This window comes from Pithys albifrons, chromosome 23 (assembly GCF_047495875.1).
Source record: "Pithys albifrons albifrons isolate INPA30051 chromosome 23, PitAlb_v1, whole genome shotgun sequence".
Taxonomy (NCBI): Eukaryota; Metazoa; Chordata; class Aves; order Passeriformes; family Thamnophilidae; genus Pithys; species Pithys albifrons.
This window is the reverse complement of record NC_092480.1, coordinates 3,485,788-3,768,182: the sequence shown is the minus strand read 5'-3', so window position 1 is coordinate 3,768,182 and position 282,395 is coordinate 3,485,788. Positions and strand designations below refer to the sequence as shown.

Below are 282,395 nucleotides of genomic sequence, written 5' to 3'. Positions count from 1 at the left end.
ATTTTAACTGTTATCATAGTTAAAAGTGTTTGTAAAATGCCCTTAGTGAGTAGTAACACCTGCATGTTGGGGTTTTCTTCATCAGCACATCGAATATTAATTGGCAAAGGAGGTCAAGAGCTTTATGTGCACTTCATAGATGGAGAAACTGAGTCACAGAGAGGCAGTGATGGGTACAAAACCAGCCAGAAAATCCGGGGTCCTGGCTGAGTGTTGGGTGACCAGAGTGGTGTCCCAGCTCAGTGGGTTTGGCTCTTTTGTGCCCTGATTGCCACCCCAGGGTGGGCTCACTCTGCTGAGTGCAGGGGTGCACAGAGCATCAGTGTTTGCTGCAGGGTCAGGGGGTTCATAGCTGGGGATCCCCCCAATCTGAGTGAAAAATCAACAGCAGGAAGGTCCCAGTGGAAGGATGAGGCCCAAATTTTCTACCTCCTTGGTTTGTGTGTATCCCTTGCCTGTATAATCTGCTTGAGGGCTGCAAAACGTGAGATGTCCCAGCACAAAATTGCCTGGGAGGGAACACAGCTCATCTAATTTAGCTCTGAGGCTACACGAGTCACTCAGGTTGTGTTTGCAGCCAAAAGGGAGAAAGCAGCACCTCCAGACAGCAGTTTCTCACCCCTGTTGGGTGCACAGGAGAGGGTAATTACCCCATGGAGCCTGTTCTCTGCCTGGATAAAGGAGCAGCCTAGAAGAGCACTTGAAATATCTGTTTTTAGGGCACATGACTCCTGTTCTTAGGAACAAATGCATACAGATGTGTCCAGGTGACAGGGTTTAAATATTAAAAGGAGCATTTCCCAAGCTTTGATTTGTTTTTTGTGTATGGATGGGTCTAAGCCAGATGTGAGCATGTCCCTGGGCTTTTGTAACACACTTGCCTGGGAACTGAGCTCCAGTTGGTCACACTGACTTACTGGAGAAATATTTGCTGTTCATACTGATTTTTTTACTAAAAGAGGATCTCACAAATCCCATCAATTTTTGCTTCAAGAGTCAAATATTTTGAATGCATGTGGGGTGAGGTGATTTGTGACAGAGCCAAGGATGAATGAAAGGCTGCCTGTGTCACCAAATCTGTGCTCAGTAGGCAAAGTTTTGTGATGAGTAAGTGTGTGGTGGCTGAGCTCTGTTGGGAGTCCCCTGCAGGTCAGCACAGTCTTAGTTTGAGCAGCCAAATGAGCCAGAATAGAATCCCACAATGGTTTGAGATGGAAGGGACCTTAGAAATCATCTCATGGGCAGGAACACCTTCTATTAGACCAGGTTGCTCCAAGCCCTGTCCAGCCTGGCCTTGGACACTCCCAGGCATGTGCTCCGTGCCTTTGGAAGTTAAAAGAGAACAAAGTTACAGGAGATGCTCTGAGCTTATTAAAGCAAAGGACTGTGAGGTGCTGCATGTACTCATGCAGTTGGTAACCCTGGGAAAAGATGGAAAAAACAAGGGATAACTGGGATATCCTGTCAGGTGAGCTTTATTCCCTTTTCCTGGCTGCTGGGCAGGCTGTCCCTTGCACTGGGGTCGTGCAAAGTGTTGAACCAGAACTTCATCCTCAGGGAGTCAGTTTTTATTTATATTGTGTGTCATTTGTCCCAGACACTTCCCAGGCCAGCGTGAGGAGCTGGAGGTGCCCCAGCCCAACTGCAGCCTCCAGGAGGAGGAGCAGGGCAGGGGCAGCTGGATGCTGGCAGGGGCTGAGCTCCAGAGCTGGAGCAGCACAGTCACAGCAGCTCCGGGTTAATCAGCTCTGCTGCATCACGGCACTAATTGGTGTTTGCACAGCACTTTGCAAATATGAAAGCATTGCTTAAATGCAAATGATGGATGGGTTGGCTCCCAGCCTGCCTCTGTAGCTTGCCCTCTCTGCTAATTAGGCAGTTTGGCCCTTGAGATGAATGTTGCACACAGGATTGGATCAAATATCTCTTTTATTTTGGTCCTCACTATTTTGGCTGTGAAACCACCTGGGCTTGGAAAAGGTGGTGGAGGAATGTGCAGCATTTTGGCATCCTGATTCCATGAGGTGCCCTAAAAGCCATGGGAACAACCTTGCTCCTGCTTCACTGCATGGGAGCTGCTGTGTGGGGAGGTTTATGGGGCTTAGTGGCTCAATACTGCCTTTATTTGAGCAGTTTTCATCCTTCTTGGTGGCAATATCAATTTAAATTTAGGAATGTGTGCAGTTTAGTTGCTGGCCCATGGTTTTACTGGCCACTGGTCATGAGCTTTTTAGCAACAGCAAACTACATGTTTATCTCCCTGTGTTATTGTTTTAAATTTCAGTGCAGTTTGGGCAACACAGATGACTAAAAAAGCTCCAAAATGTCTATTATTCTCTACTCTTATGAAAACTGTAATCACAGCAAATTAAAGCACATGAGTTAGTATTTCCTTCCTTGGAAGTGAAATCAGATCTTTTGATATTTCCTTATATTTGGCTCTTCTTATTTAGATTATTTTTAGCTCTTTCAGAACCCTGAAAATTTACCCTACTTGGCACTGGATTTCTGGTGTGTAGGAGTTTGGGCTACTGCATCTTTTGGAAGGGGATTACTCTTTAACATAATATATTTCAAGAGTAATAATTTCAGAAGCTTCTGGGCATCCATTCAAGAGAGCAGCTCCTTGGAATAATGTCTGGTTTTATCAGGTTATTGCACAAAATCAGCCTTGCATTCAAATATTGCTGCCCTCAACTGTGTTATTCAGCTGCTGAGGTGATACTACAAAATGAGCATAATTTTATCACGAAGTGAACATGTGTGAAACCAAACATCAGAAAGGAAGAATTAAATGCTGTTCTAGCAGGAAACAAAGCCTGAAATACAGGAGTAAAACAGTTTTGCAAAGGCCACTTGAGCTGAGAAAAGGAAAACAGCTCCATAAAGAAAACCAGTCTCAGTAAATCAGCAGTTCTGGGAGAATTGTCTTGTACTCTGAGAAGTTGTTCTGTGCTCTCCTCCTCACCAGGATGATTAATGGGCTGATTCTGCCAAAGGGAGTGTGTTTAAGCACAACGTAAGCACTAAAAATGAAAGCTTGGGCTTTCTGCAGCTGCCCATTGTGAAATTGGGTTCTCTAAGGAAGAGGCAAAAATTAGAATGTTTCCAAAGGAAGCTGGACCAGTGAAATAAAGCAGTTTAATTCTGATCCATCACAGAGGTGTATTATCCCCAGATAAATTCCTGGCTAATGCTCTTTCCCCCAGCATCATCTCAGCTACCTTAATAATCTGACTGAGGATTAGAATTGGGAGCCAGAAGCTTTTCAGTGCTCCAGGCTCCTGCAGGACTTGTGTGATGGCCTTTACACAAACCCTACTAGCCAGGAAGAACAAGCTGTAAACCAGTGCTTGATAACTATTAAATTAATGAATCCCTTCTGTGTTGCAGCAGGTGGCACATAAAGGTCTATCAGGTACACGGCTCTGGATCAACATATGAGTTGCATCTGCTTGTCTTCCTCCTGGAGATGAGTCAGAGGCTGAAGAGTTTCAGTCCAGCCTCTATTTTAAGTTGCTGCTCTTTGTTGATCCCCCTTGGGAGGGAGGTGGCAGGGACTGAATATCATAGGTGATATCACTGATATCTCAAAGGATAATCTGTGGGTTGGAGAGTGGCAGGAGAGGAAAAATCTCAAGCCTGGAGTGCAGCAAGACAAAGGGATAATCCTGAGCACTGCCCAGTCCCTGGGGGGACACAACCCCTCCTCCCCTGTGCCCATCCTTTGGGGCTGTTCTTGCGCTGTACTCCTGCCTGCCATTGCTTCTCTTTTCCAATTTCTACACTGTTAAACACTCTTCAGCTGGAGCTTTGGCTCTGAGAAGTGCTCTGGAGCTCAGCTGTGAGTGCTGTGAGCACACAAAGGCTGTTGGGAGGACAGAAATCCATTTGCAGTTGCGGCAAAGACGACCACGGATTTCCTTGTGTGTGTTTTCCCAGGATTTTTCCTGTATCAAACCCTTGGCTGTAGCACTGATAGAGTGGGCAGGAGAGGGAGTTTTCCCTTTTGGATGTCACACAACTGGTTGAGATTAATTCCTTTGGTTTTGTGAGTGTGTGGGGTGTTGCATTACAGAGCATGTTCATGGAGATTATCCACTTCTCAGGCCAGGAATACTCTCTACCAGACAACAAATTAGTTCTTTCCTTCCTGAGAGAGATAATAAGGGATATCCTTACCTGGAGGAGCAGGGGAGGGCATGGCATGAAGCTGACAGGATCAGGAACAAAAGGAGAAGCAGGAAATGAAAAATACATTTGTTGAAGAATGGCTGCAAAATATGAGGGATTTACTGCAGCAGCTCATTCATCAAGGGAATTTGGCCTTGCCTCACTCTAATCTAAATTGAATCTAATTTAGATTCCAAGCCAGGGATGGGAATCCTTTCCTGAACCAAAACAAGCCTTGCCACCTCCTACCTTTTTATTACTCATTCCTTAATTTGTTTGGGTTTGTTATGTAGGACACTCAGGAAGAATAGCTTAAAGCTGTGTGTGCCAGGGTGAAATCTGGTGTTATCATCTCTGCTTTGCTGCACACGGGGTTGGTTTTTGATTCACCTTTGATACAGGGCCCCCAGGAACTCGGGTGTGACCATCTTTTCTACTTTCCTGAGTGTTGAATTGCTTGCACTCGATCTGGGGGAATGCAATCCAGCCTTGGGCTCCAACAGTTCCTGGTTTTCCATTAAAAATTAGCTGCATACACAGAACAAAACTGCCCTGGAAGGAGGGGATGGAAGACAGTTATTTCCATTTTGGGGGTATCCTGCTTACTGACCTACTTTCTGTTCTTGCACTGTATGTTGATAAACAGCAAAAGTCACCTCCTGGTCTGTGCATGTCTGGGAATGGCATCATTCCTGCCCTGAGGCTTGGCAGGACTCCCAGCACCTCAGCCGAGGTTCAGACTGTGCTCAGGACCATGGCAGGGAATTGTCCTGTTGCTGTTTCCTTCTTAAAACGTGTGCCATGTTTTTTCTAAGCCTCTTTCCTGAGGAGTGAGAGGTACCATCTGGGCATTGACTCCAGCAGAGGTTTCTGTAACCTGGGGCATGTCAGGACTCTGCCTTGGAGCTTCTCCCACACCATCGTGCTGCCTCCTCATTTTTGAATTCTGTGCCTCATTCTTTGACTTGTGCTCTTCCATGTCTCACCTTCCTCCCTCCTGGAGGTGTTTGCTTCCCTGGGAACACTCTGCTGCCTGCAGGAGTCTCCTGTGGTCCCTTCCTGGAGGTGTTTGCTTCCCTGGGAACACTCTGCTGCCTGCAGGAGTCTCCTGTGGTCCCTCCTGGAGGTGTTTGCTTCCCTGGGAACACTCTGCTGCCTGCAGAAGTCTCCTGTGGTCCCTCCTGGAGGTGTTTGCTTCCCTGGGAACACTCTGCTGCCTGCAGAAGTCTCCTGTGGTCCCTTCCTGGAGGTGTTTGCTTCCCTGGGAACACTCTGCTGCCTGCAGAAGTCTCCTGTGGTCCCTTCCTGGAGGTGTTTGCTTCCCTGGGAACACTCTGCTGCCTGCAGGAGTCTCCCGTGGTCCCTTCCTGGAGGTGTTTGCTTCCCTGAGAACACTCTGCTGCCTGCAGTACTCTCCTGTGGTCCCTTGGGGATGTTCTCCATGGTCTGCTCACTGTCTCAAGCTCCACAAATCTTTCCACACTACATAGATTGTTCCTATACAACTAATTTGTCTCCCACTGATTCTGAACAACATGCCTAGTTCTGAACAAAACGCTGGGTTGAGCAGGTTGTTACACTCCAAGGATAAAGGGGTTTGTTGCAAATTCAAAGCTTAAAAAAACTTGCCTGCAAGAAGTGAAGGGAAAATCCAGCAGGGATGGTGAGAGTGGCTTGGGAGAACTTTCTGGGGAAGAGAATCAAATAGTGGAGTGGGAAGTTGTCAGGATGCCTCTGGGGAATTTTCTGGAAGGGAAAGCAAATTATTAAGTTCCCTGCAGAATTTAAAGTCCGAAAAGGGTTAAACATCCACACTGGACCAGAGCATGCAGTCGATTTATTTGAAGTCCTGACTGACAGTGAGTTTTCTGCCATCTCTACCCTGCTCTCATCAGGTCTCTGTGCCCTAGTTCAGTGTTGTTGCCAGTTTGGACTTGGTGCCTGCTCATGGAAAGTATTCCAAGCCACGTGAGGCAGGTGGGTGAGGAAATGCTGCCAGCTGGGAATGGCAGCAAGGATTGTGGGAATGCTCCTTCCTTCCCTCTTCCCAGCACTGCCCCAAAGCACAGGAGCCTCTGCCACACGTGAGCTGCACTCCAGACTGCTCCAGGCAAGGGCTGGGGAGCTTTGTTCTGGTTCCAGTAGGAAATTCCAGTCGAAACCAAGACTGGGTTGACCTCATTAGAGCAGGACCCAGGCAAGAAAACACCTCCTGTCCCAAGATTCCTTTGTTGTTGCCCAGGTGAGTGTTGGGGTCTGCTGTTCCTGCATCCAGACACTTCTCATGACCAGGGGCTGTGCTGCCTTTTCCCACAGCCTGCTCTGATCATGTCTGTCTTCTGCTTTTTCCCTCTGAAGTTTCCCCTCTGCTGCTGCTCAGCACTTGGGTGCAGTTCAGCACATACATCTGGGGGACACTGTCATTCTATTCCGTTTGGAGCTGAAAAGAATTTGCAGTTTGGTGTTCAGGGTGATTTTTCAGGAATGTAGAGACACCCATGAAATACCAGTTCGTAGAAGCAAAACTGAATTATGTTTTGCAGATTCTGAATAATTAGACTGAGAGGGGATCAGGATAATTTTTTTAAGGAAGTGTTCTAAAATGAGTTTTAAAACAGCTGGAAGTAAGAAATTAGTCCCTGGCAATATTATCATGCAGCTGATGAGCTTTCCTGCCTGCTCTGATTGAAGGCAGGTATTTTGCATTGCTGAGCCTGAGCTCTGCTGGGCTGGACTGGAGTCTGGGAGCTGTTGCTGTGAGCTCTTCCAAGCCAGCCAAGCTCTGTTATTTTCTGTGACAGCCTTTCCATGTGATCAGGACTTGCAGCCACTGCCACTGTGAGCAGATCTTGTTGGTGACAATTCCACCACTCGGATCAAAACCCCAGCAAGTCAAGGAGGGAACTGCTTCTCACAGCAGAGCTTTTGTCTGTGTTGTATGAACCTTCCCAGCCAGCATTTTGGCTTTGACACTAAGATATCACCCAGGAGAATCTGTCTGCTGCTGGAAATGTTCCTGGCTGCATTGGATCTTCCTTATCCACCCAAGCTGTTTTTGGGATGGTGCTGTGCATTCCCAGACTTGGGGGTTGTGTTGCTCCATTTCAAGCTTGTGTTGAGTGTGAGTGAGGCATGGAATGTCTTTCAAAGTGGCTGATGAGAGTTTTCAATGGAGAACACAGAGTAATTTTATAGAGAATTGCAGCTATTTGTATATTTAATAATTTGGAAATCATTACCTGTAAATGATTTGATGCCCCAAGAAGGAAAAATGTATGGGAAGAGGGTGGAAAAACGCAGAACATTTAATTGTGAGCTATCACCAAGAACAAAGCTGATTTTAGTATTGGATTTCAGTCAGTCAAGGACTCTCTGAAGTTAAAAAGACAAAGGCAAAGGTTTTCAGCAGTTTAAAGCACTAAAGTGCTTCCTGCTGTGTGTTGGCACCTGCATGTTCCAGGAACGAGACACGAGGTGGGGAAGAGACTGTAAAGCTTTGCCTAGAAAGGGAAATGAGGTGAGGAGGTTCTGCTGAGCAAGATGCTCGGAGAGAAGGAGAAGAGCTGCTCTTGCCACAGCAGCCCCTGTGTGGTCACAGGCCAGCAATGAAGGTATGGGGGTCACTGCTGGGGCGGAGGTGCCCTAAACTCCTCATTAAAGCAGGAAACGGGAAGTCCAGGCCCAGCACCCCAAGCCCAGGTTTAATGTGTGGCCTTGAGCAAAGCACCTCACCCTGATCCACCTCTGCTTCCACTCTTCCTGCTGGGAGGAGGGGTTGGACACCTCATGGGTTCAGGTGATAAAGGACTTTATTAGTTTATGGATGGATGTGAGTGCAGTGCCCACAGGTGCAGCATTGACCTTCCTTGTCTATAATGTCTGTATTTCAAATTCAACATTTACAGACTCCACAGTAGCTGGGAAAAGAAAATCATCCTTAATTCTCTTAATACTTAATACTCTTTATTACAGCTTAGGAGCTCTCTGGCATTTTAGAGGAAACACATTTCTTTCTAAATTGAAATAAGCCTCCAGCTTTTGTTGGCGATGTGTGAAATTTTATTTCTGCCTCAGAAATGCTTGTGCTTTCAGAATGTGCACTAATGTGCTTTATTGCTTCAGTTCTCAGAGAAACAACCAGTGTTGATGTTTATTTGGGTGTTGCTGCTGTCAGATGCTGGGAAAGGGTGGTAATGTTTGTGGTGCGTGAGAAAAAGACTATTTATAGACCAAACAACTCCTTTCTTAGGAAGTGTCATTGCTTGTCTGATGTGCATCAAGACAGGGAAGAGGAGGAAAGACTTTTCACAAGACTGGGAGTTGCCCCCTGGTGATAAATCCAAACCCCATGAAGCATCTTGGCTGTCCAGGAGCAGGAAGAAGCTGCTCGGGGGCAACAGTGAAATGCAGGAGATGGGAATGTGATCCCTGCCAGGCAAACGGAGCACATTTAAATGCAGCTGACAGGGAACGTCTGTCAGGGCTCTGCTTTGCAGTGCACAGCTTGAGATTTAATGTAGAGACATTTCTGGCATAAAGCTTAACATATTTTATAGAAAAAGCTAATTTTATCTGTCCTCAGAAAGGCTTTGTTCAAAGAGGCTTCTGACAAAAAGTGGATGCCCCATCATGGTTTGCTCACCATGCACAAGAATTCTGAGCTCTGTCCTAAAACACCCACATTCAGTCTTGATAATATAAAATATCCTGTGCTTTTAGAAGGAAAAGTGTACCTCTAGAAATGTTTGCAATCAAGGATTGTTTACTTTGCATGACAAAAGACTGAACTCCCTGCTGGAGATGTGCTGTGAGCATCCTGAGTGCATGAATGATCACAGTTTAATAACCCAGATACTGGTGGGGCTGCTGGCCATGTGTAGTGCCTTTGGAATGGAAATGGTCTGCTTAGTGGGTCACAGAAACAGCCTTTCACCTCCTTCTTACTGGGCATTTGGGAGCCTGTGGGTGCTTCCAACATAACCACTTTTATATAGAGAGCTGTGTCTGTGTATTGCTCTGAGTGCAGTATGTGAGCATTGGGGTCTCTCTGATATGATCAGTGTGGCTCCTTGTCAAAAATCAGTAGTTATCACTGGATGATTGTACCTGGAGCAGGATCTTTTGATGCTGGATCTATACAAATAGAAAAAGAGAAGAGATTATAGTTCAAGTGGTTTCCATTTTGATATTTCAAATGTATGCACTAGAATAGTAATGAGGAAAAAGTTATGAAAGGAGCAGGTAAAACTTTATTCTCTCAGGACAGCAAACTTCTCTTAAATATAAATAAAACCAAATACCCTCCTTTTTTTTTCATTTAGTAGGAAGTTGTGCTCATAATAATGTCCTTCTGGGAGCATTGTGCCAACACTGTGCATTTCTGTACCTGTGTGAGTGAGGGGGACTGTAGATAAACAATGTCCCTTGTTCTGGAACTGGAGAGAATCCCATCTCCCTCACTAGGAAACCATGTTTCCAAAGTAGCATTCCAAAAAAATTGGGTTTGGTGGTGTTTAGTTTTGGGGTGGACAGGTAATAGTGGCACCATTGGGGCCAAGAATGCTCCTGAACTTGATTCACCCTCCACACATCACTGACAGTTGGCGCTAATTTTTATCCCTTGCCAAAACACAGGCTTGAGCTGATGACCTCATTCCAGCTGACCTTGAAACAGCAACCTCTGTGACCTGCAGGCAGTGACATCACCCTGCTGTCCTGTCTGCTGGCTCTGGAGCTCTTGGTGTGCCCTGGTGAAGGGCTGCTGGTGGCATTGAGGTTATTCCCTGCCTTCCAGAAAACAAGGATTCCTGTGGGAGGACAGGAGGTGAAGCAGGAGGAGCAAGGGAGAGGACCCAGCAGGGTTGGTACTTTATGCCAGGGTTCAGGCTGGAGAGGAACTTCTGCATCCCTCTTGCTTTTATTGTGCCACACAAATCTAATCCTGAAGGTTGTACAGGGATGACACATCACTTAAGTCCTTTATGGCCAAATGCTTTTAGAATTTGTCACACACTAACAGAGCTGCTCTGCTGCAGAGGTTTCATGGGTCTTAAATCAAGAAACTCAAATCTTTGGAATGAAATGGCATTTATTTGGACTTGCACACCAAGTGTGAAGTGTTGCAGCTCATTAGTTGCCACGTGACAGTTTTGATGTAGGTTTGCACCTTGTTTTTCTTAAGACAATCGGGTATTTCTGTAGCGTTTCACGGTAACTGGGGAAAAGGTGCGAGTGATGCAAACACATCACCCATTCGCAGACAAATTAGGGAGTTTTCCTACAGAAACGACTTTATCCTGGGACAGCTGCAGAACTCTCAGCCACGAAACCACGGGGCAGAAAGGGGGCTGTAAAGCGCCTTGTGTGCGATGGGAACATAACGAGTGTCAGTGACATGAAGCAGAAAGCCGAGGAGGACGCGGGGACAGCGACGCGGTTCGTGCAGCGCGAGCTCCGTGCGGGGCTGGAGCAGCCGCGGAGCCCCGAGCGCTGGAGGCACAGCGCGACCTGCCGGGAATGCGGCAACGTGCCGGGATTTGCCAGCATCGCGCAGCTCCGGGAATGCCTTCCCTCTGCCTGCCACATGGACATGTGTGTACACACACGCGTGTGCACAGGAGTGTTCTCTCTCTCCTTCCCCCACGTTCCCCCTCCAAGGATTTCTCCAGATAATCTCTCCTTCCCTACGAGTATTTGGCCTCTGGATGGAAACCTGTGACTGCTCTAAATTTGTTTGGGGCTTTTTTTCATAGAATCGGTTGGGTTGGAAGAGACCTCTGAGATCATCAAGTCCAACCCTTGGGCCAACTCCAGTCCCTTTACCAGATCATGGCACTCAGTGCCACATCCAGTCTCATCTTAAAAACCTCCAGGGATGGGGAATCCACCCCCTCTCTGGGCAGCCCATTCCAATGCCTGACCACTCTCTCTGCAAAGAGAGTGTTTCTGGTTGTTTCTTTACTTAAAACAAACAACTTTGTTTAATAAAACAACTACTAAAAGTAGAATACCCAGCCAAGAAAATGTGCCTGCTTAGACACTGAAGTGCCAGCAAGGAATTCCCTTTGAAAAGTGGTGGTTTGGGGGAAGAAATAGATATTTTGCAGGTTCATATCTCTGTGTAGCTTTTACTGCACCTTTGAGTTTGACCAGGGAGATGTTTCTCACTGAGAGAAGACAAAAGAGCTCAGACGTGGGGTGTGGCTCTTGGGGATGTTCCTCTGCAGGGCCAAGAGTTGGATTCCACGATCCTTGTGGGTCCCTCCCAACTCAGCATATTCTGTGATTCTGTGACCCTTCAATTCTGCCATATTTAAACTGTTTCTCCTTTCTCTTGTGTGATATTTAGTGTATTACATACACATTTGTCACTTTAGATGAAAGACAATGGCACTGTGCTACTAGGAGGACAAAGGAACCCACAGATGGGAGGTGTAGGATTATAAAGGCTCAAAACTCAAAAAAATTTCTCTTTCACAGTGGGAGACTTGATTCTGCAAGAGTAACATCTCCCTTACAAAGTGTCTTGGTCTTCTGAGGGACTTTGGAATGGTGTCTGCCCATGTTTCCTGACAACTGGGAGGAGATCCAGCCTTACTCATGCTTCAGGAAAGCAGCAGCCAGCACCTCCATCCAGCCAAGGTAAGGGAGCAACATTTGCTGAACAAGCTTTTCTCTCCAAAAAGGCAATCATTACACAGAGCTGAAATACTTGATGCATTTGTGTATTTTACTAGCAGTGAGAATTCAGAAATTAAATGAGCAAATGTGAATGAATACGTGTGGCAATCTGACACTCTAATGGATTTTCATCCACTGCTAAAGTGAATGAGCTGAGGAGAGGCTTAAAAGCATATCTGTGAAAGTGCCACAGTTAGGCTGGGATTGGTAAAACAGCCCTTCAGTTCCAGCACACAAAGACTTGCCTGTGTGCAGATGCACTGCTTGATTTTATTGGCATTGAGTCCCAGAAAGCAATACCCAAAAGCACCTGGACTGATACCAGGATATCCAGGATGTACACAATAACACACCTCCAAACACAGCCTGGATTAAAGGGCTGGGGGGAAAAAATATTTATTTAATTGCTGGCCACGACATGTCAGCAACGTGCAGGAATGTAGATCCATGTGTGACTTGGAGGGAGGAATTTTCAGCCCAGCCTTGTTTGCTCTTCCAGGGAATCCAGTCCCCAGACCCTGCCAGGCCTCTGTGCATGCACAGGCTCTGCCTTATGTGAGGCTGTTCCATGTTTAAGGAGGCATTTCCCTGACAGGGAGCAGGGCTGTGGAAGGCAGCAAAGGCTCCCAACAGCTTGGGCAATACCCTTGCCAGGGCAGCCACTTCTTGTCCACAGAGGGGAGGAATCTGTAAAATCCAGTTCTTATTCTGAGTCCTGACAGGAACACAATTCTCAGAGCTGAGGGTAAATAGGGAATGTTGAGCAGCCTGGGATCTCTCTGGGAGATAAAGATGGCAAAGGGACTGTGCCTCGTGGGGCCTCAGGGGAAGCAGAAAGGGAGAGCAGTAAATCAAGAACATGCACCACCTGTAATAGTGGAAAGAGGTCCTGTAGAGTGTGTGACAGAAACCAGGGCTGTTGCTCAGGATGGAGCAGATTGTTCAGGAATCACAGGGGTATGCACACAGGGAACCCCACCTTGGAGAGAGACCTGGCAAAAACAGATGCAACACAAATGCAGGCAGGTGTTTGTGTAGGGAGAACGTGTAAGGCTGCACAGTCACTCTGAGGACCTGCATCTTAAGGCACTAATGGGGACCTACAACTGGAGTGCTGGGGATGGAGTGGGTGAGAAGTGGGGCTGGGTCCACCTGAAGGCTGCACACCTAGTCCCCAGCATTGGGAAGTGAGCATCAGCTGGAAATGCAGGTGCAAAGGTGTGTAAAGATGGAGTTGTCTGTAGTTTCAGATGTTCAGAGCATCCAGATATTGGCAGGTACATGGGGAATGCATTTCAAAACCTGGGTGTGAACAAAGAAAACTGAATGAGCCTTTATAACCCTCCAGGCACCCTGTAAAGGCAAGCAGAGAAGCCTTCCCTTGCTGTAGATTTCTGTCACATGGATTTTGGAGTGCGTGGGTAGGGTGCCTACATCCATTAAATTCAACATCTTTAATTTGGTGTTCATTATCCCGTGTGACTTCTCTGCAAACCACTGCTCGTTTCAGGCTGGGTGGAGGCCACTCTGGGGGAGCAGCAGTGAGAGGTGTCGAGGGGGTCTCTCAGTGTGCAGGCTCTGCCCTCCCTCGGGGGCTGGCACGGCTGGCACCTGATGGCCCAGAGGGCTGGGCTGGCTGTGTGGGAGCAGCTGATGCTGGGCCTGTACTGGCTCCTGGCAGCGAGGAGGGGCCGAGCTACAGCAGGGAGGACGTTGGCACCGAGACTGATGTGATTGGGATGGCAGAGGAAGCCGCCAGGGTGGCTGTGCCAGGGAGCCCAGACACACAGGGCTGTGCTCCTGCTCCCAAATCCCAGCCTCAGGGACCATGACAGTGAGGGATTAGTGGGGGCAGGGTGCTGAAATTATTTTTATCTCCTCGTCTTGTTGTGCCTGTGCACAAGTGCCAGCCTTTTCAGCCTTTTTTTTCTTTTTTTTCCTCCTGTGAAGCATTAACTGGGTGGGTTGCCATGGCAACCCCCACATGATAAGTTGGGCTGCCTCTTGCAGATATTTCCTTCTCAACAGTCAAGATTTCTCTCTCTCTCTCAGCATTCCATCCCCTTCCCCATTTCCCCTGGCATGGAAATGGCTGAGGGCTCTGTGGTGCCCTCCAGCCAGGGCACTGGGCTGTGCCAGGGCAGGAAGGAGCAGCTGTGCATCCCATGGGATGGGGCTGAAGAATCCATGCTCTCCATCTCTTGTGCAGCTCAGCAGGTCTCAAAACTGAAACGGGCTCCCAATGCAACATCCCATTTATTTGCAAGTCTTCCTGAAGAGGGCTGGGAGGTGTTTGTTCCTTGTTCTAAACAGGCCCAGGGAATGTTGGAGTTGTTCCCAGCTAAGCCCAGATTACAGCAAAAATGAAACTATCTCGTTCTTTCATTGTAAATACAAACAGTGTCTCTGAATGAGTGCAGAGAATTTTCTTTGAAAACAAAAACCAACACAGGTTGTGGCAGGTCAATAAACTTGATGAGTTACAGGTATTTATTTAAAATCACCTTTGATCTTGTCTATGGTACATGAAACATGCTCTAGGTAAAGAATAAAACATCTCCCAGAGCTGGAGAAAAGGGTGTGATCTCCTTGACCGGAGTAAAATCCACCCAAGTCCGAGGCCAGTTTCACCAGAGGTGTTTTTCACCCCAGGGCCCAATTTCCTGTCTTTAAATAGCAGCTACAACACTGGTCTAGCATGAAGTGTTTGAGTGATTCTGAGGGACAACTCATTGCTGTTTTAGGAAGTTTGCCACTGTAATCGAAATTGCTTGGAGTGTGTGGGGTTAGAGCAGCAGCAAAGCTGAGGCAGGAGCAGAAAGGTTGGAGGGGTCAGTCACTGACCAAGTGAGTGTTGTGGAGCTGCTGCTGCCTCTTAATCCTCTTGGACCCTCTCTCTCCCTGGCAGGATTCTCTGTAATAGATGTAATTAGAGCAGCAGTAGCACAAACAGTGCAGCTCTTCTGATCCCTGCTCTGTGTTTTCTGGCAGTACTTCCTGGGAATAGATGTGATTTCCATAGTACTTTATGAAACAGGTGGTTGTCAAATGAGACAGCCAGGGACATTGTCCAGTAGTTCCTGTGTCTATAAAAAGCCCCACCATCAGCACTCATCCACCACACATGGACTGGATTGTTCCAGAAGGATTGGGAGCAAATCCTTTGGCTGAACCTGCCCTTCCCATTGTGGAATTGTTGTGAATATAGGAAGGGGCAGTGGAAGAAAAGCAAATAGTTTAGTGGCTACATTAAACTACATCCTCCCATCAGCCCTGGCTGTTCTGCCTGCTGTTTTGTCTTCCAGTGGAGAAAAGTCAGATTTTAAGGTTTGGATGTCCATGATGGATGGTTTCTAAGGGGGGAAGTTGGAATTGTGTTGCTGGCATCTGCAACTTGCAAGCTATTTGTCTTCCTAGTCATACCTGGCTCCTGGAGATGCATTAAATAGGTGTTTTCTTTGAGAATTTTGCTGGTAGGAGTAAACAGGAACTCAAAGAAGCCTGGGAGCAGAGGGACAGGGAGTGAAACCTGACAGCCAGCATGTAGGGACTGTCGTGGCTTTAGTCAGTCCCTGCTGGAACATTTCAGGCTGCAAAGGTTTCAGGGATCACAGCCAGACGTGGGTGGGCACAGGGCAGAGTAACCTGTGCAGTCAGCACAACGAAGCAGAGCAAGGAACAAGGAGGATGTCCTTAGCTAGGAATTACCTGCAGTCATCACAGGAGCCTGTGAAGGGTGACGTGAGGCAGTGCCTGTGTGTGGCTATTGGCAGATGATGAATGCAGCCTGCTGGTACAAACACAATTAGGTGATGTCTAGGAAAAGTGTTGGCTTTGTTCTGTGCCTGCTTTGCTTAAGCAGTGCAGGAACCTGACTGCATGTATGTGCCCTCAACACCAGGCCCCCGTGCCCACCAGGGCTGTGACAGTGACCACCATGTGTGTGCCCTCAACACCAGGCCCCCGTGCCCACCAGGGCTGTGACAGTGACCACCATGTGTGTGCCCTCAACACCAGGCCCCCGTGCCCACCAGGGCTGTGACAGTGACCACCACGTGTGTGCCCTGCTGAGAGCCCATGCAGCTGAGGCTGGGGCTTTCTGCTGGCTGCAAATGTCCATCTGCCCTCTCAGCTTTGGCACTGCCAGTCACTCCCATGTCGTTCCCCCTTGGGGTTGGTCAGGTTTAATTGTGCTGTGTATCGAGCTGCAGATGCTTTAAAAAGAGAGCACATTTAAAAAGTGCTTCATTTCCCCCTCTCTGTCCACTGTGACCTTCAAAGTTAGAGGAACCCTTCAGGGCACGGTGGCCCCAGTCCAAGGAGAGAAAGCCCAGCCTGCTGCTGGCATTAAACTCCCAGGAATCAGACTGGAACATGAGGCAGGAGGATTTCCCAGTATTTCCAACTGTGACCTTCAGAGCTGTGCAAATGTTAGTATTAAACTTATTAGCAGCAGAGGCCTCTCTGTGACCCCGCAGGGATAACTGACCCCCCTCCTCCCCCCGGGCTTTTTTTGGAGGCAGGACAATGATGCTGAACCTCAGAGACAGGGCAAGGAGTGATGGGTACAAATTGAAATTTAGGTTGGGCATCAGAATGAAATTCTTTACCGTGTGGTGGTGTGGCAGTTTGTCACACCTTTTACTGGGAGGGTGCTGTGACACGTTGTCCAGGGAGGTTGTGGGTGCCACATCCCTGGAAGTGTTCTAAGCCTGCAACCTGGTCTGGTGGGAGGTGTCTCTGCCCATGGCAGTGGGGTGAAACTGCATGGCTTTTAAGGTCCGTTCCATTATGATTCTATGATATCCCCTCTCTAGTCAGGCAGAGAGGGAGGCGACAGAGGGCTCACCGGAGCCCCAGGCGGGATTGGGAGCGGGAGGAGCCCTGCGTGCCCAGGGGCCGGGGGAGGTGGCCGCGCATGCCTGTGCTGGCCGTGCCCCCCGCCCGGGCTCCTCCAGCATCCTCAGCATCCTCCTCCCGCCCGGGATCCGCGCCCCGCATCCCGCGGAACAAAGAGCGGCGGCCGCGCCCCGCGCGGGGCACCTGCTGCTGTTGCTGCTCCGCCACCTCCGCCCGCCCGCGCATCCTCCCGCAACCGCGGCCCCAACGCATCCTCCCGCATCCTCCGCCCCAGCGCATCCTCCAGCATCCACAGCCCCAGCGCATCCTCCGCCCCAGCGCATCCTCCAGCACCCACAGCCCCAGCGCATCCTCCGCCCCAGCGCATCCTCCCGGCCGCGCCCCGCGGAGCGCATCGGAGCTGTCCGGCCGCGGGCGGGCGGTGTCCGGCTTCGGGCTCTGTCCGTGGTGCTGCCGCCCCCGCGGCCGAGCCCAGCCCAGCCCAGCCCGCCCCTCGCCCGCCGCTCGGGGCACCGCCAACGCCTCCCGCGCATCCCGGCGCGCCCGCGGCTCCTTCTCGCCCTGCATCCTGTTGCGCCGGGTCCGCGGCGAGCAGGGGAGAAGCATCTTGCGAAGGAGCCTCTGCCCAGGCTGAACGCTCGAACAATGGCTGCGCTGCCGCCGATGCTCTGGGCGTCCTCGCTCGTGCTGGTGCTCTGGGGTAGGTGCTTCCACTCCCTGTGGTTCTCCGCCACATGCTGCTTTAAGGCTTTGCTTTTCCTAGCAGGGTTCCCTTCACGCTGCCTTTTTTTAAATTTATTTATAAGAGAAGGGAATTACGTTCATGCAGAGTTAGTGTGAATGTCACGGAGTTGATATGAGCAGAGAAAATACCTCGGTGCTAAGGAAAAAAACCTTGGGCTAAGGAGAGTTATGGCTAAGGAGACTTACAAAGCATGTGCCTGTTCTCTGCTGCTTGCTGTTGTTCTGAAATTTGCAATGTAATTTAACGTTTAGCTGCCTTCAGGGAGGATGTGCAGACCATTAAGCCGTGTGTTAGTGCTCAGTTCCCGTGCAGTCTGTAGAAACTGGAGTAAATCAGTTTATTGCAATTGCAGCTGTATTTCTGCCACAAGAAAAGGTTGGTTGTTTTTGCCACTATGGCCACATTTTGATGTGCAGGTCTCTATAGCTTTGTGTGCTGGGTGCATGTCTGTGTGTGTCTTTGCTTCTAATTTACCTGGAGTAAAGGATAATCCAGTAGCTTTTCCTTATTTCTCCATGAAAGCTGGTGCTACTCATGGAGCTGGTAGTACGGGAGAATTGGAGTCGGGCTGTTTCCAGGAATAGTTCCCGGGATGATACAGTGCTCCAGAGAGTGGGTTAATGGTGTCTCAGAGGCTGGGCAGGAGGGAGCAGCCAGCAAAGTCAGCGTCTGGGCTCTGGAGACAGGCTTGGGCACACAGAGCCGAGGATTGTTCAGCCCAGGGGACAAATGTCAGCAGGGATTTGGTCTGCAATGTCGTGCTGAAATGATCCTTTTCTGCTCAAGTATGTGCTTTCACATGCAATGATTTTTCTTTTCTTTGCAAGAGCAGTAGCTGAGAGTTGGCAGCATTAGCACAGACCCGGTTGGAAGCATTTTGAGCAGGAATGTCTGTAAAATCAATAACTCCTCCTGCTGCCAAATTTACTCATGCCCGAGCCCCTTGGTTCCCAGGACTGCCCATGTTGCCCAGAGACAGGAAGGGTGGCAAATCCTCATGGGTTTTGAATACATTGACAGATTAAAGAAAGCATCCAGACCTTTTAACTTTGCACAAAGAGTGAGCTGTTCCTCCACGCTGGAATTCTGGGCTTTCCCTCATCCCAGACTCTAATTGCTGCTGGAACAGGAGCATGCTCAGCACGCATGGGAGGGAATGAACAATGCCTTGAAAGTGGCATTAATTACTGGAGGAGACATGAAAGTTGTGGCAAAGGAGGTGCTGGAGAGGTGAATCTGTGTGAAGTGATCACCCTCTGTTAATTATTATGAATTATTAATATCTCAGAGAAGGAAGCTTTGACATTTAAGACTTAATCTGTTACAGACAGTGTTAGTAATGCATGAAACCCTTTTCCAGAGGGGACAATGTGGTCATAAATGCCAAGGTGTGGATAACTGATGCATCTCTAATTCTGTCTTAACACTTCTTCTCTGCTGCTCCTTTCCCCCAGCTGGCTTTTGTTCTGCAGTATGTGTTGAAGTCCCATCTGAGACAGAGGCTGTCCAAGGAACAGACATGAAGCTGCTCTGCATCTCCTGCATGAAGAGGGAAGAGGTCACAGCCAGCACGGTGGTGGAATGGTTCTACAGGCCTGAGGGTGGAAAGGATGAACCTGTATGTATGTTTGGTAACTGGTTTTCATAGGTCTTACTGTGAAATGCAGCCCAATGAACTCGTATGGGAGAAGCCAAAAGGTATTTATAGAGTGTAAATTTGTCCTGGGGCAGCATCCCCAAGGAAGGCTGTGCAAGGGAAGGAGAGACACCAAGATATGAGCAAAAGATATGAGCCAAAGCTTTCTGCCACATTGTAATTCCAGGTCTCTAGAAAAGCACCATGTGCTGCTTTCATATGATGAGCTTGGAGTTCAGCTCTGAGCTGCAGATCTTCACAATTTCTGCAGCATTTTCATCCAGAGGTTCCACAGCACCGATTTTGAGCAGCAACTCAAAATCTGTCTTCTCCTTGCTCAGCCTACTTCCACACTTGGGCATAGCATCAACCCATGGCAGGAATAGCTAGAGTCTGTTCTTGAGTTCAGACATTTGGGTCATGAGTGCCAATTTCCAGTTCCATTCCTTGAATTCCTCAGGTCTAAGAATACCTATTCTAAGAACATCAAGAAGGGAAGCAGAAGTATGGACTGACACTCAGGACCCTTGGCCAGGTCTGAATTCCTTCTGAATCCCAAAGGTGTTCTTTTGGAGGGTAAATTTACCTCCAGTAAAACTGCAGGACAGGCTTTACTTCTTTTTGCCTTGGAGAAATCAGTGTTATCCTCACTGTGGGAGGATCTCTGGGGGTGGTTTTGGATCCCTGTCAGGAAAAGGTAAAATTAATTTTCAGAGTGAATCAAAATAGAAATTGCACAGATGAGGGGCAGGTGGAATGCAAGGAAGAATGAGAAATGGAGAACAAGATAAAGCTGAGTGCACATTTCTTTATAGCTATTTTATCTGACTATGGAGTATTTTATCAGTGACTGCATTTCATCATGATTGAGCAAGGCCAGGCAAGATGACAAATATTCTCCTTCTGTCTGAAAACTAAAGGGATCACACTAAGGAATGAGATGAGAAGTCACTTTCAGTGATACTTTTGCCAGTGGCAACTCAAAGAATGCCAACAAAAGTGAGCTGGGATGGGCAGTGTAATGAGGGGACTGTGGTCAGCCAGAATATCCCACTGTCATATTTACCCTGCAGCACCTCATCTCAGATGAGTATCCCAGGGCTTCCCAAAAATGACTGACTTTGCAGTATATATTCTGTGGTTCTTTCTTTAGATGATCTTACGTGTAGGACTCACAGGCATGAAGACTTACAGGGTCCTCGTCCTTAGTTCCAGTTTTTTGCTGCTTTTTTGTGTCATTGTCCACATGTGCCAGTGGTTGTCTCTGCCTTAGTTTTTCTGCCTCTGTGATGGAGATACCAATTTTCTGATAATTCAATTTTCTGTCCTTTCTGAAGTTATCCGATATTTTGAGGTAAAGAATGATGGAATATGAATAGCTGCTGTTACTAAGGGGGCCCAGAACATCCATGGGTGTAGGTAGAGGGGTGCTGTGGTGTTATCCAAGACAGTGAGTAACCAGGATTCCTTTTTATATTTTCTCACAGATCTATGAGTACAGGAAAACTAACCACGAATTCCCAAGCCGCTTCAGTGGTCGGATCCAGTGGAATGGCAGCAAAGACATGCAGGATGTGTCCATCACTGTGGTAAACGTGACCTTGAACGACTCTGGGATCTACACCTGTAACATCACCCGGGAGTTCGAGTTTGAGATCCACCGGCCCCTCTTCACGAGCTCCAGGCTGATCCACCTCACCGTGGTGGAGGAGGGTAGGAAGGACTGGCAGGGGGCGTGTTGTGCTGGCACTGGCCGTGGGTGTTGTCACCCAGGGAAGGAGTTTGTCATGGCATTGCAGGAGAGGGTGACTGGGCTGCCAGATGATCGAGTCTGTCTTTGCTGGCAACGAACACTGCACAGGGTTCAGCAGGAAAGACCTGCCTCTTGTTTGCTGCCTGCGGGCTCTTTATGGGCACAAAGTGGCTGTGTGTGACGGTGGGGAGGTACAATCAGCTTGGCAGGCTGGGGCACAGCTGGGAACAGCTGGGCAGGCGCAAGCAGAGGTTTCCAGCTCCGCCTGTGGTGGCTCCGGGATGCTACAGCACCGCCCTTCCCAGGGAGCCGCAGCCTTCCTTGCTGCCGCCCCCTCCCTGCTGCAAAGACTCATTCTCCATTTTGATGCCAGCCTCTTGCCTCCACCTTCCCTCCCTCTGGAGTGCTCCTGAGTCTTTCTGTTCCTCCTGGTTTGGCTCGGCTTGTTAGAAACCAGGGGGAATCCTGTTCTCTGCAGAGAGGGATGGGAGCTTTTAGCCCTCATCCCTCCTGCTGGGTGTTCCCCTCCCTCTTCCCCATGAGCATCTCCGTGTTTTGATCTCAAGTAACACCAGCGAGTAGGACTTAGGGAAGAAACAGAGCGTGAAGAAGAGATAGGCCAAGGGTGAGCAATCCGTGGGGATGTGGGGGTGGCTCAGAACATGAGGAACACGAGAGGCTGTGTGTGTTGGTTCCCACTGGAGACACCCAGTGGGATTGCTGCTGTTGGCAGCCTTGCCTGCGCCCTCCCTTTTGCCCCCTCACAGCATAGGGGCACCTGGATGTCTCTGACCAGGTGGGTTAGGAAGGATGGCACGAGGGTGGAAAGTGTCCAGGGAGCTGCTGTGCTCCAGTGACTGCACAGAAATGATCAGGGATTATTTCCTGTTCTTAACAGCTGGAGAAGACTTCACCTCCGTCATCTCAGAAATTATGATGTATATTCTGCTGGTCTTCCTCACCCTGTGGCTGCTGATTGAAATGGTCTATTGCTACAGGAAAGTCTCCAAGGCAGAGGAGGCTGCCCAGGAAAACGCGTAAGTGTGGAACCTCTGGAGAAGTGAACTGTTCTGCCAGGGCTCTTCTGATGTCCCAGGCCAGATCAGGCTGCAGAAACACTGAACCTTGCTATTGCATGGTCTAGGTGATGTTTGCTCTGTCCAAAACCCTTTCAGTGTTCAGAAGTACTAAGGACAGCACATTTGCACTGCACACTAGGTGGGCAGCCTGGTCACAGTGTGTGGTACCCCAGGGTGGCCTGGTTTGGAATGGGTTTGAGATGCTCCCTTGGAAGGTCTGGTTTCATACTGGCCATTCTCATCTTTCTATACACTTGGCTTGATAAGGGTGCTCTTGGTATATGGTAGGAAGGTTGAATGTGTAGGATTTTCCAGTAGGGAAGACTCTGTGTTTGCTCCTGACTATTCCAAGGGGAGGTTCCTGCCAGGAACATCTTCTACAGGTGACATTTGTTACCTCAGAGATCCTTCCAGGCATTCAGTAAAGGTGAAAGGACCAAAACTGCCTTTTTCACTGTAGCACTTGAGGTTATGCTTTCCTCCTTCCCTCCAACTACAGGACAGACTATCTCGCAATTCCATCAGAAAACAAGGAAAACTGTGCTGTGCCTGTGGAGGAATAGCAGAGAGGAGTCAGTGGAACCAACGGCACCAAGGTAGGTGATGGGAAGCACTCAATCCCTGCTTGTGTCTGCCCACCTTTCAGCCTCTCTGCAGGGCTAAGGTGTGCCTAAGGCTGGAGAGAAGGGGAGTGGGAGACTCCTGGAGTCTGTGCTCCTCCTCTGGAGCTTCCCCAGTGCCCTTAGAAGCAAGACAGGTGTCTTTAGATGGTGGGTGTAGTCACGTAACTTTAAACCCCAAGTCAACACAGACATTTGCTTTCCAAGGGTATGATGTAATTACACCTCCTTTGCCCGTTGCTGTTGAGCTGGAAATTGTCACTGTCCCCTGCAGATGGGGAGCTGTGCCCATGAGGGCTGTAAGGGCCCTGTCTCCAAAGGAAACATCTGCTAGGAAGGATTAAAATCTTTTAAATTCCTGTTCATGTCCTGTCACTGTTGATCCTACCCCAAAGGTCACCTCAGTAGGGTCCAAGAGGAATTGTCTCCCTTGCAGGGGCTCTGAAGGCAGAAGGACCACGTTTCTCCAGCCAGGTTTGAGGGGGAGCTCTGCGCCGTCGGGAGGAAACATGAGGAGGTGTAAATTCTCTTCCTTTTGCCTTGGACTCTGTACAGCCTTGACTTTGGCCTCATGACTCCATCCTGAGCTGCCAGCCCGTTTGCTGGAGGACTCTTCAGCTGAAGCATGCTGAGCAGACGGCACAGGGGTGTGGGCAGCACGGCTCCTTCCCAAGTTTCAGTTCCATCATCACGTCGATGGCTTTGTAAATGTTATTGTCATTTCTTAGCTGCTGTCACCACCACCTTTATTTGCTAAATATGCTAGTTCTCCATTGCAAAGGTAAAGGGTATGGGATCTGCAGGACTGGGGATGAGGTCATTCTAGGGTGATGTCCCACCATATATTGCAGACTAGAGAGTCTTACTGGTGTCAAAACAGGAAGAATTTAATTAATTAATTGCTTGGTAAATTGGTCTGGATTTGCACAGGCAGGGTCGGGTGAGGACTGTAATGCACTAAAATAGTTGAAAATGTACAGCAGGAAGGATGGGTCCCTGTGCCATGTTCACACTTGCTTATGGAAGATATTGAGAACACAGACCCTGAGGTATCCCTGCTTGGGAGGCAGGGTGATGTAAGCATGAGAATCCCATGTATCTCTCATTTAGCAAGTGTCAGTATTCTCAGCTCCTTCCACCTGCCTTGCACAGCAGGTTTACTCTGGAGTACACAGAGATACAGTAGTAGGAATAATCTGTGGAGCCACGTTCTGCAACAGCAACCAGGCCAGCTGGACAAGGCATGGGATCCACCCCTTTCTGGGAAACCCCAGAAAACAAGGAAGCCCCATGCTGGTAGGCAAGGGAAACAAACAGCAGGCAAAGCCCTCCCAGGGGAAGGACACCTTAGTAAAATGGTTGTACATGTTACAGCTGGGATACTTCTCTCGTGCTATGGTGTAGCACCATCTAGAGGGATAGACAGAAAAACACCCATTTTTCCTGGTTAATCCTAATTCTTTTTTATGGCAATTACTCACTGGTTTGAATAGTCAGCATTCATCTTAAATGATCCCCTGCTGCCCAGGAATCACACTGTAAATTCCATCTTTCCTATGAGAACTTACCTTTTTAGAGGGTTAAACAGAGTAAAATTTGTTTTCTGGCCCCCAGTGTAGATCAGTTGAGCTCAACAACTGGGATTGGAAGGGGGAAAATAAGGCAGAAACATTGGCCAAGGTGGAATTGTACCTTCAAGTGGGGAAGGTTTGATTTTGTCCAATGGCAGATGTTGTTACATCCCTCCTGCAATGGAGCCTGTGCTGCTTTTGCACAGCTGACAAATTTTGCTACACTGATCCTTCCAAGTAGTTCCAAAGTGCTGGTGGCTCCAGGCATGCTTCCCACCTATGGAATTCCCTCTGCTTTGTTCTGCTGCTTTTTATGTGTTTGCTTAAAACCACGGAAATTACTCCATTTGTAAGTCAGGCCCAGGCCAGATTTCTAATTGGCAGTTGTTCCAAATCCTTTTTTTAGAGTGGGTGTCAACTTCAGTGAACTACTACAGTCTTCATAGTAGGACTGCACCCAAATCCAGAGCCAGGTCTGGCAACTGGAGCACATTTTCCACTTGCAGTCTGGGCACCAGTTCCCTAAAGCCTAATATCCAAAAGGGGGGAAAAACAACTCCTCTTTGAATTCAGCTGGATGTCATCCTTTTCCCTGCAATGATTTGCCTGGCATAATCCTAACTCCAAACCCACAGCAACAGAGGAGGGACTAGACTGGAACTCCAGTTTCCAGCACTGACCACGGCACTGAGCACATGGTGATTTTTTTAAGTAAGTTCACAAAACCTCTCCCCCACTTCAGTTCTGCTCCTCAGTCCCTGTGAAGTACAGGAAACCCTGTGGTCTCATGCTGTGAAGTCAAAAAAGGAGTAAACTGAGAACTACCTCAGGTGGTAAAGAAGGGCCATCCCCTTGTCCTGCACCTCCTGAATCCCACACGCATCTTCTTTGAGATGCCTTTTTTGGGGATGTGTCTTTCCCTTTTCTGGTTCCTGCAGACAGATGTGACACTGCCACGTGCTGTGGAAAGGTTTGCTCAAGAATCTCACAGGAACAAGAGTAAATTGAAAAACTGGGGGAGGTTCCAGGATGGTGGTAAAGGCCTGGAAGAGCCTGGTTGGTCTCTGCAAAGACTCTGTACTTGGAAATGACAGAGGAGACTCCAGAACAGGCAGGGTAATAAACAGAAGGAAGACTCACGTTGGTTGTTTGATAGATTTTTTAATTGATACCATACTTCCATGGACTAGCTACTTACACCGAGTTTGGCTGCAGAGCCTTTACAGTTCTAGAGGTTCTAGCAGGTCCTTTCAGTAGCGTTTTACCGCGGTTTGCGCACAGCGCAAAGTTCCTGACAGTCAGACAACTCCTAAAACAACCCCCAGCCCCCCCCCAGAGTTCACCTCAATGCTCCAGCCCACCTCTTCCCGGGCTCTGGTGGCGAATTCCAGGAGGGAAGTGTAGGACCCACTCCCATGAGAGCTGAGCCTTGTTAATCTGCAGTTACAGCAATTAAGGGGCGCAGGATCCAGGGCTGCAGGTGGGGAGAACACGCTCCAGGTTTTTAGCAGCTTTATCCAGCCCTGGAGCACGTGATGGGAGATGTTTGCCACGGGAATGGTGACGTGCCAGAGGTGCCACAGCCACGGAAGGCCACTCCTGGGTGGATGTGCTGCAACAGTTCTGCTGCTCCTCCCTCCCTCCATCCACATCCAGAGCCAGGTCAGTGCTTCCCTCCCTGCTCTGTAAGTGCTATTTCACAGGAGCTGGGCTCATGGAGCTGGGAATGATGCCCGTGGCACAGGCTCCACCTCTCTGCTGGATGAAGCTGCTGTTTTGTAACAGCCGCTCTCCCAAGTCCTAATTCCGCTGGGCCGACACGGACACACGACCACACAGCTCTGGAACTGAGCTGCACACTGGGGTTTATCCCCTAACTATTCCAGGAGTCTGGGTTGGGGAAGGTGGCCTTGAACGTTAGCAATGGAATTGGCCTAAATGAGTGAGGTAACAGAAACGGCCAGAGGAGGTACCTCCCTGAGCCATGTGCAAATATAATTCCTTCAGCAGAAGGAAGTCCTTTTCCCTACTGAAAAAAAAAAATTAAAACACATTCACTTAAAGAGCATACAGACTGCAGGAGGGAAAGGCAGGCAGGGACAGCACCAGGTCAGTCCATCTATGACACAGGGAATGATTGTCCAGCAGCAGACGTGTGAGGGGAGAGGGAAAAGCCATAGCAAGCACTGCAGAACGTGTGGGAGAGGAGGGCACGGCACAGCACAGCACACACCCATGCCAAGGGATAAGCCCATGCTGTCTGCCTAGATCAGGGAATGGCCTCAACCAGCAGTCCATCAAGACACGAGGAGATTATTTGGCCAGTGTGCACATCTAGAAAAAGAAAGGTATTATGGCACAGAGAGACTCGTGCTGTAGAGACTGCAAAGCACAGAGAGCAGAGCATGTCTGGGGGGCAGATGGGCTGGAACATCAGCACAGAAACTACACTGACACAGGTGTCCGGGGAGCCACTCACCTCGTGGGCTTTGGTTTAAGAGTCTCTGTTTGGAGTTTTGTTCTAAGCAAGCCCCTGCCAGGTGTTTTAACTAGTGCTGAGACTGGCTGAAAAGACTAAGTCAGAGTCCATGTGGCTGTGCCATGAAACGTGTCAATGGCAGCAAGCCTGGCAGAGATCCCAGTGGGAGATCTCCTGGAGCTGAGCAGGGATGTGTCAAGAGCTGTGGGATGGCAGCAGCAGCCTGGACAAACAGGACAGAATTGCCTCCTCTGAGCCAGGCACTGTTCCTTCCAACAGTGATTTTAATACTGGATTTTCTGTGCACTGTGGAAGCAGAAAGTCCCACCTCTAAATTAGGAAGTGGTTTGTTTCTATGTTGATTGGGAATAGCAGACACTGACTGGCAGTGCTCCTGGTTAGAACAGTTAGTGCAGCAAATCCAAAAGGTCTTGATCAAGTACCCAGACTAAAAGTATCTCCAGTCATTATTTGGAAAAGAAATTTCTACCTTCTTGTATAAAGGTAAGAAAACATTTATATGCAGGATACACGGACAGTGCTGAAGAGTCAAGTAGGCTGTAAAGTCTGTCCCCATCTACACCCAGGTGAATGAGGTCTGTCTGAGTGGAACAGATTAACATTCCAGGATTAGCATTCCAGGCTTTCCTAGAGGGGATATGCCAATGCAGGCATCATTATTTCAGAGGCAGTTCTGTGCCAGGGCTTCAAATCCAGCAAAGCTTCATGCTTTGAAACTTTACCCTTTTTAATACAGGGTCATATTTTACTAAGGGCATGTTGCATACCTCTAAGGTTTCCTTTATTAGAACTAAAGCAGACAAGAGGCCTCAGGTGTCCCACAGCAGACAGGTACAACCCGAGCTGGGTGTAAATGCAGACTCTCAGCAGCAGGACAGGTGTGTTAGGAGAGATCAAAGTCTTCTGACTTTTTCCTCTTCTCCCAAAGGACTTAAGGAAGCCAGAAAGTATTTATGCAGAAGTTTGTATCAGTTAATATCAATTAACATCAAAGTTTTCTGACTGAAGCGTGCCTGGGATTATCAGTTAATTGCAGAGCACCCAAAAACATGGTTATCTTGTTAATCCATAGCTCACTCCTATCCTCACACTGCAGGTACCTTTCTCTCTTCTAAGTGCAATGTGCAGCCCCAGCAATGCCCCTGTCTTGAGCATCTTATCCCCTGGACTAACCTGTCTTTTGGTCCTTCCTACACGCAGGTGCTGCACTAGATACCTCTGGTATCTACTGGGGGAATGCCTGACTGCACAGCACTTATCCAGGCCTCAAATCCACCCTGAGCTCATCCCAGATGCCATAACCCAAACAGCTCTGGCAAGGTAAGCATTAGGTGTGTGTTTATCAGAGGTGAGATTGTATCAAGCCAGGATTAGTGAATAGTCCCTTCTCCCTCCTCCCAGCAGGGAGCATCTTCCTTGGCAGGAATTAGGCTACTAGCTGTTGGCATTAGTTTGCATGCTTGGCTGGAGAAATGTCTTTTTTCAAATCCCTGTTTTCTCATCATTCACATCCTGGAAATCAAACCCCAGCTGTGCTCACCTGGCAGATGTGCAGGGTGGGAAAGGTCAGAGAGAGGACTCAGCAGGGAAATGTCTGCTGTGAAGAGAGCATGGGATTTCTGGCACAGGGGAAGCAGAGAAGCAAAATCAGACAGTGGAAGCCAAGCTATGGCTTGGCTGTGACTGCTGAGGGAAGTACCACCCCCTGAAACATAATTCAGGTTGCTGGGCCTCACTCCTAGAAAGCATTACTGATTCCTCCAGGAAATATAATCATGAACTGATAGGTCCAAAACTGCAGGAGGAATTAACTTGTCAGTTGGGACTGATCAAGAGCAGGTGATTCCTATCATAGCTCTCTAGAGGAAGGCAAAAACACTCAAGGTTTTATTAAGCCCTCACCTTTAGTGCCACTGTGGGGTTTGCCTTAAGAAAAATACCTGGGTTTCCTTTCCCCCTTTTTATTACTACTGTGATAAATTAAGAGGCAATAAAAGATCAGGAATCCTGTCCAACTCCAAGCTAGACTTGCTGCCAAGTGGGGAAAAAGAAAGTAAACAACTAGAAATCTGAGAAAAAGTACCCCAGGACCTCAACAAAGACAAACCTCCCTTGGTCTGAAGGACACTGCATGGCCAAGGTTCTGGTTGGTGACCAGAATGAAAGATTTAACATTGCTGTGTGTCAGATGCCAAACATGTTAAACCCCCAGTTTAATGTGCAGGTAGAATAAATATTAGTGCTTGGGATTGTTACAGCTGCCAGTTCTGGCCTCACATTCATTTAACAGAGCTTGTGCAATGCTGTCTCTGGGGCCCAGCCTGAGGGAGGCAGGGAGGGAGTCAGAGGCAACATCCTGAGCCTGAAGCCATAGCAAGCTGGAAGGATGCTGCAGAGGAAGGATGCACTGAGGAGTGAATGGATTTCTTGCCTCCCCACCCAACAAGAGAATGTGAGATTGGTGAGAAACCAGCTGTGATCAGCAGCATTTCTTTGTGACCCTCGTGGACAGGTGGGTTTCTCTGTCTCCTGGCTGGTGACATCCATTCAAGTACAAAACACTCCCAGCCAGGTGGAAGAGACCCCAAAAATCCAAGTTTCTCTTTCATGATGTGTCCTTTTTCTTTTCTGACATGGACAAGGTGAACCACAGGGATTCCTCCCTGTTGTCTTGCTTGGTGCTCAAAATCAAGTCTAGAAAAGGGGAAGATGGGCAGCAGGGCAATTTTCTGTGCTTTGGAATAACTGTGGGAGTGAGTACTGGGGAAACAGGACTCTGGGACAGTCTGGCAAGTCACAGTGGGGAGTCAGGGCCCTCCTGTCCCAAGATGAGCCACAGAATGCCCTTCCCAGGCACTAGCACCTCAATGTCATTGTACAGCAGCCATTCAGCAGCCTCCCTGCAAAAGTCAGGGAGCAGTACAGTAGTCAGCAGCATTAAATTAAATAAATAGTCATAAATACATGTTACTCTCTGCTTTACCCCAATTGTACCTTGCTTTCACAGTCTTAAATGTCTTTTTGAAAATCTGTCTCCATCCACATTCCTTCAAATGTGAGTCTTCTGTGGGACATCATGTGCTTAGTCATGGAAACTGCAGGCAGGTTGGGGGAAAGCAGCAGGGTGGTTACTTCTACATATATTACCTTTCCCTAATTGAAAATTGGGAGCTTGAGAGGGTTTTAGAAGCCACTTTGTCACCCAGTTATGAGGGTGAGTTTCTGGGATGGAATGATATGAGATCAACTACTCATCCTTGTGTTCCCTGCTCTTTCAGGGCCCACTGGAGACAACAGAGGAGCTACAACAGCATCATTCCCATACTTGGAATAAGCAGCTGCCCCCCTCCTGCCATTCAGAAGGTGGAAAAATCCTGCTGTTGGACAAGGTGGAGATGGAGGGCCTCACGTGCCAGCTAATCTACCTGGCTGGGCAAGATGAAAAAGTAGTGCAGCTCTGCCACCTGATTGCCCTACAGAGCAAATGCTTCACTATCCAGCTTATGAGAGAACCTTCAGCTGCCTCCCACCATGGACACCCTCCCAGCTCTGTCCTGCCACCTCTCATGGTCCCTTTTCTTTTTTGGTCCCTGTGACCCTTCCTAACCTCCCCTGGATTTTTGGAAGCCACAGTGATGGCTGTTGCTGCATAGATACAGTCATGTAAATCTCTCCCAGGGAAGGAAATCAAATTATTATTTTTCTCCCTAATGTTTTTTCACAGATTTTATAAGACAAGATAAGGGCTGGGTGTATGAGCAAAATGGTCTTGCAGACCAGGGACAGGAGAGAGATTTGCTGAGCTGGGAAGTGGCTGCAAATAAATACTAATTTTGGGTTTCTTTTTAAATTGTGCTACTCCCACCCTCGTGGGGAGTTGCCTCTTCAGCACCAATGTAGATTTTCAGCACAGGGATGGCTTAATGGCAGGGGCCAAGCACATGGAAAGCAGAGAACTACAGCAAATGTAAAGGGGACACTGTCACAGGTGTGGCTCTTCCACTCACACACCTTGTAGCCAGGTACTCCCCTCCCCACCCTCTCCTTGGCTCTTCCTGCAGCATCAACAGGAGGCAGCAGCTTGGTGCTTGCAGACAGGATTTCAGCTCCTTTCCATTCTATGCTTTGCCCTCTGAACCAGGCTGGCCAGTGGCAGCAAATTGTGTTTCTGCACCCAGAGGGTACAGCAGGTGATTGCCACCGAGGTCTGCTCTCTGCAGACCTGCATCCAGAGGCCTCCTCTCCAAACGTGCAACAGCTTTGCAAGGGAGTGACTGTGATTGCCAAACCCTCTCTGCCCTGAAGCCAGCAAGGTAGGAAAGTTGACAGTGTCCCCTTTTGTGGACAGATAAATAGAGTCAACCAGGGCCCTTCATGTGCAGGGAGGGGGCTGGGGACAGGGGGCACTCACGCTGATGCTTCCCTTTGAAACAACAGAAACAGAACAGACAGACAGACAAACAGCCAGGAATATTACAGAGGAGCAGTGCAGGGCCCAGGGAGCACACCTGGGCATGGCCCTAAGCACAGCTCAGTGCTGGGAGAGCACAGCCCTCCCACACACACACACCCCACGCTACCAGAGACGCTCCAGTTCAGCCAGTGTTGGAGGTCAAAACCCTTCCCCTCGATACGTAGGCTTTGTTTTTTTTCTCTTAAAATCTGTATATAATATATATATATTTATATTCTGTATATATATATATTTATATATATATTTATATATCCTATTTACACATATTGCACACCGTCCTCTGGCCTCCTGCATTCCTGCCTGTCAGTGGAAACGTTTCCGTTTCTCCTCTGGATCTGACCCGAAGTCCCGGGACCCGATGCCATTCTGGAGATTTATTAGGGAATCCTTCATCTGCAAGACAAGAAATTTCCCCACTGTGATGTAACCCTGGAGCTGAGAGCTTTGACATTTCCTTCTTTTCCCTATAAAGGGTCAATACCAGGATTATCTGGTTTGGGGAGCAGGGCTGGGATGTACAAATGGGGACTGAGAAGGTGAGAGACCGTGAGACAACTTCCTCCAAGAGAAGAGGTGAGGGAATGAGGGATGAGCAGCTCTCATTTTATGGACTGTTTTCTCAGGAGCCTGGTGTCCAAAAGGCTTTTTGGGAAGTGGATACCGAAACCCCTGCTTTTCTATGCAAAGTGTGTCCCCTTCATCCATGAAATCTATCTGTGAATCCAGAGCTGAGGTAAAAAGCAGTTTGTTTCTGAACTGGGATGCCAAAGACTAGATTCAAAATGTGCTAACCTAAGATTTTTTGGCCCTGTGGAATTCTCTCCTTGCCCTGCATGGATCCCTCTGATGTGACAGAGACGCTGTGGCACCCTGTGACAGCCTTTGGGACCTGCTGCCCACCACGAGGTCAGAAGGTGGATCTAAAGGAGACACTGGTGGAGGTGACACAGCTGATGGACCACAGTGGAACCAGGTAATGCTGGAGTATTGGGAGCAGGGGGTGGGAGGACACAGTGCCCTTCTGGTCACAGCTCTACCTGGCCGTGGGGTCTCACCTGGTCCAGAAGCATCACGGAGGATTTGATGATCTCTCGCCATTTCTGCAGCTCTGAGTCGTGGTACTTCTGCTGGGACTCCAGTAACTGGGCCCATTCTGTCTGAGACTGGGGCAACCTGGGCAGAACATGGGCGCGAGTCAGTCTGGGGAAACTGAACCCACAGGGGAGCAAAGTGGATTCAGGGAAGGTGTATCAGCTTCTGCCTCATTTTTTACCCCAAATAGATAGGTTTTCTTTAGCAGAAGTGCATTTAAATAGCTTGGAATTTTCATAGATTGGATGCCATGGCTGTTGCTAGGGAATAACGCAATGCCATGTAATGTTGTGGGACAGGGTAGCCCTGTACAGTTTCTGTTCTTTGTTTTCTCTGGACATGCTCTGTCAGCCTCCATTAATCTCCTCATGGAATTTGTACAGGACTTTTTCTTTATTTTGAATAGTAGCTCCACTGGCTCTCCTTTCCATGGCTCTGTTCCTTCAGGGCCAATTAACCCCCCAGAACAGGGAGGCTGCTGAGGAGAGAGGAATCAGGACAGATGGAAGCATTCAAGGTGCTTGGACCCTTAAAATGGGGTCAGATACTTCCACAAAAGTCATGGATGCATCACAAAAGTTACCTGTGTGGGCAGGTAAAGATCTACCCATATAATTCCAGAATAGGATATTCCATTACAGGATATAAGTTTTGTACTTAAATACTATATTGTAGTCTAAATAAACACCAAGACAACCAGAGAAAGATAAAATCACTTCAAGTATCCATATTCAGTTAAAGTAACTATCCATGGGAAAGTAGCAGGGCTATTATGGGTAAAATAATTAAAAAAAAAAAACTAATGAAGAGAAATGAGACAAATAAAGCCTCCACCATCCCTCAGACAAAGACAAAGCAGGTGTGACAGTACCTCTCCTGCAGCCTCAAGCCCTGCCACGCCGTGAGTGTCTGTGTAGTATATTCCAACATCCAGAGTTTGTAGAACAGCATCATATTGAGAATGACCAGCAGCACCAGACTGGAAAGAAGGAAACCAGTTTAGCAGGAGCACTTCACAGCCCATTGCTTGCCAGGCACACCTGGGAAATGCCCAAGGCTTAAGAAGGTGTCTGAGGCCCAGGTCCACGCTGGATGTGAGTGGGGATTTAATCTGAGTAAGGACCAGGTGATCAGAACCCAAAACTTCACCTCGTGGAAGAAATGTGTGAGCAAGGAGGACAGACAGACAGAAAGTCAGGAATGACAGATCAGCCAGAACAGGTTGGATGAGTGAATGTGCTGAATGCAGAGAAAGAGAGGGAAATGGGAGAGTAAAGAGGTAAAAAAAGAGAGAGACAGTACCTGAAACAGATCCTAATGGGAGCAGGGAAGAGAAAAGACGGAGCAGCTGCAGGTTAGAAACGGACTGACACAGAAGAGGAGAAACTGGGCTGAGAGGAGAAGGCTCATAGACACTGCAGGAGGTACAGGGGGCCAAGGGAGGAGAAAGGAACAGTGGGAAGAGAGGCAGGGAGGACAGACAAATATCCGTGTGCCAGGACTGCTGGTGAAACTTGCCCAGCAAAGCTGAGCTGTGACTCTGGGACAAGCCCAAAGCGTGCCCACGCAGGGCACTGTCTGACACACAAACACGAGCTGCAGCCTGCACACACCAGCCTTACCCATCCCCAGCACTCCTGGCACTGGGAACAGCACCTCAGCCAGTGCCCTGAGCAGGTCCTGCACTGCTCCTCACCCACCACCACCACACAGGGCCATTTCCTCTTCTCCTGGGGAACAGATTCCAAAATACCAGGCTTGTGCCTGTCTCTGAATAGAGCAGCTATTTTGCTGGAAGAATGGCCCACTATCACCAGCTCAGTCAGGAGGATGGCAAATGGCCAGAAGAGTATTCTGAAAACACTACCAAGGGCTCTCTGACCTCAGTGAAGCTCACAGCCTGTCAGGAGAGATTTTCACAAAGCTTTTATACCTTTCTACTCTTTTCTTATCATGACAGTACTTTACATCACCTTCCCAGCAAACTGGCAAAACTCTGCAGTCACTGGGAAAGGAAACACAGAAAGGAGCTCAATTTGAAGTGCAAATTCAGTCTATAAATTCCAGCTTCCTCCCATCTCACCAGAAGGTGGTTGGAGCTTAAGACTGAGTTCAAGTCAGGAAGAACCCTCTGGACCTGGATTTCTCCTTTAGTCTGTACTGCTTCACAGCACTTGCCCAGCAACCCCTGCAGCACTGACACATGAAGCTTACCCAAAAGGCAGAGAACCAGTAGATACACCTGAGTTTAAATATTAGACTGAGCCACAGGACACAAGAGGCCCATTCCCAGCTCACTTTGAGCACACATCTAAGTCCAAGACTAGCAACTGGGAAAGGTGTGGTAAAAAAAGAGACCCAAACCATAGCTCTTGCTGCTGAACTAGTGAAATCATGCCAATCTTTCATGCTTCATGTGTTCCTGTTTTGCAGAAATCATCTCTAAAGGGTCCAGCTTCTTTTTGAGATGGTACTTCCCATGAAAACCTCTGCCCAGGACTAGACCCAAATAGGTTTTCCTCACAGAAACTGAACCTTGTGACAGCACAATGACTCCCAGAGAGCTCTGCATGGTCATCATTCATGATAGCAGATAATTTGGGAGCAGAATACATGAAAATACTTCTTTTAAATTTAAAACACCCCACAGTTTATAGATTCACTGAAAATCTCTAAACTGAGTCCCTAAAATAAAAAAGACTCTTGCTGCTTCTTCGATTTCTTCTCTTTTAGTACTGACTCCCCTCTCCTTGCCCAGCTGCCCCTTGCCCAGCCTGCAATCACCATTGTCCCACACAGGTCCCAGACCTGCATTTAGGACTCCCAGAAACACACAGGTCTACAAAGCCCATGTTTGGTTAAAAAAGGGGTAAAACTGAGCAGAAAGAAGGGAGCACAGAACATCAGAAATGCAGACAAACCAGAGTTGTTTAAGGCTGACTGTGAAGGAAAGCAAAAACCATCACTTACACAAAACTGATGACGAGGAGCAGCTTGGAGACACTCTGCAGGTGGAAGCCACTGGGGCTCTCCTCGGGGATGTGCCGTGTCTGAGTGGAACCTGAGGAGAGGGGTGCATTTAGCACAGGAAGTGCTGTCCCAAAAGGGAGGACAACCCTTGCCCCTCTCACAAAATTAACTGGTTTGGAAAAGACCTCTGAGGTCATCAAGTCCAACCTTTGATCCAACACCACCTTTTAAACCAGACCATGGTCCTGAGTGCCACATCCAGTCTCTTCTTAAACACCTCCAGGGATGGTGAATCTACCACCTCCCTGGGCAGCCCATTCCAATGCCCAGTCACTCTCTCTGTAAAGAACTTCTTCACAATATCCAACCTAAGCTTCCCCTAGCACAGCTCAAGGCTGTGCCTTCTTGTCCTAGTGCTGGTTGCATGGGAGAAGAGTCCAACACCCACCTGGCTACATCCTCCTCTCAGGGAGCTGTGGAGAGTGAGAAAGTCCCCTCTGAGCCTCATCTTCAGGCTGAACAACCTCAACTCCCTCAGCTGCTTCTCACAGGACTTGTGCTCCAGTAACTTCCTCAGCATCACTGCCCTTCTCTGGCCACAACCCTCCCTGCCCTGGAAACCCCTGACTCCTCTTCTCGTCAACCCCCTGCGAGCCAAGCAGAGCTTCTTCCCCCAGCTGCAGCTCCTCACCTGCCACGTGCTTGATGCGATGTGCCACCTCCTCGTCCGTGGGGGTGGTGACAGGGCTCAGGACCTCCTCCAGGTGTGGCACCCGCAGGTGGGCATGGGCGCGCTTCCTCCGCCGCACCGTGGATTGTTTGCTCACCTTCTCCTTGGGGGATTGTCTGTGCACCTCCGCCAGGTATGTGCTCTCTGTCTTGGTCAGCTCACTCTCTGCAAGGAGAACAAGGGAAGGCAAGTCAGGGACGTGGCACTGGCTGTGCAGAGATGGAGGTTTAGGCCCTCTAAAGGTACAGCTGCTGGGCCAAAGAAGTTGGCACGGTCTGAGAGACACATTCCTTCCACCTGGTTCCAAACTTTGAGCCCAGACTGCCTGGCAGAGAGCAGGATTTGATGTGCTGTTGAATTCCAGCAAAGAATGCTGTGGTAGTCTCTTTTATAAGCCATTCCAAGGTCAGATCCCCAGGCTGTCATGCCCTGCCTAAACCATGGAAGGTGCCACTGTCTGTGGGTCAGTACCACAGTCGGTGTCACTCTTACCCAAGTGACGGAAATAATCCTCTAGGCCACTCCAGAAATTCTTCTCAATGAAGGATTTCACCAGCCCCCAAGGCTGTTTCCTGTAACGTAACTCCGTGGAAACCCTGTGAGAAGAAAGGACAGACTCCTAACCTTGCCTGCTGAAAGCACATCTATTCACAATCTTTGTCACAGTAAATATGAGAAATAATCGTGCACAATGTTATTTCTGGAATGGTCTCAGCCCTCCATGTTTCTCAGGGGAGAAGCACTGCATGAGAAATCCTTCCAAATGCAGGAAGAGCCTCTCCCAGAAGAACCCACTGATACTGGGCCATGAGGCAGGCAGACATTTAGGCTACTTTTTGAAGTCACAGAAAAGCCTAGATCTTTGCTTGACACCAAATTCCTCCCCCAAAATGCATCTCAGAGGCACAGTCCCTGCAAGTATGTCCTGTTGCTTACCACAGGTAGTTGAATGCATGTGACAAGAGGCCCTGAAAACCACTGCTTCCAAGAAAGGGGCAAGAAAAGTCTATAAATCCTCTCCCTGACCCAGATGTAACTCCTCTACATCAGGTCTGATGTTTCCTTGATGTCATCCCAGCAGGCATCTCCCCAACTCTTTGTGACAGGAGTGTTCCAGCACCAGGACAAAGAAATAAGGCTAAAAGTTCCCCTCAACACCTTCTAACACAACAAACAGCAAAACTCCCTCCCACAGGTGACTTTTGGTCACCAGTAAAGCTCTTTATCCCCCCAAAAAAGTTTACCTGAGTCGGCTTTTGTTTCTGGCAACACGAGTCAACGTGTAGCGGTTAATGGTGTAGAAATAATCATGGTAGGGGACGTCATGGGTTAGCACCTCTGCATCTATGACATAGCACTCGCTCTCCTGGCTGGCTTTGTACATTGTCTGCAGGAAAGACAGCATGCAAGGCAACTATGAGTGTGGTTAGAACACAGCTTGGGTGGATGGCACCTTCACCAGCACTTCACAAAACACCCACGCCCCCACCCCAGCTCTGCAGCCTGGCTGTGAACAGCTCACCCGGCAGGGAAAGCACCAGGACACCAAAGTGCCACCCAGATGTTTCCCAGGGCTGTATTTGAAAAGGGCATTCAGTTCCAGCAGCTCAACCTCCAGTATTTTGTAACAGAGATGTTACACACACTGCCATGTGAGGACCACCCTTTGTAAGTGTGACCTCTGTCCTGATGTCTGGCTTGTCAGGTTTTACCTGAGCTAAAACCAGAGGTGGTCCTGCTTTGAGCAGGGGCCTTTCTAGCATAAATTATTCTGTGATTCTAAACACCATAAAAACAGGCCTTTCTAGCATATGTTATTCTGTGATTCTAAACACCATACCCATACTGGGTAGCAAGTTAATACCAGAAAATGTGTGAGGGGAAATGGATAGGGACAATGAGAACATGCACAGCAGCCTACCCAAGGCAAGAGAATGACTCCCACCTCAGTTCCTACAAAGCATCACAGCCCTGCTCCCCTCTTACATACCTGTGTCTCTGTGACAGTGGCAGTTTTGGGGGCCAGAGGGTTGGTGAGGGTAATGGTATACAGGATCACTCTGGTCTGATTGCCATTTTCTTCCTTCTTCCAGGGATTAAAGATAATATCTGAGGGGACAAAGCAATATTCCAGTCAAGTTATCACAGAGGGATCTCTGACCAGCTCCCATGGGATCCACATAACCAAGCCTGGGGCAGTTATTTCCTTGCCCTTGCAGAGCCTGGCTGCACAAGCACTGCAGTTCAGCAGAGTGTGAAAGAAAGGGCTCCTGTGCTAAATGGAAATATTTTCCAACCCTTTGAAGTGCAGGGAAAGGGAGAGAGGCTGGGAACACATGTCCTTCAGCAAACCTCCAGTTACAGGGAAAGGAGGGCCACAACATGCCAAGGGACATTCTGCATCATCAGCTACAAGGTCCATGCCAGTGTCCAGTGCAGAGCTAGAAGAGCTTTCTCCTCACACTGTTAAGCCTTGAACACAGGACTAGGCCTCAGCTGATGCTAAAAAATAAGAGGGGCTGCTTCTTCCATAATTTTGCTGCTAGAAGAAGAAACTAGATGGGCAAGCAAGGCTGCTTCTGCCTGCTTTTGATTACTGTCAGCAGACTACACTGTCCCAAAACCTGCTCAGAATGACACCCAGTCCCTCCAGCTGGCAAAGATACACCTCCAGAGCAGAGATTTTCCCTCTGCACAGGCCCTGTGCCATGGCAGGGACAGCAGGCTCACCAGAGAAGCGGCGCTGCTCCATGAAATCCCTCTGGAACTGGGAGTCAGTGAAGAGCAGGTCATACAGCTTGTCCACGCTGAAGTTGAACACCTCGTTCACGTACTGACGCCCGTTCAGGTCCTCGTAGAAGGCTTGGACCTCCCCTGTGGGAAACAGGCCCTCAAGGTCTGCCCATGATCCTCCAGGACCTCAGCATTTCACTTTGGGAAGAAGGAACCCAAAAGAGAGACTTCTAACCCTTTTCCTCCACCGACCCCACGGCAATAGTTGGAACACCAGAAGGGGTAATGAACTCCATAGTTTATTTTAGGGACATCCTTCCAAACAGCCCATACATTCACATTCTGCAGCCCACAATGGGAATTCTTCACATCTTCTGTACTCTTAGAGTCCAGAAAAGGAGTTCAGCATTTGCCTCTCCAGTCCTTCACTGGGAAAGGTGTAAAACACACCAAGGGAATGGCCCTTCCCCACATACCTTCATCGTGGGTCTCGGAGGAGTCACTGAGCTCAGTGGGAATGTCTTCGTTGTCGTTGAAGTCCAGGGAAGGGGAGTTCACAGGGCCAATGATGTCGATCTTCTCTCCCATGATATTTGCAATGCCAAGGTCTTTTTCCACAGGACTCTCTGCCACTGCCTCCTCCTCTTCTGGGAGCACTCCATCAAACTGCAAGGACAGAGCACAGTGAGAGCAGGATCAGCACCTGGAAATGGGGGTTATTTCTGAAAACTTTACATTTGTGAACCCATTTTCTGCCTTTGAATATGTAGCCTTGACATGTCTGGAAATTAAATAATAGAGAGAGGAGAAAGGTTGCCACGTGGTGTTTGTAAAACACATGGATGTATTGGATCACCTCTTCTCACAGAGTCAATGTTCAAGCTTTGGACACCACAGGGCTTTTTTTTATCCATCCAAGCACACAAACAATATTAGTTTTGCTCCCAATCAAACCACATACAGCTAAAAACCCTGAAGTTATAACTTAGCAAGGTCTGCTCTGCCATAATAACATGAGGGCACACCCTGTTTCCCAGGGAGTAACTGAAGCCAGCAAAGAAATTATAACCCTTTTATTTCCAACGCTCTATTTCTTCTCATCTGAAGGAACAGAAAGGAAAATACACTTGCTGCTGAGAGTCCCAGGCTTTTAGGACAGGCTCACTGTTTTGGCCACACTGAGAACTGAAGTCAACAGCAGTGCAAAAGCAGCTGCAGGGCAGTTCCCTCCTACCATCAGCTGCATCCATGGGGATTCCTGCTCCCAGGGCAGGGAGGACACTCACCGAGGCTGGTGCTTCACTGCTGCCCGTGGATGTCAGAGTGCTGGCAGTGACAGATTTCTTTGGCAGCTGAGGGCTGGCTTCTGGCTTGGCCTCCATGCTGCTCTTGGAGGAGCTGTCATTGACTTCATTCTCTTCCACAGGGATTTCCTCACAATAGCTGAGACACCATAGAGAACAGAGATTGTTATATTTACCCCTCTCAGTACTGCAACAACTGGACACACACAGAGCAAGTGAGAATATTCCCATGAAGTTTCCAGTGTGGCCAAGAAGCAGAAATGGCTCAGGGCAGGGAAGCTCAAGCCCCAGTTTTTGGGGTGTTTATACACAGACTGAAAAGCAACAGCACTTTCTGACCAGGTAACACTGACTGGTCTTGTAACTGGGATGCTTTGGCATTTACAGAATTGCTCAGGAGGCATTTCAGTCCCTACCAGCCTCCAGGAGGAAATGGTAGGCTTTCAGATCTTTAGGCATTGCACGTTTAAAGGCAAACATTTGGCCAGATCCCAGAATCCCTCACCAGGGACAGTCAGCACTTTGAGGTCTGCAATGGAACCTGCTCTCCTGGGGCCAGCTTTGTGTGCTCCCAGGCACTTACTCCTCCTCACTCACCCCATTGTGTTGAAGTCATCATCAGGAGGCACATAGTCTTCATCATCACTGGTCAGACCCAGCTCGTTCCCATAACACTGGTGGACAAAGTGCCAGAGCTCCTTTGGACACAGAGGCTAAAAAAGGGAATAGAGAACAGCACACATTTGCACCCCAGAATACTGAAATATAATGAAAATATGGAATTACCTATTACATTGTGAGGAGTACATTGCTTGCCCTGAAGGAGGAGTGAGACATTCTGGCACAGCCCCTGATGGGAGGTGAGAGCCTTACAATGGACTCACCTCTGTGCAATTCCATTTTATGGAATTTGTTAGTCCAAGAAGTTGCCCCCATCAAGCTCTCTCACCAATAACCCCTCACCAGCAGCCCAGGTTCTGCCCTAAAACCTGATTTTGATTTTCTTCCATGCCACAATCTCATGTTACTCAAGATTATCAGAAAGCCAACACATGGGATGAGATTTTCCACTCTACAGTGGAATAATGCCAGCAATAAACCTGCATTTCCCTCCACAGGTGTTTTCCCACCTCTTCTGCTGTGCTTCCATTTAATGCCTGCTACTTTAGCAAGCCCCAGTGGGGGGCACTTACAAGGAAAATAACCTTACAAGGTTATTTTCCCCTTCAAGTTTGTTTAAATTAAGGCTGCCTAAAGAATCCCAGCTGCAGGAAAATTATCTAAAACAGCAACAAAGAAAAACATTTCCTGTTGCAGTTTGAAACCAACAAGAGTTTGTATCACCAGACACTACTGTGGGAATTACACATTTCAGTTAAAAAGAGAAAATGAATTATCCAAATTGTTGACAAAAGCCCAGTTTTTTAGGGATGCAGGTCAGCTGATCACATATGACTGTGACCTGAGGTTCTTAAAAATGGGGCAGAACTTGTGATTTAAATACATGGCAAAGGGATGAAAGGGGATGGACTTTTACCCATGAGAACCTTATGATCAATGACAAAGATTTCTTGGTAATGAGGGAAAACAAATCCAGTGAACTTTTTCTGAGTGGTTTGAATTTTTTCCCATAGTAACTGCATGGGATAAGGCAGGAATTTTTTAATTTGGCTCCCAAAAGTAGCAATTAAAAGCATGAGAAAAAACCTTTAATGAGTAACTTTTGTCCAGAAAGATATCTGACTGTTTCACCTTCTCCCCACACACACTCTAATTTGTATGTCTTATCAGGAAAACTGAATTAGATTCTTCCTCCCTCTCTCCTGCCAGCCATGGATCCTACATTTGGAAAAAGAGCTCTGAAAGTCTTTCCTGTCTTTATCACTCAGTCCCCATTTGCTTTGACCTTGAAGTCAAGGGCACTGAATTCTGTTAGGAACTCCAAAGGGCTCATCACATTACAATGTATGGCCCAGCACAAGCTGCCCTTTGGCATCCCAAATACTCCTCTGATTTTCGGGACAGGGTATTCCAGTGCTGGATTACTTGAACCCCCCAGCATGGCCTGAACTCAGTCCAGGACATCCTGAAATGCTGGTAGCACTGCAACATCAGTCCCTGAGGCTCAGGAGTGAGGCCACAAATACTCAACACACTGTGGCGCAGATATTTGGATCAAATGTAGGATATAAGGGGCCTCTGGCACAGCAGGAGCACATCCCAGCTTTATTTAAAACCCAACCACTGAGCCCTGAGTGCACCTGCACCCAGCCCTGCTCTCCTTTGCATTTGGGATGCCCTGAACACCCTTTTTGTGTCCTGCCTTGCACTGCACACTTCTGAAGCACAGACTTACTGAGAGCTCTGCCTGCACACTGAGCTATTTCTGTTGCCTTTTGAACTGCTTTCTTCTGGGCTGTTCCATTGCAATTACAGACTTGAAAAAAACCCCCTCCTGAGACCATGTTTGGACTTCTCAGCAAAGACAGAGTGGCACCTACAATGTGTGCACATTTGTACACTGAATTCTATGCAAAAAGAAAGAATTCTATGCACTTATGAACATGCTCTGCCTAAAAACATGTGCTTGTTTTCCCAATGTCTTTTGATGCACATGTTCCAGTCAGGTTTTTATGCTTCTGCACATATTCCTCACCTCCCTTCCAGCCCACCCAGCACTGAGGTACCTTGTCAAGGAGAGCATTCTGCCAGAGTCTGAACATCATCATGTACGTCCTGTCTCGAGCCCCAAAGGAAGTAAAAAAGTGCTGAATGGGAAGAGATGGAGAGAAAAATCAGTTCAGAAAAAGTCCAAAAAAGGAAATATGAAGAGACAAGCCTGTTTGGATCACCCTCCAGCTGCAGTTCATGGAAGAACTGAGCAAACCATACAGCACAGCTGCTCAGTTTTTGGGCACAGAGTGAAGCTCATGGAGAGGTTGAGTGCTTCTCACCCAGGGAGTGAGGCTGAGCACTGAAACAGCTCTGTTAGAGACATGCTATTGTATAATCTGGGTGTTTTGCCTGGCCCCACACCCCCCACCCAAGCTACGTGTGTTCCAGACCCAGCCCCTTTCCCTTGGTGCTTTCCCAGGTAGCAAAACCAATCAGTTTGGAAAAACCCCTCACACAAAATTCCCCTGCCATCCATGAGAAGTGAGGGCTTCAAGGATGTACCTTTTCAGTGTCAGTGCAAACTTGGATGGCATTGGGAATGAGCCGCGCTGTTTTCTCCTTGGTCATCGAGCAGATGTCCTTCAAGCGAACGGTCAGCTGTGGCCAGAGCCAGCCAGGAGGGAAAGAACACAGATGAGAAAAGACACTGATGAGAAAGACAATGGGAAGAATTGCTTCTAGAGCAGTGTCAGCAAAGCTGCTGACACAAAGCACACTGCCACACAGCCTGACAGCCTCACCAGTGTCTCCCAGCGGAAGATGTTGCTGTAGAAGCAGATCCAGTTTTCCGAGAGGTAGAGGCGGCCCTGCAGGAGGATGTCTCGTTGGAGAGCACATGAGTAATCTGTGGGTGGACAGCAGAGGGTTTAGGAGCAGCAAAACAGGACAGCAGGACAGCCTAAAGGTGAGGAAGAGCAGCAGCACAAAGAGAAGGAGCCACTCGACACAACCCTGCAGAGTCAGGGGCAGGGCCAGCAGCAGAGCCCCAGCTGCTGCTCTGCCCACTGTGTTATGTTTCCTCCCAAGGGCACATCACACACAATCTCTCTTACTGTCTGATGATCCTGCCTTATCAGCTGCCCAGTCTGCAGCATCCTATGTACTATTTCCAGATTTAATCTGTCTCCTCCTTTTTGCCTTCTAGTGTCATTGTTCATTTCTCTCCCACTTCAAGCATCCTTAACAATTTCCATCCCTCTGCTATGACATGCATCGTTCAACAGTGTGAGACAGCATGAGATCAGCAGTTACATAAGGAACAGATGCAATGCACTAGGCAGTCCCTAATCAGCTGTGAGGCCCAAGCCTCACTGGTATGGGAAGGGCAGCCATGTGTGAGCAGGGAGCAGTGGGATGTCAGGATAAAGGGAAGCTCCGTGGTGTTCGCATCAAGTCATGGAACTCCCACCAAATGAGGAGAGGGCACAAAAACAAACACCCTGGCAGGTCTGGGCAACACTGAGGAGGAAAGCACACTCCTCAAATCATGAAGGAACAGTGCCATAGCTGACACAAATCAGAGCTGCTCTCCATGAAGGAAAAGCAGTGAAACCCATCCAGAGTGGTGAGGAAGGGCTCTCTGTGCACAACAGACACAATGGGCTTGTTCCCTGGTGGCAACCTCTCTGAAGAAGAAAAAGCTGGATGGACACATGCTGGATTTGCCCCAAAAACCACAGGCCAGCACAACTGAGCACAGCACTGAGGGGCTGGACTCACCCACGATGAGACGCTCCGTGTCCGGGAGCTGCTTGAAGAGTTTCCTGAAATCCTCGTTCCGTTGTTTATACGTTGGACTCAACACCTGCAAATAACAGAGGGCCTGTTAAAGAGAGGGGCAGGCATGAGTCTGGAGAAAAGGAGTGGGAAAACAGGAACACCTTGGTGGGAAAAGGGGGATCAGATACACTTACAAAGCATGAGGCCAGGAGCTCCCATCACAGCCAACAGAGATGGGAGGGTTTGGGATTTAGTGCATTAAGTGAGAGGAAGAGGAGAGCCTGACTTGGAAGAGCAAGGACAGAGCACATATCTGCAAAAGGGAACTGCCTGGAAGCTGTGGCTGCAGGGGAAATCTCTTTCCCTGCAAACCTAGACTGTACAAGCTATAACACGTGCTGTGTTTGCAATGCATCAGTTAAATGCCAATTCCCAGGAACAGTTCAGCCACTCCAGAAAAGAGGTATTTCAGTACTGCTGCAGCCCTGCCAGAGGAACTTGAGCAATCCCTGTCATCAAGAGCTCAGGAATACTGCACTCATCCCAGCCCTGTCCCCATGGAGTGGCACTCACTGAACACACAACTACGTGCTGGTGTGGTGAGGGCACTCCTGTGGGGCTCAGAAAAGGCTCTCACAGGGACTAAACTGTGTCATGCACTGCCCTCACCTCGTGGAGGGGCTCAGAGAACACAGTGCTGTTGACTGGAGGGAGACCAAGAGCTGGCCCCTCTCTGGGGTTTGCTGAGCTATGATGTGAGTGTCCCCACCAAGCCACCTTTCCACACCATGCCCTGCTGACAGCTGCCCAAAACACTTACAACAGTTTCTGAAGCTGCCCAAAATAGAGGCAGGTGCAAATCCCCATCTCCCAGATAATCTGCCATGTTCCTTCCCACAAAAATGCACAGAAGGAGAAGCCTCCCAGGGTACAACCTCTTCCCTCCCTACCTCAATTTCTTCCCAACAACCCTCTCTACCTCTTCCAGCTACACAAATCTCCCAGAGCAGAAGGGTGGGCACATCTCAGAGCCTCCCAGCAAGAGCCCCAAAAATCAAAGGTAGCTTCTGTTTGAGAATGGTGGTGAAGGAGTCACAGGTGTAGGAAGAATGTGAAGTTTATTAAGCATTAGCTTCACAGAATTGCCAAATGCTGTCAAATCAAAGATGATTTGATTTTGGTTGTCAAATCACAGACAGTTCCTGGCCCCCAAAAGCACTCCCTGTTCCTCACACCAATCCAATTAACCAGAAACTGCATTTCAACATCAGCTCAGCACTTCCAGCACTTGCTCCAGCCCGGTGGGCCCAGAGGAAAGGATCTTACTCCTGAATAAAATCCGCCAACCAGCAGATGACAGAAATGTGAATTTTACTTACCAAACTTTTAGCCTGAACATCTGGAAAATATCTTGGTCAGAGACAGGCTCCAACAAGAGCCCAAGCCCAAGATTTCCAGGAACAAGCAGACAGGATGGGAACAGAGTGTGGAACAGAGATTCTAATCAGCTCTGAGCTTTGGGTTCAAAGCATGAGAGCAGCCCAGCTTAGCAAGACAGTGTCCACATGGAGGGGCACTCCACTCCCCTCCCTGCAGCAAGGGATGTTCCAGCCTAACTAAAACCTGTCCTGCAAGAGATGCTCTGCTCAGCACCAGCCATTCTGTCAGGGTGGCAAACAGCTCAGTTTAGAGACACTCACAGCTGGGATTTCATCAGGTCCAAGGCTCACATTTCCTTGTGGTAAGTCGACAAGTCCCTCTGGGTCCCAGCGCAGACATGGCAGTTCTTGGTCCAGCAAATGATTCCAGAGAGACCCACACTCCAGCAGGGAATCCATCGCCCTCCTTCCGCACTTGCACAGCTCCCTGTGTCCTCAAACTCTGCTTTTCCTGTTCCTGCTCCCACTGCTTCTTGTTTATGTTCAAAGTCGACAGAGATACAGCAGCTTGGCAGGAGTTTACGTGCCTTCCCCTGCTTTCCTGCTCACTTTCAGCTCGTCTGTCCCAGCAGCCCCTGAGGATCTCGGAGAGGACTTGCCCTCCAGAGGACTTTTCCCAAAGAGGCTCATCAGGGTAACTGCTCTCCTGCTCCAGGCTCAGCAGCTTCTTGCCATGGGCATCCCTTGCAGCAGCTCTGCACAAGTGCCCACAGGCTGAGCAGTCCTGGGCAGGTCAGTGCAGGGCACCTGCAGCTCCTGATGTCCAGGGAAACCAGAGCCAGGCACCAAAATATCAGCAGGACCCCCACCGGAGCAGCCGGGACTCACGGATCGAGCTGTGGCTTCCAGGGCTCAACAGGCTGGTAAACAACTCCAACTTCAGCTTTATCCCCCCCTCTTTGAAAGCAGAAAAGCGGTAATTCTTACTCCTCAGTGTGTGCCTCAGGCTCTGCTCTCTAATCCCTCCCTGCTCTCAAAGGCAGCCTCAGTCTCTGCTGGTGTTTCTCAGGGAAGGGGCGGGTGGGGAAGATCCCAAAATGACTCGCACATGCTTTGAGTTACTGGAGCCGGGTAATTCCGTGGGCCAATGCCCGGCAGTAACCCAGCCCCGGCCCTGCCTCCCAGCAGATGTTTCCTGTCATGGAAAGTTGTGGACAGAGTGTGCTGGGGAGCAGGGAGAGCCCAGTCTAAGGACATGGCTGTGAGGAATCAGCCCTCTGAGACTCAACAGACAGGAATCTGCAGGGCTGCACTGACTCCTGTGTGCACCTCTGAGCCCTCTCTCCCCTCCAAAAAAGCAGAGAATTTCTAGTTTTATTCATTCAAATGAAGAGCAAGGGCTTCCTTGCAAATTAACTTCTGGCAGATTCCAGGAAGATTGCTTGGAGAGCTGGAATTCCCTGTATCCCTCTGCCCTTGGCCCCAGCCTCTCCATCTCTCTGCTTGGGTGAATGTCCACACCATGGCATCAGTGATGCTCAGCCATGAACAAACATATTGCAGTAAAATCCTCCTTCTTCCCAACAAACTGGGCACACACATTTCCAAAAAACAAACCCAGAAAAATACCAACTAAGTAACCAACCCAGACTGTTCCACTCCAGGCCAGTGACTGCAGTTTAGACCCTCTGCCTGCTCAGCTGCTCCCCAAAATCATTGCTGCTCTCAGACAGCACAGAGGTGTCTCCACTTAGCCTTGCTGAAGGGAAGCAGTAGATCCATCTGCAGCCCAAGATGAGGAAACAGCAGAAAAAAAACATTCTGTAGCCTGGGAAGGACTAAGAATTGGGATCACAGACACCTGCAAGGACCTGCAGTGCTTTACTGAATGGCCTTCTGCTGGAAGCTGCATATGGGATTTCATCCAAAAAACCTCACCAGGATTCTTCTGCCTACACCCCCACCCACCTGCCTTTGCAGAGATGAATGACACCAGGGATGGAAAAGCTGATCTGGAGGTGGAGGCAGCAAACATTAACTCTACTGCAAACAGGGAGAGACGGGACAGGATGGCACTGCCAGGGGTGGGGAGAAGAGGCCTGGGGGAAAGCCCATGGTGAGATCTCCCTGTTATACACAAACAAATCCTCCACAGGAAGCTTAAAGCAAATGTTGCTGGGGGATGGGACAGGACAGGGAAGTTGGAAAACATAAGAACTGAGAAATGTATGGAATTGTACAGCACATGTCACAGAAAAGAGGTGAGGAGAGACAGGCAGAGCAGAGAGAGGAAAGGAAAACCTTATCCAGTCTGCATCACTGATGGATTTGCTCCTAACTATTGGGGAACATACACATTGATTCTGGAAAACTCCTGGAAAAGAACAGAACACATTCCCTGCTCGTGTGGGAGAGTTCAGACCCCACTGACAGCAGGACTGCCTTGAAAAGCCAGCAAAGAAACTGGCCACCTGTCCCACAACATTCCATTCAAGCCCATTCTGGTCACTCAGATTTTTCTTCTTTTTCCTTTTTCTCCTTTCAAAAGAGAAGGAAGAGCAGAGGAAGATGCTTCAAAGCAATCACTGGCCACCTGGGGTGGAAAATGGATTCCATAAACACATGAGCTTGCACCAACATTTCACATCTAATTTAGTGACTCTACAACCCAACTGAGCCAGGCTGGTAATCCATACACCTAAAGCCATGGAAAACCTGGCAAGATGGAAAATACCTGAAACACAGTGAGCAGCTGCTGCTCCAGTTAAACTCTGGCAAAATGGTTACTGGAACTTAAAAGATGGTTGTGCTGATGTACAGAGAAAAAGGCTGTTCAACACCTTGCTCACTCATCAGGCCTGGATGTTGGCAGTAAACCCCCTTTACATGATTGGGCAAAGGGCTTTCTATGGTTTCCCCAAAATGATGCTTAAATTCCCTTTATCTTTATAGGGAACATTTTACTCTTTCCAACAGCTCAGTTTCCCCTCCACTCTGGCATCTACAGGAAGAAAAGACAACACAGTGAGACCAGCAAGGGCTGATTCCTTGTGGTGTTCAGTCCTGTGATCACTGATGTTGCTCAGAAGCTCAAGAGCTGCCTAAAGGTCTCCACAAATGCCCTCTTGCAGCATCTCATTTCACCACAGATTCCCAGCCAGCTCCCAGCTCCTACTGCCCAGGCTTTTACTGCAGCTTTCCCAAAGGAAAGCCTTGGGCTCTCTCCTTCCCCTGCATTTGTCTGGGCGTATTTTTGGGGCTTGCACCTCCTGCCAAGCTGGAAGCTGCCCTGTGTGCACAGCATTTGTTTGCAGAGCTCCAGGGGCACTCCTGTCCCACCCTGTGCAATCCCCAGGGCAGACTTTGCTCTCCCAAAGATAACTGGGAAGAACTGGGCAGACTGTTCAGACTCACTGGGACCACAAATGTTTCTAGTGGTATTTAAGAACACCTGAAAGAGACAATTAAGTGTCTTTACACTGCTCAGGTCAGTTATAGGAAGAAGCTGTAAGAAATAAAATACAGATAAAGCAAAGGAAGGGAGTACAGAGTAGGGCAGACCTTGGAATCTAAATACTGAAGTGAAAACCTCATAGACATTTATAAATCTCACCTCTTCCCTGGTGTTAATTGTGTTTTCTTTAACCTTTCAGGATCCTTATTCTCCTGCTGCTGGTGCCACCAGCACAGGGACTACAGGAGATAATTTAAGAAGCAGGTCTTGCTAGAGAGCAGCAGAAATGCTGCAGAAAATGGGAGAAATCCTCCCTGATTCAGGAACAGGGAAGCAGAAGGATTGACAGCCCAACTGAGACAGAAATAGGCAGAAAAAACCATGGCAGACTCATCAGTGTCTCAACTGTGCTCTGAGATCAGGACACAGAAAATGAGAGTTCTCCATGCTCAGAAATGGGGCCCTTTGCCCAAAGCCCAGAGTGGAGAAGAATGAAGGAGAGAGCTTTCAGCCTTGGCAGCAAAATACCTCCAGTTTGGCTGTAATTTTAATGACATCTGCTGGGTGACAAACTTCTTCTACCACTTGTGGAGCTCCTGACACCCCCTCCACAGGATGCAATTCCTCCTTCGTGTCACCAGAAAAAGGAAACACAAGTTTCCCACCTCTCTAAGCACAGCAGGTGTACAGAGCAAGTCACATCTCTGTTTCAATACACAAATTAAAAAGTTTGGGTTTGAGGTCTACTTTTTAAAATTAATTATTATTTTAAAAATAAAAAAAAATCACAACAAAAATTCACTATGCAGACACACAAGTCCAAAGCAGACACTGATGACTAAACATAGATGGGTGGACCTAAACCACAGCTGACCAACAGAGTTTTACTCCACCAAGATCACAATTCTCCTAAACCAGAGTCTCCATGTCCACAGTTCCTCACTAAAGGCATGACCAACACCTCAGGGACTTTTTCTTTCCACTGACATTCTGCTCTTCCACCATGAGGACATGAACACAAAGCAAACCCCTCAAGGTTGAGTTGATTTATTCTCCAGCTGGGGTTCTCTTCTAAATCTCACAGTGCACCTGGACCAGTTTGCATCTGGCCTCTGGAAAGCCAAGCAGGGAAAGCAGACCCAGAGAAGGCAGGTCTGAAAACCAATCCATGACCTTGGGTCACCCCTTTTCTCCCACTCCTCAACCTGCCAGGGATGTCAATCCCAAAAAGCACTGGTAGGATCAAAAGGAGAACACATAAGGCAAAATAACAAGTAGCATCTTAAGGAAAAAATACAGAACAAGGAATCCAGGAGAGGGAAAAGGGAGGGTCCCAACTGGCAAAGAGGGATGCAGTGCTGCAAGGACAAAAAGACCAGTTAAAAGCAGCAAAAACCAAAGTCATCTTAAAAAACTGGGGATGTTTGAGGCCCATGTGCTCTTTGAGGAAAGAACTATTTTTTGGTTTGTTTGCACAGTGCCTGGCACCCAGGGCTGCTGAGCTGGCACAAAGAACAATGTGGAGGGTGTTTGCTCTGAGCAGAGTGGAATTTATGCAAAATGACAGTGGGGGGAAAGTGAGCAAAGGAAATTGTAAGGCTTCATGAAGCTCCACTGTTTCATTTCTAGGGCTGCTTTCAATGGGGAAAGGAATGGAAGAATCAGAATGGTCCAAATGTCAGAAAAATCCTGCCTGGAAGGAGCTGGCAAAGAAAGGAAACTGCTTTAGCAAATATTTAATGGTAATACTATTTCCAAGTGGGACTGATCGACTGACTTCCAAGAGTTTGTGGCTCATCCATATTTTCACATTGCTGCTTTTATCTGGCCAGAATGTCTCTGCTAACTAAAACATGGGTTTGTTTTCTTTTGTTTTCTAAAGGAAAATAATGGGAGGGGGGAAACCACAAAAAACGCAGCCAGTGCTTACTCTCCGGATGTACTGTCTCTCATGCTGAAAATATATGGAGGAAAAACAAGAGAACAGAAAGATAAGATAGAGAGGACATGAAAACACAAGAGACCCACAGAAGCAGAGCACAGCAAAGCATCATGCAGCAGGGGATGGAGCTCAGCAGCTACAGGCAGAAGCACTACTAGCACAAGTCACCCTTAGCTGTGGTGACAGGTTCACACTTAGCCAGCAGCCTGGTCAGGCTGGTCCATTTGCTCACACACTCCCTGGTCCTCTATCTGCCACTTCTCCACCAGTTTGGCCTGCCATGGCTTGTGTTTTGTTCTTTATGCCACTGCCTCTAAGCTCTTCTGCTTCTGAGATCATTTCTCTTCCTGTCTGTGCTACCACCCTGGTGCTGATCACACCCAGCAAACAACTAACTCTGCTCTCACACCTCTGCCACATCTGCCCACACTGTGGCAGCCAAAACCCCACGTTCTGATGTGCCAGGCTGCAGGGGGAACTGCTGCTGAGCGTGGCACAGCTGCTGCATTTGCCCACTGTCTGCTTTAGAGCCCTCCAGGGTGGGGTCTGACCGTGCATGGGCGTGGGACCAGCTCTGCACCCAGGACACTTGTGCTCACAGAACGAAAATTAGGTCCAGGCAGAAGCAGAAGGTGGTTTGTGTTTCTGTGAGGTCACCAGAAAATAACTCCCCTCTCGCCCCCACACCACCCTGAGAGATGCAAAGGGTTTGCACGGTGACAGCTCTGCTTGTCACCACTGCCACAACCCACCCCCTGAGGTGTGAGAGGTACAGGATGTGGGGACCACAGAAGAGGGACTGAGAAGACAAAGCTCTTGCTCTTTCTCTCTCTTGAATCCTCTCCCTCAGGATGTCAGACCTCCTTTGCCAGTGCTGAGCCATTTCCATCTCCTCTCTTTGGACAGGGTCAGTGTGCCCCAGTGCCACTGCAAAGCCCCTTTGCACCTTCCCCCCACCCAGGCCCCCAGCCCACATCCACCCAGGGACAAGAGAAACTGGAGTACTTACATTATACCAACTCTGGCTTTTCTGTAAGGACAAAATAAAAGAGAAGCATTAGTTAGCACAGAGATCTTAGGATCCAACAGAAAGAGGGACAGAGAAAAGCAGGTCCAATCTGGTTGGTGCAATTAGTGAAGTGAGAGTGGGATTAGACAGAAGATTTCAATGGGTTCCACAGTGTGGTCTAAAGACATTTCTTTCCAGTCACAGGAACAAAGAACAAATCCAGAAGCATGATTCCATGAGAGGACACAGTTCAGGCTGACACACACACACACATGCTGTCAGCTTTTCTGCAGACCAGCAGCACCTGCTACAACACAGGAGCTCATCATCATCATCACCATCATCACCATCATCACTGCCAGCTGTGTCTTTAGGGGCTTCTTCTTCTACATCTGCTGGCTGGCAAAAATCACACTGTTGAACAGCCCCTGTGCAAATAAGCCCTCAAAGCACTGCTAGAGGCAGGGACAGTTCCACTCACAAAAGCCTTCAGGGAAATTTTGCAACAGTATTTGAAAATGGAGACACACACACACAGAGCCAGAAGTGCTGAAGAAAATCACTAGAAAAGCTAAGCAAGGAAAAAAAAAAGGTTGGGATTTTTTTTTTTTCAGAATTTCAGTGCACAGTGTTTTGCATCATCTGCACATGTGATTTTTAATTTTCTTTTGTCCTTACCATGGCATTTCAGATGGTTTGAGAGAACAGGCCACATGTCACATTGGAGCACAAGAAAGAGCTCGGCTTGGAAAGTCACACTGAGCAATTTTCAGCTGGAGGTGAGATTTTTCTGCACAGGCAGAGGAAGGAATAAGCTTCCCACTCCCACTCCAGCAAGGCTGGCTTTCCAGGACACTGAGCACAGCTGACAGGATATACAGGCAGCCTCATTTTTGGGTGGATTTACCTCAGGGCAGTGCAGCCTTTTAGCACTGAGGGTGCCCAGCAACAGGGACACGTGTCAGCAGCACAAAGCTGGGCTGTCCCCTCTCCCAGCCACATCCACACCCCCTGGGGGAGCCCAGCACAACAGACAAGGACAGCAGCAACATTTCCCTGCACTCCTCTCTTTGAAGCCATCTTGCTTCTGACCTTGGGAGTATTTTGCACACTTTACACCCAGTTTGGGACATGAAGGCAAACACACAGTTCTCTGCCTTGCAGCAGAGCCTGCAGGAGTTTCACTCACAGTGAAGTTCATTCAGAACACAGAAACTCCCTGCTCTGGGGTAGCCCCAGAGGACCCAGGACACACAGGATGTTTTGCCAAAGGGAAGTACATTCAGAGTGTTAATGAGATCAGATTGGACCAGAGATTTCTGTGAAGACATGGGGTTGCTCACACTGTTTGCTCCCTGTTCTCAGTTCCCTGTGCTCCCTCTATGCCACCCCAGCACACAACCTTACTGGTATCTTGGATTTCAGTCATGGAACCAACATTTCTGAAGGATCTTTTGCAGCCTTGGGCACATCTCCCACTTTTGCTGCACTGGTCCCTAATGAAACCCCCACCCAGTTATACAGTTCATGTCACAGGCTAAAATACAACAGTTTGATGTTAAAAAGAGGGACACTCCTTTCCCCAGATCCTGTGGAAAGGATATAAACTGCAGGACTGAACACACAGCATGGCTCATCAACTACCCAGAGGAATTTCCTTTTGCTTCCTACACTTTTCCATACTTGGCCATTCCCTCCATTCATAAAGGATCTGGTTGAAGTCATCCTTCTCTGCAAGTAGGATGTGGAAAAAGGCCTTATGCAATTCAGTCTACACTAAAAAAAGAATCAGGGTAATTAACCCAAAGCATGCACACAGCACCTTGTCCTCAGGAGCACAGGGGCTAAGATGGAGTGGTTTTCCTGCAGATTTGTTTTGCCATCTGTCTGCCTTAATGAGCAAAAGGCGGAACTCAGAAAATTCCTGGGGGGAAAAAACCTCACAATCAAACTAAAATTGGCACACTCAACGCAGAGACTCTGCTGTCACTGTGCCTTCTAAATCAGGGTGCACATGCTGTGGTGTCAGCACACCACAACAGGATTTCACTCCCCTCTGCTGCATTAATTGTAGGAACTATTTTTTCCCTCCTCTCACATTTGAGTTTCCCCAAATCAAGGCTCCTCTGTAAAGGAGCTCAGCAGGTTCTTCTTTTTTAAGCTCTTCCACCCCAAAAAATTAAACTGACATCAATAATTGTACTGATGTCCATAATTATAGTGACATCCCTTATCACACTGATATCCACCCAAGCCTCATCTTTTGCCTCCACCAAACGTTCTAACACACTACAGAAAGTCCAGAAAGGAGAGACTGAGTCCTCAAATCTCTCTTCTGTTTTATTTACCCTTTTTTTAAACTCAGAGTCAGAATACAGGGGGATGAGAAGTGTGAAAACCAAGAGACAGTGAATGGAGGGGGAAAAGAAAGAAAAAGGAAAAACATATTCTTACTTTGAGCAGGTTAAGTCTGTCATACTGGAAAAAAGAAACCATAAGCATTAGAACTGAAAAGAGAAAATAAATAAGTAACAGAGGAATGGAGTTGCACACAGACATGGAAAAGATGGGACTGGTTTGCAGAGATGATGCTACAGGAGCAGAGAGCAGAGCTCATGGTTACGTGGTGGTTGTAACCAGGAAGAACTCTGGAGAACTTGAGGAACATGAAAATTGGAGCTAAGCCTTTCATTAATATAAAGTTGCCTCTAGATCTCCATGGGTTAATAACCCCACATTTGCATACACTGCTGGGGAAGATCACAGCTTTACAGTGCAGAGGGTCACACATACCAAGTTCACACTGAGAACTTGATCCAGAGGAAGCTCCCACCTTTCAGCATCACTGGCAGTGGGATCACAGCCCACCCCTACACACTGTGGCTTCCAGGGGAACAGAAAGCTCTTGCCAAGTGAATGACATGCCATGGAACTCCAGGAGTATCCCTAAATCCCTTTTACAGCTGGGGAAACAGAGGCACCAAACCAGGGCGAGCGCAGAGCTCGGAATATATTCCAGAGCCATTTCTCCTGATCTGTGCACTTCCAAAATCTGTGCTACCCACCTGGCTTCTAACCAGCCATGGTCAAATAACTCCGAGAAATCGATTCCATTTATTCTCCAAACCCTCACCCCAGCCCAAAATGACCAGAATTTTGTGACCTACTACCTACAGGGGGATTACACCACCCAGTGGGAGGGGGAATGAGAAGACACAGCCAAACTCTTCTCATCATCACACACTGGAAGGACAAGGTGCAACAGTCATAAGCTGCAGTAAAGGGAATTCTATTTGGCTAGAAGGAAAAAGCCTGTTCACAAGAGTGGTTAAGCACTGGAGCAGGGGTCTGACAAGGTTCTGGGATCTCCAGTCTTGGAGATCTGCAAAACATGGCTGGCCAAGACTTAGACTGAGCTGATCTAACCACATGAGCCCTGCTTTGAGCAGGGGCTTTGAGAGAGACCTTCTGAGATCCCCTCTGACCTAAACTGTCCTACAGTCCCCAGGGCCTACAACAAAATTCATGTTTTCCCCTAACCTGATATTAATTCTCAGCATTCCTCATTAGCTACAGGCATTGAGAACAATCTGAAGGATTTGTAATGGAGAGGAAATCACTTTTATCCCTGGGTAAGAGCAAAGCAGTTAAATATATATCTTTCCTTCTTGGCTACTAGCAAAAAAGGTGGGTTTCCCCTGAGTCTGGAAAGCTGTTCCAGAAGCAGCAGCACTACCAGCAAAAGCCTAAGGCTGGCACAGACGTATGGGTGGTTTGCTCCATGCCACACGTGGTGGACAGAGGGGAAAAGCAGGTCCAGAAGAGATTCCCTCAGGATGGAATCCAGTGCTTAAAAACTCCTGGGGAAGCGCTCCCTCTGATGGCAACGCTGCAGCACGACAGAACACGACAGACAAAAGAGGGCAAGGGACTCAAGCAGATCTGTCAGCAATTGTATAAACACAGCATCAAACTCATGGGCTCAAGCTGTTCCATTTCATTAGCCAGACAGGTTGGAAAATCAATTCCTCTTGCAGGAGATGAGTGGGGGGAGGAGAAGAGGCTGAGAAAAGAGTTTAAAATCTGTGTCCTTCTCTGTTCCTCTGTGTGTGTAAGCAGGGCAGGAGGCTCTGACAAGCTGGTGAGGGTCATGCCCAGGATTCCCTTCCCTCTGAGCATCACCTTCCTCACACTGGAACCAACCTGGGCTCCAGTTCCCTCGTGTTTCTCTAACTGTCTCACAGTGGTTGGGATTTTTCCTCCCAGACAAATAAGAGGTTGGCTGCAGGCACATCACAGAACCACTGCATGTACATTTTACACACACATTGCTCTCTACCACAGTTATTCCCACTCCTAACAAACCTCTCATAGCTTAGCCAAAGCACCTCCAGATCATCCCAGCCTAGCCACGATCTGTCCTGACCCACACACCTCTACTCACCAGCAACCCTCTCAGGACTCTCTGCTCCTCCAGACCTGCATCTTCCACAGAACTTCTGCCACACCTCACCTGAGACATGAGTCCCACAGTCCTCCTTTGGAGCCACCCAAGCTACAGTTACCAAGCACAAGACAGTCTGTCTAAAAGAAGAGACATAAGGAAGCTTCCAAGAGACACCAGCCATCATCCAAAGTCAGGCTGGCTATAAGGATTAAACCAAGGGAAAAGCCAGCACTGTTCTCTGAGGTCTTGTCTAGAATGAAACCTAAGGATCACCTGAGGAAAGGCCAAGGCATGGATTTTGTGGATCATGAAGCCATCCAAGCCAGCCTGCTTTTAACTTTCCTTGTACACAAGTGGAAATGCCAACAGCCTGGCACTTTCTCCAGTAATATCCCATCTGTCTTTCTGATTTTTTTTACACTCTTCTCAGGGCAGCACAGAGGTGTGAGATCAAATCTCAAACGATCTTATCTCCAATCCAAGCACCCACAGAGGGATCTTCTCCTTATCACCTTTCAGAGCGAGCCCATGAATTCTCACAATTCTTCTGGGACAGGTCTGTTCTAACAGGCTTAAGCTGGGCTCATTTGAAATCACTGATCTTTAATATTTACCTCACACAGGGAAGCATGCAAGGGCAGGAAGCTGAGATCACTGGCCACAAAACTGCTACTCATCATAAAAAGCAGGGAAGAACTAATGGAGGACAACTCTTGTTTCTGAAACTCAAGAAGGAAGAAGAGAGGGAAGAGAAGGGATTATGGTTCTGCTCAGCCTACCAAATCCAGTGGATTCCTCTCTGGCAAGGACAACAGCTCACTTCTAGGGAGGGGGAAAGCAAAACTAAAAGGCTAAAATTAGTTGGCAGTAATTGAAGGGTTGTGATGAACAGGCCAGTTCCCACTCTGTGTGAGCAAATATTAAGGAGATCCCAGTGATTTAAGTGAGAGCAGCTTCCAGCTATAGGCATGGGGCTGAGCTCTTGCTGACATTCTCACAGCTGCACCAGGAGAATGCCTTTTACTGGGGTCACCACTCAGTTCCTGAGTGATGAGACAGTTCCACAGTGGGGGACAGGAGAGAAAAAAGAAGGCTTACTTTGGAGAGGCGCTTGTGTGACTTAATCGGAGAGAAAGCATGCAGGAATGAAAAGAGAGAAATTAGGGAGAGAAGAAAAATTACCTCACAAATCAAGAGAAGGAAACCCCACAAACCCAACAGAGAGCATCATATCCCCCCCTTCCTTGTGGAAAGCACCAGGAATTAAAGTCAAGCTTTAGTAGTCACCGTGTTGGTAAAAATCTCACTCCCTTAATTCCCAGCACTTTGTGGGCCAGGGCAATGCAACTCAGCCCTGTAACTCCCCCTTAGCAAGGCCACCATTTCCCTGAGAGCATCCTCAGGGTGGCTACAAACACAGCATGCCCTGCATCCTGCCTGCCTCCCACCCCAGCCCATGGCTCACTTTTGGGAACACAGTGCTGGCAGCACAGTGCACGGGGTGTCATCCGGTGCTGTCGCCCTGGGATGGTGTTTGTAGGTCACTGTGTGCACAGGAAGCAAGGCTGACCTCGAGGGCAACCTCACAGCTCAAATCATTCAGCTTGAAAAACCCTTTTCCTCCTCTTTTGAACTCACATAACCCCTCCCTCAGTGGTGAGAGATCAGTTCAGCCCAGGGAATGTGGGACACTGAACCCTGTTCTTCTGCTCAGAGTGACTACAAAAGGGAGTGGATGAAGACTTCTTGTGTGTGATACAATCCAGGAATAGAAGATCTACCAACTCGTTTTGTACAAGCCATCAGTTATGCCTATGACACCAGGAATTTATTCAGGCTGAAATATTTCACTTCAGGAATCTGGAGAAACACAAGTGCTCCTGACAGACAACTTACAACACATCACTGATACCAGGGTTAGAATCAAAGGCATGTTTGGCTTCCAAGGCCCTTGTGTGTGTTCCACCTGGTCCCACTGCCCACAGAAAAACCCAGAGCTGCCAAACCCAAGACCCTCTTCCTCAGTACAGCAAAGACAAGGCTGTTTCTCATGCGGTCCAAGGACACAAAACCTTTCTAGGGGAAATATCATCTACCCTGGCCAAGGCAGTCATAACACTGCACTGATCAGAAGGAATGGGCGAGGATTAGAAAACTGATTCTGTGCAACTTGAACCTCATCTCAGAGGGCTTAGACAGGACTGAGAAATGCAGAAGCCCTTCACAGGCTGCCTGTACAGGGGAACCTTTATTTTTATCATGACACTTGATCCAGACGACAAAAAGTAATTGCAACAGCTCTTTCTCAAAATCTCCCAAGAAGCAGGGCTTTGACTACAGAAAGTTAGTCCACATAAACTTGTTATGGAGCTGCAGAACAAGCCACCAGCAACTCCTGGACTCAGGTCACTGCAAGGATGGCAAAGCTGTGCTGAAGTTTGGCCCCAGGTAGGACAACTTGACCCTAGTTAGAACTTTCAGAAATACCAGGGTGGAAGAAGGAGGAAGGTTATCCAGAGGAACAGAAGGCACAGGACAAAGCCAGTGTACCACAACAGGGGGTTCAGCACCAGAGACATGAGCACACCTTGGCCAAAGCCCTCTGCTCGCTGCTCACCTTGGAGTTCTTGGCCCCACTGCGGCCTGACTGGGAGGAACAGCTCCGCTGGACACCCTGCTCCGGCGTGGACGGGGACTTGTCTGAGGAGTGGTCCGAGCCCTTCTCCACCATGGCGTCCCCCGGGGCGTCCTGCGGCGTGGGCGAGCGGGAGCGTTTGCGCAGGATCGGGGAGCAGGCGGGCGTGCTGCGGTTGGAGTTACTGGCAGTACTGCAGGAGGGAGGCACAGAGAGAGCAGGGTTAGGGACCTCCAGCTCAGCCTGAAAGCAGCTGCACCCCAGCCCCCAGGTGTGCAGAGCACACACACTGCCCCACCAGCACAGCACACAGGTCTGCCTTCCTGGGGCGATGCATCCGGTGCTCCCAGTGCCCCCAGTGCCCCCAGTGCCCCCAGTGAATTGGGGCTGCTGGCAGTTATCCTTTACCAGGGGCAGAGGAAACTCTCACGGCCTGGCAGTGCCTTCCTCCACCCACTCTTCAACTCATCAGACCACAGACAAATGCTCATGAGAATGAACTCATTCTCCTGTGAACTCCAAGAGCTTAAACTGATGATCTGAGCTTAGAAAAACTAAACTTGCACTCAGGAGTGAGGGAGATGACTGTGTGTTCTCAGCACAGCCCCACTATGCCCCCCCTCCATTTTCTTTCAACTGTTCTCAACAGGACGTATGAAAAAGGGATCACACCTTTCAGAAAACTCCATTAAAGATCATCAAAAATACTGGGGTGCTGGAGGTGGGAGTCATGATAACAGACAACACAGTCATGAGTTCCTACACAGAATCATCCTTTCCCACACCACTCAGAGCTGGGCAGGAAAATGTTTTGCCACAACCTAAACCCCTTCATGATTAAAGAAACCCACGCAAAGTTCCCCTTTCATAATGGGAAAAGCAAGACCTTTCTGAGCTTTACAGAAATTATGAGGCGTTCAGAACGGAACTTCTCCTCCTCTATCCTCAGCAAATGCCTCAACACCTAAATCAGAAAGTCAGTAACACACACATTAATAAAGAACAGGGAAACTCAGATTTCCTCACTGTTCTTTCTCTTTTGATGCCTCTTCTTCCTGCCAGACTCTTCAAAACACCACCCGCTCCATCCACTTTTCCCAAGTCACCCATTTCCTTCAGCAGTCAGATCTATTTCTGCCCAGCACAAACATCCTTGTAGCTTTTCCAGCAGCCTGCAGGTTACAGTGGAACCTGGGCTGCTCCAAGGATGAATTTTGTTGTTTGGTACCCTGTTATCTCATGAGCAACAGCAAACAGGCCACATCTGAGTGACAGAAGAGCAGGCAGTAGAAAAAGCATGAGGGAGTTACAAGTGTAAGGGACTGAATTAAAAAGTTAGTACAATCAGACTCTTAAGGGCTATAATTTAAGCCCAATTACATGCAGCAAACTGAAGCTTCCTTCTCCCACTGATGTACACCAAGGTACTTAAAATGCATCATTTCCTTTCTGAAAATCTAGAAAATCTGAACACGTGTCTGAGGTTTCATTAACTCCGAGATAAGAATCATATCCACCCCTTACCTCTGAAGATGCCAAAAACATTTCACAAACACTGGTCAGCAGATAAGAGCAGACAATGTAACACACTCCTGCAGCAGTTATCAGGGTTGGCTTGGTTTGGTTTAGCACTGGATGAACTGGTCTCGTAAATTATGCTCTGTTTGCTCACTGCTTGTGTAAACCCACAAGTGAGGAAACTTTCCCTGAACAATCTGCAGAAAGCACACAACGACACTGCCTGTGCAAACATGGACAGCACCAGATTTCCCAGGAGCTGGCAATGGGCAAGGGCAGCAGAATGGAGCCTCACAGCAACCCTGAGAAGATGCTTTCAACGGTAGGAAGTTTGGAAGTTCAAGGGTTTGCAAACTGTTCTGTAAGCAGGAGGTTGGATTCACTTACAGGCTCTGCTCTGTTACCCCTTTCTACTTAGAGTTATAAAGATACAGAATAATAAAAACCTGCTTGTTCAAATATCACCTAAACCCCAAGTCAGCTCCAGTGCAAGGACAGGCAGAATAATCCCACCCTTGTCTTGGTTCTTCACAGCTCACAACTAGCATTGGCACACCCCATGAGTGTCATTGTCACAGCACCTTGCCCTGTGTCCTCCCTTTCCCTGGACAAGGCACAGGAACACACGCACAGCACAACTGCAGCAATATTCAAGATTTAATCCCTCCAGATCACATGTGAAACAAAAGACTAAAGAAAACATGATCTGAGCCATTCTCCCTGCAGCACTGCCTGCAACAGTTTAGGTATATCATAAAGTTAAATTACCAGGGATTTCTTAGTTATTGAAATGTTAAAAGGTATCAGGTTTCTACACAGACTCCCCACTGATCCAGTTAAATGGGTATTTCCCCTTGTCTTTCCTGCTGCAGCTACTTCTGCTCAATCTACTTTTTAATAGCCCATCAGAGCTATATTAGTGGTATTGAAACTTTACATTCATCAGCAATGGTTCCAGTGATGGAAATGGTTCTGAACTGCCATTTCTAGACTCTAGAAAATGTAGAGTTCTAGCTAAAAACGTTAAATTTTGTGGCCATGTTGGTCCTGCTTGCCCCCAGCAGCTTTCATGCAACATAAGCTGGTTTATGTGAGGTGACCAGAAACATAAGGCAAAAACTTGAAGGCAACATTCCTGACTCACATATGACTGCCCTATTTAGAATAAATGTACTAATTTTACTTCTACAGCTCTACAAAACCTGAGTTTGTCACACACAACCTCCATCTCATTTTCGGTTCATGCAAGTTCATACAGTTTCACTTTGAGTTTGAGGGCCAAGCAACTCTATAAAGACCAAGTCAAATTCAGTCAAGGTTCTGTTTGCTTTCAGGTCACACTTGTGAGATTTTACTGCTACTCAATTAAAGTACAAATCAGTTCAAAACCAGGGTACAGCTGCATCATGTGCATGGAAAACTCGGATGAAATGAGCTCTTAGGAAGTTTGTTTCTCTTTTACTCTTTCTGCTGTTTCACAAAGCTCCTCAGGTGGGTTTTTCAGTCACAGTCAAGCAACCCACAGTGGTGCAACCACACGAACAGCATCAGCACTGACTATCTTAGAGCAGGCGTGTATGTATTTGTTCACACTACCACAGCCACACATTTTGGTGCCAGCTCCACCAAGCACAATCTCAGGCAGATTCCAACTTCCAAGCTCATTTTCCAGTCATTCAGCATCTCTGGGACGCTTTAAAAACTAAATCCATCCACAAATATTCTGTTTGGTATGCATGGATTACCACCTCTGCAGAGATAACTTCAAGGGCTCTTTGGCTCACCCTGAGCTCAGTGATCAAACCCAGGTCTGAATCCCTCTCTTACTATGTGATGACTGGGAAAAGCTGAATATTTCTCACACCAGGGACTCCACACACAACTGAGAACACGAAGAGTCTGCTGATTCAGCCCTTCATCTCTAGGGCAGCGAGGATGGGCACAGAAAGCACCAAGGGGCAGCTCCATCCCCCTCTGCCCCTGGACAGTCCTGCTCGCTGCCTGGAGTTTGAATCCAGCCCAAGGCACAGCCATGACGAACGCTTTCTGCTGTTGCCATAGTGACCAAGGCCTGCAATTGAACCAGGAATCAGCGCCTGAAATGCCAAAAACGGCCTGACCCACTTTGAAAAAAAAAATAATAGTAATAAATAATGCTTTGCAGACCTAATTGCCCAGAGAGCATTCAGGGCCCCACGTCCCCCTCTGGCAGAGCCTTCAGGAGAAGCAGCAGATGAAGTGAGGCACAGGACACAAACAAGCCCACCTAAGCTGCAGCCCCTCTGCTCCGAGGTGGAACCCTGCATGGAATAGATGAAAGCACAGAAGGCTCACTATGTCTCCTTGGATTATGCCCTTGGAGCTGCAGGAAAAACACCATGAGCAAGTGTGACGTGGATAGGAAGGGGCCAAACTCTGGTCAGACGTGGAGGAAAAGCCTCAGGCTCTGAAGCAGCACAGAGAAGAACCAGCAGCTGTGGCTGTCCCATCCTTGGAAGTGTCCAAGGCCAGGCTGGATGGGGCTTGGAGCAACCTGGGCTAGAGGAAGGTGTCCCTGCCCATGGCAGGGGGCAGGACAGGATCATCTTTAAGGTCCCTTCCAACCCAAACCATTGTGGGATTCCATGAGCTTTTCTTCAGGTGGTAAAAAAGAGGAAAGATCAGACAAAGCACAGACAAGCCACCTGGTCAGACCCTGCCCTGGGACACAAGGCAAGATGCAGAAAGGCCAAACTGCCTCCTCCAACAGAGTATTTCAAGTAAACATCTGGAGCAGCTGATGAACAGATACTTCACTTTTGGGAAATGCTACAGTTTGCACTCCACAACTTAAGCTTGGTGTTCTTAGAGCTATAAAGGAACCCTCAGGACTCTTTGCAACGCCCACATGGAGAACCCTGGCTTAGTTCAAGTCTGTTAAATAAATTCTGCATGAATGCCATCCAAGCAGCCCTGAGCTGACATGAGTCTGTCCATCCTACCAGATCTGAAACAACCACCCTGCCTTCAACCCAGCCATCCCTGGCCCAAAGACCAGCACCCTGCAACAGTTCTTTCCCAAATCACAGGTGCCCAACAACCAGCAGCCACTCCCCAGACACTCCAGCTTGCAGGAGTGCATGGCCACAGCTTCACTGTATGACAGCAGCTCCTTATTCTCCTCTCAGGTAGTGCCACACACAGATTGGGAAAACACACAGCAAATCCATGTCAATCTGCCAGTTGCAGGATGTGAATTAGAATTCAGCCAGGAGTACTCACTGCTTTACCAATGGATTTGTAACAAGGGCAGCTCACCTGTAACTCCAGGGACACAACACTCCCTTCAGGAGGATCACCAGCTTCTCAGAGGGTACAAACAGCCTGATGACAACATTCCCTGCAGTGTATTTCTCAACCCCCTGGACTTCCTCTAAAAAGTCCTGATCTGGAGAACTATTTGGCCTCCAAGTCTTCAAAAGAACTTGCTTTACAAGAGTACATCTGCAGTGGCTCAGGTCTCCCTGCAGCCCACAGCACTCACCTGAGAGAAGGCTCTTCAAGGCTCAAAATTTGGGTTATCAAATTGAGCTTAATTCTAAAAGTGCTGAGCACTGAGTTCCCAAACCAGCAATGCAGCACATATTTAACTCTCAGTGTCTGAGATCTATGGGCTGTGCACACAAAGCCAAGCCTGTGCCTACACACTTTCCTAAACAAGCCCAAAAGAGATCCCTGAGCACAAAACAGAACTGCACTGATAAAGTCTTTAAAAGAACAGAGAAGGCTACAAGGTCAAAGAAGTACCTCAAGCCTGGCTGCAGTACAAGAAGAGTTAATTCTCCTCAGAAACAGCCAGCAAGGGGGTTAATTAGACGCCTACAAAGATACTTTTCTGCCATACAGTCTGACATCAGTGCAAAAAGAGGAGATTCAGAAACTCATTATGCAGTCTCCCAAACAGCAAGCAGATGGTAACAACTTTTGATCACCAACCTACACTCACTTCAAATTGATAATCCAAGAATGAAAACCTCCATATATCCTCAAGCAATTCCCTGGTCTCACCATTGCTCTACAAGCAATAACAGAATGCTGTACTTCTATTACATCTCCCAGCAAAAGAGACAAAAGAGAATGCAATAAATCAAAAAGCAATGACACCTGCAGGGCTGTACAGAAACCAAGTGTTTCATGGCAATTGCTTTGAAGAGAATCATAAAAATAGTCTGCCTTCTGCATGTTTTTCTAACAAGAGGAGTCCATCCCCGTTTCAGATTTTCTGCCTGTTTTGACGTTTCACAGAACTGTGTCCTCCTATGACATTCAATCCCATATTTACATATTCATGAAATAAAATTAATGCAATTATTATGCCTCAGAGGATTAGCAAATCACTGCAAGCATTAGGAAGGAATTTGCCTTCTGCCCACATGCAGCAGGGCAAGGTTGGTCAGATGCATTATTAACCATGTCATTGTCCCTCTCTGAATCACCCGATCATGGTTACCACGAGAGACCGACGATCAACTCCGATGGACAAATGGCCTCATCTCTTACAGATACTCCCACTGTGCTGGGTTGGAAAAATCCTCTCCACTGCTCCCTTCCCACTTGGAGTTACTGCAAAAATCCCAAGAAAACGTTGGAAAAAACATTTCAGAAATAGAACATGATTGATCTGAATAATACTGTCTAATAATGCAAGTCACAATTTGGAAAGGATCATTAATCTGCAGAGAAGCACCATGTGTTATAAATCACACATTAAACCCCTTCATCACTCACAAAATAATAAATTCCATTTGCTCCAAAGGAAGACAAACCAAATGAAACAAAGTACGATGGATAATACAAAGAAATCTGGGAGGCAATAAAGAGGAAATAGCACCAAGTAGGAATTTTACATCCCTCTGAAGCTGATGGTGTTTCAGACACAGCCCCAATGTGGTTACCTGCAGGTCACCCTGTCTACAGCTGAACCTCCAAAGGAGGAACAGATCCAGGTTTTGTTCCCTCTCCTCCCCACCTCAATGTCAGCATTGTCTTTAACAGCAAGACCTGCAACATCTGATGCTGCCCTCACAATCTCCCAGCCTGGAACTTGGGGAAGAACAGAGCTTGAGAGTCATGTTTAAAAAATAAATACAATAACCAAAGACACTGTTAAGCCATCTTTGATGTGAAGAAAGTTTTGAAAACTTGATGGCTCAAAGAATAAAACATAAAATTAAAATAAATCCAAGCATGTCTATTTTAATCCTCCTTATTTCCAAGGTAACACCAAAATCTTTCAATGCTTTGGGGACACAATGTTGCTGCCATACATCAATCCATGTGCATTGTTCCAAGGGAGAGTGAGAAAACTGCAATATAGCACTAAACTGCAAGTGATAAAGATCCAGGCTCTTTTTGGATGAAGCTCTGAGTGTGACCCAACCCCTAGATTACCTCAAGAAGAGCTCACCAACTCTTCCCTGCAGTCCATATCCTGCTACAACTTCAGCAAGGCTGCGAGATCCATGGACTTCATGCCCAGCACAGGTATTGTCCCCCTGAACACATTCAAGTCTTGTTGCAGGGGTTTTATAAACCACAGATTAAAGCACATCTTCTCAGAGACAGAGTGGGGGCGGACAGGGATATTGTGCATCTCAAGAGCAGAAGACAAAGCTACAGCTCTGCATCTTCCCACTCACTCCTACTGCTCCTCAGCATCAGCTTTCATAAATTAATGGGAGATGTTGTAATCTTCAAGGCTGAGATCAAATTGATTTCTTTTGTTCATCCCTTGATGTTGCCTCCGTTTACCATTCTGAAAATAGCAATGCAACCACTCCACATCCCTCACCCTGGTACCTCCATGCATTCTCCCTCCCTCCTTTGCTCTATCCAGGCAGCAGCACTTCCAGCTCCCAGTTAAAATTAGAGAGGGTCAGAGGCTGCAGCTGACCCTGGGGAGAGTCAGACCCCCTCAGTGCAAGAGTCACACACAGTCCTTTGTCCTGAGGGCCGGTTTCAGGCTCGTCCCCCCTCCTGACATAGCCTCACTTGCTTCATCCAGCTGGTTATCATGGCATGGGCAGCTGGGGGCTTCCCATGGCAGAATGAATGGCATCCAAAGTTGTTGCACTGCTGTAAAATATATCCCTAAGATTTGGCTACAAGTTTCCTTCCATTCTACTGAGTCAAAATCACAAGCTCCATCCTAAATCTACCACTTTCAGAAGGGGTTCTCCTGCAGATGCATGTGACTTAATGAAGGGAAGAGGAATATATTCGCTTTTCTGAATCACGATTTCCATCATGGACAGGGCAATGCTGGTCACCGGTAATCTAAGGAAAAGTGATTTTTTTTAGGCGATTCAGCAGATTCTCACTGCCTACAGTGTGCAATGAATAAAAATATAATAAAAAATTAAAATAAAAAGCCACCTGTACAGAGTCTGGAGCAGAGCCTGAAAAACAAGCCCTGCCTCTCCCCATCACTGCAAACACACAGGAACACAGGGAGGCACGGAGCGGAACCGCGGCATCCGTGTGAGTGCCCCGAGCCCTTGGCAAAGCGAGGGAGCACATGGGCAAACAAATACACCATATTCCTGCGGCAGCTCCGGCTGCTCCTGTGACGCACAGCCTGTTCATCATCCCACCGCGACCCCCTCCGGACCCAGATGTGACGGGAGGGACAACTGTCCCCTTGGGGAAGGGGGATGGGGGGCACGGCAGGGGAAAGGAGGAGGGGTGAGGGGAATGAAAGCTGGAAAAAAAAAAACAACAAAAAAAAACAAAACAAAAAAAACCAACAAACAAAACAAAAATATCTGCCCATCGGTCGTTTGAAACAATTGAAAAGGCTGTTTTAGCAATTCCGCTGCAGGAGAGGGGAAGGCACGTGCGTGGGGGGAAGGGGGGAGGACAAGGGAGGGAAAAATAGGTAAAAAAACCAAACAGGTATCAGGCCGTGGAAGGGTAAAAAGAGACAAAGTATCTCCGCAACATGATGTCACGCTGTCTGCTGCTTTCAAGTCCCCCGAAGAGAAAGGAGCAGCAGCAGCAACAACCAACATGGACTCCGGATTTAATCTGCCTCGGCAGCGCCGGGGAGGATGGGCTCGGGGCACGCCAGCAGGGCACGGCACAGGCATCACACACGTGTGTGCACACCCGGAGCCCGCGGACACGCGGGGACGGCACTGACCTGGTAGCCATTAGGAGCGAGCGGAGCGGAGCGCGGCGCGGAGCGGCTACGAATCCATTCGGGGCTCATTCATTCATGCACTCGTGCGTGGCGTGGGAGGCGAGCGAGGGTGGGCCGGCGGCGAGCTGGGAGGGCACTCACCTCCTGCGGCATCTCAGAGCCCTCGCCCGAGGGTCCCGCAGCCCCCCGGCCGCGCCGCCGGGGATGCTGCGCCCGCTCCGGCCATGGCCGAGCCTCCCCCCGCCCCGCTCTTTGTGGTGCTGCTGCTGCTGCTGCTGCTGGGGATGGTGATGCTGCTCGGTGCCTGTTCGTGTCGCTGGCAGCGCTTTCACACACTCCTGCACACGCAGACACAACACACACACACAACACACACGCGTGCGCAGCCTCTGCGCTGTCGCTTTACATAATTCATCCCCTCCGTGCCTTCCTCGCTCGGCGTCTGCCCCGGCAAAGCGGGGGAAAAGTGACTCTAACCCTAAGCCTCACCCTAGCCCTGAGCCTACCCCTGTTCCCCAGGGTCTCCTCATCACACCTGTGGCTTTTGGGTGCTGCTCGTGAAGTTTAACAAAGTTAGGAGCCTACAGGTTGGAAACGTGCTTGTCCTCGCTGTGTGGTGGGAGAAAGTTTTCAAAACCTGTCAGCGTGTCAACACAGGAACAGTCAGGAAAATTAAACCCTAATTAACTGGTAGAGTGGATTATCTAAAGGCGGTGAGGACTCATTCAGAGTTAAGGTGACCTCAACTCAATTTAGCTGGCTTCATCTGGGGAGCTAATTTGGTTTCTTTTTCCGTGCCTATCCATGTGTGAACAGGCCTGGGATTTTTAAAGAAACATTATCAAGCAAAGTTTACAACTCTGCGGCAGCATTAGCGTTTCTTGGAGGGACACACCATTGTATCCCCGCAGGGCTGCTCATGGGCATCTTTATTCCAGAATCAGAACCAGGGGGAGGGTTCCAGTCCCTCTCAAGGAGCACAGTGCAATAAAAATTATGTAGGCTGAAAGGTGACAAAGAAGGAAACAAAACAATCAACTGGCTTGCACTCTTCCTTTCAGTATATGAAATCAGACCTTGTGTGTGCAAAGGAATAGTGTAGAACTGCACTGGAACAGCTTCCTGGGCTAACCACTCTGGATTTGAGCACAGATGTCCACGTGTGGAATTAACAGAGTTATTTTACTCTGGATGCTGTGAATGGCCCCCTCAGGGACTTACTGCTCCCCACTGATAACAGAAGGAGCTGTGCCTTAAGTGATGTAAATACTCATCACTGTGCCCTTTGCTTGCCTTTGTTGCATTTTACCCCTCCCATACGCAGGGTTGGCCACTTTCCCTTCCCTTTACAATCAGTCACAGCTCTAAGTGCTAATTCCCAAAAGAGCATCTTGCCAAAAGGCTGATTATCCATCATTTTGCTCTAATCAAAATCAGTGGGAGCAGGAGGTGCTCTGCTCTCAAGCATCAGTGCTCCAGCAGGCTCAGGCCACTGTGCAATTCAAATGCTGCACAGGATTTTAAACTGGAACCACCATCCCCACACATGTTTTTATCTGGATACTACAACAGCACCATCATCTTCATATTACTCAGAGAATACACCCAGATGCACATAGGATGTACCACTGATTTAATAAATTAAATAATCCATCACCTCGATGTCAATTTTGTTGTTTCAAATGCTCACCAAAGTTTGTCAGCTGGAGAATTTACAAACATGTTTGAAGGAAATGCCATGTAACATGCAAACTCTCCCATTCCCTGTGTCCTCATATCCCAGGATGGTGTGATTCCCACTGAAGTGTATGTCTAGGATTGTATCCAGGTTCAGTGAGTGTATAATGTGATACACTGGACAGAACAACCAACACTAAAGGCACTGAATCCATTCAGCACAAACTGGAGGCCAAAACTTAAATGATCACCTGGAACACCAGTTTGATCACACTGGGTAACAGATGAAAGTGCTGAAAGCTGAAGCTTTCAGACAAATTCTGACTAGACAAGAGAGACCTATTTTTGGAAGCCAACAAAACTAACCACTGTAACTAATTCAAGGCTCAATTATCCATCTGTGGCAAACATTATTATGCAAGGGTTTGTGTTCTGCTAAATACTGTTCTGTACCTCAAACCAGAGTCAGTTCAGGCAAGTCTTACACCTTGCATTCAACAGGACTTAGAATGAGATATCTGAATGATCCCATTTTGTTTTACAGTCTATGAATCTTTCAGTGGTTTTTTCTTTCTTGTGGCTCTCAGAGAATATGAGAAAATAATTAAAACTGTGATTCTCAGCCTCTACAAATTTGTATGTTTTCTCTGAATGGCTATTAAGGTTTGAACAAGATGCTATTTTTCAATAGTCTCAAGAGTTACACTGACCCAAAAGCTGTGATGAAATTCAGATCTGGAACAACGGAAAACACACAGAGGCTCAAAGCAGGCCATGAAGAGGTAGGATAGATTCAATATATGAGATTAAGACTAACCCACTCTTCAAACTGTCAGGAGAGAAGATGAATCAAACCAAAAGCACTTAAGAGCAGTAGTAAAAGTGCAAGACTTAGAGAAAAGCTCCTTAGGCTTATCTGCCACGGCGTGCAAGGGGCAAAGTTATGGGTAATTTAAAAAATCACGTGGCACCTCAAATGCTTTACAAACTTCAGCAGATCTGCAAAATTCCACTGTGAGCTTTTGGAAGGACAAATACTCTTGTTCCATTTCTGGGTCTTTGCAGCACCATTCCAAGCACTCTGGAGACAGCTTGTGCCATGGTAATAGTTAGATGGCACTGCACTGAGAAGAGGATCTTTAAGGAAGTTCTTCTGACCATAAAGCTGCAGGTTCCTGTTTTGTTTAAGAGCTGCAGAGCACATTTCATGCCAATGGGGTTTACTTGCACATGTGTCAATCAGCCCTGCTGTTCAAGACTCAAGACAAGCACTAGGACATTCTTTCACATGTGAAGGACAGTTTTAGGAGGGTGTAACTGCTGAGCTCTTCATGGCACACACCACAGCACACACCACAGCACGACCAAGCCCTACAGAAAGTGCAAAGACATAAATGAGCATAAAGGATGCTCTAATTCAGGGCATGGCTGTGTCAGGCTCCTCAGTGCCCGTTCAGGCACCACGAGCCATCTCTCCCCTGCCTGCTGGAGCTGCTGGAGGAGTGGCAGGGCTGTTCTCTGCTCCATTGTCTGGGGCCCAGCAGTAACACAAGCACACTCATACATATTGCATCTCTGCTTCTCACAGCCAGGAAATGAGGCACTGTCCGAGTAATTAAAGCCCGGGGCTGATGATAGATACGTGTGAGACACAGCAGGGCCTGAATGTCCAGGCCATCAGGTGGGTTTGCCATCAACTCTGTATCCACCAAGAGCAATCTTACCCTCCCTGTAAACCACACCAGTGAAACAGAAACAAAAAGAAGCCTCTAAAAGTCTGTCTGCAAAACGTCGGGGGAACAATGAGCACCTGGAGTTGGAAACACATAAGGGTTTCTCATTTCCCCTTCCCCAATAATTCTTTGTTCCCTTTTAAGAAGATCTATTTTGAAAACTTAAAGCCATTGGGACAGCTATCCCTCAACATCTCTGCTTTTCAGCAGAGTTCAGAACAGAACCAGGGACTCTACACATTCCTCTCACTTCTGGGCTTGTCTTCCAAAGGCGTGTCAGATATGCCAAGAAACCATGTCCTGAGGGAAAACTCAGTGCTCCAACCTCAATATCTGCAAGTAGGATTAGCATTAATGGGTAACTGATGCATCTGAGTGGTAATTAGTCTTCTGCACATGCTTTCTTTTGGCTCACCCCACTGCTGGAGCACAGCAGCTGCTCTTCTCCCTCCATTCACTGTGGATGGATGCACTCCTGACAGGGTGAGTTCTCCCACTGGGATATGTGGTCCTGTTTGCTGCTCCTGCTCACTGAACATCCTTCCAGCCTCCAGTGGGTGTTAAGTCTCAAACCCCACAGGATTCTCACCCTCTTAAGCAATAAGGATCACTGCCAAAGCTCTTCCTTTGCCCTTGCAGATAATGGGCTCCTCCTAGACAGGTACCAGACCAAGCAAAAGTCTTTTTGGAGCAGTCTGAGCTGACAAAGGCATTTTCATGGAGTGAGACACAGTGGCTGCTCAGAGCTCATGGATTCCTACAGTAGTGGGGGATGGAGGAGGCAGGAATCATGTGCTCACAGGCATGGGGAGGAAGAGGGGGAGGAGGAGAAACAAGGAGAGAGGGAGAACAAAGTGTCAACATCTTAACTGGGACACACAAAGAGCCAGTTCTTAGTAAGAACTTAATCCAGGATTAACAAGAGGTCAGCTACCTCTGCAAGGAGACTGCACTAAAAGGAGCTAATTAGCTCTCCTTAATTGCACAAAAGGAACCACACAGAATTAAAGGCATTCACAAGTAGCAGGTCCCACCTCACCCAGGAAACACAGCCCTACCTGTTGTCCACAACACCCTCCTCAAACAACCAGCACGTGGAAAACCAAAAGCAGGGAAGGTGGAATGATGTTGGGGGAAGGCTGTGCAGGGTTTAAACTCAGCACCAAGGGCTGGAGTGGGTGCTGGAGCCTACACCACCCAGACAAGTGGTTTTAGCCTGGCCAGGATCTTTCTAGACAGTTTCTTCAGCAAGCACTGCCATCACCTGTGGAACTGCCCAAAATCCCTGCAGTAACCACGGCTATCACTTCCACAAACAGCATTTTCCATGAGGATATTTTGTGCAGTTTTACCCCTCTTTAATTCAGCATGATCTCTAAACATGAAGAGCAACCAGTCAGCTTTGCCCTGTAGGTTGAGACCAACAGAATCACATCCCAGCATGGCCTGGTCAGGATCAATGGAGAGAGCACCATCACGGACAGGTCACGGCTCCAGGCCTGGAAACCACCAGCCTGGAATGATGCAGTGGGAAAGGCTGGCTGAGCTCACCTCCCACAAATTCAGTGCCTTGAATTTCTAATCATATATTACAAAGACACTTGCATATCTTAAGTCCTCTGCCAGCTTCCACTTGATACTAAATCCATCTTTTTAGTCCTGTGGAGCCATTCCATGTTCTGTTCTACTGCACTGATGATAAACTGGTGCATATTTTACCCCAGAAGCCCTTGCACTGCACTCACAGATAATGGATACAGCAGTCAGTGCACTTGAAAATGGAGATTAACAAGGACATCAATAACACCAACAGATGTCTCTGAGATGGAGCACCGATAGAAGTAACTCCTGTATTGATTTGACAGCGTTGTGCTGAGGGCAGGGCAGGGGCCTGATGGGCAGGGTATGAAGGTGAGAGGCTGCACTGGTTTCAGACCCTGATGAAACCTGGGGTCACCTTCAAACACCAGGGTCTGAGTTCCAACAGCATCAGTGCCCAGTTTAAGAGAAGATGAAGGAAAAGCAAAACAGGTTGACAGGGGAGGTTATACTACACACAAAGAAAAATAACAACAGCAACAGGATATCACACTAATTACAGGTCCCTGTGGAATCATTACAGTACTGCCTCCATTATCTATTTATCCTTCTTTTCTTCCCTCAGGACAGAGTTAAATGTCATGCCATTGTACTCTCAGTGACATTTCGGAGGTGGCCACCAGGGGACAAGCAGCAGCAAAATTTCACCTCAAACCCAACAGGAATTACGTTCTTTGGATGCCACTCGAAATACGAGACAGCCACCTCCCCCCTGTTCCCAGGAAAGGAGCAGCCACCCTCACACACAGCAGCAACCCTCACATTTGCTGCTCCAGTGCAAGCTCAGCACAAAGAGAGAGTTCCCTGGCATCTGGATAAAGCTTCAACAGCTGCCATTGGAGAGAGCAAACTGCACATGGGCTGGGCTGTGCCAGGGGCTGGCTGGGCTGCACCAGCCCCCTGGCACAGACATGCCCCACTCCTTTGACCCACCACCACCACTCCTCCACTCCCCAGCCCACTACAGCTCAGACCTGGGAGTGGATTTATAAAAAGAAGGAAGAGGGAAAGGGGCCTGAAAGGGTCCAATCTCTCCCTTGAGCGTTGGCTGGTGCAGCCTGTGCTTCTGCATCACGTCATTGTTCCAGTCCTGCCAGCTGCTCCATTCCTCTGAACCATTCCAGTCTGTTTATCCCAACCTCCTGAAGCCTTCCCCCAAGCCACTGCCCAATCTCCACCTTCAGACTGGTCCTGAGCTGCCTCTGATCATCAATCCCCATGGATTCATCCCTGCTCCCGCTGACCTGCTTGGCCCTTTTCTCCAGGATGGTCTGAGTTGTGTAACACCCTGCTGGGCTTGCCCAGAAACCCACCAACACCACCAAAGAGCTGCCCAGCTCAGCCCTTACTCCCGTGAAGATGCTGTTGCTCCACCACAAGTGTCTCAGCCTCTCCACCATCCCTGTCACCCCGACTAGGATTTCTCCATCCAACCCTATATCCCCATCCCAGCCCTGCCTGCGTCAGGTCATCCTTTTTCCTGAGGAACTGCCGGACCTCCCGGCACACGCACAGACACAAAGGAACCTGCGTCCCCAGGAAGGAGCCCTCCCGCCTGCCTGGGGGATGAAAAACGACGAGCTAAATAAAGGACGGAACCGCCACCTGTTACCGCATCGCATTGCCCGGGGCGCGGCCGTGGGTCCTCCCTGCTCCGCTGCTCGCCGAGCCTCAAAGCACCATTGACACTGCAGGCGGTTCTGCTGGGGGGGAGATCTTTAAGCCATTCGAGGATCTCACTGCTCCGATGCATTTTGTGGCCTCGAAAGTAGTTGACAAAAAGATTCCCCGCTCTGATAACGGCCTGGCATGGCTGAAACAAAGCCGCCTTTGCAATGTGCTGCCCGGCTCTGGCATCTGAACTGGCCGCTGCCCACTGGAAAGAAAAGCTCCCACTGTCTCTTTAAGAATGTCCTGGAGCCCACATCACTGTTAACCCTGGCTGCTCCTCACTCCAGGCGCTCAGGAGACATTTCAGGGTGACTTCTCTCCTCCTGCTCTCACCCATCACTTCTACGGCCCTGGCACAGCCGGGGTTTTTTAGTTACACATCCCTGGCATCCCAAACATTCCTGCAGGGAAAATGCGTAGGGCTTTATTAAATATCCCGGTACTCCCTGCTCTACAAACCACCCGGGAGTACTTCTGTGACGACAAAGGAGCAGAGCAGTCAGCATGGACATAAACATCCCAATTACCTCCAGATTTCACTTCCTGGCTCCCACATAGCTCTCTGACTGCTCAGTCATTTCTACCAACTCGACTTTTCATCAAAAGGACAGCACACCCTCCTCTAAACCTTATCAGAAAGCACAAACCATCTTCTTCCCCAGTACAGGCAGCACAACCAGCAGCAGGAGGAATATTTGTCTTCAATACACGTATATTTCCAAACACAAACTCTTGGAAAGGCTGTCTCTGTGGAGGGGTTATACAATGCAGAAGGTAACGATGTGACCCGTGTTGAAAGTGTATCTAAACACACATGCAACAAACTGTCTCAGGAAAAATAAACAGAGATTGTGCCTGATTTCTGGGCACAGCATGAAAGCCACGTTACCACTGTCCTTGGGTTTGTACTTATTCCAAACAGTGGAAACAAAGCCATTCAAAGAATTTAGAAAGCAAGAACGCAGCACAGGTGACAGGGTATGAGCACAAAGCAACATGAGACAGGAGCAAGAAAGAGTAACGTGGCTTGGAGCTGCATGGTCTGATCAATCAACCCTCATGGAAGCTGATGAAATATTTGCTCTGTGTGATCAGTTAATCTCTACCAGGAACTTTATTCTAAGGGTGACAAACAGAAAGATTTTTCTTGCAGAAGAAAAGCAACAAAAACATCACAATATTCACAAGGCTCGGTTATGAAAAGAAACTTGAAGAGCAAACAAAGTGGAGTGGTCAACAAATATTTGAAGAATGTAAATATTAAAGAGAAAGAGAAGCCCTATTAAAAGGTTTTATATCAACAAACAATGTGATTATATTAAGTCGTGGGAAAAAATTAGGCTGAAGTCAAATCCTTGCAGCCAAGAGCAGGAGAGAAGTGCTATAAAGTCACTTGTTGTGTTTATAGACAGCATTGGGTAACCACTAACAGAGAGAAAACTGTCTCCCATTGAATCATAGACCAACAGAATGCCCTGAGTTGGAAGGGACCCACAAGGATCATCCAGGTCCAACTCCTGGCCATGCCCAGGACACCCCATTGCCAGGAGCATGATCAATGCCTCAGTAATATCACTTTTCTCTAGTTCTGCTTTCCAAGCCCAGCTTGTATCAATGAGGGCTCTTTAAAGGTTTGCATTCAGTTGCTGTTACAGCTGTTTGAGCCTCACAGTTCAAAGAATTGTTTTGACTTGCTGTGTTTTTGTTCCCAAAACCTCCAGGAGAAACATATCCATGTGCTTTTGAGTTTTGTGTGGGAAATCTTGCAAAGTGACATCTAAATCATCTCAAATTCTCAATCTGGGTTATGATCCTTGAAAGAACAGATGTCCTTAAGACAGTTATGGTATTTCCAAATATAAGCAAGACACAAGTTGCTTTGGGGACAATTATATGGATTCAGCTTGTGGCTTGGGACAAATCACCTATGAGAAGTGCAGGGGCTAAGGCTGGACAGTTTGCATTTCTGATCCAAGCTTTTACATCAATATAATTTGTTCTCTTCAAAGAACTGTTTCAAGCTATAACAATTTTTTGCTCACTAAAGTCAAGCTTCCAGTAGGGAAGCTTTCTAGTACACATCTATTAAAAACATGCAAAAAGGATGTTAATCTCCATGTGCCTCATCTGCAAACTAATGCTAACAGCACCTCTTTTCTTCTCCCCTTTGTTCATCTTTATTCAGTGTGGAAGCTCTTCAGGACCCAAACTGACTCTTGAGGTGGGCACGGAAACCTCCAGCCCAGCAAGTCCCTGTTTTAAAAGCCTCTCTCACTGTGAAACAAACAATCTTAGAAACAATTCTATTTCCAAGATAAATTGTGCTATCAGCTGTCTTTAAAACAGAAATTCAGAAGAATCCACGGGGAACCTATTCTTCCTGCTGGAAAAACAACATAACAGGTATTTGAAGCAATGATGTAGTTTTAGTGCCCCGGAGCAGCCACTGAGTATTCTCAGGTTCTCTGAGCTCCAGCCTTGGGACACATCCTTCTTTCATGGCCTACAGCTAAGCAACGGTTTGCCTCCCAAACCCCATTCCTAAAATGTGCACCAGATTGAAGGGCACCACATGAGCACGTCATTTCTCTAAGCGCTGACAGCTCTGAAAAAAACAAATGCCACTTTTGAGAGCTGCACAGCCACAAGCCAATCTCCTCGTGAGCACAGGGCACTTCTTTCACATCTCTATAGCTGCTTTATTTCTGTTCCTACAGGGTCAGAAATACACCAAAATTACAGCTCTGACTCTCCACAGCTTTCTAAAATACCTCTGTCTGCAGTGCAAACCTTTTAATTAGTGTGTCCTCACTACAGCAGAGCTGAGACCTGGCAAATGATTTCTGTGGCATCCTCAGGCCTTGCCATCTCCTCCTCCTGTCATCTAAACACAGCCTTGTTTGCTCAGTATTTCATGAAAGGAATTATTCTAGTTAGAGAGAGCTGTTCTTGCACTAAACAAGTTGTGTGTTCCCCCTCCAGCTAATTTGTTCTAATTTCATGTGCTTATATGGACATTATTTCTGTCACCAAACCTTTGCTGCTCCTGCATATGCACCTCAATATACACCTCTTTCTTCTCCCCAAGTCTTTTTCATTCCAGTAATTTTCTCCCCCATTATTCTTCTTCCAGTTCCAAGGCCTGAAATTAGGTGTGGTCAAGCCACATTCTTCCAAACTTTGTGTTCCAAGTGGTTTGAAAATGACTCCAAATATATATCTCAAATATACATCTCCCCCTCAGACCAAAATCCCACAAATTCCTCCTTCTCTGCTCCTTTGCCACATGCACAGAGTGGCTGTGACCTTGTCAAAGGAGAATGACAGCATTTTGCAGCTTTTTTTAGTTGAAAAAAAGCAGAGCATCTCCCCCCAGGTCACTTGGCTGTGACCACAGAGAGCATTCTGTCCAGGAAAAATTGGTTATGGAGAGTAAACCGCTGGAAAATGTAAAGTACAAGCAGCAGCACAGACCTAAATCTGGCCAAATGGAAAACTTGAGCCCAGGACATGCTCAGAGAACATTCCACCACCTGGTACTCAGCACATGGCTCTGCAAGGGCACACTGAAGTTATGGAAGGAAAAGAACAGCTCCTGATTTCTGTGCAGTTTTTGGCTTGTGTCTCTCCACTGGTTATTTTATACTTGGCTACTACACAGCTGTTATATCTCAATTTATAAAATTTATTTTCACCAGATCAAAATACTGGAATTAGCAGTTACCATTCCTAATAAGCATCAATTATAATAGTAATGGCATTAAGATGCACTTTCCAATTAGGACTAAACCAGGGGAAGGTTCAAGCAAAAAAAATAGCAGCTGCTTAATCAACTAAAGGAATACCATGAACTAGTTTAGAAGAGAGAGGAGTCTGGTTCCCAGGGGGAAATTCAGTTGGTTAAAAGTGATTAAGCAGATGAGATCTTGACCAGCACATGGTGATTGGGATTTGATGATCTCGGAGGTCTTTTCCAACCCAATTGATTCTATGACTCTATGATTCTATGATTCTTGCAGAAAGTGCCACAAGAGCTTTGCTGGCAGTTTTTGGCTCTTTCAGGCCTTGCCCATGCCCACGTGCTGAGCGGAAATCAAGCAGAAATTTCAAGTATGTGTTTCTGTTTAGTTTGACACAACCATTAATCACAGGCTTATAAAACATGGAATACTGTCCAACATACCCCTCTCTAGCACTTGTCCCATGTAAACCCCACACTGCTCCAGAGAGAGGGAGAAGGAAGAGAGGAATTGTGTGGGATGATAAGATAGAATTAAACTTAGAGGGGATTCAGAATTTTAGGGTAAAAAGCAGCTGCAACTCCCTGGACGGACTGAGGTCGACACGCTCCCCATACAGGGATAATCATCTGCTCAGAGGAACAGAACAGAGTGTGGAATGAAGTGGAGACTCCATGGCCTTCTCTATTCAAATCCCAGCAGAATGGGAGAACGTTGTGGTCCTGAGACTGTACAGAGCCTGTCTGCCAAGGGGGAATCCAGATGTCCTGCTGCTGAGCCAACAACCATGTCAAACCCCCTCCTCAGGTGCCATCCCCTCCCATCAGGTACACCCAACAGAAATTAAAGGTATTTATGACTAGAGCCACTTAAACTCTACTCAAACTTAAAGAAAATGTAAGTAAGCTGGGGATAGAAGGAAAGTGGGAGAAGACTCCACCAAAACTGCTGGGTCAGTGGAGGGGCTGAGCCCATCTTCTGCCCCACAGGGACGCCTCGGGTGAGAAATGTACTCTACAGGTGTTAAATGCTGCTTTTAGGACTGAAGCTTTAGCTTGTGCTCACCCCATGGCATATCAGAGCTTCATACAGAGCTTGTATTTGCTTAATATATATCAGTAGATTGCTTTAAAACATAGTTTTGCAATTAGAAACTATCACCAACAACCTTCGAACCTTACTGATCTGTCACAGTTTGTATTAATAAAAGTGTTATTCTGTGAACTGTTGAGTCCTTGCAGTTGCCAGCAGGACCTGCTGAGGGGTCTTGGCTGTGTTGAGTGCCCCCTAAAAGGGTGGTTGAGGTGCCCTCTGACCCTGTGAATCTCTTGGGGAAGGGTCTTGTTGTGAGGTGCTGACAGACTGTGGGTCTTCACTTTCCTGGGGGCACCAACAGGCAAAAATCCAAACTCCCACAAATGGTTTGCCTCATTCTGCAGGCAGGGAAACTGGGGCAGAGGCAGCATCAGGATACAACTGGTCAATGGTCAATGACAGATCCAGGCACAAACAGACCTCTCATGACTTCCAGCTCCCAAGCCAGGACTTTGCTTCCCATCTGAAGGGGCCAAGCAGTGAAACAGCTCACAGCAGTCCCAGCTCCACACTTCAGCTTTCAGAGAGAGAAACAGCACCTGATAAATTTTACCTTGCCTGAATTTGCCTTTCCATGCTTTTACTCCTGTGTACATGAGGCAGAGAATGTTTGGAGAAGCCTCACTGCTGCCTCATCCACCTCAACTCAAGGCTCTCAGCAAGCACTGGCTGCAGAATTCCAGAACAGTGCCAAGCACTTTGCCCTTCACTTGACATTTATGAGGCTGCTGAAGGACTGGAGAAGGAGAGCAAGGTGATTTCACCATCTGATAAGGAGAAAAGGCAATTTTGGAGCAAAACAAATGATTAGGATTCAATTAGCCCAAATAATGTGCAGCCCAAGGAGAGACCTGAAGGAAAGATTCGGGTGTTGGCAGCAAACTCTGCAAAGTGCAGCATCTTCATGGCTCAAGTCAAAGAACTCCTCTGTCTGGTTGTCCTCAGAGAGGTTTCAATAAGCACATCTATATTAGAAAGTAAAATTACAGATGTTTATTCAAATTTAAAGCAAAAGTTGATGTCAAAAGCCAACCACATAACAAACAAAAATCACTTAAGGGGTGTTTTTGCCAGTCTGTCATCACAGAGCTACAGCAAACCAAATCTCAGACCAAGGGCTTCATAATGGCTCAGTTTTTCTTCAAATAGTCTCCTTCCACTGTAATTTCATACTTTGCTTTTGCTAAAATAGCCACTTCAGCTGTGCTTTCCCCCATGGCAGCACTGAAGGGATGAATTCAGCGTGGCACTGTGCAGGCCAGGATAAAAACTGGGAATGAGCTGATCTTGGGGCTATTTCTGGCTCAGCTGGTGCCCACGAGGACAGTCTGGCCAAGGGAATTGCATGCAAGATTTTTTTTCCTTGACATCAGTGCACTTGGATTAGGCTCCTCTCTGCTTACTGTGGCTTCTTCCCACTACTGAAAAGCCCAGATAAATTAGCACAAAACCTGCTATTAACCCCTTAGTAACTGTGAACTGCAAAAGCATTGACAAATAAATCTCCCAGTACTGCTCAAAGTTGTTCTTCCAGTCACCTGACACATCATCTTCCTATTGAAAGGATAGAAATTGTACTTTCAGGACAGAGGTTCAGAATGTTCTGGATACAGGGAGAGATGAGCAACCCATTAATAAAGGTTTCCTCTTCCTACCACACTGACAGCGAACGGGAACATCCTGATTTTTAATATCCATTTGCAGAATTTATAAAGAGTGAAAGCCTCTTCTTTCCAAAATGCCAGAGCCATATTTATATGTATGTGGGTCATCTCTGATGGATTTTAGAGGCGAATTATCAGCACCTATTTCTTCCTTTTGAATAAAAAGCACAAAGAAAGATGTAGGCGCAGAAAAATCAATGTCAGAAAACACTAAAATGCAACATTTTAACCTGTAATGTGAAGGTCAAACAGCACAATATGCACCACAGCACAATTATGTAACTTCAGCAGAACTCTTTTATTGGGCTTCTCCAGAAACTGAGGAAAAATTGATTTGGAAATCCAATTTCATTTGGAATCACTTGCAACGCCACGGAACGAAGTCCATTGTCACTGCACACAGCAGCTCTGGGAGGCTCTGCAGCACCAACGAGAAACTGGAAGTGATTTAAACAGCTTCATCCTTTCCTCAGGTAATTAAGGAGGCAAGAATCCCAAACACCCACGTTTGTCACCTTTCTGTATCACAGCAAGTACCAGTTCTCTGGAGCTGAGGACAGAACACATCCCTCCCATCCCTTTTTCAATACCCTGTTATTTCAGACTTCAAAGAAGTCACAGGACTGGGCTGTGAGAGCAGAGCTAGGTAGGACCAGTGCTTATAAACCCCTCCCTCACCTCCTCCATGCCCTGAGACACTTCCCAACCAAAGGAAAGGGCAGGTGTTCCAGCCTGGACTGGGCACAAAGAGCCCCTGAAGCCACAACCTTACAGAAAGCAGAACTGAAGCTGCCTAAAGTTAATCTTCACTGCTCCCTGACATCAAACAACTTCTAATTTTAGCTCTGCTGTTCTGTAACCCTACCTAGTTCCCATCCCACCCCCACAACTACATAATAGATCCTTCCCTCAGATAAGTAGGGTGTTGGAACATTGAGAGGTTTTTTTCTCACCCACAGGCACTAGCAGAAAAATGAATTACAGATTTATTTTTAGGCAGAGCCTTTGGCCCTTATTTTCTCAGTGGGTTCCATATAGCAGGTTCTGTGGCTCAGAAATATTCCAATCAACAAATCAGCACAAGCAATGCAGAAGGAACCACCAAAGGAAGAACATCAGATGAGAAGGGTTTTGTTCATTTATGGGACATTCAGTTCAGCTACCAGCTTGTTTCTGTCCCTGAAATTCTCTTCTTGCATTTCACAGAATCACAGGATATTCTGAGTTGCAAGGGACCCACAGGGATCATCAAGTCCAGCTCCTAAGTGCATGGCCCATCCAGGGATCAAACCCACAGCCTTGGTGTTATTAGCACCATTTGATTCTCATTTTTCATAAAAGATCTCAATTAGTGTCTATCTGTGCTGGATTATGAGTTCCCCAAAACTCCCAATAAGGAAGAGCAGGGCAAGCAAGGGGAGGGAAAGCCTGCCCTGCTGTAGTGTCTGGCTTTCCAAAATCTAAGGGCCTGGCTGATTACAATCCCTAAGGATCTGTGAGATAACAGTGATGTCAGCCTGGAAGCAAAAGTTCTCTCTCGCAATACCATGTCACAACACACAGACGTCCGCAGTGGCATGAGAATATTCCCCTGTGCCACAAAAATGACTTATTCAACTAAGACTCCAGGCCCTGATCAAACAAATCCATGTTGTCACAGGAATTCAGGGACTGCAGCATCATTCCTGGTCCCGGGATGCTGTAGCAGCACAGTGTGATGCTGCCCTGGTCCATCGGGACATTGCATCATGCCCCAGTCCCGTTCTGATGTCATCCCCAGCCTCCTGCTGTGCTGCAGAGCCCTGTGACCACCCCGAGCCTCCCCGGCAGCAGCGACGCCGGCAGACACGACCAGATGGTGGTGAGATCACTTTGGGCAGAATTAGGTGGCGTACTGCAAAAATGCATGAGATCCTGGTAGGGATCAGCACGTTGGCTTGTGCCAAAGCAAGGCTGCACCAAGCCCAGGGGTGCCCAGAGGTTCCCTGCTCAAACACACTGTGTTATTTTGTGCAGTCTCACAGCAAGGAATGGACTAAACCAGGCAATTCCTGAGTGTCAGAGCAGGCTGCTCCTGCTGGCAGCATTCTGTCCCTGTGCTGCTGCCCTTCCTGCTGCACACTGAAATCATGTGTCTTTTTTCCATTTTTTTTCCACTGCTTTTAACCTCAGCAGTGCCACCCAGAACAGGAACAGCCACTCCTACCCCAGCCAAAGGATCTGTTTTTATCCCATGCACTGGATGTGGTTTTTTCCTTTAGATAGATACTAAACCCTGTAGAGCCATTTCACTGCAAATATTGAGGCTGCACAACCCCATTAAAGAACCCCAAGCAAGTTTGACAAGCAGCAAAGACCAGGGAGCTCTGCATTCTGTACTTGGATCTGTGCTCCTCTAGAACCACAGGAATCAGTCCAGCAGTGACACATACATATATTTGGGTGAAACAGAACCTGAAATAACACCTTTAACTCACCTTTCTGAGCCTGGATATTGCAGCACAACCAAATAAATAAAACTGCCTAGAGGGGGAACACAGTAACTACTGGAAAGATGCAAAATGCTGAATAATTAAAGGAGGGAAGAAATCAGAGTGTTTGACTTGTACCTCTTTGGGATTCTGGGGAAGATGAAGGGGGATGCTGAAGAGGCAGCCCAAGAGGGGAATGGTCAGCATCTTTCAAGTCTTTCCATGAGAGCCAGGAGAACAGATTGGGATTCTTCCTGAGAACAAACAGAGGGACCCAGGACAGCCCAGAGTCCCCCAGACCCTGCCTGGATCCCGAGAAACTCAGAGGGAAGAGCGTCACCTACTGAAGCACAGCCAGCATTTCCTCCAGCACTGGATAATCTGCTTATGTCCCCATCCAGCCCCTGAATCCACCTCCCTCCCCTGCTTAACTCTCGAGCCTGACAAAATTCCCAGCCTGGCTTCAACGTGCACCGCTAGAAACGCTGTGACAGAGCTGGGCACACAGAAGCTCCCAGTCCCACGGGTAACAAGGCAGCGGGTGGAGAGGGACGGAGAGGGGCGCAGTGGGGGCCGTGTCAGTGCAGATCCACACGCTCACAGCATCCCTGACACATGCTCTGCTCTCCCGGTACTACGCTCAGCTATTATGCAACTCCTCAGCCCCAACTGCACAGCACAGAAAGCAGCGAATCAGTGGGCTTTTTTTTTTTTTTTAAGAAAAAGAAGGGGAAAAAAATCATGTAATATTTTCAAAGCTAATAGCTGTCTCATTTGTGGGGTCTGTGTAACACACAGCCATGTACACACAGGCAAAATTCAAAGGCTGTCAGTGTAATTAAATGAAAGGCAGAATTACAGAAATTAGGAAAAGAGATGACCTATTGAGTCATCCCTGGCTCTAGTCCGTCCCCTGGGGCCCAGTACAAGATGCTTCCTAGTGCTATGCTGTAGTGCTTTTATTTTTTACACAGCAAAAAAAAAAAAATAAAAATAGCAACAATAAATAAAACAACAAATAAAAAATAACTTTCCTGGTTTCTCACACTGTACAGGCGAAGATCTCAAAGCATTACATTCATACTGATGCAAACCAGCACACTTGAGAGCGAGGCTGTTATTTCTATGATTACTTCCTTTTTCATTACACAGAAAAGGATTAAGAAAAAGAAACAGGCCTTCCCATTGCTCTTGTCCTCCACTTCAACCCAAATTACGAAGTCACATTCCACTGTTAACTACAGAACAGTTTCCCATCTGATAAAGTTCTGATTAAATCAATTTTATCATAATAATTCAGACTTTTTATTCCAACTACGTAGTTTTGGAATACTTGAGATTTAAACCAGTTTTGATATACTCAAGATTTTATATAAGTCTTTCTTGGTCAAGTTTATATTAGACAGATATAATTGCATTCATGTCTATTATATATGTATATATTTACATACCCATGTAAAATACCATCTTCACCAATAAAAATATTTACATGTGAACATTTTAGACATACACACACAGCTTTGTTAATCGACTTTCACCCACACAATGTTTTCTTTCACTGCCCACTTATCCAAACCTGGAGAGTTTCCCCCCAAAACACCCCGGAACGAGCAAAGAATTAACGAGCACTTTGGTACCTTCCTGGAAGCTCTCGGCTCCCAACTCTGACACGTCCTTACAGCAACATGCCAGGAAGGTGCGTCCCCAAAAGCAGCTATTTAAAGGACAAACCGAGCAGGAGCCATTCCACGCACGCAGCATTCAAAACAAATTTTTTTCCACTTTTCCTCGGGGAAAAAAAAAGCAACAAAAACTGCACATGCTTATTTTCTCTGCGTGCAAACATCCCCCAAGCCCCGGCGCTCAGGTGAGCACACACGGATGCCGATTCATGCCCAAGCCGGGCTGGGAGAGGAGGAGGAGGGGTGGCGGCAGCGGGGAGGAAGATGCAGCCGGAGCGGAGGGAGGATCGCGGCATCACAGCCCTGGCGCAGAGATGCCCGGACAGGAGCTGCCCATGGCTGTTCCCTCCTTCCCAGCCGCATCCCGGCGCTGCCCGCGATGTCCCCCCGGGTGATGCTGCGGCGGCCGCAGCGCCGGGAACTTGCCGGAGCGCATCCCTGTCCCCGCAGCGTGGCCCCTCTCGGGGAGAGGGATTTCGGGGAGCGGGGCGAGCTTACCAGGCGAGCTTGAACCCTTTCATTAGTACAGCCACGATAATCCGCTGCCCGTGTCCTTGTCTGCCCACTGACAGCTCCAGAGGTCCCAGGACATATTGGAGGAGCCCCGGGCGGCGAGCGGAGCGCGGGGAGCGCCGAGCCCCATGCGCTGAGTCCCCCGCGCCGGGGCACGGCCGCCCCCCGGCCCCGGAGCACCCCCAGCCCCCCGCCGACAGGCTCAGGGCTCCCCGCAGCAGCAGCGCCAGCGGCTGAGCCGCCCCGCTCTCTGCTGAGCATGTGCAGCAGCGGCGGGACCGCAGCATCCCATGGCATCCGCGCTGCCCGCCGCGACACGTCGCGACAGCGCCGGGAGACGGGGATGCGCCTGCTTCCCCTCCCCGGCAGTCACATCCCTAGCCCTGGCTCTCTCCCCTCCCTGAGGGCAGTCATGGAACCGTGGAATCGAGTTTGTATCAATCAAGGATGTGTTAAGGGGGTGGAATGGACTGTAAGGATCATCTCGTTCCACCCCCCTACCACGGGCAGGGACACCTCCCACCACACCAGGTTGATCCAACCTGGCCTTGAACACTTCCAGGGATGGGGCAGCCACAGCCTCCCCGGGCAATCCATTCCATTGCCTCGCCAGCCTCATGGTAAAGAACTTCTTTATATCGATATTATTTCTTTATATAGGTATTTTATATCTAATCTAAATTTCCTGACTCAATTTGTATCCATTACTCCTTGTCCTACCAGTTCCTAACAGAGAGTCCCTCTCCAGCTTCCCCCAAGAGAAGAGAGTTGGTCTCCCCACGGCTCACCCAAGGCGTAACCGACCTCTTCTCTGAACAAGCTGAGGAACAACTGCCACACAGAGCAAAGGGAAACCGAATTTCCTAATGGAAACTGAAATCTTCGGAGGGGCAGGGGACAAGTTCCCTCACAGGAGATGAAATAGGGGGTATCTTATCTCGTGACACCCACTGCCAGCTCTTGCACACATGGAACAAGTGAGCCGTTGTTGGCTCGTTACTTATCAGAGCAGAGCCAAGGCCCCATGGACCAGAGATCTTCTGCACCACAGCACCCACAGGGCAGGGTCTGACAGAAAGGGAGAAGTGCCAGTTATTGCATTACCACCCACATTTCCTCCAATACACTGTGCTTTTTCTGGGAATTCTTCTATTCATCTTGCAGGATCTAAACACAGCTCCAAGCACACGAGTTGTTAGGGAATGGGGCAGTATATCTCAAATAAGTATTTCTTAGTAAAGGATTGTGTAAAGTACTTCAAAAAGTGAAGCCTGGGAATGTCCAAAGATGAACATACACACTTTTACTCCATACAGAGATCTCTGAACATGTTTGGCCTTGGGAGAGGAATAGTCTTGCCTGTGAACCCTACAGGCACTTATCAGTTCCAGGGGTGGTAGAGGAAAGAGCTACGTGTAAATAAAGACTCTGCTGTCAGTGCCAGTGGAGCTGAAGTTTCAGAAACTGTGTAGGTAACACTGAAACGGGGAGCTCAGTTGCAAGGGGAAAACTGAGCTCAGTCCTAAGTCCCCCCAAAATGCTTCCCAAACACGTGTGAGTTGTTGCACTCTGCTTCACTGCTAAATGTCATTTACTGCAGGAAGAAGAAACTAGCGTGGAACTGCAGCCTGTGCAGAATCATCTTCCACTCCATTTGTGAAGGCAAGTGTGGACAACACGTGCAGGAGAGCCCCAAGGCAGGTGGGGAGATCCCAAACACCTGCTGTGACAAATGATTCCAACAGGAAGTTTGCAACACACCTTTCCATTTATTTCTGGACAAAAAGCATTAATTTAGCCATAAAGCTGGGCACACACATTTCCACATGACAAAAAAAAAACCATTCAGATCTTACTCCACATAATCCCAGACTCAGCCCTCATTAGGTCCAGCCTATACCGGCTTGGACTCGGCTTTTCTCCATGAGATGCTCTGCGTCTGTGGCCTGCAGGTTGTCAAGGAGGGAAGCAAATCACAATGCTGTAAAATGGGTCAGGAGACCTGCAAGCTTGGCAAATCTAGGACAGACTAATGCTGCAGAGTCACATGTTTGGAAATCAAAGCTCAGGCAAGAAAGGTATTAAGAGATAAGCAGTCATGCACTTTTTTTGCCTTTTCCAAATAACGTGAGGGTTGGGAAATTATCAAAGGAGACAGATCACTCAGAAGGTGTTTGTTTAAACATCTGTCTGGCAGGTGCAGCCACCTCTGCCACAATTCACCCAGGAGCTGCTCTCCAAAATCCTCACAGCAGGACCCTCCAAGTGGCTGTGGGTCACCCACCATCTCTGGTGACCCCCAAGCAGGTGTCACTGCGATTTGCAATCCCAATTCCACATTCACTTGACTGGTCCATCTGTGTCAGCTAATGCTGCATGGACAAGCCCTCCCCTTTCCTCCATCCTTTGCACGTAACTATTCCAGTGGGGGAGAAAAAAAAAGATATTAAAATTTAAATAAGGTAGCAAAAAAGCCTGTGTAGATATCAAGAGAGACAGGCTATGCAAAGCCACCCTGTCCACCTCCACAGTGCTAAGAATACTTATAAGTCGCAGGCAAGTAGAATTCCAGATAAATTATCTACCTACTCCATCCCAAGCATCCATCCCACAAAGCAGGAAAATGGGAAAAGGGAAGAAAGCAGTCAGGACTGTGGGTTGACACATCCAAACCATTTCTGGCTCTGCCTCACACCTCTGTTTTGAAAATGGGAAGCCCTGTAATCCCTGTCTTCTCACTCAGCTGGGCATCCACATGTTGTAAGGAGACATTCAGAAAGGGGTTGCAAAAAGTGTCATGGATATATTGGCTTGGTCTGTATAAATGTTGATGAGTGACAATATCTTTGATGGTCACGTTTTGCACGAAAAGAGCTTTCCCAAGCCATTGTTATTTTGGTAAAAAGTCATTTTCCATATGAATCATCAAAAATAGTAATAAAAGCATAAACAGTGGGTTTGAGTTTGTTTGCATGTTTTCTGAAAATAAACACTGCAGCTGAACTGAGCAGCAGCTGTGAAAGATGTGGAGGTGCCCTTTACCTCTGCTGAGGAAGGCTGGAGGCTCCCAAGTGCAATTGTTTCCCTAAAACACCAGGATCAGACAAGGTGAGGGCCTAAAACTTCTGTGCCCACTTCTCAAGGGCCAGTTCTTCCTCCCTCACCCACCCACATCCCTGATCACAGGATGTGCAGCTGTGGCTGCCACCTCTGAGTCCCAAAGCTGCATCTTTTGCCTCTTCCTTGCTCTTATTTCCTTCTCCTTTCCTTTCCTTCCTTATTTTATATCCCTCCTCCATCAACTAGTTCATAACATTTTTCCTCACTGCCTTCACATCTTTGAGTTGTGTCTGTTCTCATTTTTCTTCACTGCCTTCTCATCTTTGACTTGTGATTTCAGTCATCACATCACTTCCTTTCCCCCAACCAACAATTTTTCATTACTTCTTCCCATACCCATCTCTTTTATTTTTTTATTTATTTATATTTGACCTGTTTACAGAGCCAGATGAATATTTTCACCCTTCATACACTATGTTAGGTCAGAGGTCCATTTTCCCTTCTAGCCATAAACTCTGTAAATCAAATTATTTTATTGGAATATCATTCTGATTGTTTGGGGAAAAGATCCTTTTTATTATGTGCATCATTTGCTAAGCATAAACAATAAATAATAACAAGACAAGTTTATAGTGTGCTGTCCTGCCTCATCCCCTGCCCTTTCCCCCAGGCAAAATTCTCATAAACTTCAAAAAAGATTAAATGAGATAATTTGAATCCTGGCCTAATGCCAGTAATAGTTGAAGTATTTCTGGTCCAGAGCAGGAATGCCATGGACAGAGCCAGCCTCCCTTGTGGCTCCTGGTTGCTTCCAGCACCAGTCAGGACAAGGAAATCAAGCAGCACACACAGACACTAAAAACACCAACAAAGTAAAACCCATGCAGAACTTTCTCAAACTGAAGAAAGACTTGGAAATTCTAAGCCACAGGGAAAAAAAACGGTTGGAAGAAAAGACCGGATGTTTTCCTGACCTGTAAGTACAAACTGTCAAGGCCTCATGAATTTTCAAAGTTTGGGCTGGAATACACAAAACCAGAGTTACTTTTTTTTTTCCCCTGACCTCCTACTTGGATGAAAGAAATTCTAAATGGTCCTGTCCAGATAAAACAGTGCTTTACATGCCCTCTGAACAGGCAGGAACATCTGTGCAAAGTGACAGGCATGAATTAGGTCTTGGTGTTCTCTTGCCTTCTGTCAGATGGAAGAAAAAAGGGAATTTTTGTGCAGCTTTTTTGCCACCGCCCTCCTCAGGGCCTGGGTGGGAGCTGGAAGCACTGAGGCAGCTACAGAAATTAAAATTCATACAACAATATACAATATTTAGCACTGTTTTATTCACATACAGCTATTTTGCATTACCTATTGTCTTTTTCCCCTCACACACACTTCTCTCCCAGCAATCCCAGCCAGGTGCTCTCCAGTAAAATCCAAGGAAATCACCTCCAAGCAAAAGCTCTGTGGTGCAGAAACAGGCACCTTGTCTGCCTTTACTCATCATTCCTGTTACAGCTCAGAAGAGAAACATTCCCTTCAAGATGGAACAAGCAAGTCAGGTGCTTAAATACCTCCCCACACACCCTAAAAGGTCTGAGGACTTTCCATGACTGTACTTGCAGCACAGACAACAAGAACCTTTCACAGCTGGGGAGATAAAAAGCATTTCAGTGATTTATGCTCCTCACTTTCACTGGTTGATTACCTGGGAAGTGATTCATGTTTTCCCAAGAAGCATTTTGACCTGGTTTTCCCCTTCTTCTCCCACTGGTTATCTGCTTTTCCCCTTGGCACTCAGCAAGGAGCAGGGATGAAATAATCAGGGGTTTTACTTTTAGCAGAGCCCCCTGTAAGCGCAGCTGGGAGGTGACACAGCCCCATGTCACTGTCCCAGAGGTGCCCCAGCACATAAAAGGGACAGTTTTCTGAGTCCACCAGCAGGTCTGGAGAGCCCAAAGATGAGCATCAGTGATGGGTTACCTTGAGATTAAAACCACAGGCTACTAAATAGTGAAAAGTACAGTTCTGCTTTTAATGAGCTAAATATGGGACCATTCTTCGTGTCAGGAAATGCCAGTTCTTGAGACACCCTGAAAGGTGCCTCAGCAGAAGAGGAAGCAACAGAGCAACACAATGGAGAGCAGCCCTGGCAGCAACATCCTGGTGCTCCATCCCAGGGCTGCTCTTGGATCATTCCAGGCTGAGAAAACAAATCTGTTAAACCTTCTCAGAAGTTCTTCCAGACTAACCCCAGCAGAAATTAAGCAAAATTAGTATCACCCCTTGGGGGCTCCAAATCAATCGTAACTGACCCCAAGTCAGAAAAGAAAACACACTATGGAAAAACAGTTGGATTTCAACAAAGAATGGGAGACTCAACATCAGCACTTGCTATGGTTGAGTCCAAATAAACCTGTACATATTCCAGTAATATTTACATAACTAATTTCCAAGATGTATCTATTTCAGAAGGTTCACACTAGACTCAGTTTTTCACTCAGCTACATCTCCCTGAAAAGATAAATAGGTTTTAAGTACATTCACACCAAGATGATGCTTTGACACTGCAGATCATGTTTTCCTGTGATTAAAAACAAGAAAGCATAAACAACAGGTACAGACAAAAAGAATTTTCAAGTGGCTTTGTTGTTTCTGTCATTGAAATGTCTGTTTTTCATCACAGAAAAGCTCGAGATGCCCAAAATGCCACCACAGCTCTCACTGGAAAGGAGTGTCACTCAACTGGCTCCGAGGCCACAGACCCTTCAGCATCCTCAGTGGGAATTGTTTCCAAGCCCTCTAAGTGGGTTTGGAGTGACAAACAGTTGAAATTTGAGCAAACATGATAGTGAGGGTGAGTTCACCTTCATAAAGCAACATTTACCCAGAAGTACTCCATCCAATTTATTGACACTGAAAACTCAAAGTCTGCATCGACATTCAACCCAGTCCTGGGGAAAAACAGGGCATCATCCAGGCTCCTGGGATATCCCAGGTTTCTGGGATATGGGATTGAAAAGTGGATGTGGATTTTAGCAGACAACTGTGAAAGGGAAACTCTGTTTGAATTCTAGCTGAGACATAAGCCCTTCCATCTACTAACAGCACCAAGGGGGAGGTTTTAACCATGGGCTTGTAAGCCCAGGAAGAAGTTGGTTCCTGGAACACAACATGCCATGTCTCCATGTTCCTGCATCCAGCCAGGCCAAGCTCAAAAGCAGGGGGTTATAACCACTCTGCAAGCTCTGCCTCTCTTCAACCAGCCTTAACTTCAGACCCTACTGAGAAAAAAAAAGAAAAAAAGCACATTTTTCAGGCACATTCCCTGCACTTCAACCTTGCTCTGATCCCAAGGAGTCACACTGGTGCTACAAAGACCTGCTCTGTGGTCCTTGCCAAGATGTGCAACCACTCAGTGGTGACAGCCTTGTGCTTCCCAGGTCACCAAACCATCCTGAAGCCGTTTCTACCTCACAAGCCCCTCTCAATCCATCCAGGTCCATTCCCAGATTTCCAGGCTGCCAGCCCACAGGAAAAGCAGAACCCACAGCCCGGTAAAAGCAGCAGCAGAGGCAACAGAGAAGCCTCACAGAAAAGGGCGGATGCATCCACAAGCTCGAATTACTTTCTCACTCGACACTCTCCCGAGATCCTTTTCCAAAAAAAAGAAAGAGGCTGCCAGAAGGAATTTCTCGGTCCCTGGGAGTGGAAAGCTGCCCCTAAAGCACCATCTAGTGTCACTGTCTCATTCAGCAGGCTCTGCCAGCATCCCTGCTCCCACCTCAGAATGCCAGGGCAGGATCACAACCTCCCTCATTTCCCTCCCTCCCACCCCCGACCTTCACCTACGACACCAACATTCCATGATTTTCTCAAACCTTACAACAAAAGCAACACACAGAATGTGGCCACCACGTAACATCCTCCCAGAATTCAAACCCCACACTCAACCCCAGCACTCCCAGCATCAGGTAGGATGGTCAGGAGAAAGTAAAAAGGTTGGGAGACAAAGTAAGAAGTTGCCAAGCGAAACCACTTACGCACAGGGAGGACGGCAGCATTTCCATCCTACCTTTGCTGTCGCCATATCAGACGTCTCCATGTTTTCTGCTTGGCCTATCAGTAAACAAGAGCATTGGAGGAGGGAGAAGGGAGGGGAGAGAAAGGGAAAGTCAAAAGAGGATGAAGAAGAACAAGGCGAACATCTTGACAGGAGGGTGGGAACAATAAGAGTCACTTAAGCGCTAGTTCCAAGCTTTTCCTCCTGCCCCCACAGAAGGGAATCTCAAGCAGATGGTCCCAATTTAGACACTTGTTTGGAGCTTGACACAAGACCTGAGTCATTGCCATGCCCCCAACTCCTCCCCTCTGCCACCACCCAAAGGTCTGAGTGGGATGCTGAGGAGCAGAGAGGACCCTCCTCCAGCTTCCCTTTCAAGCCTGAGTTCCTCAGGCTGAGCTCTGCAGGGAGCAGGGGAACAACCCACCGTCTCCCAGAGTGCTGCTTTATCCCCCTCTCACTGTGCAGGAAGGGAGAGGGACACAACCACCCCCCGGGTGGGTATTCCAGGAGTCAGGAGAAAGGGAGAAAGCAAGTGGGTTCTGGGCAGTGCACAGGTAAGGGAGGAGTGGACTGAAGTGGGGAAGGAAGAGGCAGCTTGAGAAAGGAAAAAAGTGAAAGGGCTCAGCCAGACAGGTGGAGAAGCAACGGTGCAAAACAGGCATACCAGAGAGCATGGAAAGGGAGACTGACACGTGCAGAGAGAAACGCAAGGTGGAGGCTCCTCAGCTGCATCCTGCTGAGAACACTCACCTCAGAGCAACACTGAAATGATGGGGCCCTGACAAGTAACTCTTTGGTGCACACTCAGCTCAGGCTGCCAACATCAAATCCCAGCTAAGGTGAGGCCGGTCCCGGCATCAAGAGGCATCCGTAGCTGCGTGGCCCTGCCGGGATTGGCGGAGCACGGTGACTTCATGCCGCCCCACTCCTCACCCAGCTTCTCCCTCGCATCCTCCCAGCTCCTGCTGGCCTACTTTAGCCCAGGAAATCAGCCTGGAGCCCCTCAGCCAGCCCGGGAACGCTGCACGCAGCTCCCCGGAGCGCGCTGGCACCCGCGAACCAGACAGACGTGAGCAATCCTGGCTGGGAGGGAGGCAGCGAAAACACTGCAGAGCTCAGTCAAATTAAGAGCCTCTGAGGACTAGAAAACATCCCTGCTTGAAAGTGCTTATTCATAGCCTGGTGCAGCGCAGCAGGCAGCACACAGAGCACACAAAGAGCAGGGGCACCGGCAAGGCGCTGACGGCACACGGCACAGTTGGCACACACTGCAGGGCAGCTCAGCCCCTGCAGGACCAGGGCACTGCTGGTCCCCTGGGCACAGCCACAGGGAGCAGACCCAAGGGGTTTGATTGTCTTAAAGATTCCACAGGGCTGGCATCGATCTGCACTGCGTGGGAATAAAACAGATGTTGCCCTCATGCAGATGTGCAATGCAAGAGGGTCCAGAGTTCATAAACAGGCAACAACCCTTAGCACTCAGACTACCTCTGAAAAGGGCCATCAGTATAAAACGTGGCAAAAACTCCTGCCAAGTCCTGCCTTGGCACACAGAAAATGTGTATTTTGCTATGTTTCTGCTGTGATGCATTCATGCTTGCACAAATCAGAGCTGGCACACTGCACCTCAGTGCTCAGAATATACAAATACTCTGAAAGAGAGGAGGGTTACATTGGATATTAGGAAAAAATTCTTCTCTGTGAGGGTGGGCAGGCCCTGGCACAGGGTGCCCAGAGAAGCTGTGGCTGCCCCATCCCTGGAAGTGTCCAAGGCCAGGCTGGACAAGGCTTGGAACAGCCTGGGCTGGTGGGAGGTGTCCCTGCCCATGGCAGGGGGTTTTAACAAGACAAATTTAAGGTCCTTTCCAATCCAAACCATTCTGGGATTTCATGAAATACACCAACCTCGTGCTCTTCAGGGACATAAAGCCCATCTTCTGAACACATATTTCAATCTCCATCCCAAGCATTGCTGTGGATGTAACATAACTGTAACACACCCAACCTGATGCCACAGTGGGTAAAAAAATCACACCACCCAAGCCAGTGCCACTCACTGGGATAAGGACTGTCATCCTTGCTGCCCACTGGATGAATTCCAAATGCCTCCTATGCCATAACACTGACAACAGTAGTCTGAAAAGTAACCTTGAAACATCCAGTGCAGACACAGAGATACACAAACACACTGTGGACAATCTGCTACCCAGTCCCTTTTATGGAGCCACTGATGTCCTTTAATGACTGTCTGCAAGTGTTCACAGCATCGTGGGGAGGAAAAAAACACAACAGCTTCATGACGGACTTGCAGCAAATCCTAAGCTAAAGAACCAGAAAAGCCTTTGTAATTCAGAAAAGGCTGAATTTCCACGTCAGCCTCTTTACAGCAGAGGCTCTCTGCAGTTCCAGCAGCATGCAATAGCTCAGGAACTTAAAAGCAAACAGGAAACATCCCCCGAGGAAGTCCACTGTTGGGAAGGGAACAGCCCACTGTGCCTGAGCTCTGGGTAGGAATTCAAAGCTCTATAAATAGACACAGCAACGGTCCTGTCAGCCTGGGGTCTGAGTTAGTCATTGCCTCCAAAAACCATATTAAAAATCAGAAAATGTTGGTTTTTATAAGCATTACCTGCAAGTGTCACTGTCCCTTCCAACAGTCACACGCTGTCACACTCCGCCACTTGGGCATCCTCTGCATTGAGGTTTTACTGCTGCCCGTCATTCCACCTCTGGCTTTACACTCACCAGAGCAGACTCACCCCTCCAAGATTCAAGGCAGCTGAAATATTTATGTATTCAAGCGCCCACACAGTGCAAAGAAGGGGCTTAGAAGGCTCAGACAGATTAATTCCCTAGGAAAGGTGCATGACCTCAGGCAGAGTGTGTAACATGCCCCCTGTGAGGCACCACTTCAGCCACAGTCTGATTGTCCCATTTGGGAAAAAAGGAAAGCCTGTAGGAGCTGGGGAAGGAATAACCCCCCCTCTGTGGCTCTGTAAAACATGCACACAAAACAAAGCCTGTTAGTGACAGAACCAGTGGGAGGGAAAACTAGAAACAAATTAGGAAATGTTATGGGGAGAAAGAAAGAACTGCTACAAAGAACGCCAGAAGGAAGAGAGAGCTGAACTGGTATGCACCTTCGTGGACAGGTGTACAGATCCCCAGGAAAATGTGCCAGATGGATAAAATCCTGAATCCTTCCTGAAGTCAGCAATGTCCTGCAGCGTTACAGCCTCTGCTGCCAGAGAAAACCACATGGAATCAGCATCTGGGAGCTGAGGCACAACTCCATTTCCCTGGAAAAAACCTCACAGGGGACTCCCCCTTTGCTGCAGCAGCTGGGAAGTCACATGAGACTTCATTTCCAGAAAAAAAAATATGCATTTCACTCTTTGGGCATCATGGGAGCTGTAGTCACTGCCCAGAGCAGAAAAGCCACTGCCCAGAGCTGTGTGACTGCAGATTTGTCAGCTTGGAGTTGTGGAAGGCAGAACAAGGCAGAACAGCATCACAGCACATGGGCAGTGCCTACAGCTATTGGGAGGAAGAGATTAGAGAATCAAAAGGGGAAGAAAAATCATACAGAGGCTTGGAAATAGGAAGAACATACTTTTGTGTCAGAAGAATGAAGGTCAGTATCAGAAGGGCAGAGAAACTGGGATGATTCAGACTGTTCCTGATGCTTTCTTGAGCAATATGATAATCAAAGAGCACTGCTGCTTTCACACTGAGTCTTTTGGCTCTTTTCCCCCTTTCATTTTCTCGCCTGTTTAAACTCTTAACCTTCCATTTGCTTGAGGCTGGTGCAATAACCTCTCCCACCCCAGCACAGACTCACGCACTGTGAAAAGCTGCCTAACAGAGAACTCCATGACTCATGGCACGCCTCTGAGAAAAATTCCCCTTTCATTACAATTCATCAGAAAATGAAAAGTCTTCCTCTAATCTTTCCCTTCCTTCCCAAGGAACTTGCAGCCACCAGTAAGGCAGTAAGACATCAGTACCTTGGGCAGAAATATTATGGGTGATCATTTCCTTTTTCACTTAGGTCAAGAAATTCTGAAGTAACTCCTGGCTTGAAATAAGTCTCACCACACCACAGCCCAACACCTGAACTGAAAAAGATTTTCACTCAGCATAATGCCAAGCATCTGTTTCTCAAAGTCAGAGTACTTTTAAATGCCTGAAGCCAAGTCACTTCAGACCCTTTGTAACTTAAATCTTTCATGTACATCAACCTAAATCTTTATATATGGTGTCCAACAACCTTCAGGCTTTGGGCTGGCACTGCCTAAGGGATCATTCACAGACACACATGGGCACCACACTGGAGAAACCAAATTTCTATGGTCATCTGGACCCATGGGGTGTCTTATGCAAGATCCTATCCTGGGCAAAAACTAACCTAATGTTTCAGATAAATGGGTGAAGTCCCTGCAGCAAGAAGACATAGCACAGTATTTCGGCTTTAAGAATAAAAACCACTGGGGGAATGACTGCAGAGCTGCCAGAGGAAGAGAAAGGTCCTGCATCCTTCATTTCTGAAACCTGAGGCAGAAGAAAGCAGATAAAGCAGGGGCTCAAGACCCAGGTCTGGAACACAAGTTTCCTGTTTGAATAAAGGCACTTCAGCCCAGCAGGCAAAGCCTCCCACAGCCCAAATCACTCACTACCTCTGGCGTGTTTGAGGGCTCTTCCAGGGGCGGTGGCATCAACAACAGGGCAGAACAAAGGCTGGCAGGCTGCAAACAGGACCACAGTGCAGAGGATGCCTCTTGTCCTGCAGTGTCACACACCACAGATCCCTTGGGGAACCCAGAATCAAACTCCTGGGGTCTGAGGGCACTGATGGATGGCAGGAGCTGCACCAAGCAACAGCCTCCTCAAGCTTGTGTAAAGAAGTCTGAGCATTCATGTGTAAACCTGAAGCAAAGGATCCTTTTCCGTTGTAAAGAAATAATGAAATCTTACAACATTAGAAACTTTGTCAGACCCACATCCCTCAAACAGGCCCTTATTCACATGTTCTGTCATTTCAACAAGAGGAAGGGACTCAGGAGAGCAAGCAGGAAACAGCCAAAGATTTAGGGCAGGGCACGTACCAAGGAAAGGAGAGTAAGCAGCAGAGAAGGCTTAAGGAAAAATATTAGGCCAAACTTTTAGGAAAATAGGGGGGAAAATGCAGAGAGGCTCAAGGGTAGACCTTGAGCTGGCACCATCACAATGCCCGCCCTTGGTGCCATGGGGAGACATGCTGCCATCTCATCAGCAAAATGCACAACAAATACTCTGCAAAGGCCAAAGAGAAATGGATGGGAAGAAAAAGAAGGCAAAGGGGAGAAGGAAAAGAGGGAAGGCAGAGGTCAGCGAGCACTCACACGGTTACAGTCATCTGCAGAAATGGGGGAGTCTGTCCAAGGGCCAGCAGGCTCCCAGCAACCTGGGGGAGCGTCGCTGCAGCAGCCAGGGAGCAAACACTGCTGGATTATTCAGAGAGGAGACAATCCCAGCTGGTTTACACACGCACAGCAGCACTGGGGGCAAAGCAGCACAGAGCCGGGACCTCGGGATCCACCGTGGGAGCAGGGAATGCCGCCATGGAGTGCGTGGGGAGGATGGACTGCTGGGCTTGGAGCCACTGCAGCCTGGCCCCAGAGGGAAGCAGCACTGACTGGGCTGAGGAGAAGGCAGAGCTATGGAGAGATCTCCAAGGAGCCTGAGCTCTCCTCTCTGCTCTCAGATTTCTTCCATCACAGGCAATTCAGTTTTAAAGGAACAGCTGCCTTCAAGCCCCTGCCAGATATGCTGCTGCTGCTGGAGGATGCAAAGACCTGAGAGAATTAGGAATTTGAAACAAAGAGGATTTGAGGTTCATGATTATCAGAATGAAATTCTCAAGGCCAGTTAACTCGGGGCAATTAACCAACTACCTTGAACTGGACTGCCCATCACCTGGTGGAGAATCAGACAATTTCTCCCAAGTCTCCTGAAACAGAGGGGGAAAGTCTTGGTGAAAAGCAGGGGTGTTTAGCTCAGAAGGAAGCCAGAGGTTGGCTTGCAGAGGCCACAAATAGATGTTCCAAGCTCATTTTGAATGCTTGGTGTTCCCCCATTTTGACAGCTGACTATGAGGTGTGAAAATGCACATATTTTCCAAGGTAACCACTGCAAATATTTGACTGTGCCAAAGTTCTATAGCACTAAAAGCGTGGAATAGGCCATGAGGAAGTGTGTGTGTGCTGACTGCAGATTTAGGAAAGAGCTCGTTTGCTCAGGAACTCACATTGAGAACAATCTGTAAGACAGGGAGCAGCTATCTTGAAAGAGTAGGAGGATGTTTCAGCAAGGAAATGCAAAGTAACTTGAGTTCCCATCTCAGGCCACTGCCCTTAGATTTCAAGGGAATTTTTCTGCTCCTGCAGAGAATTAAGTAGAAATATCCTGCACTCAGCAGCTGCATTTCAGAAACAGCTGATGACTGTAAACAAAGACCTGCAAAGGTCTCTGTAAGGGCACAGCACAGGCATTCAAGCTGAAGAAAGCAATTCCCAAGTGCTCTTCCACCACTCCCAACCTGCAGAGTCCCAGGGGATGCTGAGGCAGCACCACATGGGTCAGCAGCACTTTGTGCCCCAGCAGAGGGTCAGCCTCCCTCTGTGCATCCATCCAGCTTCCCTGAGCCACCAGCCAGAAAGCCAGGGCTGGGGGCAGTGCTGCCAGCTCTGATTTAGGCATATGTTGTGGTCTGAGATTCTCAAAAACATTGAGGTGGGAGAACAAAAAATATGCTGTGAAAAAGGAACTTACCCTTCAGCACATGCCAGTCCTGTCCACCAATTTATTGGCTCAACAAATGGGTTTTAGCTTGCTTATCCCTGCACTATTTCTCCCCACCTAATACTTGAGTATTTACCTTTTTACACATGTCAAAAAAGTCACTGTATGTTAGAAGATTTTGCCCTTCTTCATGCCCAGGAATTTTAGGAGAAGCTGGAAAGCTTTGGGCTCTTTTTAACAATCAAGGCACATCAAAGCTGTAGCAACCCAAGTGGCTCCTGCCTTGAGACTCCTTTCTCACTGCACTGCTTGGAATTGCAGAGCCCTGGAATAAAGGTGGCAAGAGAGATGCCATTTACTCCTTACAGACACCACAATCAGCAGCTCCATCTGCTAATTTGAATAGTCAGTAAGACACTGTATGGTCCCCTCTTCAGCTGGGATGTCTGTTTGGCTTAACATTTCAGTCTCTTATTGGTCAGTGGATAACACAGGCCCCATTTCCCCCTCCCAGGCACTATTCTGAAATGAAAAACACCCCTTTCAAACTGGATTTTGGCTCCCAAGGCCAAGGTTCTATTACCTGCATTCTCACATACTGTTTGTCTGCTCTATCAGCTGAGTGTTGGTCAGATTTACAGTTTGAGTTCTGCACAACTAAGGTCACCCTTTGCTTCCACTTAAACAGCACATCAGGACCCAAAACATGACCTAAGAATTACTATATGCAACTAATATTACTAACAAACCAGATTTGCAACCATTCATAAGGAAAAGAGATTAGAAAAAAGGATCTTGAAGAGCTGTGCCCCATCCCACCTCATTTTATTTAAACACCTCTTGTTTTCCTGCACTGTATTAATCAGCCACAGCTCACAGAATGGGAATGAGGAACAATGTTCTTTCAGATCATTTCTTTGCAGTGGGGGCACCAGGCACATTCAAGACATGACTCACAAGCACATCTTGCTTTCTGATGACACCTCAGTGAAAATGTTCCCAGCATGAATAAAGGTGGGTTTCTCTGACAGGGAGACAAAGAGGTGTTGCCTACACGGTGCTCTTTCTGAGGGAACCCTGATCAGCAGCATCCATAAGCTCCTGTGAGTGTTATCAGGAGAGAAATTACTGGTACAGTTCAAATTCCCAAATCTTTCAAGTTTGGGCACACGCAATAAAATGTGGAGGACAGTATAGCCCCTAAATGAGTCCCAGGGCATGTCCCAACTTAAAAAGGCATCCCCATCAAATGAAATGTTTCCTACAGCTTGGGAAAGTCTGATCTGGAGATTTAAAGTCAAGTCTGCCATGCAGGTTCTATGGCTGTCACTCCCTGCAGAAACCTGGCCACACTCAACAGAATTAAGCAAAACTCTCCCTTCTCTGCATCTTTGAGCCCCCAGCTCTGGCTGTGAAACCAGTTCAGTTCTCTGAGACTCTCTGATGGCTAATTTTATAGCAGAACTGAAGTTTCAGTGCTGCAACAGAAGCCCACAATGGCCTTGTCTTTACTGATCTTGCCCTTCATTTGGCCAACAACTGGACCATTTTCAGGCAGTCCCAAGAGGGCCTAAGCCAGGCTCAGTGCCAACACACCCCCTCTCAGAATGCCCTCCTTCTCCACATTCGGTCCCAAACGGAAGGAGGTGCAAGCAGAACAAATCTAAATTAGTCTCCTGAACAACCAGCCTCGCTCCAACAGCCAGTTGGCACCTCACAGCAATGTCTGCTTGGGAAAAAAATTCCTGGGTGGAACATGTGAGCAAGGAAAACAAAAGTGAAGTGTGAAACCTTCTGCACCACAGCCACTGCTCCCCTGCAGGGCTCCTTGGCAGAGGCTTTAGCAACACCTGGGTGTTTCCAAGCAGAGAAGGTTCCCTCCCAGGAGCACAGGGTTTGATTTGCTCTCTCTCACACATTGATGGAGGTCCCAGCCCCTCTCTGCCTCTTCTCCATGCACTGCCATAACATTCCATGCCCTCTTGGGAATTTTGATCCATTACTTGAGACACCTTTATTAGATTACTCAAAGGGAAAACAAGCCCTGCAGCCCTGGAACCAGCAGAATAAGGTACTGCACAGATTAAGGAACTAATGAAGCTGCAGCCAAGATTTAGGACATATCAAACACATATCTTAAAACTAACCACACTTCCCCATTTCCTCCATTTAGATATGATCTCGAATGTGATTAACTTTGATTTACAGCAGAGTAAATGTAAACCATGTTGATTTACATTTCATTTTTTTCATGTAAATAATTTTTATATGAGCTCTTGTAAACTGCCACTCACTTCTCCCCTAGATTTGCCCACAGCCTGTTCCTTTCCAGCCTTGGCATTTCCATGCTCACCTCTCTTCACCACTTTGTCTCCTCAGGCTGAGTATGAGTCCAAGGGCTTATTTTTCCTCTGGTTCAATAGCTTAAGTTTTGATTAAAAACACTCTGCATCCTTAAACCTGATGGATGCCTCAGTGCCATGACAAAGAACAAGTCCTTGGATCAAGCAGAAACAGGATCACAAACTTGGAGTCAATCTAGGTGAAAACTCAAGGTAATTCATGCATAACCTCATCTCCTTCCAGGAATTATGGACTCTGTTGTGCCCAAATCTGTGGCTGTCTCCATCTCAGCTTTACCCACCCTCTGAATTACTTTCAATCAAGTATAATTATTTAGACACTTGGTAACTCAGCTCTGCTTGTCTTTGTATTTCCTCAGCTGTGGAACCCAGATTTAATTCACCACTTCTACTTTCCTGTAAGGTAAAAGATGAATTCTCCTTATTTCATAAATAGCAAGATGAAATGACTCACCCAAACTCACCCAGGGAATCAGAAAGCAAAGAACTGAGCCCTAAGTTCATGCACAACCTGCTTCTCTCTGTTCCACTAACTTCTTCCTTCTGAGCCTCTAAAAATACCCATAAAGCACATAATTACCCCCCAAGACAGAACAAAACCTGTGTGGGCCCCCTCAGCATAAACCAGGCATGACAGAGACAGGATCACTTACATGGCTTTGCAGAGGGAAAGCTTTTTCCTCAGGGAAGACACACAGGGATGGCAGACCTGCCTCACTGCTGTGCCACAGGACACCTTCTCAGGGTGTGAGTTCTGGACCATGGCAGCACCTCCCAACACACGAGCCAACAGCAGCACTCACCCCTCAAGAAAAAACATTGCTAGAGACCACTGAATGCATCTGAGGCTGGACAAAATGCTCACTCTTCCCTGAAAACACCTGAGGGTTGGATTGTGGTCCTTAGAAATCCATTGCTGAGTTCACAGCACCAGCAGCACCCCCAGGAACATCTTTAGTTGAGATGCTGGCTGTGCCTGCTCCAGATTCCAGCCACCCTCAGCTCTGTGTTCTTCACTTTTTTAAAATCTCAGAATCAACTTAGCAACTCAGCATCCCTTCCCTTTTGGCTGGGGTGGCTTCTTTCAGCACTTTCCCAGCTGCACTGAGGCTGGTGCAGCTTGTTCCCTGCTCCAAGTGCAGCACAGGCTCCTTCTGCCTGGGATAGCAGAGGCAGAATGCCAAGACAAGGTGCATCTTCCAGCACATAATACAGGGCTCCTGCTCCCCCCTGCACTCAGCTCTTGTCACAGGTCCCAGGGCTGCTGAAACCCTGAGTGATTTGGGCTTTATTTGTTGGGGGTTTTTTTGTTTTGTTATTTGTTTGTTTGTTTTTTAATTGATCAAGTGAAGAGAACTCTCATAGGTCTTTGTAACAGAAGCTCAGAGCTCCAAACCTGTGCCTGGAAGACCTTTTGTTAGTCATCAAAAATACCACCACCATCAGAGCAGAAAGAAAGACCATCCTCGTTCCATTTCTGAGAGTCCAACAGATTTCAAGATGCCTCAGAACAACCTTCAACTGTGTTAATAGAAATAAAACCTTCAACTGTGTTAACAGAAATAAAACCTTCAACTGTGTTAACAGAAAGAAAACCTTCAAGTAGAAATAAAACCTTCAAGAAGTACAACCTTCAACTGTGTTGATAGCAACAACAGACATCAAGCTCTCAAAGGTTCTGTCAGCCTTGTCACTAATTCATGTCCAGCTTCACACCTCATGTGAAACTCTGCCCTGGTTGCAAACACCTTTACCTGTTAGTTAGTCCAGGCTCCACAGCTCCAGGAAGTGGAGTGGAACACACGGAGGAAAAGGTGAGCTACAACCACCAAGTGCTAATTCTGAGCCAGACTCTCTTGGGATATTAATTAGTTCCTCAGCATAAGATGTTCTCTCAAGTGAGTTAATTCCTCAGGAGACGACTCAGCTGCTACTCAGCTCTTACTCAATCCATTGCCCTTTGACTCTGTGGTGGGGGTTCTGAATCCAGTAAGAACTTGCCCTACCACACAGTTAGAAACAGATCTTTGACCTCAGAGAGCTGCTGAGGGCTGAGTTGCAGACCTGAAGCAACACTAATTCAAGGGGATCACTCCCAGATAAAAGCACCCAGAGTGGAGGGTGCCACATCCAGATGCCTCTTGCGACCCACAGTGCAGCAGCATAAAGGAAGCAGCTCCCAAATCTCAGCATCTGCCCTTCTGTGGGCTCACTGTGACCCCCAGTCACAAGCTCAGCTGAGTCAAATACAGCTTAACCAGTAACAAAACAGTGGGAATCCCAGAAACCAAAGTCCAGCTGCAACCCTGAGCCCAGGGATGTTAGCAGGGAAACAGGCCTGCAGGAGCTGGACCAGGGTGGAAAGGCAGTAGTAACTCGGGACTCACAGCTCATGCCCAAAGAAGAAAATTAAAGCAGATTCAGGCTCAAAAGTTTAACCACAATGTACAGCAAAACCCTTCATCATGTGGCTCTGAGCAAAGCAACAGTGATAAATCATGCACAAAAATAAGCAGTCATTTTTCAAGTTTTTGTGCCCATGCTGCAATTTGAAGCAGTCACTAAAGCACAAGAAGTAGAAGAAACTGAAGTACAAGAAACTTCAGTTCCTTCTGGAACTTCCCAACAGCTCTGGATACCTCAGGACTGTCACAGCACACCAGAAGTGAAACAAGAGCCAAGCTCAACAGTGTCTTTGCTGAGGACAAGAACCACATCCAAATTTTGCCATGTGTATTTTTAAAGAGCAGAGCTGCTAATGACCAGCACACAGCAAGTCTGCTCTCCCCCCTCCTCCCAGAGGTGATCCACAGGTTCACTGTGGGATAACAGAAACTTTTAACTCTGTGACTCAGTTTCCCCACAGCTCTTTCAGGCAGGGTCTAATAAACCACATCCCAGCCAGCAACTAGACTGGGCTTAAGGTCCACAAGCCTAAATAAACCTCAAAAAGGATTTTCAAAGTGGTCCAACCTGACTGCAAGTTGCAGTTACAGCAGTTCTAGGTGCAGGCTACTTGAGGAGTTGGATGCATTGTCCCACAAGCTCCACTTTCAAGCTGATGAAAAACACACCTTTTTAGACATTAAGACCAACATAAATCACGTTTCTTGTTAAACAACCCTGGGAAATACAGGGAAAATAAATCAGAGCCCAGAGCAGCTCAGCACATGCAGTTGCAGTGCTGGTTCCAGCCTAGCAGGACCACCTTACCTGTCGTCACGCAGGAAGGGGCTCAGGAACCGGGCAGGGTCGTCATCGTGGCTGCTCTGCTGGCTGCTCTGCTGGCTGCTGCAAGAGGGGACAGGAACACAGCCATCAGTGGAAGCAGGAAACACTCAGGTTTAAATCCTGGATCAAGGAAAACACGAGGTTTGTACTCCAGGGATGCAAAGAGAAAAGACACTGAGTTTTGTCTGATTTACAACTGGCCATGAGTGTTTGGAGTCTCAGTCTCAGTGACACTCTCCTAAGACCTTCCCCAAAATACAGAAGTGATCTTGCACATTTGCTTAGCCAGCATTTCCTCGTGTCCCCCCGCAATTCCTGAACATTCCAACACCAAACTGCTGCATGTTTATTCACTCCCAGTTCCAGGCAGCAGCACAAATTAAAAACCAATGCCTGAAGTGCCAACGCTAAATTTCTGGTGAGACTTGCATGCTGAGCCCACAAGATGTCACTGTCCCTCTTTAAGCGGGTGTTTTGTGGGAGACTTTCTTCTTATTTCCTGCACGTTTATTCCGTGGAGCTGCCCTCACTCCCCTCTAGCAATCCCCAACTGCTCCAAGGACTCATCAGGGTTCCTGCTTCTCCTTGCTGTGGCTTCATTTCTCTGCAAGAAGAAATGTCCTTCTGAGCAGCAGGTAGAGCTGACTCTGCCTTCAGGTGCTCCTGGGCTGGAGTTAATCTGCTTTTCCTGGGTACCACTGACTCTGGAGTCATGGCAACACCATCAGCACAAACTGCACAGTCCTGCCTTGGGACACTTGTCTGAGCACACAGACTGATAAAATTCTGTGGCCTCACTGTTGGTAGGATTTAAACTGTTAAATACAACTAGTTCAGGTACAAACACACAAGGTTGTAATCACACCTTCTACTGCAGTGCACACAGACCTGCACTCCACACTGCCCAGAGACACAGAAGTGCAAAGATGGTATCAAAAAACCCACCAAATTACTTTCTTTCATTCTAAAGAGCAACAGTTCTGGGCCAGTAACATCAATTTTGGGGGGAAACATGGCACCAAAACACTGCAACAGCACATTTCCTTGAATTGTATTTGTTAATTTCTCATTTTAAAAAGAGAGAGAAGGGGAGGGACTTTGTCTTCCCCCTCGAGATCAGAGTTTTGGTTAAAGAGATTTGTGGTTTCCTGTGAAGAGAAAACAATCAGTGAGTCTCATGATGTAATATTTTCATCAACCACCTTGATTTTGAGCAGCTGCTTCTGCAAGGTCTTCAAGGGACTGATCTTATTGAACATGATCTTTCTTTAAAACACAGTAACTGTCCTGGGGACCCATTTAGCATTTGAGAGGCATCACACACCTGGCACTGCCCACTATTTCTGCTGCCTGTCCAGGGCACGAGACAGAACACTGTTCCTTGCTGCTACAACAGAAAGAAGAGCAGGCTGAAGCTTTCAGAAAAAACTAATTAGTGATCAGTATAAAATCCGCAAAAAACTAATCTAGAAATCATCCTCTGAGGTTGGAGAGAGAAAACCACAAAGTTCCTGCAATATTCATGACTTTCAGCTACAGATTTCAGGCACATGCACTGCCCAGTGTGGGCACACAGAGCACACCCTGTTTGTGCCCCCCCTGCTCAGGGTGGAGCTTTGCCATCAGAACCTGCACAGAGAAACATTTGGGCAAAAGCCTCACAGCAAGGGCACAGATTTGATTTTCCCACACCCACGTGTTTAGTCATTAAGCACCTCACTGGAGAAAGCATAAGCAGAGAATAAGAATTCTGTATTGGCTTCAAGCTATAAATCAACAGCTGTGTAAGAACAAAATACTCCCAAAGGCAAAGGAACATTTTTCTTGTGCTTCTGAGCTTAATTATGGCCCAGTAAACTGGTTTGGAAAGAGCACAGAGGAAACCAAACTAACCCTCATAGCTGAAATTATCCCCCTTTTGATACAAGAAAGCATTGCAGGGGCTGTTTCTGTTTTTTCTCCACAGAAAAACCCTCCCACCAAACTTTGCCATTTCATTCCCATCAAGCAGATCTAAACAAACTCACCCAAGGAGAATTCCCAGTGTGGCACAGCCCAGCACTGCTGGTAACACCCTGTGAAAGGTCCCTTTTGGGCAGCTGTGCAGGGTGAACCTTAGACCTTCCCATGCTCATCCTCTCATTAAAGCTCAGACTCAGAAAGTCCTTCAAATGAGGGGTTAAAATTTAACGGAATCCTCATATTGCAGCACCTGAGCTGAAGGTTGTGAGCAATGAAACAAACTCACAGAAATCAGTTTTCACCCACTTCTCCAGGAGCTGTTCACTACAGGAGTGTTTTGCATGAAGCTTGGGAAAATTTCTGAGCTTTGCCCACAAGTGAAATAATTTTGACATTCTGATTATTAGACAATAAAACTGCTAAATTCCAGAGTGGCTGAAATGCAAAGTCTATTGTTTTATTATGTTTTTCAGTCCATTTTAAGGTGAGCTGCTATTAAGGAGTGTTCCTCTGAGGTGCTACAATGACAAGTTGGTGTTGTTATATTGGAGATAATACAAGGAGATAAGAAAGGTGTGATTTGTAGCGAGGAGTAACATGGGGAGGAGCTTTCATATGTCAGTTTGGTATCTACAGAGAAGGCCAAAAGCTGGATAAAATTCCCAGGAAATCAGCAAAACAAGCTTATCTCATTCCAAGGCTCAGCAAAGATAAACTTGAATTTGGACAAGGCTTAAATCTTTGGGCACACATGCCCAGGTGCCCCTTCCATTCTTACAATTTCTAAAATACTAAAAATACTTCAAGGTTTATGCCCTGTGGTTTTTCCTTAATTCTCATGCAAACATTCAGACTCATGACTTATTACTTTAGAAACAGAAGAAAAGCCTTAAATACAGATTAACCAGGTCTTTTAACAATTAAGCCTTTGAAGGGTCTGCTTCCATCACTCTTCCACCTCACTGCTCCAAAGTCACTCACCCAGGTAACCCAAGCACAAAAGAAACATTTTTTTGCTGACTAAAAACAAATATTCTGATCACACACACAGAATTTGAATCTGGAGATTCGAATTTGCTTTTGTGCCTTAAATATTGAAATATTTCATTTTTCTCTTGCACTTGGTTTTGGGAAGTTATGAGCTATAAACTAGATTTTGTAGAATTATAATTTTTGCCTTTTTTTTAAATAAGTCTCATTTTATTCTGAGATTTCAACCTCTGAAAGATAGGGCAGAGCCAAGATCTCTTATTTTATGCATGAATAGGCTTTTAAAGCTAAGCAGGTCTCCCAGCAGAAGATATTTGTCAAGATTTCTTGAAGCTCAGACACTCCAGGTCAGTGTTTGCCCACCAAGAGCCTTCTGGGACTTCTATACCCTCCAGGTGTGGGTGACAAGTCCACTGTACTTTTATATCTGCAGGAGATTTGGGCAGAATTTTAGCCAATGTTTTTCAATGGTGATGGATTAATGAGGCAAGAAAAGAAGTGGCTGTATCCTGAAGACAGAATCAGTTAATGAGTTTAGAGGATAATTAATAAAAATCAGAAGGCTGTTTTTATCCACAGTTATTAGTGAGAATTTCAGCCTGAACCCAGATAAGTGTTTTGTATTCACTTTGCTTAATTAACCCCAGTATTCATAAGGCTTTGGGTTCAGAATTACCTGTTTTAAAAGGGGGGAATAATAAATTGACATTCAGGTTTACATACTCTTCAGCTGCTTTCAACTGTGGCAACAGTTTTTGGAGCTCAAAGTTGCCATTCATGAAATATCACCATGCACAAATATTTTCACCAGCAGATTTGGGAACAAAGATATGAAGATTAATCAACAGAACAGTCACATCAAGGTTTCTGTTCCAATTTACAAAGCATTTTGGTTATTTGAACAGCTAGAGGGATCTTTTCATTCTCACAGCTGCAGACACAAAGATTTGGCTCTACCTGCCTTAAAATACATCACAAAATAATTGGGATGTTTGAAGAAGTGTCTCCAGAAGGAGCACAAACAGCAGCAGTGTCTGGTGTGAGTTATGGTTACTTCCAAGCTGGAAAAAAGTTATTACCACGATGCCTTTTGAAGGGTATTTTTACATTGTCAAAATCCATATTATTTTAAGCCAAATCTCTCTTTTGATTGTCTAAAAGATTTGCAATAAAAATGGAACATTTTAGACAGTGAATTCCATGATGTGCAAACAGCCTTCATTTGAAAACTCTTCTGATAAGAGTTATTGCCCATCTTGCCTTGACAACATAAACAGGGTAATAAAACCAGGTCGAACTTCAAGCCTCAGGTGTGTCAGAAGCAAAGGTCCCTCCAGTGTTTTCCCACAGGGGGCTTTAGGAGCTCGTAACAGGTAAAAACAATTTTATCTTTCAATTCGCCCTCCTGCTCTGCTCTTCCTTCCCAGAATTTAGTCCCTCCCCACACCTCATATTTCTCATGGAAAGCAGAAATAGATCTCCCAGTCCCAGCAGCATTAACAGCACCTCGTTGTCCTTGGAAAATTAAATTCCTGCCATCCAAAGCACTGTGTTACTATGGTTGCAGGGCTCTGGAAATGACTGTGCCATTGCAAACCCACTGCCAGGTGGAGGAGGGAAAGCAGGATAAGGGGCATGAATGGGAAATCACCGAGCTGTGTTCCCAGGGATAACTGGCTCCTTCATCAAGAAGGGCTCTCCTTTGGCAGCTCTAAAGCTTCACTTTGCCAATTAAAAGCCAGAGCACCTTGAGAGACAGTTTTCCCACAGGAACTACAAGTTCCCACGCTCAGGGTACAGAAGGAAAGTCGTCAGGGGAAACACCTCCTCCCTGACAGCAGCAAACCAACACCAGGCTCTGCTCTGAACATCAAGGAAGATTCGTGCTCAGATGAGCTGCTGAGCTGATCCCAAGCCCTGTGGAAAACAGGGACCACAGCATTTCCAAGGATCCCAGCACTGCTCACACCACCCTGCTCCACTAGGGATGGACCCCAAAGAGACCCCTCCAAAGAAGTTTGGTTTGGGGTGGAAGGAACCTTAAAGCTCATCCTGTGTGACCCTCTGCCATGGGCAGGGACACCTCCCACCAGCCCAGGTTGCTCCCAGCCCTGTCCAGCCTGTCCTTGGACACTTCCAGGGATGGGACAGCCACAGCTTCTCTGCCCAACATGTGCCAGGGCCTGCCCACCCTTACAGGGAGGAATTCCTTCCCCATATCCCATCTAACCCTGCCCTCCTTCAGCTTAAGGTCATTCCCTCCTGTCCTATCATTCCATACCTTGTGAAATGTCCCTCTCCAGACTTCTTGAGAGCCCCCTTCAGGCACTGGAAAGTGTTTAAGGTTTTCAAGAGACCAAAGAGATTCCTGAGAACCAAAAGGACACTTCCTACTCCAAACCTTCACATCTCCCTAATAACTCAGTTTCATAGATGGGGGGAGGGTGTAAAGCAATGTTTTTAGTCTAACTCCATTAGTAATGATCAGAAAAAGGTAAGGGACAGTTATTTCTATCATAATAGATCATCTTAATTAGCACTAATTGCATCCTTTACAGTAGAGCTGGAGAGCCAGAGTGTGACTCTGTAGTTCAAGTCATCTGTCCTTGCTGAAAAGGGTTACAAGGGGCAGGATGGGCAAGTTTTCTGCTCTCACTGCACTCATTTCACAGAGGAAAACATCAGCACCAACCTTCCCAGCTGTTGAGACAAGCCCTTTCACCAACATCTTATTCAACAACAGACATTGTGAATTTCCAACCAATCCAATGGAAAACAACTGTGCAAATGAACACAAGGATTAATTGTTAAACACCATCCACGGGCCCAGCTCTGGGCAAGACGTGGAGTTCAGTCGGTCCAATGGCAAATATTTGCTGACTAGATAAGATCAATAGCATTTAAGTTCCAGGCTGTTTGTAAATCAGTCAGTTTTGATACTTTTGGGTGACTGGTCACCCTAAACCACACAAATACTGGAAGGCAAATATTTTAAAAGAAAACAACAAACTACTGCACAAAGGCAATAAGATTCAGCCAAAAAAAATAACAGCTGGTGGAATTCACAGTCACTTGGCACACATTCTCATAACCAAATGGCAAAAAAATCTGCAGTCCCAGCAAAGTGCACAGCAGCACTTCTGGGAGGAGACATGCAGGAAGCAAGGGGGGGAAACTCACTTCACTGGAAGTAAAAGTTACATTTGAAAGTTCAAAAATAAAGAAGAGTTGATACTGAGCCATCATTGGCATGCTCTCACCCTTCAGATTAGAAGAGATGCCACACAGAGGGAAGTTTGTGCTTAGGTACTTCCCAAAGCTACCAAAAGCAGACTGGCTGCTTCCCTCAGAGATCACAGCTCTGCCCATCTGATCTGTGTCTTCCCCAAACCCTCGATTAACCAGCCCCAAGTACAAGCAGAACTGTGGGGAGAAAATGCATTTGCCTCTTCCACTCTGAAACCCCTGTGGAGACATCAGTTCCTCACACAAAAGGGACTCACTCTAAGAAGAACTTCAGCAAAAGCTGAAAAAGCAAAACTGCCCCAGCCATCCCAGCACAAACCCCCTCCCACTTCCTGCAGTGCTGACACCAGAGAAGTCCCATTTCCCCCCTCTGACCTACAACTCAAACAGGGAAGTTCAGGAAAGCCTCAGGAACTGAGAGCTACAACCCAATTTGCAGCTTCTCAGAATTTTATGGCAAGAAGTGAACAAAACTTTATCCCACAGAGCCTCTCCAGTGCTCTCTGATGACCAGCAGCTTGAGCAGCTTCCTCTTCACCCAGTCCAAGCAAATACTTCCACTAATATTCCCTGAAAACAGAAATCCACTTGGGTCATGTTTCCATAATGGGAGAGGCTCAGTAATCTTGAAGCTTTTTGGGTTTTTAGTTTGTACAATTAGCAGCTATTTCGGGGAGAAAATCACATCAATCTCTGGCTTTCATGAGAGCTTTTTCCTCTAGAAATACAGTATTTTTTACAAGTTTGGAAGGAAATAAAAGTTGAATGAAGCATTCATTTATTCCCAGAAACACTGTGGATGTCAATTTTGTTAAGGAAAGCAAAAGCATTATGAACCACTTGAAATTCAAAAGCACTACTTGAAATTAAAGATTCATTTACCTCTATAAGACAATTCAAAATATTTAAACCACCTATTTGTAAATAATATTTTTAGCTCAGGTACCAACAAATCAGCAGGTCACTGTTAACTGAGGTATCATTAAAATGACCAAGAGGCTTGACAAGTGGAAGGGTTTTTAGGGAAAAAATTGGAATTTTTACCTCTTTCCACACAGAGTGGGAAGGGCAGCAGCCACAGAGCACGTTGCAAACAGTGCTATGAATCTCCTGGCATTTATTTGGTATTGCCAGATAAGCAATCCAGATTTCACCTGGAAAACCTCGACAGATGCACGTCTGGCAGCTCAAGAAACCTCCATTTCCTCAGCACATACACTTTTCTAAGAGGACATGGAATGTTTCTAATAATACACTTCATTTTTAGCACATTAGAGGCATTTTAGACTTAGGCAAGTCTTTGCTTTTGGGTGAACCCACAGTGAGTGTCAGAGTTTCCAGCAGAAAACCAACCTGAGTGCATCAACTTTAGAAATGTCAAGTATGCACAAGTATTTCCCAATAAAATCCACAAGTTCTACATTCTTTGGAGCATCAACATTTTACATTTCACTCTTAACTGGCCTGGATGTTGTGATTGACCAGACAAATGTATTTTTAGGACAACAGAAGACAAACAGGGTGATCTTGGAGAGCCCAGGGGAGCTCTGGGAAGGGATTGAGGCAGCAGAGACTGCAAGCAAGGGTGGCTTTAAGAAGTAAATAATAAATTAAGACAGATAAACTCTCTTATCCCCACATCAATAATGCATGCTCATTACATGCATAGCAAAATGCTGACAGGTTGCATCTCCAGCCTCTGAAGAGGGAAATATCATCATGTCTTAATAAAAAACTTGTGCACCTGGGTTCATACTTTATAGAGCTGTATGCAGGTAAATGACTTCATTACCTGGGTGGCAAATGATGGGTGAGGAGAACAGGTTAGAAGCTGTTTGTATCCCTTATAAAATCAGCCTATTCATCATCTCTATAGGCCCCCAGAGCACCAACCTTGTACAAGGAAAAGTTGCAGGGAGAATCCCACCCCCAAGAAACGGCACCTTCCTGCTCTTCCACCTTGAACAAAACCCTGTCAGAGGCAAGAAAGGCTCTCAAATGCCATCTCTGCTGTTTAATGGAAGGAAAGAAAGTCTCTCTCCTGCTCCATCAGCCACCCAACAGCTTTTAGAAAACCAGCAGGCAAACAAACCTCCCAATTATCCAGGCTGTTAAAAACTAACTGGTGATACAGGACGTGGAGTTCCCTGGGGGGAAAAGCAGCCTTCCTCTGACCTGGAGGATGACAGACAGCACTTGGAGTCCTAAAAGCATTTATTTATTCACTTGGGTGCTCACTGTGTGCTGATGGTCACAGAGCTCTTGCTCTTGCTCTGGGGCATGAGCACAGCAGGGCTGGAGTTACTCAGCTGGGGCACCAGATTTCCTGGGAAAGCCCTTCCACACCAACAGGCAGGTGTCTGGCCACAGAACAGGTGTGGAGCTTCCCAGACTCCAAAAATGAAATTCAAGCTGCTCCACAGCAATTTAACAAGAGCAAGGGAGCGACTGGGAGCAGTCTGGATTTCTCTGGTGGGAGCTGCAACCCTTCACCAGGTGAAATTTGGGGATCTGCACATCCTAATAGGACACCTGCACTCCTGGCACAGGATGGCACACTGGGCACACTGGCAATCCTTGTTTCCACAGTGTTACAACCAACCATCTGGGCAGGCCAAGCACCATCAACAGCTCAATCCTAAGACAGGAGTTGGTGAATAAACCCCTGGAGAAAACACTTCAGCCTTCAGGAGAGTCGTCCCTGGTGCTTTAAACAAATGAATAGCACAATAAACTGTATTTATTGCATCTATTACAAACAGGAATGGCAGCAAGAGGCAGCTCTCCTGATGACCAAGTGTTAAGCAGGGCAAGGCAAACAGGCAGCATCTGCTTTGCAGGAAACCACCATCCTGCCCTGCTATTTTAGAGAAGGGTTTCACAGGCAAAACTAAGGTTTACCCCACAGTTCTAGCTGTTAGTCTCAGATTAATGCCACAAAACCCTTTAGGGTTTATCACTTTTTCAGTGTCCAGCTCCCCCCAAATTCTGCTCCCTGAGTTGTGAGAGCCCAGTGGTGATCTCTGCACTCTGCAAGCCCAGAGGCTCAGCACAGAAACCAGCAAATGGGGGTTTTCCCTCTAGACTAAAAAGGGGAAAACTCCATTGGGAAACCCCACAGTTTCCATTGCAAAAGGTATTGATTTGGAGCCTCTTGCACATGAAGAAATGCAACAACTGCAGTTTTGGTATGCTAATGCCACATAATCCATCAAACCCTTCACCTTTTTCCAGTCACTTCTTCAAAAACATATCCAGGCAGGAATGTCTTGGAGATGAATAAGCAGAAAGCTGCCAGCATGGCCATGGAAATGTGCACCACAACAAACTAAGCTTTCTTATGTGTTTGCTCCCAAAGAAACACGTCTTGGCCTCTGTGTCAAACACATTCACCATCAATAAATCCAAATTAAACCCTCCAGCTGAAAATTCATCCTCTGTTGAACCTCAGACCTGAACTTCCAGATTCTGACACTCCAGCACGTGCCTTATGCATTATCTTTCCCATTTTTATGGTGTCACTGAAGCACTACTTGCATCAGCAGAGCTACATGAAACTCAGCAATAGTTCCCAACCAAGAGGTGTTTTTCAATGTTAACCTACTGAGAGGGTTTATCAAAGCCTCTATGGCACACATTTATTGATGAAACTTCTTTAAAAATTAATAAAATGACAGCTTGACCTTGCTAGAGGGACCTCATGCAAGGAGAGTTATCACAAATCAGAGTGGATATTAAAAGCTCTGTCTTGTAAACTCTCAAGCAACAGAGCAGTCAATCAAATGCCGGGTGCAGAAATGGCAAAAGGACTTTCTCTTTTTATGGAAGTGCAGCCCATCAGGGATAAACCCACAATCAGCTGCACAGGAGTTGCAAACAACGAAAGAAAATTTGGCCCAAGCTGGGCCAGTATAAGGATTTATAAAGCACCAATATCTTGGAGAAGCCTTTGAAGTGTCTTGTGCATTTGAGGCCTTCAGGGAAGGGAGGTTGTTCCATGTCCCTGTTAAAGGCAGAGTTAATTACACTGCATGTTGTATGCCCTGATTGCACCTGCAGAGGGTTACACAAGGTAGGGCTTTTCTCTTGGTCTGGCCACACAATAACTCCCTGGGCATTAATTTCCCTGTGTTGACAAGTTCTTGCAAGTCTTTGTGAAAGATTTGACCCCTTTTGGGCCAAAGGGCTGAGTGACTTTCAGGTCTGGAAAGCTGCCAAGAACAAAACCCAGACACCTTGATGTGCAGACCCACCTACTTGGTTTTCTCTGTCCTGCCCTCACTTCCTCCCAGTATCAGCTACTAATGGGGATGGGGAAAGGTCTCCCTGGTAGGAATGAACATCACCAACATAAACAAAGGTTTGGCATCATCACTCCCATACAGGTAATCCCAGCAGAGAGGTGACCTCCTCCTTCCTTCCCAAGGATCTCTTCAGGCCACTTTAATGAAGTCTTATCACTCATTCCTTGAGGACAGAGGCAAATTCTTTTCACTGGCTCTGTATTACCTGTAGGACCATGAGCAAGGGCAGACCCCAGCACTGCTCATGGACAGGAACAGACCCCAGCACTGCTCATGGACAAGGATAGACCCCAGCACTGCTCATGGACAGGGACAGACCCCAGCACTGCTCATGGACAGGGACAGACCCCAGCACTGCTCGTGGACAAGGACAGACCCCAGCACTGCTCATGGACAAGGATAGACCCCAGCACTGCTCATGGACAGGGACAGACCCCAGCACTGCTCATGAAGAAGGACAGACCCCAGCACTGCTCATGGACAGGGACAGACCCCAGCACTGCTCGTGGACAAGGACAGACCCCAGCACTGCTCATGGACAGGGACAGACCCCAGCACTGCTGTTCCAACACACCTGCTGTTCTCACACAAGGATCAAGCCATTTGGATCAGCAAGTCCAACCAGCACCATGAGCCACTCCAGCCAACAAAGTCCAGGGAAAAGCACATCAAGGTGTCTAGGGGAACACAGGCCCTACCTACCTATGTGGGCAGGGTCATGTTGGGAGCAGGGGAGGGGAAGTGGCCAAAAGACATACCTGCTCTCACTGTATTCCTTCTTCTCTCTCACACGCAGCCACTTCCGAAGGAGGAAGCGCTTGCGCCGCGGGGACGCGCTGGGTGTGGAGCAGTTGGACCAGGGAGTGTCCTCATCACTGGAGGGGGTGATTTCAATGGATGGGAGCTGCAGGTATTCCTTGCTGGAGGAAGGAGAATCCTGGTACCTGATGGCCTCCAGGCTCTGCTCCTGCACGTTCTTCATCCTCCTCATCTTGAAGCGCTTCCTGCGCAGGGTCGGGGTGGACGAGCTGGACCAGGCACAGCCCCCCTCCAGCACCTGCTGCTCCGGGACTTGCAGTGCTGGGAGCTGCAGGGTTTCTGTCATGTTGGCAGCTGGCATCAGACGCCCTTTTCCTCCTTCTGCTCCCACCCCCGGGCGCTCTCGCTCTGATCTCGGTGTAAACCACACCACAAAGCCACAACTCGCCTTCCTCCTCCTCCTCCTCCCTCACCCAGTCCAGCTCTGCCCTCCCTGCTCAAGCAGGAAACCTCATGTTCTTCACGTGCTCTCATTTAACAACCAGCGGGGTGGGGAGGGGATGTTCGGGACACGGACATGCCACAAGGGAAGCCAGTCTCAAGTTTCTTTTCTCCTTCTCGTCTCTACAAAACAAAGTCCCTCCCCTGCCTGGGCACCGAGGGTTTGCCAGCAAGGGCTTGGCTCGATTTCAGCTTCCCCCCTCTTCTGTCCTCTGCCTAATGTTGGCTCAGGGAAGAGAAACCTCCTGGGGCTGCTCTAGGAAAGTCAGATGAGTCTTCTCAAGAGACGAGGCAAGTGTGGAGTGGAGCGGCTGGAGCTGTGAGGAGGTCAGAGAGAAACAGAGGGAGGGGAGGAACAATACTGGGTAAAATCAGGAGAAAGAGTAGCAGGAGCAGCCTGTTCTGTTCCTGTAGCGGGGCAGACATTCGCAGGCAGCTGTTGCAAGTGTAACCGTGCTCTTAATCCCAAGAGACAGGGTTTATATTACCAAATACGCTGCAGCTACAAATCAACAGAGGGGAAAAGGGTAAGGAGGGGTAAAAGCCTTCTGGAGAAGCCAATTGGCCAGGGCTGTTCCTTGTCCCACCTTCCTGCTCAGAAATCCCACCCTGTGGAGGGAGGGAGGGAGGGAGGGAGCGAACTTGGAATTTCGGCGTTCTTTCACAACTGATTTTTTTTTTGTCCCCATTGACTTTTCACAGAGAAGGCAAAGGAGGAGAGGGGCTGAGGAACAGCTTAAAAAGCAGAAGCAGCAGGAGGCACCAGAACTGGGCAGCTGGTTGGGGTTTTAGCTGAATTTCACACCAGGGAAAGCCGATAAAAGAGTTCTGGGAGGGCAGTGATGCTGCTTCCAAAATGACAGTGGGTGATGGATGGTCTGAAGTCCAGGAACCGACAAAGACACCACATAAAGACAATTGCACATGCAGAACAGATTTTACACCAGGAGAAAGACACAGACTACATTTCTCAGGCATTAATACACTGAGGAAGCTCTACCAAGGGTCAAGCACTTGAAAGAGCAGCCACAGGACCCGGCAAAATCCTGCTCATGGAACCACATCAGGAAAAAACAAACAACATGACAGATTGTCCATCAGGATGCTCTAAATCTCCCTGAATGCTCCTAACATGAAGCTGTATTTTCAGGTGAAAAAAGGGGCATAGAATTCAAAACCTCCAAAGCAGTGATAAAATTCAGCTGTGTGCTGTCAGAAAAAAAAATAAATCTCTAAATCAGCCTGACAAAGCTTTAGTTTTCATTGTTCAACAGCCTGAACCTTTAAAAATATTAGCTTCAGGTTAGAAAATATTTGTCAACCCAAATCAAAATAGTTATTCTTGCACGAAATGCCTCAGTTTTGTTTGAAAATAAACTTCACAAGAACTCTGAACATCAGAAACTGCCATGAAACATGTCAGGGAAGGAAGATTTATAACAGCAGGAATAAGTGGGAAGGAAACATTTCACCAATATGACGTGGGACATTAAATCCTCAATTGCTGTGTTTAATTTCTGTACTGTTCTGTTTGCTCTGCTCATTCTGGAAGTCAAGAGCTCGAGCAACTCTTCAATTGGGTTTCTGGAGCTCCTGTCACCTTGGTATCTGCACCAGGTGCACACACACAGAACACCTCCTGCAAACACCCACTTAAACAAAAGTCATTTAAATGCAGAGGGTTTTTTCAAGTCAAAGAAACAAAAATCTACAGATTAGACAAAATGTCAATATTCCATATTTCAAGATGTGCATGAGTAGTTTGCATCTCCTCTGCTTTGAGGGTTGATACCTTTTCTCCCTCCCCTGGAGAAACGTGATCTCGTGCCCTTCAGATGATTTCTATCATGTCACTACTACACATCCTGTGCTTGACATTACTGGTGCCTCTCCATTCCAAAACTTCATCCTCTTCCCATGGCATCTGGGAATCAAAAGCCCACAATATCAGTCCTAATTTTAACCAAGATTCTGTGCACCTTTACACAACCCACCTCCCTCCCCTGGGGGAAGGGCTGAGTGGCCCCTTGGAGACTATCAAAGTTTTGCTCAGTTTGATCTCCTGTGGCATCTTTTATCAGCTACACAAGAGTCTCGTTTAATTGCAGAAATAAGCACAAATAAGGGTCAAAGGTTGCCCTTTGGCCATGAATTGCACAGGACATTGCAAACCCTCGGAGTTCCCATGGATGTTACCTCATTAATCAACAGGAGTCTCATACTGTGTTGCTCTGGGAGTGTTTGGAAATCACTTTTTTATGCAAGGAAAAGCTGGCCTTGTCACAAATCTGCTTTTAGCTGCCAGGGCCATGCCAGCACAAATTCCTCACCCTCATCCTCACTGCACACTGATGGAATTCACTTCAAGACAGGGATCCTTCCCCATCCCCTTCATCTGTGGAGCTGAAAGAATTCCCTCAGGCCGTGCCTCCCTCAGGGCTGGGTGCACACACACAGTGGAGATCCCTTTAACTCCAACTCCTTCAGGGATTAGTGAGCAACTTGTTTGCATTCCAACATTCTCCACACATTCTTCTCCTGGAGAAGGGATGTTGGGCACCCGCTTGATGCTCTGAGAAAGGAGAAGCCCTGGAGTGAGAGACAGCTCAAACCCCTGACCCACAGAGGACAAAATCCCAGCCATGAGCAAGCACTATTTCTGGACAAATCACTTTTCCATGAGAGCTGAGTGTTGGTAGACTTGTTTAATGACTGTTCCTGTAGTTTAATGATCCATCTGATGACGGATTTATTTGAGCAACAAACACTTGTCAATGCCTCAGGTTGAGCAACAACCTCCCTGCCTTTCTCCTACTCAAATATTCTGGGTTTCCAGTGTCGTCAGAAGGGAACTTATGACTTGAGCAATGAGGAAAGAAAAATCCTATTTAAAAAAATAAAAATCCCTTCCCTGAATGAAGAACATGAGCTAATGCCAGCCCAGATTCTTTGGCAGTCCTTTCCTGTGTGTTTAAGGGATAGCAAAATGCCATTCCTGGTAGATGAATACAGAGGAGTAGCACTGAGAGAATACAATTTTATCAATTAAAAGCAGTCATTTTAAACACAGGAAATACATCCAGCTTATGCAGAAGACTAACCCAGTCACTCAGAAGCACATCTGGATACAGAAGCTCCGCCAGGTCAGGCAGGGAAATCACTGCACTTACAGACTTGGAAGGATTCAAGGAAAATTCTCCTTTTCCTACAGTTCAACATCACATTTGTTTTCCTTCCCGTGCAAACAGCTGAAAGTGGCAGCTCCTGCATGAGAAACCTGCCCTGCCTGCAACACAGCAACCCCTGCTAGGCCAGAACTCTTATTTTCAGAATCCAAACCACATGTTTTCAATTTATTTGTGAAAATTCTAGAGTAATATTGTGATTTTCAAATGAAAACCAATCATGTTTATCTGCACTTACTTCCACATTCTAACAGCCTCTTGCAATAGTTGTGTTATCTTTGGAACTGGAACCTCCACAAGGTTTTGAGCCTTTTTTTTTTTGTCTTTGAATATTAAATTAAGTGAGTTCTATTGCAATTTGGCATCTGACAACTTGTGGGAACATCCAAGCAGCAGGTTCTGACTAACAGTTCTGACCTGGGTGCCCCAGAGCTCTGTCCCTTTAAATCCTGCCCTACCAGCAGTTGCTCTCCTTGGAGCAGCACGGCCCATTTTATTTTGGCTGTGTGACACCAGAAACCTGCATGTGTTGTTCTCTGACACCCAAGGACTGTGTTACAGGACAGATGACAAATCTCCCAGGCTGCAGGGCTCGTGATCTGCCCAATTCCTCCCTGCTCAGTGCAATATTTCAGTTAAAACTCCAGTCAGTGGGAAAAATCAACATTTGGGTAAATTTAATAAACTCCTCCCTGGCACAGGATTGAAATATGTCTGTTATTTGGTCAGTAATGGTTGGGCTCTGAATTAAAATAAGGTGTGTACATACCTGTACTGACAGTGCAAAGCACAACCCACCCAGGTGAGGAGTGAGTCACACCCATCCCAAAAACCAGGAGCAGTAACTCAGCTCCTACTGGGATCACATCACTGCCATCACCAGCCTCGTGGATAACAACGTGGGACATGTAGCCAAGCTCTGCTGTGAGATACAGGCCACAAAACTTGTGGAATAAATATTTTATCACATATCCAATATTTATAAGTTTTATCACAAATTACTTGCTCCCCATTTTAACAAGATTTTGAGAGGTGGAAAAAAGGCTGATTCCAACAGGGCTTTCTCTTAGAGGTTAATCCATATAGATATTTTGTTTCTATTTGTATAAATATATTTATGCTATTTATAGAAGGTTCTAGCTATAGATTAATGCCTCTTTGTGCCTTCCCTCTCAAAAGAAATAATTCTCATGTCAGCAATACCCATTAGAGACTTCAGCCCATGAACAGGCATCTCAGTTCTGGCCTCACACCCAGTAGCAGTCCCCAGATGCTTCAGATACCGTCCAGAATTCCAGAAATTGTCAAAAATTATTCCAATAGCACAGCACATGGTGTATCTTTTCAGCATTAGGTCAGAGCTTTCACAGTCAGTTTCTTCAGGCAGAGTTCTGTCTCCAAATTCAAGGGGACAGTCGAGCCAAAGATAGTCAGGAATACAAATTAAATCAATGTCATGGCTTGGCAATAACAATCCATCAGAAGGCAGCAACAGGGCACAGGTTCCATGGCCTGTTTCTTACTTTGAGTTCTCTTTAAAATTTAGAACTGAAGGGAATTATTTCTGCCTGTTTACACTGCTCCACACCTCTCACTTGAGCATCAGAAAGAGAAGCTCCTTCCTTCTTCTAAAAGTGGAGGAGGGGATCTGGGATCAGATAAATTCACAATACACAGGGTGATCCAGCAGAGTGAATTCCCATGGGAGCCTGGGATTTGTTTGCAGTACATCCACTGCACATGAAGGAAGCATAGGAGGGAATTCCTTGGAATTGCTCTGCCTGTGCAGCACTCACCTGGTGGGTCATGGCTCACAACACACCATTAACCACAGGAGAACAAGTCTGAAAGTACAAAAGGTCTCTGAACAATCCATTGTTCCCTCTCCACCTAAAACACCTCCTTTCCCAGCTCAGGTCAGCCAAGTTGGCTGTGCTGAACCCAACAAGAACAGCCAGGGTGTGGGATTTGCTTCCATTCAGCACCTGGACAAACCAAAACCTCTCAAAGTTAGAAGGAAGGTTTTGTTAGAGAACACTCTGCAGTCCAGGGATTGAGACTTGTCTCACTCAAGGAAGATGCAGCCAAAACCTCTCAGTTCTGCAAAGAGTGACTTCACCTGATCAGCAGTTTCAGTTCCTCCAGGACCTGCTTCCTCTAAGTAAGGATTACTCAGATCTGCTCCCCACCTGGGCCTTGGGCTTAGCTCAGAAAGGAAACACCAAGGGCTTTAACAAGTGCTGAATTGTCCTTTGGGGATGTGACCCACCTGCTGTTTGTGTGGCTGATGTAGGGAACACAGGACTCCATAAATCACACTATTACCTGTAGATGATGATTTACTACCAACAGCATGGTTGGAAGGGGAATGTTTTAAGTGTTTCTTCTTTCTCTCTTACATTTAAGAGAACTAGAAACAATTCTGAAACAATTGTTGTCATCTTTTCTCTTTTTGGAACAACAATGGAAAGAACTTTTCTTTATCCTACAAATCCTGAGGAAAGGAATGCCTGCCAGAAAAAAATTTGCAAGTTTTATTCTGCAAAAGGCCAAATGGAAACCACCAAAACTATCTCTGGACTCCCAAGAGCCACTAAAAAGACTGAAGGACTTTCTTTCCTATGATTGATAAAGTCATTTTATAATAAGCATATAAAAATTGGTTTATTAGTACCATTCCTGTCCATCACCTCAACTCTCCACAACTGCAGCAGCCAAGCTGATGGAGCCTGTTCCTTCAATTAGGCAAATGCCTGAGGACAACTGTCAGTTTTCCTCATGATCTCTCAAAGAGCCTTTTGAAAATACTTCGTGGACAACTGAAAAACATCTCCTCCAGCTGCCTTTGCCCTTCACACTTGTAATCCTGCACTTGGCTGCGATGGAAATGAAGCCAAGGGCAGTTCCCCACCCCCAGCACATACTCAACGTGCACACACAGACAAATCTCCCTCCATCTGTGTCTGTTACATCACAAAAATGTGTTTGAGCCATGAATAGGCACCGACTGTAACACTCAGCCCCGTGTAACAAAGCATGTGTAAGACAGTGCATGCACCACACCTGCAGCATCTGTCCAGAGGCAGATTGATAATCAATAGCCAGAAGTTACAGTAAGTGAGTCTGGGAGAGCTCTGTACACTGAGAACACCAAGCACTGTCCCAGCAACACCACAGAGCAGGTGCCACATGATGTGTGTGATCAGAATGCACTGAGTGTGCCCCTCAGGCTGCGGTTTTCACCTGAGTGTGCACCTGCAGGTGTGAAACAATGGACACACTCCTCTGCAATGCCCTGGGGAATGCGGCAGGTCCTGTATATCTTGGGAACAATCACAGCTGTTGCCCAAACTCGACAAACTCCACCCTCCTGGCTACATCTTCCCAGCAGCAATTTGTCACTTCCTTTATTCACCTTACTTTATTTGTCACTTCCTTTATTCACCTTACTTTATTTGTTGCTTCCTTTATTCACCTTACTTTACTTGTTGCTTCCTTTATTCACCTTACTTTATTTGTCACTTCTTTTATTCACCTTACTTTATTTGTTGCTTCCTTTATTCACCTTACTTTATTTGTCACTTCTTTTATTCACCTTACTTTATTTGTTGCTTCCTTTATTCACCTTACTTTATTTGTCACTTCTTTTATTCACCTTACTTTTTTTGTTGCTTCATTTTGGTTTGCTGAGGCTGCTGATGCCTCTGCTGCAGCAGGGTGGGTTGCACTGCTAATACAGGCTGTAAATAAGGTAAATATTCCCACAATTTCCAGTGCCAGTCTCTCAGTGAGATCCAAACAGTCTCTGAGGACAATCAGACTAATGGTCATTGTCTAATGAGACACCTCAGAACTGTCAGGGTGTGTTGCAGCCACCAGAAATCTGCTTTCCATCTTTTCCCTGCAAATTATCCTTGTTATCTTCTGCTGAGGCTCTTGGGGAAAACAAGGTCAGACTCTGCAAGGCCCCCAAGCAAGGGCAGAGCCCAGAGCTCTGGGGGGAGCTCACACTGGCAGTGCCCAGCAGGGCTCTATTTCATGTGACCCCAGAGCTACAAACACCACTAATGACCATAAAATAAAAGACTTTTTCCCCCTGTTTGCTTCCTTTTTAATATACAAGTAGCAGCAGAAGCAAACAGGTGACAGTTCTTCAGCTGTTTGGGTTTTTAAGTGATGTTGAACAACCATAATTCCTATTTTTATATGCCCAGATCTGTGCCCAGCTTTATTTTTCCTTGAAGCCAGGGAGATGAGGTGGTGCCAGTGTTGCTGACACTGGATCTCAGGGCTCCTGCCCTGCAATCGAACTCATTTGTCCTTCAGACAAAGCCATGGCACATTTTGTCTCAATTTCCTTTCAGTTAACTCTGAGATTAGGAGAGCTGCCTGATGGATTAGAACTGGGCAAGTTTAATTTAAGAAAGAGCACAAGTCACGTGGTGATCTCAAAAGACTGTCAGAATGTACAGTCCAGGAGACTTCAGGAGTTCTGCTGAGCTCTGAGAGCTGGAAATTCTGTGTCTTGTCACCACCAAGAGCAACTGCAGCTCAAAACAAGCGTCTATTTCAGGGTGGCAAACAGAAAATAAGGAATTAGTTATTACTTCTGTTCCTGATCAGAGCTCAAGCAGGTATTGGAATGTGAACTAGAACATCTGTTTTGTTAAAAACAGGTAATTCATAAATCTGACAACCTTCCTGTCCTTTATTAAATTTGGGCAGGGGGTGCCAGTGCTGTTTGCTGAGCTTTAATTCTCAGTCAGCATCTCCAGTTCTGTTACTGTACAGGATAACCATTTCTCTCCTACCATGTCTGAACTCCAACCCAAGTTGGGAACTCCAGGAAAACATCCTCAAGATAAGCATAAACCTGACTTGTTCAACAACTCCCCTCTGCTGTGTCCCCACTTTGTTTACAGCTCCTACCAAATTCCATGGCCACTGCTGCATTCTTGCTGTAATCTCCAGTCAAGGGGGGGCTCCAAAACCAAGGACAGGAATTTATGCTCAGAGTCCTTCCTAAACCAAGGGCCACGATGGGTGCAATGTGATACTACTGCATGTGAGAAGAACAGTTAATCTTAAGACTAATCAAAATTAGCCACATGGAACAGCACCAAAAGGTGGAAGTTACCTGGTGCAGAGTTATGTGCGTTCTCCTTCCTCCAACTATATAGGGCTTTTATTTTCCATCATTTTTTAAAAAAAGATGGCACCTTAAATTCACATTATGAGTCTTTCACCATCTGAGCTGTGATTTAAGTGGAGCATCCATGTCAGTAATTAGTTCAGCCTGGGCTTTTCTTGGATGTGTCATGAACCCCTGAAAAGGAGAAGCTTTTTACACTTGGTCCAGGTTCCTATTCCTGCATTTTACACTCAGTCCATGTTCCAGTTCCTGCCCTTCCACACCCCATCCCCAGGGATCTCTGCAGGCAAACCCAAGCCAGGGCCCCTGGGCAGCAGGACCTGCTGCTCTCTGGTGGCACAGCAGCCACAGGCAGCAAAAACCTTCCCTTGGGCTGCAGTCAGCACCAGTTTGCTTTGGAAATGCTCCCTTGCCTCAAACATCCTGTTAAATACAAGTACACAGGATTTACTCAAAACATTTTAAGTGCCTGACCTCGAGTGGCTGCAATGAAACATTGCCAGGTGCTTTCACACTGAACAGGGTTATTCTCTCCCATAAATTCACAAACCACACACAAAAAGCATCTTTTTAACCCCAAGAAACCTGTCAGCAGCTGCCTAAATCCCAAATGCTCTCAGACCAATCACTGACCAGTTCAGAGCTTTCAAAATTGTTCACATCTCCCATTTGGTCCAGTTTATTGAATTTCAAAATTAAGGGTTCCTTTCTCAGAGCAGAGAGTTTCTGGATGTTAAAATATTAACCACTGCTAATTTTAGAAGGGTGTGTAAAGCAGGAGGCACAGAGGACACAGGGAAGGTGTGTGGATGCCTGGGTGGAAATAGGATCCTTCTGAGACATCTCTAATTTGAATTCATTTGTCTGATTTCCAGATTTGTTGTTGGGTTTTTTTCCTTTTGAATCTCTACATGAGTCTGTGCAGTACATTTTCAAGACTGCACTAATAATTTACAAGCAGAACTTCTTATTCTCAGGGTCAAATTCCAGCTCAAGTGAGGGGCGGGGGGGAAAAAATCCAATTCCAGCAAATGATGTCACTACATTTGGAACAGACTTGGAAGGCAGACAGAGAGGAAATCTTTGAACCACGAATTTAGTTCCCAAAGTTCTGAGTCTTAGTTATAAAATTATTCAGCCCAGACTCAGCATCTGAGTCAATAACCTGTGCAGGAATGAACACTGAGCTCCTTGCAGAATCTTTTCATGAGTTATAAATACACCTGCCATTCATTCCTGCCTGCAATTCTACTCCCACTTCTTCCCTGTTAGATATGAGCAAACAATGACACTTACTAGATTATTTTTTGCAAAACTTACATTTCTGGGCCTCTCATCAGTTTGCCTTGGGCTAAACTGCACAATGAAACCTTTGTAAAGTTAGAATAAAAAAGCACATATTAAGAGCAAAAGAAAAAGCCCCAGTAAGTGGAAGCTCAGTGAGGCATAAGATGTGTCTTTTTTAATACACTGGAATCTGGCAATTACCTCACCCATCAGTGTTCCTGATGTGAATAACATCCAATAATTAAATCTACAGCACAGAGCTTATTTAAGGCATTGATTTGGGTCTGAAATAACCAATGGGCTTTATAATCAGGCACAGTTACAATGGCACTGATAGCAGTGGGATGAATTCCAAAGGCTCAGTGCAATTCTTAGAGTAAAACTTTTTATTTCAACTGTACCAAGAAAGGAGGAAAGTTCTTTCCATCTTTTTAAGGACAGAGCCTGGGACCAGCTGATCCTCCTTTTCATGCCCTGCAGCTTAAACTGCCTCCAAAGAGAGTGATCCTAAATTTCATCCCTGGCCTAAGAGGCTGGACCTGTTGCATCTTTGGACTGTCTATAGAGATGTGAAATGGTCTCCAAAGTCACCTCAGTGTGTTTATTGGTTATCCCTTGGTTGGATCATGTTGGAAATCAGCTCATGAGCTCCAAGCCTTTGCTTAGACCACTACAAAAATTACCATTCAAACCCCAGGGAGGGTGTGCAGAATTAAGATGAATTAAGGTTACATCTCCAGTCCAGCACAGGTAATTAACACCTTTATCAGCTTTTACCTAATAGAACTGGGCCACAGATGGGAAAGACATTTGTCTGTACTCATAAACTTGGTTTGTGCACAGTCAGAGCTCAAAAGGATTTTCAGATAATCCTTGAATATTACAGAACTTTCCCCAGCTTTCAGTGAACTCTGCACTTCCACACCAAGCAGGTTTTTGGGATTGTCCTGCTTTTGGCAACAAATTTTATCCCAGCTGAAAGCAAGGCAGGGATGAGACTAATTCCTAATGCACCTTTTACAAGGTACTTGTGCTCAGTGGAATGAAATGTATTGCAAGAGTTATTATTACATTTTCTGAGCTTTGATAGACAGACAAATCAAATATACAAATCACTGAAAATTCATCTTCTAACAGCTCAGGTACAAATGATCTGCCCATTTAGTCTCCATACAAAGCACCTAATAATGAGGCAGGAGCCCAGACAGATGGATGAACAGGCTGAGTCTCTCCCCCTCAGGAAGTGAGGATTCAACAGCATCTGCTCCAGACATCCAGAAGGTTCCTGTCACACAAATAAAAATAATCATCATCTGTCAGTCTCAAATCACTCCAGCAAGAATTCGTGCAGAGTTGAGATTGTCAGCTCTAGGAAAGCCAGTCCTTCTCCAGAGGAGTGAAAATCCAATCCCATCCTGTGAACACACAACTCAGCACTGCCCTGGGGACAGGGGACCTGCATCCCCTGTCCCTGCTGGCTGGGCTGTCCCACATCAGAGGCAGCTGCAGGAATTGGGTGTTTACTGAGTGGGCACGGCAGGAACACACTTTGGGAGCAGGTGCTTACACAAGCCATTTTCTCCAATGAACCTACTCCAGACAACGAAGAAAAAAACTAAGAGAAACACACAAAGTTCCTTTCTCAGAGGACTTTTAAGAAAAAGCCCCAAATCAAACGCTTTTAATAAGAGAATCAACAGAAAGGGGAAACAAATGAAAAATGAAGAGGTAAAATTAGATCCCAACGTTGCAGTGTTCCCTGTGCCTGGAACAAAGTGCCCAGAGAGGCCCTGCAGCTGGTTTTGGGTGAGCAGGGGCTGAGTCAGAGCATCCCAGTGTCCTTCAGGCAGCACAGCTGACCGCAGTGTCATCAGGAGACCTGGAGGCAGCTCAGGCTCCTTTCAGACGGAGCTGTCCGAGCTGTGGCAGCAGCGGATGTGACACTGATCTGCCTCATTCACCGGGCACAGAGTGAGCATCTCAAATTTAAGTGTCTTCCTCAAGTGTGACCTGCTTGTCTGGAGCCAACAAGAGCCACTGAAAGCACAGGGTTTGTGCAGATCTTTGCCATAGGTCTCTCTGCAGTGCAGGAAATTGCACTTCCCTCCCAGCTAAACAACTTCAGGGATCCAGAACAAAACTAAACCTAAGCCAGACAGAGCAGAAAGGAGACCAAGGTCCATTATTTCACTCAAAGAGGCCACTAATGAGCTAAAAGATGTGAACTTAATTAACAACCAAAGGTTCATATGAACTCACACTCCTGAGATCCCTTCACAGTTTTCTGGCCATTCCATTTGTCACAAGTACTCACCACTCAGCTCATTTTTGAGAACAATACAGCAACTAACATTCATATAAATCTAATGCTACTATAGACTAATATTTATAGTATGCACAACTCTATTTCCCCTGTGTATCACTGTCCAAGAATGAGTATTTTATAGAATTGATCCACATAACATAGTAATGCTTTTCCTGTATAACACTGATACCAATTCCAGTAGAAAAATTCTCCACATTTATTGCAGTTTCCCTCACAAAGACATCAAAGAACTTGCTATTGTTCCATACATCTTCCCATAAAAAACCACCATAAATTACAATTAACAAGCCTGTTTAATACCCACCCTCAACTCACTTTTCTCCCTTCTGATAGCTGTTATTTCCTTTTGAACTAAAATTGCCACTGTTTCCACAGGTAAATGCTCAGTAAAATTTCCATTTCAAACAGGCAGTATGAAATGCAGCACTTACAGGGTTAACCACACAGCAGAGAACAGGGACAGTCTTCCTTGGCTCTCTTCCTCAGGGCACCCTCTAACACAGAGCACTGGATTCATGTCATCACCTCGAGGAGCTGCAGTGGCCTTGGAGGGAAGGCACACTCTGTGTGGACTTGTGTATGGACAGAGAAGAGGGAGGGGGAAGTGGAACAGGGAGGACCAGCAGATCATAGGAAATCCTGCTGGATAAACTGTGAGAATCAGGCAGGAGATTCCATGACTCTCTTCCCCTCCCTCCCCACCACTATCCCAGGAGTGGTTTCAAAGCCAGAGGCAGCAAACAACAGGACTGTGACTAACAAAGTTCACATTTATATCGCTGGCCCTAATCAGAAACTGCAGTAAATTCAGAGCTTGCCCTGGCACTTCAGCAAGCACAGACAGCAACTGCAGGCACCAACTGTTCCTACAGCAGCTGCCATGAGAGCAGAAGGGCCCAGCAGCTGGTCAGGAGGGTCTCAGACCCCCAGGGATGTCCTGATGGTGAGTGTGTCCCCCACATGGTGCTGCCACTAAAATGCCACTTCTCTCCAGCAGCTACTTTAGGACAGAAGACACAGAGACTTGAAAGATCATCTTACACAGAGAACATTAAAGACACAACTTTTCAGAAGTGACTGCTAATTCCACACATCCCTTTTCACTCCAGAAGGGATCAGCACTCTGAGTGGACACAGGAAAACTGGGATATATTTGAAGGGGTTTATTCCCACCTCCCAAGAACCACCAGTGGGACTGCAGCAGCAATTTGGCTTATACACAAGTTTCTTCACTCTGAGGTGCTGCTTACGAAAGCACAAGGAGTGGACTGAAGCTCACAATGTGGAACAGCAGCTGTCAGTAATCCAAGGAAAAACGCTGCACGTGACAGTCAAACTGAGCCCTGACTCGTGTTAGTCACTCCCAATTCAAGAAAAGGCGAGTGACAAGAACACAAAGAGCTTTAGTTTTCCAGCACAACACTCAAAGCTCACATTTTCCAAGGTTCACATCATTTCTTTCAAGCAGCAGTTGACGATCCACCTCCAGACACTCACTTCAATGAGTTCAGCACTTCAGCCAAACACTCAGAACTTGCCACATTTACCCTCCCTTTGTGAGTCATTAGCAGAGCCTTCCCAATTTCCTCTCACTTGATACCACTGAAACACAATTGGAGTCACTGAACTGTCACACACACAGGGATGAGCTTCTCAATAGAGTTTGTAGCAACTTTTCCTTCTCCAGGATCCTTCAAGGGAACTCTCAAGATTGAGGTCACAGGGTGTGATTCAAGACATCACTGCAGGCACAACCAAACCTCCCATCGACTGGAGCAGGACAAGTAAAACATTTCCGGAAGGGGGATGCAGGAATTGTTCTTGACAACTGTCTGAATTAAAATAAGAGATCCGTAGTTATTGCTAAACACACTGATTCTTCTCAGTTCAAACTGAAGTTCAAGTAGCTGGCTGGGAACTGGGGATCTTGTAGGAAATAATGTGACAAACCTCTGTTTCAAGTAGTTTAAGACCTGTCTTAATGTTGTCTTCCAAAAGCATCCAGTATCTTTTTCTAATCACCTCCAGTCTAGTTATTTTATATCAAACCCACCACTCAGCTTAAATTCTGCTACTTCAGCTCGTCATTTCCTGATCTCTGCTCTTCTTCCAACACAAACTAACCTCAGTTCCTGATTCTCCTGAAATTACACAGTTCTGTTGGTGTTGGCATTTACAGAATTTACAGGGAATATTTTACTTTCTTCCTCTCCCCCAAAAACACTGGAAGTTTAAAAGAAACAACTAATTTTCTCTAGATACACAATCAGTGTAATTATTTTTAAATAATTCATGGTTAATATATTGCCTTGAAAGCTCTTTAAATATTAAAACCAAAAGCTTTGGGGGTTACAGGTCTTACTCTCCTCTAGAAGTTTCACTGGCATTGAATGAAGTTCTATTACACCATTCATTTCTCACCTCAGATGTCTCCAGAGCCACACACAGCTTGGCACAGTTGGGTTTAAATGCTCAACATCCCCTTTCTCTTTTTCAACTACAACATTCTGAGCTTGAGCTTTATTAAGCCAGGCAGTCCCCCAGGCTTTTTTCCACCGTATCAGACGTGAGCTGGAATATCTCATGGGGCAGGGAACGCTGCCATCCTCTGTGCCAGGAGCTCTCAGCCACTCCTGGGCTTTACCAGGGAGCACTTCACACTTCCTCAAGACATCCCTCCTCAGATGTTGCCATAGAAACCTCAAATTATGTCTATAGGGGAACAAGGCAAGGTTTCCTAAAGGTATGGATGAAACAGCTCCATGGAAACAAGGCCTGGCTGTCAGAGCAAATGAGGGAAGGGGGTTTGTGTGGGAAGACACATCATATAAATATGCAAAGCAAGAGCCAGGCGAGCCAGGCAAGCCTTCCTTCAGTGTCTGCCTGAGCCATGGCATTGAGCCTTGGTGCCACAAGAACTCCTGGCACACTGGCCATCAGGTGTGGGCCAGTGATTGCAGTGCCCATGGGCACTGGGGGTGTAAAAACATCTGCCCACCTGGTTATAACACACCAACCATATCCTGCCACTAATCCTGGGGCCAGCCCAGGGCAGCCCAGCATTTATTAAATGTGATCCAGGCTATGAAAGGTTAGGAGAAGTCTGTAAATTCACACACATCCCTGACTGTTTTCTGCCTTACAAATCCACCAGCCTGCTCTGAAAAGAAAATGGGACGTTTGTGGTAAATTTTCATCCCACTTGCCTACAAATATCCCCTTTTTCAAAAGATTCCATTTGTTCTCTGAGGCAATGTTGGAAGTGCAGGCTCTGGGAAAGGCACCATCTGATGGAAGCAACAGCAAGAAACCTTCTGGAAATTCCCATTTGCTCCATAAAACAGGAGACTAAACCGTAGCAATGCATATTATTGTTGGATTGTGCTGAGAGTCAGCCACCCTCAGCATCTCAGTCTGATGCTGTTACCCTGAGCTCCCCCAACTGCACTCTGAGTTAAACATATGCTCTTATCTCATGGTGAAACAAGCATTTAAATAGATCAGAAGCCTAAAGCAAAAGACTCAAATCTAACCCTTAATCAGCACATGCTGGTTCCCCAAGCTCAGAGAAATTATTTAATGCTGTTTATTGAAACTACCAGAGCAGCTGGTTATCTGCACCTCCATTGCCTGGCTGCAAACAGGAGCATTAGCTCAGCCAGGACTGGGGTCATTCATTAAAACATTGATGAGGGTAAGGAAAGAATAGGAAACATTCAAACTTATGGGAGTGCCTCGAAAATTCTTCCAGAAAAAAAATAAAAAGAAAAAAAGAGCTTTTGCAGGGTCTGGTTGCTTTCTCTCTGATTTAAGGTTAAAGGTACAGATTTAGAGCTGCATGTTACAGTCTGTCTTTTTCCTCTGGTTTTTTACATTCTCTTTCCCTTTTTCATTCTCCCTCTCAGATTATGTTTACCTGGAAAGCATTTTGTGTCCAAACACTCTTTTGGAAATTCCCATTAATCCTCCAGCTGTAATGCACAACCCTGGACTTGGGAAACTCTGTGACCCCCCCACACAACCACCAGAGACTCCACAAAGCACTCCCAGAAGCTGCTCCTATTTTTCATCAGGTCACTGTGAGGGAAGACTTGTACCAACACCAGAATTCCAAGGCACACACAATTTCCTGCCCCCCCCCAGCTTTCCAGCCCCTTCTATTTCGTGTTTTTGCAACCTTACACCACAAATCTCAAACCTCTTCCTGCCCAGCTTGGTTTCACCTTCCCTCCCTTGCTTGCCAAACCTTAACTCACATAGCACTTTATTTATAAAATTCCCCTCTCTTCCAGGAATAGCCTTACTAGTCCATCAGCAAATCCAGTTTCCTGAACCATCTCTCCAGGTTTGCTGTTTACAGCTGGAAAGTTCTGCTTTCTCCACTGCAGAATGTTAAAACAAACCTATGGGGGGAAAAAGGCATCACAAACTCAAAAGGCAAATTTCAGTTCACTGGAAAAAAAACACCAAAATTCTGAGATTTTGCATATTAGGTCTCTCTGGAACTCAGAGTTGGTTTTCACCATATGAAGGGAATCAAAGCTGAGCTTTAGGTTAAAGACTGGTATTATCACAGCAAGAACTCAGAGGTTTGCAATTCCAATTCATTAATTTTTGAGCCTTTGGTTTCATTGAGAGAAACGATTTTAATAAGGAGTTGGTGAAATCAATGGGAACAAATCAAGTCAAGCAAATCCATTTCAAGTAAACACCTTCCAAACAAGCCCGTGCTGTGCAGAGCTTCAATAGGTACCTGTGCTCCTCTAGTAACCACTCTCTCATCTCAAAAGCACTAACAAGTCTTGCTTATCTTGGAGTGCCAATCACAGGACTGTATAAACAGGCAGAGATATCAGTGCCACACAGACCGAGGCTGGAAAACACTCTCAGCTCTTGGGCTGTTGTGTTTCTCTTCTTGACCCAATTAACAGCAGTTAAAAAAACATTTTGCCCCGTGAGATGTCGTGGATTCTTCAACTTGCCTGAACTTCACTCACCAATTCCTTTCCATTTTTCCCAGAACTTGTAAAACTCAAGCCATGAAGTGGCTTTAAGAAGGCAAGAATTTGAGACAACAGCTCAAGCACTGCTGACTCTGCCCCAGTCCTCAGCAGAGGATATTCCTCTCCCAAGTATTTATGCCAAGCTACTTCTGAAAATTTAAGATATTGGAAGATGTTTATCTTGTCAAGAGTAAATTTAGATCTTCCCAAATGTAAAATTCAGGGTGTAGCACAAACTCCAGGGCTAAGCACTGCAGGGACCTCTGCAGAGAACACCTACCAATGTTTTCTCTGGAAAGAAATGCACATACAAAACTCTTTTCCCTCCCAGTCTCAAAAGTACACAATTTGTCTCCCATAACTTCATCTCCCAGCCAGTGCTTTGGCAGCTGAGACACAGGCAAGAACCTGATGGTAAATTCCCTATTTAGTTCCAAATTCATCATTTCGTTGCCACATTCCTTGTATTCCCACACTGCAATTCCAAGTATTCCCATAATGAGAGAATGTGACAGCACCTCAGTTGCAGAATTCCATGCCACTATCACCACAAATGTGGCAGCCTAGAGTGACAAGCAGCAGGACATTGTCCACAGGGTTGCAGGAATAATAAAAATTCAAAGCCAAGAAGAGCTGCCATCCCTCAGGGATGCACTTCCACCAGGGTTACCACTGCCATTGGATTCCCTGGACAGACCTCTTTAAGGTTTATTTGTTCTGCTCTTAAGCAATCTTCTCCAAACTGCCTGCATTATGTCCTCTCCTCCTTCCTCTCCTCCAATCACTTCATTACTTCTATTTCTACCTGATGCCAATACGTGAATTTGCATCTCTTGTTGCTCAGCTTATAGACCGTGATCTGTCCCCCTTCTAGTGGGGACAATTTGCTTTTTTTAATGGGATCACTCCTTAATCCAAAACACTTGAGTAGGTGTAGAAGTTCCTGACTTCATTTCCTCCTCAGACAAGAGTTCCAGTAAAGCAGAATAATCAGCTGAATTAACCCCCTAAGGGAAAAAAAACATTATCTCAGGAATTCTGTGTATGATCCAAGGGAGCTAAAGAAAGGAACAACACACAGTAATGATTAGCAAGTTATTCAGAGCTTCACTAGAAAACACACAGATGGCACACAGACAGTCCAATGCTACACATACATTGTATGACATTTTGGAAGCAGCACAGTTGGATTTGGGTACACCAAGCTGTTACTCAGAGCAGCTTTTTTGCCACCAACAAAACTCTGCCTGGTTTATTTTCATGTTCAAACACACACACAGCGTGAGGCTTCGAGCAGGCTCATAGTAAAACTATTAACATGGATTTCTATGTTGCTGTGATTAGTTTTTCTTCTCCCTCTTGAGTCTGGAGGGAGCCAGAAGCCAATGGAAAAAGAAAAGCAATGTGCAAACCCATGAAAAGGAGACCTGAAGGAACAGAACCCTTCAGAAACTTTTCTTATTCTCATCTCATGGAATTCCCAGCTCACTGAAGTCACCTTTAGGTGCTTCTGCCAACTTGTTAAAGTTCTGTGAGAACCAGCTGAACACTCTTGTCCTTTTTTTTGTCCACCACAGAGGTTAAAGGTGAGATGTTCTTTACCATCCTCATGCTTCCCAACCCCTGTGCCAAATGGAGATGCTCAATTCCCATTTTGACGTCAGATTCCAAGCCCTCCTGGCAGTTTTGCCACATTTTAAAGTCAGATTCCAGTCCTCTCTGATGGTTTTGCCCCATTTTAAATTCAGATTCCAGTCCTCTCTGGCAGTTTTGCCCCATTTTAAATTCAGATTCCAATCCTCCCTGGCAGTTTTGCACTCAGCTAAGCCACTCCAGCAGAGCTCTGCTCCATTGCACCAATACACCACCAGGTTTAGGAGCACTAAAATAAGCTTATTAAATGAAAGCCACTTCAGAGGTTTTATGAATAGTAGGGGGTTTTTACTGAGAAAGCAGACCTGGTAGTCTAACAGCTGCCACAGCAGCAAGGGATACATGAATTTCTGAATTTTACCAAGCAGTTGTGTTGCCAAAAAACCCAGAAGCATCTGCTCTGAACCCATAGTGCAGAATTGTGCAAAACCATCCACTGTTCATCTTCAGAAGGGCATGACCCAGGAGGTGCTGAGTCCCAGGTTGCTGCTGTAAACCCTGGACTAAACTGAGCTCACCTGAGCCCTCCTGCAGGGCTATGCCAGAGATCAGAGACTCAGTTCCTCTCCTGGTAGTCCCTGTAGTCACAGATCGAGTCATTCTTCTATAAAGTGACATCAAATCACAAGGAAGGCAAGAGAAAACACTTTCATGGGCAGAATTTATAGGTCTGGGCCTCAAAGAATCTCATCTCCATTTCTGTTCACCCTTCAGGATGAGGAGATGTCTCCAGAGAGTGAAGAGCAGTAGTGAGAAGATAATTTCAGCAGTAATTACCCTTGGCATTTAAATTATAGCCCAGAATAATTTCATTTAGGCCTTCACTGACTAGCAGGAGGAAAAACAATATTAATAAACATCACAGAAGAATGACAGGCTGACACCAGAGCAGGGCTGAACTTCCATCCTTAAACTTTGTGAAGGACTCAGAAATGGGGGAAAGGGAAGCTGCAAATCCCCTGCCTGCAGAACTCATTGCCTCTTAAAAACAAGGAGATTAAAGCAGCCCCTGCAGGATCTCATGGAAAAAAACGTGAAAACTAAACTGCATTTAGAAATGAACTGTCACTGTGCCCTGGTTGGGGTAGGAGTATGGAATATGAGCCACAGCACTCAGAGACATCAACTTTAGCAAAAGTGACTCCAGGATGTGTTTTAACCATCCAAAAGGTTTCTTGTGCTGCCCATACAGTGCTGGGATCCAAACCACTCTGAACCCTTCTACTCTATAATGTGTAGTCTGAGAACACTCAGTAGTGTTTAAATAGATATTTCAACCTATCTCCCTTATCACATCCACTTTATTTATTATTAGTTAACATTTCAACAAGTGTAAGATGATCATCAACTTGGAAACAGCCCTAGACCTGTTTAAAAAAAATATTGTTGTGTTCAATTGCAATGCAAAACAAAACAGAGTGTGGGTTCCTTATCTGGAAGGTTCTTACACACGTTTTGTTCTTCACACCCAAGGAAATGCTGTCACTGACCCACCTGGTTACTCTGCTCAGCCTCAATTTGGGCAATTGCCAGTCCAGGGAGACAATGAATGGGAAGATGTGACCACATAAAAGCAGAGCCTTGTGGTGAGAGACAAACCCTGCAGGAGCACATTAAAAAACAAATCACTGCAAGCACAAGTTCTCAGCTGGCTCGAAGTGGAGCAGCTCCAGCGTTTTCAGCAGAGCTGTATCAGCTGGTGTGGAGCTGTGGGGAGTTGGCTTTGTGTGCCCCAGCTGCAATCAGATCATCCGTGCTCTGGTACAAGCGTGCTCTGCTGGAGGAAGACAGGAGCAGGCACATAAACCAGGTGGAAATTTCCTGTTCTCCCCCCCAAATTCCACATGTCCATCCCCCCCATGGATGACACCTCCACAAGAATGTTATTTGCACAGCACAAGAGACGAGGAGCTCCTGGCACCAGGGGCTCAGGCTTCCAAATTTTAACTACTCCTGAAAGATAGGCCCTTCCTCAAAGGCACATTAAGAGATAAAAGGTTTATCTACACAAATAGTAAACACACAGCCCTGATCTGCTTACCCAGCCCTGAGACTGCAAAGGGAGCACGGAGGGCTCCCCAGTTCAGGGTGCAAATGGAGTATTTCCAGGTGTGAGGTGCCCACACAGCTCTGCACAGATAGCTCAAAGCAGACACAAAGCACAAGTGCCAAGGGATGCCCTGGCAGGGCAGGGGCTGGAGCAGTCCCAGCCCAACCCATTACTCTGCCTCGCAGAAATGTGAAGTTAAAAGCTTTAGGGACATGGCCCCCTTTTGCTCCCTCCCAGCTTTGTTAAGTGAGAGATCACATCCAGTTCCCTTTGCACCCCAAGGTCTCGTTAAAACAAAATTAGAAGCTTCTCTCAGACTACCAAGGTAGCCCAGAGCCCCTGGACACACCAGTGATTTTTTTTCCTTTCCTTTCCTTGTGGCTCAAGGGAGAAATTTTTCAACAGTTAGACTGCTTTAATACTAAATAATTAGATTTCCCCCTCCTCTATCTTGCCTAGATCCCCAAAGCTTTCCCTGGCAAAGGCAAGAGCAGATGTTCAGCTCAGACAAGATTAAAGAAAAACGTTACATGTTGGTTTCCCCATCCTGTAAAAGAAAAGGTAGGGATTAAAATTAAAGTCAAGGGAAAAGATCTCAAATTTGGTAACTGATTCTGCAGTTTAAAAGGGACAGGAAACTGGACAAATTTGCCACCAAGTGGAAAATGTGGCAGAACCAAAGAACTTGGCTTCGAAAATTCCCTTGGCGTGAGGAACGTGGCTCCAGCCTTCTGATTTTATCTTTGAAACCAAAGGGTAAAATCTGGATTAATTATTGGGTACCCCAGAGCCAGGAAAAGTTACATCTTAGAAGGGAAAAGAATAATGGTAGAACAAAGAAAAATCAAGACGAGTAAAGGAGAAATTGATAAATGAGGTGAGAATAAGAAGTTTATATGTGTACATCTTGGCTGGGTGACAACTGCAGTGACTCAGATGATAAAACATCACACAGCCAATAGAGTTGTTTGAAGAGGTCTCCAGAGTGTGAAAAGCAAGGAATAATGGAATAAAAATGAACCAAGACAATTACGTGGATGTTTCCTTCAGTCATAACACAGCTCAGTTTGAGGGTGAAGGGGTGGGCGAGGTGTGTGGGCTGAGACACAAATAAGGATTAAAGCCATTTTGTAGAACTCGTATCCACGTACAGTTTGCAATTCCCAGCCCAGTGATCAGAGAGAGATTATTCTGTAACTGCTTCCCAGCACAAAGGGTGGAACCCACCACGGAAAGATGCCATTTTCCCCCTGATTTCCTTCAGGGCTGGACTAGTCCTCCCATAACTGTGGAAAACAGCACAGCAAACACTCACATGGGTGTAAGGAACGAGCTGCTGAATTTCTCCATCCTGCCTTTTCCAGGGGTCCTGATTCAAGAGCTTTGTCAAACCCAGGGTCTCCAAGTACTAAGAGTGATCACTGACCTGCCATGGTCATGAAACCACATCTTTAAACCTTCTTTACAGCAAGACTGGTGGTAAACCTGCCTGGGCTGGCTTAGAGTTTGAGCACACTGCTGTCATTAAGCTTTTCATTTTTATCTCTGCTAATCCCATTAATCTCTTGCTCTTTAGTCCATTTAGGCCCCTGGTAGTTACCAGTATTTATGCTCTGAAGATTCAGGATGGAGTTACAGCAAGTCCAGTTGTTGTTCCCACTTTACTGAAATCTCAGAACTTGCAGTAAGGCAGGAGAGAATTGCTAAATTAATTTTTTGGGACCATGTTTCTTAAGAACTCTGCAAGGGAAGCAGCCCAAGACAGTCCTAAAAAAGGAGTGCACAAAGAGAATTTAGCTTAACATGAAGCTACACAAGTGACTTGCTCTCTCTCTCCACCACTTTCATCCCCTGTAGGGGAGGGAAAGCATAAGAAGCATTGAGACCATGAGGTGTAAGTACCAGGGGAAAGCAGCACCACTGAAAGGCAAGAGCTGAACCAGGCCAAGACCAGCACAGCTGTCATTTCTCTCCCTAGAATTTAAGGTTTCAAGACTAAAACAAGCAACACAAACTGGGTTTGCATCCAGCAGGCAGGTGTGGACCAAACATAGTCCAAGTGTGAGAAAAGGTGTGCTTGACTTCAGGGCAAGGACAGGTGAAGGGACAGGAACTAAAACTGAGCTAAGGGAAAGAACAGGCAGCAGACAGAGGGGCCAAGTGATTCAAAATTCCTTTGCAGGTTTCTGATTTGTTTTTGCCATAAACACATTACTGAGATCTCTCAGTACATGAGGAAGAAATCCCCTTGATGAGTGTGCCAGTGTTTCTTATTCCCTTAGAGCTGCATTCAACAAAATTTTCAGAGCAGCCCAGGACTCCAGCCTGGTTCCTTCTCTGCCTGCAGAATTTACTGGGCACAGAGCTCCTATTTTTAGCCCCACACATACCCTTGTGCATCTCATCACCTGCTCCCCAGTGCCAGGTCCTGCCTAAGCTCCACTGCAAACACTCCAGTTCCCTTGCAAGTCTCCCAGTCCCTGCTCCAAGGCCACAATCCCTGAAATATGTCCTCGTGCAGCCCAGACATTCCAGCTGCACCACAGAATCTGCCTGCCTGTGATTTTCCCAGCTTCATACCATTCAAAGTGCCATGAACACTCGGAGTGCAAGGCACTGGTACTCAGAGTGCATCCCAGTATATCCTTAATAGCACCATGGAGGTGAAAAGGGGGATTGTGCTCTTTGATGTGGACGTGCCACAAGCTGCTTGCACAGACACACATTTCCACAGTGGTGCCTTAGAACAGCACACACCTCAGGTACCTGGGAATGCAGAGCCCCTTTTAGGAGTCCCCTTTTTCCCAAATCATTTGTTCCAACTTGTACTACTTGTGGTAGTTTCTAGAAACTGCAATCCCAGGTCCCAGCTGGTCCCTTGCAAATAGATAATTGCAGATATAGGAATAAGTGCTTCAAGGATGGAATAAGTTTGCTCTGCTCATCTCCCTGCCTTTCCAGTACTTACAAATCCTCTGCCAGCAAACACTGCAAGCTGAACGAATCATTTGGGTACAAAAAGAATATTAACCCAACAGTGCTCTCTCCTGGGACTGTGGCTCAGGCAACTAGTAAGTCATTAGTTGGACTCTGCAGCTTCACCTCAATCACAGCAGTGCTCCAGAGCTGATCCTTGATTAATCTTTTATTTCAACACAGATTATCTGTTACTGTTTGAGGTTTTTTGTCCTTTTCCCTGTCACAGAGTTAATTAAAAGTGTAATAAAGAGCAGCTTCAGTTCCAGAAGTTTTGCCTGTAGTATCATCAAATAACCCAGTGTATGCATTATGTCCTGTTCCTCTTTCCTGACCCCCCAACCACAGATTTCCACAAGAGCTGCTTAAAAGAAATACCTTATTCATTAACTAAGAATTAGAATAAAGAAAACATGTGTTTCTACTGCAGTCACAGGCCTGCCAGCCAGGCATGGTTACTGTAAATGACCTAGTTAGAGATGGAAATGTGAGCGAGAAAGCTGCAGAAATCTCACATTCAATCAGCACTACAGCCCACAGAAGCTCATTGAGCCCTGAGTTTTGTTTCCTTGCCCAGCTGCCCTTTCCTACCTAAAGCAAAACCCTCCAAATGGCACGAGCAGTTTTGGGTTCTGAGCCACCTGGTCAGTTCACTGTTAGACAAGCAAAGCACAGGGAAGATGTATCTTCCCTCCCCATGGGAATGCTCCACATTGTGTGCATTAACCAAGGAGCCAAGCCTGTCAGAGCAGGGAACTGCTCCTTCTTGGATGGGTTCCCTCCTTGCTTTAGGGGGCAGGAGGGTCTTCAGCTGGAGGGTCTCTGCCCTTTCTCCTGCACTGTGTGTCACAGCAATGAGTGCCACACCACAGGCATGTTCAGCTTGTTCTTTTACATCAGCTTCTCTTGGGAGACATAAGGGCTGGAGACGATCATAATTACCTCCAAACAGCACTTCCAATCCTCCTCCTTCCAAAATAGGACACAAGTGGCACTATATGAGCTGTTTGTTTCACAAGGAAGTGGTGGTGGAAAAAAACACAGGGCACCAGTTCAGGATTTGGAGGAATGTTGTAGAAAAGCCCAACACAGCAGAGAGCCAGAACACAGCATGGGCATTGCCATCCATCACTGCTGCCTCATCTGTGAACAGGGCAAGATGTTCTACAGCCAGATCTGAAACTTCCACCCCCAAACTTTCCCTTGTCATCAGCAGACACACAGCCCAAAGCGTGACATTTTCCATCCCTTGTCACCCTATTTTATTCTATTTTAGACAGTCAAGTATCATCAGTCTTATAAAAGCTCAGTTCCTTCATGTCCATCCTGCCAAACATCCAAAGGAGGAGGAGAGGGTGGAAAAAGGAGGCAGAAAGACGGGGGCATGTGTGGGAAGTGCTGGAAATAGCCTGGAGCTGATAACAGAAATAAAACCGTGCATCAACAGGAACTGGATGGGCTGGGGAACAGCACAGCTCAGAGGCACAACAACTCCTCTTGGCTTGCAGACAGGAGACACTACACAGGACACCACCCCCAGTTTGACACCTTGTGGGGGTGGAATGTCACAGTTTGGTCACAGAGCATTTCAGTGGCTCAGGAGAGCCCACAGCTTCACAAACCCACAGCATCTGGTTCCCATCACAACTACAGAGCGTTTCTCTTTGCTCTGTGTTGTCATCACAACACCCTCCAGGATGGTGCTGGCCAGAGGCCCAGCCCAGCCCAGCTCACAGTCATTCAGCACCACTGAGACATTGAGACAGCACTGAAAAAAGCACCAGCATGACCCCAAAGTGCCTGACCTCAAACGACCCACTTCCTGCCACTCCAGACCTCTACCTTGGAGCAGGGACAAAACTCCAGCCCCGAGTGGCCCATGTTAGCTCTCTAATCAGTCATGGCATGTTTAAATAGAAGTTTAAAATATAGATCTCCCTGTTCATCCACCACCATCAGCTGCAGGCTGAGTCCTGCCTTTCAGGAGTAGACAGACTGCAGACAAACCCAGGGCTTTAAAGATCAAGGGCATCATTAGTTTCAAATAAACAGTTTAAATAGTTACAAAGAAACACTTGTTGATATAAACACGTGAAATACAGTGAAATTCCTGACGTGCACCCAGTGACTGCACAGTTGACCTACTTCATCTTGGATATTGTTTGACTCTCTCCTGTAAAGGAGTAACTTATTTCAGAGACTACAGGACTGAACCAAAATGTTTCTAACTTCACCCTGCACCTGCATCCCCAGTGAAGACTTATCAGAGCATGGAAGCACAGGAGAGTCACTGATTTGCATCTCATTACCATAGATGCTTATTGCACTTTGCACCTGCTCTGAGACAGCTCTCTCTGTTTGCAGAGCAGATCACTAATAAACTTGTGTGCCCTTTGCATTAATTACCTGGAGACAGGCATGAGATGAGCACCCAAATGCAGCATCAGGGCAACATAAACACCGGCCACAAGCTGGTGTGACTGCAGGACATGTGACAGATGTGACAGTCAGAGAAACTGGGGTGGCATCTTGCTCTGCAGCACACGAGCAATGCATGTAGAGGCATTTATCAAGCACGGTGCACTAAAAGAACATGCTAAGCACAGGCATGCCAGGCAAAAACAAGTTGCCAAAAATGTGGTGTTACAATCAGCAATTTCACCTTTGGGATAAAAAAATTGCTGCAAAAGCTCTGAAAATATGGTTATTCCCTAGGTAAGGATGGTTGTGCTTTCTCCCACCTCATCTCCTACTGTGCCTTTTACTACTGGTCTGTCATATTACTGCTCATCCCCAAGCCAATTAACCTTCTTTAACCAAGAGCCCAGAATTCCAGCACCTCAGGCTTTATGGCATAAATCAAATTTGGTCCAAGAGAAAAGCTTGGCTTTAAAAGTCTGTTTGAAAAAAACCCAAACCACCACCCAGTGGAGTGTGAATAGTTATAGTTAAGACATTTGTATGTCATTTATGTTATTAAAGAGCAACAGATGCTTTAGTTCTATGTGAAATAGAACAGGTTCAAACTCTCAGCTTAAATCCCCCTCTGATATCAGCACATGACAGCCCAGCTGTAGAACCACAGCACTCACAGACAACTCAACTTTAAATTCTTGATCTTTTATAAATGGAACCTTCATAGAAAGTTCAGCAAATATACAATAAAATTATTCCCTTTTAGGTCTTCACTTGACTTGTCTCATTGTCCTCCTGAGTCTCCTTCAAGGCTCAGAATTTTTGAAGACACGAGGCAATCAGACTCATGCATTTGCTGCTCATGGACAGCACGCACAGCCTTTTCCAAGTATCTCTTCACTCCAGAAATCACTTGTTAATTACACTGGTACCCATCTGAGTTCCAAAGGCACTCCAACTTCTTCAATGAATAAGCAGAATCCTTTCCTTCCTGGAACTAAAGTGAATGAAGACACTCTGAGGCAGCAGCGAGCCGTGGTGTTTGCAGGGGTGGGATGCAAAGCTCACATATTCCCAAGAAGTTCAACATTTTCCATCTGTTCAAGGTTCTTGTCCCCTGTGCTGCCACATACACACATTTTTATGTCATTGCCCAGTCCTATTTTCCTCTTTGCCTGATGATTTCCACCACTCAGACTTCACTCACACCCAGTTTCATGCTGGGATCAAGGACAGATCCAATTTGCTGTTGCTGCCCTGAGAAAACAGAGTTAATGACTGACAAGGAGATTCTCCCTTTTCCTTAGAGGGCCGTGTCAAAACCAGGGAAACTCATCAGTCATTTCTTCAGCCTGCATGGATTATTCCAAGGGAGTTGTGGAATGTTACGAGCAGCAAGTCTGTTCTGACAGACACTCCAGCCACACCTGAGCTGTGATTTTTGCACTCATCATCCAAGGAGCCTCCCCAGCCTGGATCCTTGGCACTCACAGCACCCTCAAGAGCTCTGTTTGTGCCCCTTCCTAACCTTCTTTTGTCCAAGAATCCTCAAGCTCTGACTGCCTAGCAAGGAATTGATAAATTGGTAGATGAATTTTAATGATAAACCTCTACAGTCACAAAAGAAAACTGATGATATGGAGTGTTGAGATCATGTTCTTTTCAGGAAAGCCCAAAAATGGAATTATTCACTCTGCTTCTTCAATACTTAGGGAGGAAAAAGGCAACAGGAGCTTAAAGGCTTCAACTTTTGCTTTTCCAAGACCAAACTCCAGCCTTGTTAATAATGTTCACTAAATATAGGTTGTAAAGAGAAAGAAACAATAACTATGCAGAGATCATCTCATCCAGATAAAGCAAAATGCAAATCATCATCATTCTTTAATACATGCAAATTCTGCAGAAAGTCTCTTATTTAACATTTACTCAATTGTTTCAGGCTTCTTGCATGGGAAAGGTCAAAAGCAGAAAATGGTAACAGCACCTGATATCTCCACATTGACCTGAAATCTCTTTTTCCCTCTTTGCTCCAGCATGTTTTCATGCAATGTGCACACAAGGACAATGGGTTGTATATAAAAGGGCACAAAACTTTGTAATTAGATAAATGAAAGACAAGCACACCAGCTCTGGGCACCAATCACAATGTTCTTGCATTCCATTTACATGCTTGCAATTGCTAAAAGCAACAGGGCACTATGCTGTGGAAAAGGCTGAGCAAAAAACAGAGGGAATGTTTCCTAGACCTCAAGTCGTGCTTCCACCTGCTTTTTTCCTTCAGTTTGACATTTGTATCCGAATTCCAGAGGCTCAGGAAGTCTGCAGTCTCTGCATTCACTCTATACATTCAACCACACAGGGCTGATATTTTAGAAATGTTCTTTGTCAAGCATCCAGAGAACCACAACCAGCTAAACCCCAAGATTAACAGTGTCATCTTTTATTTAGGGCCTAATGCTGCTTCTGAGAAGGATCACTATTAATAAGATTAGGTGGGTACACATTTTGAGCCGAGTGTGTTCACAGAATAATCAGTGTGTGGCCAAAATCCTTGACTGGCTCAGCCCACACTCCAGCCAAGGATTTTTGGCAACTGTTTAATGCACAAAGTAATGCCTCTTGTCAAACATATATATGAATTATGTAAGATATTCAGGAGCCTGAAGTTCATTCTAAAAGCACACAGACAACCAGCAATAAAAAGTGTGGTCCCACTGATACTAATTTCCTGCAATAGCTGTTCTGACAACTCAGATGAGAAGGCTGCACTAACCTGCTGGGTTTCACAGCCTGCTAACTCACATTTAGGGTGCTCTTTCCAAGGCAATCACTGAAATGGGAAAACTAGGAACACTTCCTGACAGAGATAAAAGCTGTTTAAGAGAAAAATAGAGGAAAGCCCCCCATAATTAAGAGATGTGAGATCACAGCAAAAGGGTTGTTTTAAAATTGAAGCCATAGCTTTGCAATATCCAGGAGGTCCACAAAATGCTGAGATATTAAGTATACATTGGTTTGAACACACCATTCTGTGTGAGGACACACATGCCTTTGTGTGTAATATGTCATGTATTTTTTGAGACAAAGACCTGTCTCAAAGACACTGAAATCTTTTAAAATGAACCAAGCAAAAAGTAACAGAATTTCTCATCCCTCCAAAACCACAGCGGGTCTTCCCCATCACAGCCTTTGCAGCAGTCCATGTTAATAGCTTTACTATCCACTTGCAGCAACTTCAATGCCCCAAATAAGCTGATAAAACAACGCAAGTGCCCCGACCGCCACCTCCGGAGGGGACAGCGGGACGGTGTCCCCGGAGGGCTGCACTTTTTATTCCGTGCTAAGGGACGGGCACGGTCATGGATGTGCCAAACCCGGCGCCGGGAGGGTCGGGAATGGGAATAAGGTGCTTACCTGGCTCTGCTCGGAGGGACACTCATTCACCAGCCAGCGCTCCCAGCAGCATTCACGGGTGTGCAGAGCGGGGATCCCATGCCGGGGAGGCGGGATGCGGGATGCGGGGGTGGAGAAGGGATGCGGGGGTGGAGAAGGGATGCGGAGGTGGAGGAGGGATGCGGGATTGAGAAGGGATGCGGGATAGAGGCGGGATGCGGGATGGAGGCGGGATGCGGGATTGAGGAGGGATGCGGGATGGAGGCGAGATGCGGGATGGAGTCGCGGACCCCTCGGCGCGATGCGGGGTCCGTGTGACAGGCGGCAAACCCGGCACAGAGTGGCTCATCCCCCTGCCAAGAGCTCACACCGCCCGCACGGGAGCTCCGCGCCTCCTTAACCCTCCTGTGCCCGCGGGGATGGAGGAGGGAGCTTCGTTCCCCTAAGGAATCACCCCCTGCCCTCCCCAGCCCTCCCCAGCCCAGCCCATCCCCTCGGAGCTGGAGAAACCTCAACCACACCAGGTGGCATTTGGCAACGTGGTCTCAAAGGGATTTAAAGCAATGGCAAGAGGCTGCCAAACCAACAAACCCACAAAAAGAGCCCAGAGCTGCAGATGAGGGAGGCACAAACAAACCCCAGCAGCAGCAGAACAAAGATCTGCTATGGATAAAGAGGTGTCTACACTGACTGAATCCCACATTGCTGCCAAACACGGGACTGGAGGTGAAAATGTGGCTTGAATCTGGCAGTGGAGTGGTCTGGATGTTTATACTTCCTCCATTTACTCCCATATATCCCAGGTTCATGTTGGGACACAGGCTGGGACCAAGGACAGAGCCAATTTGCTGTCAGTGCCACACGAGGGGATTCTCCCTTTTCCTGAGCAGGGACCATTTTAGAAATGGGGAAACTCCATCAGTCATTCCTTCAGCATTCATGGGTTATATACCCCAGTATACATGGTATCTGTATGGATTCAGAGAGGGTCAGAGGTTTTGGCACTCTGTTCTCACCATCTCCAGCAAGAGCACAGTTCTTTGGAGGTTTAAATATTTATTTGTTCCCAGAATCAGAGAGGTCAGGACAACACCTGACAGAAATGACATACAGAAAGCAGACACTGAACCAGAGGAGGTTACTGGGCAATCAGGTTTGTTCCAGCATTAAACCTCTTGGAGCAGAACATGCCACAAGCTCAGAGCTTTGATGTGATCCTCCCTCCCTCATCAGGATAACTTGGGTTTTGTAGATTGTCTTAATTCAGTGACCACAGACTAAATATTCCTTCTTTAAAAACATGCCCTAGGGATTTGGACACCAAGTTCTCATTAACTGTAGTCAAGTCCAAATCCATCATCGTAGCCTGGGACTCAGATGTCTGGACCTACTTTTCACCACAGTTTACCAGAGAGTTCCAGCCCTGACAGAAACACCAAATCTTATCCTGTGGCTGACAGGTCTCAGGGAACAGACTGACTTGTACAATGCCTGTCAGAGAAAGCTGGGGGACTGTTCTTAGCAGACTGACATTCCCCACACTGATCAGAGGAAGACAAAATTAAAATAAAAAAGAAGCTCATTTCCCCAGAGACACCCAGAACCAAAGGCATCCCAAATGGACTAAGGTCAGAAAAATAAAACATTGCTTTGAGCATGTGGTGTGGACAGAAAACCTTCACAAAAACACCCCCAGCCACCTCCAACATCCTTCCCCTCCCAGAACAGTCTAACTCAGGAATTCCTCTCCACTGTTTGTTCTCAAAGCAAAGCTCAGCCTTCCCCCCAGAGTTTCAAGGCAGACATTGGCAAATTCCAGGGTTTGCTCTTTAACACCTGGGAGGACACCTGACCATGTTTTGCAAGACTGGAGCCAAAGAGCAAGAAGTCTGGAAAACAATCTCAGCCAGCCCAGAGGAGCATTGCAGAGACAAAGCTGCGGGACTGCACAGAGGGGACAACTCATGCCAAGAGGCATCACTGCTGTCATTACCACAGGGTTGCAGCAGCATTTGCACACAAGGCAGCAGCTAAAAAGCAACACAAGCTCATGACAACAACCTCATTGAGCTGCTTTTCTTAACATGTTAAGCAAGAAATGTTCAATGAACCTTTTTTCCTGTGAATTCTTCTCTTGAAATCACAGCCAGCATTTAAGCCCATCACAGCGTAAATTAGTACTAGTACAAGCAATAAAGGTACTAATAGTACACATAATAAAGGCCCATAACTTGATCTTTTATTGAGGGAACTGTTTGTTTTCCCTACACTCCTTATTTCATACAAGCAAGCACCAAACAGAGCCACAGCTCTTCAAGCACCTGGGTGTGCCAAGCACTTTGCTCTGTGCTCTGTGGGCTCACAGCACAGGCAAAATGAGCACTGGCCTGTCTGCAAGAGCCCATAACCAGCCACTCTGCAAACTTCACATTGTAATCAATCTTGGGTTAGTGTACCCAGACCTGAAGGAGAAATTCTGTGCTTAGAAGTCAAAAATTTATCAAGGATACAGCCATTGTTCAAACACAACCTGTTTGTTATGATAGGGTTGTCTTTGCCTCTGTTGTTTGAGTGCTGCTCTATGAAAAGCAAAGCTGACCCCCTCCAGCAGACTATTCCTTCATGCATCACCTGATAGCTCAGAAAAACATCCTTGAAGAGAACTGTCAATGCAGAGCTTAAAATATTCTGAAGATGATAGAGTTACATGGGGATTTCCACAGGAGCAGAGATGGTGACTTTTAAAGGTAAAAAACAGCACCAAAAAGCACATTTGCTGTGCCCACAGTCATTGTGCAGCTGGACATCAGGGCTCCACCTGCCCATTTTCAGATCTAAAGCTCTTCCCCTGGGAAGAAGGAAAATCTGTGCCCCTACAGCTCTCCCCATTTTCTCTCCCATGGGCTCTAATCTCCCTTCTGCAAGCAAGGGCTCAGCACAGAGCTAAGCCACGGTCTCCAAGGAAGGAATTTGACCTCAAAGACTTGATAAGCTGCAAAAGAAAAAACAGTTTTACAAACAAGAAAAAACCCCAAACCCTAACATTTAATTTAGCCCACCTAGACAAGGGATTAAGTCTGACTGCCCAACAGTTTCCTACTTATTCCCTCCAAATAACAAGTTTTCTGCTCAGACTCAATTCAAGAGTAAAAACAGTATTTAATTTTTTGTCAAACATTTGGTTTCTGACAAAGAGAAAAAAGATCAGTTCAATGCTGCCTTATTACTACACAAACACAGGGGGTTTTATTCTCTGAGCAGACACAGAAGAACACCATCCTATAAAGGAGGAAAACAAAGACTGGCAGAGATGGGATAAAGAATTTAGGACCAAAACCCCACCTGCACTAAAGAACCCTTTCAGTTATCCCATGGCTTTGCTTCCCAGACATCATTAGTTCAGGACATGTTCATTTGTGTCCTGAACCAAGTAGAGGAAGCAGCTGGAGGCTCAGCACTGCAAGTACAACTCCTAAATCATTCACAGCTCCAATTGGCTCCATCTAGTTGGGAACTGTGATTAGCTTTTACTTTTTCAGCTGCCAATTACAGAGAAAAGCAAAAAAAACCCCTCTCATTCTTCATTTGCAAGCCCTTAGGGGAGACCTGGAGGAAAGTCAGATTTGGCCCTTTCATTCCAACCAGAAATAGAGCAGTGGAATTTATTTCCCTTCCCTCCACCCATAAATTTGAATGTAAGAACTGGAGCAGGGAGAAAGGAAAGCAACTACTTAGAGACAGGAAATTCAAGAAGAAATTGAGCAGCTTCTGGTGTTGCATAAGGTAGTTGGAACATGGACCCAAGTGACTCCATATGATTTAAGAGGTCACTAGACATCTACTCAGTCCCCTCGGGCATTGGGCAGGATTGTTCCCCACTGGAGAGGGATAAAATATGTAATTCAGTGTTCAGGAGAGTCTGCTTGTGTCATTTCACATTAAGATGGACTTACCATCCCTCTTGGCAATCAGCAGTGCACTCAGGTGCTGCTCTCAGAAAATGTTTCCACAAAAAGCTTATTTTTTGCAGCACATTTTATAGAAGTTTAAACTACTCAAACATCTGTGCCAGAAAAAAAAAAATTGGTCAGCTGATCACAAGGTTAATTTACAATCTGTCATCTGATAATTACAATACAAACATAAAAGAAGTTCCTCAGGAAATGGGTTCTTTTTTTGAGACACTGTGCTTCTATTTAAAAAGCAGGTCCTAGGCTTGGTTCCAATTTCCTTCTGTATTCTTGGCCATACAGCCAAATTTAATTTCAAATAAAGGCATCAAGTAGATCAGAAGATAAAAGCCCCTTCACTACCTGTGAGTGCTGAGGCAGAGAAATTAAAGCACATGTAGCCTGTGGAGAGACTGAACAAATATTGTTACTCTCAAGAGATTTCCATAGAGAATTCTTGGTTAAGATGCCTTTTTACAGAAGAACTAAACATTCCTCAGTTACAGAGGTCAGGACAGATTTGAAGAACATTTCTGACAGTTCTGTGTTGTCTCCAATACCATTGGTAGAAATACACAGCTGTAGGTGCTGAATTTCTTCACTAAACCATTGCATCCTACTCTTAATTCATATTTACTTCAGACTACCCATTAAAATAAGAAAAAACTCAGATGAGTAATTGGATGCCAGAAAGGTACAGTCTGAAAAGTCCTGGTGCTCTGACAACAGGGCTGGGCAAAACAGACTCGGCAGCAAAGAATGTGATAGCTTTGAGCTTTCTTTTCTCAGGAAACAAACCTATTATCTAAGCCTTGCATGGTGTAAAATTATTCTATCTGTACTTGGCAGACTTCTAAGCTCAACTACACATCAGTGAAACTTCCCAATATCAGTTCCCCCTGCAATCAGTAACACCTCAACAAGGAGAATAAACAAAGATATTACAGCGATCAAGCCCATGACAGGCTCTCTGACACGGCCCTTTTTGAAATGATAAGATGGCTGAATTACCCACTTTCAACCTCTGACAGCACTCCTGAGCTGTGGAAAAAAACCTAAAATCCCATTTTCAATTAGATACAGTGGTTCAAAGGTTCAGGGGTGGCTACAAGTAGTCTCAGCCCACTGGGGTTATCAGACCAAATACTTTTCATCAACGTGCCTCTGAAAAGGTTTTTCTCTTTGTATTAATACTTGGATTTTTAAGTGAATTACCTCATGCACTGTTGAACCTTTCCACTCTTCCACTTCCTGACAAACTGGGCTGTGCCAGACTTGAAGATGCAGCTCATTGTATGATCTGGCCAGAGCCTTCCAACACCTCCAGCAATAAAGAGAATTGCAACCTACACACCTCAGGAAGAAAAAGGCCCCATCATCTCCCAGAAGGTTAAGCTGCCTGGATCTGTCCAAGAGAATGACAAAAGCCTGTTCTCTAACAATACCACTTTCAAACACACATCAGAATTCGGCAGGTTTAGAACTGCAGCTCCAACCCTTCAAGCTTGGAATTTTACTTTTTGTAAGAAGTGAAATTTGTACCGAGTTCTGCACAAGTTCTTGCCTTGTGCAAGTTCAGATTTCAGATGTAAACTTGGTGCTCAGGCTCAGAGCAAAAGGTTTATTCTCCTTATAGAAGCTCATTGGGGAGGGCACAGAAATACCAGTTTAGGGCAGAATTAGGAGCTGTGCCCTCTTGGGGTGGAATCCAAGTTGTTTTCCAGAATAATGGCCACAATTAGGGACTTTTGTTTTAAATTCCAGCAGCCAGACACAGAGGACAGTCGGGACATCTCCCCTGTGCTCCTTCCCCTCCCATCCCCATGGTCATTGCCATGGAGGCCAAGGAAAGCATAAAGATAATAGATTAGAGACAGACAAGCAGCAGTAAACAATAAATACCAGAGATATAAAAGTTCACGAGGAAAACTGGCCCCAAGGCTTCTTTCAAGGACAGGGTGCTTAATAATAAATGGGAGATTAATCCAGCTCTCCATCACCAGGGCAGACCTTCAGGGAAAAGGACAGGGCTGGAGCCTGGTTTATTAGAGCCATTTAGCATATTCAGTGTTTGCTCCACACCAAAAGCACTCGACACAAACAAACACATCCTCCAAATTTAGCTCTGCAATATCCCCCTGCTTTCCAGCACTTCCACAAACAAACAGCCTCGGGAAGAGCTTCACAGCAGCGAAGAGAACAAAGCAGCGAAGACTCACCGGGATATCAAGGGCAGCATTCCTGCTAAACTGAAACAGCTCCTCTCCAAAAGGAGCTAATGAGGAGCTTCCAGTGTGAGAGCAGAAATCGCAGGGAGCATATGGGGAGAGCATCTGCCTTCAGAGTTCCAACTTTTCTAGACTTTCTGGAATATAAGTAAGTGCAATAAACGTTCCCCAGCCTGACCTTGGGAGCACAGAGTGTCTGGTTTACACAGAGACCCCAAACCACCACGCTTAAAAACTATTCCTTACACTCCAAGGCACAGGGAATAAAGACTGTCAGGTGCCTGGAGCTTCTGCAGCCACTCCAGAAACTGGGGGTTTGTTTCTGTGCAAACCAAGGCAGTTTCTGAGCCCTGCACAAAACTTCCATTTCACACAGTGAAGATGAAAAATGCAGCAATAAAGTCACAGCTGCTCCCACCTCTTCAATCAAGTCACTGAAAGTGCTGAGAAAATATTATAATCAACTCTTGTGGCTTCTGCCAGGGGGTTATTGACTTGTGTCTGCTCCAGATAGATATTCACAAATCTAACTTAAAATTCTTTTGCACCTTAAAATAGTTAGGGAGCAAAGGGCTCTTAGAATTAGCCAAATTTGGCATCTATTTTTCTTGCCCAAATTATAAACCAAGAACACCAAGTAAGGTATTACAACTGAGATCCTGACAGAAGCACCAAAAGGTTGATTACTCGAGCACCAGAAACATTTGGGGATTTGCAATGTTCTAAGAACAGCTCAACACTTTCATGTCCCTCCACTATATTATTTCAATGAGAAAACTTCTTAAACATGCAAATATGTACAGAGCAAGTGAAAAAGAAGGAAAAAAAACTTTGAGACTAATCCATTCTTCCTTCCTGAAAACCTGTGTGAGTCCCATACTCCAAGTGGTTGCCTTTATCTCCCCAGAAGCAACTCTGCAGCTGTGAAGCAAATTCAAGTTCCAGAGATGAACAAAGGAGCCCAGTTACTGCTGTTAAATGCATTCAAAACCATGAGCCAAGGGAAGGGGAGGAATCATGTAGCAAATTAACACAAAGCAAAACCTGGAGTGAAATGTTTGGCTCAAAGATTGCAAGATTTCTGATCAGAACACTTAACTCAGGTCTACAGCACCAGCTCTTGGGTCTGGAATCAGCAACTAGGAAACCTCCAGAAACTTGGGGGAGAAAGAAGCCTACCTGAAATCTGACAACAGGGTTGAGACAAACTCCTCTTTAACACTACAAACAAGGCTAACCTTAATCAGAATCATAATATATATCACAAGCAGATTCTTTATTCCAGTCTTTCTTCCCCATGCAGGGACTCAAGGCCACTTACATCCCCAACCTGAGGCAAAGGGATCAACGGGTACCTCAGACACTCAAAATTCTAATTTTTTAAAGACCTGCCCTTTCTCAGAAACCTACAGGTTACACTTCACCTCAGCCCTGTGTTAGAGTTTCAAAATTATTCATGGAATTTTTCTTTAATCCCTTGCCAACACAGCAGTTTGGGGATTGGGAGCCAGAAGGAGATGCCTTGTTGGAGCCCAGCTCTCTCCCTACCTGCTCGTGGAGTCAGCCAACTATCCAAAGCCTACACACAAGGTTAGTAAGTTAGTTAGTTAGTTGGTTAGTTGGTTAGTTAGTTGGTTAGTTAGTTAGCTAGCTAGTTAGCTTTAGCTAGCTTTTCATTCCCATGTCATGGCTGGGGAGAGAATTGGGGGAAGGTGTTTTCTTTTTTTGGTGGGACTTCACTTTCCCCCCTGGCTTGGGAGATGTCAGAGAGAGGTTTCCTGGTGCTCCTTTTTTGCCACCACACCTTTGTCCTCCCTGTGCTTGGGTGGCAGCTGCCACTGGCTGGGCTGGTGGCAGCACTGGGAGGGAGTCACTGTCTGTAAATACAACTGCACCAAAGGGGCAGAGATAGGACCTGATTTGTTTCAAAGTTTTGGTTATGGTGTTGCTGTTTGTTCTGTCTTGTTCTTGGTTATACAAATATATAATTGTAGTAAAGAACTGTTATGCTTTTCTCTACATTTTCTGATTAATTTCAAAGGTTGTGGTGTTTTTGAGGAGAGAGGGCCCCCCCCCTTCCTAGTCCAGGATTCCTCACTTTTCTTGATAGACATCTTGGTTTCTTTTAAACTGAGACAAAATTGGCACCCAATGTGTGGTTTGAGTAAAGAAGGGTAACAGTTCTTGTGTCATCATGTGTGAATTGAACTCAGGGTCCATACAGACCATACTGTACAGCAGATTTGGTTTTATGTATCTGTGAGGGAGAGATGCTGTGATAGATCCATGGAGAGCAGACAAAAGGTGGGGAAGGGGAGAGAAGGGGGTGGGGATGAATGGAGAGGGAAAGGAAGGGGAAAAGGAGTCAAGAGCTAAGGGGCAGGGGATGCAAGGGGCAAAGGGGATGAGAGGACCCTCACGGTTTGACATCATTTGAGTGGGAGAATTTAGAGGAGACAAGGACAGGTTGAAGGGTAACTCACAGCACTTCACCAGATAAGAAGTCAGACTCAGGACCAGGTTTAGATTTCCATGTGGTTTAATAAGTTAACAGATTCAGCCATTACACAGCAATAGAATTCTTCAAGATTTACAAAGGTGCAAGAACTTCATTTATTCATAAGTAGTTTTATTCTCCTCTCTTAAATAGCTGTGCAGTTCCAATTCATTTCCCCCCAGACAATCTGGGGTTAAAATAATCCACCCAGAGAGAAGGCATCAAAGTACAAAAGAGCACACACAAGGAGGGGCACTAATTCAAATTCCATGTGGGTATTTGGTCCAGCACCTCACAAGCAAGGAGAAGTGGTGTGGAGCAGTCATGCCTGTAGAAGGAGCTGTGGAATCACAAGCACACAGAGACCTTTGCCAGAGGTTTGGCCACCACTGGAACTGTCACTGTACCAAGAGACTCCCCCCACCTTGCAGTGGGGGCAGGTGGGGAGGAGAGAACGATGCAAAAGATCAAACCCACACCACCAGCAGCCTCCCAACACTGAAGTGTCTCCCCAGCTACCCAGAAATGATCCTTCTGTAGGTTTAGCAAACAGTGAGCCAAGAGAAGCTGTTGAGGGAAGGAAACTGCACTGCTAGAGACAAAAAAGCATAACAAAAACACTGGTAAGAGTAAACTTTGCCGTGCACCAGTTCTAGTCTAGAAACAGCACATGCTCCTGGTGCTCTGACATCAGGGTGGTGAGTTCTCACTACATTCACCTCCACTGAACCAGCTCTCCATTCAAGTTGTCTTCTCTTGCTCTTCCCCACTTCAGTCAATCTGCCTAAAAACCTGTCCTTCAGCTACACAAGCAGCAGGAAGGTGCTTGCAGGGGCAGGAATGGGACTCATTTGCTCAGGTCCATGCAAGAAATGGATACAAATGGCACAGAAGGCTCTCCTGACCCACCACCCTTGTCCCCAGTCCCTTTGCAGCATTCCCAGTACGGGCATTTGCAATTATCTAATTACAACCACATGCACACACACAGTCCCTCTGGCCTCAGTCAGGCACCCATCATCCCCAAGCCTTCAGCACCCTCAGAACACTGAGGGTTTGTAGTTCCCTTCATTTCTTCCTGTGCCCCTCATGGGGCAACACTGAGGGTTTTTCTTGACGAGGAGGCTCCTAAAAAAAGCCTTACTAAAGAATAGGGAGAGGGTGTATCCAGAGAGAAATACACTTACAAGCATCCTTGCAGTAAGAGCAAATCTATTTTCTTCAGAGAAGTAAAAATACACAGCATAGGTAAGTTCTAGTAATTCTGTTCAGCCAAAATGGAAAAAAAAAAACCAAAAACCAAAAAACTGGAAATGCCCAAGCAAATGAAAACAAACCAAAAATAAAACAAACAAAAATCAAAACAAACAAAACCAAACAAAGTCAAAACAAACAAAAAAACCCCAAAAAAACAACAACAAAAAAACAAAAAACAACATAAAAACAAAAAAACAGCCAACAAAGAAACAAAACCCCACAAACAAAAAACCCCAAAATTACTACTTTGGCTTCATTCATTGTTGGTGTTTGTGTAGCTGGCAGTGAAACAGCATTTGGAACTCAGGCCCCCAGAAGGTTGAACCCCTTCAGAAGCCTCCATGCATCCAAGACACTGCTCCTCTTCCACCACATATTTGGTCAAGGACCAATTCCACAAGGTGCAAATATTGAGCCTACCCTGAGACAATGATCTGCCAGCTGCAGATTATCCAAGCCTGCAAAGTTCCATGGCAGCCTCACCACTCCCAGGGCTGCTCTGGGGTCCCAGCACTGGGAAATGTCACAGACTCTGCAGCAGCACCGAGTGAGGGCAGGGGCATCTGGAGAAGTTAAACAAAGAAATCAGATTTCAAATACCACTTCTGTCCCAAAGGCAGAAGCACAGGCAGGGATTAAACACAGAAGAGGTTTCTTTAAGCAGCAGTTCTATGGGGGGAATTCCCAGGGACTCTCTTTATAGTTTCAGGAGGCCAAAGCCCTGTGTGACCTTCCCTTTGCTTTCTGAGAAGACCAGGACAGAAGAATTGCTTCTCACAGCAATAACCACATCTCCCCCACCAGGCAGACTCGTTACTGCACACATCTTTGGAAGCCAGGAGAGCCACCAGTGCTCACACAACTGGGATTAACAAAACCAGTACCTGCTGCTTGGGGGATGAAAACGTTCCTGTGAAGGAGAAAGGGATCCTTGTACAGACATGACAAGAAGGATCAACGTGTCGATCAGGTGTATCAGAACTAAAAGACTTCCAGTGCACACAGCTGAGCACTTTCCCCCCTATCCTGTTGCTCAAACAGCAGTTTAGCCCAACACCCTGAAAAGCAATCTCACTTACCAGGAGTATTTAAAATATAAAAGGTTACAATATCAGCCCTATGACTTTGAGAAGCAACAAAATGGCAGAAAATACATCTCCACTAGGAAACACGAGCAGATTCAGGACAATGTTTGGGATGTGCTCTGTCAGCACTTGACAATACCTCTTTCCTTTGCAAGATATGAATTTGCAGAGCAATTTACTGCCTGTGATCAAAAAATTCAAAGGAAGATGTGCCCCCACCATCACGCTTCCCATTTGCCATTCATTCTGCCAAGCAGTGCAGGAGAGTCTTCTGCCACATCAAAGCTCAAAATCAAAAACAGGACCTTCACTGTGAGTGGGAAGCATAGCCTGGAGCTAACCAGGAACAAACACAGGAAAGCTCACAGACACAGGACAGGAATTCCCATTTAACATGGCTAGAAAGGGATTGTTGGTCCCCAAGGGCAGTGAGGAACTCGAGTTTCAGTTTCACTCCCTTTTCTACCACTTCCTTTTCAGAGCAAGATCAAAATATGCCCGTTGAGACTCTTGGCATGTGTTTGTAGCACACAAATCTCACCTTTTCTGCCTCCAGTCCACAGCAACAAGGACAACACCCACAGACCTTGTGTGCAGAAGCCCCAGATCCCTGATTCAGAAGCACCCTCAGTCACTCCTCACCACAACAGCTCAAGCCCCTCTTGCAGTTTAAAGAAAAGAACACAGGACTATCAAATGAGACTCGTGGTAGGTCCTGTGATTAACCCACACCTGAAGTACTGCTCTTTTCCAAGTTCATTTCCACTCAAACCACTGTTTCTAATGCAAGGCTTCACAGCCATGCCACTAGAGAAGCAGCAATGTTTGGGTTCAACCAGCACTCTTCATCCAAAGCAACCCTGACATGGTATTAAAAAGAATAAATAAAAGCCAAGATTCAAGCATCAAGTACTGTCACAGGGGATGGTGCAAGAGAGAATGCCAAACTGGAACCACTCCCTGGGACTCTGGGAACAAGGGTGTGCTGGGGAAGGACAGCACCACGTGTGACACCAACCCAGCAAAGGAAGGCCACATCCAACTTGGAGCTGGATCCCTACAAAAGAGCCACAGATTGTCAGTTTCCACCAGCACCAGAGCACTTGTGTCCAGGAAAATGATCTTCAGCAAGAAACAGAGACTTCTCAGAACTGCAAACAAAGCCAGAATGCCATGTGGACATGCAAAGAAACAAAGGATACAAGACATGGCAGAGCTTGAGGGTGACAAAGACTCCTCCACCAAAACAAATGAAGAGGTTCCTGCTCAGCCAGCTGGACCAATCTCATTTTTCACACAGGGGGAACAAGCAGGAAAAACAAGGAGCCCCTCCTGCTGGTACACACTGGCACTTTCATGTCAAGCCCCAAGTGACTCTGGCCTTCCCTCCCTGCACCAACACTCAAGAGACACCCTGAAGCTCCTGCCTGGAAATCCTTTGCAGCGACATATCCAGAGATGTTCCAGTCTTTGGAAACAGCACATGGCAGCAGTAAGTCAGGATTTGTCCTTCCAAAGAACATGTGTTTTATGGGTGCCATCAAGAGAACTACTTTTTCAGCTGGTAGCATCCTGCACAAGGCAGTGTGACAGCTGCCACCTTGGGAGGTACTGAAACAGGAGAGCAGAGCTGGTGAATCCAGCCAGGCTCAGGCAATACCTCTTGGGTGAGTTGTTTCCTCCTCTCTGTCCCACTTCCTTCACTTACAATCCACAGGAGAACAGGAGGTCCCACTCAAACCAGGCATGCTGACAGGGCAGGGGTGTTTCTCCAGAGAGCATTGTTATGCTTTCTGAAAGGAGCCTCTGGGGGTATTATATTCACAATGTGCACAGGTCAGGAGACCAGACAACCACTCCTCTAAGAAGGGCAGTCTCCTCTCACACCAGGAGTCGATACTCCCCTGCATGCCCCTTCCTCTGCAAATACCCACTGCAGAAATGCCCCCTCTGTTTGAATGCAGTGGATCAGGTTTACTAGAAGAAAGGAAATACCATGTGAAATCAAGAAAGCTTCCTTCTATTACAGGAAACCGTTTCACCAGTGAAAACATGTAAACTCCAGCCTCTCTTCCTGCCACGTGCCTTCAGGCTCCCCATCAGACTGCCCTTCCACCACACACTCCTTGCCACAGTCCTTGCCATCCATGCCCAGCATGGTGCCAGCCCGTGGCACAAGAACAAGAGTGTGCCAGGTTGGGCATTCCACAGGTCCAGAAGACAGCCTGGCATCCCTTCAGTAACACCCCAACCACCCCCAAGGGTAAGGGATCTGCTCATAGGACAGCTGGTGTGGACATGCAGCACAGCCCCTTCCCTGTTCAAGAACACAGCTGTGGAAGGAGAGCTGCGTCACAGGGTGAATGCCCAGAACTGACAGCACTGACCAGGCATTCTTCCAAGAGCCCAGGCTCCTACAAACACTTGTGCAGTGGTTAAAACTTCCTTCTTCTTAGAGACTCCTTCCCTTCACCAGCACAGCACAGAAAGCAGTGGTTCCCCAGTGCTGTCCGAACCAGGGATTGTTCCAGGGACAGTTCCCAGGTGGAGAACCACAGCCTGTTCTCCTGCCAACTCACAGCCCAGGAACACACTGCCCCGGGCTCACCTCAGGGTACAGCCTCTGTACCAAGCACAAGCAGTAAGAGCATTTAGATTGTCAGTGACCATCATCTCTCTCGCTACACCCCACACTTCTCAGCAGTGTTGCTCACCCAGTAGGTTCTTGATCTGTAACTCTGAAGGTTGCCACTTGAGAGGCCTGCCTCCCATTTCCAAGAGGCACCTGATGCTGCCAGATGGCTACACAGGAGGAGTCACTTCTGCAGCTCCTGGGACACCCAGGGGGATTAGCATGCCACCTGGATTTTCTGGGAGAGCACAGTGGGGTACAACAATCAGAGAGGGCTAAGCCAAGGCAGACAAGCAGCCTAAGTCCTGGGTTTGCCACCTCCACTCCCCAAATGGCGTAAAGCACTGGGGTGTCTTCCCTCAGCCAAAGTTGGAAAGAACTGGACTGCAGGTCACAGATACCATGGAGTGGGAAGACAAGAGACTAGAAAACGATCTCTCAGAAATCTTTCCGATGGGCTTCTCCCTCCTTCAGTTCTCACCAGCTGATGTGCTGTCACTACCTTTGGGTTTGGATTTAGACTTGAAGGAGAAGCGCTTGATGAGGCGGTGAGAGAAGCTCCCGGCTTTCTTCCTGGTGGTGGAGTTGGCAGTGACATTGGACAAGTCATCGTGTGACTGGCTCAGACCCGCCTCCTTCTGCTTGCTCCTTCTCCGGAAGATGAGCTTGGTGCCACTCCGAAGAAAGCTGACTGCAGAGACAGAAAGGAAGGAAACAGAAACCATGAGAGCATCTTGCCCTGGCAAGTTGCAGGGACAGGAACACACCCAACCATCCTCAGATATGCAGCAAGGACCTCTCCACCCCCTGCAGCCAAAGTCCCAGCAGGTCAGCAAATCCCAGCACAGGAGAGAGAGGTTCTTCCAGGCTCCACTAAGAAGCTGCTCTTCATCATGCCAAAAGCTGGCTGCAGACTCCACGCTCAGGTGGAGAACTCAGGTGTCAGTTTGTCCTCATGTACCACAGGCTACCATCTAACAGTTCATCCTTACCTTTGTGATCTTTCAAGCTCCTGGTCTCAAGGGCTCCTGTGGAGCCAGTTTCAGACTCCACATCTTCCACTGATGGTCTTTCAGAGATGTCCGATCGCGTTGTCTCATCCAGCTCCTGGCTGGTCCCTTGTCCCGATGCCGATGCTTCCAGCGGCCGGGACAGCTCAGCAGGATCCTGCATCCCATCAGCTGTGCCCTGTGCAGCAGAGTCCCCACATGCTGTGGCCTCCAGGGATGCAGCATAACCCAGAGAAAGTGCCATTTCATCTTGAGCAATAGGTACCTGCAGGGGGTTGGAAGGGCAGACAGACATGGAGACAGGACCAAAAGGACTGAATTCATCCCCCTGCTTCCATCTACACCCACATAGGGACACTCCACTTCTGATCATCAGACAGCACCGATGCACAGCTGTCACTCTTTGCTGAAACACACTGGAACATTGCTGATTACAAAGCATTCTGCAGCACATTCCTCACTCTCATAGCCAAGTTCAAGGAGAACTTGTATTCTCCACAAGGTTCAAAACCAGCTATGGCAGCAGCCTCCCCTTCTGCAGCTGCCCTTTGCAAACTCCCACAGGCAGCTGCCCTGTAGACTGGCAAGGTACCTTTCAACCCTCACTGGGAAGCAGGAAAACCCTTTTGCTGAGCCAGTCATCTGTGCTGGAACCTTCCCACACTGGTCCCTACAGGACAGGGCAGTTTCATGCACACATCCCTAGAGACAACCTCCCAGATTGGAAATGCAGTTCTGAACTACCAGAGACCTTGGAAACTCCTGAGATGATCAGAGTGCTACGTTTTGTTGGTGTCTTCTTGGTGGTCTTGTTATTAGTCTCTGTCAGCTGCCTGATCGCCGTCTCAGCCACGGGGTCCAAGCCATTGGGCATTTGACCATCGCCTGAGCACAAGAGAAACACCAATGCTTGAGTAACAACCTTCAGCACAGGCTAAGGGTTGCTTGCTGACCACAACACTTGTAATAGGCAACTTACATGTAAACTAACTGGAAACTGAGTTTAGTACAGACTTGTCGAAATCACCCTAAGGAAGGAAGCTCTGCATAACTCTTGGCTTTTTTAGGCATTTCCCACCAGGTATATCTTTAAGATCCCCTCCCACTCAAAAAAAGGCTTCCAAAGACTCACAAGAGTTTGGGCAGCTGCGGCTGCAAACTGTCAAAACTGTTGCAGTGCACTGTTTTGGATAGAATCAGAGCCCTGAGTGCAGGGTGACCAAAGTTATTTGGGTCCAGACAGCCTGGAAAGTTCTTGTCAAGCAAAGAAACACTCAGAGTCACTGACTGGACAGCCAAAGTGGAATATCTTTTACCTGCCTCCACCCCACCACCAGTCAGTCCTCTCACTCAGGCACCTGGACATCCTCTGCCCCAGCAAATGTAAACAAGCTCAGTGAACCACACTCAGGTTGCCACTTTCCAGGACAGGCTGAGCACAGTCACTCCACTGAAAGCCTCGAATTCCCAAGCACTTACGGGTACCACTGGGCAAGGGGCCAGGAGGACAGCCAGTCTCCAAAAGCACTGTTGTCTTCTTTTCAGTCACTTCCACCTTGGAAGGTGACCTTGATGGTGAATCTTCACAGCAAAAAAGACACAGGGATATCAGTAAGTGGAGATGAAGCTTAAACTGTGCTACTGTATTGTGGCCCCCCTACACACAACCCAGTTTGCTCAGAGTCCCATCCACCCTGGCCTTGAACACTCCCAGGGATGAGGCAGTTTTTGGCTCCATATTCAGTACATACAGAATAACTTCTTCAGCAGTGAAGGAAACAGGAAGCTGGGCTAAACACTTAGCCCAACATCACACAGAAGTTATGTGACAACATAGGCATTAGAACTCCCAACACCAAAGGGTGTGAGAGAGGCTCATCCCTCCCTCACCTCCCCATAAACACAGGGCTGCATCAATTCCCTCCCCCAGGGCTACACACGAGTTTCCAGCCAGCCACAAGGCTCTCAGGGAACAGCAAGGATGCCCATGTTCAGACCCACAGGACAAAAGCAGGTGCAAGCCTGCAATAACCACATGTGATGGCTGAACAGGTTTGCTACTACCTGTGTGAGCTACCACTGTGCTGCCATAGCAGCCACCTGCACAGTACACCTGCTGCAGGGCAGCCTCACCCAGTTTGCAGTCTGCCTTGGGCCGGGACTGGATGGTGGTGACAGTGGTCACGATGGTGCCATCGGGCATGATGGTCCGGTCCATCTCCACCTTCTTCGTGGGGGTGATGCTGCTTCGCAGAGATGTGGTGTGCTGAGCATTCAGAGAGGCAGGAGACTCCTGGAATAGCAGCTGTAAAGAGGAAAGCATGGCTCAGAGAGGCTCTGCTCCTCCCAGATGGAAAGGCAGGCATATTTGTGTAATAGAAGCTCGGGCTCTGGGCACTGAGGAGCCATCCTCACTTCAGTGTCAGTTTAAGAGGGAGCCTCAGGGACCAAGGGTCAGGCAATACCCCTCCTTGGCAACAGGGTTTGCCAGTCCCCTGTGCTGAGCTCAGCCCCAAATATGTCTGTCTCCAGCTAGAGGCTCACATCATGAACAGTTCCACAGCACACATCAGTGCAGAGCTTGTGAAATTGTGAGCTCACCTCCAGTGTAATGGTGGCTTCAGGTGTCAGTGACTGCCCAGTTCCTGGGGTCAGTGAGCAGACCTGCCTCCCAGATGGTCTTTTGCCCAAAGAATCAATCAACAGTGTGGCATATGCCAGAAGCACATCTGCAAGAAGGAACAGGAAAATGAAACACACCAAACGACCTTAGCACCTCAGACATCTCCCAGGCATCTCCCTGCTCTTGAGAAGCAGCCCCCTGGGCCAACAAAGCAGATCCCCACAATGCTATCTCACAGGTTCAAGAGGGACAAAGGGTGAGGAGCATTCCCCAACTCCTCTTTTAACATTCCAGAAATCCCTGGTTGACCCTTAAAAAGGTGGTCATTGTGTGGCCTCCATCAAAAACAGGTGCTGCAGTTAGTCCCTGAGTACAAATGAACAGAGTTAAAAGCCTTCAGTGACGTTTTAGTATTACATGGGGGCAAATCCCCACATGCCTCTCGTGTTTCAGAGCAGAGACTGGCAGGCCACAGGAACCTCCTGGCTGAAGGTCAGACCCTTCAGGTAAGAAAAACAGAACTGAGTTATTTCACACAGTCAGAATCCCACATAAAGCTGGATATGAAAATGAGTTCATCACACATCATACCGACACAGAACTACCACAAGCTGAAAGCACAGTAAGTCCCTTAAGCATTTTAGTCCCTGTCTTACAACCCATCTTATGGCTGCCCATACTCACTTCCCACTCCATCACTGTTCCCCAGCACCTGTAGCTTCAGCTCTTTGCTTTTAGGTCCCAACTCCCTGTTGAAACAGAGAAAGATGGGCTGCTGTTAGGAACTCTTTCCAGTGGCCACAGAGCAAACAATTCCATTCTGTATCTTCTCTCCCTCAAATCTCACACACCTTGTCACAGTATGCATGCACTGCTTTGGAGGACATGTCTGGGGCAGAAACTAAACAGAAGAGAACTCTGGTTCATGTCCCCTGGAGGGCTGGGTAGGCTGCCAGAGGAAGCTGACAAGGCAGTCTGTCTAGAAGGCTGAGATACACATTACAGCCCTCCTGCACCTGCTGCTTCTACAATCAGTGCTTCAGATCACCCAGTTAACACACAGAGTGTCCAGAATTGTGAGAAATATGTACACACAAGCTGGGGCCAATTGCTGGAAGCAGCAGCCCCAGCACAGGGGCAGCACAGACTCCACCTCTGCACCACCCACAATTGTTACTGCGGTGTGGGAATGACACCCAGAGACTGTGCCAGTCTGGAGGCAGGGCAGACACTTACAGGAAGAGCTCCTCATTCCACTCCATCTCTCCTGCAGCACTGCCAGCTGTCACTGGCCTCGTCCACTTCTGCTGTGGGGGGCTGTCCAGCTCTGCCACACAGCACATCTCCCCACCTCCTGCAACAGAGGGGCAGAGGGCACACAGGCACTCACCAACACGAGGCAGTGGTTCAGCAGACATGCCCCTCTTTTCCATTCAAACCCACTCACTCCAATCTCACCCCTGTGGATCAGCAATGTTTTCAGGCTTACCTCCCTTCCCCTGGCAGCCCAAGTTCAGCACTCGAAGATTCCGGAGCAACAGCTTAGAACCCAGAGGGGCTGCTGCTACTCCAGATGGGGACTCTCGACTCAGCTTATTGCTGGGTACCTGAGGAATGATGAGAGTGACAGCGATGCCTTTATCGTTCACTCGCCAACAGACAGCAGCAAGATGCACAAACTTGGTCCTCAGATCTACTAAGGAGCTCCTCACACCAACACAGGAACACCCACAGAGCCATCAAGAAATGCTGCAGGTTTCCCAAGCTATCAAGCTCCAGTGGGCTCTGATGTTATTTCAGATGGGGAGTTTAAGGCAGACAGGAAAGGAGACAAGCAAGAACAAGCTTGCTGGCTGCCAGACTCTCAACTGATGATGACAAACCATGGACCATTCCATGGCTGCAAAGACTGCCCTTGACAGAGCCTTGGTGTTCAGAGCAGGGGAGATTGCCAAAATAGAGATGTGTCTCAGGCAGTTTGGCTCCACAACAACACAACCAACAATCAGCATTCAAGAAACAAGGCACAAACAGAGTTGCCCTTCCAAGCAGTTTCTAATTATCCTTATGCCCCATGTTGCAGAACCCCAATTCCTATGACAGTGCAGGCCAGGATTCAGCTGTCACCCAGAAGTGAGATTCAACCCTCAGCTTCCTGCCTGAGCCTCAGCTCTCAGAAGGGTCCTGGGCCCTGAGTTTGAGGCACAAGAATGACAGCAGGGAGTGCCTTACCGAGCTGGCTCCAGCAGTGCAAGCCATCAGGTTCACCATCATGGCTGGCTGTGTGCTGACAATGGTATCCTCAATCAGATCCTTTATCGTGGACAGATCCACTCTCCCTTCATCCTTCTCTCCACAAATCAAGAGGAAATGCAGGAAAGTCATAAAAAATAACATATTTTCTTGTTTTACAGCTACAACTGCCTCCCAAGCCTCTAAGATGCTGCACAGTCTCTCCCAGTAATAACCTCCCACATACTCTTCCTGTATCCCACACTCACTCTCCCCAGTGAGCTCCTGCGTAGCAGCTGCAGGCAAATGCAAGCTATCTAAAAGAGACAAACTAGGCCTCAACATCTGTGGTCTTACCCATTGTGAATTTTTACAATACAGCTTTCATAGTTTGTCACATCCTCACTACCACATGAGATGCTACTACTGCACTTTTGGGAAAACAGACACATTCCTGCATCTACTCAGCATAAAGTCACAAGGGTGTCAATAAAACAAATCAACCAACCTATCTGGATCACAGAAGCACAAGCACACCCACATTCAGCTCATTAAACCTCCAACACCCACAGGTTCCCCTCATTAATCTTTCAAAAGAATCCCAGCCAAACAAAACCAAACAAACACAACAACAAGCAAACACCACCTCACACAGGAAAAAAGTGGCCACCCAGCTCATTTTGTAGCCCTACATGTGACAAGAGCAGGAGAAGCCCACATAGACAGAAAACCTTCAATAGATATTGGCACCACTTCAGCCCTCTTGAAGATGCACCATTTTGACACAGCTGTCCCAGTATCGATTCCAGGGTCAAAGAATTGCCAACGAGTTGCCAACCCTTCCCCTCCACAGCAGCCTTCCTCCCAGCTGAAGGCTGTTTCCACTCCTCCCTCCCTTCCATTCAAGGTCAGTCTCCCACCATGCACCACTGACCTCAGGAAGTTGAAGTCTTGGAAGAACCGAAAGGTCCAAGTCTGGTCTGTCCTTGAATGCCCAGGACACCAGGAGACCCTCATTCTGTATCTCCTCCAAGTGGATCTCCACCTGGCCCAGAACAAATATGCAGTCAGGAACAGTTGGTGTTTATATTACATGCTTCTCATTTCACCATGACCTTATTTTTTATTATTTGTTTATTTATTTATTTATTTATTTAGCTATAGCATGAATGAATGCAGCCTCCAAGCAAGACACCATCTCCAGTGTCATGTCCTCCATCACAATGGGAACAAAATCACACTCCAGAGAAATCAAATCCAGCCACAAAGTGACTGTGGAGCTACCACCCATTCTGGTTTCACAAACCTTCTGTTCTGGAAGAAGCACCTCCAATATTCAACACACAGGAAAAGCTGTATCATGGTCTTGTGAATGTAATAAAGGGAACACTGAGAAGCAAATTACTCCTCACAATAGATTTCTTTTTCACATCAACTACCACAACTTGTACATATGCACAGGATGAACTTTTACCTATCCATTGTGCCCTGAGTGGAACTGAATTCTCTGGACTTCTTTCTTCTCAAATACCCACTTAAAAACACATTATAGAATGCTGCCATGCCTCAAAGCTCTCTGGATTTTCTTACAGCTACATTTCATAGCCAAAATTTGCAGAACAAGACTCAGAAAACAGGACTGGGCACACAGATGGGGAGTATCTGCCACCCCACCAAATGGTAGTGACAGCATGCTGCTTCTTCCAGCACAATGAGGTCTTTATCTGCACTAAATCGGGTCCTCCTTTCTCAGTCAGTGTGGGGCTGGATGAAATAATAAGGTCAATGTGTAACTTTTTTACCTGAGCCTGCAGCACAGCCAAAGTGACATGATAGGTGTCCACAGAAACAGCAACTGGGGACTGCTGAGTAACAGAGACAGGGAATTTCACAGCTTCAGCTGACAGATGGCAGCACAGCACCTGGAGAGAAAAGGAAGAGATGGGTTTCTGTCCCAGCAAGAGGCAGCTGTGTTGCTACTCTCACCAAGTTCCACACTGCAAACCTGCCACTTCAGGCTCTGTACATGAGGCAGTGAGGGCAAATTGGTGACAGGAGCTCTCTTGACTCTCCACTGCACGAGATGATGTTTGGGCTCAGCACTCACACACCCCAAGTGCACCACCAACACATCTCCCCTCCCAGTGCTCTCCCAGAGCTCACTGGTGTGCAGCTCCAGCCCTCCAAACAGGAGGCTACAACAGACCTCACCTCAAACTTCCCCAGTCCCATCATCCCCATCACAAAGGTCAAGGCACCACAGAACACACCAGCAGCCAAGGGAGAAACCCCACACTGCACAATTCAACAGCAAGACCTTACCATGCCGTGATCAGACTGTCCCTTGCACGTCACACAACTTATATTTGCAGCTGGTGGTAACTGAGGACCCTCCTCAAATGTGATCTGCACTGAACTCTACAAAGAGAAAACTCTGTTAGTTCCCAGTGGCCAGAGTAGCCCAGACAGTTCCAAGGAGGATGAATCATTCTGATGTGGGGCCCCAGAGAGGCTCTGGTCTGTTTTCCCAAATCCCCCAGCACACAAAACCATCCCACACTGCAATTCTACCCACCTTGGCTCATTCATACAAAGAAACCAGGTCTCCACTTAAGGTTCAAACTCATGAACACTGTGTTAATTGCAGACAGATAAGGCCAAATGAGACTAAAAAATTGTTCTGGATAGTAGACAACTGTAGGTCAAGTGTGTTGACCCTTCTCTATTGCAAAGCTTTGCTGTTTCCTCTCTCTCCCCTCTGTGCTAATCCTACTCCAAGGGAAAAACAACCAAACCACCACCACCAAAATAAAAAACCCCTCAAAGTAAACAAACAATTAACAACAACGAAATTCACACCCTCAGCATATGGTACATCAGCCTCTATGCACAACTTGTTCCTTTTTTTCCATCCTCTCCTGGTTTATTAGATTACAATGTCCACTGTGGGGGCATCCCTCTTCTTCATTTGAGGATTTCCCCACATCCCCATATGACAGGACTGGTTCTGTACAAAGAACCCTTCTTGAGAAATACAAGACCAAGATAAAGAGTTAAGAACATCCCTGAACAAAACCTCCAGGGGCTTCCATGCCATTTCAGCCAACAACTAATCTTCACTTTACAGGAGTTCGAAATTCTGGAACTTATAAATCCAGGTCATTTTGCAAGAATCTGAGTAATTAAGCATGTGACAGGAAAGCACAGCATATCAGATACTGGCAACTGCAACACTTTGATGGGGTATTGTGAGGAGGGGCATGGAAGCAGAGGGTGCATTCCCTTGGGGGGGGATGCACTTCATGCTGAATTTAGCCTAGAATTTGTCCCTTTATCCAAAGGGGAGATACTTCTCCTACCTTGCTGGAAAACTCAAACACAAGTTTGCATCGTTCCTCAAGGCTTTAACTGCCTTTTCTTCAACCACGTTAGGCTCATGCTAACCTTTTATACCTCTTGATTTCCCCATATTTTCCTGTATTTCACTATAATTAACTTCCCCATATATAACTTAATAGAAATGCACCCCCTTCCTGTTCACACGACAGAAAAAAAGAGAGACTACAACAGACTCCGGACCGCTCTGGACCAGAGCTTTGTACGGGCATTAAGCCCCTGCCTTGCGGGCAGTACAACTATAATGCCATTATTTCCATACGGAACCAGCGAGGCACATTCTCTTCCACGAACTCCAAAACTACAGATCAGTATAACGGTAACAGCGGGAGATTACAGGAAACAAACAACACAAATTCCCGACAGATTGCTGTGTGAACCTCGGAGCGGCCACAGCCGCGGGTCCCCCTGCCCGACCCGGGCTATGGAGCGCGGCCCGCATAGCCCGGCACGGCTCGCCCGGCCGGGGAGCGCTGCCCCTGCCCCGGCCCCGCGGATGGAGGGAGGGCGGGCACAGCCCCGCCTCACCCCGGCTCGGCCCAGCCGAGCTCGGCTCGGCCCCCCTCGCCGCCGCCCCCCGCGCCGGGCCCCGCCGTACCCCGTGCCGGCGCGCCTGGCTGTTCAGCGCTCGCACCCACGCCCGCTGCCACTGCTCCCGCAGCGCCCGCAGGGCGAGCAGCGCGGCGAGCAGCGCCCGCGCCCCGGCCTCCTCCGCCGCCGCCGCCCCGCGCCGCCGCGGCGCCCGCAGGGCCGCGCTCCGCCAGTACTGCAGCAGCCAGGCCGCCACGGTGAGCAGCGAGGCGGCGAACAGCAGCACCAGCGCGGCCCAGCCCAGGTCCGGCCCCATGGCGCGGGAGGCGGCGGGTCAGGGCATGGCGGGCGGCACGGCGGGGGAGAGGGGAGAGGGGAAAGGGGGAACGGGAAGGAGCTGGGAGGCGGCGGCGCGCCCGCTCGCGGCACCACCGGGCGCACGTGGCCCCGCGCGCGCTCCCGCCAACGCCGCCGCCGCCTCCTTCCTTCCGGCGCGCCGGGAGCGCGCGCCCCCCGCGGCACGGAGGGGCCGCCCCGGTTCCCGCGGGAAAAACACGCGGGAAAAACCTCATGGTTGTTGCCGCCGTGGCCCTGCCTTTCTGGCACTGTGACAGCCCCGGCTCCCTGAGCTGCCGGTAGCGATGCCTTTCTCCTCATGCTGCTTCCAGCTGGGAGCCCCTGGACACGCCACTGAGGCGGACACGCCACGCCACCGAGGTGCAGCCTTTCCCCTCGTCCGCTTTCAGCTTGTGCCACCCGCGCCGTGGAGCGCAAGTAACACGAGTTCTGGTCGCCCCACGGAATCGGTGCTGGCCATTCCTTGGGGCTCTGGTCAGCCGTGTCCCCCCGCCCCCGCACCTCTGCTGTGCTTTCCTCCCTGGCAATACCCGCTTCAAGGTTTATTTATAGTTTACAAAGTCAGTTTCGCGTCAGTTCAGCACACAGCAGAGCCGAGGGCTCTCAGCACAGCAGCAGCTCGCTAGGTGGCACAGATAAACCCATCAGAAACCATTTCGGATTGCCACACAGGTGCAAGTCTTGCTGCTCCCAGACTTTCTGCTGGCTCTCCCCTCTGCTCATCGACTCACACCTGAATGAATACCTGTGCATGGACATCGCGCCTATCCTGCCACCCCCACCCAGAAAGGAAATTTAAAAGAAAGCCCCGTGGTCCAACAGCTGCTACGGATGCCCTGGCCACTGAAAACGTCGAGTTAAGGGATTTCACTGAATTTCGCCAACATCTGTGGAAACAGGCGGGGCAGAACTGTGGGCGCTCCGGTACCCGCTAGTCGGGCATCCCGGCGGTCGCTGCTGCCCGGGGCGGGGACAGCGGCGGGGCTGGGATGAGACCTGGTGGGGCTGGGATGGGACCCGGTGGAGTCGTCCCTCCGCCCCTCGCCCTCCGGCGGGCCGGGGAAGGGGCGGCCATGGCTGGGGCGGGGCGGAGCGGAGCCCGTGGCGGTGCCGCCCCCGCGCTCCGGCGGAGCTTCGTGCGCGGGGCTCGGAGCAGCCGCGGACGGGCGGGCGGGTCCGCACCGCTGCCCGCGGACATCCCGGGGCCAAGTATGGCGTGCCCGTCCCTCATAGGCCGCGGGTGCCCCGCGCCCCCGGCAGCACCGCCCCTGCTGTAGCCGGGCCGGGGAGGCGGCGGGGCTGCCCCCGCCCCGCGCTGTGCCCTTGGCGGCGGCCATGGCGGCCTGGCCCGCCGTGCCGCTGCTCATCAACCTCGCCGGGTCGCTGCTGGGCTTCGCGGCCACGCTGACGCTCATCCCGGCCTTCACCGACCGCTTCCTGGCGGCGCGGCTCTTCGGGGAGGACCTGAACAAGGCGTCGCGCCGGCCCGTGTGAGTAGCGCTGTCCCCGGGGCTGCCCCGCGGCCCGGCCCGGCCCGGCCCGCCTGACCCGCTCTGCTCTGCCTTCCCCCCAGCCCCGAGGCGCAGGGCGTGATCAGCGGCGCCGTGTTCCTCATCATCCTCTTCTGCTTCATCCCCGTGCCCTTCCTGAGGTGTTTCGTGGAGGAGCAGTGCGCGGCGTTCCCGCACGACGAGGTGAGGCTGGCCCGGCGCTGCGGGCGCGGCTGCTCGGCCGGGAGCGGCGCCGGTGACCGCGTCCTGTTCTCTGTCCGCAGTTCGTGGAGCTCATCGGTGCGCTCCTCGCCATCTGCTGCATGGTTTTCCTGGGCTTTGCAGATGACGTTCTGAACCTGCCCTGGCGCCACAAGCTGCTGCTCCCTACCATGGCTTCCCTGCCGCTGCTCATGGTTTACTTCACCAGCTTTGGGAACACGACCATTGTGGTGCCTAAACCCTTCCGGGTGTTGCTGGGCATGCACCTGGATCTGGGTGAGTTGTGAGTCACCAGGAGCCACCAGCCAAGTGGTGAGCAGTTGGTGGAAGGGATCACCTGAAGCACTGTGTGTTGCAGAGGGAGCAGACAAAGGATTTGCTTGAGTAACCAGTGAGAGGGTGGAACTCCACCCACTGAGGATTAGGCTGGAGAGAACATCCAGAAACCCAGCACACATTCAGCTATGAATAGATAGGCACCAATGCTTCTCCCGTGATTGTGGCAGTACAGATGAGTTCCAGGAGAGCACAGCACCTGGTTGGTGACAGGAGCAGGACAAAAACAAGCAGAGCCTGGAGCCTGTGCCCCTGGGGCAGTGGGGGGCTGTTTGTACAGCAATCTGTGTAAACTACCACTGTCAGAACCCACTGAGATCGTTAGGTAATGGATTGTTGGGCAAAGCAGGAGGTGAGAGCTTTGGTGAATTGGTCCAGGGCCTGCTTCACCTCCCAGGACTAAATCACTTGGCTTGCTCTGATCCACAGGAATCCTCTACTACGTGTACATGGGCATGCTGGCAGTGTTCTGCACCAATGCCATCAACATTCTCGCAGGAATTAATGGGATTGAAGCAGGACAGTCGCTGGTGATAGCTGCTTCCATTATTGTATTCAACATTGTAGAGTTAAATGGTAAGGAAAATAACAAACACCTGTGGGTTCAAAAAGCAAGGGGAGATTGAATGCTAGACTACAATAGCTGATGCTATTAAAAGTCAACCAGTCCTGTCTTACCACAAACAATGTTTTTCTTTTTTCTGTAGGAGACTATCGAGATGATCACATTTTTTCTCTCTACTTCATGATTCCCTTTTTTTTTACCACGCTGGGCCTATTTTACCACAACTGGTAAGAGTAAGGACATTAGAGTTTCCTTGGGAAGCATCTTTTCCCTCTACTTTCTCCCTTTACAAACAAACAGAGCCACTTAACAATGTGCAGAGGGGACACCAGAGTGTAGATGGGCTTCTTGCCAGAACTAAGAGCACAAAGCATTTACACAGTGTAGCTTTTCTTTTTATCAGAACTGTTGTGGTTACATCATCTTACCCAAGTGCACAGAACCAGAATACACTCCCTTCTGCTCCTCACTGGCCATCTGTTGAGGCTGTATTGTCTCCAAGCCTGGTGGTGGGTCTGAGTCCTGCAGGTCTTAGAACAAATACATAGACTTGTTTTTACTGTAGATGTGCTGCAGATCCCTCTTGGCCCCTGAGCTGTGATGTAGACACAAATTCAGTGGTGATAAAATAATTTTCATGGCACCAGGAATCACAACAGACCTTTGCTTTTCTGCCCCATGGATTGCAGGTACCCGTCCCGGGTGTTTGTTGGGGACACCTTCTGCTACTTTGCTGGCATGACCTTTGCTGTGGTGGGGATCTTGGGGCACTTCAGCAAAACCATGTTGCTTTTCTTCATCCCACAAGTGCTCAACTTCCTCTACTCACTGCCTCAACTCTTCCACATCATTCCTTGTCCTCGCCACCGGCTGCCGAGGTAACGTACCTGAGTGACCTGTAGTGGTCCCACAGATTGTATCTTTTGTCTCCAACACCAGCTGAGAAAGGGGTGGTAGCTGCTCCTTTGAAAAGCCAGACTATGTTTTCTAGTTACAGGGCAGCCAGCTCACTCTGTCAGCTGCAGTCCAGTCCAGTAGAGGTTTCTCAAAAAAGTGAACTTTCCTGACCACCCCACCCCTCAGATACAGAAGAATGATTTTTAACATCAGAATAGGATGATTCTCAGCTGCAAGATTGAGAGAAGTTGACACATGCTGCTTTTAATGCTTTTGCAGTGAGATCTGCTGAGTTACCATAGCAGGCATTCTGCAGCACTGCTGTGCCAGCAATTCTCTCTGCAGATGTTAAATTCTTCTATTTTACTCTTTAAACTGTGCAACTTTATGCATATATTGGGGGTACAGGAGGGAGGAGTCCCCTCTGAGGGCCTGAGTATCAGCAGCTGTTAAGTGCATTGGGTTATTCCTGGTTTTTCTACCACTGGATGTCTTTCTCAGCTGTGGATCTAAGTCTGCTTACATGGGGGCCTCTGTCTTACTGTTTTATCAGGACTAAATTTTTAATTTTTCTTTTAGGCTTAATCCTAGTACAGGAAAGTTGGAGATGAGCTACTCCAAATTCAAAACTAAGAGCCTCTCTGCCCTAGGAACAAACATTCTGAAGGTAATATCCTGAAAACACTCAAAACTGAGGTGCATTTTGCTGGTCTAATGCAAGAGGAACAGGATGGGAGGGAATGCAGAACTTCTGGGTTCTGGCTGAAATACAGAAGAAAACATTCTGCCTGGTCTGTTCCCATCCCTCACAGTCACTTGATTGTGTTAATAATCAGCTTTTCAGAATAAGCACACATAGCAGTGTCCCAGGACCATCATAACTCTGTCCTGTCTTTTTAAGTAAAAGCTCAGCCCGGATTTCAGGGGTGGTACAGCCAAAGGGCTCTTGTGCAAAACCAAACCATGAGCACCAAACAGACCTGGTGAAATAGTGTGCAATATTTCTTTCCCCAGGTAGTCAAGATCTTGCACGTAGTAGATGTGAGGAGTGGAATGGACGAAGATGGCGAATACACTGAATGCAATAATATGACACTTATTAACTTTGTCATAAAGCTGATTGGACCCACCCACGAGCGAAATCTCACTCTGCTGTTGCTGCTCATTCAGGTCAGACAAAGGGTTCCTCCAGCAGAAAGATGTGCTCTGGAACAGAAACAGATCCAAGTCAGTCCCAAGAGTTTGAAGGGGAAAGGGGGAAGGACAGATCATGCTCTTCACAGGAAGTGCACTTGGGCTGTGGAACTCGGGGAGAATCAGAGGCTTACACAGCTCAAGGAGGAAACAGATTCACACACACTCCTCCCTGTTCATTGGGAGCTTATACAAACAAGTCCCCAGGATAGCTTGAGGAGATTGCCAAGGCACAAATCATTGCCTGCTATAAAACCACAGGAGGACAGCAGAGTACCGTGTAGCTGACCCAGTACAGCCTTTTCTGCATGTTCCTGCTTTTCAGTCATACCAGCTGAGAGGCTTGGAGTTCTCTCCAGCAGGTGGAGTTGTGCCAGGGTGGCACGAGGCTCAGCAGGCCCTGGAGTCTGAGCAGGAGTGTTTTGGAGGCACTTTGAGCACAAGGATAATACACCTCACAGATACTGCCACTACCCCTACTCAGTATGTGAAGTCTCATGTATAATATAGTAGAAACACCACTTTTGGAAGGGCCTACACTGATAATTACCCATGATAAAATTCTTTTTTCGTCCTTGGATTTAAGGTGAGAGGGTCTCGTTATGAAAGAGGCACTTAGCCAAATTCCCATTCAGGAGGAAGGACTTCCAAGGAAAGCCTACAGAACAGACAGGCAGATGACATTGGGGATGGCACAAGACAGGAAGTACAGAGGACTTGCCTTGAGCCCAGTCCCAGCAGAGGACTCCTGACAGCCTCTTAGTGTGAGGATGCTGACTTGGAGCTCTGCCATGAGGTGTTTTCCATTACAATCCATATATTCTCCTTAAGGAGGAAGGAGTTATTCTCAACCTTTCATTTCATCCACATGTTCTCAGACTGGGACTGTGTGCAGACATACAGAAATCTTCCACTAATACCTGTAATTCTCAGAGAAAGAAACAAGGTCTATGGATAGACTTTGGCCGTTTATCTTTCTAAACCTAAAAAATTTAGCCTATATGTTGCTGTTTAATGAGACAAGTCATGCTGGAAAGCTTAGCAAATCCATCTGGAAAGGAGGAATGTGACAGCCTGCAGCCCATTTGACACTGTAACATTCCTGTTGTGTCTCATTTTTCTGTAGGTCCTGGGCAGCACCGTTGCATTTTCCATCCGGTACCAACTGGTGCGTCTGTTCTATGATGTCTGACTGGACTGAAGGAGCTGTCCCTGCCAGGCCCTTTGCTCCAGATGCTGATCAGGTGGTTCAGCTGATCTTACTCCAACCTTCTGAGAGCAAAATCACGAGCAACTGCTGTTGTGCACCAAAGGCTTTTGTCCAGTTCTGCTGGTAGAAAAGGTTCAGTGCTACGTGGACATCATTACTGGGAATACCTTTCACAGGGAAAGCAAATGACCCAAGTGTTTACTGACAGCACTTCAGGGAAGTGAGTGGGAAAGATGGAATCTCTGTACATCTAATAAGGATGTTACTGTTTCTCAAGAGAGAAAACAGCAACCTTAAACTCTGTGAGACTCTGTAGAGCACAATAAGTAAACCAGATCCTGCTCCTGTCTTCTCCAGTCCTTTGATCTATGGACAGAGAGTGACTTGTTATAAACCAAAACTGGGAGCGCTCCAAGAATAAAATAACTCATGGTACCCTTTCCCCTGCAGTGCTTTGCTTGGACAGTATTGACATGCTGTGAAACTGGGTTACATTTCCCTCTGTAGCATTTTACTGTGCTGGGGGTGATCATTTCTACAGTCATCTCCTTCCTTTTTTATGGCTACTGGGAATGTTGTTGCTGGGGGGCTTTTAATTCTGAACCTCTTCATCAGCTGCCTCTTCATGGACCCATCTGGAACAGGCTAGCAGAGTGAGGATGGCTGTGTCCTTAGGAACCAGACCCTGCAGGCTGCCATTACCTCCTCAAGTGTAAATAACTCTTTATATCACACCCTAGTTCAGCACAGAATTGCTACTTACCCAACAAAACCCAACAGCCATCGGAGCACCAGGTTAAAGAGTCTGTGCAAGATTAAGAGGAGTGAAAAGTGAAAAAATGCAACAGCAAAAACAGGTGCTGAGGTGGCTGGAGCAGGAGCTGACAGGTGCAGCACCTTAATAAATGCAAGGCTGCTGCACCTTTGCTCACCCACATCCAGCCAGTGTTTTTCCAGTGGGTGAAAATGTGTCCAGCAGGACTGAGCAACAGACAACACACAGCACTCCAGTGTGAATGGCACAAGTGGCCAAACTCCTCTCCAGTTTGTAAGTCTACTAGTAGAGCATATTCATAAACAGCTACACACACAAACAGCATGAAACTCCTCAGTACCTGGCCTTAAACACTCAGTCTGTACAATAACTGGTTGCTGGATTTCCTTGCCTTAGGGCGTATGAAGAGAGGAAAATGAATCTCTGCTCTGATCCAGGCATGTGGCCTTCCAGTAGGGAACACCCAGGCAGCCACCACGTTTTCTCCAGTAAGATGGCTTGGCCCTACCTCCAGTCAGCATCCTGCCCATCCTGATCTGGCAAATGTGGTCCTGGATACCTGGCTCTAAATCCTACTCACTGTTGTGGCTCGTTCATTGAGGAGTTCCCATCCCAGGCACTCAGCAAGGGGGCACGATGGGCTCAAGCTCTGCCAGGGGAAATTGAAGTTGGAGAGCAGAAAAAAATTCTTTGCAGAGAGAGTGCTCAGGGATTGGAATGGGCTGCCCAGAGAGGGGGTGGATTCCCCATCCCTGGAGGTTTTTCAGCTGAGCTTGGCCGTGGCACTGAGTGCCATGATCTGGTAAAGGGACTGGAGTTGGACCAAGGGTTGGACTTGATGATCTCGGAGGTCTTTTCCAACCCAATCCATTCTATGATTCTTTCATTCCACTGCAGCCCTGGCCCCTCCCTGCACCCCCTGAGGTCTTCCCACTTGCTGGAACAACACACACACTGCCCCCCTTAACCTGTGGTCTGATGCCAGTGGCTTGTGCTGAGACTTCGAGACATCCATGAACACACAGAGCTGAGAGTCCCCTCACCTTGGGGAAAAAACTAGAAATGGAGTTCAGTGAGACAGAACAGACTGCAGAGAGCATTGTTACTGATCAGCAACATGTTAAGGCACAGCCACTTTCTTCAGTCTCTTTTTTCTTTAGTGGTCCCATGTTTTTCTCCTCCCAGTTCACTTTAACTCCTTCCCCACCTTCGGTGCTTGCATTGTTATACTTATAAAGCCCTAATACATCTCACCCATCCCTGCAATCCCCTAAGAAGGATCTCATGATCCTTTCACTCCCAAACTCTCCCTCCGTATGCCTGCAGACATCCCGGGACCCCCTCTCTCCTCTCTGGGGGGCAGCCAGGCCTGGCCTGGGGCCAGGGGGCTGAATGGACCCCTCGGACCCCTCCGGGAGCAGCCCAGGGACCATCTGCGGCCACTGCGGGGCCCTTTGGCAGCGCCACCAACCCTTACACAGGGACATGAGAGGCGACAGAGCGGGGGACACCGGGAGGGAACACCCCATGAGGGGACACACTGAGGGGACACCCCGTGAGGAAACACATTGAGGGACACGCTGAGGGGACGGCAGGAGGGGACACTGTGACGGGACACACCGTGAGGGGACACACTGTGAGAGGACAGCAGGAGGGGACACTGTGAGGGAACACGCTGTGAGGGGACACACTGTGAGGGAACAGCAGGGGACACACTGAGGGACACACTGTGAGGGGACAGCAGCAGGGGACACAGTGTAAGGGACACATCATGAGGGGACACACTGTGAGGAGACAGCAGGAAGGGACACATTGAGGGGACACACTGTGAGGGGACACACTGTGAGGGGACACACTGTGAGGGGACACACTGTGAGGGGACAGCAGCAGGGGACACACTGAGGGACACACCGTGAGGGGACACACCGTGAGGGGACACACTGTGAGGGGACACACCGTGAGGGGACACACTGTGAGGGACACACCATGAGGGGACACACCGTGAGGGGACACACTGAGGGGACAGCAGCAGGGGACACACTGAGGGGACACACCATGAGGGGACACACCATGAGGGGACACACCATGAGGGGACACACTGAGGGACACACCGTGAGGGGACACACCGTGAGGGGACACACCGTGAGGGGACAGCAGCAGGGGACACACTGAGGGGACACACCGTGAGGGGACACACCGTGAGGGGACACACCGTGAGGGGACACACTGTGAGGGACACACCATGAGGGGACACACCGTGAGGGGACACACTGAGGGGACAGCAGCAGGGGACACACTGAGGGGACACACCATGAGGGGACACACCATGAGGGGACACACCATGAGGGGACACACTGAGGGACACACCGTGAGGGGACACACCGTGAGGGGACACACCGTGAGGGGACACACCGTGAGGGGACAGCAGCAGGGGACACACTGAGGGGACACACCGTGAGGGGACACACCGTGAGGGGACACACCGTGAGGGGACACACTGAGGGACACACCGTGAGGGGACACACCGTGAGGGGACACACCGTGAGGGACACACCGTGAGGGGACACACGGAGGGACACGCTGTGAGGGGACCAACCGCCCCCGCAACGGCCCAGCTGCCGTTTGAATTTGGCGCCTCGCTCGCTGATTGGCTGCGCCCCTCCACCAATAGGCTCACGCTAAACCCCGCGGAGCTGCAGAGATGACCAATCAGCAAAAAGTTTCTTCGGGCACACGGGCCAATGGCGAGGCGCGGCGCCGCTGTCCAATGAGCGGAGCGCTCCTTGACGGGAGGTGATAAAAGCGCGGGCGCGGGGCGGGCGAGCCTCAGTTGGCCGCGGCGGGCGCAGCGAGCGCATCGGCGCCATGTCCGGCCGAGGGAAGAGCGGCGGTAAGGCCCGCGCGAAGGCCAAGTCTCGCTCGTCCCGGGCTGGGCTGCAGTTCCCGGTCGGGCGCGTTCACCGGCTGCTGCGGCGCGGGCACTACGCGGAGCGGGTGGGTGCGGGCGCGCCCGTGTACCTGGCGGCCGTGCTGGAGTACCTGACGGCCGAGATCCTGGAGCTGGCGGGCAACGCGGCGCGCGACAACAAAAAGACGCGCATCATCCCCCGCCACCTGCAGCTGGCGGTGCGCAACGATGAGGAGCTCAACAAGCTGCTGGGCGGCGTGACCATCGCGCAGGGCGGCGTCCTGCCCAACATCCAGGCCGTGCTGCTGCCCAAGAAGACGAGCGGCGGCGCCGCGGGCCCCGCCAAGGCCGGCAAGAAGGGCAGCGGGCAGCAGTCGCAGGAGTATTAGGCCGATCGGACCTTCCACACCACACAAAGGCCCTTTTCAGGGCCACCCCATTGCTCACGGGAAGAGCTGCGATCGCGCAGGGCGGGGAGGAGGGAACGGGCAGGGACCGGCTAGAGCTCGGCAGACACACCACGAGCTGCTCCGCAAGGGCTCGCAATTTCACTGTATTTACCTCTGTTACCGCCAGTGGATGTTGCATAGAGAATAAACAGTGCTTCGTTTACAAAACGGACCCCAGTGCGGTGCCGTTTGGGTGTTTCTACACGGCACTGCAACACACAAGCCCTGCTGAGGGTGGTAACCAAGTAGGGAGTGGAGGGAGCCACAGTTAAAGGAGGGAGCTGTTAAAAAAGGCAAAATAGCCCAGATTTGGGCTTTGCTTCAGATCCCCTTTGAGTGGCCAGTGTAGATGGACTGGCTCGGATGGCCCCTGTGGACAAGCACACCAGGGAAGCCACAATAGCTGTCCATTCCCTGATTTAATCCTGACCAATTGGCAAATCTGCATCTACCTGGTAATTGCAAACTTAATTTATCTTAACTGAGACAGGGTGGTGGTGGTATCTGTGCTACTTTACTAAAGAAACACTAAAAGGCAACCTAATGGGAGCAGAGCCTTCAGTGGCCCAGTGAGTGAACAGGCCCAAATTAAGGATTCACTCAGCACAGCATTTTAGTATTGGCACAGGTGAGTCTCCAGTTATAATTGTAACAACCACTTTGTTCCTATGTTGAACAGAACACAGACTTTTATTTTTAATTTTTTATTTTAACTTCCTAGCTACAAAAATCGTTGAAAATACCCCAGAGACACTTGGCAACTTAAGAGAGGGACGAAAGCCCTGAACAGCACAAACTACTCAAGTTAGTTAGCTTATTATTTCAGGTTTTTGCACCCAAACATCAGGCAAAGATTGGTGTGAATGTTTAAATAAGTGCCATCCCCCAGAGGATGATGGTGGAGCTGCAGAGCTGTAGCTGGAGGTGCAGCAGTCCTGGCCACGCCGAGGCTCAGCGGGCATCGTTGAGCTGCCTCGCCACGCTGAGGATGTGCTTTGCTCCCTTGCTCAGAAGCAAATTAGCCAGTTCAATACCCAGGTTCTCTGCAGCTTCCTGGGCCTTGCTAGGGACGTTCTTGGCTGTGACACCAACGTGCTGCACGTCGTCGTTGGGTCCATCTTCATTCTGCAAACACAAACACCTCAAGGTCAGGCAGCAGGGAGGAGCAGGCAAGGAATTTAGTGAAATCTGGTCTGAGGAGCCTCAGGAACACGGTGCTGTTACAGAACCAGATCAAAAGTAATCTGTTTCTAAAGGTCTGGGGTTTGTCATTCAGCTTGAGGTTTGAATTTTGAAGCCACTGGATCACACACCTGATGGGGGTAGTTCACACTGGTCTGCATGGTCTCCTTCAGGCTGTCGGATCCGTCCAAGCTGTAGACAGCTCCTGTCAGGTACAGCTTGGAAAGACAGAATGGATTAAAACCACATTAACAGACAGCCAACTACCCCCTTCTTTAAAAAAACCCACCCAACATACAAAGCTAAGTCTGGAGGGGAAGGATTTTGTCATGCAGTGGGATTAAAAAGAATAGCAGAACAATCCAAGAGAAGAATTCCCTGTTGGGGAAGACGCAACTTCCCAGAAAAGGCTGAATTTCTAGTTTCCCACCTCCTTAATCACACCCTATTGTCTAAAAACAGATCTGGTGGGGTCAGAAGTGAGACTCAGATCTCAGGGCAACACTACCTTAAAATAAGAAAGGGGAAATCTGGTATGTATTATGAGAGAATTTTCCAGAAGACAGTTTCAGTAGCCAGATCCATTGATGGAAGAGGCAAGTCAGGAGCCTCTCTGCCCTAAAGATACCTGCTGGAATTACCCTCAGTGAAGGATCAGGGAACATGCACACACTTGGAACAGGTTTTCAGAAAAAAACCCAGAGAAAAACCAAAGCACTCCTCACCTGGCCATCCTTCAGCAGGGTGTTGACAGCAACAGGGACGCTGCATCCACCTTCCTAAAACAAAAAGCTGCTGAAATTGGGGCTCCTACCCAGCACTTCCAAAGCCTCTGAGAAGTTTAGGCTGCACCTGCCTATCACTCTTCAGGCCCTTCTCAGTTCAGATCCTGCCTTTGCAGCTTTAGGGAAGTGTAACCCATTCCCCACACTATGGTCTCAAGTTAATTAGAGCAGCATTTATTTACTGCTGGGGGCAGGAGAGCAGGGACACCAGACCTACCAAACGCTTCATGAAGGCTCTCTCAGCAATGCAGCACAACACGGTGTCTGCATCGTGCAGGGCAGACACCATGCTCAGTATCTCTTGGTCTTTGGCTCGAACTTCCACTGCTAAGGCACCCTAGAAAAAAAAACACTCAACAAAATGTAGTAATTCTTCAGCTTCAAACATCTGTGTGTGCACTCAGCACTGACCACAAAACAAGTCAGAGCTCAAGCCCTTTGCACCAAGGGAGAGATGTTTACAGAAATGAATAACCAAACACTGCTGGGGCAGAGTCATCCTGGAGCAGCTGCTACGAACAAAAGATCAGAACTTAACCAGCCACCTCAGACCATTTTAGAGCCCATCTCAATTATGTCTGCATATACAGAAACACCCACCCTACCGTGCCTTTGGCATGACTAGGCTGGATAAATCCAAGGTTTACAACCCTTTCTCCAAAAGCATCAAGTGCTGAATGGGTGACAGTGACAAAACAATTATTTCCTGAATTGGATACAACAAGACAAGGGGATGAGGGGAAGGGTGGGGCACTGCACAGTAACTGACCAACACATGATCACAATCACTGTTTCAGACTGAACATGCAGGCTGGTCACCTGCAATCACAAATGGATCTGGTTTAGCAAGTTTGATACCAGCTGAGCAATCCTGCGTGAACTCGGCCACGCTCCCGGAACGGACAGAACTGTTGGCCCGCCCAGAAACAGGAGCACTCAGAATGTGCTCCAAGTGTTCCAGCTCCACCCTGCAGGAGTCAGGACACTGTGAGGGACAAGGATGGAGTGTCACAGGGCAAAGATGCTGTGGTGGCCTCGCACAATCATCCTGGTGGAGTGTAACACCAGCCCTGTCAGAACCTGCCCCACACCTGCCGTGTCACTGTGCACGTTCCCTTTCCCATTTACTGGGTTTCCATTACTGACAGAAATCAGTCTCTGAATAACAGAGCTGACTCCCATTCTTCCAAAAAGCATAATAGCCAACAAAAGAGATGGATGAGAGTTTTTGGCAGCCAACACACGAGAACTGTTCAGCAAAATTAAGCACTCAGACACACTGTGCTGCTGCTGGCTTTCAATACACACCATGGCTTAAAATACAGAAGTTTTACCACACCTGTCCAACAGCATATAGACAATCTTCAGGGCTCAGGAGCTGCAAGAAAGCAAAACCAGACTTAACTCAAGTTGCAGTGTTCAGAATCTAAGAAACAAGAGCCAAATTCTATGCCTAATACCAATTGATTGCACGTCAGACCAAAGAATTATCACCTCTCCCTTCCCACGCTCCAGTACTCAAGTGAGACAATGCCCTTTCCATCAACTGGACTGCAGCACTTTGTGGAACAGCCAGTCACAAGGAGCTGAGTTGCACAATGCCAGACGTGAGTGATGCAAAGTGCTGGGAGACAATCAGACCACAAACTGCTACTGAACCATGGAAAGCTGAACAGTATAAAATTCTCTATGAAGAAAAAAGTAACCAAAAAAGACCCCCAAAACTCCTCCCTGAAGCACCTCAAATCACAAGCTAACATGGCAATGCAGTCAGCAGACTGCATGCTTGCCTTGGACAGGGCAGCCACAAGGTCTGAAACACACCAGGTGATGGTTTAGCAGAGAACTGTATTTCCTGCTTTGCTGCTCCCACCTGGCCAATGCGGTTCTCCCAGCCCATCCTCTTCAGCCCAGCAGCAGCCAGGATGATGGCACTGAAGTCTTCCTTCTCATCCAGCTTCTTCAGGCGGGTATTTAAGTTCCCTCTCTGTAGAAGTGGTTAAGCAATCACAGGAACAGCAGGCAAACAGTCCCACAACCACCTGAGTATTTACAGACTGTACAGAATCCAACAGCCTCCAAATGAGGTCAGTACCACCCCAAAAGAAGTGCTAAATATGGACATTTTTCTTTAAATAGAATTTTGCCAAGCAATAGGACAAGGGGGCACGATGGGCTCAAGCTCTGACAGGGGAAATTTAACTTGGAGATGAGAAAAAAATTCTTTCCAGAGAGAGTGCTCAGGCATTGGAATGGCCTGTCCAGAGAGGGGGTGGATTCCCCATCCCTGGAGGTTTTTAAACTGAGCTTGGCCGTGGCACTGAGTGCCATGATCTGGTAAAGGGGCTGGAGTTGGACCAAGGGTTGGACTTGATGATCTCAGAGGTCTTTTCCAACCCAATCCATTCTATGATTATGGAATTAACATTCCATTATGGAATTAATATTCAAGCGCCGACAGCACATCATTTAAGTATTAACACCCAGCTCCTTCTGCACTGCCAAGAGCTCTGCTAGGCTCAGAGTAACAATGCCTTTTCTCAGGAGTTCAGCCATCCACATCAGAACCAGTGGTCCAAATCACAACCAGGGCTCCTGGCAACCCACTGGCATTTGGTCATACGCCTTGGACAAACACACGGGAGGCCCTGCCCTTGAAACACTGTGAAACACACAACCCACTGCACCCTGAGCCCCAGAGAGAGCACAGCTGGCCCCTTGTTCACAGCCCCATGAGAAATCAGAGGACAGAATGGCTACAGTGCCTCAGAACTGGGTGGCAGAGGGCAGGCCTGGAGGAAGCCAGGTGGGAGTTGGTCTGTTCTCCCAGGCACAGTAATAGGACAAGGGGGCACAATGGGCTCAAGCTCTGACAGGGGAAATTGAAGGTGGAGATCACAAAAAAATTCTTTCCAGAGGGAATGCTCAGGCATTGGAATGGGCTGCCCAGAGAGGGGGTGGATTCCCCATCCCTGGAAGTTTTAAACTGAGATTGTCCATGGCACTGAGTGCCATGATCTGGTAAAGGGACTGGAGTTGGACCAAGGGTTGGACTTGCTGATCTCGGAGGTCTTTTCCAACCCAATCCATTCTATGATTCTACGAAGCAGTTTGTTCTTGTAGGTCAGCTGGTACAAACCAGCCTTGAATGCAGACTTTGCATGAAGTTGTATTTTCCCCTTTGCAGCTTCCCCAGCTCCCACCTTTTGCCAGGAAAGGATACAATATCCCTGAATTCTAACTGAGGGAACTTCTTTTTGAGCTGAGCTGCTCTCCGAAGTGAACTGGTTCCAATCACACTGCAGGGAAAAACAGAATCAGTGAAATCCAGAATACTCTTACACCTCCAGCCAGAGGTACAACAGACCTTTCAAGGAAACAAAAGCTAACTTTTATATATATATATATATATATATATATATATATATATATATACACTGAAATGAAGATCTAAGAACCAGTCAATGATTTATATCTCCTTAGAAGAAAGAAAACCAGTTTCAGCACTCCCTCCTGCTGCTCTTCCCAGCTCGTGGGCACAGTGTAGAGTCTGTGGAACTCTCAGGAAAAGTTTTACTCTCAGCATAAAACCAACACAGGATAAGGCTCACTGACATGTTGCTGCAAAGTATCAACCCCCTTCTGTTTTCACACCTGCCTTCCCCTTCCTCTCCCACTCACCTTTTTTCAGGAAGGAGGTTCAACGTTTTTCCAGAGTTTTTGGGATGAAAGACAACAGCATCAAGTGGGTTTTCCCTTCTGCAAAGTAATGCAAGCACGGAATGAATGACACATCATTTAAGGGAAGGCTGTTAAGCTCAACAGTTCTGCTATCAGTCCCTGGAGGAACTGCCTCTGGCTCCAAAATACCTCACTGTCATTGGAAAAGAGGAATTTCCAGCACACCTGTTGGGTATGGAACACTAGGGCAGCTCTGGTCTTTCCTGTTTTGGAGATTATTTAAAGGGTGATGACACTTTGAACATCTAAAAGGACCTAAGCTGCCTCTGCCCTCCTTTACCAACGCTGTGAAATGCAAGTCCTTCAGAGAATCGAGCCTCAAGTCCACACTTACTTGCAGACAGCACCGATGGTAAAGCCAGGAGGAAGAGAAGTTGGCAGGTCCTTCAAGGAGTGAACCACAAGATCAACCCTAAAAATTAGAGGAGAGTAATCAGTGAACAGATGGTTGAGCTCATGTGGTGATCTACCAGAGGCCTGCAAGTCACCTACAGAAAAGCTTGAAGCCACTCTGGGAATTAATCTGGAGAAGAGGAAATTCAGGATTCCACAGCCAGAACTACTATAGAGTTCTGATGTTACTCCAAAAAAGCTAATTCACCTTCCTCTGTCTCTCTTTTCCCTTTGGGACAATGCCTTCCTCCCAGCAGAGATGAAAGACAGTTTACAAACCATTAAGCTGAATGAGGGGAAGATACTGGGGGGTGTTCACAAAGAGAGACTCACACCAATAGGCATCAGTCTCTGGATTATGCTCCAACCTGGAAGTGACAGTCACCCAAACTACAGGGCACCTGCTCCATCACATGGCAAGGGAACATCATTGTAAATTCCTGAGTCCCCAGGATATTTTCACCAACTTCACTGAAAATGGAGTATAATCATAGAATCATAGAGTGGATTGGGTTGGAAAAGACCTCTGAGATCATCGAGTCCAACCCTTGGTCCAACTCCAGTCCCTTTACCAGATCATGGCACTCAGTGCCATGGCCAAGCTCAGGTTAAAAACCTCCAGGGATGGGGAATCCACCCCCTCTCTGGGCAGCCCATTCCAATGCCTGATTAGCATGACAACAATAAACATGTTTTGCAAGATGTTACCACCACCAAGTAAGGTATTTTTAAAAGACCATACTCATAAGCAGGAATCAAAATGAAATTACAACCTAACTGGGGCAGACAAAATGACAAAACTCCAATTCAAAACATATGGCCTAAGCCCAGGGTAGAGAGAGAAAAGGGAAAGAAAGACAGGGACTTATCAAAGGAATTCTTTTTTTAGCCAGAGGTACCAGAACAGAAGGAAAGCAAATCACATATGCAGGAAAGACAAAGAAAGAAAAACAATAGGCTCTTACTCATTTCTTTCAAGAGCATTTTCCAACTCTTTGGTGAAGAGACTCTTCTCCCCAATCTGCACACAAATGGGAGAACATGAATCACAAGAGAAGCATCAGTCAATATAACTTCAAACTCAAACAGTTCTTGTATAGAGGAAGAAGAGATTCTTTACCTTGGAAAGTGCTGTATCCAAGATCTTGTCTCCAGTTGTTGACATGGCAACTGCTCAGAGACAGAACAGGTAAAACATGAGGCTCAGTGAGAGCACTGGGGCTGAAATCACCTACACACAGTGCAGTGTCTCACTCTGCTGGGGGAGCCCCACTCGGGTCAGTATTCCAGAATTTCTAGAAATACACTGCACTCAAGTGAAATGGAGACTTCTTCCCTGTCAGCCAAACCAAAGGGGAAAGGGGGCAGATTTGGCAAGAGCTGACCCAGTGGGAACTGCCACACTGTCTCTGAACACACATCCAGCAGTTCTCACTGCAAGGCTGAGCTCTCCCATTATTCCTGTTGAAAGCCTCGAGCCCCAGACCAGAAAATGCCCCTAATGCTTCATGGGGTGCAGCCAGAACAGCACCAGGTTTGCAAACACCATCCCCATCACACACTCAGTGCTTCAATCATTAAGAACCTCTGAAATCTGTGAGGATAAAAAAGGGTTTTTTTGAGATGAGAAAAGGCCTTTGGAGCTGCAGGCAGTGTCAGAGGCCTAAGAGTTGGTACCTTTTGGTACAGAAATGAGAACAATGAAACTTAACTTGTCCTGTGAGAAAAACCAGCAGGCTAGCAAAACCAAAATGAGATAAGGTGGTTTTGGGAGAAGCTCTCCATGAGAAAGGAATATTGAGGAGATACATTTCTCACAGGAGAGAGAACATCTGGGCAAACAGTGACATCCAATTAGAAGCTGTAATGAAGTTTAAGGACACTGCTATTCAACCAAGGGGAGGTGGGATTTTACAATATGTATTGTGTAACTTGTAGTTTAGAGTTGGCTTTTACCTTTTCCTATTTTTTTTCCCTCTTTCTTCATGGAGTGATTTAATAAAATATCTCGTGTGTGACACCTGCAAACTGTGCCCTCTCCTTTTTGGCTGCCACGACCTTCCCGTGTTCAACCACAGAAATCCATCTTTAACCACAGAAATCCATCTCTCTCCCCTGGAAGGAACCAGCAGCAGCAGCTGCTCAGACACACAACTGAATTCGTGCTGCACTCTTAGATAAGAGGGGCTGAATCCTCCTCTTTCTCCTCCTGAGTCTACACACAGCCCTTGCACACAGAGATAACCAACTGGCTGCTGCTGCATCCACAAGAACTCACCAATCTCAAAGTGCAGGTCAGGGTACAGCTCCCGGAGCATGGACACCACGCTGTCCGTCTGAATCCGGGCCAGCTGCAAGGAAGCAAAAAGTCCTAAGGAAAGGGCACGTTGTCCACAGGGGAGCTAAGGAGGCTTTGCTATTCTTCAACAGCCAGGCATGCATGCCCAGCACGTTCTCTGGAAATCAAGAGCATGAGAAATAGGTTGCCTCGAGGGAAATCACTCATAATTACAAACTCCTTGAACTGTGTGAACTCTGTTATGACCAGACCACTTCACTGAAGAACTTTTATTGGCCAAGTGGCACAACATTTCCCCATGTCCAGTGCTGTTGTGATCCCAGCACTGAATTTACCAAGTTAGGAAGAGTGACTGGAGCAGAATTCTGCAGATCAGGATTCTCATGCTTCTACTTGTTGTGTTTCACCTCTGTGGAACACGACTGCTTATCAGCAAGTGGTCAGAGAAGTCAGCAGAACCATCCTCCTGCTGCTCAGTGATGAAAGAACAAGTCACATTTCACACTGGGCAGTCTCCTGCTGTCTCTAAGAGCGTGAATTTAACCAATACTGGGAGTTTTGGGAGAAGCCAGTAGGATTTCACTGGAAAAACCTATAGTTACTGTCAAACACAAGTTACTCCTCCTCTGTAAGGACAGAGCTTTATTTAGAGGTTCTACACAAACCTTATATTGTCACATACAGCAAGCAACAAATCTCAAAGCAGTAAACTGCAGGAAGAGCATTCCTTTGCATGAGAACAGCAGAAACAAGTAAAATAAAACCAGGATCACACAGGGCATCATTCTGCACATGCAAGAAGCAGCAGACTCAAGCAGCTACAGGTGAGTTTCAGCTTTTCTCCCACGAGGGGCTTAGGATCCTTTTGTAATTAACTCAGGACTGTAGTTTCCTTACAGTAGGGAACTCTAAGTAGCTACTTCCCTTTGTAAAGGGCCCCAAGAGCCTCAGCCAGAAAACCAGGCAGCACGGCTATATCCCTTGCCCTGTGTCTCCCCAGAACGCCTTCGTGACAGCACAGAATTCTTCCTAGAACGTGCTGGCAGAAGGAGCGAGATTATCTCAGCACAAAGGTCCGAGGGTCGCTTATCTCCCTCTGCGAGGCTACGGCCCGGTGGGAGCGATACCCGCTCTATCTCCTGCGGTTCCTGCAGCCGCCAGCACCGGGGCCTGTCCCACAGGGGCTGCCCAGGCCTTGCGGCTCCCCCAGCCCCGGGAGGGACCCGCGGGCTCAGCCCGGGGCAGCGCTGCCAGGGCCGACCTTCCCAAACTTCACCCCGCAGTCCCAAGGACGGGGCATCACAACGCGCGGGCTGCGGGAGCTCAGCCCCTTCTCCCTCAGCCCTTTCCTCAGCTCAGCCCTTCCATCAGTCCCTTCTCCCTCACCCCCTTCCATCAGTCCCTTCTCCCTCCGCCCCTTCCCTCAGTCCTTCTCGCACCCCGCGGGCCCTGCACGGCCGGGCCGGGAGCGCTCCCACCGCTTCCTACCTGGCTCCGGCGGGTGCCCACGCGGACCGCCCTGCCGTCCACGCCGTTCTCGCCGCGCGGCTGCAGCGGCTCCGTGCCCGTCCCGCCGCTCCCCGCCCGGCCCCGGCCCCTGTCCCGGTTCCCATCCCCGTCCCCGCGGGGCTCGCCCGGGCCCGGCTCCGCCATCGCCGCCCGCGCGCCCGCGCCGGCCCCGGGACCGCCCTCGGGGGCCCCGCCCCCGCAAGACCACGCCCCCGCAAGACCACGCCCCCGCAAGACCACGCCCCCGCAAGACCACGCCCCCGCAAGACCACGCCCCCGCCAGACCACGCCCCGTCGTGGAAGGCCACGCCCCCTTCAGCGAAAAACCCCGCCCCTGCACACGGGCCCTCAGTCCGGCCCGCGGGGCCGGGGGGGACACAAAGGGGGCAATGCTGGTCTGTTCGGGCACTCCGCGGCCCGGATGGGTTATTGGGGCCCAGGGCCTGCCTGGGTGTGGCCACCCTGGTTTATTGGGGCTCAGGGCATGGCACTGCCTGGCCACACTGGTTTATTTGAGCCCAGGCCCTGGCTGGTTCACTGGGGGCCAGGCCCGAACTGGTTTATGGGAGCCCAGGGCACAGCCCTGCCCAGCCATGCTGGTTTACTGGGGCCCAGGGCCTGGCTGGTTTACTGGAGCCCAGGGTCTGGCACTGCCTGGCCACACTGGTTTATGGGAGCCCAGGGCACAGCCCTGCCCAGCCATGCTGGTTTACTGGGGCCCAGGGCCTGGCTGGTTTACTGGAGCCCAGGGTCTGGCACTGCCTGACCACACTGGTTTATGGGAGCCCAGGGCACAGCACTGCCCAGCCATGCTGGTTTACTGGGGCCCAGGTCACAGCACTGCCTGACCACACTGGTTTAGTGGAGCCCTGCCCAGCCACACTGGTTTATTGGAGCCCAGGGCATGGCACTGCCCAGCAATGCTGGTTTATTGGGACCAAGGGGTGAAGCCACACAGAGGTGCCCGAGGACACGGCAGGACCCTGTGCAAGCCGAGGGGACACAGGGACAGTGCGGGGCGGGTCAGGTGCTGCGCTTGGTGTGGATGAGCAGCTCCCGCTGCAGACCGGCCTCCAGCGTCGTGGCCGCCTTTCCCGAGGGCAGGTCTGTGATGAGCGTCAGCTTGTTGAAGACACCACGACCAAAGTAATCAGCAACAACGGAGAAGCCATCGTTGGAGCACTTGAGCTGGTGGACACACAGCAGCAGCATCAGCAAAAGCCTCCAGAGCCTTTTGCCTCCAGCCCCTTTCCTTTCCATGCCTGCACTCAGAGCATCTTTATCAGGGACAGGCCAGCCCATGGCACTCCCTGGCTCTTTGCTCACTCCATGCAAGGACTGCATGTAGCAGAGGAAGATTATGGATTTTCTGCCACTGGCCATTCCACCTCATGTTTCAACCCTATATCTGAGCCATGCACAGAGGAGATAATTAACAACTGAATTAAGCAGGAAGGTGGCAGCCTCAGCTGCTCTAGTTTCCACTTATATCCCATTCTCAACTTCACCACTTCATCTTTGGCAAATACAATATAGATGCAACATTTTGGTCCTGTCCCCATTCTGAACCACACAATTTTTTTTCCTTTCTTCCTAATTTGTTCTATACAACTTATTGACCAGCCATGACACTGACCAATAGGTCTCAACCCATCTGAGGGTCAGGTGAGAATGGATTCTTTCATCTGTGTAGAGCAGCAAGACCTCTTCATGCCCTCTACACAATGCAGTCACACTGGGGTCTAATGCCTCATTATTCACACTCAACATAACCTTGTTTACAAAATGCTTTCAAGCCTTCTCCTTTCCTACCAGCCTCCATGTGTCTGTAAATGAACCTAAACTGTTTATTACAGGCAATGTTACCCTACCTGATGCTGAAACTGGTCGTGCAGATCCCTCTTCTGCTCCTGGGCTCGGATCATGTCCATGACTTTGCGGTTTTCGGGCATGCACGTGGGACACTCCGAATCACTCTCGGAGTAGCTCTCAAAGCAGTGCTGGTGGAAGGAGTGACCACACAGGAAGTGGACTGAAGGCAGCTCCAATGCACTGGTGCAAATGCTACACTTGGTCTTCTGAAAGATCTTGGGACTGAGAGAATGACAAGATGGAGAGGCATAAGAAAGACAAACTCTCTTTTACCTTAATAAACCAGGAGTTCTATCCTTATATAGGACAAGACAAGACAGCACACACTCATGCACCTTGCTTTTAGCTCCTCAATCTCCTGGCGGATCCTTGTGGTTTCTTCTCGGTACTTCTGAATTCTCTGCTCATCCTGCTCTATCTGGCGGCTCTGCTTCTGCAGCTTGTTGACAAGATAATCCTTAATCACAGACAGGGTGGCTGTGGAGTTATGAGCCAGCGTCTGCACAACTGAGAGTGACCAAGATGTTAGTTTAAACACAAGCACAAAATGTGCAGCTACACTAGTCCTGACTGGGCAGACTGGGAAAGGCCACTTCAGGCAAAGACAGTTTGCATTCCTATGGAATTGGAGGAGCTCACTTAAAGACTTTCTTTCAGTCTGACCTCGTCCGGAAAAGGGCAACTGGGACCATGTCTGGATAGGTCAGACCAACAGGGACAAAGCAAGCACCTAGTAGGGGAGTGGATTCCAGCTCAACTTCCCCACCAAGACACAGGAGGACTTTCAGCTAGCCCCTCACTGCCTCACACTGAAAGAACAGAAATCATGTACAGACATCTCACTGACACTGCAGATCTTTTTTCCTAATTAGAGAGCTGTGACTGAAATAGTTTTTCCCTAAAGTACAGGGAATACTACTTCATATAGTGGGCTCCAACTTCATTGATTCATCTCCAATTTCTGATCTATACAGAGTGCTACAAATTAGTCTGGTCTGAGTATTTTTGTAGTTTGTTTTAGCTTGGGTTAGGGGTTTTTTTTAGGGGGTTGCTGTGGGTTGAATGCCACATGTCATTATTACCAAGCAGTGGAGGCATAAGGTTCTTGTTCTCGATGTGTTTCAGCACTGCAGCAACATATTCCTTGCAGTCCTCCTCCTTCCGTGCAAAGTAGCCCAGAGCCTGTTCCCACAGACAAGCCTCCTGGTCTCCATACAACTCACACACCTCAATCACCTTCTTGTACTGCTCATTCTGCATGTGGTAGTGCATGATCTGTTGGAAACTACGGGAGAAAGACTCATCAGCTGCCACAATGCATTTCTCCCTTTGAATTATTACAGAGACCTCAGGTTTTCACCCAGCCATGCAATCCCCAGACTCACCCCAAAGCCAGACAGGTCTGTCATTCACTCTCTATGTGACTGCCTTGCTCTAACAAGGTATTTCAGCTGAGCAATCATCCACTGTTCCCATCTTGAGACACTAAAGAGGTCACTACCACTGAAAGCATTTATGGCTCAGTGGGGGAAGGACTCTACTGACAAGAGCAACACTCACAGTTTGCCCTGCTCATAGAGGTAGAGGACACCATCCTTGAAATTGTGCATCTGACATAAGACCAAGGCCTTATCAAAAACTGTTTTGAACCTTCCACTCTTCAGGAGGGTGAGGGCTTCATTGTGCAGCTTCTCCTTGACCTACAGAGAAGGGGGAGAGGTCAAGGAGAGCAACACAGACACACACACACATACACACTATTTTCCACCAAGACCTGACAATCTGCAGCTCTTTCACAGAGGACAGTTTTGCTATTTGTTCTCTATCCCTCTTAAGAAAACATGACATGATTTTCCTTGCCCAAACAGCCATCATCCTCACAGCTCTAGGCAAGCAAATAGAGATACTTTTGTGGGTGAGGCATCTGCTCACAGAGGCTGTATTGTGTGGAATCTGTTCTTAAATGTGATTCACACAAAGCTAGTTCAGCCTGCTGAAAGAAGTATTCTCCCAGCTAGCAAGCTGCTTTCCCATTTCTGTGCCATTTGTCCAGCACAGCATATGTATTGCCTCATGTTATCAATGCCCAGCTGGAAAGGTCACAGGTTTGCAGGAATGCAAATAGGATTCAAAGACACCAAATCTGTCTCTCAAAACACAATGCTGGAGGAGCTCAAACCTGCTCATCTTGTTCATGTGCCCAGTTTTGGAGTCGAAGCTCCAGTAAAGTGTCATAGACACCCTGTGGAGAGTCAGCCTGAACCTCAGTCATGTGCTCCAGAAAAGCCTTCAGTTCTCGGGAGTTGTTTGCAAAGACTGGGATGAACTCCTCAGAACTGGCCTGTAACACAGACAGAAAAAGACAAGCACTTAGATCAGTCTAAGCTGGACTGATGCTTCCTTCCTGCCATGAGGAATGTTCATTTCCAGAGTCTGAGACACAACAGATACAGCACAACACAGGACACCAACTATGTCAGGAATCAGTTCTGGGCAATAACATTAAGTGGTCTCTTATTCCTGGGACTACCAGTACACCAGGACAGAGCTGCTCATAAATTCACAGAATAGCTTGGGTTGTAAGGGACCTTTGAAGGCCATCTAGTCCAATGCCCCTGCAATGAGCTGGGACATTTTCAATTAGATCAGGTTGCTCAGGACTCCATCCAACCTGACTTGAATATTCATTTCCAGGAATGGGGGCATCTACCACTTCTCTAGGCAACCTGGTCCAGTGTTTCACCACTTCATTGTAAAAACTTTCCTTCTTCTATCTAGTCTAAATCTGCCCTCTTTTAGTTTAAAACCATTACCTGTTGTCCCATCACAACAGTGTCTGCTAAAAGGTTTGTCCTCATCTCTCCTATAAGCCCCCTTTGAGTACTGAAAGGCTGCAGTGAGGTCTCCCTGGAGCCTCCTGTTTTCCAGGCTGGACAACCCCAACTCACTCAGCCTTTCCTCAGAGGAGAGGTGTTCCATCCCTCTGATCATTTCTGTAGCCCTCCTTTGGACCCTCCCACAGGGCCATGTCATTTCTGTGCTGAGGGCTGGACACTCCTGCAGGTGGGGTCTCACCTGAGCAGAGAATATTGAGGTATAACTCTCATTATACCTAAACCATCAGGCTGACATCACAAGCTGAGAAGCTCTCTCTTGCTGCAAAGCTACTACTGGAGAGCAACAACAACTCTCTGTCAACACAAATGGTACCTTTTTCCCTTCCAGCATCCCATGGCTGTCACTGTCCCCCGAGGGCCTGTAATCAGTGCACAGGACCTTCAGCAGCTCCGTGGTCTCATTAGGGACGTGGTGCATCAGGATTTTACCATAGCGCTTCATGTTACTCTCTGCCTGCTCAAAGGGCAGCTTTCCAATGTAGTGCAAAGCCTCCTGGTAGTTCTGTGGAGACAGCCAACAAAGCAGTCACAGCACATTGGCCTCTTCTCTCCACTCTGAGGTTAGGACAGAAAGCATTGAAGATGTGCTGTGAGTAAGCCACAAATACCATTTGCTCTGAATTATCACCTATTCCTGCTTGTTTTCCTCCTCAGGGAGGAACACTGGATGTGGCCTGGGGAAGAGATTTAGCTGAGTCCCTCAACAACAACTCTCCCCCCTCTTAAAGGGCACTGTAAAAAGCCACATCTGAAACAAAACAAGACCCTCTGATTTCCACCCCTACTCTACTACACAAATGGTATTCTCACTGCAGAGGAGGCTACAGAAGTGGTGTTCTCCCAAGCAAGAACACTGGAGCAGTTCTGTCTCCTCACCTTGATGTCCTCTAACTGGATTTTGAGGTACCACTCATGATGCTCGTGCTTCTCTGCCAGGTACACGGCGTGGGAGTAGTACCCTGCTTGGCGGAGCACCCTGATGGCCGTTTCCACATCAAAGCGCACCTCGCTGTCACTCGTCTCCAACAACAAAAGCACAAAGATGGTCCCTCAGAAACATTCCCACAGTCCAGGAGCAGCCATCAGTTATGTAAGAGGAGGAAAGCACAAGCAGGGACAACTCGAGCAGGGACAACTCGGTACCTCTCAGGCAAGGTCACACTCAGCCCCAGATGGCAAGCCAACCAAACTGAGAATGTAAGGAAGAGCTTGGGAATAAAGGAGCAAAGAAGGGACACTGAGTGGCAAATCCACTCTTTTCTCTCTTAATGGCCCTACAGGAGCCAATGTCAGTTCCCCTTTTGAATTATTATGATGACATAATAAAGTTGCACAATTTCACCTCTCCTTCATACCTTAATGAACTCTTCCAGTTTGGAGCTGTCTTTGAGTTTGGTGTAGCAATTCAGCAGAAGTGTAGTATGGTCTGCATTGGCCAGGGACTGCAGGTGGAGTGTCTGTAGGTAAGCAGTGAGGTTGTGGATACGCTGAGCATCCAGGAATTTTCGAATAACATAGGATGGTTCCAGCTTCCCTATAGTTCTGTGAGGGGAAGAGTCACGTTACAAGATACTGTATAACCATGAAGTCAAAATAAATGGAGTAATTAACAACACAGCACAGAGAAGCCTTAACTTCAGCAGGCACTAACCCACTGGGGATCACTCAGCTCTGCAACAACTAGTTATGGTGTAAGACCACCATGTGCACACAGAGAGATACAAAGGCCTCAATGAGGGCAACCATGACAGCAAACAAGGAGTTAATCCTCCTTTAAATGCAGCAGTGTGAAAACAGGCTAGGCTCTGACCACAGCAAACTGGAAATCCCGAAAAAAGAGGAAAAAAAGCTACATTTTCCTCCATTTCATTTGCATAACTCAAAGTCAGCTTTAAATGCTGATGTTCACGTGGAGCAGTTTAGCCACAGTTACCATGAGACTTAATGCAAGTCAACAGTAAAAATACATGTCAACTGTCACTAGACATTGGGGACCCAGAGGCTCAGTTCCACATTAACCCGAACACTGTGAGGCATCTTAAAAACTGAGCATGAAGTTTTCAGTAAGCCCCAAGCCCAGCCTGCTCCAAGTTTTAAAAAACACAAAGTGTTTTAAAACTGACATTGAACTGGGTGAGTATTTTCCAAGTGGTCAGATTGTATCATCCATCTTACCTAGAGCCATTCCTTCTTTCTAATGATGCCAGCATGCCCCATTCCATCCCAGTGTGGCTACATTACTCATGTTTAAGTATGATCAAAGCAAAGAACTTTATCCTAAGGTGTACAGAGCAATTTTCAAGCAATGCGTTCAAAGACTTTTAATCTCATTAAAATATTTTTCCCTGTGGGTAGAACTTTCACCTCAAGTCATGCTTTTTTTTGGCTTGGATTGGTTTTATTCCTGGGCTGAGACAGAAACCAAGGCCTCTGCAGCTCCCACCTGCACAACAACCCCCTGGCTCCACAGGACCTACCGGATGTACTGCTGGATGGCCCCATCGTGGTTCCCCTTGTTGTAGAGATGGTCCCCGTACTGCCGGAAAATCTCTGACAAACCATCACTGTCCAAGTGGTGGCTCTTGGCCAGGTTAATGGCCATCTCAAACAAGTTCTTTCTGAACAGCATCTGTTAAACACATGGTAAGAGCAGTGTGAGAGAAATACCACCCCACAAAGCAAGTTCAAATACACCTGGAACACAAGTTGTTTTTTCTTTTTAATGCATAAATGTGCTTGGGCTTTTAAATACCAGATGTCTTGTAACACTGTAATGCTGAAAAACTATTTATCTCACTTGTTATGTAACTCACTTGAATGGTTTAACTTTTCAATCTGCAGAGCCAGTACAATCTTGCAGACATAAGGCAGAGACTAATAAGAAAACAGATTTACATGCCTCGAGTTTGGTTTGTGTGTCCTTCTCCTGCAGCACATGGATCTTCCCATCTCTGGTCAGGACATACAGAGACCCCCACTCTGCCAAGACATCCACTATGTCCTCGAACACTGAGCTGTATGCAATGAATTTGTTGCACAAGTCATAGATATTCAGGACCTGTTTGTCTGAATTCTGTGCCTCACTCCCGGCAAACTCTGACCTGGAGAGCAGAAAAAGTTTTAGAAAACAAGAAGAGCATAACTTGAAATATTGATACCTGTGCCAGCTAGGGGTGTATAGAGAGCAAGACAAGCAGGGTTCACTTGGGGAATTAAACTAAACAGGCCAAGAGGCAAAACATTTCATTTATACACAAATTCCATCATCCTGTTATATTGAGAAATTCATAGGACTGGGAAAAATTCCCACTCATTCAGCTTAACTGTGCTGCCCTTGCAATGGGAGTTAATCTATAGATGGGTCTGGAACCTCAAAAGCCTCTGACAAAGTTGCAATTGGCCTCTAAGAGCAAAACTTCACAGGGAAGAAGGAAAAAGAGAGAAAGCAGGAAGCTGCAAGAGCAAAAAGAACTCATCTTTTCCAAGGAGCCCTACTTTGGGGAAGTCTTTCTGTCCTTGGAGACAATGATGAGGTACCCTCGGTACCAGTGAACAATCAGCTTCTGTCCCTCGAAGGCAAAGCAGGGGCCACGCTCGTCTGGCTGGTAAAGGTACACACACTCATTGCCTGCCACGATGAACTGCAGGTCCTGGGAGGGGTCGCTGAGGGAGGAGCAGCGCAATCCACAGCCGTGAGTGTCCAGCTCCAGGTGAGGATAATCCTTCACTGACAGCATGTAAGACTAGGGAGGAAATTCAAGTGTTTGGGGATCGCTCTGGCCTCGACTCTGACACCACTGAAATTTGCAAGTCAGAGTCATAGAATCATAGAATGGATTGGGTTGGAAAAGACCTCTGAGATCATCAAGTCCAACCCTTGGTCCAACTCCAGTCCCTTTACCAGATCATGGCACTCAGTGCCACGGCCAATCTCAGGTTGAAAACCTGCAGGGATGGGGAATCCACCCCCTCTCTGGGCAGCCCATTCCAATGCCTGAGCGCTCCCTCTGCAAAGAATTTTTTTCTGCTCTCCAACTTCAATTTCCCCTGGCAGAGCTTGAGCCCATTGTGCCCCCTTGTCCTACTGCTGAGTGCCTGGGAGAAGAGACCAACCCCCACCTGGCCAGAACTTCCCTGCAGGGAGTTCCAGACAGTGCTGAGGTCACCTCTGAGCCTCCTCTTCTCCAGGCTGAACACCCCCAGCTCCCTCAGCCTCTCCCCACAGCACTTGTGCTCCAGTCCCTTCTCCAGCCTCGTTGCTCTTCTCTTGACCTGCTCCAGCCCTCAATCTCTTTCCAACTGACCTCTCACCTGGATGTTCTCTGTGGTCACCACAAACAGATGGGTGGTTTTGCCAGACTGTCTGAAAGCCAGGCCAGTAACTGGGTAACTGCCTTCATGCAGGATCTGGGTCTTGCTGTGCCGGTCTCGAGTGATGTCTCCTTTAGTAAGAACAACACTCCCATCTGCAAAACCTGGTGAAGGGGACAGACTGAGCTATTACTGTCACAGCACACCTGAAATTTTACCCAGCATCAGTTAGGGCAGCTCCAGTCAGCAATGACACCTCTCACCAGCAGGGTATGAAGGGATGGCATTGCCACAGGTTGTCACATCAGCCTGTGCCAGACCACCTCCCACTGCCCCTGTTCCAGCTCAGAGCTGTCACACCCTGCACACAGGAGGGCACTGCTCAGCAAGGCTCAGCTTCTTTCCATGCACAAATTTCACACGCAGGTTAGTCCTGTTTGAGTCTGTGTTTTGTTCCATGAACAGCCTTCCCACCCCACACCTGTAACTATCATTTTAACTTATTCAAAACACACTGTAAAAAGACAAGAGGGAGGTTTTCTAAGGGCAAGGAAAATGTGGAGTTTTCACAGCCTGCCAACAGCCCCAGTGGTGTCAGCTGTCCCAGGGTGGAAGGGCACCACACACACAGGGAAGCTTTTTAATTTCAGTGCAGGGTCCACATAACCTTACAACATTACTGCTCTTAGTCCCTCAGATGCTGAGCAAGAAACATTACAAAGGAATGGTAAAATCCCAAAAGGTAAATAGGCTTATACAAAAAAAGGTTTCTACTGTTTTTTTCCTGAAAAAAACATCTCTGTAACATCAGGTATCACAAACCCTATGGCTTGTGCTGTACCAACAGAAGCTGAATTTGGAACCAGGTGCAGTAAATATGTAGCCTGACTGACTGACAGGGAAAGGGAACATCAGGCATCAGTTATTAGTGTAAAACACACAGACTCAAGCTAAATTTACAGATTTATGTTCTCAGGCTCTGTGACAGCACAAGACACACAATCTCCCTGGGAGAATAACACAGCTGTGTGAGAAGGAAATCCATCAGCATGTTCTGTGTTGATTTTTGTGTTATCTGTTCATTTTCTTTACATCTGAGTGAGGACTGCAATGCTTTCCTTAAGCTGTTACAGCTCAGTTTTACTCACCAATAGCCATGAAATTGAGATTCTCATGGACAGTCAGGCAGGACACAACTGTGGGCTTGTTCCCTGGTATTGCTGGAAAGATTCGTGTGCACAGAGGATTGCCACCATCTCTCTTCTCCAGGTTCCAGACTTTCACCTACAATCCAAAAAACTTGTGCTATTAGAAAGCCACGACCTGGTGTCAAATGTCACAGAGCCCAGAACAGGCAAGGTATTTACAGCAAGGAAAGAGATAATTGCAGGAGTCTTGAGAAGGACCCATATTACAAATGGACTTTCCTCTTTGACTTACCAAGGGGTTGATACCCTCTTCATCCTCCCCAACAGAGACCAAGATGCTGTGCTGCTTCAGCTGGTACAGGTGTGTAACCCTCAGCTTGTAAGCCTGGAAACTGCTCAGCTGAAGGGAGCGAGGCAGAAACCAAATCTGCCCTTCCATATTTAGAGCACAGTTAAGGCACATAAAGGGAAAAAAACAAACAAACAAACAAAAAAAACCTCCCCAAAACCCCACCCCTCCAATCACATCAGAACCAAACACCTGAATGCTTCTCACTGAGCCCTGGGAGGGGGGTCAGTAAACTCCTGTGCAGAATGGGCTTGGCACACCAACACAGCCAGCAGCGCTTTTGGGGTTGTTTTTAAAGCAGACAGGACAGAGAAGGGGAGAGCAGGGCAGGACAGAAGAGCAGGGCAGGACAGAACAGCAGGGCACAGAAAGGCAGAGCAGGACAGAGGAGGGGAGAGCAGAGCAGGACAGAAGGGCAGGGCAGGACAGAAGAGCAGGGCAGAACAGCAGGGCACAGAAAGGCAGAGCAGGACAGAGGAGCAGGGCACAGAAAGGCAGAGCAGGACAGAGGAGGGGAGAGCAGGGCAGGACAGAAGAGCAGGGCAGGACAGAAGAGCAGGGCAGGACAGAAGAGCAGGGCAGGACAGAAGGGCAGGGCACAGAAAGGCAGAGCAGGACAGAGAAGGGCAGGCCAGGACGCCGCCGCATCCCGCAGGCCGCAGGGAGGATATCCCCGAACACGAGGCTGCCCCGGCCCGAGTCGCAGACGGCGATGCCCGGGGGCAGCGCGAAGGGTTTGGCCGCGGCGCCATCGGGGCCCGGCGGCTCCTTCACGGTCTCCCTGTCGAAGAAGACGAAGCGGCGCCACTGCAGGTAGGCGGCCATGATGGGCGGGGCCAGCGCGGTCACGTGACAGAGACCACGCCCAGCGCGTCACGTGACACGGGCCCCGCCCCGCCCAAACCAATTCGGTTTTACAGGTCAAGTTTCGGACACGTTTTATTGGAAAAAAGATCTCAGAGCCTGCTGGGGGCTTAACACCCGGCTGGGCTCCAGCAAGCCTGGGTGGATCAGAACACAGCCCTACCCTTTCCCCTCCTCACCCTTTCCTCTCCTCACCCCAATTTTTGGGTTGGTTTTGGGTTGAGATTGAGCAGAATCTGCTTTTTCTCTGTGTGCTTTAACTGTCCGGGCAGCACCAGAGCAAACCTTGTCTACAAACTCGTGTCGTGCTTTTCCTTCAGTATTAAATATCAATATGCTTTTGCTGATTCTGCTGCCAGGGATTTTTTAGAGAACTTTAAGCTCATTTCCAGCACCCCTCTGGTTGCTGGAAAACACAAAACAGGTTTTGTGCAGCTCCATCAACCAGCTCAGGAGGACAAACGATGCAAGACTTGAGGTCCCAGCCCCAGCAGAGTCCTGCAGTGCTGCTTTGGACCCTTGCAGAAACTCACACGGGCAGCTCAGGCACTGCCAGGAGTGCCAGGGAAGGTCTGGTGGTTGAGCAGAGACCAGACTGGGCTCACTGGACCCTGGAGAGCAGCAAGAGGGGATTATACACACACAGCACCTTTCCCTCTGTCAGGAGCCACAGGGTTCCTTAAGGACATCCATACACTTCACACCCAGCACAGTTAACAGAAAGAAACCAAAACAAACGGGAGTTCCAGGGAGCTTTTATTGAGTTAAATCAACAAAATCAGGATTTTACCATTCATCTTTTTTGCACTCGCAACTCATGAAGCTCTTCACAAGTCAGAGCTGCAACAACAGATACAGCCAGAGAAACACATCTCAACAAAATCTGAGCTCCACTGGAGAGTTTGCCAATTTAACAGAAAGCCAATTTTCCCCTCCCTCCCCCAACTGTTTTCAAGGACTAGACCATGTTTTTTGCTGGTTAACAGTAAGAATATCAACCCCTTGTCTAGGGACCAGTGGATTATTACACTCCACTCAAATTGCAAATAATTTCTTTTCCTGAAATAAAAGTTCCAGTTTCTTTCATTAAAGGGAATAGTGACTATTTTCCTTCTCCTGACACCCTTTCCCCAGAAGTATTGGTTAAAATACAGCAAGGCTGTATCTTAATAAACCCACCCCCCTCCCCTCCTTACCCTTCCCTGACTTGTCCACAGCAGAATTTAACAATGCTTCCACACAGAGGCATTTTAGCAACACAACCATGAACTGAGCAAACCCTACAAGCCTCAGCTGCCAAAGCCTCCTTGTGAAGTTCAGATGCTCTTTGGTCCAGAGACCTGGCTTACCACAAAGATAAGCTGTGATCCAAAAAAGATGGGCCAGATGCAATCAGGAAACTCCCTGCAGGGCCTCTACCATGGCAACTGCACTGCTGGAGTTTCTGGGAACAACACTGTCCTCAGAAAGCAAGAACCACTCGGCCCCAGCAGCACCACAAAGCTCAGCACCAGGGCAAGAACCACCACAACAGCAGCTCAGCAGACGTGGCATCGCATCTCTGTAACCTCTCCTACAGAAACTGAGGCAAGACAGCCACCTGCTCAGGTCTGCATCCCATCAGTAAAGAAAAAAAAGTGTTTGAAGCATTTTTAAATCCTTGGAGTAGACACCCTCCCCCCCATTCCAAATAAAAATAAACAGAAGATCAGAATGAGATGATTTGATACCACCATACACACAACATGAATTCATGTTGAGCTTCCCTGTTGTTACCCACAAAAACAATCACAGAGGGCAAAGGAAAGATGCTCCCATCTCATTCTGGAAATTAAAATGTGTATTTGAGACCAACCCACCCCCCTCCCTTTGGGAAAAGGCCTCCAGCAGCTGCAGTGCCCCCAGCACACCCAGAGACCTCCTACAGGTTCTCTCGGGCGGCTGAAGGTTCCATCACCCCTTCCACAGCCACCTCGCCCAGCTGTGAAGCTCCATTTCGGACTCATGGAGTGACACTCTTGGACTTCCGAGGAAAAAAGTTCAGAATACATCAGGTTCTCATTCACATCAACCTTGTCAGAGGAAGTATTAGAGCCAGGGCTCATCACTGAAGGCTCCAACTAATGCAGCTGGAAAGGCTGGTACAGGACCAGCAAGAACTGGAGCTCACACGGAATCTCAGGAAGCCAAGATTTATACACACTCCTTACTCTTGAGTAGGGAACAAAACAACCAAGAAAACCCCGAAAAAAATAACAATAAAAAAACAACAAACAAAAAACCCCAAAACAAAACAAAAACTAGGATTATCCTAGTCCTTTGGAGCATCTTTCCATTTGCAAGATCCCACCTGTTCGAGATAGCCTACTAGCACCACAAATAGGCTGCTTCCTTCTTGACAAAAAGCCACCTAAAAATGGTGCCCCGATAGTTCAGGTTAAGTGCCAATCCTCAACGAGAGGCCAAGGTTAAAGTAATACTTTCCAAAGTTCTGTGCTTCAAGAGGGACCATCAAGGCATGGCACCAGGCTAACCTACCACAAATCCAAGCAGAGCACACACACCTGACTCGACACCGCTATCCTGTTCTTGGTACATGTGCATGCCCTGGTTAAGATACAAAACTTATTTACATTTGTCATGTCTTTGTTGCACTAAAATGATCCCTCTTCTGTCTGGAAAATCATAAGCTGGCTGCAGTACAAGAGCAAGATTTTACTTTTGGTCAAAGTTACCACCCACAAACTCCCACCCCCCACCCCCAAAAAGCACCCCAGAATTGTTTACATTTAGTACCTGCCAGTCAGACACAAGCTGTGTGGCTCACAGAGGGTCTGTGACCAAGCTCTTGAGTTTGAACTCTAGTGCAGCATTTGCTACAATTATGGAGTCACTGCTGACAAAAGGAAGAAAAACATCCCAAACACAAAAACCTTTCCATCTTGTAAAGTTGTTGTCAGGAGGCACCTGGCTTGGATGTGTGATCCTCCAGGAAAAGGATGGCTAAGTCCACCTTGGAGTTCCAATTTTACTCCGATTCAAACAAAGAAAAAGGGTCAAAATGGGGAGAAAGTAAGACAATTAATTCCTGCCTCAAGGGTAAGCAAGCATGGTGAGTGCAGCATCTGTATATGCAATAAACAACTGAGCAAAAGGGATTGCATTTATCCAGGTGCCTCCTGACAGTGGTGGTGAACAGGCTAAAAGGGATTTTAAAAAGAGTAGTTTTTGATTTGTCTCACTCCTTTTGCCTGTAGATCAGGCCAAACATCAAGCATGTTGGGAGGGGCACAATTTAAAGCAACACTACTCGACCAGAAAGTACTTCTCAGCAATATACAATGCAAAATGACAGACAGCAACTCATGCCAAACCAGAGGAGATGGCAAGCACCTTCCTGCAGCTTCTGACACCAACAGGGGTTTGCCCTCACCTGCTCACAGCTCTGCACAGAGGCTGCTCTGGGCAGAAAATGCACAGCGCTGCAGGAAGTGAATCAATTCCACAAAGCTCCAGAACTGTCAGTTTATGCATGTAAATTGGTTTTCTGTGGTCTCTCCTAAACCCAAATCCACATCTTAAGCACCCACTGCTCAGCCACTCTGACACCCTCTGGATTTCCCTCCCAGCACGGTGGAACACAGGACATGGCCCCCTTTGAGCTTGGCAAGCTCCTGAAGTTTTAAGGGGGAAATCTCAGAGCATCTCCCAAAAGGCTGAGCTGTGGATTTGGAGGCCTTGGAGCCCCCCAAGTGATCCCCTCCAATCGAGTGGCACAGGACAGTGTTGCCAGCACCAAAGCACACCCACCCTGACAAGGGACACCTGTGGGGGCCTGCACTGCACAAGGGCAGAGCACTTCTCTCTCATTGTTTAGTGTTGCAGAAAACTGAGCCCCTCTCATCTTTAGCTGCTCCCATAATCAGTCTAATCCCTTTAACCCCAGCAACCTTCATCACAAAAGAAAAAGTTATATATGAACCCAAACAGAAAAAAAAAATCATATTTACAAAGTTTGTACAATATACACATCTGATTTTCTATGGGACACACTGCACCAGAGGAAAGAGGGCCATGGCTCTGAAACAAGTCTACATATCAAGTGCTGTAACTACTAATGGAGACTCTTATGGAAACCAGTCTTTAGTGTTCTGCTAGAGCACAGGGCTTTTCTTATGGCTCCTGCAAGGGATGACAGGCTGCTCTTTCCTTCTGGAGCTATGATGCTGCACCTAATCAGCCCAGATTTTAAGTTGATTTCATTTTAAATACAGATATTTACAGTTTGGGTGAACTGCAGATGCATATCAACTCCTCCAGTTAAAAAAAAAAAAGTTGAAGAAAAAAGTAGTATTACCAATACATTTCACCTCCCAGCCCTGGGCTTGAGTACTTGGGAAGGAGGAGAAGGGGAAGAGAGGGGAACTTTGACCTGAAACCAAAAAACGGCTGTTGATTCCTTGGGCTGTGTTGGAAAGGTGATATTCTGAATGGTCTCATAGCATAAGGCACTTTGCACGAATAAGTAACAAGCTCTTTAGCTTAAAAAACAGATGAGTAACCAGGGAGAAGTTGAAATGCACTCAGTCGATGGTTAAAGAATTTGAAATAGCAGACAAGCTCGTGTTCCATCAAGATTCTTCTCTTTCCAGGGTTTCTCTTCTTCCCTTGCTGCCCCTCCCACCCAAAGAAAACAAAATTTAAAACCAGCAGTTAGTGCAACTAATGTTCAATCAGCACACAGTGCAAACAAGTGGAAAAACAAAAAGACATTCCTCCTTTTATCTTCTTTCTTCCTTGCTGCCAAATTTAAAAATAAAAAAAGGCCGAGCTCTTTAGTCTTCATAGTTCCGAAATGCAAAGACGAAGAAAAACCCACAAAGAGAAGGGTATCCCCAAAGAAACGATGTGTCACAGATCTGGATCGTAGGGCTTCACCTTCTGGCATGTGTAATCAAAGCCTAAAAAGAAAAGCAAACCAAAAAAACACAACCACAACACCCACAGTTAAATCGGTTCTATGCAAAACAAGAGCCTAAGTGATGAATCACTGGGTTGTCTTTCAGGAGGCAGCAAACTGCTCTCTGGCAAAGGTCAGAGTATTCCCCTTAAAGAAGCCACCCAAGAGCCTGTTCCAAATTCATCACTTTTTTTTTATTTACTTATAAACTTGGAGAACATTCAACCATCAAAGCAGAGCTTGCAAGTTAGGTTGGTATGACTGGCTAAAGGGCTGTCCTTGGATGATCTCAAACAAGGGACCGCAGGTTCATTTTAACATTATCAATTTGCCTCTGCGGCCACTTGTTTTTTTAATTGGTCACCTGAGACAAATTTCAGCAGCTTCACTTTCTAATTCATGATCTCTGAGAAGAATATACAAATAAATGATTTGCAGGGCACAGTCTGTGGTGCTGGATCTTGCATGACATAGCATCTTCACTAAGGCCAGATCAAACGTCATCCTGCAGCTGCTCTGCCTGACTGCAGCCCAGGGCAAGCAGTTTCTTACAAAAGGACTCGACTCAGCAGCTTCTCCTCAATGATCAGAAAGAGAGCACTAAGGAGTCTCCAAGTGTGAAATCTCATTTTCTTTTACAACCATGTAGACGACCTCAAGTGGCAGCAAAGATGAATTACAGCTTTGCTCCCTACTTTGTTCACTTGCAGGAGTTTTATGAACCAAAGGATACAAAAGAGGCAGCACCTTTTACTGGAACTGCTTCACCTGACTGGTGAGGTGCTGAGCTCTTCTTTGGTGGTCTGTCCTCACAGCTATCCATTTTCTCTCCTCACCTTTCTGAGCATCACTTTCCTCTCTGTCCCTCACCCATTTCTCACTTTAGCTAAGCAATACAGAAAGAATTCCTTAAGACTACCAGTACCCCATTCCTGCCTCTCCCAACAGCACTCCCCGATCTCTTTTCCCCCACTTTTGGTCTCCTTAGCAAATGGTCAGCTTTGAATTAAAACAACTAAAAAACACTCCTCCTCCCCTCCCAGCCTCAGTGTGTTCACAGAATTCCTGGCACTGACAGTCTATTTCAAACCCTTGTTTTCACATTCAGAGCCTTTTCATCACATCAGTTTCCCTCTTCCCCTGTGGTAACACTGACACAACTCTCACCCCACACAGTCCAGGAAGGCACTTACACGCATTCATGTTTACTGTTTCTCATCTTCTACAGGTTCACTGTGATATTCTGCCACATACAGGCTCTTGTCAATGTTGCTTGGTATGGGTTTGATTTCAGTTCCCAACTGCTCCTCAATACTCTTCAGGTTGAATCGATCATCGTAGGTGATCAAGTTGATGGCCAGGCCAAGATGACCAAAGCGACCTGGACAACACAAAAACAACAAGAAAAGAAACACACCTGAACTGAACTGAGTAACAGAGGGTGTCCTAGTTCAAAAAAAGTCTGCAGATTATTATGCCATGGTAAAAACAAATCCAGACACAGCTCTCTACACATTTCACATCAGTTTTTGGTGAGGGGGTTTGTACTGCTGGAGGAGTAAAAAAACTCAGGAGGTTCAAAATGCTCTGACCAAAGCTTCAGGCTCATCACCAGCAAAAACTCCCACTCTGCATTATGCACATCCAGTCCTTCTTCAATAACAGTTCTTGAACAAGCCTGAACTACAAAGTTCAAGCACACTGAGCTCCTTTGTTTGCTGCCTTCCTTAAGGGTGTATTTTGATGATGTCCAGACAGTAGGAACATCCCTCAGAACACACGCAGAAGAAAGCACAGGTCACTATGCTTTAGACACCCTGGAAACTAAGCTTCCAGTACAGACCTTTCCCTGGAAACAGAGGCAAGAGTAACTCTGCTGAGATGAAAGCAAAATATGCCTCTGTTTTTTTATTGGTTGGTCAGGTCAGTTTCAAGAGAATGGTCCTTTATACAGATAATATCCTCAGCAACCATCTGAGATGACACCCAAAAATAAATGTGTCAGAAAAAGTAAAGCTACCTGAGGTAATTCTCAGACACAGTAATAAAAACTAGAAGTGAATTCAAGGCTAATAAACATCACAAGCATCAGCAAAGCTGTACCTAAGACATGGTTTTCGCCTCACCTGATCTGCCAATGCGATGGAGGTAAGTCTCTGCCAGCTTTGGGAAATCAAAGTTTATCACCACATTCACAGCCTGGATATCAATACCTCGGGTAAACAGATCTGAAAGGCAAACCAGGTCATGAAGAAAGTTAATTTCAATGAGATCAAATGCTCAGAGTCTTTAGGGTGCAAAGACTAACAGTGATTAACATTGCCTCACACAGGACTGTGCACTGCCAACATCACAACAGACCTGAGACCTGAATGACATCCCACTGCCTCAACTACTTCTATTCTGCTTGTAGTGATTCCTGTTAAGATGACCCAGACACGAATGTGTAGAGGCTGAGGGAGCCAGCTGGGGGTTGGTCTCTTCTCTCAGGCACTCAGCAATAGGACAAGGGGGCACGATGGGCTCAAGCTCTGCCAGGGGAAACTAAAGTTGGAGAGCAGAAAAAAATTCTTTCCACAGAGAGTGCTCAGGCATTGGAATGGGCTGCCCAGAGAGGGGGTGGATTCCCCATCCCTGGAGGTTTTTAACCTGAGCTTGGCCGTGGCACTGAGTGCCATGATCTGGTAAAGGGACTGGAGTTGGACCAAGGGTTGGACTTGATGATCTTGGAGGTCTTTTCCAACCCAATCCATTCTATGATTCTATGACAGCAGACACTGTCAGGTACTGCCCAAACAGGCCATACTTGGATCATGCACTGACCAATCAAAACTACAGAAGTTTTTAGAAAAAAAATGAGGTACAAACACTTAAAAGAATCAACAAAACTTATTCACATGATCTGCATCAGAGTTCTACTGATATTTCATAAAGCTCAGGGCCCAACAACTCAGGGAGCCCTTGGCATGTGAAAATAAACAGAAAACACCATCACAGTGAAATGATTTGTTGGCAGAGGGACCCTCACAGTTTGTCACCAAGACAAAACTCCCCGTGCCCAAAGGAAGTGCTGCCTCCTGTTACACAGGCACTTCCTACCACCTCTAGAAACAGGGGAACATTTTAGCAGCTCTTACCAGTGCAAACGAGATTGCGGCACAAGCCATTCCGGAAATCGTGGAACACACGATTGCGATGCTCCTGGAAACACACACAGCATGAGCAAAGGGCAAAACACAAACACACACACACCAACACCGGGTACATTCAAGCAACAACCACCGAACTTCAATCATGTGAATTTCTCTGTGTGTTTTGACAGGCTGAGTCAACACAAGCTGCCAGTACGTATTTTTTAGCACTCCTCGCCATTCTAAAGAACTTGGCCAAGAGGGCCTTGATCCCACCTTTTAACAAAGCCAGGCAGGAGCAGCACTAAGACAGAACTGTGCCTTCTGCTGCACTGGACAAATGGACCTGATCTGAGGTACTTCTAAATACCAACTGGCCAGCTACACTGGAATGGCGGGATGACTGCAAGAGGACATGATGGGGGGATTGGCAATGAGTATCTAAAACCAAACCTACATCAAAGCAATTCATGTTTCAGTTTAAAAAGAACATGCAAATTTAAAGAATGCAGGAGATTTAATTCAGCTATGCAGTAACCCTGAGATCAGCTCAGTTGGTTAAAACTTGGTTGTAATAACACCAAGGTCGTGGGTTCACTCCCCTGTATGGGCCATTGACTTAAGAGTTGGACTCCATGATCCCGGTGGGTCCCTTCCAGCCCAGAATAGTCTGTGATTCTGTAAAGCTTGGGGTGGTGTGGAATAAACCACTGTAGACTTCATACTCACCTGCCTCATTTTAGCATGGATATAGAAGCAGGAATAGCCCAGCTGGGAGATCTTTTTGGCTAGCAATTCAACCCGTTGAGAGGAGTTGCAGAAAATGATCGACTGGTTAATCTGGAGCTGAACATACAAAGTAGAGTCCTCAGTAAATGCAGCATTTTACTAACAAATGATCCCAGACATGCCTAAATTCCTTCCATAAAGAAAGCATAGCAGGGATGCTGCTGGCAATTTCTATTTTTGTACAAGAGGGGAAAAAATTAACAAAGTTCTGTAATATAAAGGTGCAGGACAAGAATGAATTTTTAGCTTCAGCTACATAACACATTTTAACAAAGAAAATGGTGGGGTTTTTTTAAGATGCCTTTGAAACACTCAGTCTTATTCTTAGTTTTGAAAGGAAAGAAGTTCCTGAGCCAGCCCTGCTCCTTACCCTGGAGAAGAGTGTGTTGAGGCAGTGCACTTTCTGACGCTCAGTGACATAGGCATAGTACTGAGTAACTCCCTTCAAAGTCAGCTCCTCCATCAGATTAATCTCGTAGGGTTTCTGCAAATGGGAATTCTGAAAAAGAAAGATGATGGATCTACATTCAGAACAACTCAAGTGCTTCCCATCCTTTGGCACATTTAACTCTCTCCATTCTCTCTGAACCACCTTGACACTCACTCTTCATTTACTCTAAACACACAGAGTGGGTAAAATTTCACAAGGAATTGGTTATAAATCCAAGGCAACTGAGCAGGCCCAACAGGAGCACTCTCTGGCAGCAAATGATCTCAGATGACACATAACCAACACACAAAGTGGAAAACTGCACCTCACAGGCAAGAACTGCAGGTATGCATCTTCCCATCAGTGCTACTACAGGTCAAAAACTCTTTTCAAACTCCTGTCCTAGACTTGGGTTGATTTAGATTAAATCTGTGACATTCAGATGCATTAAAACCCAAGGACGAACAGCTGTGCATGACTCTCACACTGTCACCACCACCACACACACGGGGTGTGTCTGCACTCACCATGAACTTCTGTACACTCAAAGGGAAAGTGGCTGAGTAGAGCAAAATCTGTCTGTTTTTAGGTAGCGTGAGAATAATGTCTTCCATTATTTGAACAAAATCTTGAGACAGCAACTTATCTGCCTGTAACAACAGAAGTAATAAAGCATAAGTTAAAAAAAAATAAAGCATTGAGTTTCCTGGTAGCAAGGAAAAAACCAGTTACCAGGGTTCCTACCAGAGTCATCCAAGAGCTTTCACACAATTATAGTCTCTCTCACTCAGAAGCCTGTAAACTACTGGATGAACATAAATCAACTTTATATACAACTATGTGGCAAGCACAGCTCACTCATTATAAAAGCAAACCCAATGAAATGCATTTCTTAGTGACTGTTACTCTCTTCTTCAGCACCAACAAAGAAGAGAGGAAAGGCAAATCTTTCTAGTGTGTTTTCTTAAGAATCACATGCAGAAAAATTCTTCTCCAAAATACTTTCTCAAAAACACTTAGAAATTATGAGTTATAACCTTATAGTGTCTCTAAGCAAAGTTTCATTTGTTGCTGTGCATAGAAAGGAGACTGAGACATGTAATTCATTTAACTTGGTGTTAAAATACCAGAACATTTAACATGAGCAACTTGCCTCATCCAATACTATCATCTGGACATGCTCAACTTTTGCTACTCCTTTCTTGATGAGATCGAGAATCCTCCCAGGGGTAGCTATCACCACATGCACTGTGAGGTTAGAAGAGATAAAAAATTAGTTAAGCCAATTAAAACAGTGTTTCTGGCACTCATGGCCATATTTCACATGAACATGATGACAGTACACCAACAGCAAGTAAGATATATTGTACTCTGCTCTGTAACAGGCAAAGAGTAACAGAAATTCCACCTCCACACTGTAAAAGCCACAAACAAACAGCAAGTGTAGAATGGCAAAAGTGCTCTGACCTGTATCATCAAGCCTCATTATGTCATCTCGCAAATTGGTTCCTCCTGTTGTTGCCATCACTTTGGCACCTCCCATGTGTTTGCTGACTTGGATACAGATTTGACTGACCTGCAGGGCTAGTTCACGGGTGGGAACAATCACCATTGCTGCAAGTCAAAAACAGCATGTGAGTTACCAGGAATGCTCCTTACCTGAATGCTCATCCTCAGAGGAGACAGAGACTTTATGAAAGCAGCACTTTATGGGTTGGGAGCTCCACTCTGGATGTCCTCAGCAAGGCCTGGGAACTGCTCACAACAAGCCAAGTTCTGTGCAGGGTTCTGCCTTTCTTGATGCTCCCACAGCCACCACACTTGCTTATACCCCACATCCACTTTGCAGGGGTAAGATAGTCAAGTCAAGGAGATGTTTCCATTTAAAGCTTCTGAAAGCAACTGTGGGACTTCTCAAACTCCACCTCCCCTCCAGCACTCCCCACTCACTTTCTCTGACAGTGCAAACAGACAACCTAAGCTGCCCAATTTCATTAATTAGTTTGGCATTCAGGTCTGTTATGCAGTGACTGGCACCATTACCTGTCTGCAGCTACAGGAGGTCCACCCCAACTGACCTTGTATATTGTCCTTCTTTAGGTCTAGCCGTTCAAGTAAAGGAATGAGGTAGGCTCCACTCTTGCCTGTTCCATTTTTCGCTCTAGCCAAGATATCCCTACCAGACAAAGCAATGGGGATGCTCTCCTCCTGAAATGCAAGGACAGACAGGGCATGAGAGACCAACCACAAGCCACGCTCACTGAAGAGGCTGAACAGATTTAACTCCCCTCACTAACAAGAAATCCCCTCACTATCACAAGAAATCTGATTTTTGCATGATTATTATTATTACTACTCTGTCACTACGAGCAAGGCAGACTCACAACAGGAGGAGGTTAAACCCACCAGCAAAGAGTTCCCCACCACCCCTAGAGGTTTTTAACCTGAGCTTGGCCGTGGCACTGAGTGCCATGCTGGACCAAGGGTTGGACTTGATGATCTCAGAGGTCTTTTCCAACCCAATCCATTCTATGATTCTATATCCCACTTAGAAGTCCTTATGTTGCCTCATCATAAGAGAATCATGGATTGAATACCCCAAGTAAACCCACATTAACACACCATGAATAAAGTGAAAAATTGGGGTGAAAAAAAAAGTGAGGAGACAACATTAGTCACTATCAAACTCCTCCTATGGAAAAAGATTCCCAGATGGAGGGACAGAAAAGTGAACTTGCTAAGATATTAATCTCTCTCCCACAACCTCCATCACTCTTCTTCCAGATGCTCACAATAAAAAGAGATAAGACTGTGATAAAGCCATAATTGTAATAACTAAAGTTACACAGCCTATGGTAACTCATTTCTCTGGAAAATGTACAGACCAGCCCCATTATCACTGGGATTGCTTGAGTGAAGGATGCTATTGAACAGAGAATTAAAAAATTACCACCAGCATGAAAAAGAAAATCCAAGTCAACTTCTCCAAAGTGCAACTCAGCCCCATCACTAAGTCACTGCATGACTTAGTTTTGTTCACAGCCCCAGTTTTCCCAAACCATGACACAAGTATTGGACATTTAGGCAGAAGAAATTCAATGTATTTATACAAGTTAAACATGGCTTCTCAAGAGTTTCTTAGCAAACAACCTGAATAGGAGATGGTTTTTCCCAGCCCATTTCAAAAATTCCCATCAGCAACTCCCGTTTCAAACAGTAATCTTCAAACTCGTTTCCTTTTGTGGAGGTCACGTCCTGGATAAGCAGAAAAAGCACATCCATCAGATCAGGGCACACAACCTGCATCTGTAGGGTGGTCTGAGGCTGCCTGTGCAGGGAGGCCACAAATTATTACTCAGGAGTTCCCACCACCCCATGAAACACCCCAGAGTGGCAGAGGGAACAGGGGCTTTCTCAGAGCTCTGAGCACAACACACACACCTTCAGTCCCTGCTGGAACATTAATAAAGTGGTAAATCCAGTGAACTCCACTTTAGAGCCTTACAAGAATCACTCACAAGCAGTTAGAGAACAAATTAATTTTTCATTTAAACCAGCTGGACCAGAACTGCTTTTTAACCTCTGCTCAAATATTTTGCCACTGCAACTTCTCCTGTATCTTTTATTTAACATTCATTCCTACAACTCAACCATCCTTACCGAAGTTTTGATTCTCAAATCTTTTGGAGGGAGTTTTAAAGTCTTCTTCCAGTCATCACCAGGTCTATGGCAAAAATAAAATAAAAATAATTTTTAAAACAAGTCTGGATTCATATTTTGATTCTGCTTTTTCTTAGAGTGATGAACATGTAATATTTTCACCTCCTCAAAGCTAAAATCACCCACACAGATGAGCTCAAGTCCTCTCTGAGCTAAGCAGGATGTAACAGGCAGGAAACTGTGAACAGAGAAAACCAGCAGCCTGCCAAACACTTTGGGGAAATCTTTATCCACTCATGATTCAAGTCCCACTTTCAGGGCACTGAATTAATCCAGCAGAACAGATTTAAAACTGAGCACTGACTCAGTCACACAACAGAAACTGGTTATAACAAACCCAGATGAGAATATTTCACCACTTAAAAGAAAAGTTCTCTTGCCCAAGGAACATCCATCCTTAATCCCCAAGAAAGGTGAGATGGTAAAAAAACTCCACTGTTTGATCAAATGTCTTTGGCTCTCAGTGAGATTTAGACACCCATCCCGTACAGATGAGAGCAAGTCCTTCCCTTCCACACCACCAGGAAGTTTTGAGTTTAACTCATCAGTTTCGTTTGAGTAACCCACGTGATATATTTAAACAAAAAAAGGGGGATTTAGGCAGAGTTTAAGAACCCAAGTGTTCCTCTCTGAGGAAACTGGCACTTCCTCTGCAAATAATTAACAAAATAAAAGCCAGTGCTGTTCAGGGGGAGGAGGAACCACAGGGAAAAGAGAAAAGCAACACATTACCACACTGTCCAAGTGTTTGACATGTTTCAGAGATTCCAACCAGCACACTCACGTGTCATTAGCACACTTCCCAAAGCAGCTGGGTGGGAGCAGGGAATCCCAGTGGGACCATCCTCTCAGCTAAGGCTTTGATGGACTAAAGCCAGAGGGTTACACTGAGTAGAGCAGGCACTGCTCTTTCAGATCAGTGACAAAAGACAACTGGCTGTGAAGCATTTCTGACTGTGAGAAAGAACTGTAACAAACTCAAAAGCACACACGGAGACCAGGTGGCATTTCCTCCTCTGTCTAATTTCAGTTCAGTTCCTTCCCATCCCCAACTTCCCCCTTGCATCACCCACAACAAGCAAAGGGCACAGGACTCTGATGCTCAGGGGGCTGCTCTGACAGCAGCTCCTGCTTGGAAAAGTATCCAATTCCATCCTCACAGGAACACACCACACCCATCACTGCTGGAGAGCAGCTCACACATGGAAATGTGGAGAAGAGCAAGGACGCTGGAGAAGGGACTGGAGCACAAGTGCTGTGGGGAGAGGCTGAGGGAGCTGGGGGTGTTCAGCCTGGAGAAGAGGAGGCTCAGAGGTGACCTCAGCACTGTCTGGAACTCCCTGAAGGGAAGTTCTGGTCAGGTGGGGGTTGGTCTCTTCTCCCAGGCACTCAGCAATAGGACAAGGGGGCACGATGGGCTCAAGCTCTGCCAGGGGAAATTGAAGTTGGAGAACAGAAAAAAATTCTTCCCAGAGAGAGTGCTCAGGGATTGGAATGGGCTGCCCAGAGAGGGGGTGGATTCCCCATCCCTGGAGGCTTTTCAACTGAGCTTGGCTGTGGCACTGAGTGCCATGATCTGATAAAGGGAGTGGAGTTGGACCACGGGTTGGACTTGATGATCTTGGAGGTGCTTTCCAACCCAATCCATTCTGTGATTCTATGAAGCAAAGGGCACAGGACTCTGATGCTCAGGGGGCTGCTCTGACAGCAACTCACGCTTAAAAAAGTATCCAATTCCATCCTCACAAGGAACACAGCACAACCATCACTGCTGGAGAGCAGCTCACACATGGAAATGCAGCTTTTTTTCACCATGTACATCACAGACACTTCACCCACCCAGGCCATAACACAAGGGCAGGTCTTTTCCAACCCAATCCATTCTATGATTCTATGGATGTGGCACTGAGTGAGAATCCACCACCTCTTGATCCAACCATGTCTTGATCCAACCCCACTGTGATCACCAGCCCAGGGCACTCTGTGCCCTGGGCTGGTGATCACAGTAGGATTGGATCAAGGGTTGGACTTGCTGATCTCTGAGGTCTTTTTCAACCCAATCCATTCTATGATTCTATGGATGTGGCACTGAGTGAGAATCCACCACATCTTGATCCAACCACGTCTTGATCCACATCTTGATCCAACCACGTCTTGATCCACATCTTGATCCAACCACGTCTTGATCCACATCTTGATCCAACCACGTCTTGATCCACCACATCTTGATCCAACCCCACTGTGATCACCAGCCCAGGGCACTCCGTGCCCTGGGCTGGTGATCACAGTAGGGTTGGATCAAGGGTTGGACTTCCTGATCTCCGAGATCTTTTCCAACCCAATCCATTCTATAAACTCTGCCAACAAGGAACCCCAAAGCCTCCCAATACATGACTTTTCCACCTCCCCTTGGTGGCAGCACTTACTTAATAGCGGTGCTCACGCTCTGTGCTTGCTGTTGGGTGCCATTGTTGATTGTGTTGGCGTTTTTCAGCTGGTTCATCTGTTGCTGGCTGGTTGTGCCTCCACCCCCGGGGCCCCCGCTGGGTTTGACGGGGCCCCTCAGCTGCCCATTCTGACTGGATAGACCCATTATAACAGGGTTCTCTGTTCTGGCCGTGCTCATGCTTCTGTCTTTAAAGATGTCTTTTTAGACTTCAAAACTTTGAAAGTCAGTACAGAAACTGTAATAACAGTTTATTAGACTCTCCAAAACGAAGAGATAAATAAGTCTTGCTCAATATATGAGTCCTTTATTGCAATGCAGGCAAGCACCTGTAAGTCACTCAAAAGGAAAGCAGTAACTTGCTCTGATGCACTGTGGATCAACTTTTTTTAAAAAAAAAGCCCTCTAACGAAGAAGTTATGTCAGAATTCACTTGCTTCAATCTGGAACAGAAGCAGACAACAACAATTAGCATGTGGATTTTTGGCCACATAAAGTTTACTTTCAGTTCAGCCACAGGAAGTTTATTTCCCATCAGTTTAGTTTTGTATTTCAAGAATCACTCCTTCCCAGGCAGGGTCCAACAACAGCACTTATTTTTTCTGTTTCCTCTGGGATAATCATCAAGACATGCACCAAACTTTTCCCCCTTTCTATAAAACTGTGCCCACCATGTCCAGTCACCACAGAAAACCTCCTGAAGAGCTGGACTTTCACCAGGCAGAAACACCCTCTGTCCCCTCCCAGAAAGCAACAAGGAATTTTATCAATTCCTCTTCAAATTCCCCACTCCTGGGATGCAGCAAAACAGCCCTAAAATGATGAGCAATAACGTCATGCACAAGTTTGTGACACAAAGCAAGACCACGATGTCAAGTGGATATTCCAGAACTGACAAACCCCTCGAGTTTCTCTGATTGCCCTTTTCAGTTTGAAAGGGAAACAGAAGTTTTGTCACCCCAAAACAACAGCTTGCCCTCCTCCAACCCAAACATTGGGTCAGCAACAGGACAAGGGGGCACGATGGGCTCAAGCTCTGCCAGGGGAAATTGAAATTAGAGAGCAGAAAGAAATTCTTTGCAGAGAGAGTGCTCAGGGATTGGAATGGGCTGCCCAGAGAGGGGGTGGATTCCCCATCCCTGGAGGTTTTTAACCTGAGATTGGCCGTGGCACTGAGTGCCATGATCTGGTAAAGGGACTGGAGTTGGACCAAGGGTTGGACTTGATGATCTCAGAGGTCTTTTCCAAGCCAATCCATTCTATGGATGTGGCACTGAGTGAGAATCCACCACGTCTTGAACCAACCCCACTGTGAGAATCCACCACATCTTGATCCAACCCTACTGTGATCACCAGCCCAGGGCACGGAGTGCCCTGGGCTGGTGATCACAGTGGGGTTGGATCAAGGGTTGGACTTGATGATCTTGGAGATCTTTTCCAACCCAATCCATTCTATAATAATGATTCTGTGTGGTAAGAGGAAGGTTGGCAAAACCACGGAGAGACCACACAAAGTCTGCCCCTTCCAGCAAGCACCAACCAGAGCTGAGAGACTCCTTACTGTGGTATCAGGGAGACAAAACATTCCCAGTACAAAATCTTTAGGAACACAAAGTAGACTTGTCTGTGCTTTCTCGTCTTTATCTCGGGAAAACGGAAAGGGAAAACCAGCAGATTAACTGCTTTCTAACCTCGGCGTTCACAACAAAACGCGTGTTTCCCTAGTGAATAAAAGCATTTCAAGAGGGAGGAGAAGGAATTCAGGCTCTTCCCAGACTTCCCGCTGTTTTCAAGTGTCCCCAGTCACAACTCTAAAGTTCGCAGGCCCGGCATTTTCCTGCTACTTTATCCTTCACCTTCGGAGAGGGGTTTCTCTTGGCCATTAAACTTCGTAAGACCCGGACGAGACGAATCGTCACGACGGTAACCAGAGAGCGACCCGGACAGCAAGGCCGCGGAGTTCTCCGATATTGTGGGAAATGAAACTCCTGGAAACTCCCCCCGCGCGCACCCACCCTTTGGGCCGGCAGAGCTTGAGGAGAACTCCCAGCCTCACCGCCCCCAGCAAACCCCTCGACCCGAGATCACTTGTAGCCCCCAAAAAGCGCCCCTGGCCCTCCCGTGCTCGCCGAGCGGCGCTCGGGCCTTGCCCGTGCCTGGGCACAAAGGGGCCCGCGGCCCGCAGTGCGGACGGGCCCGGAGTGCGCCACAGGGAACAACGGAGCCACCCCACACACCCCGCAGCGCCGCCGCCCCGGCCCCGCTCCCGTGTGTCCCCGGCCCCGCCGCTCCCCGGCCCGGCCCGGCCGCCCCCGCCCCGCCCGCGGCGCCGCCAGGCCCCGCTCAGGCCCAGCGCTCCCGCCGCAGGCCGCGAGGCTCGGCCCGCCGCTCCCAGCGCCGCCCCCGCGCCCCCGCCGAGCCGCGCCCGCCCCGGCGCGTCCTCACCGCCACCAGCCGCGCTCCCCCTCGCCCAGGTATAAAATCCTCTCGCTGCCCCGGTGCCTTGTTATGGCGACTCGACGCTCCAAGATGGCGGCTTCCTCCTTCCTCCCGGGCGCCCTCCCCCTCCCGCCGGGCGGGGCCGCCACGCCCCGCCTGCCTGTGCGTCACTACGTGCCTGCGTCACTACGTGCGTGCGTGTGCGCCACGTGACCGCGGGGGCCCGGCGCGTCCGGTCCTACATCCCGGCCCCTCGTCCCGCTCCCTCGTCCCACTCCTTCATCCCGAGCCCTCGTCCCGATCCTTCATCCCGAGCCCTCATCCCGAGCCCTCATCCTGCTCCTTCATCCCGCTCCTTCATCCCAAGCCCTCATCCCGGCCCTTCATCCTGCGCCCTCATCCCGCTCCTTCATCCCGGTCCTTCATCCCAGTCCATCCTTCTCCTTCATCCTGATCCCTCATCCCAATCCCTCATCCCGGCCCTTCATCCTGGCCCTTTATCCCGATCTCTCATCCCGCTCCCTCATCCTGCTCCTTCATCCCGGCTCCTCATCCGGGCCCCTCATCCCAGTCCTTCATCCTTCTTTTTCATCCCGGTCCCTTCATCCCGCCCCTTGATCCTGCTCCTTTATCCCGGTCCCTCATCCCGACCCTTCATCCCTTCCCTTCATCCCGGTTCCAGCCCCTCATCCCAGCCGATCCCCCTGCCCATTTTCTCAAGGAAACCCCTGGAAAGTTCCCGTGGTTTCACTTTGTTGTGATCATTACCCAGCCCAGACAAACCAGGAACCAGAGCCTGGCCCTGGGTGGAGCCACGGGCTCGTCTCAGCTCCGCGCACAGGAGGGTCACACTTAGAACAAGTAACACAAATTAACAATCAGTGAACACGCCTGAACACGCCTGACCTCTGCAGGCAGCACAAAAGTTTAGTTGTGTAACAGCAAATAAAACCAACAGAGAACTTGAGAGGTGAGAAGACTCAGGAGCCAGAAACAACCTGGCTTTGGTCCAGCAGAGCTCAGAAAGTCAGGGGAGTGTCCAAGTGGCCCGTTGGTCGCACAAAGAACAGCAACTGCACACACAGGAACTGCACTTTGTCATCCCTGTGTGGAGCTGAATAATTGCCCATTATCAAAACACTGCCTGCAAGTTCAGGGAATTTTGTGTTCCTGACAAAACAAGAACAGGCACTCAGCAATAGGACAAGGGGGCACGATGGGCTCAAGCTCTGCCAGGGGAAACTGAAGTTGGAGAGCAGAAAGAAATTCTTTGCAGAGAGAGTGCTCAGGGATTGGAATGGGCTGCCCAGAGAGGGGGTGGATTCCCCATCCCTGGAGGTTTTTCAGCTGAGCTTGGCCGTGGCATGATCTGGTAAAGGGACTGGAGTTGGACCAAGGGTTGGACTCGATCTCAGAGGTCTTTTCCAACCCAATCCATTCTATGATTCTATGGATGTGGCACTGAGTGAGAATCCACCATGTCTTGATCCAACCCCACTGTGATCACCAGCCCAGGGCACAGAGTGCCCTGGGCTGGTGATCACAGTGGGGTTGGATCAAGGGTTGGACTTGATGATCTTGGAGATCTTTTCCAATCCAATCCATTCTATGATTCTGTGAATTTTCCACTGACAGTGTGTACCTGTGGCAGAACCAGAGCTCAGACAGGAATTCCCATGTACAGACATCAAAACAATCCTCAAATATTTACTGAGGAATTTGGCAACAGTCTTCTTCCATAATTCCTCACCTGCCTATGCAGGGACATTATTTTTCATTTAAATTTCTCCACATTTATTTTTTCCCTTATTTGTTCTCTCTCACCATCATATTTCTTTCATTTCACGTTACAGCCACACAAACACCCCTCAGGTCATGTCTGTAGAGCAGCACTCACCTCCTTGGGGTATGTGAGTTTGCAAGGGAGGTCTTTGGTGTCTCCCCAAGCCCAGAGAGGGGTGAGGCAGCAGCAGAAGGAGCAGAAGGAGCAGAGAACTACAAGCCACTGGTGTCAAAGCAGCCTGGAGGAGCTCGAGGCAGAGAGTGATGGTCATACAGACCATACACATGAATTTCACCTCGGGCAGAATGAATGAAGTGATCCAGGAGGATCCAGAGATCCTGCCTGGATCCAGGAGGTTTCTGATATGTTCCTCCTTGGCACAGAACTTTCCAAAGCATTTCAGACCACCTGGGACAAGGAGGGCAGTGGGCAAGAGCCCTGAGGGTTTCCAGGGAAGACATAAAGATGTTCTGGATCTTCCCTGGTACAGAACAAAGGAATGTGGATCCTTCAAGCTGTACTTTAAAAATCAAATTTACTGCGCTAGTAAAAAGATGATAAAGCCAGTTGCTAATCTTCACATCAATCAGGTCACTATGCCTGGAGCTCATTTGCCTTGCAAATATTCTATTGTTACCTCCCTACTCACTTAAATTACTAACTCCACCCCAAAAAAAAGAGCCTCTGTTGAAACTTCTGGAGAGGAGGCAGGTCCTGCTCCCCAGACCATGGGGCCTGTCAGCTACTCCTCGGAGACCTATGACCTGGTGAGTCGGGCCTGGCTCTGCCTGGTGACAGGGACAGCAGGTGGGGCTGGGGTGGGCTGAGAGACCTGTTTGCTGTCTGTCCATCTGCTCACCCTCCTGTTGGCAGGAGCAGAGCTGGAGCCATGTCTTATGCCAGCACAGGGAGCCCCTGCACCCCTTAAGTGCCAGCCTGGCCACAAGCACCAGGCTGTGGCTTGCAGGGAGCTGGCACAGTGTGGCTGCAGCTGATCCAGGGGTGATGGGTATTCCCACTGGTATTCCCAGTGGGAAAGCTGCAGAATGCCAGGGCCTCGTGTGCCCCGTTTGGGTGCTCCAACACTGAGCCCCAGCTCTGTCCTTGCATGGGGACACACCACAGGCTGTGCAAAGGGCCAGGAGACTCCCTGGGAGTCCCAGCCTCTGTTCCTCGGCACCTCGTGGGTGTGCAACACCCATTCCAAGCCAGGCAGCTTTTGCTCCAGCCTTCAGTGGTGTAAATGGTTGAGCACAGAGTGTGCAAAGCCCTGTGCACCTCATCTGGTCTCCTTACACAGCTGGGAGACCCAAGCAAACCTCTCTCTCTGTGAAACCCCCTGGTACGACCACACTTGCTCCTACCCCTGCGTCCCTTCTCCACTTACAGGCTGCCATAGACTCTGCTGCTGGAAGGGGAATATTCAGTGTATTTGCAAGAGGGGCATTTTGAAGAAGAGAAAATAAATTGCAAGTCCTTCTAACATGGAGAGATGACACAAGGTGTTCTGCCCTCTACACAACCTTTGCAAATGAAGGTCAGCAGCAGCACATTTTAGAGTGTGTTGTGCTGTCCTAGGGGAAGTACAGCAGCACTGTCATTGCCCTGGTTTTTCAGTATTGCAGCTCAGAATTTATTTTTTTATGCAAATTCCATTATTAAACTAAGAGGCCACAGTAAATTTAATTTTGAATAGAGTGGCTCTCTGCAGCAGACCTCAGGTTTGGTTTCTCTGAAGAGATAAATACTGGATTTAATTTTTACCACATTTTCTGTTCCTCCTTTTTCCTGTACACCAGGGAAGAGCAAGGAGATGGGGGAGCAACCCTTGCCCTCGTTATTGCTTTTCTGATTCATCCAGTATAAAACTCCTTTGCAAATGGTGGTCATTCCTTTACAAGTTTTTCTCAGAAGAAACTTCTTTCCCTGACCTCTGATGAAGTTTGGTGGAAGCTCTACAGTTTACTGAGAGGTTAAATCAAACTCAGATGTTTCTCATGGCCATGCTGGTTCATCCCTCCAGCTGAACTCTCCATTTGCAGTTTGTTCTGCCCCCAGGAAACCATGGAAGTGGAAGTGTGCTGTCCCCTTGCCCACTCACGTCACAGCTGTGAGCAAACAGCTGCATGTGGCACACCTGCATCACTCTTAATGCAGGGGATTAAGCAAAACTTTCCACAATCCTTAGCTTAGCGACTTTGCCTTGGTTGTGAATTATTTTAAGTCATAAAGGAGACTCCATGTGAGAGGGGGAAACCCAGATAATTTTAGGACAGCACCCACAGTTGGGTGCCACAGCAGGAAGAGTTTTAGACCTTTCCTCAGACTTCCTGCAGTTGGGAGTTTGACATGCATCGCTTCCCACCTCTGTCTCCTGGCAGCTTCCCAGGTTTGGCTCCCTCCCTGCAACAGGGAGGCCACAGATCTCACATGAGCATCACAGCATTTGCTTTGGTGGGGCCACATGTTGCTTTACTTACACTCGGCACTTGCAGCGACAACCTCCCCACAGAGATTTGCAAAAAAGGTCTCCAGAGTGGAGACACTAACCCTGCCTTGTGCACTCACCAGGCAGGATTGTTTGAGCAGCTGTGGAAGGAAAAGTTATGAGAATGTTTGCATCAAAGGTGTGTTTATCTCAGTATGTCACAGTGAGTACAGCAAAGGCCTCACCCAAATTTTGGTACCATATGAGACTACTTGACTCTGTAACCTTGTGGAAAAGAAAGGTGGCCAAAATGATAACCCCATTTCTCCATAGCAAAAATGCTTTCCTTGCTTAACCTTCCTCAGCTGCAGATTAGACAACCAAAATCACAGTTGCAGAAGAACCACTGAGACCTCCACCATGTCCCCTGAGGTGCTGCAGGACAGTTTTCATTCTATGGGACCGACATGACTCAAGAGCATAAAGGCACCTGCACCACAGTAGTGTGGCATTTCCACAGGCTTTGCTCTTATTCCTGGCTTTCCCTTTCCATGACCCAGAGAGGTCACGAGCAGAAGCTCTGTCAGTAAACTGCATTGATGTGGGCTATTTCAGTTTTAAGGTTTGGGGAATGAAATGTGCTGCTCCCAGCCCTGGCATGGACTGAAAGGGAATGACTCACATGGAAAATCCGTAATAGTGCACAAGCTGCTTCACTTCTGCAGCCAAATGTTTTGGTTGCTGACAGTTGTGGGGAACTGAGAAAAGCAGCTGACACACAGAGACCAGAATAAATCTGAGATGTGGGTCAGAGGGATCCCTGAACAAAAAGCACACGGGAACAGCCTTCCCAGGCCTGCACTTGTTGCAGAAAGAGACACCACTTTTTCTCCACCCCCAAATCGGGCTGCAATTGTCTTGCAGGAGACCTGGCCAAAGGTCCCTGTGCATGCACACTGTTGACTTATCCCATCCCAGATCAGGCAGCCACCTGTTTCCAGTTCTAGAAATGGGAACCACAGCCGAAGCCTCAGCTTGTCACATTGAGTGCACCTCCTGGAGCTCTGGTCCCTGTCCTTCCTGTCTCAGCCCAGACTCTGACTTTTCATTCTCTTTTATTTGTGTTCAACTCATCTCTATCTGCTCCTACCCACACGTGCTGCTCTGCCCAGAGGTGCATGAGAGGGCACCTCAGGCTCAGCTTCGCACACGCTTCCCCTGCCCACAGCAAGTGGCTTTACAGTAAGAGCCCTCCCTGCCTGCTCCCCAGCAGCAATCAGATGGTGGCTGATAGTGGCATAGCCTGTGCACCTGTGGCTCCCAATACAAGGTGATGCTGGAATCTGTTCAGCAGCCAAAGCCACTGAACACTACCCAGGCTGCCCATCCATCACCACCGGTGATGCTGGTGTGGCTCCAAGGTGGGACTGACACTCCAGCCAGCAAACCTGTCCATTTCCCATCCTTTCCTTTTTTTCCTTCAAAGTTGGAACCCTCCAATTTCTCCCCAGTGAAATTTCCCATTCCATGTTCAGCACAGCCCCCTGCACAGCCTGAGCAGTCAGGTTTGATCACTGCACCAAATTCCAAAGGTTTCTGGGTTGGTTTTGTTTTTCTCAAAGAGATTCAAGGATCTGGCACTGGACAACACATCAGAGGCTTCTGTGTGTGTTTGTAGCTCCTGAGGGAAGGTCTGGGTAAAGACTAGGCAGGAAGTATTTTCAAGTCAGGGAGTAAAATAACTGGGAGGGATTTCTTAAGGCTTTTGTCTTTAGCAGCAGTCTCCAGTCTCCTAAATCATACCCTAAACCAGAAAAATAAATGTTCTTTGAGAATACAAAATACATCTCACCAAAAGGACTTGCAGCCCTGTTGTCATGTTAGGGGAAGACAGTTGTGTGTTTGAGGTTTTGGGTAGGGAGGATTCCTGTCCCCCAAGGGACAGTCTCTCACCCATTCAGGAGGCAGCACCGTGGCACCAGAGCAGAGCCACAGCACCACTGGGTGCAGAGCTGGTGGGGACAGGCAGTAGCAAGACTAAGAGTAACTTTGGTCAGAGCAAAGTCTTGCTCGGTGCTGTTTCTGGCAGTAGCCAAAGGCAGAGGCCCAGGGAAGAGGGCAAGAGCAGGGCAAGAGCTGGGCAAGGTTATTCTGCACTTTTCCCAAGGGCTTGTTTGCCCTCCTAGCATCTTCTGCTGGGGGACCCCTGAGCCAGCTGTCAGTGATGCCCCACACACTTCTACCCCATCCACGTGCCTGGGTCCCTCCTGGAGCCATGCAGGTGGTTTCTGCAGCAGAGCAGAGCAGTTCAGAGGAGCCCTGCTGCTGCATTTTTACCCCAGACAGCCTCATGTCGAGGCACCCAGTGCAGTGCCCAGGCAAAGCTGCCTGAGAGGGAAGAAACAGAAGTCACCCTTCCCTAGCCAGGCACAACACAGGACTCCAGGGTGGTCACACACTTTTGGCTTAGTAGCACACTGGGTGAGCAAAACCCCAGAAATCAGCTCTAAAACTCTGTAAAGCAGGGCTGGTATTTTCAAAGGGGAACTTGGCAGGGGAGGGAAGGAGCAGCAGGTGCAAACGGCTGCAGCTGGCAGTGAAAGGTATGAAAGCAGCGAGCAGAGACTTCCTCTGTGGTCGATGCTGGAGTCTCAGCACGGGTCTCTGGAGAGGGTGTGGGTGGGGGACCTCAGGGTGACTGTGACTGCTGCTGAGCCCTTCCCTGTTGTCACTGATTTGTCAGCTTGCTACAAGCCTCCTGCATCGCTCTCTTCTTGTGCTCATCCCAGCCCTCTGCTTTTGTGGACACCCAGCTCCTGCCAAAGGTGCCCAGGGCCAGCTGGAGGGTGCCCACTGTCCAGAAAGCTCATCCTGGGCACAATTCCAGCTTCCCAGCACTCAATACCTGCCTGCAGCCTCAGCCCCAACACAGGCTACTCACCTGGCAAGAAGGTACAGCGGACCAAGGGCAAGTCACATCTGTGGCAGCTCTATTGCACCTTCCTTACTGGGTATCAGCCTGGGGTCCAAGTGGTGTTGTCAGGTTCCCTTTCCTGCTCTGACTGCAATTAATTCAGAACTGCCAGGTTTACCAACAGAACAGATTTCTCTCTCCAGCATCCACTCCTGTAGCTGTGGCACCACAGTGCCTCAGAGACTTTCCTCCAGTTGTGTTGAACACCTGCCCCACACCTTTCTCTGAGTCTGTGGAAAGCAACCTCAACAACAGCTGCTGCTTGTCCCCACCTCACCTTGCTCTGCCCCAGGCAGCACCCAGGCCTCTGAGAGAAGAAGGTCAATGCAATCCCACCACCTTTGTACCTGGAAGCAGGCAGGACAGGGGCAGTTTGTATCAGAAATGGGTAGAAGAAATTGGGAAAAGTGGTAGAGTTCCACGCTGTGTGAGAAAGCAAAAGCCACCAGCAGGTAACTTGGCAAGAACCAGATGAAACTCATCATCTGACTGGACATCAGAGCATCCCCAAATAGGGTAGTTAAAGATTAGATCCTGAGCTGTCAGAGATGGAGACAACCCTCTCCACATGTGCTGCTGCACCTCCTGGCACTGGGGGGGCCTCCAAGGTCATCACACTGCAGGCAGCACCTCCTTCTGATGCAGGTGGGCTGCAGGACACAGGGTGCTCCACTCTAGGTCTGCCAGGTGCAGCTGAAGGACTGGGACCTTGTGTCCTTGAAAATCCCCTCCATTAACAAGACTCCCTCTGTTCCCCAGAGCCAGGTGGAGCTGAGCGGGTACTACGAAGCTGAGAACACCACCCCTTCTCTGGAGGGCTACTTTTGCTTCAACCCAGACTCATCTGTGGTTGGCAACCAGAGAGACCCCTTCAGAAAGGTCTTCATGCCCCTCATCTATCTGCTGATGTTCATGTTGGGCACTGTGGGCAATGCTCTGGTCCTGATCATTTTAGAGAGGTTCAAGCGATCTCGCACCACGACGGAAAACTTCCTGTTCCACCTCACCCTGGCCAACCTGGCACTGCTGCTCACCTTCCCGTTCAGCGTGGTGGAGAGCTTGGCTGGGTGGGTGTTTGGGAAGTTCCTCTGCAAGATACTCAGTGCAGTGCACAAGATCAACTTCTACTGCAGCAGCATGCTGCTGGGCTGCATCGCCGTGGACCGCTACCTGGCCATCGTCTACGCCATCCACACCTACCGCAAGCGCAGGGCTCGCTCCATCCACCTCACCTGCACAGCTGTCTGGCTCTGCTCGCTTCTTCTGACTGCACCTGACCTCATCTTCATGGAGGTCTGGACAGACGACAGCAACCGCAGCATTTGCTATTTCCCAGAGGTTGGCATCGATGGCAACAATGCCTGGCTGGCAACTCGCTTCCTGTACCACACCGTGGGCTTCTTTGTACCCCTGCTGGTCATGTGTTACTGCTACATGGCCATCGTGAGGGTGCTCTGTCAGTCCCAGCGCCTCCAGAGGCAGAAAGCTGTCCGTGTGGCCATCCTGGTGACAGGGATCTTCCTGCTCTGCTGGAGCCCCTACCACATCGTCATCTTCCTGAACACGCTCACCAAGCTGGAAGCCTTCACCAAGAACTGCCTCCTGGAAGACCAGCTGGACACAGCCATCATGGTGACCGAGGCCATTGGCTTCACACACTGCTGCCTCAACCCCATCCTCTACGCCTTCATTGGAGTCAAGTTCCGGAATGACTTCTTCAGGATCCTGCAGGAGCTTGGCTGCATAAGCCAGGAGACCCTGCAGGAGATCCTGGAGGTGACAAGGAAGGGGAGCGGCATTGAGTCTGACAACACCACCTCCATCTCCACCTTCTAACTGGGAAAGGCTGCCTGCAGGACAGAACTGGCCTCGGGCTTTCCTTCCAGAGGCACACTTGTGGTCTCAGTTACAAGTTTCACAAGCATCCCCACCACTTTTTTTGCTCCTCAGGAAACAGGTCCAAGAGCTACCGAACACCCAAATCCCATCACATACCTTGCCTGGCTCCTCCTGGTTCTCCTACTTGCAGAGATCTGCCTGGCAGCTGTTGGTAAATGCTGGCTGTCCAGTGGCCACTCTTGTGGGGCTGGATGAACCCAAGCCTGTTGGACTCACATTCCCACCTTTCCCTTGAAAAACTGCCCGCAGGCATCCTGTGCATGAAGCCAGGCATGAGCCTGGGAATGTCAGGGGCAAGGAAAATGTCCAGCTAAGTAAGTGCAAGTCATGTCAGTGAGCAAGGACTGAGGACAAAAGCTAAGCAGGTCTCCATTTCACCAGCTCAGGTTAGTACAGATGTGCCCAAAGGAAGCAGCAGGATCCATTGGCCACAGCAACTGGAAAGAGAGATGCAAGTAGGACTGATGGGGGCTGTAGAGCTCGATGGCCTGGCATGGGCAGTGCTGGACACTCTGATTGCAACGTTGTCCTCTTGCTGTGTGACATCCCTCAGCCAGCCCCAACACATTCACCTGCCCAACACAGCTCATACCAGAAGGTCCTCCTACAGACTGAAAGATTTGACTGTCACACATTCCTTTCCTGACACCAGTGGATCCTTCACCACTCATTTGATCTGTTTTACTGCCTTTAAGGTCTTCTGTGAGGGCTGCTGGACTGAATGCCTGACTGTAAAAGTTTTCCTTTAAGGAAGAACACCATTTGAAGACATGGCTTCTGTCTTGTGACTCTGCACAGAGAACAGAAACCACACAGTTTTGTAAGTCTGAAGGTGTAACTCTTTTTCTTTTTATCAGCTCATTGTATGGCAATTTGTGGGTTCTGAGAGCGAGGAGACCCATTGCCCCAGAGTAAGGAAAAGAGCTGGTTTGCATAATTTCTCTTTGATTTCAGCAAGGCGAGAGGAAATGCAGCATTTTGCTTTTCACTATGCTTTCTGATATTTTTCCTCCACCTGCATCAACAGGGCTTTCAGAGATTAAGTGCATCCAGGTGTACAGAGAACAGACCTGGGTGGCGATCTTGCCCAGAACTTCAAAGTTTCCAGCAACTGCTCAGATCAGGGCAGCTTGATAATTTGATTAGAAATAAGAGCAGCAGCTTTCTCTGTCTTTAATTCTTGCACCACAAGCTGGTGTGTGGGGAAGCCTTCAGCAGACTTGTCACAGCACAACAACTCAGCGAGTCCACAGTGCTGCTCCATGACATTTCTGTTGCTAAAGAGTGCTCTGGCCTGAGCTGTTCAAGAGCCACACACACCATCACGTGGGCATGACCCTCACCACCAACACACTTCAGAATCTGCTCTGCCCCTCACCTCACATTTTAAACAGTGTCAGAGCAATGTGAGTTCTGCTGCTGCAGCTGGAATTTTGTGCTAAACTCACTTCTGAAGTTCAGCCCACTGACAAAGGGCTCAGTCCCAGGTGAACTTCACTACCCAAGGGTCCTTCTAAAAAGATCAGTCATTATGGAAGGTGTCACATTACCTCCCTCTGGCTCAGGCAGAGATCTCAATAGCTCGTTCTCACATTGTGATTGAGGAGATAACTCACCAAGTGTAAGGCAGCCCCACCATTTCCTGCAGCGCTGCATCTTCAAAGGTGAAACCTGCCAATAATGTTGATCGTAGTTGTTCAAACATGTACATACAGCAGAGGAAGAGCAGCTCTCTTTAGCCTGTCCTCATGTTCTCCATGGTTGTATCAGTGAGCAGAACCATTGCAGACGCATTGCAAACATCTCCCCAGCAGGTTCTGATGAGAATTGTGTTTCTACATGAAACTGTTGCTGAAGAAATTAAGTCAGAGTGTAAAATTCTTACAATGGTTACAAAGTAAAAAATAAAAGCTGCAAGCAAAATAAGAGTGAACAGATTGATTTCTCGCCTATTGTTACTATAGTTTTAAGTATTGGTATGTACAAACCTTTAGAAAATGTTGATGTAAGCTGTAATAAACAGTTGAATAAAACACTTTCCTCTCATGGATAGTGTTTGTAAGTAGCTGTCTGAAGTCATGTCACTTTCCCGAGGGAAATGCATCAGAGAGCGCTGAGTGGGCAGATGGGGCACCTTTCTGACAAGTGCTGCTGTTCCCACACGGGGACCACAGGGCTCAGAGGAGCACCTTGTTCAGATTCCCCTTCACCAGTGCCACAGAAGGCCCTACAGTGCTCAGAGGCAGTCCAGACCTACATTAGGTCTGTGCTTTCCAGAGCCTCTTCCACCAACTGCAGCATGTCCTGCCCATTTCACAGCAGCTGCAAACCCTGCCCTGGCACCTGCATGTGGCTCAGCCAGCCTGGGAATGGCTTGGCTCAGAGCTGGCAGCCCCTTCCCCAAAGAGCAGCTGTTGCTCCTCCCGCAGCTGCCTGCAGCTGAATGGCAACAAGAAAGCAAGAGGAACTTTCCTTCACCGCAGAGGAAGCCAGGCTTTCCACTCAATGAAACCCTCGCTGTCTCCCCAAGGTTTGCATGGCTGTCACAGCCTTTGCCCCAGCAGGCTTCCCTGATAAGCACTTGTGCCACCAGAGCCACCCCCAGAGCTCACAGCCCTCAGGCACAGAAACCTTCAAGCTCCCCTGTGGAGCTCAGCTCAGCCCCTGGCCTATGGCTACCAAGTGAGGTGGGTGGACTCTGCCCACCCAGACAGCTGGAAAGGGGCACTGAGCCCAGAGGAGCTCCAAGGTGGCTCCTGCAGAGAGTGGTGAGGTGGTGTGAGGGAAGGCAATCTCACCACCGCCCACAGCACACACTCTGTGCTCTGCAAACACGACTCCAGCAGACAACCCAGAGAAAACTCCAGCCTCTGCCAAAGGCAACTTCAAAGACAGGGGCACAAAACCCCACAACTGCACTCTGCTGGCAATAGCAGGACTGGGACTGGAGCACAAGTCCTCTGGGGAGAGGCTGAGGGAGCTGGGGGTGTTTAGCCTGGAGAAGAGGAGGCTCAGAGGTGACCTCAGCACTGTCTGGAACTCCCTGAAGGGAAGTTCTGGCCAGGTGGGGGTTGGTCTCTTCTCCCAGGCACTCAGCAATAGGACAAGGGGGCACGATGGGCTCAAGCTCTGCCAGGGGAAATTGAAGTTGGAGAGCAGAAAAAAATTCTTTGCAGAGAGAGTGCTCAGGGATTGGAATGGGCTGCCCAGAGAGGGGGTGGATTCCCCATCCCTGGAGGTTTTTCAGCTGAGATTGGCCGTGGCACTGAGTGCCATGATCTGGTAAAGAGACTGGAGTTGGACCAAGAGTTGGACTTGATCTCAGAGGTCTTTTCCAACCCAATCCATTCTATGATTCTATGACAACAGCACACATTTCTACGGGGCAACCAGGTCTCCCAGGAGACAGAGCTGGGGCGTTTCAGCAGAATATCCTGCCCCACACACACACGGTGATCACAGGGCCGTGGCAGGCAGCAGAGCGTGAGCACGAGCCAGGAACGCATGAATGAGCGTGTGCCTGGGAGTGCTGCAGAGAAGGGGCTCCCCCAACGCCCACAGAACCCTCCCAGCAGCTCTTGCACCCTCTGTCCCCACTGCAGTCCCGTGGAAAGTCACATGGAAAAAGACAGGAACAGGGTCAGGTTCTGAAATTTGTCTTTTTAATAAAAAGGCACCTATAAAACAGGTCAATACATTACAGGCAGCACAGATACCCAAAAACAAGCCTAAAAATTGTTTCAAATAAAAACCAATAAGATGTCTTCACATATTGTATTTATATATTTATATTTATATATATATATTTATATAATGGTACAAAATGACTGGGGAAGTTTCTCCATGGGATGACAGAGAACAGGTCAGTCACCTTTACCTCAACGTGAAAGCTAATTCTGGGTGTGTGATTATCCGACATACTGAAAGATGCTGTTTCCCAGCATACGCTTTTTTGGAGCTGGAAAATCATGGCAAAGTCATGGCTAAAAGATGGGCAAACCTTCTACTGTGATTAGGTGGAGTCAGTACACAGAACTCAAGCTGAGAAGCCGAGCAATAAACTACAAGACACGAGACTAGACACAGGTCACGGCAGCAGGCAACCAGCTGATGGCAAACCTTGCCCAGGTCTAACAAGGACTGGCTGTCACTGAGCCTCCAGGGGAACTCCTGCCACACTGCTGTTCACAGACATGGTTGGGAGAGGTGTCCAGGGCAGAGGGGTGTTAGGCAGCACTTCTTCTCCACATTTTTCAGCCCTCACAGTGGTAGGGGCAGGGCTGGCTACAGAGCAGTGCAATTTTGCAGGAGAGCACCGAGTGCTGCTCTAGAATCCTTAGCTCTGGCCTAGCACTGGGATTTCCCTTTTGTATCCAGGGCTGCCAAAGTGCCAAAGTCCAAAGATGTCCCTGCAGGGCACAATGAGCCCTGCACTGCCCTGTTGCTGAGCAGCCAGCACTGGCTTCCCGAGTCCTGCAAGGCCCTGCAGCCCATGGGGCTCTGGCTGAGCAGGGACATTGTGCTGCCAAAGAGTGAGGACTGAAATCCCCAAGCAACTTCTGTGTCAGGCTGGGCAAAAGGGACAGCGGGGGAGGTATGAACACATGGAGGTCTCAACCAGGGTAAAACAAGAGCTGTCTACAGACAAACAGAAAACTTCCAAATAGAAAATGTTATGGCTTCAAATTAGCCGAGACTAGCTGGTGGGTGATGAGCAAGGTTTGGGGCTGTGATTGGTATTTGGATGTTTGTAAGAAACTACCAGCAGTCAACACCCCAAAGTGCAGCCAAGAGAAGCCACAGCCTTTCAGGCAAGTCAAGCTTAGAAAGAGCTACATCTGTTTGAGTCACATCCTCCCATGTGAAACACACACTGAAAGGACAGAGAATCCAACCAGCCAACATGTCAAGTCCAGAGCCTGAGCTGAAGATTATTCCTTTGCTCCAACTGCAAGGCAGGGATAAGCACTTGCTGTTTTACCACATCAAAAAAAGCTGTTGCTCACACAACAAACCCCTACAAAGCAGGAGACCAGAGCAAGATAATTCCTCAAATCCAGGCCCATGCTTCTCACCCAGTACTGCTCACTACAAAATCCTTTCCTGTGTCAAAAGTAGCATGGCCAGCAGGACCAGGGCAGTGATCCTTCCCCTGTACTCTGTGTTGGTGAGGCCACACCTTGAGTGTTGTGTTCAGTTCTGGGCCCCTCAGTTCAGGAAAGAGATTGAGGGGCTGGAGCGGGTCCAGAGGAAAGCAACGAGGCTGGAGAAGGGACTGGAGCACAAGTGCTGTGGGGAGAGGCTGAGGGAGCTGGGGGTGTTTAGCCTGGAGAAGAGGAGGCTCAGAGGTGACCTCAGAACTGTCTAGAACTCCCTGAAGGGAAGTTCTGGCCAGGTGGGGGTTGGTCTCTTCTCTCAGGCACTCAGCAATAGGACAAGGGGGCACGGCCTCAATCTGTGCCAGGGGAAATTGAAGTTGGAGAGCAGAAAAAAGTTATTTCCAGAGAGAGCAATCAGGCATTGGAATGGCCTGCCCAGAGAGGGGGTGGACTCCCCATCCCTGGAGGTTTTAAACTGAGACTGGATGTGGCACTGAGTGCCATGATCTGATAAAGGGAGTGGAGTTGGACCACGGGTTGGACTTGATGATCTCGGAGGTCTTTTCCCACCCAATCGTTTCTGTGATTCTATAAAAATGCCTTAAGGCTTCAAGGTATTCCTAACTGGACTTTGTGACTCCATCTTCTCACAGATTGGATCAAGACAACCCACCAGCCTGTTCAAACACCTTGCAACACAGTAAAAAGTGTTGCTGTTCACTCGCTACTTGACAATCTCCCTTTCCAAAGCCTTCTCCTCCCTGCAGCAGCAAGTTGGGAAAGGTAAGCTCTGTTACAAGAGAGGTAGTGTACTAGGTCTGGCTCTGCAGAATAATCCTCCAAGCAGTGTTCCCCCCCAGCTGTGTGCCCCATATTCACTGCAGGATGCTGGAATGGGGTCCCTGTGGAGGTGCAGAGACACTGCCATGTGTGCAGAAGGGTGTGCAAATCACCCCTCGTGACCCTCCGTGAACAAACACAGGAAAGACCATCAGGGCCATGTGCAGGAAGACCTTATGGAGTGCAGGATGGGGAGGATGGAGCCCATCCAGAAAAGGCAGAGCTGTCCAAATGGCACACTCCCACCAGCCTAGGAATGAGGGATTGCAACACAAGTTCAGCCTCTTCTGTCTGAAGCACAGGATGGCCACACCAGCAACACCGACTTACGCTGAGGTGGAGTATTGCATGCAGGGACAGGTCCTCTTCAACATCTGGACCTCTCCTGTGCCACAGGGCAGGGCTGCTGCTAGTAGCTCAGGGCGAGATGGAACAAAGACTGCCTGCGAAACTCTGGAGGAGAAGGACCGACAAGCACGAGGAAGACCTGGAGAGCATTCAACAGCAATGGGGGCACAGGACAGTGGTAGATGATGATGGATGGGTCATGGGCTGGTGCAGGAAAGCTGCAGAAGAGCAGGGTTCCTAGCTAGCTCCTGGAAGCACTGGAATGCATCACCTCATTCACCTCGGAGCCCAACAGTCCCTACAAACTGTAACACCCTGCCCACAGGTGGCACAGCGTGAAGGGAAGGAAGGAGAGGTGGCAGGGCTGCCCAAGACCTTTAGGTCCAGCTGTGAAGTCCAGGTCCTCATCACTTCTCCAGCTGAAGGGCCAGCAACCTCCCCATTCTGGCCACAGCAGCTTCTCCACAGAGCAGTGACAGCTGCAGCCCACGGAGCCGTGGCCTGTGCCCTGCTGGATGAGCAGCTCCAGCAGCTTTCACTGGAGCCACAGCTCTTGGTGGTGGTTGTGTTTGTGTACTCGGCACAGCATCCACAGGGGCCTGCGATCTGCATGACACTACACCCCCCGCCCCCCCGCACATGCAAACCATCCAGATGCGTGAACAACACAGGTCTGACACAGAGTCACTCCACAATGGGACCTCTCAACACCCTGTGCACCCTGGGGATCCTCCTCCCTCCCCCCAGGGAGAGTCTTCAATCCTTGTACACTGTTGCCTTTAGCATGTTTTTTTTCGTTTCTGTTTTTTAAAACATGTTTTGAGGCTTCTATTAAAACACAGAAATACAGAACAATTAAAAACCAGCACAAGTTTTGCCTTTCCCAGCGACCTATTTACAGCTAGTTCCAAAAACCCTCTTGCACATTTTGGTTGCTTAAAAAGGAAGGAAAAAAAAAAAAAGGAAAAAGAGAGGGGAAAAAGGGAAAGAAAAACACTTGACGGAGGAAAACCGTAAGTGAAAACTTTACACACTGCCACAGGGTCTGGATGCCCCGAGTCACCACTCAGGGTTCCAAGTAACAACCCTTCTCCCAGCCCTTCCACCCTCCCCTTTCCCAAAAAAGAAAGGAAAAAGAAACCCAATTCACATCAAGTTTACTGCACATCTGGTTTTCTGTGTAGAGGCGAATCCGATATGAAAAGCATCCCACGTGGTGTCCTCCACTGGCTTTGGCCCCCAACCCTCCCCTGCAGAAAGGTTTAAAAATGTTTGTAGAGGCAGCCCAGTCCCCTCCCCAGCCCTGGGCACCAGCCAGGGTTAGAAAGGCAAGTTTGCCATGTTCCCAGGCCCGGGGATGTAACTCATCTGGCTGTCCAGGGAGACACTCCTCTGCCTCATCTGGTGCGTGACCATGAGGTTCTGCTGAGGTGGGGGCCCCATGAGAGAGCCCTGAGGTGACATCATGTGTCCTGCCTGGGCATACATCTCCCCCGACACCGACATGCTCCTCTGCTTGGCCTGCATCAGCATGAAATTCTGCTGGGCCATCAGGCTCTGCTGCGGAGACATCATGCCCTGGTGCATGCTGTTGCCCATCATGCCTTGCTGGGGTGGTATGCCTGTCCTGCCCAGCATGGGCACTTGTCCAGGGTGGCACATGGGCATGCTGAGTCCCCTCTGCACGCCCTGCTGCCCGGGAAGGCTGGGGGCATTCATACCTGGCCGCACCGGGGGCTGCTCAGCCATCATGTTCTGCAGGTTCATGAGGTGGAGGTTGGAAGGCTGAGATTTGGGCGCCTGGCTGTCGCTCTTGGGGAAATACTGCAAGGTGCTGCTTGGCTTCTCTGATGGGATGATCCTGGACAGATCAAACTCAGGGATGCCCGTGGGCGTGGGGCGGATGACCTCGCTGAGCTCGGGGTCGTTCAGCACTGATGCCACGCCAGGAAGCACAGCTGGGTAGGGCTCGCCGATCCGAGGAGGGATGTTCTTGCCCATCATGTGCTGCTGAGGGGGCATCTGGCCAGGCTGCTGGGAGGGAAGGTCCTCAGGAGGCAAGGGCATCCCTGGGGGGTAATGCTGCTGCATCCCAGGGCCACCCCCAGCGCCGGGCGCCATGGGCATGCCTCCAGCAGGTGATGGCATGGCGTTGTGGGGCTGCTGCATGCGGGGGAACACGAGCTGGTTAGAAGGAATCATCTGTGAGCTGTTGGGCACAGGGCCACACTGCTGGTTCAATGAGTCCTGGGGACCCGGGGGCAGCATCATGGGGTTCTGGGGGGGCACGCCTGCCCCTGGCCCACTCGGGTGCATAGGAATGTTGGAGCCCAGAGGGTTTGGGGAGGACATCATGGAGGTGGGTGGTGGTTCGTGGGAGAGGGGCTGCTGACCAGGCAGGTTCATTCCCATGGGGCTCTGAGAGGATCCAGGCCCCACAGAGTTCAAGTGCAGTTGATTTGGCTGATTCCCCGTCACACCTAAGAACAGGAAAAAAAGAGAAGAGTTAACCCTTCCCCCAGATCTCTCAGGGCTGCAAAATCTGCATCCTGAAAGCCTGCCAAGCCCTCCTGCTCAGAATTCCCTGAGCATGGAGAGAGATGCTTAGTAAGGACCTGCAAGATAGGCTTGTAGAGCACCAATATCAGGAAAATGTACCCAGACTGCAGCTCCCTAAGACTATGAGCACCAGAGAGCTCTTACAGCTTCATTCAGTCCCATGCAGCATTTGTATTTTCTTACAGTCCCCTGATTTAGAGTCCTGTCTGGCTTGGTGTGTTGGGACATGGTCTCAGCAGGGCTCCCATCTGCCTGGAAGGCACAGAGGAGTGTCCTTTCACCACTGCCTGCCATGGGGTTTGCCACAAAGCAAAGCACAACCCGAGCTCCAGTGACCACACATCAAGCTCCAGTGACCACATAACCTTGGGTGAGGAGGAGGAAAGAAGCAGAAGAATGGGCAGCCTGGCACAGGTGCTGTCTGGGCAGGAGGCCTGTGCCCATCAGAACAGCAGAGCCATCCATGCCTGTGGAGGCATTTGCATGCCTGCGGTCAACCGAGGTGACTGCTCAGCAGTGAAAGAGTCAAAAAGTTGATCTTTCATTTTGAAAACTGCCAAAAATATTTACCAGACAGCTTTAAAGCCCTAAATCAAGTGGTGGAGCACAAGTGGAATTCCCCCTTTTGACACCAAGTGACAGAAAACACTCATTTGCCTAGCTGTCCTCACCAGTGCCACCAGCCAGTGAAGCATAACTGGCCTACTGAAATCACAACTCTGCTCCTACAACACAGCCCTGCCTGTGCAGGCACCTGGGCTCCACTCAAAACACCACACTCCAAAGACCTGTTTGGAGCATGCCTGCCCTGCTACACAGAAACACAAGGGCTCTAAGCAACAGACCTCTGCCTGCAAGTCCTGAACCTAAGAAAACTTCAGGAGCCATGAAAATTTAAGGCCAAAGCATCCACATGGGGTAAAGGTAGGTCTAAAAAATTTCAGAGTTCATGGAAGAAGGATGTCTCAAGCCAAACTGGCTCATGTACTTCCAGACAGCACACCCAAGCCAAAAGCTGATGGGCAGCCTCAGCACAGGGCACAGAAATACACAAACTATTACCAATGAGGGTGAATTTAAGCTGTTTGACATGGCAGTCAGGGGGGGAACAGAGTTTCTAATGCCTCCTCTACTTGCTGCCTCAGGCCCACTGACAGCCATAAGATGGTGTGACCCCTTGCAAGCCCAGATCCAGAAGTATCTACCTGACATACTTCCAGGTGGGAGCATAGGCCTGTCTGGCAGCAGCTCATCGTCAGAGGTGGCGATGGTTTTGATGGCATTGTGGTAAAGTGGTGTGGAGCTGGGCATGGCATACTTGGACATCTGGGACATCATCAGTGAGAGTGGGTTCTGAGAGGGGGATGGATCTGGAGAGGAAGTAAAAGGCATGTTGGGGTTCATGGTGCTAGAGGTGTTACTGGCTGGTGCAGAAGAGCTGCTCCGAGGCCCAGGAGGGAGAGAACCTGCAAGCAAGAGAGAGACCAGCTTAGTACTGTCCACACTGTGGCTTGCTACCATCAGAGAGCAACCCTGTCCCCTCCTTCTGATGGCAGTGACCAGAGGAGGCTTCAAAATACATCTCAGCACCCTCCAGACTCTCAGACTCCACTTCAACCTGCTCCTGTCTGCCCAGCACAGACACAGCTTTTGCTGCCTTATCACAGAGCATAAGCCAGGCATGCAGTAAGAGCTGCTTTGCCCACTCTCTCATCTATCTGAAAAGGCCCTGTTTGAGCTTCTGAGAAAAAACATTTGCTCCATGAGATGCCAGACACAGGCACGTGTGTCTTCCCACTCCTGCCAGAGCTGATGGGCTGGAAAGAAACACCATCCACACACTCAGCAAGCACAGACATGCACTCACACGCAAGACATGTGGCATACCCTGATCCAGTGCTCCCATGGAGGCAGAGGAGTTCATGCTGAGAGTCTGCTTGCTCTGGTTGACTCCTGGACTGGGCATGGTGGCTTTGGGAGATGGCACCCAACCAGGGGAAGGAACAGCCATAGAAGGGGACTTCAGGCGGCTTGGTGAGCCGGTTGGAGACCGGACACTGAGAGAGGAGCTCATCACCTGGGGGGACTTGAGGGGCCCAGACTGGTTTGAAGGTGGCATGCTGACCATCTGCGAGGGTGTCTGTGGGGACTTGAGGTTGGCAGATGGGGAGGTGACCAGTGGTGAGTGCACCTGGCTAAGGGTGGGAGACTTGAGGTGACCCATGCTGGGGGAATTCATCTGGCTGATGTTGATGGTGAGGTCAGAGGGCCGGCGGCCCAGCCCTCGGGAAGGTGCTGGGTGCATGTTGGCCAGGTTTCCCCCTGGTGTGGGAGTGGGATTGGAAGCTGGAGGCAGAGGGATGTGGCTGAGCCTGGTGGTGCCACTGATGCTCCCAACGGGCATGGTACCCTGCTCAGGGCTGAACATGTCCGAGCCACTGCCCATCTCCTGGGGCATGTTGGGGTAAGGCCCTTGCCCACTTGAGAAGCCTTGCTGTCCTTGGTTGGGGAACTGGGAGGGAATCATCATTTTCTGGGGTCCTGTCAGCATTGCACTACCATTGCCATTCTGAGCCCTCGCCCTGGCCAGCTCCTCAGGGCTCATGCCCTGGTGGGCCATCATTTCAGGGCCCCTCATCTTCTGTGACATCATCATCTGCTGTTGGGGGGTCATCTGGACATTGAGGTTCATGTTCATGTTCATGTTGACATTCATGTTCATGTTGAGGTTACCAGGGCCCATGGGTGCATCCATGTCCCGAAGGCCTGACTGACTTATAGGGGGGCTCAGCATCCCCCGAGTGCCTGCAAAATCCATTCCCATTGGGGCACTGCTCAGGCTCTCCCCTGTTATCTGCCCAGCAAACATGGATGGATCCATCTGCCTGTGAGCCTGCATCATCCTCTCCATTTCCATGCTCTGGCTCATGGAGTTGCCCGATATTCCCATGGGCCTCTGCATTGCCATTGGGCGTTTTTCCATGAGCTGATGCCGCAGGATCTCCTCCCTGGCACGGGGATTCATAAACCTTTCTGGGTCCCCTTGCCCTGATGGGTAGGGCAAGGAGCCTTGTGGAAAGTTCCCGGGGCCTCCCATAGGAGACATATCATCATTCCATCCCATGCCAGGCCTGACTGGCCTCTGCATGGCATTCATAGGCCCAAGAGCATCCAAGGGCATGTTCTGCATCCCTCCAAAGCCAGAGACCCTCTGCATTTGATTTCCAGGGAACCGTGGCCCAGGGAAGGGTGGCCCTCCCCGCAGCTGCATAGGGTCCTGCACATCTATGGGTCCCCTCAGCTGACTGCCCATCCCTGGTGGCCACTGCTCCCCAGGCTTGCTGTGGTAGGGTGGAGGTGGCCCACGCATCATCATGCTCCCCATCGACTGTGGGATCATGATCTCCTGCATGGGCCGGCCGTGGATGCTGATCTGCTCCTCTTTCCGACGCTTTTCCTCGTAGTATTCCTCCTGCAACTTCCTCCAGGCCACTTGCTCTGGTGTCAGGCTGTCCTGGTTCAGCCTCTGCATCATCATGTTCATCTGCTGCCCCATGTCAGTGCCGGGGTGGTGGGGCACCTCGTGCTCCAGCCCGGGACCACCGAGGCTCTGGGTCTGGGAGATCATGGACTGCAGAGGCTCTTCATACTTCTTCATGCTGGCAGGGGGTGCAGGGGGCTGGGCAGGGGGCGCCTGTGGCTGGGGGGCAGTGCTGCCCTCCCCTGCACTCTGGCCAGACTTGAGGAAGGGCTCAGCCTCCCCACTGCGCAGCAGCAGCCGCTCAATGTCCCGCAGGGTCTGCAGAGAGCGCTCTCGGTGCTCCAGCTGCTCCTTGGAGAGCCCTTCTGAGTTCATGGCATTCCTGGGGCCCAGGCCTGCCTGCCCTGGCATCCCTGGGCCCGGCCCCTCTCCAAGCAGGCTGGAGCTGGGTGCGGTGGCCGAGTCCACCTGCCCAGGCTGCATGGAGCTGGCCGGCGCGGTGGGCGTGTTTGGGTGGTTACTGCCAGGCTGGTTGCTGCTACTGTTGTTCCCCAAGGAGTTGGGAGTCAGATCTCTCCGGACATCTTCACCTGTCCCTTCCTGAGACGCAGGCAAAGGTGTTTGGCTGATGGTCTGAGCTGGAGGGGGTGGAGGCTGCGGCGGGGGAGGCTGTGGCTGTGGCTGACTCACTTGGGGGGCTGGTGGTTGGGACTGTGGAGTGTTGGCAGCAGGAGGGTTAATTGGAAGCGGCTCAGCAACCCCCAGCACTTTAGGAGCAGGTGCCTATCAGAGAAAAGGGGAAGAAAGTTGAGAAGAGAAAACCACAGAGGGGTATTCTTCCCTGTACCCTGCAGGAGACCCCTCTGTCCCAAAAAGATGCCTCAGAGCAGTTCATTCCTTGCAGGAAAGGTGTTAGCCCTACTACATGCCCTGGGAATGCACAAGCAAGCACTCTGCCCACATCCCAAACTTTTCACAGCTGACGACAGCAAGGGCTTGTGCCAAAAAGGTTCCACAGCAAAGCAGCATCCCTTGCCACTGAAAGGGCACTCTGGCAACCCCTTCCTCCACAGCTGAGCCAGGAGCTGGGGGAGAACAGCCCTGTCAGAAGGGAAGGGGAGCAGCTGGTAGCACATGCCACCAGGAACATTTGGTTGATAGCTGGTGTACCTGGTCTAGCTTTGCCCTCGGGACATTCTGCTGATGGTAGGCCAGAATGGAGTCAGCTCGGCCCTGCAGGACAGCCTCTGCAGCTCTGGGGAGAAAGCACAAATTGCTTGAGAACAGGCACTGTGCCCCATCCCACCCATCCCCAGGTGCCATCTTCAGTTCTGCAGCAAGAGGGAAATCTCTGAGGTCACCAAGAAGAGGGAATGTTCTCTGAGTCCTCCCACCTGTCCTGTACAGGCCCCATGAGGATCCCAAACTGATGATCACCTGCCCTGGCATTTCCCTCTTGCTGTGTCCTGTGACAGGCTTTGCCTTGTGCCTGCTGCCCTATGGTGGCTGTCACCAAGATGCTCTGGAATCTCCCACAGCACACCCGTGGTACAGCAGAGCTCTAAACCTAAACAGACTAAACTAACTAAACTGCTTCAGCCCCATGGCTGAGCCAATGCAGGACAGCAGGGAGGAATTGTGTGAACACTCAAGTGTTACATGACACTCCTAGTGACACCCACCCCTTAGATGCTCCCAAATCAGCCCAGCAGCCTGCAGTGTTTTGGGTGAATCATCTGCTGGACACTGACTGGATGTGCTCTGCTGCTGAGTGCAGCACCAGTGGGCATTTAAATCCAAGTCTGCCCACCAGACTTTTTCTTGCTGTCAGCAAACCTCATGAACCCCAGGGGGTTCCCACAGAGGAACACAGGTCTGTCCAGCTCGGGGCACGGAGGGGGTAGCTCAGTTGGTTAAAACTTGGTTGTAATAACGCCAAGGTCATAGGTTCAATCTCCTGTATGGGCCATTGACTTAAGAGTTGGACTCGATGATCCTTGTGGGTCCTTCCAACTCAGAATAGTCTGTGGGGGTTGGTCTCTTCTCCCAGGCACTCAGCAATGGGACAAGGGGACACGATGGGCTCAAGCTCTGACAGGGGAAATTGAAGGTGGAGATCAGAAAAAAATTCTTTCCAGAGAAAGTAATCAGACATTGGAATGGCCTGTCCAGAGAGGGGGTGGATTCCCCATCCCTGGAGGTTTTCAAACTGAGATTAGACATGGCACTGAGTGCCATGATCTGGTAAAGGGACTGGAGTTGGACCAAGGGTTGGACTTGATGATCTCAGAGGTCTTTTCCAACCCAATCCATTCTATGATTCTGTGACTATGAAAAGAACTTGGGTTCAGTGCTTACGTGTTGGCGAGGTGCGTTGTGAAGACGTAAACGAACTGTGCCGGCTGTTTCCCTGCTCCGCCTCCACCACCTCCCGCAGCCTCGGACCGCAGGGCGGGCGCAGCACCATGGGGCACGCTGGCAGCGCTGCTCTCGCTCAGGCTGGGCAGCGGGTTGGACCCTGGGCCGAGCGGTGGGGCCGTGGACATCGCAGGGTCTGCTACATTACAGCCTGGGGGGCAGAGGGCACGGGCAGCGCGGGGCCGGCAGGCGGCAGCACCGGCCCGCGGGACACGCCAGGCATGCCCATTAATTCATATTCATTAGCACCGCAATTACCGGGGCATGCCCTGCCTTCCTCGCTCCCTGCTCCCCTCCAGCTGCCTCTCCCCACCGCAGCCTGGCGCTGCCACCTCGCTGGGTGCGGGGACATCGTTTGCAGCCCTTGCCCATGGGCAGCCCCACCTGATCCACTCCCGCAGACCTGAAACAGGCTCTGACAACGGAAATGGAACTACCCCTTCCCACACGGGCTGAGAAGCACAAGGGAACAATCTAGAGAGGATGGTGATGGTGTGCTGGCAGGCACAAAGGCCACCCACCATCTCGTTGCTTTTCTATGCATTCATGTTCTCCATCAGAGGTTGTGGACATCTCCTGGAGCCCATAGGACCTTTCCCCATCTCTCAGATATTCTCCCCATTGCAGTTTGAAAGTAAATTGAACTGTAGATACAAAACATCAAAGAATATTGATGCTTTTGGAAAACCAGAGAGACCTGCAGTTCATTGCCCCAAGCAGTGCACACCTTGGCCAGCTCAGCCCTGCCTGAACCACTGTCAAGACCCCAAAAGCCTCTTCAGACTCAGCTGCCTTTACAACATATCTGAGCCAGGTGGATGACCTGGCTCAGACTCACCTGGGGCAACAAGGGCAATGCATGTCTGTCTGCCACTATGACCAGGGTGGGCTTGCCCAACAAGAATTCAACTGGGCACACTGTAAAGATGGCAATTCTGCTGGTAGTGTGACCACAGCAACATATAGCAGGGACATTCAACCTCAACACCGTTTCCTGCAGCATCTCAGTAGCATCTCTACTACATGGTAAACATTCTCACAGCACAGTGACCACCAGCTGCAATGGGCCCCCTCACCACACACCTGGCTAAGTGAGAACACACACACAAAGCTAGAGGTGCCAGTGTCACCAGGCCTGCTGAGCTGCAGCAAGGACCTAGCTTTATTCAAACCTGTGAGCTGGTAAGGAGGAGGCCACTCACTGTGTGCACTGCTGATGGGTTTGTCGTCCTCCTCGCTGTCCGGCCCAGAGCACCATTCATCGCCGCTGTAGGGCTGCTTCCTCTCCAGCACACACCGTCGTTTGCTACGGGGAGCCACCTCACCTGCAAAGGGATGGAGCCATCAGAGGTGCTGGGGAGACCTAGCAGGGATGATTGGGGAGGCTGGCAATGCCCTAGCTGCGTGCTGTCATCAGTGCTGACCCTACAGGGATGCACTGGGCAAGGAGCCTTACACCAACATCTGCCTGGGGCTGCTTAAGAACCTGAAGCATCTGCTCAGTCTGGGCTCCTTGTCTTTGCAGCCAGATCTAGTGGGACTCCTGCATGAGAGCCAGAGGTTCAGAATGAGGTGTATTTCTCACTGCCTGAAAGGAGTTTGCGAACACAGGATGTGCCCGCCTGCTGTTCCAAACTGGAGAACTTTGGGCATTAACCATAAAATTAAAGGGTCTGTGATTTAGCAATCAAAACCTGAATATAGAATGGGATAGTGTGTTCACATCTTGTAGGAACAAGAGACAGGCTCTGCCCTTTGCTGACATCAATCAGCCTTCATGCCCTCTGCAAACTCATGTGCTCCCTCCATTTCTCAGATGGGACTGATGCAGCTCAGAGAGGAAGTGGCTTGCCTAAAGGCACTCAGAGACTCAGGGACAGCAACCAGACACAGGATGGATAATTTCCAGTCCTGTGCTTTAACTAATATAACATTGCCTGGCCTCCTTTTTTTGTATCATCTAGTGGTTTCCAGGCCACATTCACATGATCCATCAGTGCATTAGGAACACAGGAGATTCAGGCGTTTCTGATCAAGCCATTTTAATAATTTTCCTGTGGAAGTGTGGGCTATGAGGCAGTTCTGGGATAAAGCTACAAATGCTTTTGATCAGTGGTGTACAGCCACCCCTGCAATGCTATGGGGAGGAAGCCTTCTTGGGGGCTGGAGGTTCATCCAAGTGTTTTACCCATTCCTTCCAAGGCATGGCTGTGTCTAAGCCAGTCAAGGCAACACAGCTGTGAAAGCAAATGCTTAGGGACACAAGCCAGAGCAGCAGCTCTGCATCTGGGGACTGGGTGTGAGTCTCAGCTGAACCAAGGGCACCACTGGGATTTCTCCTCCTACTGTCCAGGAGATGCTCAAGCATCCCATGGAGCCCCTGAGCACAGAGCTCGGTGGAATGCAAGAGGCTACAGGAAAGGTTGGCAAGGACAGGGAAGCCAAAGGGTTTAAAACACTGACTCAGCCCTTTTCCAAAGCCATGTGCTGTAAAACAAGAGTCATCCGTTGCTGACGAAACCACAGCACTGTTCAGACAGTGACCCTCGCAGCACCTCCTTGCTAACCATGACCGAGTCATTGGGCAGCTGCAAGAACACCACAAAGGCAGATCTCTGCTGACAGCGAGGAGACAGAAAACAACTCAAGTTGAAAGTCTGCATCCTGCAAAGCAGGGGCGTTTGGTGCAGTTTCAGTGAACCACACTGTTGCTTAGCTGACCTCAATAGCCCATGAAAATCAGTCCCAGATTCTGGGTGTGACAAACAGTTTAGGGAAAAAAATCCAAAGCCAACGAATGCTCAGCCACTCTGGTCCCAAAACTGCAAATCTGACAAGCAGTAATGCAAAGTTGTAGAGGCAGACAGGACAAGCCTGGACAGAAGACACAGCACAGAAACCGAAGGTGCTCACAGCTGCTCCCATCCCAGGTCCTGCCAGGATGCTTGGAGCAACTGAGGGGAAGGCATGCTGAGACAAGGTTTAGGAGAGCATTACCTTTTGATTCTGTGTCCTGTGATGGGGTGCTGGCTTCTCGCTGTTCTCCAGAGTCCACCGAGATGCTTCGTTCCCGTTTCACCTTGCCCTTCAAGGAGCTGAAGTTTGGGACAGTGTTCTGGCTGTTTTTCAGTCCAGAGTTGCCAGGGGAGATCTGAGTGGCCTTGCTGCCATGGCTGCCTGTCCCCACACCCTTCGAGCCCAGGTTACAGGTGGGTGCTTGGCTCACATTGTGGTGCTGGGCCAGGGCACCGCTGCTGCCTGCCTTGCCATGGCTGGGCAGTTTGTTGTCAGGGTGCATTGGCTTGGCTAAAGCTTCCCACAGCGCCAGTGGAGGGAGCTCCCAGGCCCTTCGGTCAGAAACCTGCAGGAGGAAAGGACAGTGAGTCACCATGGTGCTCCTAAGGGTGCAGCCACTGGGGGCACAGCCCAGGGTCGGGGTCTTGGGGCTGCTGCTTGGTTGCAGGGCCAGACAAAGCCCATGGCAAGGCACAACCCAGAGCTTTTCATGCCAGGAATGAGCCCTGGCCCCTCTGAGCAAAGGATCCTGCTCCACAGTCAGTGCCATGCTGACTAGCTGTAAACTCCCATCCAGGCATGGCAGACTTGCCAGCACATCAAGGCACAGCCATGGACACAAGAGCCCTCATTTTCAAGGCCATGATGAGAAATGGGTGATCTGTGCCAACCTGGCCCTATTTGGTGAGTGGAAGGATCCTCAGAGCTGTTTTGCAGATGTTCCCAGAGCTCAGACAATATTGTGACCCTGAACAGAAATGTTGCACCCTAGTGGTTCCAGGGACCCCTTCTGCTGCTGAATAAATTTCCTCTGCTCTGCAAAACACACAGGACACAACAGAGCAGATAGAAAATGGTCTTGACACAAGCTTATAAAAATAAAACTGGGATAGGGCAGGGGACAAAGGAGGTTGAAGTAATTGAGAAGGAGACAATGGACTGCAAGGCAAGGGCAACGCCAGTGAGTGCAGGCATTCATCAGACAAGAGGTATCCTTGCCTCTCCCATGGGCCTGAGGGACCATTCCAGCTCCTTCTCTAAGGCCCTGGCTGAGGGAACATCCACTTTAGTGGGAACTTCCAGCCCAGCAGGATGATGCAATGTGCCACAGGCCTGCTGGGATAGCAGCATGAGGCTCTCCTGCACCAGACCCAGACCAGCTTTCTGAATAGTCCCATGGGCTGAAGCAGAGCCTGGCAGAGAAGAGGAGGTCAGGGCAAGGCATGGAGGCTTCTAACCTGGGGAACATGCATGCAGGTAAGCCATGCTACAGCAGCCCTCCTTGCAGGATCCAGCTGTCTTGGCAGAGTCTTGGGCTCGCACTAGGAATATTCCCCTTGGAGCCCTGCACAGGCATTAGAGATGACTGGATGTGGCTCCACATCATATTGTGTATTCTGAAAGGCCCCTACCAACCCTTGGTTCAACACACAGCCCTGCTAACTGCACCCTAACCCTGTCACAGTCTTTTTCACTTCTTGGGAACTAGGAGAGAAGGACAGTAAACCACATGCTCATGGAAGCTGAGGTAGCTCTGTTTGCTCACATCCGCTACACGCTTTGCATGACACCCCCACAATGCACTCAAGAACCTTTCCTGTGCACAGGCAGAGAAATTTCCCAGCACAGGGGAGGGGGTTGCTGCCCACGCCGGCTCCTCCCACCTGGACCACGCAGGCCAGATGCTGCACACAGATTTCTCCTGCCACCCAGGGACAGGAAGCACCGGCTCCACACCAAACCCCTCGTCTCCAAACAGCACCACGAGAGCTCAGCACACTGCTCCGGGCTTGCCCAAGGCGAGCCTGGAGACACCATCAGCCAAAGCCAAGTGCTTGCTCTGCCAGGGCAAACCACCCTTGCAATGCAAGCAAAGAACGGAGCACACCTGGCAGAGACATAATCCCCCAAAGCCTGCTGTGGCCACCAGGCACAGGCTGCAGCTTGCCATCCACCGCCAGCGAGTTCTCTGCCTGCAAAAGGGTCTCCTTAGCACCTGCCTCCCTGCGAGCTGAGCCGGGGGCTGCTGGCACAGACAGCGCTGTGGCACAGCCCGCCCAGGCATTCCTCCTGAGCTAGTGGGATCCTTCATGCACAGCTTGGCCTATCACCACTTCCTAACTAGCAGTTGTTAGTCGCTCCCTCCTCCTCTTCCTCCGCCTTCTCCCCACGCACCTCAGCGAGGGCTCTGCTCTAGCCTGGAGGAAGATGGTGAGCCACAGCACTGATTAATTTTCACAGCACATAAGGGAGTTGCTAGCCCTTTAAGTGTCAGCCAGTCTCGCTTGCTCGCTCTTGTTCTCCAGGGACCTATTAATAGCAGCTGGAAAGATCACATCACTCTCTGGATATTTATACCCCTCATTCCACACCAGGAGAGATTTATGTCAGAGCTGCCATCCCAGTGCCTGCCCAATTGCTCTGTCAAACCGCTCGCAGGGGGAGGGGAGCCGAGTGGGGAAGGAGACACGGAGAGGGCAAGCAGGGAGGAGGAGAAGGTCCATATGGTACAAGCTGCAGCGCTGAGCACACAGGCTGCCTGCAGCCGCTGGCTGGCCAGCCACAGGGAGCCTTCAGCCCTCTGGAAGAGGCTGCTGCCAGACAGCATTCCAGAAAGCAAGCCCTGCAGCAGCTCCCGCTACTGGTGGCCCAGAGCCCCCCCACTCGCAGTCCCTGCAACACACTGCACCACAGCCCCCAGGGTCACAATCCCACCGGCACAGCTACACCTGCTGAGGAGCTGCTTCCTGACCCATGCCAGGCTGGGAGATCCAGAGGTGCCCATGGCACATCTGCACAGGCACAGCATCGTGTTTGAAATAGATCTCAAAGTGTTTCACCGAAAATGTGAATGCTCAGCAGCACTGCAGCACAGCCCTGGCACAGCACAGCCCAGGGCACTGCAAACCTGCAGAGCACGGAGATGCACCCTCTGTCCCTCTGGGTCTCAAGTGACACTACCAGGAACACACATCTTGATCCCAAAGGACTTGGCAGCTGCCACGATGAGCTTTTTGGGTGCTGCCCGCAGCGCGGATGAGCCTCACTGGTTGGCAGGTCCCTACAGAATGTTGCATTTTTGGGGCATCTATCTTCTTCCTTTGTTTTGGACTAGGCTGTTTCTCCAAGGACATTTAAAATCTTGCCTGAGGCAGGATGGAAAGCCACCCTGGGCTGACAGAGGGCCCTGGCTCAACCTTGGAAAGCCCTCCTCTTCCAGTCTCCACTCAAAGGGACCACACTCCCCTCACAATTCCTAATGGGACAAATGCCAGAAGCAGCTGCCTGCAGATTCTGCTTTGCTTTTGGGAGTAGCAACAGTTGGATTGGATTCTGCTGCAGATGCATAGTGGGGATTCACCCCAGCCTCTCATCTGTCTGACTGCAACATGACGATAGACATCTCAATTGCTCCTTCCACACACCCCTAGAGTCAAACTGGATTTCAGCAGGCATGCCACATCTGGGACACAGAAGATAATTAATTAGAAAGTAGATACATTGACACCAGGAGTCAAACAATCCGAAACATCTTGAAAAGAACATGACAAAAAGAAGATTGCACAGAAATCTGTCTCCCTCTGCAATTTAGCAACACACCCACTCCAGCCCAGTAGTTTTAAAGACAATAGCAAACTTAATTCCCAGTGGTTAAAGCAAGGAGCTAAGACTCTTGGCTTCTGCTCCCAGCTGCCACTGATTCCACTCGTGACCCTGAGCAAGATGACCCGTTTCTGGGTGCCTCAATTCCCCCATCATTACACGGGGGGACAACCCAGTCTACCTCATGCAGGGAGGGAGGCTTACAAGGCACAGTAAATATCTGTTGAATGAAGAGCTACATCTAAATTCAGAGAGTGTTTGCGCTTGGTACGTCTGAAAAGCCACAACTTTAAATCAAAGACTGGGACCTCAGCAGAGAAGAAACCTTGAAACAAAACAAAAACTGCTTTCAGTAAACCTCCTCCAGTACGCTCTGAAGAGCAGCAGAGGGAGAGCAGGAGGAAGCTCCGGGCAGGAGAGACTGAGCTGACATATTCACAGTCCGGGAATTGCTAGCTGATAGTTCAAGAAACCTGAAACCCCACTGCCTTCCCGGAGGACTTTCTGGTGAATCATGCTCCTGCTCCCTCCAAAGGACGATAACACGGATTCCCAACACTGCCGCAAAGAATGCGGAGCCCGAGCCTGTTGCCAGCCCTGCAGCTTCCACAGCTGGGAGCTGGCTGGCACTGCTGCCATGCTATCCCTTCTGGAAGAAAGGGTGAGAGAGAAAGCCAAGAAAAGAGAGTCAAAAAGGAAAGCTCTTCACCACACCTCCCTCCTATCAGATGCTGGGAAGAGCTCTTGCGAAACCCAGATGACTACCAAGTTGTGCACACACGGCAGAGACCACAACCCAGGGCTCCTGAGCTGTGCTGACGTGCCCAACAACCCACCGTGCCCGGCTCACCAACACCCAGCACACAAGACAGGTCGTGACAGGGTGATGCAACGCACAGAAATTGCCCAACTCCTCTCTGCCAGCTTGTCCAGGAAGTAGCAAGACCAAGTTGCCATTGCAAACACTCTCTAAGAACATCACCTATCCTAATAACAACAAGCACAAGCTGCAATCCTAGACAAGCCCAACCCAAAACCTCCTGTGGACACCACCACAAACTCATGTTGAATACCTTGGCTTTGGAAATGAGGGGTCCTAAGCAAGTTGAAGAGTTTCTTGAAGAAAGGCATTAGGCAGAGAACACCAGGAGAGACCCCAGAGACCCACTGCCCCCTCCTGAAATATCACTCACTGCAAGTCTGGATGAGATACAGGGCACACAACCCAACACCAGCCCCCACAGGGTTAACAGCAGAGGGGGTTGAACGCCTTCAAAGAAATACCATACTATGTCAGCAAAGTGAGTGTATTTCGTGTAGAGAAAGACTACAAAAACTTTCCAGAGCAAGATTTCTGAAGTCTGAGACACTCGGATCATTACTGATTTTGAGAGAAGACCAGAATCAGAAACTTGACCTTTTCCATGCAAAAATGGTTGTTCCAAAACAATCCTTTTCGCAAGACCATTCAGTAGGTTTTGAGTCTGTTCCAGTGAGAAACAAAACCCTCAGAACCAGTAGCAAAACAGCACTGCTGTCAGCCAGCCAGCTCCAGACAAGAGGCAGAGATGGGCTTGAACAGCCAGATGAGCCTGAAACCCACCCGAGCCCAACCAGCACAGCTCCAAGATATCACACTATTTAGCAACCACTGACTGCAGGATCATCTCCCCAGCCCCAGCACAGAACACTTGCCTGAGCATGTTCAGCCCCAATGAGAACCGCCTTAACCCAGGCTGCTACTGCTAAAGGCATTCTCATTTGAGCTTTGCTTTGGCTGAATAGACTTGGAGACGTTGGAAGGCAGGGAGTTCCACTGGGCAAGGCTCTGCCGACAAGGGTCATCTGTTTTCAATACATCATGAAATTATCTTGCTCTCATTCCATCAGACTGATAGCCTGGAGAAGCCCATTTTCACTTCTATTCATTTCTTGGATCCTTCTCATGCCCTTTTAAACGGCAGATAAGGTGGTACCTTTGCCAGGTGTATGGGAGGGTTCTAAAAGACCTGCAGAGAGAATCTAATGTTCTATTGAATGCTAGCAGTTCTCAGAGTCATTTTGGCAGGCCCTGCTGATCTCCTGCCATTTGGAGCTGTCTCAGGAATGATCCATTTCTGTGGGGCTGCTTGGCCACAAGTCTCAAAGGTTTTTAGTGGGACATAACTTCAGATTCATGCTCCTTTCCACCTAGGGACACACATCCCACGTAACACAGGTGGAAGCTGGGGCTTGGAGATAGAGATGTGAACAGGGAATGCCATTTGCTTTCTGTCCAGCACCCTACTACACTTCTGTCATAGCTTCAGCCCGTTGGTGTTGGAAGACCATTTCCTAGCCCTTCCTTGTCCTTGTCAACAGCTTCTCCCACTCCTCCCCTCCTTCCTGCAGCCCCAGCCAGAGCCTGGCTTCCTGTCCCAAATACATGGAGTCTCCAGGTCTAACACCACATTTGCAGATCCTTCTTAGCTTCCCAGTCCAACTGGCACATTCCCTACAGAAACCCTGCATGTGCCAGACGTTACTCGACAGTCACATGTGGCTCTGTTGGGATGATAACAAGGAATTATTTCACGCACCACCTCGTGTGACTTGCTGGGGACAGGTCATGTGGACAGGTCACTGAGGGACAAACGGGAAGCTGCAGATGATCCACATGCACAGCCACCTGCGTGCTGCAGCTCGGCAGCCTGGGAACAGCATCTAGTAGGTCAGGGAGCAAAGCCAGAAATCTCTTCCAAAGGTACTGCTGCTGCTCAGGGAGCTTCAGTTTCCTCCAGGGCAGGATCTCATCCTGCAGTATGTGAAATCTGGCCAGGAAGATGGGCTGCTGTGACAGCTGGACATCCCCACACAGCCTTTGGCTGTGCTGGGATGCACGAAGACGAGCTCATCTGTACATGAAGGGGCAGTTTCCCTGTGAAAATCCTTCTGGTAGATATCACCACAGGCTGCAACACAAGCCCCAGCACAGACCTCCCTGCACAGTTGCTGTCTGGGATGAAGAGACCTCCTCAGGCCATTCCCACTGTGTTTGTGCTCTGGAGCTACTGGGATTGGATAAGGAGTGCTAAAAAGCCTTGCTGGTGAGCTGTGCCTCACACTGCTCTCTGCCACATCAACTCTCCTGAGCAGCAGGGCTCACACCTGAGACCTTGAAACCCCAAATTTCCCCCAGGAATCACAAGGGAGACAAGTCTTGCTGAGGGTCCCATGTCAAGCCAATGGCTGATGCAGCTGAGCCTACCAGGACAGTCTTTCAGCTGCATCCAGGATTCAGTAACTGCTTTGGGATCCTTGGCAATACCAAAAGAAGCCTGTGAGATATGAGCAGTGTGCAGGACTGGAACCCAGCAATGTCAGAGCTCCACTGGGAGCTTCTGAGCTTTAACTCAACAGTTTCTGCTACTGTTTTTAGCAGAAAGTCTCTCTGCAGGGCTCTGACAGACCAGCAGGGCCATCACAGTGGGTCCCCCTCCCTGCCCGTGCCTCCAAGCCAGAGACATAAATGTACCTGAGCGCCACAAGGTTCATTGCCCATGGCCAGTCCAGCTTCATGCCAGCTGTCCAGAAACACCAGAGATTTCCCAGGGTGTCACACTTGGTGCCCCACCTCTGGGCCTGAGGCCACTAGGTGTCATTGTCACCCAGGGCATGCACAGCCTGGCCAGGGCTGAGCACGGGCCAACTTGCACCTCCTGCCAGCACAGAGGCACCCTCAGACCCCAGGCTTCCCAGGCACCCCAGCCCTCACACTGGGACCTCCACAGGGTGCAGAGGGCTCTGCTGGGGAGCAGAGCCACACACCATGTGTCTGCTCCACTGCAGCAGATGCTGACTCCACTTTCTCAGATAAAGGCAGCATGGAGATGCCTGTTGAACACTGCAAGGAGGGCCAGACATCCCACACTGCCTTGTGGAACATCTCCACAAAACATTGGCTCTCGTTTGAGCAAGCTCAGGTGACTTGCCAGCCTGAAGAAAGGCACAGACTTTTCAGACAGGGTCCCAGCAGGAAATTCTTGTGGCAGGGACACCCCCACCACCTCTTGGCAAGGTGTGCCCCAGCTGCAACACACAGGACAACCAGCAGTGCAACGAGCTGGTTTACCTTTGAGGAGGCTCATGGCAGAGAGATGGAGAAGAGTTGAACTCCTTTCCTCCATCCAGTCCTGGCACTAAATGCAACATACAAAGGACACAAAAAGAAGGTGCTGGAGCACCCGCAGCCCTGCAAACTGAGCACACTCACATGTATGTACCCCAGCACACCTGGGGAGAGGAAGCTGACAGAGCAATGGAGGGAAGAGGAAGAAGCAAGGCTGGTTGCCCCAAAATCTTGCCCCTCACACTGCCCTCTGCCAGTCTGGACTGCAGAGGAGATGCAGAGAACTGCCCAGCACTCCTCCAGGATTATAAATACCAGGCTCTGCAGCAGCAGCCTGGGCTCTATATTTAAACCCCAGCTGAGGTCACTTCCTTTTCCCAGCAGCTCCCTCCAACCCCCACCCGGTAGCCTCTATTTGCATGCCATCATGACTAAGGCACATCGGGGTGTAAGGTCAGAGGGGAAGCAGCTTTGCAACTGCCTCGCAGGAAATTCCACCCTGGGAAACATTTCACCTTCCCCAGTGCAGAGCAGATTGGCACGGGCAGCAGAGATCCTGCTGCTGAGCAGTGGCAGCTGCCTGTGGGCAGTACTGGGTCTCCAGGACTGAGCTAGAAAGGAAGGGAGAGACCTTGAGGAGAGGGGAGCCACTGCTCCCCACCTGGCTTTACCACCAGAGTCTGGGCTAGCACTGATCTGGAGAGAGGTTTCCCCACTGTGCACCTCAAGCTGCTCCAACCCATCACCACGCTTCACCGTCACCCCTAGAAGCCTCCTCCACACCTAAAGCTGAAATTCTCCAGCTCCTGCTACTTGAGGGGTGCAAAGAGGCACAGCCCTCCCCACAGACCCAGGCACAGGTCCCAGGGGCTAGTCTGCCCTTACACAAACACTCCCGCAGCTCACTGAGCTCCTCCAGAGACCCAGACTCTCAACCACCCAATGGAAAACAGGCAGAAAGAGCCAGACATCACCCCATTTCACTAACTTTAGCCCTCTGGGAGGGCAAAAACCAGCAGATGTACAGCCACAGACAGGGAGGAGGGCCCACAGGCAGCCTGTCCTGGGACCCCCCAGGGAGCCCTTCTTACCCACCAGGAGAGAGAGGTCTTGTGGACTTAAAACTGGCCGAGTGGGAAAGGGCTTTTGACACTCCTCCAGCTCTGAGGCTCTCAGGAAGCTTTGGGGTTTGCAGCAGACCTTGTGGCCAGAGCCCAGGTGCCCAAACTCAGCCATATCAAGCTCTGCAGCAGCACTGTTTGCACTGGGGCCATGAAGTGCTCCCAACTCAGCCCTTGGCCCTCCTCAGTCAACTCCAGTTATGCCTTTACTTAAGAAACAGAGTATATTGAAAAAGAAAAGTTATTACATCAACAAAGACCAGGATTCAAAGGATGGGAAAAGGGTGCAAAGGCTACTGAGTGGGAGAAGAGGAGATAACAGATCTTTTGGAAGCAGGGTAGCTGTTTAGGTTATGATAAAAGCACACTGGTGTTGAGATGTGCAGAACTAATTGGTGAGTTTCACACAGTATCTATCAGGTTTCAAAGTCCTTGGCTCTCTGGATTACCGAGCCATTCTCCAGTCTCTGAGCTCGCAGGAGACATGCCAGGGTCGATATCCCTGAACAGCAACATCAAGAAACTTTCCTATACAGAGCCTTGGCCTTGCCAGCCAAATGCCTCTGCCTCACCCCACGGATTCTGGAGAGGAAGTCTGTGACAGAGCAGGGGTGCTGAGGGAGCCCTACAACCCCTGGAATGAGCTGACAGGGAAGCACACACAGCAGAAAGCTGTGGGGAAGCATCACTGCTATCACAAGCCAGGCAGTGCAGAGCTGGCGAGCAGAGCAGGACACGGGTGTCCAGCTCCTTTGGCCAGCACCAGGGTACTTGCTGTCCTCCCCGGCACATGGACACTGCTCTGGCTCGGAGCCTGCACCCGCAGGGAGGCTTGTCTGTGCCCTCCAAGGCTGTGTCTCCACAACAACAGGAACAAGAAGCCACAGCAGACCCCGAGCAGCTCTCACTGGCCTGAGATCACATTACAGGACAGGAAGGAAGAAGGCACTTTGATGGGTCTAGAATTGCTTTAAACAGCTTCCCCACCGATACCTCAGCCACTGGAATTAGCCCCCAACACCCCAGACATCCCATTCCCAAAGATATGTCCTACTCTGCCACGTGCATCAGGGCCAGAGCAGCCCAGTCACTGGTGGCTGTGACAGAGCCAAACAAGGGTTGCTCCCAAGGCAAGGTCATGGCAGAAAGCAGCCTGGAAGAAGGCACAGAGCCTCCCTATGCCTTGTCAGAGGAAGCCAAGGCATGTGCTAGCTGTCCTCAAAGCAGCAGCAAAGCAGTGGGTTTGGAGGCAGCTGGCAGGACAGGCTGGTGCCCTCCTGCAGCTCCACTCCTTGCTCTCAAGGGCAGTGGCAGCTCCTCCACTTGCCCCTGAGACCTCCTGCCCCAAAGATCTGAGACCAGCTCAGCTGGTTAGAACATGGTACTAATTACACTAAGGCCATGGGTTTGATTCCTGTACAGGCCATTCACTTAAGAGCTGGACTTGATGATCCCTGTGGGTCTCTTCCAATCCCACATCCTCTGTGACTCTGTGATGTGTGCCTGCCCTGCAGCCTCCTCCTGGCAGGCAGAGGGTTAACGATGCCCAGGGAGCCGCAGGCAGCCTCCTCCTTGCCCTCTCAGGAACAATGGGGCCATTGTGGGAGGCCAGGCAAGTGTGGGCAGATCCCAGGACTGGCAGTTACCCAACTGGGTTCGCTGTTACTGCCAGGCTCTCTCTCTGCCTCCCCAGGTAGGAGGAGGGCAGTGGCTGCTGCCCTTTCCTGTGGGCCCTGGACAAACACGGGGCCAGCCCAGCCTCAGGAACACCATGCCAGCGTGCCCGGTGGCCCTGCCGAGCAACCACGCTCCTACCAATTTGTCTGGGTACAAAATGCAGCCAGACAGCCACCGGCACTGAGCTGCCAGCTGACACCAGCATGCAGCAGAGCAGACTGTGAGCCGGCTGCTGAGCGCTGCCAGTGCTGCCAGCACCGCACCTGGGTCTCCAGCAGCATCAGCTGTGCATGCAGGATGTGCTGGGGGAGGGTCTGCAGCAGCAGGAACCATGTTTTTCTCACCCCAAAGTCACATTTCGATGGTGGGTGCAAGTGCTGACCTGTGACCAAGAGCTTCTGGGAAACCTGAGAAGTTCTCCACGTGACACACAGGCGAGCAGTGAGAACACAACTGCGTGTGGGGGGGACAACAGTGACTGTTTTCCAGCCTCCACAGCCTCAAAATGGAATGAATAAGCAAGGGAGCAAGCAGCTCCAACATACTCACAGTTTCTACAGATTTGCATCTCCCAGGCCCAGCACATCAATGTAAAGAAAACTTGGGGATGCTCTGAATTCATGCCCTCAAGGCACAGAGCAGATCCCCAGCAAAGTGGCAGCACTGCTGGGAAGTCCCACCCCGAGGCAGGGTCAGCACTCTGTCATGCTCCCAGACCTCCCAGCAGAGCTTCATGTCCTCATGGGCATGGGACCAGGGTACACAACAACAAACTCAGCTCACTGAGGCACACACTGAGCATGAGCGAAACCCATGACCAGGAACCTGACTCTGGCCAAACAGCCCAATTTACGAGCCCCTCCAACATCAGAAGCAGCTCCAGGTGGTCCACAGGTGCACAGCAGTGCAAAGACAAGTGGAAAACAGCTCTGTACTGTTCAGCACTGCCTCTCTGGGACCCCCATGCTGAGCACAAGTCAGCAGACAGAGTGCAGCTCCAAACATCTGGATTAGCCCAAGTCCTGACAGAGGAAAGGTGCAGCCCAAGTGCACACTGTGTGTGCCACTGAGCACAATCACTGCAGCTCAAACACCACAGGATCCACTGCCTGTCTGGGAGGGACATGTGTCCTTTTCCACTCCATGCTGCAGCTGCTTCCCTCCTCTCACAACTAGGACTCAGCCTTCCCACTTTCAGGAGCACAAATACAGCAGCACAGTTCCCTGATCTGGCAGCACCAACTCTGCCAGCAGCAGCAGTTCCTGTTTCCTTTTCATCCAATCTCCCAGTGCCCTGCACTCGCTCAGGAGTGCCACTGCTCGCTAATTTTGCCAGAGCTGGGCTGACAAGCATCTTCAGCAGACTCCCACAGATCCCCAGGTTTGCACCCCGGTTCGCACTTTTCAGAGCTGGTACCTTCTTCCCTACAATTCTCAAGTAACTACTCTGTCAGTTCTTTACATGTCCCACCTGAGGGCATCGCTTTCTTCCTTGCCCCCAGATTACTCTCTCCTGTTGCTGGTACTCAGCTCCATGAAAGCTGCTCCAAGACATGCCAGACAATTTAAATACAACACTCTTTTCAGACCCCAAACAGGAGATTGGCTGCTCTAGAAGAAAGGACTGCAAATAGAGCTGTCACCACAAACCTGCCATGCTCCCCACTTTGCAGCCAGGTCTGTTCAACAAAGCAGGACAACCCACAGATGGATTTTGCTCTTCCCTAAATGCTCAAGCATGAGGGCCCAGGATGAGGGCAGGTAAAAACATCTGATGGATCTGACAGGGCAGGGTTTAACCTGCATCACTTTACAGGATGGAGTGCCTGAAAGAAAACACAGGATCTCCTTCCAACAAGGAAAAGGAAGAATCTGGGTAACCTCTGGCTAAAAGAGAAAAGGAAAAAAAAGAAAAAAGAAAAAATGAGGGCAAGAGGGACAAAACAATCTCTGTCCTCATTTTGCTGGTCACGTAAGCACAGGGCAGCCGCGGTACCCACTGCCCCACCTCGGACAGCAAATAATAACCAGCCCAGTTTCATTGAGGCTTATAGAAACCAGGCTCTATGGTCTAGGGAAAGCTACATCCCTCAGGTAGAGTATAAACAGGATTTCCAGACTACACTGATAATTGGCTCACAGAAACCAGATTGGACAGCACAGCCTCAGAGGTCACCACTCAGCTCCACCACATTTGCTCCAGACACTGTCCCTTTAAACACGGCTCCAGAGACCACACAAGGGTTAAACCTGCCTATAAATATCTGTTCTCAGCAGGGCTGCTGCTCTGAACCCTCCAGCCATCTGTTCTAGCTTTCCCCCTTCTAAGACTCTAACATCTGAAACACGCTCACAATTCTTAGGAGTGCTCCCAAAAATAGCGCAGTGCCGTGGCCGTGTCTGTATGCCTTGTATGCCTGTGCCGCCACCAGCGCGGAGCCTGCGGATGCGAACACGCCTGCCCTGTGACAGCCAGCAGGCCTGCACCAGCATGGGGGCTGTTTGCATCCGTGTTGCCGTGGGTGTGCCCGTCCAACCGCACATCCATGGGAATCCGCACGAGCGTGTTCGCGCCGGTACCAACCTGCCTCCGTCCGTGTGTCTGCAGCGGCGTGTGGGTGTGAGATGAGGTGGAGGCTTCTCTGCTGGGTGGTGTGGTGGCAGCCCTGCCATGCCCTCATCCTGGCTGGACACAGCCAGACACCTCTCTCTCCTCCTGCAGTCCAGTCCTGGGTCTTGCCCGGCCACAGCATGGATCAGGGAAATCCTGTCCTGGGAAGTCCCACTGACCCCAAGCCCTGGAACTGCAATCCAGACGGGGAGCCTGCCCTAGAGCAAAACAGGGCAGGGAGGTTCTCTGGTTCAACCCTTGGCTCAGCAAATTCAGCAGTCCCACCTCCAGGCACCAGAACCTGGCTGTGAAAGCAAGTAAAGCCTGATCTGCACAAGGACACACCACCCTGCTCACATCCAGCTGGGGCTTGCAGGGTTTCCTCAAACACTCCACAGAGAGAACCAGGGCAAGGGTACTGATATGACAGCTTTGGAGCAGAGTGGGCCCTGAGTCCCTGACATTACAGACATCGATCAGTGGGTTCACCCTTCTGACTGCCAAGCCCATTAGCCTCAGTCCACAAAGGCCAATCCAAGAGACAACAATGATCTTCATAGTCAAATACAAAACAGGAAATGAGCTGTTGGCTCCCAATCTGGACAGACTGTTCAGGAGCAAAACATCCTCCTGAGCATCCTCAGGACAGAGTGCTGTCCACCTGCTCTGTGCCAAACACAGCTCATGCTCAAACACCTGTTATTCATTGGGGACCATCACAAGGAAGCTCAGCCCTGGCTGCTGGCCCTGCTGACAGCACATCACAGGGTGATGTGCATGCATGGCCCCAGGGAGGGAACAAGCAGTGTCCATCCTCCACGTAGTGACAACAGCCTGAGGATCAGAGAGCAGCTAGGTTTTCATCTCTAACTACTTCCACAAGAATGATTTTCCCTTCCAGACCAAGTAAAACTACAGGCAAAGCCTCAAACACAGAAGTGCCTGGCTGTACAGGATGGGGCTGTCCTGGGGTGCTCCATTTCTGCCAGTCCCTGACCCCCTTGGGGATGTGATGGGCAGCACCTGCCACAATGCATGTGGTGCTAATCCTCCTCATCCAGTGCACACATACAGAGCCCACTGGTGGGAAACTCTGCAGGGGGCTCTCTCAAGGCTGGTCCCTGCAGGTGTGGGCCAGTGGAAGGGATTGAGTCCCCTATACTGGACTGGTGCACTACTGAAATGTTTTTTACCTTTTTCCGGAGTGGATTCAAAAGGGAACCTGCCAGGTAGGAAGGGCAGAGGGCAGAAAGTACATACCACCAGTTTTGCTCATGGTTTGCCAAGCTGCCCAATGCCTTTCAGCCCTGGCTACTGGAAATAACCAGCTAGCTCCCAGAAAGTCTAAAATTCAAGCACCCCAACTCAGACGACAATGGAAATGGAGAAGAGCTTGAATTTCCAGCTCTTCGTTTCAGGCTTTGGCAGGGAGATGTCCTGGGAAACAGCCTCAGCAGACTGAGTCAACACAGCTATACTCTATTTCTGACAGAGGAAAAAAACCCCATTGATCCAAGTATTGATTTGCTGCAGGAGTTTGTGTTTGTTTAGAAGTTTGCCCATGGGTCAGACCTTGTTACAAACATCTTTCCTGATGATGAGGTTAGAAACAGACTGTGCCAAACTCCAGTCACCTGCCTGGGGAGCAGAATGTAAGAGGTGTGGAAGTTAAGTAGTCCCTCAGGGATGCTTCCCTCCTCCACTACCCCAGCTTTAAAAACCATGTTGTTGGGTGGAGAAACACCACAAACAGCTGTAAGGCAGCACCTGCATTTTGAGGAGTGCAACACAGCTACAGTGTAAACAGGGGGCTGAAAGCCAGGCAGTTCATCAGAGGTTTCTGGTCATGAGGTAGAAAGGATTTAAGCAGCAGATCCATCCCAGGATTATTATTTCTGTCAGAAAGAGCAATGGGATTTCAAGATCCCCACAGGTCTGCAATCCAGGATGAAATGGAACTGACAAGTCTTGTTTCCTTCTCTCCACCATAACCAAAAGCACACAGGTTAAGTACCAGCATCAAGTAAGCATCCCTAACATAGACAGTTTCCAAAAGTGCTGTACACAAAAAGTTCCTGTACCAGCTCAGGCCCCCAGTGCACTCCACGTTTAGTGGAAAGTAATAGTATCCACTTCAGCACCCAGCCACAGGTGCCAGCAAACCACAGGCCACTATGTTCCCTTCCAAAGCATTCTTGATCTTCTTCTGTCCTGGACATTTGCTGAGTGAATGACCACAAATAACTTTAAGGAAAAAGAGTGGCTCTGTCAGGCACAGTTATTCCACCAGAGAGACACTCGGGTATTCTACAGAGCTCTCCTCTTCCCACACCTCCTCAACCCTATAGGGCATAAGCTCTTAAGAAATGGGGAAGGGAAGAGAAGTGATGACAGGCTGAGGATTAGGCACAAATTGATGCAGGACATGCACCCCCAGCATCCCCTTGACTTCAAAGCTCCCCTTACCACCCAACGTGCAGCCCAGTGCTCTCTGCTCATTTCCAGCCCCAGAACCTCTGCCAACAAACACCAGACCCCAGCAATGCCTCTCACTTCCCCTCACCTGTTCTGTCCTGCTGCCACAGTTCCTGTGTGACCTGCAGGCACCTGTGCATTGCAGCACTCCCATGGCTGCTTCCAGCTCTGCAGCACAGCCAGGGCCACCAGCCAACAGAGAAGAGAGGGGGCACACCTATGTGTGCACAGACATACCTCTAGCACAGAAACACAGCTATCGTTCCCCTCACGCCTGCATTCCCCTTGTGACAGGTAGCCAAGAGGCTCAGCCTTAGCAGGAGCTCATGGGTACCTTTCCCCACTGTTTTCTCAAGCCTCTTTGTGCACCTTTCAGCTCCCTTCATTTCAACAGAGCAAAATGTGGAGGGTTTACTTTGCCTTTTAACATTTCTTAGCCCATCGCATCCTTTCCCGCTGAAATAAAAATCAGTGAATCAGTTTCTCCCCTTCCCTGGTTTTGAAGCCTTGGAAGTACGTCCCACAATTGAGTGGTGATATATGACAGAGGAAGCAGCAAACTAGTTCAGACCAGTGTGGTCTCCTCGGCTCCCTGAGTGGCTCACAGCAGGCAGCCTCATGCAGCCCCCCTTGCTGAAGCACACAGAAGCCAGAGTCAGGCTGGAGCATTTGCAGCAATGTATGCATTTGAAATAACAAAAATCAACATACAAATTAAGGAAATCTGTCTCTGAAGCCAACCGGCCAATTTGCATCTGAAAACTCCTCTTGCCAGAGGAGCCTCCTTTGTTTACAGCTCAGCAAGTTTTATTCCTGTGAGGTGCCACACTATGGTGCCCACTGACCAGCTGGGACACAGTGAGATCCCACGACCTGTTGTGACCTGTCATACAGTTCAGACTGGGACACAGGCTTGCCACAAGCAAGGAGGAGTGAGTACTACTTGGATCACATCTGCCTCACCCCCTACATCATCTCCCCTCCACCCTGGAAAAGGGTCACAAGGCTGCCCATAGATGGGGCTACAGAATTTGGATGCATAGGGAGAAAAGATGTTGATGGCCAAACCACAGGTCATGGGGCAGAAAACCACCCCCTGTGCTTCTGTCCTCAGGATACAGGAGTCATGAGCAACCCAACAGTGTGAGGTGTCTGAAACCCGACCACCTGCCTGTGCAGGGTGCCAGCAGAGCAGCCACACACACCTGCTCCCATCTTCTTGTTGTCGGCTCCCATCTTCTCAGTGGAAGACACAACTTCAGGGAGCATTTCAACCAGCCACACCCATGCCATGGCATCCAGGAGCACTGGTAAACACTCGGGAACCTCCCATCTCTTCCTGCTCCCTGATACCCAGCCCAGTGCCAGCACAGCTCCTGAATGCCAGTGGCCAAAGGAGACTTGATTTTCAGCTCACATCCCTCCAGACCAGGCCTGCGTGGCCTTGGGCAAGCATTTCACCTCTCTTCCCTTTACCTAATGGCCTATAGGAGAGCAGATGCTGCCATCAGCCTGCAAAGCTCTGGGCACAGTGGCACCTCTCCCTCCTCCCAGGCTTCATCACTGTGGGCAGGAGCAAGAAGGCGATGCCAGGCTGTCCTCCTGCACCTTCTCCCCCTAGACAGATTCTGAAAATAAAAACCAGCTTCCACTTGTCCCAGCCCCAAGAGAGAAGGAGGCAGAAAGAGGTTTGTTGTCAATACATGAAACTGTCGCTAAGTGAAGGAGAAAAAAAATCTGGGGGGAAGGGGGGGAATGAGGGAGGGGACAAAACCACATTTTTACTTCTGGTGGCCAGCCAGCTGACTGACTCAGCCAGTTTGGTCGCCTGCCATATAGATTTAAAAACAAAACCAAGCCTCAGAGAGGGGAGAGAAGGGGATTCAGATGAATGTGCTTTTTTCTTGCGTGTCGAGTAAATCCTAGACTGGCCCAAGATGCGTTTAGGAAAATGGCTTCCCTGCCTCACTGAGCCCAGGGACTCAGCCCAGAGCAAGGCACAGCACAGCTCTGCCAGTGCACTGTGAGACTCCCACTAAAGCTCCTGGCAAACCACTGAGTCTGAAAAAGAAGTGCAGTGAAAGCCTAAGTGTCCAGGGCTGCCCCCAGAGCTGGTTTGCTCCAGTCACGTCATGGGTTAGAGACAGCGATCTGGGTGCCCAGGCAGGTGCCACCTGCCTAGTGGCACAGCCAAGGTGAGAGTGATCTGCTGTACTTGGGGTGTCCTACATCTGCTGGGAAGGGAGCTGTGGGGTGGGCTGCCCACGCTGCAGCCGCTCTCAGGCTGTGGGCAGCTCCCCACCTTCCCCGCAGGAATGTGCACAGGAGGTGGGAGGAGCAGGGAAGAGGTTGTTTTGAAATACCAGCTCCCGTTTTATTTATCTGGATCCCACAGTGCCCATGGCACGGTAGCCACTCGTCAGGAGTGCTCTCTGTTCCCAGAGCACTGTGCAAACACGAACACGCGCTCCCCACGCCCTTCGCAGCAACGCAACACCCTTGGCATGCCCAGCGTGGCACCAGACAGGCAGCACTCACTGCCCCACGACGGCTTGGCACTTCCACACATCTGGATGGTCACGAAATCGTATGTGAATAAGCAGAAGTTGGCACTTTGCAGCTGCAGCGGGCATCACAAACACTAGCTGGTGGAGGAAGCCTCGTGAGCCTCCCACGCAGTGATCTCCCATAGAAACTGGCCGGCCTCCCTGGCGATTAATCCCTCGCTCGCTGCAGGGAGCACAGACAGAATAAGTTACCTAAGGAGCTGATGACAGGTGAGCACAAACCCTGCTCTTATTCCTGTTTCAAGACAGCACAGCAGACACACAGAAGAACCAAAGCCATGCCCAAAGCTGCCCCAGCCATCAGCAAGGCTGAGAAGAAAACCTTTGCCCTTTGGTTCCCAGTCCCAGACAACAAAGCAGGTCTATCAGCAGCACCCAACTCAGAATGGGGGGCAGATGTGCACCCCAAAAACCTGGGGAGCAGGTGCAGGACACTTCCAGGGGTTGGTCCAGTGAGACACCCAGGGAGCTGCTGCTGCCAGCACTGGCTCATGCAGGATGCAGGCAGACAGACACACGGACAGCTGCCAAGCCAGACGGACCTGCCACTGGAGGGTGAGGGGCACTGCTCATGGACTCTCATGATGCTCTCCCCAGCCTTCAGCTTGAGGCAAACAGGCCAGCCTTGCCTTCAGAGGTGTTTCTGACTTGAGCAGGAGGAGCATGATGTAGGGCTGGGGGCAGGGGAGGGGAGCGACAGGCAGAGGTTTGCAGTGAGCTAAAAGGGGAGATTTAATAACTGTCGGAAAAAATGGCTGCTTTATTGCAGGCAGCTTGTAAACCCTGGAGCCTGAAGGTCTGGGAGTAATTTCTCCCTCCCACGTGCTGGGCTCAGTTTGTACTGGGGGTCAGAGGCCAGTGCTTTTCCAAAGCATTCTGGGACAGATGCCAACTGGAGCAGGCTGCTCCACACTGCTCCTGCAGCAGGGCCCAGGCTGGAGCAAAGAGCTGGAGCCACTGTTAACCCTTCACGGGGTGATTCTTCCCTTTCCTCTCTCCTGGCTCCATCCCTCCACTGTGGGGAATGCAGCTGCTGCAGACCCACCAGGGCCACCCCACACAAGGCTGGGCTGGGCTGGGCTGGGGAGGCCACTCTCCAGGGGCCAGCTGGCATTTTGGTGTCACCCAAGTCCTGTGCTCAGCCACCCATGTGCTGGCTCAGCCTGCTCCTGACTCACCAGCAACTGAGTCCTGGATGCTCCAGGAGCTGGACTTCCAGTAGAGGAAAATAAATAAGAGCCCAGCAGAGCGAGAGCTGAGGGCTTGGGGTAAAGTCCTGCACCAGCCTTGGCATGGAGGGATGGCAGCTCACAGGAGTGTGCCCAGCAGCACCACAGAAGGAGGAAGAGCTGTGTACTGCTCTCCTGGAGCCCAGCACCAGTCCCTGCAGCCCATGCACCTGCCCCTGCCATGCCACCTCCCTCCAGGAAGCCTGTGGGCACAAAGGCACAACCAGGGGCACTAACTGGGGCACCTGCAGGAAGTAACACTCCCATGGACATGATCCTGCCAGACTCTTGGCACCCCTTTTCTGCTCAAGGGAAGTATGTCCACCCCAGCAATCTCCTGGGCCCTGGTGATCCTTCTGCCTCCACTTACAAGTGCTTTCCTCTCGTGCCCTGCTGCCTTTGCCCACTCTCCCCTGCTGATGTCCCAGGGTAGGCAATAACTGGCCTCCACATGGCAACTTCTGCTTCTACTCAGCATCAGGTAAACACTAGAACCCCCCAGTCTTTTCTCCAGCTGCTGGTGACACTCCTATTTCCCTGGTGAGGGCTTTAAAGGCTGCCTGCCAGGGCTCCCTTATCTCCTCAGCTGTCTGCTCCCAGACAGGGTCCGGCTGGTGGGGGGACATGGCTTTGCTGTTTCCCACTGCGATGCAGCAGCTCTGGATCACCTGTGCAGGCAAAAGCATGGCTTCCTGCAGCACTTTAGCTTCCCTTCCCAGGGATGTGTGCGAGTGTTTCTGGCCTGCAGCCCAGCCCCTCTGCCCCCACCCCACCGAGGATCTGCCAGCACACAAAGAGGAAGGGAGCTCAGTTGTGTTTCTCAGCAGCTTCTCTCATCTCCCTCTCAGACGCATGCCCCATCTTTCCCTCGCTTCATCTCCTGCGTGCTCAGCGCCACACTGACGGGGAGGAGGGGCTGCAGTTACTGCCCAGGCAGACAGGAGACCCCAGCACTGAACTCAGCTCTGGATGCTGGATCTGCTCCAGGCTCATCCCCTCTGTGCAGCAGCACTGGGTCCAGTTGCTGGTGGGTGCACCAGGGCATTTGCTGGAGCCACAACAGAGCCATAGCCCTGCTTACCATGCAGCCCCAGCATCACTGCTCACCATCCTAGCCTGGCCCCACAGCTCCCACCCCTCTGCCACATCCCTCACAGGCACTTAGATGATTTTGCCAACTCCTCCAGTGGCATTTACATGGCATTCACACAGCTCTCCCACTCCCACTTCTTCCAATGCCAGGTGTACACATGGACCACAGCCTTGCTAACCAAACAGGGGGGCCAGAACCTCCTGTCAAATCCAAGTGCCTGCCAACCAATACTCCTCCACATAACACTGCCCTTCCCTCGAGCTGGCAGGGGGATCTGGCTGTGCCTCTGTGCCCCTCCACCACAAAGATGGTCACAGTGAAGATGATCCTTCTCCCTTCAGACACAGACTTGTGCCTTCTTGCCTAAATCCCTTTGAATCACGCTTACACTTTTCTGATCCAGGTACAAAACACCACATTTCCCCATTGGCTTCGTTTATCACATCTTTCCAAGCTCCTGTTTTCATGTCCCACCTGCAATCCCTCCAGCTCCTTCTTCCAAACCTGCCTTTACAGTCAGAGCTGCCGAATCCTCTTTCATCCTCTACCATCTTTTCTGACTAATCCACATACCTCAGCCCTCCTTCTGGGCATTCCCTGAGATCACAGCCCAGCACTGCCTTCATGCTCCCAGCTACTGCTTCACCGGTTTCAGGAGAAAGGAGTTTGCTACGCCCTCCATGTCTTCTTCATTAAATCCTTCCGCTCCATCCCTCCCAGCTCCTCCACTCTCTGGAGAAGTCCCCAGGCTAGAAGCACACGAGATGAGGCCATGGCATCTTGGTGACTGTCGCTTGGAGGACTGGCTGGGCTTGGGGTAAAGATCTCTCGAGGCTACTGCCACTCTTTCCTGGTGCCAAATGCATACCCACAGATGGGAACCTGGTGCAGCAGAACTGAGAGGCTGGAGCCACGGAAATGCCACTTTCCAGGGTACTTCCCAATGCCAAGGCAGCAGGACTGTCATGCCTGGGGTTACTCCTAGGAGCCAGAAATCCACAGCCCAGCTGTCCTCTGCATCCAAGGAGCACATCATCCCACTGCTTGGCCAGAGTGGAAAGAAACAAACCCCGGAGGGGGACACATGAATACCTGTAATAGTGAACTCTGCCCCTCTAAGCTGCACACGACATGCCCAAGCCAGACACTGGAGCAAAGCAACCAGCTCTGGCACCAGGGCTGCAGTTCACAGCCGACCCTGCCACATCTGCTCCAGTCAAATGGCTGCAAGCTTTTTGCCCCAGACTCCAAGTCTGCCTCAGGCCCCAGGCACTGGCTGGAGCCCTGCCAAGGAGAGGGCTGCCTGTTTGAATCACGAGCCAGAGCCCGGTAAGCATCACCTTTAATAAGCCTTTCTCCTCCATCAGGCACCCTGATTTTTTTCAGCTACAGCCTTGTGAGGCGGAAGGCTGCTTGGAGCCGAGCCAGCACCGGGGAAACCACCATTTCAAGGTCCTGCGAAGGTGCCTGTAAGAGCAGAAGGGAGCTTTGGTCTGGCATGCGGGGGGTGATGCATAGAGCAGGCTGTTCGCTGGGAAGCTGCTGCTGCCTGCCAGGAGGCGGTGGGGGAGGAGGCAGCAGATGTCCGCAGACAGCATTTGCTGAGAGCCAGCAGCACTCCAGCCCAGCACAGGGAGGGAGGCAGCGGCTGGTGCCACTGCTGCTGCTCTGTGATGGAACAGGAAGACACGACAGAGTCCACCCAGAAAGCTTATGTTGCCTTTCCCTCCGATAACCACTGCCTCAGCAATAGGAAGTGGGGTCTCAGGACCCCAGCTAAGGGTTGGAGAGAGACCTCAGCATGAATGCTGAGACCTCAAATGAAGGAGGAAAAATCCCTGCCATGAAAAATGCAAGACCCTTCTTCCCCCAGAAGCAGTGGTGGATGAAAACCCCAAATCATAGAATCATAGAATCAGTTGGGTTGGAAGAGACCTCCGAGATCATCAAGTCCAACCCTTGATCCAACCCCACTTTGATTACCAGATCATGACACTGAATGCCACGTCCAGTCTCACCTTAAAAACCTCCAGGGTTGGAGAATCCACCACCTCCCTGGGCAGGCCATTCCAATGCCTGATTACTTTCTCTGTAAAGAACTTCTTCCTGATATCCAACCTAAACCTCCCCTGGCAGAGCTTAAGCCCCTGGCCTCTTGTCCTGCTGTTGGTTGCCTGAGAGAAGACACCAGTCCCCACCTGGCTACAGCATCCTTTCAGGTAGTTGCAGAGAGTACCACAGCCCACAAACTGCCTTCATTCCTGGCATAGGCAACAGCCTGGCACTCCCAGCCAGAGCCCAGGGAAGCCCCTGAGGATGGATGCACAGCAGAAAGAGGAGGAGAGACCAGGAGCTCAGGCTTCAGCCTCCTCCCGTTTTGGGCACTGGAGCCAAAAGGGGATACCCATTTTGCCCCCTTCTCTTTGCAAGCAGAGGGCACAGAACAAGACCACCAGTGCCAGTGCCAGCAAGTCCAATCCCAGCCACGCTGCTTTCAGTGTAAGTTGCTGGTGGGGCTCCAAGGCAGCCCACGTGGTTCTGGTTTCCTGCCTCTGGGCAGGGGAGGTTGGCTTCCTCCCCACCCCAAGCAGTGAGGCCGACCAGGGGAGCTCTGCACCCGGCAGCTGCCCCACAACCACCCTTCTCCCATGGGCTTTGTCCTGCACCTGGGATGTGGTGAGCCAAGCAACATTTGTCTGACAAGTCACAAGCAGCACCTTAGAAAACTGGTCCCTTGGCACTGGGACACCCAAGGGCAGAGAGCATCCTGACCATTGCCAGTGACTGCAAGACCCCCTCTCACTGCACAGTCTATTCAATGGGACCTGAAGACTCTCAGAAAAATCAGCACTTGCCCAACCCAGGCTGAGAGGAACTGACTTGAGCCAGAGGGGTCTTTGGCTCATTAAGCAATACCATCCACAGGCTTGTTCAGATCAAATCAAGCAGTTCCTGGGCTCGTCCTACAGCATACTGAGATGCAGTCTGGCACTTGGGGCCCACTTGAGTCCTCTTAAAATAAAAATTAATTGATATGCAAATCAGACAAGGCATTAAGACTAGTCTACTGGCCCAGGGCAATGCACAGATTCCTCACTGTTTCATGCTGCAATCCCAACTCCCCTACACCTTTCTTCCTTCCTGAGCCCAGGGTCAGCCATTAGCCATGGCTCACCAGAGCAAGGAGGACCCTGTGGACACACGTGTGCAACAGAGAGCCTGGATGGCACATGTTCTCCATGTGCCAGGCCCCAGCTCTGCCTCGTCCCCCTCCCTGATCATCAGCACGTCACATCTGGCAGGAGCACTGCTGGGCTCTCACCTCAAGCTGAGCCACTTGCCCATGATCTGAGCCAGAGTCTGAGCACATCAACTCTGTGCCCAGTGAGGAGGCAAGGAGGTAGCAAGAGAAGTAAGAGCCTGGCTTCCTGGAGTGTTTGCTGTTGGGATTCTTCTATCAGTTTCCAAGACAGACCAACTCTTTGCATATCTCTGGCAGCTTTTCCAAAAACACTGCAAACAGCCATCACAGCCACTGCACCACGCACTGCCAGGGACAGCCACACAACATGCTCAGTACCAGGTCTTGGAGCAAAGACAATGCCAAAACAGGGCATTACTCCTGGACATGTTCATGTCTCCTCTCTCACCCTCCAACTAACCAACCACCATTTACAGCTACCCTCTTCTGCAGTCTTATTTCAACCCAAAGCTGGGCAAAGCAATTAACCTCTCCATCTGGTTGCATTGAGATGGATACAAATTTTGGCATCACCCTGACAGGGACCAGCAGCCCTGAGTGATGCCAACATCACCCCTTCCTATTGAAAGAGCTCAGAGCATGGCACTGCCAGCATCAGTCTGAGAACTAGGAAATCCCAGGGTGGCTGTTTGCTTCACTGGTGTTAAACCTACTGACTGTGGACCTCCAAGGGCCTCTAGGCTGCTGCTGGGAGTTCTGGGGAAAGGATTCATTAACAGCAGCCTATTATTGCCACAGCATCAGAAAAATGCCCTGAGCCCTTAAACTATGGTAAAAAAAAAGCCTACACCCTACTAATATAAGGAATAAATTTTAATTAGAATATGACTTTGTGAAATTATTTTTGATTAAAAAGCATAATAAAACTAAATGATAAGCACTTGCCACCAGTAGCTGAGTCTCCGAATATTTTGAAACCACAAGGTGGGGTAGGGAGCAGTTCTTGCAGGTAAGGTCCTGACCACACAAACAAGTGGAAAAAATCACTCTTCTCACTAAAATAACACATCAGGACTAAAATTACATTTTAATCAAAATATTTGGAAATGGCCGGACATTTCTTTGCTGAAGTTCTGCCTTAGGCAAAGTAACTCTCTTTTATCAACAGAATGTTTACAACTTCAACTCATGAAACTGACTTTCAAAAAGCAAAACCAGGTTTGGGTTTTGGAGGGGCTTTTGTTTGCTTTGTTGTTTGTTTGGGGTTTTTTTGAAACAGGCTCCAAACCATTGATTCTAACACTGAATACTCTGACTTGTTTTTTTTATTTAAGAGAATGAAGAGCAAAACTCACATTGAATTCTCCAGTGGACATGGGCAGCCTAGGCAGACCACTACTGAACCTCTGAGCTGTGGGAATGTTTTGGAAGGAAAGGTGCTATGGACTGAAGCACAGCCATGTCCCTGTACTTATCTGGGTTTCCTTTGGGTTTGTGCTGTTCTGACAGCAAAGAGAAAACACAGGGCTTGGTCTTTTCTTTTGCAGTGTCAGGTTCACATGAAACAGGATTCCCCACTGAAAATTAGGAAACATTAAAGAGTACAAAAAAATCCACTTCAGCCATTCTAAACTAGATATATGCTGATGGTATCACAGAAATAAGTAACAATAAGGTATTTAACTATTTTTCCAACAGTCTTCCCATGTGTTTTGAGCTCTGAGAGCAAGCTGGGATGGAGAAGATCATCGCTGCAAAGAGCCAACAGGAGAGCCATTCTCCTTAATTCCCAGCAGCAGAGTGAAGGTGCTTGGCCTCCCCTGTCAAATGCAACCTCGGCTTCTGCGCATGAGCCCCAAGAAAGAAAAGGAGACATATCACTCATTTTCTAGGTGGAGGAGGGGACACAGCCCTGGGGAGGTGCTTTCTCTCCTGCCCAACACAGCAGAAAGCTGGGGATGGGTGGAGAGATGAGAAAAAGGAGAGTAGGGCATGATTCTGGTGCCCACATCCCACTCTGAGTGCTGCCAGGCCTGCTCAGGCTGCCAAATCAAATAGCTATCCAGAGCCACGCTCCTGACAAATGTAACAGGCAAAGCCCTCCAAGCAGGACCAGAGTGAGGCCCCTTCCACTCAGAGCCATGGCTGCCCATGCCTGATGCTCATCCACCACGACTGGCAGCAGCTGATGCCTATGGATCGCACAGAAACCTCAAACCCTCCTGCTGGAGCAGTCCCACAACTCCCCAGGCTGCTGCATTTTTACAGGCTCCAACCAAGACCTCCATTCCAGTCTCCACAGATGCCTTTTCACCATCAGAAAGGGATCTGGGACACTGTGGGGACATGTGAGGAGGATGGCAAGGACCAGCCAGTACCCCCAGCGCTTCTCCAGGCAGAAGTTGCTTGTCAGGAGATCCATAACATAACTGGTGGGCTCTCTCCTGAAGGAAACCAGACAAATGCAAGAGCAGACCTTCAGCACCTCACCAAAGGGGAGTTTATCCAAAACAGAGGGCTCCTGGCTGCCTTCTTGGCACCATCTTATGAAGGGAAGGCAGGCAAGTCCCAGCTTATTTTGTGTCTCCCTTTCTCCTACTGTAACATGGTTTCCCAGCCAGAGGGGCAAATTACACAAGACTATCCCTTAAGGGTCACACTCTGTGCTGGCAGTGCCTCTGTTCATACACCCCTGTGCCCCCAGCACTCTGCCCAGGCACTGTGATGTCCCCTGTGACAGGGAGACCACCAGCACAGCACCTGGTGGCAGCCCTTCCCCTGAGCCTCACAGACCGACATGCAGCACATCCACTCAGCCTGTGACCACAGCAGAAACAAAACCACTGCCATTCAGAAAAAGCACAATTAGCAAAGACTGAACAGCCAGTGGCTATGCTGGCAGCTGGGAGGGAAGACACAGACCACCACTTCACTGCAGAAAAGGACTCACTGCTTCCCTGTGCCCATGGTGTGCCCCCGAGTGCCCTGCAGGTCTCGCCCCTGCCAGGAGGCACCGAGCCCACTCACCCTGATCTCTAGAAAGCATATGCTGCTGTATACAAAATCCTTCCTGTCTTCTTTTCCAAACCCATCTCACCCTCTCTCAACTGGGACCCCCTCATAAAAGTAAGAAGAGACAGGCCTTTCCTGGCATTTCCTTTTTCTGAAAAGGCTGTAAAATTTTCCAAGCGTAGCCAAAGCCAGAGCAAAGTTTGTCAGGAGCTCAGCTCGTTAGGCGGCTGCTCAAGGAGCCCCGCGGGAGGCACAGGCTGCATAATTCAAAACATCTTGGGCCCTGGAAAAGAAAATAGAAACCAGGCTGTGAGAAGAAGGGGGGCAACTTCAGCTCCGGTGTAACCCCTGCTCTGGGAGCGCCCCATCTGCGGGGCTCGAGAGGAGCCCTGGCCCCAGCAGAGGTGCTGCGGCCAGCCCAAGTGGAGCTGGCACCAGGCAGAGGAAATTCCAAGCCTGTTGCTTCTGGCAGCCATGCCGGGCCCTGGCTAGGACCTCGGCAACCTGGAAACCAGCTACTCAGCAATTTTCTTGCCATCCAGAGGGCTCGGTCTGAACCACAGTTTCACTTCCCCCTCCCTGCATCGTAGTCCAAGAGGCAGGGAACACCAGAAGCAAAAAAACATTTGCTCAAAAGCTGTCATGACCAAGCCCGCCCCCCAAACTGCTCTGCTCCAGGGGGACAGTCTGGAGCTGCTGCTGTCCCCCCTGTTGCATATGGGGGCGGACAGAGCAGAGGAAACTTGCTTGGACCAGCCCTAGGTCTCCCCAGTTCCTTTTGCTCCGTGCCAGAGGAAAGTTCAAACAAGGCTGCACAGAGGCAGGACACAGGCAGCTTTCAGCCCAGCCTAACTGCTGTGATTGAGGCTCGTCTGTGGCTGGACCCACTCCGCTCAGGCCCTGTCTGGCCCAATCCTCTGCTGCAGATCAGGGCTGGAACAAATCCCGCCAAGGAAGTGGTGAAAGCTCCAGTGCTGCAGGGGTTTCCATAGCCTTGGCCAGCTTGCTGTTGGGAAGAGTCACCCAGAGATGCAGCCCTTGCACTCATTACTGCCCTTCAGAGCTCCCTGTCCAGCTCTTCACTGCCCTGAGCATGCAGACCTACAGCACAGCTCCTTGCAACCACTTTTTCATCAGCCAACATCCTCTCCCAACTGCCCCCCTTTCCCAAAGCCTGAAGCCCAGCACAGCATAACAACAGGAAGGGGAGCACAACTGCTCACTGATGCACAGCTATTGAGTAGGATCTTTCTTCTAAAGAGCGAATTAAGATTTCATTTTCTATCAGGAAGACTGCAATGCTTCACAATGGCCCTGCCTGCACAACCAGGCAACTGATGCACATCTGATCAGACAGGTACCAAGCTCTGGGTGGCAAGTCATGGAAGACCATTTACAAAGCCAGGGGACATATTGCAAGCAGAGAGAAACAGGTCCCTTAACATAAAACCTTGAGAGAAAGGTGGGTATGGCCCTCCAAACAAGGGCACAGCTCTCTGGGAGAGGGGCATTGCTTTGCAGGGTGCACACCAGACAAGGATCACAGTGGTCCTTGGAGAACCAGAAGCTTTACTCAGTAGCCCAGGACAAGGGTTTGTGTCTCTGCTGTAACCACATCAGTCATAGCATTCTGATTTCAGCTGGGCAAATCCTGGAGCTGAAACACTTAGGGACTGGGTGCACTGAACATTGAGGCTATTTTATGAGACCCAGAGAGGCAGCAGAGTAGGAGCAGAGCAGGAACCAGGAATGCTGGCTTCTGTCCCTAGCTCTGCCCCATATTCCCTTCCTGCCTTTGGTTAAGTCACTTCCTTTCACTCTTCCTCTTCTGTTTTGGAGTAAAACAAACTTTACCTCTTGCTTCTGCATAGCATCTAAAACCTGTTGTGTGCTGTGACAAGGCAGAAGATCGCTGTGACCAGAGGCAGTGAGACACCCAGTGTGCAGAGCCACGTTGCTCACACAGACCCCAGCGGAGCCTGGCATTTCCTGTGCTTACATTTTGAGAAGCACAGAGTCTGTAAACAGTCAGTGCCGTGGAGCATCTTCTACACAAACCATATCCTGGTCTGTTCCTCTCCTCAGCCACTGCAGTAGCAGCTGAGAGAGGAAAAGGAAGGCTGCTCAGCTGAGCTGTGACAGGAGGAACAGAGCAACCACACACAGCATTGCTCTGGACAGCCCACCTGCAAGGAGGTCACCCTCAAACCAGTAGCAGCAAGGATGGGGAAAATTCAGCAATAGGAGAGGCAGGGTTAAAAGGGAAAAAAACCCACAAAATAAAACTGCAAAAGAACAGAAACCCAACCAGCACCCTGAAGAGGCAGGATGGTGCAGACGTGCCTGAGGAGCAGAGCCCTCCTGCTCCCCAGCAGATCCATCCCGTGGCCTCCCACACACTTTGGGGAGAGAGAAGACCAGTAGGCACAGGCAGGAACAAGGAGCACTCTGTGGTTTTGCTTGGTATTTCAGGCCATCTCTCACACAGGAGGAGCTCTGCTTTGCTTTCCAAGTCTTGCCCTCTCTGGCACGGATCACAAACCTGGCTGCTGGCCCAGGACTTGGCTCCAGCAGCGCTCCTCACCAAACAGGGTGACGCCCCACCTCTGGGCACTGTGCACAGCCCAGTCCTAAAGCCATATTGAGGCCATACCCCAGCATCAGAAGAGGGTCCCCATCATCCCACAGCTGGGATTCAAGGCATCTTGAGTTGCAGCTGAAAAACCCAACACCCAAACACAGCTCCTGCCCTTGGAGAAAGAAAGACCCAATGACCAAAGCACTGTTTTCTCTAGTGGCTCCAGCTGAAGCTGGCAGACAGTCTGCCCACACTGGAGAAGGGCTGTCTCCCAAAGATTCCCAGGCATAGCTAGCACATTCCTCTGCCTGAAGCTGTCCAGAAAGACACAGCAGGACAAGGTGGCCAGGTGAAGGCACTGCCCTCCCACCACAGGCAGTGGAAAGGGGCTGGAAACCATTGCCTGATGCACCCCTCTGGCAATCCAGCGAGGACACCAGAATACACTTGTGCCCAGACACCAGTAGCTGTCAAAGAACCAGGCCATGTCTCCAGAAAGAGCTGAGAAAGTGGGAAGCAGGCTTCATCCCACTGGGGGTGCCCAGTGTGGACATGGACTCAGCATGAGCAGAACAGGCTCCCACTCATCTCTTCAGGATGCTGCAGGCCACCACCCTCACACTGCTTTCTCCAGTGGAGGGTTGTTGCAGGACATCAAGGCAACTCTGCCCATTTTGGAGAGGTGTGTCTCCAATGGCCCATCTCACACCTCGGAAGAGGGGCAGCAGCAGCATAAGGTCTAGGTCCAGCTCCAAGCAAGCAGGACTTGGAGCCAATCAGGAAGCCCAGGAGCAGCACATCCATTTCCAAGGCTTGGTACAGGCTTTGGATAGCCATGCCAAGATGCCCCACACTGTCTTTCTGCCACACCATGGGCCAGGCTGCCCAGAGGACTGACAGGCACTGATTTGCTGGCCAAGGTTCTGGGGAGCAAGCAGGGCTGCTGGCAAGCTGCCCCTCCATGCTGTGGTTCTCCCTTAAATCAAACCCAGGTGTCAGTGACACTGGCTGCTCTGACTGCTTCCTCTATGCTGGCTCCTGCCCTGTGGCAACTACAAATGCCATTGTGAATTGGTCCCAGTTAGAACAAAACCCCTCTCCACCTCTGAGTTTCAAAGAAAATCAGGTAGGAAGAAGACAAAACCAGCTCCCTCTTCCCAGGAAGGATGTGGTGCCAAGCAGATGACCTGGAACAGGCACCAGGAAAGGAGGAAGGGTGCCTCTCATCCACACCACGTGGTTTGTCTGGTGCTGCCTCCCCAGGACAGGCTGAGGAAGGGCAAAATACAGCAACAGAAACCATCCCCATCAACCTTCGGTAACAGTTTCTGGGTACCTTCCACTCAGGGCTGCCAGAACGGAAGCCCAACCAGAGCAGCAAAGACCAACCTGTTGGAAAGCAGCACACAACTTCAAAAAAGAAGTTGGGAATAACTGAGGAATATCACTGTGTCCACCCTCACCCCTCACACCACCCAGAGCTGCTGGAGAGGCACAGCTGAGAAGCAAAGCAGCCTCAACACTTCCCAGGCCACTTGCTCCAAGATATGTGTATTTTTCCGCAGCTTCAGTGCTATGATAAACCTCATAGGGTACTTACATTTCATGGAGATCAGCTACATAAAGTCAGAATCCACAGCTCCCACCACCCTCTGGAAACTCAGAACCACACACGAGATCACCACAAAAGGCATTTGCCAGTCAACATCTTCCTGGGAGGAAAAGAGAGCTGAGTGACACAGAGTCCTGAGGTGCATTAGGTTCTGATTTTCCAGAAGAGTCGTGCTGGCAATCCTCCTTGCACTTCGCTGATACAGCTTAAATAACAGTGATAAAATATTGCTGCATCTGTGCATCATATCGCTATGCTATCCCTACCCTGCAACATATCATATATCCATACCATGTTTCCCCTTAAAAATGCCCAAAGTAGTCACAAACACAGCACAACTCTCCTAAGTACCCTCTGCCACTTCATCCAGGGCACTGGCACAATGTTGGGTCTCTGCCAAAAGAGCAACAGCCCAAGGAAAATTACATTTGCAGGGCAAATTTTGGGCTTCTGCTTGTCTAAAGCTATGGGGGACACCAGAATCCCTGAGAGGAGGCAGAGAAGCTCAGGAGCAAGGTCACAGGTGGAACAGACCACTGATGTATTCTCAGGCAGGAACAGCAAACTTGTGCTTTTTCACAGGGGACTTACTCCCCCAGAAGAGACTGACTTGGGAGATTCATCCATCAGGGTATTTAAAACTGGATGGAACCCTAAGGAATTCAGAGCTGGAAGGCAGCCTGTGCTATGCCCAGGAAATGGCTAGACCTGAGCAGATTAAAACCCATCACAGCAGCACATCTGGACTTCCAGGGGACACAGACACATCCTCAATGGCTAAGAACTTTCCCACCCAGCAGCAGCAAAGCCTGACAAAATCACCTGAGGCAGGGCAAAGAAGCAAGAGCTGTTCTGATGCCAATGCTCGATACTGAACTGGACACCATACCGACAAGAGATGGGTCTGGAAGAGACAGAAAACAATCCCAGGACCCATCTTTTGCTTGGGATCCAGCAACCAGCTGAAGGCGAGCAGAGTAACAAAGAGCAATTCCTCCACAGCATTAAGAAAACCACTGATTGGGACACAGCTGATGCTCCCTGCAGAAGGAATCAAGGACCTCCTCTCCAGCTACCACTCCCTTCCACATCCCTCCACACTGCAAGCACTGCCAGGAGGGAATGCACTCACAGCACTCAGCAGGAGAGAACAGCAGCAGTGAGAAGAAAAAGCAAAGTTTTTTCCCCCCAAAACAGCAAGTATGGGAGGACAGCAAGTATGATGCCAGCTGGGTCAACAACTTGACAGAAATGTCAAAGGCTGAGTTGAGCTTAGACCTCAGAAACTCCAGGCCAGCACAAGCAAGGTCCACAGCTCATGGGTTGGAGTTACCCCGGAGCTAAAGTGCAACTCCAGTTCATCCCTTGGCTGCTGCCCTGGAGCAGCATAGCCCAATGAGCTCGGTACATCCAGCTTTGTGATGGCCCAGGAGTTTCACACAGCAGTCTGTCCCCTCTGTCACACAGTGGCCAGAGAGCCACCTTCCACACAGCAACACTGTGAGATGCAAAAGGGCTTGAAAGTACAAAACACAACTGTTTTACTTTCTTCAACTGAACAACAACTGTGGTTTCTAGTTTCTAAGTAAGTTTCACTTTAGCTGCTGCCTATTTATTTCTTTCCCATGGCTGGGGTATGGAAAGAGGAAACAGACTCTCAGGGACAGGGACACATAGTAACACCTACAACACTGCACCACAGGAAACACCACAAAATGTAACAAAGATGCAGTTCAGTATGGTGGGGAGGGACCAATCACACCATCTGCCCTGCTAAAATGGCAACACACACGTTAAAACAAACAAACAAACAAAACGGTTCTTAAGCATTTAGACTGTGAATGGTCTGCAAGAAGTCTCTGATGGAGCAGACAGCTGTCGTAGAGACAGCACACTGATACACTCATCCTTTCGCCAAGGAGATGCAGGCAACAATGTCGACCTGGAGATTTCTGCACTAGAACCAGCCTTGGGTGTGTATTACATACCCACGTGTGGTGGCAGCCAGCACTATCGCAGGCACCAGAGTCAAAGGAGGTCCTTGCTTCAGCACCAACACAGCCTTGCCATGCGACCTTGGGCAAATCACTTCCTCAGTGACTCACTGTTCTTATCCCTCCCGCCACCAAAGTACCAAAGCAAGGCACACACACATTCCCTGTATGTGACTGATGGATGGAAGGAGCTGCATGTCATTACTGCGTGCCTGGCATGAAACAGCATTTGGGCAGGGTTAGGAGCGGGAGCCACGCTCACAGCACGGATCCGGCAGGTCAGGAGCGCACAGCTAAGGTTCCCGTAGCACCACTCGGCAGCCAAAGGTGCGCGGCTGTCCTCTGTGCCACGCCATCAGCAGCCCTTTGCCTGGCACAGCCAGGACACAACCGTGCGATGCCGCAGCCTGACACCCTGTCAAACGGCGCTGCCCCCAAGGCGTGCAGCGCCGCACACAACAACACAACAGCCTGCCCTGTCATGTAGCATTACTTATGTGTTCAGATATGCATCCTTCTCACATTTCTATTCCAGCAAGTGGTTGCTAGCAGAGTGGAGCTAGAACAAGTTCACCACCTGCTAAAGACACGTCCCTAATACAACGCAGGGGAGGTTTTGTTACATCTGTTCCTAAGGAAAACACGTACATGGAGAGTTTCCTCCTTCTTCTTCCAGGCCAACCACATGCCTAGTTTACCTCAAGAGGGAACCGGAGTCCATGGAGTAGGACACCGCAAAGAGAAGGGAGACGTCTCCCCCAACACTTAGGATGGACTCAGACAGCAGCGTTTGTTTAAACACCACGTGAAATGTGGCGAGTTCCAATCCTCCCCGGGGTTTTTAACAGCACCGATACGTCTTGCAAAATACAAAACAGCTCCGCTAAAACCAGACGTAAGTTCTTTGCACCTAGAGAGGAGCTCCACTCGAGGCACTTTGGTCCTCGAGGAATCGCTGCAGGAGTGACAAGGGACCGGGAGGAGCGGAGCGGAGCGGGAAGGCTCCCCAGCCCGGGGGCACTTACAACACACCCGCGGGCCGGGCCGAGTCGAGCCGAGCCGGAGCCATCCCCGCACCAAGTTCTGCGCACCCGCGGGAGCGGCGGCTGTCGGGGGAGCGCACCCGGCCGGGCTGGCGGTGACAGCGCCGGGGGTCAGGGCGGGGGAGGAACAATGGGGCGGCGGCCGGCGGGGCACTCACTCAGTCACTCACCTCGGCGGCGGCGCTGGCGGGGCGGCTCGCTCAGGGCAGGCCGGGCGAGCGCTCCGGGGCGGCGCGGGGCGGCTCCGCGGGCAGCTGGGCGCGGGCGGGCGGCGCGGGGCCGGCGGAACGGGCCGCGCTCATGGCTCGGCCGCGGGGCGCGGGCAGCGGGGCCGGGGCCGCCCCCCGCCCCGCCGCGCCGCTCCTTCCGCCGGCTCCAGCCCGCGCCCGCCCGCGGGGATGCGCGTCCGGCCGCGGCGAGCCCCGGCTGCCCGCCCGGCCCCGGACCGCGGGCGGCGACCCCGCGCTGCGGCGGCGGGCCGGGCGCGGGCGGCGGGGAGCGGAGCCGGCGGGCGCGGCGGCCCGGGCGCGGGCGGGGGCGCCGTGGCGAGGGCGAGGCGCTGCGGGCCGAGTGCTCCTTTCTCCGCCGGAGCCTGAATAATCATTTGGAGAAACAGGATCATTCACTTTCCTCCGAGCCGGAGCCAGGCGCTGCCCTGTCAAAATAAAAGCCCCGCGCGCAGATTAACCGCTTCCTGGTCGCGGGCGCCCCGCCGGCCGCACTGTGGCACCGCCGGCACTGGGCACAGGCACAGGCACCCGGGATCGGCACCTGGGACCGGCACCAGGGACCGGCACCAGGGACCGGCACCCGGGATCGGCACCCGGGATCGGTACCGGGGACCGGCACCCAGGCACTGGCACCGTGCATCGGCACCGGGGACTGGCACCCGGGATCGGCTCCCGGGATCGGCACCCGGGATCAGCACCAGGGACCAGCACCGGGACCGGCAGCGGGCATCGGCACCGGCACCAGGGACCGGCACCCGAGATCAGCACCGGAGATCGGCACCCGAGATCGGCACCGGGCATCGGGACCGGAGACCGGCGCGGGGAACCGACACCAGGGACCGGCACTGGGGACCAGCACCAGAGACCGGCATCACCGCCGAGGACTGTCACGGGGACGGCATCACCGCTGGGAACCGGCACCAGGGAGCGACACCACCGCCGGGCACCGACACAGGCACGGACCGGCACCGCCAGGGACCGGAACAGGCTCCACCGCCGGGACCATTAGCCCGCCCCGGGCCTCCCGTGGGGAGCGCCCGGCGACCTGTGAGCGGCCATCCAGGTGTCGCACACCCACGCGTCTCACACACATGTACGCGATGGCACACGGGTCCCAGCACCATCGGGATCTGCAGAACTGCATCCCACACCTCCCAGCGACAGCACGGGGGCTGCTCCTGCTGAGCGTCCTTCTGCCCTGCTGAGCGTCCTTCTGCTCTGCTGAGCATCCTCCTGCCCTGTCCTGCCTTGTCGCCTGACGCACTGTCCCGCAAGCCTCCCGTTCTGCTCGTGCCGACACCCCGCGTGTCCTGCTCTCGAGTCTCACTGTGTCGGGGAAGTCTCACATCTGACTCCCTCTTTTCCGTGCCTCCCACAGCCTATGCAGAGTTAGACTTCGCTAATCCGTGTGGGTCACTTCCAACTCAGAATATTCTATGATTCTGTGCACGAAACACACGGACTGACCCCAGCACCTGGGAAGGGCATGTTGTCTTTACCAACAAGTTTTCCAGGAATTAACCACCCTCCTGCCCTGAGCTACAGACTCCTTGGACAGGACCCGCACAGCGCCCACCAGGCTATGGAGCCAGCCCGCCCGCTCCTGGATGATGCCAGCAGCATCCTAGTCAGGACATGTCACTTTCCTGCCTGAAGCGCACCAACCGCCCAGGGGTGGAGCTGGGCGGAGAGGGCTGGAAGCAGAGGGACCACTTAGCAGCATCCCTGAGAGCTGCAGAGCTGAAGGGGACGCGGAGACAAGGGACCAAACTGCCGGTCGGGTTGAAAATTAACACACATTCGTCCCTGTGCTCACACACGCAGCGCCCGGCCCGGGGCAGAGGAGAAGAGGCGATGCGGGACAGGA

The 282,395-nt window shown here is 49.0% G+C and overlaps 10 protein-coding genes and 1 long non-coding RNA gene across 25 annotated transcripts; 5 read left to right on the top strand and 6 right to left on the bottom strand.

Annotated features, from left to right (window-relative positions):
- Positions 1-6,229: 6,229 nt before the first annotated feature.
- SCN3B (sodium voltage-gated channel beta subunit 3) lies at positions 6,230-25,256 on the top strand. 3 transcript variants are annotated; one of them, XM_071576067.1, is made up of 7 exons: positions 6,230-6,415; positions 11,653-11,814; positions 18,913-19,076; positions 20,582-20,807; positions 21,746-21,884; positions 22,426-22,522; positions 22,983-25,256. In XM_071576067.1, exons 3-6 carry the CDS (start codon positions 18,978-18,980, stop codon positions 22,487-22,489), a joined length of 528 nt encoding a protein of 175 aa, XP_071432168.1. In that variant the 5' UTR covers positions 6,230-6,415; positions 11,653-11,814; positions 18,913-18,977; the 3' UTR covers positions 22,490-22,522; positions 22,983-25,256. The 3 variants fall into 3 exon arrangements, with proteins under 3 accessions (XP_071432168.1, XP_071432169.1, XP_071432167.1); XM_071576068.1 differs by lacking the exon at positions 6,230-6,415 and adding an exon at positions 10,675-10,764; XM_071576066.1 differs by lacking the exons at positions 6,230-6,415; positions 11,653-11,814 and adding an exon at positions 16,733-17,413.
- An 8-nt stretch (positions 25,257-25,264) lies between these two features.
- On the bottom strand, positions 25,265-116,938 carry GRAMD1B (GRAM domain containing 1B). 5 transcript variants are annotated; one of them, XM_071576062.1, is made up of 20 exons: positions 116,479-116,938; positions 105,201-105,278; positions 59,164-59,374; positions 52,100-52,120; positions 44,316-44,418; positions 43,337-43,440; positions 43,098-43,193; positions 42,608-42,688; positions 40,518-40,633; positions 39,903-40,059; positions 39,093-39,282; positions 38,614-38,757; positions 37,874-37,992; positions 37,128-37,270; positions 36,376-36,479; positions 35,845-36,048; positions 35,154-35,244; positions 33,055-33,162; positions 32,147-32,264; positions 25,265-31,484 (listed from the first exon to the last, which is right to left on the bottom strand). In XM_071576062.1, exons 1-20 carry the CDS (start codon positions 116,838-116,840, stop codon positions 31,395-31,397), a joined length of 2,640 nt encoding a protein of 879 aa, XP_071432163.1. In that variant the 5' UTR covers positions 116,841-116,938; the 3' UTR covers positions 25,265-31,394. The 5 variants fall into 5 exon arrangements, with proteins under 5 accessions (XP_071432163.1, XP_071432162.1, XP_071432164.1 ...); XM_071576061.1 differs by having other exon boundaries at positions 44,316-44,400; positions 116,479-116,855; XM_071576063.1 differs by lacking the exons at positions 105,201-105,278; positions 116,479-116,938 and adding an exon at positions 85,710-85,891.
- Positions 29,763-34,901, top strand: LOC139682090 (uncharacterized). The gene is made up of 2 exons (XR_011699604.1): positions 29,763-32,064; positions 34,617-34,901. It is a non-coding gene; the product is annotated as an uncharacterized lncRNA (long non-coding RNA).
- Positions 116,939-155,130: 38,192 nt separating the features above from the next.
- C2CD2L (C2CD2 like) lies at positions 155,131-171,274 on the bottom strand. 4 transcript variants are annotated; one of them, XR_011699618.1, is made up of 15 exons: positions 169,929-171,274; positions 168,257-168,352; positions 167,737-167,856; positions 166,869-166,979; positions 165,935-166,048; positions 165,192-165,309; positions 164,939-165,056; positions 164,387-164,451; positions 163,681-163,808; positions 163,213-163,384; positions 162,559-162,660; positions 161,831-161,964; positions 161,062-161,344; positions 160,152-160,760; positions 155,131-156,915 (listed from the first exon to the last, which is right to left on the bottom strand). XR_011699618.1 is itself a non-coding variant. In XM_071576444.1 (14 exons), the coding sequence occupies exons 1-14, from the start codon at positions 170,175-170,177 to the stop codon at positions 160,540-160,542; spliced, it is 2,031 nt and encodes a 676-aa protein (XP_071432545.1). In that variant the 5' UTR covers positions 170,178-171,274; the 3' UTR covers positions 155,131-160,539. The 4 variants fall into 4 exon arrangements, 3 of the variants coding, with proteins under 3 accessions (XP_071432545.1, XP_071432546.1, XP_071432548.1); XM_071576444.1 differs by having other exon boundaries at positions 155,131-160,760; XM_071576445.1 differs by lacking the exon at positions 169,929-171,274 and adding an exon at positions 168,794-169,881 and having other exon boundaries at positions 155,131-160,760.
- A 48-nt stretch (positions 171,275-171,322) lies between these two features.
- On the top strand, positions 171,323-176,573 carry DPAGT1 (dolichyl-phosphate N-acetylglucosaminephosphotransferase 1). The gene is made up of 9 exons (XM_071576448.1): positions 171,323-171,708; positions 171,792-171,912; positions 171,993-172,206; positions 172,696-172,842; positions 172,974-173,058; positions 173,521-173,709; positions 174,308-174,395; positions 174,743-174,898; positions 176,049-176,573. Exons 1-9 carry the CDS (start codon positions 171,554-171,556, stop codon positions 176,112-176,114), a joined length of 1,221 nt encoding a protein of 406 aa, XP_071432549.1. The 5' UTR covers positions 171,323-171,553; the 3' UTR covers positions 176,115-176,573.
- A 3,174-nt stretch (positions 176,574-179,747) lies between these two features.
- H2AX (H2A.X variant histone) lies at positions 179,748-180,432 on the top strand. Its single transcript, XM_071576152.1, has one exon. The coding sequence runs from the start codon at positions 179,773-179,775 to the stop codon at positions 180,202-180,204; it is 432 nt and encodes a 143-aa protein (XP_071432253.1). The 5' UTR covers positions 179,748-179,772; the 3' UTR covers positions 180,205-180,432.
- A 513-nt stretch (positions 180,433-180,945) lies between these two features.
- Positions 180,946-190,339, bottom strand: HMBS (hydroxymethylbilane synthase). The gene is made up of 13 exons (XM_071576088.1): positions 190,153-190,339; positions 188,644-188,716; positions 187,486-187,535; positions 187,331-187,386; positions 186,307-186,384; positions 185,913-185,990; positions 185,455-185,530; positions 184,105-184,218; positions 183,571-183,609; positions 182,449-182,568; positions 182,172-182,225; positions 181,578-181,664; positions 180,946-181,389 (listed from the first exon to the last, which is right to left on the bottom strand). Exons 1-13 carry the CDS (start codon positions 190,315-190,317, stop codon positions 181,216-181,218), a joined length of 1,164 nt encoding a protein of 387 aa, XP_071432189.1. The 5' UTR covers positions 190,318-190,339; the 3' UTR covers positions 180,946-181,215.
- Positions 190,340-191,084: 745 nt separating this feature from the next.
- VPS11 (VPS11 core subunit of CORVET and HOPS complexes) lies at positions 191,085-201,594 on the bottom strand. The gene is made up of 16 exons (XM_071576349.1): positions 201,422-201,594; positions 200,694-200,842; positions 200,402-200,537; positions 199,254-199,417; positions 198,438-198,685; positions 197,842-198,043; positions 197,420-197,571; positions 196,298-196,484; positions 195,819-195,962; positions 195,256-195,444; positions 194,225-194,386; positions 193,606-193,745; positions 193,128-193,330; positions 192,381-192,552; positions 192,045-192,267; positions 191,085-191,361 (listed from the first exon to the last, which is right to left on the bottom strand). The coding sequence occupies exons 1-16, from the start codon at positions 201,573-201,575 to the stop codon at positions 191,197-191,199; spliced, it is 2,790 nt and encodes a 929-aa protein (XP_071432450.1). The 5' UTR covers positions 201,576-201,594; the 3' UTR covers positions 191,085-191,196.
- A 759-nt stretch (positions 201,595-202,353) lies between these two features.
- On the bottom strand, positions 202,354-219,654 carry DDX6 (DEAD-box helicase 6). Its single transcript, XM_071576087.1, has 14 exons — positions 219,536-219,654; positions 217,071-217,533; positions 214,585-214,648; positions 214,075-214,179; positions 213,003-213,132; positions 212,392-212,538; positions 212,074-212,172; positions 211,452-211,570; positions 210,865-210,993; positions 210,435-210,551; positions 209,712-209,775; positions 208,701-208,802; positions 207,768-207,955; positions 202,354-206,575 (listed from the first exon to the last, which is right to left on the bottom strand). Exons 2-13 carry the CDS (start codon positions 217,268-217,270, stop codon positions 207,780-207,782), a joined length of 1,452 nt encoding a protein of 483 aa, XP_071432188.1. The 5' UTR covers positions 217,271-217,533; positions 219,536-219,654; the 3' UTR covers positions 202,354-206,575; positions 207,768-207,779.
- Positions 219,655-221,970: 2,316 nt separating this feature from the next.
- On the top strand, positions 221,971-230,659 carry CXCR5 (C-X-C motif chemokine receptor 5). The gene is made up of 2 exons (XM_071576188.1): positions 221,971-222,079; positions 227,474-230,659. Exons 1-2 carry the CDS (start codon positions 222,041-222,043, stop codon positions 228,548-228,550), a joined length of 1,116 nt encoding a protein of 371 aa, XP_071432289.1. The 5' UTR covers positions 221,971-222,040; the 3' UTR covers positions 228,551-230,659.
- A 1,594-nt stretch (positions 230,660-232,253) lies between these two features.
- On the bottom strand, positions 232,254-280,978 carry BCL9L (BCL9 like). 6 transcript variants are annotated; one of them, XM_071576083.1, is made up of 9 exons: positions 280,469-280,978; positions 277,250-277,361; positions 246,356-246,719; positions 244,561-244,683; positions 243,299-243,509; positions 242,111-242,195; positions 239,347-241,723; positions 238,665-238,925; positions 232,254-237,380 (listed from the first exon to the last, which is right to left on the bottom strand). In XM_071576083.1, the coding sequence occupies exons 3-9, from the start codon at positions 246,654-246,656 to the stop codon at positions 236,221-236,223; spliced, it is 4,518 nt and encodes a 1,505-aa protein (XP_071432184.1). In that variant the 5' UTR covers positions 246,657-246,719; positions 277,250-277,361; positions 280,469-280,978; the 3' UTR covers positions 232,254-236,220. The 6 variants fall into 6 exon arrangements, with proteins under 6 accessions (XP_071432184.1, XP_071432182.1, XP_071432185.1 ...); XM_071576081.1 differs by lacking the exon at positions 277,250-277,361; XM_071576084.1 differs by lacking the exons at positions 277,250-277,361; positions 280,469-280,978 and adding an exon at positions 259,467-259,512.
- Between the last annotated feature and the right edge of the window lie 1,417 nt (positions 280,979-282,395).

Excerpts from the sequence above, each read along its gene's own strand:
- HMBS (XM_071576088.1), bottom strand. The coding sequence starts at position 190,317 with ATGGCGGAGCCGGGCCCGGGCGAGCCCCGCGGGGACGGGGATGGGAAC. Across the intron at positions 188,717-190,152 it reads TGGGCACCCGCCGGAGCCAG|CTGGCCCGGATTCAGACGGA; the intron begins GTAGGAAGCGGT and ends GCTTCCTTGCAG. Across the intron at positions 182,226-182,448 it reads GAGCCTTCATGAAGCGTTTG|GAAGGTGGATGCAGCGTCCC; the intron begins GTAGGTCTGGTG and ends TTTTTGTTTTAG.
- VPS11 (XM_071576349.1), bottom strand. The coding sequence starts at position 201,575 with ATGGCCGCCTACCTGCAGTGGCGCCGCTTCGTCTTCTTCGACAGGGAG. Across the intron at positions 195,963-196,297 it reads AACTGGAAGAGTTCATTAAG|ACGAGTGACAGCGAGGTGCG; the intron begins GTATGAAGGAGA and ends TTGTTGTTGGAG. Across the intron at positions 191,362-192,044 it reads ACGACCAGTTTCAGCATCAG|CTCAAGTGCTCCAACGATGG; the intron begins GTAGGGTAACAT and ends TGTGTCCACCAG.
- CXCR5 (XM_071576188.1), top strand. The coding sequence starts at position 222,041 with ATGGGGCCTGTCAGCTACTCCTCGGAGACCTATGACCTG. Across the intron at positions 222,080-227,473 it reads CCTCGGAGACCTATGACCTG|AGCCAGGTGGAGCTGAGCGG; the intron begins GTGAGTCGGGCC and ends TCTGTTCCCCAG.
- BCL9L (XM_071576083.1), bottom strand. The coding sequence starts at position 246,656 with ATGCACCCTGACAACAAACTGCCCAGCCATGGCAAGGCAGGCAGCAGC. Across the intron at positions 242,196-243,298 it reads ACAACGCACCTCGCCAACAC|AGCTGCAGAGGCTGTCCTGC; the intron begins GTAAGCACTGAA and ends CTTTCTCCCCAG. Across the intron at positions 241,724-242,110 it reads CGAGGGCAAAGCTAGACCAG|GCACCTGCTCCTAAAGTGCT; the intron begins GTACACCAGCTA and ends TTTCTCTGATAG.
- SCN3B (XM_071576066.1), top strand. The coding sequence starts at position 17,359 with ATGGCTGCGCTGCCGCCGATGCTCTGGGCGTCCTCGCTCGTGCTGGTG. Across the intron at positions 17,414-18,912 it reads GCTCGTGCTGGTGCTCTGGG|CTGGCTTTTGTTCTGCAGTA; the intron begins GTAGGTGCTTCC and ends CCTTTCCCCCAG. Across the intron at positions 20,808-21,745 it reads CCTCACCGTGGTGGAGGAGG|CTGGAGAAGACTTCACCTCC; the intron begins GTAGGAAGGACT and ends TGTTCTTAACAG.
- H2AX (XM_071576152.1), top strand. The coding sequence starts at position 179,773 with ATGTCCGGCCGAGGGAAGAGCGGCGGTAAGGCCCGCGCGAAGGCCAAG.
- C2CD2L (XM_071576444.1), bottom strand. The coding sequence starts at position 170,177 with ATGGGGCCGGACCTGGGCTGGGCCGCGCTGGTGCTGCTGTTCGCCGCC. Across the intron at positions 168,353-169,928 it reads GCCAGGCGCGCCGGCACGGG|AGTTCAGTGCAGATCACATT; the intron begins GTACGGCGGGGC and ends TTCTCTTTGTAG. Across the intron at positions 166,980-167,736 it reads TGGCTGTGCTGCAGGCTCAG|GTGGAGATCCACTTGGAGGA; the intron begins GTAAAAAAGTTA and ends GTTCTGGGCCAG.
- DDX6 (XM_071576087.1), bottom strand. The coding sequence starts at position 217,270 with ATGAGCACGGCCAGAACAGAGAACCCTGTTATAATGGGTCTATCCAGT. Across the intron at positions 214,180-214,584 it reads ATTTGAGAATCAAAACTTCG|GACGTGACCTCCACAAAAGG; the intron begins GTAAGGATGGTT and ends CTGCTTATCCAG. Across the intron at positions 210,994-211,451 it reads TGAGTGTACAGAAGTTCATG|AATTCCCATTTGCAGAAACC; the intron begins GTGAGTGCAGAC and ends TTTCTTTTTCAG.
- GRAMD1B (XM_071576062.1), bottom strand. The coding sequence starts at position 116,840 with ATGCCAGCTGCCAACATGACAGAAACCCTGCAGCTCCCAGCACTGCAA. Across the intron at positions 43,194-43,336 it reads TCTTCCGCTGGGAGACACTG|CTGACCGTTCGCTTGAAGGA; the intron begins GTGAGGCTGTCA and ends CTCTGGCCACAG. Across the intron at positions 37,271-37,873 it reads CCACTGTCACAGAGACACAG|ACAATGTACAAAGCCAGCCA; the intron begins GTATGTAAGAGG and ends TCTTTCCTGCAG.
- DPAGT1 (XM_071576448.1), top strand. The coding sequence starts at position 171,554 with ATGGCGGCCTGGCCCGCCGTGCCGCTGCTCATCAACCTCGCCGGGTCG. Across the intron at positions 171,709-171,791 it reads AAGGCGTCGCGCCGGCCCGT|CCCCGAGGCGCAGGGCGTGA; the intron begins GTGAGTAGCGCT and ends CCTTCCCCCCAG. Across the intron at positions 172,843-172,973 it reads CAACATTGTAGAGTTAAATG|GAGACTATCGAGATGATCAC; the intron begins GTAAGGAAAATA and ends TTTTTTCTGTAG.